Genomic DNA, 258749 nt, shown 5'->3' with positions numbered 1-258749 from the left:
ATAAATGACGTAACCGTCTTGGATTATCACTAACACAGGATTCTGCTAAAGCGTCATCCCAATGCTGATCATTTTCAAGCAAATGACGCGCTTGGCAAGCTGCATGATAACTGGAATAAACAACATTGTCTACTTTTCTCAAATCTATAAATGAGGTTGGTCCTCGCACAGTATGTAATAATAATCGCAAATAGAAACACTCAGCGTTGTTAGGATGAACGGTGTATACTCTACCAAGAACATGTTCTTTGAAAATACCTGACTCGCCATCTACAGGCCTGCCACGGCGTCTACGATTAAAGACACCTCGTTGCTTATCGTAGGTATAATACGATGGAACTTCTTCATATAAAAGAGATTTTGCAAAATCATCAGTTTGGCAAAGTCGAAAGAATGCTAATAAAGTTGTTTGTCTAGGGTTCTCTAACCGTTCTGTGACATTTTCGGTGTTGAAATATATACGTTGACCGCCTTCAAGATGAACATCCAGATGGGTCACAGGTGGATATCTTTCATGAATGTTGAAACTTAAGATCCGCCACACAGCTTCTGAAGAACTTATATATCTGCCTGACTGAAATCTTGTAACTTCATCATTTTCATTTCTCAAAGCAAATGTAGCTTGGTCACTGCCCTTATTAATGTACTTACAAATATATTTTATTGACTCTACACTATTACACATTTCAACATTTATGTGAGCTTGAAATGCTCTGGACAACACAGGAGAATACGGAACGACCCACCTATTGTCTAAAATAACCTGTTGTCCAGACACTCGCTTTTCAACAGTGAAACCACCAGTATCTCTTGAACGGCGACGATATTTCGGGTATCCATCATGTCCTGTTACAGTTTCTTCCACTAAGGCTTTTGGATATCTTTTAGTGCAACGACCGTCTTGCATGCAAGAAGAATTCACGTTAAATGCACCACATGGACCATGTATCATATGAGTTTTAACAATGTCGTATAACTCGGAATCTGCAATCGGACTTGGAATTTCGGCACTGATTAAACTGTCTACATCATTAGGTCGAACCTTATCTTTTAACCAAAGCAGGATATGTGCGTGGGGTAAGCCGCGTTTTTGCCATTCAACACTATACATATAACACAATACTTCTCCAAAAATGTTATCTTTGGTAAATAGATCTATCATTGATTTTAATTTTAAATGAAAAACTCTTGCGATGATATCATGGCGGTCATGCGGTGCTTGACCCTCAAGAAGCTCCCGAGTGATTTCATCCCACTTAGGATTGGTAGTTACAGTAATAAATAAGTCGGGACGTCCATATTTTCTTACGTAACAAAAAGCATCTTGAGTACGTTCGTGCATGTAGCGTGGACCACCAGTAAAAGAAGAGGGCAAAATAACTAAACGGCCCATATTCACCGTATCATTATCTTGCTGCATGGCGTCGCGAAGGTGCACGTATTCTTCAGCGCGCAGCTGCCTTTGATTAGATCGTATATAAACTAATCTTTCGGTTTCAATTTTTGCGTACATGTCTACAATAAACTGATTGAATAAGCCACGAAAACGTTGCAAGTATACAAACCTATTCCGTCTTACTTGCAATTGGTAACAGTAAAATTGAAGGCATGAAATCTTTTTATTATAAATAGGTGCGCCTGTATGCGGATCAGTTTGGTATAAAGCAAAATTATAACCATCTTCCCCTCGACAATATATCAAAGGATATTGCAAACCGTCGTAAGCCCTGTGGGTTTCGTAAATACGTTGTAAACGATTGTCTCTGGAACGGATAACGATATCACGCCTATCACATTCCTGGTCGACCAATACCACAGCAACTTCATTCGTGGATGGAGCATTATAACGCCCAGGGTGTTCCTGCGTTGGACGCCTATCGGCATTTATAACAATTTTATAATTGTTATCATCATCTCGAGGAAGAGCTTCTAATGCCGATTTAAAACTGCATACATACGAATTAATCTGATGCAACATGTTCTGAAGTTGTGAAATGAGTTCAGCATTTAAATTTGGGAAATATTGATTTCTTATATTCGACTGTTCGTTGTAGTCGGATACAAAATATATTTGAAGAAACTTAGGTTGGTCTTCAGGCAAAAGAGATCCTATCAAATGGTAAACCTGACCTTGTATTTTAAAAGTAGGCATGAAAGGACCTTCGGAGATTTGTTGAGCACCAAAGGATGTCATCTGAAACGCACTATTATAAGTGCGAATGTTGTCGAAAAACTGTTTAGATTGCACATGTTCCCCTAAAAGTAATGATTTCAAAGGTTCCGGTGGGTCTTCGAATGAAGGCAAATTTATTTTACCTCCAGAACAACAGAATCCAGCCGACTCCTTACTCCACTTTAAAGCATTACAAAAAGAACATGCCACGTTCATATCGCCTATTACAGAAGATGATCTGTAATCAATTGTGAAATTATAAGCAAACCCACTTTTATATTTGTCTGACCACGCCACCGTATTTCTAGATTGATCTTCTATGTGTACATCTAAGTTATTAAGACTATGACGAAATCTGTCTGCAGTAAGACGGGCCTCTCGCTGTTCGTCCGTTTCAAGAGACCGAATATTTTCGATTCTTAATCTTTCATTAGACAAACTTATTAATCGTTCTTGTGTCAAAGAATTGTAATGTTCGCGTACCGACTCTAGTCGTTGTTCATGCTCATGTTCATCTTCGAGTGATCGAACAATATTATGGTGCACCCTATCATTTGTCAAACGGTCTTCATATTGAGTAAAAGTTTCAGATTCTCGAGATAAAATATGACGTTCGCGGTCAGCTGTGAGACGCAATTCCCTCTCAGTGAAGGTTTCTGACTCGCGAGACAATATATGACGTTCGCGGTCAGCTGTGAGACGTAATTCCCTCTCAGTGAAGGTTTCTGACTCGCGAGACAATATATGACGTTCACGGTCAGCTGTAAGACGTAATTCCCTCTCAGTGAAGGTTTCTGACTCGCGAGACAATATATGACGTTCGCGGTCAGCTGTAAGACGTAATTCCCTCTCAGTGAAGGTTTCTGACTCGCGAGATAATGTATGCCGTTCGCGGTCAGCTGTGAGACGTAATTCCCTTTCAGTAAATGTTTCGGACTCGCGAGATAATGTATGTCGTTCGCGGTCAGCTGTGAGACGCAATTCTCGTTGTGAAGCAGTTTCAGCTGCTCGGGATAACACATGTTGTTCTTGGTCAATGGTAAGCCTTAGCTCTCGTTGAGAAAAGCTTTGAGACGCCCGTGATGTAGCTCGTCTCGCTCTGTCAGCTGCTAATCGCATCTCTCTCTCTGAAGAGCTTTCATTGGCTCGAGAAGTTGAGGCACTAACTCTCATAGAGTTTAACCGATATGCTCTTTCCTCTGCCGATTCTTGAGAACGCGCATTTCTCATCCTCTTAGCATCTCTAGAATTTCGAGATAAAGATGGTCTTTTTTTAGGTGGCATTGTGTATTTTTAATCAACAGTAACTGAAGCTACCTTGCACTTATGAAATCTATTAATATTATATAATATAAACACTACTAAAATAACTAAAATGCGTACCTACTACTACTTATAAAGAAATAAAATGTAAACTAATAATATGCTTAAACACTACCGAAACCTATAGAATAACAACAAAAGAAATCTATAAATGAACTATAATAATTATAGTTAAACACTACTATAATAAATATATGATAATTACGAAAATAAACTATTAATACCTACCAAAATAACAAAGATACGTACCTACTGCTACTTCGCTTATAAAGAAATAAAATGTAAACTAATAATATGCTTAAACACCACCAAAACCTATAGAAAAACAAATAATTACGAAAATAAACTATTGATATAATTAAACACTACCAAAATAACTAAAATACGTACCAATTGATACTTCACTTATAAAGAAATAAAATGTAAACTATTAATATGCTTAAACACTACCAAAACCTATAGAAAAACAAATAATTACGAAAATAAACTATTGATATAATTAAACACTACCAAAATAACTAAAATACGTACCAATTGATACTTCACTTATAAAGAAATAAAATGTAAACTAATAATATGCTTAAACACTACCAAAACCTATAGAAAAACAAATAATTACGAAAAAAAACTATTAATATAATTAAACACTTCCAAAATAACTAAAATGCGTACCTACTGGTACTTCACTTATAAAGAAATAAAATGTAAACTAATAATATGCTTTAACACTACTAAAACCAACAACAACAACAAAAGAAATCTGTCAATAAGGTCGAACACTCTGAACGTCTATTCGCATCAACAGCCAAATATTGTATGAACCTCGCACGCGGACCCGCCGCCTTTTTATAGCTCCCACCGCGAAGCGCGTCGAACGCGGCAACTGATACACAAAAATAATCCTTATGGCATGATTCTGTATTCACGCGCGATGACTTATAGCGTATTTCATGTTCAGTAGCACCTCGTTAAGTCGAACCTCGATAAGTCAAATACCTCCAAATCTAGAAAAAATGTTTTGTTCCCTTCCCCTCAAACACCAAAACCTCCATTACTTGAAATCTTGACCCTCTATTAGTTGAAATAATCACCGAGTCCCTCCAAGCCATTTTGGTACATATTTTCACTCTTTAACCGTTCGAAGAAGTTTAGTTGATCTGCTCTTAAACATGCAATAACCTATCTTATTTTGCGTCCCTCTACTTTTATCTCCAATTCTTAATTTATTTTATTTTAATTGCCATGGCTAAGTGCACGTTTATATTTATTTTTTCTTATTCGCATTTGTTGCACGTATAAAAATGTATGTATCCAAACTGTGGATAATGTTGTTGGTTGGACAGTTATACCTGTATTTAGATTAAGTTTTATTGTACAATTAACCACTGTTCTGCTGTTTATTATCCCTAATAAAGAAAATAAAATAAAATAAAATAACTCGAAAAATTAACTTTCACCTTTGTATCTCGACCATAGCAACGTTTTATTTTACAACCTTTATCTACAACTTGATCATTTGGAATTTATTATCTCTATTGTTCGAACAAAAATAAGTTGCCGACTTTAAGAACTTGAACTTTTTTGTGTACTTTTTATGTAAAACAATCGATGTACAGCTGCTAATGAGCCTTAATAAAATAAAATAAAATAAACTTGCCGACAATGTAAGTACACTATTGTTTCTTAGAAAACATTTTAGGACTATACCATAATAAATTTATGACTCACGTAAACACGTGTTTGCATTATCTGATGACGAAATTATTTTTATTTTAATTGCCATGGCTAAGTGCACGTTCTGATGAGTCTTTTTCCCAGACAGATGAAAAGAACTCTGCGAACATATTACTTATTTTCAATATCTGTATGTGCTGAACGATTACCCAGAGTAAGCGTGGGAACGGACGAAGCGCGTTTTTTGTCTTTAATGTAAGACCAAAAAAGTTTTGTAGATTGGGGTAGCAACGCAACTTATATCGGTCAGTTTCCTAGCGGTCCGCCCCGGCTTCGCCCGTGGTACATATTTACGTTTTCTCTACATAAAAACCATCCTCGTACTTCAAGGAATATAATAGAAAAGAATTATCGAAATCGGTTCAGCCGTTCACACGTGATGCCATGACAACGCGAAACGGGTGCAGACCCGCCGCCTTTTTATAGCTCCCGCCGCGAAGCGCGTCGAACGCGGCAACTGATACACAAAAATAATCCTTATGGCTGCATGATTCTGTATTCACGCGCGATGACTTATAGCGTATTTCATGTATAACTTTGGTGTTTCTACACCGATTTACATGATTCTTTTACTATAACCTGCCCAGGAGTATGAAGAATAATTGTGCCAAATTTGGTTAAAATCCGTCGTATAGTTTTTGTTTCTATAACGAATATACAGACAGACAGACAGACAGACAGACAGACAGACAGACAAAAATTTTACTGATTGCATTTTTGGCATCAGTAGCGATCCCTTATCACCCCTTCATAGTTTTTTTTTAAATATATTTCATGTACAGAATTGGCCTCTCTACAGATTTATTATACTTAAGTATAGATAAATATATTTCATGTACAGAATTGGCCTCTCTACAGATTTATTATAAGTATAGATTATATTGGTATAGTACAATGAAGCAGTTGAAAAGATGTCTTAATTTCTAAGTACTTATGTCTAATGATCAAGGCCTATTTATAATATTATAATTTGTTGATTTTCATAACTATAGGTATACTAGCTTACCGCCCGCGGCTTCGCCCGCTTTGTCTAAAACCTAATATATAATAAAACCTACCTCTTGAATCACTATCTATTAAAAAAAACCGCAACAAAATCCGTTGTGTAGTTTTAAAGATTTAAGCATACAAAGGGACATAGGGACAGAGAAAGCGACTTTGTTTTATATACTAGGTATGTTTAGCCTTTTCAAATGAGGATTAGCGAAAGTTATAATAAATGCGAAGAAGCAGAAAATATTGAATTAATTAGGATCAGATTTTTAGCGTACTATTTATATAATATTTGATTTTTAACTATTTATGGTCTAATTCTAATTTACTTCCTTGTTTTACTTTGAATTAATATTCACAGATGCTGTAATCCTCCATTTATAAAGCAAAATTCTTGCGGCTGTCTTTCAGTCTGGTCCGTATGTATGATTAGATGATAATATATTATCTTCTAACCGTGCACAATACTGTGCAAAGGATTTTGATGCAGTTTTTTTACTAGATATAGGTAGTTATTCTCAAAGAAGCTTTTTATACCTTCACTAGCTTCCGCCCGCGACTCCGTCCGCGAGGAAAAAATAAGATTATTATTTTTTTCTACGTATTTTTCCGGTATAAAAAGTATCCTATTTTATCCCCATGATAATAAGGTATAATTATACCAAGTTTCATCGAAATCGAACTGTTAGTTTTCACGTGATGCCTTCACATACCTACAGACAGACAGACAAAATTTTTTTAATCACATAGGTATTTGGGTTTGGTATCGATCCAGTAACACCCCCTGCTATTTATTTTTTCAATATTTTCAATGTACAGAATTAATTGACCCTTCTACAGATTTATATATATACTAGCGGTCCGCCCCGGCTTCGCCCGTGGTACATATTAACGTTTTCTCTACATAAGAACCATCCTCGTACTTCAAGGAATATAATAAAAAAAGAATTATCGAAATCGGTTCAGCCGTTCTCGAGTTATGGAATTACAACGAAAAGTGGCATTGATTTTTATATATTAGATATATATTTATCTATATATATAAAAATCAATGCCACTTTTCGTTGTAATTCCATAACTCGAGAACGGCTGAACCGATTTCGATAATTCTTTTTTTATTATATTCCTTGAAGTGCGAGGATGGTTCTTATGTAGAGAAAACGTTAATATGTACCACGGGCGAAGCCGGGGCGGACCGCTAGTATATTATATTTGTTAAGTTAGCTCCTTGTTACCCAAGGCTACTCAAATCTCCGATACTTGTAGCCTTGTGTACGAAGGGCGGAGGGCCTTATAATCAAAGCGGGCGGAAAGCTTAGTATCTGTAAGTAATTAATTGTCGCCTATTGCAATTGCACGCAAACGCGGGAAAAGCCGCGCTGTCATGACGAAAACAGGTATACCCGCTGCTAAATACAGGTTAGGTATATAATTGATTACCTACGCGTAGATTTATCCTTGTAGGTTTCATTGGAAGATGCTAACTGGAGATACCTTCAATTGTGTAGTCAAGAGCCAAGCCAGAGTTTTTGTTTAATTTATATTTTGTATTGGTAACATGTGTTTTTAATTTTGTGAAACAAATTAAATTGCTTATAATTTTTTTTTTATCTTTAAGCCACTTTCACACATCTTTCCTCATTTTTAAAAAGGTTTTCGAAGATTGATTGATCAGTGGCGTAGTGTCATGTCGGGAGGCGGGCCCGGGGGGTCACTAAGTGTTTTTGATGCATCTGAATATTTAAATATTTTTGACCTTATTCATTTTTATAGCTTTCGCCTTCTAGTTGGAGCCTTCCTGCCTTCGTTATATATTAGCAAATTTTATTATGCATTATTAACGATTTAAAGAAAGAAGAAGATGCCCGTTTGGTAACTAATATACTTAGGTAACTTATAAACTGGAGTGACATAAATGCAGGAAAATATCCTAGAATACCTACTCAACTAGTTCTAAGGCCGAGATTCATAGATATTAGATCTCACTTTAACTTTACTTTGATGGAAAGATCTACTTTCACCCAAAAATATATTTCTTTAAGCCAGTTTCTTCGTAATACTTAGATCATGTTTTTCTTGTTTTGTAATAGGTATTGTTTCCGTGTAATGTAGAAGATACCTAGATAATAAAAAATCCTTGCGTACAATACTGATTTCCTTCCTGTTTTTACACAAGGTAGGTATTTATTGTAAACAGGGTAAATATATCAATTGTAGAAGAGGTTGCAACACGTCTTAAAATTTATTGAATTTATAAGCGCATACATATTTTGTTATCCCACATTATCTCATCTATACATATAATAAATCTGTAGAAGGGTCAATTCTGTACATTGAAAATATTGAAAAAATAAATAGCACTGTACAGTATTACTGGATCGATACCAAACCCAAATATGTGATTAAAAAAATTTTTGTCTGTCTGTCTGTCTGTCTGTCTGTATGTTCAGGCATCACGTGAAAACTAACTGTTCGATTTCGATGAAACTTGGTATAATTATACTTTATTATCCTGGGCATAAAATAGGATACTTTTTATCCCGGAAAAATCATCGAGATATATGTACTATGGGAAAAAAAAATACGTAGAAAAAAATAAATCTTAACTTTTCTTAATTTTTCCGCGCGGATGGAGTCGCGGGTGGAAGTTAGTCTATTCATATAATAATATTATTGTACTAGCACTAGCTGCGCCCCGCGGTTTCAGTTCAATTACTTAGAAGCGATTAAAACTTATTAAGTACGTCAGTACTCAATACTTATTTAATTATCCGTTTATAATCATTTTTATAATAAGATTCAAATATAACAAAAAGATGGAACGAGATAAGATTTAAAAAATTAACTTACTTTTCAATATTAAAAAATTCCAAAAAAGGACAGCTTTTAAAGTTTACTATAAATCATTAGATACCATACCTATTTCTAATGCGTGGGTGTACAAATTCATAAAAACTATTTTGCATTAATATTCTCCCGGTATAATGCAAATTAAAAAAATGTTATTGTTTTATTTTATTCAACGTAGTTTTTACCTACTCATAAACTGATGATGATTGTAGAGTAGCAATTCTTAGACCGAGGTCTCCAAATAAAAGCCTTAGGTATTTCTTTAATACTTTTAATACTTAGATCAACGTACCTACCTATTGCATATGTGTGATGCCCTACAATGATGATATAATATGTCTGTAAGATTTCTAATAGAATCATGAATCTATTATAACGATTTGAGAATTATTCTATGACTAACTAACTAATGTTGAACTAAAGTTCTTTGAGCGTAGTTCACAGAGTAATAATTATAAGTAGAGAAATGTGAGAAAACGAGAAATTTTATATTATCTGACCGCGTTTATAGGGATATGAGATATCCTTGAAACGTATTTCAAAGAAAACTGCTTTTTTTTATGTCAGAGCAAGCAAAGGAGCAGGTGGGCCACCTGATGTTAAGTGGTCACCACCGCCCATAAACACTTGTAACACAAGGAGTGTTACAGGTGCTTTGCCGGCCTTTAATGGACAAATACGCTCTTTTCTTGAAGGCCCCAATGTCGTAGTTGTTCGGGAACACCGCAGGTGGCAGATCGTTCCACAGTTTCACCGTACGCGGAAGGAAGTTGCGGGTGAAGCGGACAGTGGTGGAGCGCCAACCATCCAGATGGTGCGGATGGAACTGGTTTTTACGGCGTGAGGTCCGGTGGTGGAACTGTGGTGCTGTGCTTTGCTTTTGCTTTTTCCAAACTGTGCTTTGCTTTCGCCTTTATATTAAAAAGTACCTAAATAACTTAATTATGTAATTAGTTGCAAAATTCTGTATTATATGCAATAATTAAACTATTCATAAAACGACCTTCTTTACAGATTAACAAATAACACAACAAACCGGTATCCGGTTTAAACAGAATTTAAATAACTCATTGCAGTATGTTTTGGGCCAAACCAAACTTTACTCGAGTCCAGTTTGACCAAGTCGTTTTATTTCAACAACATTCCATATTAATTCAATGATTTACCTTGACGCATCAGTTCGCGCATGTACTTTAGAATAAGATGCCGCGTTGACATTGGAATAGACTCGTTTCGTGATAAAAAAAAAATAAACGTCAATAGTTTTGGCGGGAACTTTTGACGTTCCTTTTTTTTCTGTGGCGCCAAAATTAAGAATGGAAAGTTTGAAAATTTTAATATTGTGCTCGTTTGTGAAGTTTGTTTTATTACAAGGTGTTGGATCAGGATCAAATGGAAATCGTAAGTATTTTGATAAAAAGAAAACATTTTATCCTCACGCGGAGTTTCTTTTTACCAAATTGGGTATAAAACCAACGTTTTAAAATTGTTCAATCGGATTATTTATAAAACAATATGTAATATACAATATAATGTTTTTTTTAATTTGTTTCGAAACGAAGCAATTACGCTGTTTTGCGACATGATTTCCGTACTAAGTAGGGGAGACCGGGTACAAAAGTAACGGTGGGTCGAAAGTAACAAATGCTCTCTAGATTTATCCAATGGGCGAACACCGCTTAGCCTCTGTCAGGTGATAGCCGAGAGTGCCCCCCTTAATTGTATTCATTCGCCACGTGCGCCACGCGTTGTTAGGCTGTGTGACAGGACACAACGTGTTTTCACGAATCAAAAGTAAGATTTTCGACATTTTTTTATTAAACGTTTACGTAGTCTTAAAAGGATGATAGAAATCTGAATGTTTGCATATCCATTCTTGATTAAAGTAATTGTGACTTGCTCATAATCATTTTAATGTAGCACGTTCCGTTTTAAAGTTTTGTTGCACGTCTTGGCAAAAATATAGACGGGTACAAAAGTACCCTATGGGTACAAAAGTAACATGTTATTTTTGTCCCATTATGATTATGTATATTTTTATTTACACCTTTACTTCAACAGAATGCCGTGATAACGAACTAGATCGAGGAATTACCGACACGGCTGACGAGCATTTTGAAAGATGATTTTGGCACACGTCACATCCTGTTACAAATGACTCGAAATTTTGTGGATCATTTGTAACAGGATGGCGGTTCTTAGTACGCAATGACAAAAAGAAAAATGATGGTCAGAACGCTGATACCGGATACCTTAAGATACTAAAACGTTTTATATTAGAGAATCTTAACATAAAATATTATAGTATCTTCACCGTGTGTGACGCGCTTTAGAAGCGTTGCAAAAAAATATAATATTTGCCATATTATCATATTATTAGATTTATAAAAAAAATAAAAGCCGGGAATACTAGTGCAGCTACCTTGCGTCGATCGAGATTTACTAATAACAAATAAATTGATCTACGCGACTATTTAATCGAGTGCTCTACAGTTTATTTTCGGTTATCTCCATCAACGAGCATAATGTGAATAATTTTTTTTTGTTAACCTTGGTGAGGTATTGGGAAAGATACCAATTTGAGCCAAAATATATTTGGAATATGGACGAGACAGGGGTGACCACTATAATACCAAAACCTAACAAAATTATAGAATAAAAAGGCATTAAACAAGTACATAGGTGCCATAACCTTAGCAGAGCCTGGAAAATTAGTAACTGTTACTGTTGCCATTAATGCTCTAGGAGAACACATCCCGCTTTTTTCGTTTTGCTGAGGGTCCTGGTGGTTGTGATGGAGCTGGGAATGCTTGTGGATGGATGCAGGATGTAGAATTTTTAATTATAAAAGAATGATTTTAATTAATCTCATTACTTAAACTAAGAATATTTTTTATCGATTTGTTTTGTATTACATATATTTGTAAGTATTATATTTAAAATACAAAAGTTGGTTTGTTTTACTAATACAAAGTCTTTTAACAAATAATTTGTTGATTTACCATCATAATATTGTATTAATTACCAACCCCTTTATCTTGTTACTTTCGACCCACGACGTGTTACTTTCGACCTGCTTACGGGGTCGAAAGTAACAACTGACGATTTTTTTTTAAATTTCGTTTATTAATATAAAACACTACATAATGTAATAAATTGAAACGCTAGTGTAAAGAATATGAACTAAATTTATATATGGTTATATTAATTTAATGATAACAGTAACACCCAGTGAGAAATCAAGGCAAAAGTACAAAGTGTTACTTTTGTACCCGGTCTCCCCTACTTACTTATAAATTATAATAATAAACACACTGAAAAAAGTGTTAGTGTACCTGAAGGTAAACAACTAAGGTACCTATAATAAACAATAATTATGTTTCACCATACAGAATATAAATATAATTTATGGTTGAAGCAATTATTTGAATTATTTTAACAATAGCAATTCAATTTTGTTTCCGCCACAAAAAAGTAAATTATTTTAAAATTAATCATCGCAAGAGGAAAATGCAGGTTGAAAATATTTCAAAAGTCATGAGAACTCCTTGGTTCGTAAAATACGAATACAAGGTGATCTTTGAAATATATTTTTGAAGTGAAACTTCTTTATCGGGGTTGGAAAAAAATTTAGTGTAACATTTTTTCGTTACGCGTGACATTTTTCCATTACGCGCCATCTTTTTCTTATCCCTACCACGCGTGATTTGACGTATTTCTGTAAAGTTGCATATACTTAGTAAATTATTTTTTGAAAAATAAGGTCATAAAGAAGTTTCACTTCTTACGTGTGTAGGTACACTAGTACACGCACATATTTTTTTATGCACATGTATCAGAATTAAATTCTTAAAACATTCCGAATCCCTTAACTTTGGAAGTTAAATAATTAAGTTCATAGCGAGTAGTAATGTAGAGGATACTTAGTATCTAATGCTCTCCTCCCGTGACTTCGTTCGCTTTGTTTAAAACCTAAAAAATTATATTCTAAAACCTTCCTAGAGAATCACTTTATCGTTTACAAAAACTGCATCAAAATCCGTAGCGTAGTTACATAGATTGAAGCATAAGTACATAGAGACGGACAGACAGCGGTCAGCGATAGCGAATTTGTTTTATATTATGTAGTGATTATCTTATATATTGTACGGACGATAACGATCACAAAATTAGATAATTTAATGCACTGATAAATATATTTCAGGACAATTTTCACACACGGCACGATCTGATGCAAAAATTATCCGCGTAGGTATACGTACCTAAAGGCGATTATACCTATTTCATTAGCTTTGTGTCAGAAGTGAAACTTCTTCAAAGATATTAATATCGTCGCCTTACTCCATGACGTGACGGTATTGCCATGATGCAACTTGAAATTTTCCTCTCAACGCGCCTAAAGAAGTTTCACTTCAAGATGGTACCACAGATGGTACTATGTATAAAATCGCGCCTTTGCGGTGTAAAAGGGAAACCTTGCAAACAAACAAATTTTCGCATTGATATCTATTAACTAGATGTTCCCTTTTTTTTATGCTATAGGATAGCAACCGAGCAGACGCGTCGCCTGGTGTTAAGCGATACACGCCGCCCATAAGCATCCACTCCACTGGGAAGTGGATGTGTTGCTATCCTCAAAGGGATTTGGAAGGATTTAGGGAGAAGGGGCGAGGATGGGAGGGAATGAGGATAGGGAAGGAGAGGATGGGTAGGGGATGGGAAGGGATGTGGGCCTCCGGACCCCTCACTCACCGTACGGAACGCGACAGTAAACTGTCACTATGGCGCCGATATTCTGTGAGGGTGTGGTACCTTCCCCGGTGCGAGCGTGGCCCAATTCGTGCCGAAGCATGCTCGACTCCCACTTATGAATACCGCTTTTACCCGCATTGCTCCGCTTCTATTGGTCTAAGCGTGATGATATATAGCCTATACCTTCCTCGATAAATGGAATATCTAACAGTGAAATTATTTTTCAAATTAGACGCGTAGTTCCTGAGATTTCCGCGTTCAAGCAAAGAAACAATAACAAACTGTTCAGCTTTATAATATTACTAGCTTTCCGCCCGCGGCTTCACCCGCGTTTTCAAAGAAAAACCCGCATAGTTTCCGTTCCCGTAGGATTTCCGGGATAAAACCTATATCCTATGTCCCGGGGTAAATAGTAGCCTATGTCCTTTCTCGGCTATCAAAATATCTATATACCAAATTTCATGCAAATTGGTTCAGTAGTTGAGGCGTGATTGAGTAACAGACAGACAGACATATTACTTTCGCATTTATAATATTAGTATGGATAGATAAGCGTAGTATATTATTATTAGTCTGTGAGATAAGGATTCAAAGGATACTCTACGGGTCTTCACCAAAACAAAAACAGGTAAAAACTCAAGCAAGGAGTAAAAACATTACTTAGTACTATTTCCTTTGAGTAGTTAACTGGAAAAACCCTGTATTTGATTCTAGAGTAAGTATAATAAAATGTACTTCAGATCTGCGAAATAACCGGTTGTTTACGTGACTTTTCTCGGAATAATCTTGTGCAAGTAATTATAATATTAAAGCAAAAAAGCTGAATTTATAAGCCGTAACATTACTTTCGGAAAAATATATATTACTTGATAATTATGGCTAAATTCAGATAAAACAATCGCCTCTTCAAAAACAGAAAAACAAAAAAAAAGTAACATTTTCGATATTTATTAATTAAATCTAGGTTAATCAAATAAATTTTGGGTGCATATCGGATAGGTTTGAGAATCGAACCACATCTATTTTTATTTTTTTCATATTATCGGTAAGGAAGAACAACGTTTGCCGGGAAAGCATTCAATAATTTTATAAATACCAAAGTTTTTTGTTTGTTTGTCTTTCTGTCACGTTGCAACGGAACGATTTTATGGTATGAATTTGTGTCTAGAGATAGGTTCGAGAGTGATACCTATAGACTAGTTTTTATTGCGTTAAATTCAAATTGAAGTAACCTACATTTAATTGCAAGAATGCAGTTACAAATATAGGTAGGTGTAAAGTTAACCGCCTCCTTGGTACAGTGGTTGACGCGTGAGCGTAGAGCCGAGGGGTCCTGGGTTCGATTCCCGGTGGAGACGAAGAAAAAAAAATGTCGCGGTCTGGCAGGACACAGAAGGCTGATCACCTACTTGTCCCTAAAGAAAATCGATCAGTGAAACAGATGTATGCATAATGCATCTGCCCCTTACCCCACTAGGGGACATGGGACTTCACTTTAAAGTTAAAACACCTTATTCTCATGGGAAATTTCTTTGAATACGCGAGCGAAGCCGTTGGCAAAAAGCTAGTAATTAAGTGATAGGAAGTTATCAGTAACGAGAGTAATGAAGAAATAAAGATATTTTTTTATATAATGGTTTTAAAATAGAAAATAACTAGTTCCCACGACACATATGTGATATGGGATCCTAGTATTTTCACACGACTTAATAAAAAATCTTATTACTTAATTTAGTTTTCATGATATGAGAAGTGGTACTTAAAACTTGGCAGTGTTGTAACTTTTTGTAACAGAATAACAATTTTTGAAGTAAAACTTCTTTAGGCGCTTTAGGCGCGTTGAGAGTAAAATTTTAAGGTCGTGTCATGGAGTAAGGCGACGATTTTGGTATCTCTGAATCTTGCGAAAGAAGTTTCAATTCTAACAGGTGTGCTTAGTGTAAAGAAGTTTCAGTTTTTTTCACGAAGGAATAAAATAATGTCACTCATAAACCTAGTATAAAACTAAAACTAAATCGTTATCCGCAGTCTGTGTGTCTGTATGCATCTTGAAAATTACGCAACAGCTTTCGATGTGGTTTTTTAATTGATAGAGTGGTTCAAGAGAAAGATTTTAGTAGATATATAATTTGTTAAGTTAGATAGCGCAGGTGAAGCCGCGGGCGGAAATCTAGTAAAAATATTTATTTATTTATTTATTTTATTCTTTATTGTACATAATATACCAAACATAAATAAGCTATACTATAATTACAATTAAGATGAAAACACACGGCACATACGTACTAAAAGGCGGCCTTATTGCTTAAAAGCAATCTCTTCCAGGCAATCCTGATTGGTAAAGAATGTATGCTAGAACGCGACTTGGCGCAAATTCAATGAATAAATATATAGGTACCTAATAAAACCAAAATGTTTAATTTCCGATCGTACATAAGTAAATATCGCGCGGTCAACTACAAGGCCATAACCTTTGAAACTCCGGCAGGTTTTTGTCTGCGTTTTTTCATATGTAGGGTCCCGTTCTTGTTTCCTAGTCACTTTTTATATTATGTAGAAGTTGTTTCATGATTTTTAATTACATATAGTAAGGTATTATAAAGATGAAGAGTTTGTTTGAACCCGCTAATGTCAGGAACTACTGGACTGATTTAGATTTTCGAGCCTCGGGCATATACATTATAAAAAAATCGTATTTAATTCAAATTAAGATTTAAATAATGAAACACGCAATTTGAATGGGAGAACTCTACAAAACCGCATCAAAATCTGTTGCGTAGTTTGAAAGATCTAAGCATACATAGGGACAGACAGACAGCGGGAAGCGACTTTGTTTTATTGATTAGTTTATGACTGAAATGACTGTGGACTGTAGTGACTGATCACCCATCCGACTAGGCCTTGGCCTGAGGCCCTTCCGGCCTCCTCCACTCAAGGGACAGCCGACAGCTCAAGCCGAGGTTCGCGATCCCCGCCAAGGGGAAACGCCCTTGCGCATGTCGCTACCAGGGTGAACCTTCAGTTCACCCACGCGTCCGCTTTAAAATGTAGAAGCCCTTCTGGCTAACATTGAGAGACACCACACAAAAAAAAATGTAGGTAGTGAGTGAAAGGTGCGAAGCATCAATGAAAAGTGATGCAATTTGTGAAGGAAAACTGTTAGTTTCGCCTTATTTGTGAAAAATAAACATAAACTACACCAAAATCATAACAAAAACAAAATCAAATATTTATTACTCACTTATTTTTGCAAATAATTCTTCATTTTATACCTAATTATTGTTTACGGAACCACATCGTATGTTTAATATAAAAATTACTTATCTTTGTGTTGAATACATTTCCATATGTTGAAGAATAAAAAGCTTAAAGGCTTTTTTTGTATTGATTTCAAGTATTTTAGTGTTTATATTCATAACTAGCTTCCGCCCGCGACTCCGTCCGCGCGGAAAAATTAAGATTAATTATTTTTCTACGTATTTTTCCGGGATAAAAAGTATCCTATTTTATGCCCAGCATAATAAGGTATAATTATACCAAGTTTCATCGAAATCGAACCGTTAGTTTTCACGTGATGCCTTCATATACAGACAGACAGACAGACAGACGGACAGACAGACAGACAGACAAAAAATTTTTTAATCAAATATTTGGGTTTGGTATCGATCCAGGAACACCCCCTGCTATTTATTTTTTCAATATTTTCAATGTACAGAATTGACCCTTCTACAGATTTATTATATGTATAGATATCCTACGAACAGGGGAAGAACCTTCTGTAACAAAACCTTATTTTTATAAAATCCATACTTAATATTATAAATGCGAAAGTAACTCTGTCTGTCTGTCTATTTCTTAATCACGCCTTAACTACTTAACCAATTTGCATGAAATTTGGTATAGAGATATTTTGATACATGAGAAAGGACATAGGCTACTTTTTACCCCGGGACAAAGGATAGGTTTTATCCCGGAGATCCCACGGGAACGGGAACTATGCAGGTTTTTCTTTGACTGCGCGGGCGAAACTGCGGGTGGAAAGTTAGTAGGTATATATTGTAGAGCAAAGCGATGCTAAAAGTTTTAAGTAAGTAGTAAATCTTGAACTAGTGCTGAGAAAATCGGGCTTTTGCTAGACCATTTCAATACGTCTAAAGACTAAAATCCGGTCCGGTCCGGTCTTACCCCAACTCACTATACATACTTACTGCCTTTTTAAAGAACACCTTTACGAACTTATACCAACTTAATAACTAAGTAGTTTTTCGCGCGCGGCTTCTCCCGGTTTAACTCTACCTATAAAAAAGGTCTCTTATAAAGATAGTAGACGGACAGACAGCGACAGCGACATTGTTTAATGCTATGTAGTGATAATTAACTTGTATGTAGGTACAATAAATTAAATGCAAATAAAAATGTTTGAAATATTTAAAAGCCTGTTAACATTTCCATACGGAGGTTTCGAATCCGCCTCCTTTGCTTTATCGTAGAGATACATGCCTAGAGCGAACCAACCATGTGTTTCCACATGAAGGGAAAATTCGATTCGAGACTTTATGTTTCACTGGAAAAGTCTGGTTTCGGTAAATACATCCTGAAACTCTACATATGAAACTATATCTATGGGGCCATCCATTAATCACGTGATGTTTTTTTTGGCATTTTTTGCCCCCCCCCCCCCCTCCCCCTTGGTGATACGTGGTGAGGTTTAAGACTACCCCTCCCCCCTCCCCCTATATCACGTGTATTTTTTCGTACCTGCAATGAATCAATTTTTTATTTATAAAAAAATACTGGTATAAGTATCATCTAATTTTATTATAGAAAATTAAATACTAATAAGTATAATAAACGTTCAGAGGTAGACAGAAAGATTGCAGTTTGTTTTTGAATGACATAAAAATAATGAAAGAAATGCGAAAAAGTTGTACGCGTTTGACTAAAAATAAATACATGTAACGCCGCTTTTCGGTTGAGTATCGCGCGGTTGCCGAAAAAATAAATACACGTGATACTTTACCCCCCCTCCCCCTGGTGATATTTCGTGATTTTTTGATGGACCCCTCCCCCCCCTTTCGAGCCTCACGTGATTAATGGACAGCCCCAATACTACTATTATAAAGCTGAAGAGTTTGTTTGAACGCGCTAATCTCAGGAACTACTGTCCGATTTGAAAAATTCTTTCGGTGTTAGATAGCCCACTTATATTATATATAGGCTATATATCATCTCGCTAAGACCAACAGGAGCGGAACACTACGGGTAAAACCGCGGCGCCCAGCTAGTTATTAATACAAGCCTATTATAATCCAGGTAGGCAACACAATTAGATGCGTCATTAACAAAGGATAATAACTCAATAACATGGTATATTATTAGATTTTTAATAACATCTATACAAATATTATAAAGAGGAAAGGTTTGATTTTTTGTTTGTTTGTTTGTTTGTATGAATTGAATAGGCTCCGAAACTACTTGGCAGATTTGAAAAATTCTTTCACCATTCGAAAGCTACATTATCCACGAGTAACATAGGCTAGGTTTTATCCCTGAAATCCCACGGGAACGGGAACTATGCGGGTTTTTCTTTGAAAACGCGGGCGAAGCCGCGGGCGGAAAGCTAGTGCCTTATAAATGCAACAAGGTTTTTCTCATTATATAATCTGTTAAAAGCACTTCACACGTGAACAGTGACGTCATTATTTATCTGTGGTTTTGCCAGAGGTCGCGATTGTGTCATATTTGTGCGAGATTCCAATTTCACAAAAAAGAACCGGTCACATCGAGTTTTTTTTTGTTTTTACTCTATAATTTATGGAGATTTGGCTGAGTTTGAAACGTCTGTTTGTTTGTTTCGAATTTCAAATCTTTCGTCAATGTGTCTATGAATGTTTTTCATATAAAAACCAGAAATGTACTTAACTTATTCATGCCATAATATCAGCTGTATCAGCTGTGAACCCGCGACTTCACTCTACCACGTTTATATTATTGTTTGTTTCTTTGAACGCGCTAATCTCTGAAACTACTGGTCAGATTTGAAAAGTTCTTTTTGTGTTAGATAGCCCCATTATCGAGGAAGGCTATAGGCTATATACCATCTCGCTAAGACCAATTGGAGCGGAACACTACGGGTAAAACCGCGGGGTACAGCTAGTGATATATAACCCGAGTGTTTTCCTAATATCTGCAAAGTCCATCACTCCGCACACATTACCTGAGTTTTTACCTAAGTACCTATTACGGTATTACCTAATAGATTTTAACCAAGGCGCTTAGTGTAATTACTCATTGCAGTTTTCCTGCTATGACGGAAGAAGTCTTACATTGCGTTAGTTTTCCTATAGGTGACATTCTCAGCATGTCCCATGAATTTCCGCTATTTATAAGGAAATAGCACATTATGTTGGATAAAAATGCAAGCAACATAGAGAAAAATACCGCCCACCGTCTTTGCACTATCAATGCGTAATTTGCACGGCTATTACAAGCACTTACCAAAACGAAAATTCAAAATACTGTTCCAATCACGGAGAATCGGGCTTTTAGCTCACTAGCGACCGCGGCTTCGTTCGCTTTGCCTAAAACCTTAGAACTAATAACCGAATAACGTAATATTAGAATTTAGAACCATCACTCTATCTATTTAAAAACCCGAATCAAAATCCGTTGCGTAGTTTTAAAGATTATTTACATAGGGACAGAGAAATTTACTTTGTTTTATACTATGTAGTGATTAGATCTACCAGACAGCCTCCCAATAAGAGTACATAGGTAAGAAAATTAAGGTTTATATATGAGGAAGAATCTATAATATTACGTAACAATTTTTGCAGATATTTCAATAAATATTGCACCACAAAGATTTGACCTTAGTAATGTCAATGTTTTCTTACCTTGTTAATAAAAACAAATAAATTAAATTGATGTGTCTGTTATTGTGACTTCGTTTGTAAAAAATAACGAACTTGAAAAAATGAATCATAAAAGTAGTTCATAAAATTATTTGTTTGAACCGTTTAAACTCGAAAGCTCGTAAATCGGCTGGACCGATTCTGACTCGACTTTTCTCGCAGGATACGAACTTGCTATTAGTTTTGGCATAATTACTTATAAGGGCTTTCCGCAAAGAAGTTAATGTTGACGAAGTCGCATGCTCTAAGAAGTTAACTTGTCAAAAAATATAATAGTTGAATTTGGTTATTTTGATGTCATTAATGTCAAATATATGAAAAATATTTGGTAAATGAATTTGGTAATTATTGAATTTGGTAAATTAGTTTTTAAAATAAGATTTTGATGCCTCCCTTTATACAGCAAACACTTGTCCTTTGCCTAAGGGGTCGCCTGGTAGAGATCACTCTGAAGTGATAAGGCCGCCCCGTTACACATATTAAAGCTGTAACTTTGTGATTTATTAGGTATATACTTTTATATTTTATAAAAACAATGTGTGTAATGAAGTGTCAAATAAATAAATAAATAAATAAATAAATAAATGAATCACACTGAGGTTAAAAATTCATAGAATTATTTTTAACTAGCTTTCAGCCCGTTCGCCCGCTTTATAGAAAACTTATCAAATTATATACTAAATCTAAATAGTTATATTATAGATCTAAGCATACATAGAGACGGTCATACCGCTTCAGCGGGCAGCGACATTGTTTTAAACTATGTAATAAATAGTGACGTCAGATTGTTTATGGTCAAATTTAATAACACTATAACATAATTGTCCAATTATTGATCCATTTAACCCTGGATTAAGCCATTTGCGATAACATTTACAAGTAATTACCCCTCTTCACGGCTACGGAATAACAAGGAAAAGCAAAATTATAGATGAGGTGTCCATTTACGTCTATGGTCATTATTGTTTGTCCTTTATATTTTTAATTTATTTATTTATTCAATTTAATACACACAACAGGCCACGATCTTGCCGGGTCCATAGGCGCCACATCAATTTTACGAGCAGATCGCAGCCCAACAAAATATGTACAATTACAATACTAAAATGGGATACAGTTTAAAGTTATCTAAAGCGTATTACAATAAATTCATATTTAAAAATTCGATAATTCAATATTACATGTATGAAAGAAAGACAATAAAAATAATGGTTACATTACACAATACATAATTATCACCTTGTATCTTCAGAAATAGAAATGCCTGCTTCTCTACATACTTAGTATAAAATATAGAACTAAGTCGCTGTCCGTCTCTATGTACCTATACGCTTAAACGTTTGTAACTAGGCAGCGGATTTGGATGGGGTTTTTCAATAGATAGAGGTTGAAGTATATAATTTATTAGGTTTTAGACAAGATGCGAAAAACTGTCTGTGTGTCTGTCTAGATATAATGGTAAATGTTGCGCAGTATTTGTTAATGAATATTAAAAATCGTTCGAGTAGTCACGGGTCAGGCTCCCGGCAAGATGAAAGACGAAGTTCCCGTCTCGTGATGGAATTTTATCTATTTAAAAAAAAAAATCTTTTTTATAAAGCACTAACTATGCCCCGCGGTTATACCCGCGATAGTAATATACTAAAGTATACATTTGAATGCTATAAGACTAATTAATATCAATTGGTTCAAGTAGTTTTGAATTAAATCGTAATACCAAAAACTAGGAAAAAAAAAATATCTACATGAATACAACTGACCAATTAAATGTGTACCTGAGGCTGTTATTGGAATATCTATTAGACTAATAAATTCAATAAAAATATATAATTTACAAAGTGTGCGAAAACAACTTATAATAATGCTAATTTTGCTTGTCACGTGATATATTGTTTTTGTTCATGTTGTTATACTAGTAATAATGGTGCAATATCGTTTAAAATATTCATTTTTTGCATTATGAATAATATATTATTCATATTAATAATGAGAATTTAACAAAGAATAAAAAATCCCGCCTGACGATCGAATTTTTTGTATTCCTTAAAAAATCTTATAAATAAAAAAATTAATGCAGTAGCTTTTCCTTTAATTATAATTCTATATTTAATTTCTATTTATTTAATATTTTGTGTTATTTTTCCAGTTCGACTTTGCATCGTAGAGGGGAAAGGGGCGTACAAGCGTGGGGCAAAGTTCTGCCCCGTTTTGGACGAAGATAATTCTGGAATAGAATGTGTATTGGGTACGGACAGGTAAGTTTAACCTGTGGTTTAACTTTGTAATTTTAATAATAATTTAGATGGTTTTAAATCGATCACGCTAAAAGTGCTGATTTCAAATATGCGATTTTTTTTTCTTATTTTATTAGCTTCACCTGTATGTAACCGACTCCTCGAGTTTGACTCAGTTGAATCCACCAGATTATTTATCAAGGATCGGCGACAACAAAATAATTTTATTGCGAAAGGGGTCTAAACGGAATTAAGACCAAAAGTTGTAACGACACTTTATTACTATAGTTTTAAGCCGTGCAGCGTGCGCCTGTTTCTCTATCTGTCCCTCTCTCTCTCATAGAACTTCGTTCCATCCGGGTTTCCCACCTCTCAAGTGTTTTTTTTTTATTTTTTTAACTATATTAATTATTATTGTTTTCAGACTAGACTGCCTCAGACGTATAAGCAAAGGCACGGTTGACTTCGGTTCGTTCAGTCCTGAAGACTTAATAGCCGCTCAGTGGGCAGATATCGATGTTCTAGTGACCCATGAACTACGGCATAGAGATAGTAAGCACAATCATCTTAGGATACGTAAGATAATAATCCATTTTCTTTCAGATCGTGAAAGATGAAGCCGTAATTTGCTTTAAATAAAATGTAAACATGGTGTTCAATCTGTCCATATTACATTACATTTACATTTACAATGCAATATTACCTTAAGACTTTCTCTCTGTTTTGTAGTATATTATGTACAATAACGAACAAATTAATAAAATTAATAAGTAGAAATTCTGCTACTTATAGTAACTCTTTTACAGGAGAGTACAAGCGAACTATAGTCGCTCTAGTAAACCGGAAGATCATTCTCAACCACCTTTTGTCGTTTACTAACCACTTACTATTTACAATACTTTATCTTAAAGGAGCTCTTTGTCGTTTATTTCCTATTTACTACTTACAATACTTCTCTTACAGGAGACTACGAGCGAACAGTAGTGGCAGTAGTCAACCGTAAGATACTGCCAGACCACCCCTGGTCGTTGGACGCAGTGCTACGGAACACAACGCTGTGTCACCCCGGGAATGGGGTGAACGATTTACGACCTCTTTCTGATACTTTATCTGGGGTAAGTGATATTTTTCTAGGCGATAGATAAAATTTTACACCTTATACTTTCATAAATAATAGGGTTCATAATTGTCTACTTTTTGTGTTTGCAACGAAGTTGTTCATTCAATGTTATAGAACGATTATAGCCCACATCTACTAAAGTAGGATACTTCAGGATACTCCTTTTCCAGGACGGAATTATCATCTTACTCAATCGATGTTTATTAAAAAATAAACCATTATTTTTATTTATTCCAGTATCTAGAATCACTAGTCATCACCCGCTCCTGTGACCCTCAGCTGTCTCTCACTGAGAACAGACTGAAGGCCGTGGCTGGTTTCTTCGGAAAGGCCTGTAAGGCTGGCTACTGGGTGCCTGATGTTGTTAGGGATGCTGAATTGAGTAAGTAATACTTTTTAGATTCATACTTTTTAGATATAAGGTACCATTTTAATTTTTAACCATCAGATTGGCGCTCCATCATCGTAAATTATAATCACCAAAAAAGTGTACTCATACTTTTAAGATATTAGGTACCATTTTAACCACCAGATTGGCGCTCCACCATCGTAAATTATCATCATCAAAATGTACCCGACATTAAGTGGACCAGCTACTAGCCATAAAAAAAGCGTTTGTACGGAGAACACGTGTCAGAAGTGAAACTTCTTTGGCAAAATTCAAAGATACCAAAATTGTTGCATTACTCCATGACGTGACGGTATTGCCATGATGCGACCGTTTCACTTCAAAAATGCATGGGGATTTTGGGAGTGCTTTTACGTAATCAGCGTACGCAAAACTATTCATTCAGCAGAGTAAATTGACGGTGGGACACAACGGTATAAACGAAGATGTTTTATGTTTCCAATGTATTTTCAGAGCGTAAATACCCGTCACTATGCGCAGCTTGCGAGTCGAGCTGTGACTCGACGGACCGCTACTGGGGCGTGAGCGGTGCGCTGTCGTGCCTGCTGGACGGTGCCGGTGACGTCATGTGGGGCGAGCTGGATGACGTCACCGCGTACTTCGGGGTGAGTGGCGTGGCATGGCGTGGTGTGGTGTAGCGTGGCGTGGGGTGCCTGTATCGATTTGGAGAATGAAATAACAATGTATTTTTTAATTTTTAACTTTCCCGGTCGTGGCTAGGGAATTTTCGAAAACCTTGAAATGCGGGTTTATTTCCTTTTAACAATAAAGCAATATTTCCTTTCAACCAATCTTCTACTTTCCCTATTGAAAATTTCCAAACTGAATAATGCTATCTGCCAATATCCCAACCAACCTGTCTACTTAATTAAATAACTGATTCTCATAATTACAGTTAAACACAAACTCCAGCATGTACCCCAAATCCGATAACTTCGCGTACCTCTGCCGAGACGGCACGTGGCAGTCGCTGAAGGATAACCACAACCCGTGCGTCTGGCTGAATAGACCCTGGCCGGTTATTGTTGCTAAACGGTAAGAAATCTAGTTAATTTACTAATCAAATAAAGTCATTATATAAATTTATAAAGAATAGAAAAAAATCGTTCACGAGGCGGGACTCGAACCCGCATCCTTTCGCGCCATTCCGGGGCGGACGCCTGACCAACTTTTATCAATGTACTATAACCCTTCCAGCAAAGCAGCAGCAGCTGTAACCAAAGCACTACAGGCCATCTCCAACAATCTCTACGACAATCGCTGGCATACCGCACTGTCAGCGTTGTTAGAAGCCCGGGAACCGCCGCGGCCTGAACACAAAGCACCCTTGGATTACTTAGCAGCTGCTGAAGGGTTTAGGGAGGCGTATAGCCAGAGCGGGTGTAGGCCACCCAGGTGAGTGGACAATACAAAAAAGAGCATGTAAGAACATGTGTCAGAAGTGAAACTTCTTTGGCAAGATTCAAAACAAAATTATCTTACTCCCCGACGTGACGGAATTGTTAAAGCGCCTAAAGAAGTTTCACTTAAAAAATATAAATAAAAACTTCTTTGTGCTTCTTTCCTGTCGTTGTCGTTCCGCGCTCTCGCTCGCACTTCAAGCCTTACGGAACGCCTCAGAGCGAGGTAACACCGCATGAGTCATGTTTTTTCGTGCGTGCAGCCGGCTATCGAATTATAAGACGTTGTCACGTCAAAAAAAATTTTAAACAAAAACACAATATACTTGGAACGAAGTCCAAAAGTTGTAACGACACTTTTTGCTATAGTTGTAAGTTTTTCTGTCTGTCTCCTCATTCCTTTACTAATTAATCAAAAGGAAATTCGTTCCATCCAGGTGTCTTTCCAGTTTTTGGAACGAACTTATCGCGCACGTCACGAAATATCTTCAAGACACTTTTGCGTTAGTTCGTAGCGCTCTCCAAGAGCTATTTTTAGTATTAGCATTCCTTCACGTATTTCGTTTATCATTTAACTCCCAAATATTGTTACCTCTTAAATATTTATTTCAAAACAAATGGAACTTCGTTCCAATCGGGTATCCCATATGTGACACTTCAGACATTAATTATTATTTTGACTGACCGGTTGGCTTGGTTGGTAGTTACCCTGCCTTCCGTGGGTTCGTTCTGTGGGTCCGGAGGACGTGGGTTCGATTCCCACCCAGGGAAAATATTTGTGTGATGAATATCGATGTTTCCTGTGTGTCTGAGTGTTAATTATCTTTAATGTTGTGTTGTTAATTATCTTTATTAATTATCTATATAAGTATTTAGTTAAAATTATATATGTATGTTTATCAGCCATCTGGTTTCCATAACACAAGCGAAAGCTTAGTATGGGATCAGATCCTGCCGTGTGTGAAAATTGTCCTTAAATATTTTTAATAATAATATGTCGTGTGGTCGTTGTGGATTTTAGAACTTTTTTATATGAGAGCATGTATGACTGTTATTTTTCAACTTCGTTCCAATCGGGTGTCCCGCGTGTGACATCTTACATATTTATTTACTGGTGTGAGTGGTGTCGTTGCAGACACGTGACACTTTGCACTACATCGCTACTAGAGCAGAACAAGTGCTCGTGGCTGAGCGAGGCGGGCGCAGTGTACGGGGTGACGCCGCCGCTGCAGTGCGCAGTGCGGAGCGGCGAGCGGGCCGCACTGCGCGCGGTCCGACAGCGGGACTGTGACGTGGCGCGAGTGGGCGGCGACTGGCTGCGCAGCGCCGTGAGGTATGGGAGGGTACAGAACAAGTGCGAGCGGGCCGCACTGGGCTGAGCGAGACGGGCGATTATATTATCCGCCCGCGGCTTCGCCCGCGCTATCAAAGAAAAACCCGCATAGTTCCCGTTCCTGTGAGATTTCCGGGATAAAACCTATCTTATGTCCGTCCTCAGGTTTCAAGCTATCTCTGTATTAAATTTGAAGTAAATCCATGCAGTTCTTTTTGAGATTAGCCCGGACATACAAACAGACAAAAATTCTAAAAACTGTATTCTTGACTTCGGTATCTATTGTAGATCACGCCCCAAGTATTCAGTTTTGACTTTCCATTTTATTATATGTAATAATAGATTATACTAATTACATACTTTGTTTTTTATTATAAGTTTTTTTTACAAAATAAAAAATAAAAACTAAGAAATGAAACAGCGATTGAAAAAAAATTAATAATGTTTACTTTTTATTTTCAGAGAATTCGATCTCAGCCCAATCCTATACGAAGTGACACCCATCGTAGAAAAGATGAACACAGTTGTCGCGTATGTCAAAAAGGGCGCAAATATTAACAAGATGGCGGATTTGCGCGGCAAACGAGCTGCTTTCCCGCGCTATGACGGCTTCGCTTGGCAAGCTGTTATGGATTATTTATCAAAGAAACAACATTGTGATGACATACTGAATAATTATTTTAGCGAAATATGCGCCCCTGGATTGGAAAAATACAATTTCAGCGAATCGATCGTGAATAGATTCACAAAATCATGTTATCAAAATGGCGGAGACGAAGAAAGGGCAGCTTTGATGTCGCTTGTTGACGGTCATAGCGATGTTGCATTTATTAGTATGAATGCGTTTAATTTATTTAAAGGTTCGTTCATATATTTTTTTAATTTAATTTTCTTTTTTTTGCAAAGTTGTTACATTTTTAACTAGTAGTTACTATGTATTTTTTACGGACCTATTTTATTGTATATACCAGTTGTTTTTTTTTTTATTTTATTTTAGTCAACTTAACTGTTATCTAATTGAATTAATAAAAACGCACGTAAACTCTTTCAATACTAAAAGTGGTTTTAACAACAAACTTAATTTAATCTCATTTTTACAGCCGAACAAATTTCATCCGGCACAAGCAAAATTAATGACATCGTCCCACTGTGCCCCGAAGACAACGCCAAATACTGTTACATTAGTTGGGCCAACATCGGCCACTTATACGTACCAAAAAATATATCAGACGTGCGTCGCCACGAAATAAAGAACGTCTTCACCAAACTGGACCAGCTGTTTGGCAAACATCAACCATTCCACAGCCCAATGTTTAGTTTATACGGGCCATTTAACCACCAACTGGACGTTTTGTTCCACAACAATACTAAAAGTTTAGCTTCAGAGGAAATATTCGGAACGCATCCATACGACACGATGCCTTTCAACTTCGAACGCAGAATTTTGAATGACACATTTGACAGCTGTCAAATAACGGAACAAATGAATAGCGCGCGCAAACTGACGTCGGGTTTATTTTTAATTGTGCCAGCTCTAGTCGTTTTCGTTTTAGGTAGAAGTTGATTTTGTATTAATTTAAAAATATAGCGAATGCACTATAAATATTTGTTTCATTTCCGACCCTTGAGCAAATATGTACCTAAGTACATATTTTTATCCTACAAATCTTAACCTATCCTATCCTACTACTTATAAAATATATAAATGCGAAAGTTTGTGAGGATGGATGTCATTGTGTACCTATGTGTATATTTGTTACTCTTCCACGCAAATACTACTGAATCGATCAACACTTATGATAGATTTTATCCCGGAAATGCCACGGGAACGGGAAATAAGCGGGTTTTTAAAGCTAATAAGGTGAAGAACGCGCCACTTGATGCTCTTAATTATTATAAATATTTAAAACATTGGGCTAAAATACCCACAATCTGATCAGGAATAGTAAATACACTGTATAGATTTTGCCTGTTGTTTAGTTTTCAAAAACCATTTTGTACCACCTACCAAGTTAACCTACGGAAAACTCGAATTACTGTTACCCGAATTAAGATTCGACGAACGGTTGGTAACCTACGGTTAAACCCCGAAAACGGTTGGTTGAACTTTAAAAGACCTAAAAGACAGATGTTATGGATGAAAACTTTTTAAATTCCTTTTTTTAAATTTCCCAGATGAATCAATTTCCAGATGCACTAAAACCAAATTTTTAAAATGTATTTTTTTGTTTCCCGTAATATGAGACAGATATATTCTTAAAAAAAAAATCAATTGTTTTTGATGCTAAGTTAACTTTCGCGTCTCATATAAGTACTTAGAGTACGTTACCTCCCGGGCATCTAAAATGCTAGGATTTTTAATTAGAAATATAAAAGTATTTCGGAATAATAAACTTAAAATCTCACTATACAACTCATTAGTACGAAGCATTTTGGAATACGGAACGGTGGTCTGGAGACCTCACTATGCGACACACATGAAGAATAGAGCGAATACAAAAAAGATTTATTTGGCACTTAATTTATTCAAACGGATTATCACTGGTCTGCAAAGAAATCCTCCTTTGAATAAAAATATGATAAACATGGAGATCCTAACATGCTGAATCTAGATCTGCTTTCAGTTTTTTTGTATCACGTCTAAATTATTTTTTTATTGTCGTTTTTAAATACCTCAAAATTCTGTATTGTTTGGTAGTCTCTCTTGAAATAATGCTATTTTATTCAGTCTATATGATATTTTTCATCACAAAAACGACTTGAATTTATAAAACTAGAACGATATCTACTGAAGACATTATTTTTACACTAATTTGTAGGGAATTTATGGGCATCCGTAGTTCTCATCATGACTCCGCTGCGCTCAGTTCAAAGTGACGGTTGATGATTTTATCCTAATAATTTGGTAAAATTTTTATATTGTACTGATATATTGATGAAAATTTGTATATAATTTCAACCATAAAGCAAAATTGAATCACGTGTTATGAATTTTTTAAACGACGCAACATCGAAAGCGCGAGTCATTAGTGTGGTCTCGGGACTGCAAATGCGGGAGCTTAGATAAGACTTAAATTATGAAATTAAGCAGACTAAAGCTGTAAAAAGAGTATCTGGTGACCACTATGAAACATTTCACCAGAAGTTTGAGAGGAGATATCGCTCATTTGCTTCTATAACGTGACAAAGTCAAAATCTCAATTGTTGGGAAAACGCATTTGAAAGTTTAAAATTCCTGTAACTTTTTAATTATTATGGTTAGACTATTCAGCTCAATACAACATATTAAAACATTCTCGTTTTTTTGAATCAAATTGTATTCAGAACAATAAGTCAGTTATTAAATTTATTATGATTATTTATTCCAGAAAGGGCCCTTCTTGTTGCGTTTTTCTTGTAAAAAGTGTGCAGTATTGCATTACAAACAGATAAGTACCATTTTTCTTGAAAAAAAAATTGAATAAAAATCAAAAACTTTACAAGTTATGTCGTATTGTTACGTTTTATTGATAATCAGTAATCTAAAATGTATGGGAAATTTTAATTAAGACGTGATACTGTAGTAGAAATCTTTTTATTTTTGTATTTTGTTTTACAAAATGAAAGATATTTATGCGGTGTTATTGTGTATATTTCTCTGAAATACAAGTAATATACATATTTAAAAAAAAAATATAGGTACAATTATAACCAGACATTAATATTTCTTGTTTTACTTTTACTCACAACCGTTGGCAATTATAATATTACGACCCACCCCGAATTCGCACGGGTGCAATCTGATACTAAATCTGTAATATATTATCTTCGAAAATATTAACCCGCCATTGGTGACGTGAATTTGACTTACACCGTTGGTGACCCCGGACTCACGCACCGGGGTTTTTGACTACGAGTTTTTCTGTAATTTACAGTTCATGCTACTTTTTATTGGGATAGATATAAAATTTGATGTTTTTTTGTCAATAAAACATAGGTATTTCATAAATCAAATATCTTTTCTTAGCATAAGACAATATCTTTGAAATAACTAAAATTTTCAAGTATTTTAACAAAGGTTTTTTAAAACTGAAAAATAAAGCAGCAATCTTAATTATTTAACAATAAAATTAGGCTTAGTCAGTCTTATGACATTGAAAACATAAAACATGAAGTAACATAAATGGTAATACTTCGACCAAAAAAATAAATATACAATACTAAAATCACTCATCTTCAATAGCCAAACAACTAGAGCAAGTTGGTACCTACTACGTGCTATCTGGTTCGAAATTATCTGGTTCGAAGTCACTTCCAGATTCAATTTCCAATGATGTTTGTAATCTATCCTCATAAGATACCGCTTCTTGCAAAAGAGCCTCGCGACGACGCTGATTTCTTTCGTAAGACATGCTGAGACAATGTTCACAATTTGAACAAAAAACACAGAATTTCTTGTAAAATATCGATCAAATCTAGCAAAACGTTTACTAATAATAGAATTATATGATTAAACTATAAATTACAACAACAGCTCTATCAAAATGAGTAAAATAAAAAAAATACACAATAACCATTTGACTTACTTAGTTGGTGACGCCGGTCTCACGCACCGGGTTGGGGCCAAAACTCTGTAACCTGCGCCTGCGTCGCTCTCGCGGGATAGACTAGCGGTAGGGGGCGCGAAATTAGGCAGCTACTCGAAACCACAGTGTAATTCGATAAACGGTGACAAAAATATTTGGGTTTCTTTAACTGCCCGGTCTCACAGACATATAAGGTCACCAATGGCGGGTTAAGTAAAGGGCCAAATAGATCTATATAATATAAATCAACAATGTATAATTGGATAATAATTAATGATGTATTGGTTAAAATCGCTTCTAAAATAAAGAAAATGACAAAAAGATTTAATTTTGGGATATCTATAAGAGATAGTCATATACCTACCATCGATTATTCTGAAGACTTTTTCATGTGTAAAATACTTATAAATTATTTTGATAAATCTCGTAGGGTTCAGAAGACAGAATGCGTTTGCAATGCAGGCGGAAAATAATGTAATTATTAACGACATCACATTAGAAACGTCAAAAATAACAGTATTTATTCACTTATTTATGGATGCTATTATACAATATACATAATATAAACCTTCCTCTTGAATCACTTTATCTGTTAACAAAAACTGCATCAAAATTGCAAAACGGCAAGCATTCGGCCGGGGAAAACGACTTTGTTTTATAATATTACTAGCTTTCCGCCCGCGGCTTCGCCCGCGTTTTCAAAGAAAAACCCGCATAGTTCCCGTTCCCGAGGGATTTCCGTGATAAAACCTATCCTATCTCTCAAGTTGGATCGAACTGCATATGGTGTGCGAATTTTATTATAATCGGTTAAGTGGTTGTGGAGTCCATTGAGGACAAACATTGTGACACGAGATTTATATATATTAAGATGTAGTACTTTTGCTTATCTCAGTAATATTAGGAAACTAATCTTTATTGCGGGTCCCGGTCATACATAAATCAAATAAACATATTATCAAAACAAATCACAGGTTCTTGTTTCGAGACAGCTTCTTGAGCTCTCCTAAATTCCAGTAATCTTTCAGTATTTCACAGTGTTGTTCTTCGGAAAAAAAAAATTGACACTTGAAAATGCAGGTTTCCTTGCAGGATTCTCTTTTAGTTGACGAGACGGACAGTTTTTTTGTGATGGTTTCGATTGGTAGGACTGTCCTGCATTTTTTAACTGATTTGTATTTTTTTTTCATTTTTCTTTATTCAGTGGTCTTTTTTCCTCATTAATGCTAGAAAATAAATTGATTGTTTAATTCATTTGTATTTCGAGAATCGGTATGATCTTTTCATTTCTCTAACTTAATTGAATGTTCATTATTTCCTCGGATAAGATTTTACAATCTTCCTAGACCTTTCATCTGAAAAATAAATTAAGTAATCAGACAACATTTTTATCATTTATAATGCAACATTGTAGTGTATTCGTTGTAAAAATGTATTAATTTTTATCAAAAATGTGTTAACTTGAGATAACTAGATAATTTTGTACTTTTATTATCAACTGTAACGGAACATATTAAATTAACCAACAAAAAACATTGTTTATTTCAGCAACAACGGGACAATCCTATGTAAACCGTAGCATGCGAATACTATTTTTACTACAATAATGACCCATATGCAAATGTCCCGTTATAGTTGCAAATATAAATCACTAAAAAAACAAAAACACGGTTTTGCTGAAAGGTAAGTACCCTTTCAGCAAAACCGTGACACAATAAGCTGTTACGTTTTTACCGCAATTGGGCAGCAGTTTCCTTCTCAAGGGAGTAGCAACAACTGACATGAACCGTTCTTGCATTAAATTCAAGAGCCTAAAGAGATGTCGCTAAACCGATAGTCGCCGACCTTTTCCCTCATTACTCGGTCATTTTTGGAGCTAGAAATATCGCGTTTTAGCAGCAAGTAGAGCGCGATGCGCCGGATCCTACTGTGTCATTATTCCATAACGATACATATGCTCGTTAACACGTTCTTGTCGCAAATGAGCGATATGGAAAAACTAACTGAAAATATAGTAAAATATAGATAATAAGTTGGCAGCAAAGCTTGCTATGATTTTACTTGATCGATCGATCGATCGTCGCGAAACTCCTTACAAAAAATTAAAAGAAAAGAAAACTACTAATTGAAACAATGTAAATAATATTGTCTTATAGTTTTTAATAGTTTTCTTGACATTATTTGTATGTTTAAGGCCGTGTACGCGGTCCGTGCGCTGTTTGGCTCAAATATGTGATTTTTCAAACCAGATTGTCCATCAACCACTTATCTTACAAACATATGAATTACTAATAATTTTAGGAAATTTTATTGTCTATATAGTTAGTTAAGAGTTTTTTTCAATTAATACAGTATTTGTGAATACCATCAAGATAACTGAGCCGATGATTACTTGATTTCGCTTTTAGTGTCAATTTCGAAGCTAAAAATATCTGAAATCGCTGACAGATCTAACACACAATTTTTTTTAACTAACTGCAAAAATCCTTATTAAAATAGTTAGTTAAAAGATTTTTTTATTTTGGACTCCTAACTTACGAAATTAAAATCCGAACAATGTGAATTTTTTTAGAAATTATAGTCGACAAAATGATTATTTTCACCAAGATATTTGACTTAGTTTAATATAATTTTTACATATTGCAATAAAAGAACGTCTTACTTATAAGATAAAATTTAAAAAATCAACTAAGGTACCTCTATTATTTTTCTACAATTTTTTTTAAAGTACTATAAAACACTGCGCGCGACCCGATTAAAATCAGTCGGCAGCGAGCCTTTCCAGAGAGAGGACATGTTGCTCGGCGCTCTCCTGTGGACTTATGCTGTTCATAGTAAAAGGATAGCGCAAGCCGCGATCTATCGTAATAGATCGCGGAGATTTTGACTTGCGTTAAATTGAATAAGCCCTCTTAAACCTAATTATTAAAATAACGATGTATTCTTAGAACAAAAAATGGGTTTCTTTCAAATTAAATCACAAAAATTCTAGACGTGATACAAATTTTTTGAAACTTAATTTCTGTTCAGAAGTAGTTATCACTAATATAATAATCTTATGCAAAAATAAGAAGGAGCGCGAAAAATACATTTTTTGCAGACCACTTGCAGTGTTATCAAGAAATAATTTGTCTTCCTACTAAGAGACTTGATACCAAGTACTAACCACTATGTACCAAGTACTTACCACTTGTACATAGTGGTAAGTACATGGTAATATTGGTAAGTACATGTAACATGGTACATAGTGGTTAGTACTTGGTACGTAGTGGTAAGTACTTGGTACATAGTGGTAAGTACTTGGTACGTAGTGGTTAGTACTTACTAGTACCTGTTTATTACAATATTTAAATATATATATATTATTTTTTTTAATAACTTTTCACTGCAGTTTGAGCAATAATACATCCACTGTCAGCAAGGCATCCTGAGGCAACCACTGAAAATCAGTGTATTGCACTGAGTGGCAGGCCTATTGTGGAATACATTATATTTAAGTTAGATTTAAGTTTCTTGTTTCTTTTTTTTTGTATTTTTGGTATATGTATATCCATAATAAACGTATTTTCATTTCATTTCATTTCATTTCATTTCATTTTACTTGATACGTAGTGGTAAGTACTTGATACATAGTGGTAAGTACTTGGTACATAATGGTAAGTACTTGGTACGTAATGGTAAGTACTTGGTACGTAGTGGTAAGTACTTGGTACGTAGTGGTAAGTACTTGGTACGTAGTGGTAAGTACTTGGTACATAATGGTAAGTACTTGGTACGTAGTGGAAAGTACTTGGTACAAAGTGGTAAGTACTTGGTACATAGTGGTAAGTACTTGGTACATGGTAGTAAGTACTTGGTACATGGTGGTAAGTACTTGGTACGTAGTGGTAAGTACTTGGTACATAATGGTAAGTACTTGGTACATAGTGGTAAGTACTTGGTACGTAGTGGTAAGTACTTGGTACGTAATGGTAAGTACTTGGTACGTAGTGGTTAGTACTTGGTACATAGTGGTAAGTACTTGGTACGTAGTGGTAAGTACTTGGTACATAGTGGTAAGTACTTGGTACATGGTGGTAAGTACTTGGTACGTAGTGGTAAGTACTTGGTACATAATGGTAAGTACTTGGTACGTAGTGGTAAGTACTTGGTACGTAATGGTAAGTACTTGGTACGTAGTGGTAAGTACTTGGTACGTAGTGGTAAGTACTTGGTACGTAGTGGTAAGTACTTGGTACATAGTGGTAAGTACTTGGTACATAGTGGTAAGTACTTGGTACATAGTGGTAAGTACTTGGTACATGGTAGTAAGTACTTGGTACATAGTGGTAAGTACTTGCTACATGGTAGTAAGTACTTGGTACATGGTGGTAAGTACTTGGTACGTAGTGGTAAGTACTTGGTACATAGTGGTAAGTACTTGGTACTTAGTGGTAAGTACTTGGTACGTAGTGGTAAGTACTTGGTACATAGTGGTAAGTACTTGGTACATAGTGGTAAGTACTTGGTACATAGTGGTAAGTACTTGGTACATAGTGGTAAGTACTTGGTACATAGTGGTAAGTACTTGGTACATAATGGTAAGTACTTGGTACGTAGTGGTAAGTACTTGGAACAAAGTGGTAAGTACTTGGTACATGGTAGTAAGTACTTGGTACATAGTGGTAAGTACTTGGTACATGGTAGTAAGTACTTGGTACATGGTGGTAAGTACTTGGTACGTAGTGGTAAGTACTTGGTACGTAGTGGTAAGTACTTGATACGTAGTGGTAAGTACTTGGTACATAGTGGTAAGTACTTGGTACATAATGGTAAGTACTTGGTACATAATGGTAAGTACTTGGTACATAGTGGTAAGTACTTGGTACGTGGTGGTAAGTACTTGGTACGTAGTGGTAAGTACTTGGTACATAGTGGTAAGTACTTGGTACATAGTGGTAAGTACTTGGTACGTAGTGGTAAGTACTTGATACGTAGTGGTAAGTACTTGGTACATAGTGGTAAGTACTTGGTACATAATGGTAAGTACTTGGTACATAATGGTAAGTACTTGGTACATAGTGGTAAGTAGGGCATGCAGAACCGAGTCCGGTTCCAAGTTTCTGAAACCCGGTTCCAAATCGAGCTCAGAACCGGGTAGAACCGGGTTACCCGGTTCTTTTATAATACCTCGGAAAAAAAACGAAATTAAACAAAAGTTACTGTAAAAGTACCTGATGGGCCTTTTATTTTACGCGGCTTGTGTCGGGTTCATACGCACTATGCGGGTAGCCGCGTTGCGGGTAGCCGCGTTGCGGGTAGCCGTCCGGCTGACCGCAAGCACAATTATGTACGTAATATTCATTTCTATGCGCACTGCGATGCGGCTACCCGCAGACCGCTCCGGTTGCTCGGAGAGCTGCGGCCCGAGTGACGGCCAGCCGGACGGTTGCTATACGCACTGTGCGGTTCAGTCTGCGGCTGCCCGCCATTGAGTGAGTGTGTGCACGTGGTTGCAAAATGCTTGCTCTCATCTCGTGTTTGCAAATAAGGATGCACCCAGTACTTCTTTCTTTGCTTTTCTTCTATACGTAACGTGTGTAAATGTAGTAAATAGCTGCAACTTCTTCCATTTCCATCTTTGAAATGGATCGACATGACCGCAAATCGCAACGGTTCTTCAACCGCACTATGCGGGTAGCCGCATTGCGGGTAGCCGTCCGGCTGGCCGCATTCGCAACCGCATCCTGCGGTCAGCCGGACGGCTACCCGCAATGCGGCTACCCGCATAGTGCGTATGAACCCTTATTTTATTAAATTAATAAAGAAACAAAATTTTAATACTTCTCTTTATTTATCAGTCTTATAAAAGTACCTTGTTATCATAATATCACCTATAAACTTAAACCTTATTCATTAACTGTAAACATGGGCGTAGCCACGGTGGGGCAGGGTGGCGCGTTTGCACCACCCAGGCTTTGACCTGGAAGGTACCTAACTAAATCTAAAAATTGAATTATCCAGGTACTAACTACTAAGCTTAATATCCGTAAGAAAATTCACACTCGATTCTCGAAAGTCGACAGTCGACACAGAAAATGAGATCAAAACATTAGTATTATTTACCTCTACAATGACTGATTAACAAATAATTGTCATACGCCCAGCGACCAAACGGCTGAAGATAGGGACACATTTTGGATCTATTTCGTGATGTGGTAGGTGAACTATAAGGTGTTTTGAATAAGAATAATTCGAATAACGAATTACACACGAAAAAAGAAAATAGCTGAGGCTTCTATGTTACATAAGCTGTAAGAAAAATGAGTGTAGTACAGTTAGTTACCCCACTATTTTATCCAATTTCAATTTTGTTTTAAGTTTCACGTTCTAAAGAACGTGTCACGTGAGTTACAACTCAAAAAAATATGGGCCTTAGGAAAAAAAACTTTCAGAAAATATTACACAGAATAAAGTGAGTGTTATAAAAAAGTTTTCAAGGTAAAGAAGATGCCATCGCAAATGCCATCGCAAATGCGTTCGCAAGCGCGTTCGCAAATGCGTTCGCAAGCGCGTTCGCAAGCGCGTTCGCAAGCGCGTTCGCAAGCGCGTTCGCAAGCGCGTTCGCATGCGCGTTCGCAAGCGCGTTCGCAAGCGCGTTCGCAAGCGCGTTCGCAAGAGCGTTCGCATTCGCGTTCGCAGGCGCGTTCGCAAGCGCGTTCGCAAGCGCGTTCGCAAGCGCGTTCGCAAGCGCGTTCGCAAGCGCGTTCGCATGCGCGTTCGCAGGCGCGTTCGCAGGCACGTTCGCAGGCGCGCTCGCAAGCGCGTTCGCAAGCGCGTTCGCAAGCGCGTTCGCAGGCGCGTTCGCAGGCGCGTTCGCATGCGCGTTCGCATGCGCGTTCGCAAGCGCGTTCGCAAGCGCGTTCGCAAGCGCGTTCGCAGGAGCGTTCGCATGCGCGTTCGCAGGCGCGTTCGCAAGCGCGTTCGCAAGCGCGTTCGCAGGAGCGTTCGCATGCGCGTTCGCAGGCGCGTTCGCAGGCGCGTTCGCAGGCGCGTTCGCAGGCGCGTTCGCAGGCGCGTTCGCAGGCGCGTTCGCAGGCGCGTTCGCATGCGCGTTCGCAGGCGCGTTCGCAGGCGCGTTCGCAGGCGCGTTCGCAGGCGCGTTCGCAGGCGCGTTCGCAGGCGCGTTCGCAGGCGCGTTCGCAGGCGCGTTCGCAGGCGCGTTCGCAGGCGCGTTCGCAGGCGCGCTCGCAGGCGCGTTCGCAGGCGCGCTCGCAGGCGCGTTCGCAGGCGCGCTCGCAGGCGCGTTCGCAGGCGCGTTCGCAGGCGCGTTCGCAGGCGCGTTCGCAGGCGCATTGTAAACTGTATGTGTACATGACTGTAAACTGTAAAGCAAAAAACCGGCCAAGTGCGAGTCGGACTCGCGCTCCGAACCTATTTTTTATATTGTTGTAACTTTGAAAATATATGTTTCTAGCAATTTTTTATTTATCTGTGTTATAAGACGTTACTTTTACCAAATTTAGAGGCTCTGTGTTCATGAGAAGTACCCTGTAGGTTTAGAGTCCCATGCGAATGTCGAAATTTTCGAAAATTTACAGCATTTACGTCTGTATCTTTTGATGCGTTGGCTTGTGAGTTTGACTTTTTTACAGCATCAAGGGACCGAAGACTTGAGTATTCGATATAAATTTCAGCTTGATACCAAAAACAAAAACATGACAGGATCAATATATTATGAAACCTTAGATCATTAAGTAATGAAATAGCATTTCAAATTCACGACAAATCTAATGAAAATATTTCAGTAGCCTATTTTTTGTCATTTTTGAAGCCTAATTTTTTTTGGTAATACATCCGTAGGAAACTTATAGCATCTAAGGTTAGACAACCAATCAGAGCCACGCTTGAGGCGTGGCACGAAAATTCGCGATGCACGTGAGTCTGACGTTGCAGCAAAATATAAATAATACTTTATATTTTAATATTTTGGTCGGAACCGGGAGAACCGGGTTTCAAGCTATTCAGAGACTTGGTACGTAGTGGTATGTACTTGGTACATAATGGTAAGTACTTGGTACATAATGGTAAGTACTTGGTACATAATGGTAAGTACTTGGTACGTAGTGGTAAGTACTTGGTACAAAGTGGTAAGTACTTGGTGCATAGTGGTAAGTACTTGGTACAAAGTGGTAAGTACTTGGTGCATAGTGGTAAGTACTTGGTACATGGTAGTAAGTACTTGGTACATGGTGGTAAGTACTTGGTACATAGTGGTAAGTACTTGGTACATAGTGGTAAGTACTTGGTACGTAGTGGTAAGTACTTGGTACATAGTGGTAAGTACTTGGTACATAGTGGTAAGTACTTGGTACGTAGTGGTAAGTACTTGGTACATAGTGGTAAGTACTTGGTACATAGTGGTAAGTACTTGGTACATAGTGGTAAGTACTTGGTACATAATGGTAAGTACTTGGTACGTAGTGGTATGTACTTGGTACAAAGTGGTAAGTACTTGGTACATGGTAGTAAGTACTTGGTACATAGTGGTAAGTACTTGCTACATGGTAGTAAGTACTTGGTACATGGTGGTAAGTACTTGGTACGTAGTGGTAAGTACTTGGTACATAATGGTAAGTACTTGGTACATAGTGGTAAGTACTTGGTACATAGTGGTAAGTACTTGGTACATAATGGTAAGTACTTGGTACATAATGGTAAGTACTTGGTACGTAGTGGTAAGTACTTGGTACATAGTGGTAAGTACTTGGTACATAGTGGTAAGTACTTGGTACATAGTGGTAAGTACTTGATACACAGTGGTAAGTACTTGGTACATGGTAGTAAGTACTTGGTACATGGTGGTAAGTACTTGGTACGTAGTGGTAAGTACTTGGTACATAATGGTAAGTACTTGGTACATAGTGGTAAGTACTTGGTACGTAGTGGTAAGTACTTGGTACGTAGTGGTAAGTACTTGGTACATAGTGGTAAGTACTTGGTACATAGTGGTAAGTACTTGGTACGTAATGGTAAGTACTTGGTACATAATGGTAAGTACTTGGTACGTAGTGGTAAGTACTTGGTACGTAGTGGTAAGTACTTGGTACATAGTGGTAAGTACTTGGTACATAGTGGTAAGTACTTGGTACGTAGTGGTAAGTAATTGGTACGTAGTGGTAAGTACTTGGTACATAGTGGTAAGTACTTGGTACATAGTGGTAAGTACTTGGTACATGGTAGTAAGTACTTGGTACATAGTGGTAAGTACTTGGTACATAGTGGTAAGTACTTGGTACGTAGTGGTAAGTACTTGGTACGTAGTGGTAAGTACTTGGTACATAATGGTAAGTACTTGGTAAATAGTGGTAAGTACTTGGTACGTAGTGGTAAGTACTTGGTACAGTCACGAGCAATAATATATGCCTAGGGGGCGATGTGCAAAAATATCTGTCACTAGAACAAATTCAATAATATCTGTATGCCCGTATACAGCAAAAATATCTGACATTAGTAGGCAGCATAATAAAGTGGCATCAAAATTATGTGACGAAAATGTACAGCAAATAATTGTGATAACCTCTCACAGCATAAATATGTGACGTCGCCTAGGAGGCAATAATATCTGACACGATTATATTTTCAGTTGAATTTAAAATTTACAAAACAAATAAATATTATTTACGTTATTTATTGTATGCATACTACATTTATGTCTAGATATATATCATAATATTATATCACGATTAAATTGAAATATTCACTAAGTGATATATTTTCTATGATCTATCCGCGGCTAGCATGTCACATTTCGAATTTATTTTATTTTGTTTGACGTTAGCGGCTTTTGACATAATAATTATATACCTATGTCGCAGTCATCTGGTAGAATGTGCTATTTGATTGAATGACTGGCGCGTTCATTTCATTCATGGCGACATTTATTTAATGACTAAAGGACAACTCGTCAATTTCTAAACGTCATTTAGCACAGTAGTCGTTGGTCTGGATATGGTGGTGTGGTTGAGTTCGATATAATTTTTAAATACACAGAAATAGGCGCCAGTGCTGCTCGCAACCGTCTTCTTGTGGATAATGTAAATTCTCAGCAACTTTTGTTTTTCAATGAACGCAATAGTCATCTATCTATACATATAATAAATCTGTAGAAGGGTCAATTCTGTACATTGAAAATATTGAAAAAATAAATAGCAGGGGGTGTTACTGGATCGATACCAAACCCAAATATGTAATTAAAAAAATTTTTGTCGCTCTGTCTGTCTGTCTGTCTGTCTGTATGTTCAGGCATCACGTGAAAACTAACGGTTCGATTTCGATGAAACTTGGTATAATTATACCTTATTATCCTGGGCGTAAAATAGGATACTTTTTATCCTGGAAAAATACGCAGAAAAAAATTAATCTTAATTTTTCAGTTTTATCCATAGACGTTGTTCTGTAGAACCGCGAACACACGTTGCGTATTATTATAGGCCTAGCCGTATTTGGGTCCAATAGATATTTATAAGATGTCATTGTCAGAGTTACTCAAAATGGAGAAATAAACCATCCACGCGAAGACCGACATCCGCGCGGACGGAGTCGCGGGCGGAAGCTAGTTCAACAATATGCCGAGCCTTACATCCGTTAAGGGCTATGTTATAATCCGCTAACTAGTTGGACGTTGAGTGACGGTTGCAAAATCAACGTTCGGCCTAGTCATTCAATTGAATGTCGTCATTCAATGATCGCGTTAGACATATACCGGCGCTCTATGTTATAATATATCAAACATGTCATGGACGCCAGATATTATTGCCACCTAGTTGATGTCACATATTTATGATCTTTGTAAGGAATCAATGCAAAATACAGAAATATGAAATTGTGTCAGATATTATTGCCTCCTAGCTGATGTCAGATATTATTGCTTTCTAGTTGATGTCAAATATTTATGCTTTTTGTGAGGAACCAATGCAAAATACAGAAATATGAAATTGCGTCAGATATTATTGCCTCCTAGTTGATGTCAGGTATTATTGCTTCCTAGTTGATGTCAAATATTTATGCTTTTTGTGAGGAATCAATGCAAAATACTTAAATATGAAATTTTGTCAGATATTAATTGCCTCCTAGTTGATGTCAGATATTATTGCGTCCTAGTTGATGTCACATATTTATGATTTTTGTGTGGAATCAATGCAAAATGCAAAAATATAAAATTGTGTCAGATATTATTGCGTCCTAGTTGATGTCACATATTTATGCTTTTTGTGAGGAATCGATGAAAAATGCAGAAATATAAAATTGTGTCAGATACTATTGATATTATTGCCACCTAGTTGATGTCACATATTTATGCTGTGAGAGGTTATCACAATTATTTGCTGTACATTTTCGTCACATAATTTTGATGCCACTTTATTATGCTGCCTACTAATGTCAGATATTTTTGCTGTATACGGGCAGGCAGATATTATTGAACTCGTTCTTGCGACAGATATTTTTGCTAATCTGCAAATAGTAATATATTTATGCTTCTGACTGTACATAGTGGTAAGTACTTGGTACATAGTGGTAAGTACTTGGTACATAGTGGTAAGTACTTGATACACAGTGGTAAGTACTTGGTACATGGTAGTAAGTACTTGGTACATGGTGGTAAGTACTTGGTACGTAGTGGTAAGTACTTGGTACATAATGGTAAGTACTTGGTACATAGTGGTAAGTACTTGGTACGTAGTGGTAAGTACTTGGTACGTAGTGGTAAGTACTTGGTACATAGTGGTAAGTACTTGGTACATAGTGGTAAGTACTTGGTACGTAATGGTAAGTACTTGGTACATAATGGTAAGTACTTGGTACGTAGTGGTAAGTACTTGGTACGTAGTGGTAAGTACTTGGTACATAGTGGTAAGTACTTGGTACATAGTGGTAAGTACTTGGTACGAAGTGGTAAGTACTTGATACGTAGTGGTAAGTACTTGGTACATAGTGGTAAGTAAATGTACGTAGTGGTAAGTACTTGGTACATAGTGGTAAGTACTTGGTACATAGTGGTAAGTACTTGATACGTAGTGGTAAGTACTTAGTACATAGTGGTAAGTACTCGGTACGTAATGGTAAGTACTTGGTACGTAGTGGTAAGTACTTAGTACATAGTGGTAAGTAATTGGTACATGGTAGTAAGTACTTGGTACATGGTAGTAAGTACTTGGTACATGGTAGTAAGTACTTGTACCTATACGATTACACACTTAACAATACGATTTTGATAAAATTCGCCAACTTTGATCTGGATGATGTGCCTTTTTATACCCAAAATTAAAAAAAAAAAATTAATATAAACAAACTAAAGGGGACCTAATAAAGAGATTGTATGGATTGTTAAACGTCGTATAAATGAAGAAATGTCAAATGGGCTAATGAAATTTGGAGTTGCGATTAAATGGCAAACAAATTACAACAATTAAACAACAATTACAATTAAATTATAACAATTTCAATTACAATTAAATTATAACAATTACAATTACAATTAAATTATATACATACATACTCTCAGTCAATCAGTCAGTCACTCACTCACTCACTCACTCACAACAGACTACACACCACAGAACAGATAAAGGAGGTTTTCAAACCTCCATTATATGTTCTGTGCTACACACCATTCCTACACCTACACTCATCACAAGAGTCTTTTGTTTATTATTTTAACGTATATCTTTTCCTCTTACTTTCTTACTCAATTTTCTTTGTCACATGTTTTTTATAATAATAATTCTATTAACGGAATTCCTTTTTATTGGCGTATTGTTCTATTATTATGTAATTATTGTATGAATAGCTGTAAGGAATCAGAAATAAATAAATAATAATAATAAAACTTCGGTTGTCAAAAAACGGGGTTATGAAAAAAATGTCCAAATGTTTTCGGGATTATGATATTCGTAATATTAAAATTCGAGATTAAGATAGGTAGCCTTTCAAAATACTTAACGATTTATTCAACTATACTTTTAAAGATATATTTTTCTGAAATTTTTGGTGTACAAAAAAATTAATAAATATGCAAGGCTAGTGCCTGGTTGAAATTGGAATAAGTTGAAATTGTCACCAAACTCTATCTTGCCCTCAAGGTATACACTACCAGTAACGAGTCTCTTAAACTATGTACCTGAATGTTTACTCATATAGGTCTGAAGTCAAAAATAAGAAATATTTAAATAAAACAACTTTTAAAAGAATAACTTTATTTTTATAATACATTAAGCTTTAATAATACTTATTAGCTCACAGCGAACACATTATTAAGTTTACTTGGAAACAATAAAAATCGTAAGTTTCCGCCATTTTTTATTTACATCTTTCATCTCCATTCTACACACATGCGTCACATGCATTTGCATACATATTATAAAAACTAAAATTTTAGGAATTAATCGATTTTTATACAAAATTAAATCTCTACAGGAATAAATATCGTAAACATAAATACAATCATAGTATTATACAAAAAAAGCATGTGTGCCGAGCACACGTGTCAGACGTGAAACTTATATGGCAAGATTCAAAGATACTAAAAACGTCGCCTTCTCCATGACGTGACGGTATTGCCATGACGCGACCTTGAAATTTTACTCTCAACGCGCCTAAAGAAGTTTCACTTCAAAAATTAAATAATATTAGCTACTAACTACATTAATTCGCAATTGATTAAATACAATTTTAAAATATGTCTATTTAAAACTAGTTTTACATACATACATAAGCGGAACAATTTTTTTATACGATACATTTGGCACGCATAAATTATTCGACATTTTTTTTTAATTCAACTAATGTTAAGGATAAAAATAATAACTTTAAGGGCCGGTTTTTCAATCCTTGGATAAAACTTACCCGTCCAATAAAGTATTACTCGATAATATTTAAATGTCACCTGTAAACTGTCAAATACTGGCAATTAGAATACATTTCATAAATGGTAGTTTAATACGTTATTCTACGAATAAGTTTTAACTAAGGATTGAAAAATCAGCCCTAAACAGAATGCTTATAGGCTATATATCATCACGCTAAGACCAATAGGAGCGGAGCAATGCGGATAAAACCGCGGGGAACAGCTAGTATTAAATAATTGTATCGACTTTATTTATAATTACAGCCCCCCTAGCCAAGTGGCTTTCTGTTAGCGTATATATGTATATTATATTTTATATCATAATAGTCGGTATAAAATATTTTTAAAACAGAATAACTATTTTTTATCACTATCCATACTTATAACGGTGCATTTACATCAAACGAGCGAATGTTCTTTCTAACCCCACAATGTCAAATTCTTTTAGTGTAAACACGCGTAGAGCATTTTTTCGTTGTTCTTCATGCGTTCGAAAAGATTCTATGCAATGTTCTAATACTGAACAACAATGAATACGAGGTTTCTTTTCCACTAAAAGATCACGATAGAATGCTCTAGCAAGAGCTCTATGTTCGTTTTTAGGGTTCCTTACCCAAAGGGACCCTTTTACTGAGACTTCGTTGTCTGTCTGCCTCCAGACTCATAAACCATGATAGCTAGAAAGCTGAAATTTTCACAAATGATAATAATTCTGTTGCCGCTAATACATCATTTGTGAAAAACAAATACTAAAAACCAAAAATATAATGGGGGTCCCCATAGTACGGAACCCTTCGTACGCGAGTCCGACTCGCACTTGGCCGGTTTTTATATAAATGCACCGTTACAGTAACATGCTACCGCTAGTCACAAAAACACACATTTTTTATATTTAATATAAATAACAGCTACGTTTTATTGCGTATTTCAGTCTCTTGTACAAAACCTAATCAATTCACCAGATGTCAGGTATCGAAACTTCGCGGCATGTACCTGAAAATAAATAAATATGTAGTAAAGTTAAAATTTAAGTAGTTTTTCTATATAATATTAGTATGTATTAAAATAATCTATAATATTACATATAATAAAATCGTAGGAAAGTCAAAACTGTACATTGAATATTTTTTTAAAAGAATATCTGAGGCGTGATCTACAATAGATACCGAAGCCAAAAATATAGTTTTTAGAATCTTTGCCTGTTTGTCTGTATGTACGTCGGGCTAATCTCAAAAACTACTGCATGGATTTACTTCAAATTTGGTACAGAGATAGCTTGAGACCTGAGGATATAAATTTTATTCTGGAAACCCCACAAAAAACCGCATAGATCCCGTCTATGCGGTTTTTTCATTTTATACGCGAGCGAAGCAGCTGACGGAAAGCTATTATACGTATCTGATGTGAAATGAAATTGAAAAATTTAATGAAATGAAATTTTTAGATATTTCCCAAAGTTTTTTGGTATCTGCAATAGTTACGGAATAATCGCCTGTGCACACTTAACGATTACACCCTGTATACCGCTTCGCTAATGTGAGCATTTTGTCTATGAAAATATAATCTTAAACGATAGCTCACGTGCGGGTGGCAAAGTTGGGCGGGTTGCTTGTTATGGGTGTACACATAGAGTTTTAAGAATTTATCTATTTGAAAAAAAAATGCGTCTGGAATTTTATAAGTATTTTTTACGTACTCAGCGTATGCAAAACTATAACCTCCTTTGAGCTTAGTATACCAACATTGGGACACCCTGTATAGATAATTAACACCCAGACACAGAGCAAACATCTATGTTCATCACACAAATATTTGCCCCGGGTGAGAATCGAATCCACGACCTCTGGGCTTGGAAGGCAGGGCCACTAACAACCGAGCCAACCGGTCAGACTAATTCACTGTGTTTAAATTGTTTTGTGGTAATACCATATTGAAGTGAAACTTTTGAAGTGAAACTTCTTTATGGGGGTTGGAAAAAATTTAGTGTAACATTTTTTCGTTACGCGCCATCTTTTTCTTATCCCTACCACGCGTGATTCGACGTATTTCCGTACAGTTGAATATAGTAAATTAATTTGTGAAAAATAAGGTCATAAAGAAGTTTCACTTCTTACGTATGTACACTACTACACGCACTCATTTTTTTAATACTAAATACATTATTGAAAAATTTAGAAATTTTCCCAAACCCATACTAACCTCACACTAACGTCGTGTACCCTGAAGACAGCATACTGCGAATTTCTGAACAGCGGGTAGAAGTGTTCGACGCTGTCAGTCAGCAAAGTGTGGCAGAGTCGCGGCTGACCGCGCTGAGACGGCACCGTGCTGTCCCAGATGTCAGCGAATGAACAGCCTTTGCTGAGAAGCGTAATTCAATTTCAAATTTTTATTCATAACTAGCTGCGCCCCGCGGTTTTGAGTGTATCCTTATTACCCTATGAGTTTTTCCTTTTAATCCTCATGTTATTGTGGGAATATCGGTTTAAAAAATAGCCTAAGTTACTCCTCATAACAACAGCTATCTGTCAGTGAAAGTTCTGTCGAAGTCGGTCTAGCCGTTCCTGAGATAAGCAGGAACAAATAGACAGACACGCAAAAATTGTAAAAATTACTATTTTGATATATTTACAATGTATAAATATACTTCAATATTAAAAACAGAAACTCCAAAATTATTATTGGTTTAAATAATTAATAATATAGTCATGTCACAATGAAGACAACATTTGGGACAACGTTATATATTTATATTCCCGAACACACGTGTCAGAAGTGAAACTTCTTTGGCAAGATTAAAAGATTCGAATCCCGCCTAGTGATCAATTTTTTATGCTTTAAAAATCTATACGATACTAAAATCGTCACTTTACTCCACGACGTGACGGCATTGCCACGACGCGACTTTGAAATTTCACTCTCAACGCGCCTAAAGAAGTTTCACTTCTGACACGTGATAAATGTGTAACACGCTGTGTTTTTTTAAGCTATTGCATAGCTTCTATCGCGGGCCTTGAGCGAGGGGACCGAATCGAGAAATTCCGTAACGAAAAAACCTCACGCTCCCCACTCCGACGGGCGGAGGTGTGGCTTGAAGGCATAGCATGCAATAGCGCAACCGCCCCACTCCCCGAGTGACACTCGTTTATTTTTTTAATTGAAAAAGATAACTCACTTGCTCCGTCCATAGCAGTATCGATTCTCAACTATGAGGTAGGTCGCTTTGAGCTTGTTCAGCTCTAGGTACAGCTCGTGGGGGGAAAACCTTCCGTACACTTTGTATACTGCGTATGCTCTTTGCCTGTAACATAATAAAATATAAAAATAAAAATGTTGTGTGGTTTTATGAAACCACGGTAAAAGTGAAACTTTTTTTCACACTATAATAGACATTTAACTAAAAATTATCGTATTTGTACGATAATTATCGTACTTATCGTGCGTCACGCGACATGCGCTACACAGACCAAAAAGTTTGAGACGATGTAATAAAAGTTTCACTTTAATATATTTATATAATTATAAAGCTGAAGAGTTTGTTTGTACACACTAATCTCGGGAACTACTGCTCCGATTTGAAAAATTCTTTCGATGTTATTGTTGCCCATACATCGAGGAATGCTATATATCGTCACTCTAAGACCAACAGCAGTGGCGCACTGCGTGTAAAACCGCGGAGCGCACCTAGTTGAAAATAAAAGAAATGACACGGCAACGGGAACTGTGTGGATTTTTATTTGAAAACGCGGGTTAAGCCGCGGGCGGAAAGCTAGTATAGCACAATAATCTATAAATATAGCACGGGTATCGAACCCACGATAATATATACTGTTCAAAATAAATCCCCAACGTGGTGGGAGGTTATAAAAATGAGTTGAACAGCGGATTTGACACTTTCCGTTTGTCTCTCGGACGTAACAGTCGTTTTGGTTGTGTTTCGTTGTGTTAATTATTATTTTGGGTCGATTATTATTTTATTGGTGAAGGTAGACATATAAAATCATTTTGTAAGCAATAAAACTTTCTTGGTTCGATTTTAAAATCCCTAAGAATACGGTTACCTAGCCTCCAAGTGCTCATAGTGCGGGTGGGCCACAATGGGCCTGCGCGTCGCCAACATCACCGCGGCCAGCACGGGCATCGAACCCGCGAACGCGCCGGGAGCTTGCTGCTTGATCCACTGCAGTAGTTCCTCTTGGTTGTAGTCGCTGAATTCGCCTGAAAAATACAACAAAAATCGTATATGCCGAGCACACATGGCAGAACTGAAACTTCTTTGGCAAGGTTCAAAGATACCAAAATCGTCGTCTTACTCCACGATGTGTCGGTATTGCCATGACGCGACAATCATCGAAATTTTACCCTCAACGCACCTAAAGAGGTGTCAAAGAACACCCAGATGAAACGAAGTTTCTAAAATAACTGGCATGCTTTCTATGAGAGAAAGAAAGAGACAGAGAAACACGCGCACCCCGCACGGCTTACAACTATAGCAAAAAGTGTCGTTACAACTTTTGGTCTTAATTCCGTCTAGACCCTTTTCGCAACGCGCGGTAAGGAACTTCGTTCCAATACTCTAGAACATTTTTCATACAAATGATGCGAGAAGTGACGTAACATTATGTAATTTAAAACATTGACCAACTAGATTCACAATCAGTAATCACGTTCAAAAATTGTCCGAAAACTCTGCCTTCGCGTGTTTCAAGCAGAGCTTTCTTATGTCAATAGATTTAGACAATTAGTGCCACGAAATAAGGTGTTAATTTTTATGTATACGTATACATTAATTTAATCTATGTATTATGCAGATTTAAAAAGGCTTCTAAAATAAGTATTTTTGCAAAATAAATTTTTTTTTTTTTTTTTTTTTTTTAATCTCCTCTAAACCTGCAATCTGCCTTATTAAGCATTAAGCTGGTGGTTAAAAGTTTTAATGTTGGCATGCATGGCAAACGCCCAGTGGCATCTCCATATAATATTTTCTATGATCAAGGTGAGTCTGATTCTACGGTGGAAGGAGGTCTTGAGGAGCTCTCCGTTTTATGCGCTTAAAAGTGCGAGTGGGCTCCATCATGTTCCAGACAAGTACGTTGGGATGATTTTTTATACGGCTTTTATATGTCTTAAGTTTCTTGAGAATTTCCTCTCTAACAGTTGGAATAAACAAGTCACGGTGAAGATGGCAATTGCTAATGAACCACGGGGCCCCAGATATGATACGAAGTATTTTTGACTGGAAACGTTGTATAATTTCCAGATTAGAGTGAGCTGCGGTGCCCCAAAGTTCAACTCCATATGACCAAATTGGTTTGAGGATAGATTTGTATAAAAGAAGTTTGTTGTTCAGTGAAAGGCCAGAGTTACGTGCCAAGAGCCAGTACAATTTGCGAAACTGTACACTAAGAGCTTTCCTTTTTGTGAATATATGTTTCTTCCATGTAAGACGTCTGTCCAAGTATATACCCAAGTAACGCACATCTTCTGACTGAGGAATTGTTATTCCGTTAAGTTGAACGGGTGGACAAGTATCGCGTCTAAGGGTAAATGTCACTTGCACCGACTTCGTTTCGTTGGCTTTTATTCTCCAGTCTTTAAGCCAAACTGAGACATCATTTAAGCTTTGCTGTAACATTTCCGAGGCAGATACAGGATCCTCATGCATTGCGATGAGAGCAGTATCGTCAGCAAATGTTCCAACGAGGACATTTTCTTTAGTCGGTAAGTCATAAGTATATATTAGATATAATACAGGACCCATTACGCTGCCCTGTGGAACACCAGCCTTAATTTCGTAGAGATTTGTTCTGTCGTCTCCATGCTTAACATAGAAGTGTCGTTGTTGAAGATATGACTTTATGATTAGGTAGTAGTTTATAGGTAAAGCTTGGAATATTTTATAAAGAAGACCCTCATGCCATACACGATCGAATGCCTGCGAAATGTCCAAAAATGCTGCTGAACAATATTTTTTGTGTTCGAATGCGTTATTAATCATCTCGACCAAACGATGGACTTGTTCAATCGTGCCGTGACCTTTGCGGAAGCCAAATTGATGGGTCGGTATTAAATCAGATTTGGCTAGCAGTGGAGTCAGGCGTTTCAGAATGAGAATTTCCAAGATCTTTGAGGCAACGGGTAGTAGACTTATGGGGCGGTAGGAGGACACGTTTTCTGGAGCCTTTCCTGGTTTGGGAATAAGTATGATTTCAGCCACTTTCCACTGAGGAGGTATGTATTCTCTTCGCAGTATAGCGTTATATATAGCAGTTAGTAAGGCAATGGCTACGGAAGGAAGTTCCTTCATGGCTTTAGTTGTTATTAAGTCGTAACCAGGAGCTTTGTTTAAGCTAAGATTCTTGATTGTGGAGCGAACTTCACTTGCCGTGAACTTTTTTATGGGAGGTGAAAGCTGATGCGGTATCGATAGAGCTTCTGTTACTTCAGGTATCTTACTAGAGCCGTCAGCAGAGTTCGGCGTGAACACTCGCGAAAGGTGCTGAGCAAACAAGATTGATTTTTCAGCGTCACTTTTGGCCCACGTGCCATCATCCCGTCGAAGTGGTGATTGGAAAGATATTGGGCTTTTTAAAGATTTAGTTGTCTTCCACAAAGAGTAATCTGTTGCAGAGGTGGCATCTAAGCTGTGCAAGCGATTCTCTATTTCTATGTTCCTAATGTCTTCTAGAGTGTTCTTAACTTTCTTCGCTAGTTTGTTAAATTTTTTCTTATCTTCTGGATGTCTAGAGGTATGCCACTGTTTTCTTGCCTGTCTCTTTTTAAGTATTAATTCGGTTGCTATTTGTGGATACATGGGTATGATCTTAATATCTCTGTGTTTGGGCGTAGCTTTCCAGGCAGCAGTCTGAATGCAATTGTTAAAACTCTCGACAGCTGTGGTTATATCGTCATCTGATTTCAAGTTTATGTGTTTATCTATTGTGCTGACTATAATTTCTCGAAAGTATTCCCAGTTAGTTCTACGAGAATGAATCCTGCAAGGTTTTGTTACTTCCACAGGCTCATTATACAGTACGGCTATGACAGGTGTGTGATCAGACGATAGGTCGTATGTAGATTTGCAATGTAGGGAAGAGATAGGAAGACCTTTCGTTACGAAAAAATCGACCAGGTCAGGATTCTTCTTTGGATCGGAAGGCCAATATGTCGGTTTTCCAGTAGATGTAACGCATAGGTTAAGTTGCTCGACAGCTTTCTTTAGTTCACGACCCTTCGTAGTAGTTGTTCTTGCGCCCCAGTCAGTATGTTTGGCGTTATAGTCCCCCGCTGCAATGAATCAATTGCCGAGTTGATTAAAGAATGACATATATTGTTCAGCTTTTAGGTTGTGCTTTGGGGGTATGTAAAGCGCTGAGACCAGTATTGGGCCACTTGCACTCTCAATAGAGATGGTAGTGGCTTGAATTTCGTTAGTGCATATTGGATTGTGGACATAGTGTTTGACATTATCCCTGACCAGTATTGCAGAACCTGCATGAGCTCCGCCATCAGGGTGGTTCGTGTGATACAATTTGTACCTTGGCACTTGGAAGTGGGATTTGACGGTAAAATGCGTTTCAGAAATAAGCATAAAATCAATTTGATGAGTTCGCAAAAAATATACTAGTTCTTGAGTATGATTTGACAGCCCATTTGCATTCCACAAGCCGAGGATTATGGGTTTAAATATACTTAGTTGCGGGGGGGCACGGTGGGCCGCCTGCCTCCCGCCTGAATAAAATCCTCGCAACTGCCTTGATTTGTCGTTTGCGATCGCCAGTCGGATATTACACTTAGCAAAAGGCTTGTCATGTTGTTCAATTGTTGCATCATTTGTTTAAGCATATCCAAGAGTTCTTTAATGTCATTATTGGTTACGTTGGACTTTTCAGTTTGTTGGGTTTGAGTATTAGCCAGATTAGGATCCTGTATCGGAGGAGCGTGAGTTGCAACTGTTACATAATGCAATAGTGCAAAATAAAATGATTTAACTTTTATATAAATTACTCACCTATATGAGCCATTTCATGTCCCATATTCTGAATGAGACACCGTATCATGGGAACTGCTCCAAAAAGGATCAGCAATTTTACGTATTTCATCATACGTTTTGAATATCTGAAATATATAGTAAAAACATTTAATTTTCTAATTTTTGCGTGTGACATGGATAGCATTATTTATTTTTAACAAATTAAATTATTGAAATAAAATAAACAGTAATCTTTAAATAAGAATCGGTTCAGCTGTTTCAGATTTGAAAAAACTAACGAATTTTATGCAATTAAGAAACACAGCTATAAAGGTAACACTTTAAAACTTACTGACTCAAATTTTATAATTTATTTATTTATATGCAACTAGTTTAACGCCCGCGTGTCTAAATCCTAATAAATTATATAGTAAAACCTTCCTCTTGAATCACTCTATCTATTTAAAAAAACCGCATCAAAATCAGTTGCGTAGTTTTAAAGATTTAAGCATACAAAGGGACATAGGGACAGAAAAAGCGACTTTGTTTTATACTATGTAGTGAAGTATAATTTTAATTAAAATCTTGTTAAAATAAAAAAACATACTTACATATAATATCTCTTCTTAAACACCAAGGAAGACATGAGACACAATTGCGTAGTGAACAACAGCTTGAGACGCATAACAAGCGCCGCCATGACACCATAGACAACCATTTGCGATATATTATAGAATATCGCCGCGTCAACGTTCAAATTCTTCAAAAATAGAATACACTGATCCGTCACTACTTCATCGTCTACTCTCGTTTGCTTGTCCAGTTCGTCCAAATCGCTTCGCTTTTTAATTTTCATATCTGAACTGTTGTCTATGCCACTGTCTTCGTCATCAACATCCTTTTCCACTTCCTTATCCTCTACTTCCGTCTCCGTTTCCGTGTTCCAAATCCAAAAGTACAGCACGTTGATTATTGAGAAGCCAACATACGGAATCAAGAACGAATACGTCATGTTTAGAATCGATTTGAACGGCAGAAAATCGAACACCTCTGAGCACGTGTACATTAAAGTATGGAACGATTTATAATTCGTGAATTTCGAAAAAAGAATCTCCCAAACATGTGTGTCTTCTTCGACTTCCAAGAAGTCACTGATCACTTTTTTCAAATACACGGACGCACACACAACGATACAAATGCGTAATAGTACGAGCCAAGCTTCGACGAGGAAGTCGAAACGATTTTGAACCTTAATGCGTAGACCGCTGAAGAACAAACAGTACGCGGACACTACTAGGAACAGGCAAGCGTATAAGGACGATTTTAGCATATCATTGCCCTGTAGTAGGAGTATGGCCATGTGCAGGCCGCAGTAGTGTGAGTGCAGGAATATAGAAAGGTGTCGAGTGTCTATTATTCTCAATTGTTCCATCACAAAAAACACAGCTATTTGCGTGAGGAATATGAACTGTGTGAACTGCCAGAATAAGAGGCAGAGGCAGTTTAACATGAATATTCCGATCTGAAACAAGATTAACTGTTGTTATGGAAAATTTATAATTTACTGTCATATTATTATTACAATAAATTATTATTTTTTAGCATTCACCCACAGTTTGGATAGCATGATGATCTAGTTAAAAGTAGTTTATTCACTGTCCTGCTATAAAATTTTACTTTTATCGCTTTAGTAGTTTTTACGTTAAAGAACATTAAACATCATGTACTATAGCAGTAACAACCCGAAAAGTTTTCGCACTCATTAAGTGCAGGTATAATAATATGTCCGATTACACTAGTCTCGATACCTACTGCCGACGATATACATATTATATTTGTTGTCTATTTTTACCATTTTATTACTTTTTAGCGCTACCTGCCTACATCTACAAACAAAAATCTATTTTTAGCACTAGGTACTTACACACTTAAATCGACATTTTTCAAAAAAAAAATTATCGACTGTAATTTTTTCCCATTTTTTGTATTTTTTTTCCTTATTACCAGACTATCTAAAGGATAAAGACCTGCAATTGTATAGCGTATCGCTTCCTATCCTGCAGCTGTACGGTCAGCAGCCACGCCTGCAACAGCAATAAGGGCCCCGCCCAGTTCTCTCTCTCATTGGGAGCCCATTGAACACGTGTGCACTCCGCGTGGTTAGCAAAGTATTGGGCCACTGCTAGGAAACCGCCGAGGAAGCTTTCGCTGAAAAAACGTATGAAAAAGCATGTGTAACTTTCGAAATAATAATGTAAAAAAAACTAAAAACACACTATCGGCTATAGAATCAATTAAAAATAGGGTAAGGTAGAGACCCTCCACCTCTTTCTCAAAGCTTAAGTCAACAACAAAATTACCTAAGCTCCAACGCGTGCAAGAACAATGCAGCCACATTCACACCAGCGAAGATCCAAATAACTTCCAAATAGAAGAACACCGGGTGTCCCACACCCACGCAGCTCTCGACGGGCTCCCGATCCGCGCCCCTGTCCACCATGTGACACTCCTTGTACATTGTGTTGTTTATCCACGGCTCTAGATAGCGGTATAACGCGCCGACGATCACCTGAAAATAGTTTGAAAGCACTTTTGATCACCCAAACTCAAACATTTATTTATTCAATTAGAATTCTTTTAAAAGCACTTTCGAATCGTCATTACATATTTTTAATAACTCAGCCCTCGGAATCACAGACACAATAGAAAATCTATTGTGTCGTGGACCGATTGGGCCGCTCAATGGGTAAACATTTACCACCGATTGGGAAAGCAGTATCTATGGAGAAGAATCGGCAAGAAACTCCATAGTTGCTCTTTAAAATAAAGTCGTCTGGTATAAAACAAAGTTGCTTTCTCTCCTATGTCAATATGTATGCTTAGATATTATAAAGTATGCAACGGATTTTGATGCGGTTTTCTTTAAATAGATAAGATGCTCGAAGGTTTTAGGGTGCTTTTCCACCTATAATGTAGGTGTAGGATGAGCAGTGAGGAATGTGTTTGTAAATGACCAATACTGTCGCTTCAAATGCTAAAAGCTTCAAACTTCAAACTAAATGAAGCGATATGATTGGTTCTTTATTCATGTGTCCAAAATAAACATATTTCATTTCATTACATATTATGAGAAAGCAACTGTATTATGCTTTACATTAACACAATTTGGAAGAAATTTGGTATCTAGATAAAATTAGGAAAACTGTTCCAAAAATTTTGAAGGAGTACAATGGAATAATCTATATACTAATATTATAAATCTTATATTGGTTGTTTGTTTGTTTGAACGCGCTAATCTCAGGAACTACAGGTCTGATTTGAAAAATTCTTTCATTGTTAGATAGCCCATTTATTGAGGAAGGCTATAGGCTATAAAATCATTACGCTAAGACCAACAGCAGCCGAACATTGCGGGTAAAATCGCGGGGCACAGCTAGTCTATTATATAATAAGAATTATAACACTTACCTCAGGATGTATATTGAACCGATTAAAAGCATTGACTTCCTTTGGATATTCCACAGTCTTATCGTACATTAGTTTCGAAATGCCAGCTATAAACGGTTTCTCTTCCACCACAGTCTTATAGTACGAGTAATAGAACCCCATCTCAGTGCGGAACGACATCTCTCGCTCCAGATCGGAGAGATATGAGAAATTACGATCATTCTCGAATAGGTAACTTACGTATGTGTAATGTAAGTGACCTATCGCTACAACTGAAAGAAGATTTTAATTTATTACAGTTTATGTGAACATAGTTTGTTTAAATAGAAATGAACCACCAAAATTTGGAAATTATAGGTACTTGACTGCAGTCTTGCCTAAAGCTAATAATTCTTTTCTTTTTGTGTTTGCTATTTATGAACGTACTAGATTTCCACCCGCGGCTTTACCCGCGTTTTCAAAGAACAACTCGCATAGTTCCCGTTCCCCTGGGATTTCCGGGATAAAACCTATCCTTTATGTTAATCCAAGTTACCCTCTATGTGTGTGCTTAATTTCATTGTAATCGGTTCAGTAGTATTTGCGTGAAAGAGTAACAAACACGCTTACACACATCCTCACAAACTTTTGCATTTATAATATTAATAGGATTTTAGGTTTGAACTTTGTATCACGTCTCTTATTACTACCTACATAACTTGTTACTTAATGACTATTATAAATAGATTATTAAACACAAAATAATTTTTAAATTGAAAACAGTAGAGCCAGATATTGCCATGATCAAATCCCAATCAATTTAAATTAAAATTAAATCATGATAATTGATCTTGAATCCATAGCTTAGTTTTTGAGTAAGATTCTGGACATGCATAAATGATAATAACATGAAAATAATATGAGTCAATCAGACTATAGTTAATCAGTCTTACTAGAGTAAGGTCATTTTATTAGGGAATTGATCAGTTAAAATTAATTAGATTATTCACATAGACATGGTGTCTGAGGCAAATAAAAAGCTACGTTTTAGGCCTCAACTGATTTGTGGAAAATAAACAATGCTTAACTTTTTTTTATAGACTCATAGCGATAATTACATTTATAAAATAGTATGAAGTTTACGGATACATTGTGCGTGGTTTAATTAGTAGTAACATAGTGAAATCTTACCCAAAAAAACAAATAAAACATTTTTTACAATAAATTTGATTGAATATCGAGACTTTTTCTCTTGAGGTTTCCCAGCGGATTCTTCCATATTGATAACATAAATTTTAACCCACTTGCATTAATTCACTCGACTTATTTTTTATTCAAACAAATGTAATATAATTAATATTTTCGGCATATTATTTACTTGTTGCTAAGTTCCAATTTTTGATTCCTTTGGCAATGATGTGACATTTGACATGAGACATCTGACATGTTATCGACTGTGTGACTTTTTTATTGTCTTTTGCTAACCATAATGCATGGACACATAGTTACTATACTCTTTGCATGGACCTATTTGAACTTATTTTTCTAATTCTATGTTATAAAATCTCTTAAGATTGGAAATACGGCAGTTACGTTTTGAATAATAATATCATACATAATCTTTATTTTAAACTATTTTAAATGATTGCATATGTCATTTAATTGCAAATTTTTTAATTTCGTGATCTTTTGAGATAAATAAATGAATTTCTTTATTTGCATAATGTGTGTACAAAGATAACAATATTACATAAAGGTAGGGTAGAATCAACACATTAGCCATAAATGGCGTGCAAATTAAATCAGCTCGAATGCTTATAAAAATAGCAATTATTCTATAGGAATTTCTACAAAATTGTGTCAGCGGCAAATTTAAATGAGGTTTGTAACAACGTTAGCAAAAAGCCTTTTTTGTTAAAGAGTGTGAGTTAACAGTTTTTAATTCAGATTCTTTCCTGAGTCAACTCCCGGTAGGTATACAAAAAAATAACATAGCCATGTATTGTCTCTAATTATTGTAAACTAACTCGTTTTGAACTCTCTAGGCTGGTGTCAATGATTATCTGATGTAATGATACCTATATTTGTAAATAACTGTTTATGTTTATAAATATAATGTTAATTATTAATATCACCATTAGAAAATATGACAAGAACAGTGTAATTTTAAATATATACTGCTTTAAATAATAATTATAGCTGTAGGTACTTCAGAGCCATCACTGACGGCCTGACGGCTACATAAGCCACCCGCAGCATCCGACTTCCACGCCGAGCCGGCCAACAACATAATATAGAAGGCAAAAAGGCCAGCGCAGATATAGCGGAGCGCAGTGCAGCTCATTTTTCATTGTCAAACTGTGATCGGCGTTGTCCTAATTAAAATAAAATTCGAAATCAAATAACTACAATTTATTTCCGAAGAGCATCGTAGCGTCTAATGCGAGAGATAGCGCGCTGCGCTTCGCCATATTATCTGCACCGGCCCTTACTTACCTACTGCCTACTTTGAAAGCGTGACGCGTAATGCTTGCGGCTAAATTTTCACTGGAAATCTCTCAGGGAAATCTAGTCGATATATTATAATATTCTCCTAATAATTATAAAATATATACTTACATAAAATTTTGGTTTCATCAAAAAAACTATGAACGAAGTAATTCTGCAGTGGGATCTTAGACTAATAGGTTTTTCATATTTTTAAAAGTAATTACTTATAATGTGTGTGAATGAGAAAATAAAACACATTTCATCTACTGACACATTTATTCTTATAAACTTACATGAAATATACATTTATTTCATATCATCGAAAATAGAGACACCGAACATTGTAAGTAATATATTATTATGAAATTGCACTTAATTATATTATGTCATATTTTGATTTCAAAATTCAAATTCAAATTCAAATATTTTATTCCATGAACATGGGTACAATACAAGGTGTTATACAAATATGAGATCCAGCCATATTCTACCCGTCAAGGCATATGGAATTACAATTAATAATTTTATCCTAAATTTCAATATTATTATTAAATTATCAAATTCATTAATAATAAAAAAAAAATACACATCAATAAGTCAATAGTTATTATACATATTAAATGTCAAGTGATTTATCATTAATGTAGTCCCTTACACAATAATAACATTTCTGTACTAAAAGTTCTTTTAATTTAGATTTAAATAGAGCTGTATTTCCTATTTCTGCCATTGCCTTAGGCAATTTATTATACAATATTGGACCCATTCCAAAAATACTTTTAGAAAAGTGCCTTGTTTTACTAGGTAACATACATATTTTATGATTATTACGCTTACTTTGGTAGTGGTCATACATACTTAGATTAGATTTTACAAACATTATAACTTCATATATATATAAACATGGTAGAGTCAAAAGTACAAATTTTTTAAAATATGGAGCACAGCTGTCGGTTCGCTTTATACCAGATATAGCTCTTATACACCGTTTTTGTGATTTAAATGCCGTTTCTATATCTGTACTATTACCCCAGAATATTATACCATAGCGTAATATGGAATTCACATAGGCATGATACGCAGTTATTAGAGTTGCCTCGTTTGCTACTTTTCTCAGCATATAAAGGGCATAAGATAATTTGCTTAGTTTCGAGCAAATATGTTCAATGTGAGCCTTCCAATTCAAATTTTCATCTATGTATATACCTAAAAATTTTGTATCATCTATTTGCGTTAATAATTTATTTTTGTACATTATGTTCAGGGAGTTACTTAATTTATGTCTAGTAAATGTCATTAGTTTTGTTTTTTCTAAGTTTAATGTATGGTTATTCATTTTAAGCCATGTAATCATTTTGTCAAGGGAGTCTGTCACATCTTCTTTAAGGTTTATTATGTCTTCCGAAGTGAAAATTGTAGTACTATCATCAGCAAACATAACTATGCTATTTCTAGTGGCTTTAGGGAAATCGTTTATGTATATATTAAATAATAGCGGTCCCAGTACACTGCCTTGGGGTATACCATATCTAACAGTGTCAGGTTTTGATTTATATATTCTCATGACCCTAGTATCAGGACAAATTCGTTTTATTTGTGTATATTGCTTACGACCCGTTAAATATGATTTAATCAGATTCAAAATGTTACCCCTTATTCCATATCTTTCTAGTTTATCTAGTAATATTTTATGAATCACGCAGTCAAATGCTTTCGTCAAGTCCATAAATATAGCACAAATATTATCTTTGTTTTCTAGGCTTATCATAATTCGTTTTAGAAATTGATGAATGGCCATGTTAATAGATTTACCTTTACGAAATCCCCATTGTTCCTCAGCAAATAGATTTTTCTTTTCAAAATAATTATTGAGATGGTTATAAATTACCTTTTCAAAGACTTTCGATATAACTGGTATGAGTGCTATAGGTCGATAAAATTTAATGTCTTCCTGATTTCCTTTATTCTTAAATATGGGTTTAATCACAGTTATTTTTAGCTTGTCGGGATATTTACCACTAGTCATGCATAAATTTATAATATGACATAGTATTGGCGATATAATATTTGAAACTTTTTTAATGACACCAGTTGTTATTTCATCATATCCCGTACTATTGGTGTCGTTAAGAGAAATTATTATCCTATTTATGTCTGTAGGTGTTGTTGGATTGAGGAACATGGAATGAGATGTGCTAGGAAAATTTAGACAGTCTTTAGATGGGATGTCCAAAACATTCTGAATTTTTAATGGATTTGTAAAATAATCATTGAAAATTGTACAATTTTTAATGGATTTTCAATTTTCTTGTCATCAACAGTAATCGTAGATATTTCATTGAGTTTGTCTGTATTTTGTCTGCTTTTGTTTATAACGTTCCACATAGCCTTAACTTTATTATGTGCCGTTTTAATAAAATAGTCGTTTTGTGATTTTTGGGTCAATTTAATTATCCTTTTTAGTCGTCCAGAGTATTGTTTATAATTTAATTTGTTTATTGTAGTCTGATTTCTCCTGTATGTCCATAGTAGCTGACATTTTCGTATAGAGCATTTTTTTATACCTTTTGATATCCATCTTTGTCTTTTATGCGCAAGAACCCTTATTTTTATTACTGGAAAACATAATATATATAATAATTCAAACATGTCATAAAATTCATTAAATGCGTCATTTGCATCCTGCAATCTATATACTTCATTAAATGTCAGAGATTTCATATATTCTGTAAATTTTATTATATTTTCATTACTATAGTCACGTTTTTTTATGTACCAACTTCGGAAAACGTTTAGAGGTTTTATAGGACAGCACCTTTTTAACCGACTTCAAAAAAAGGAGGAGGTTATCAATTCGGCCGGTATATATTTTTTTTTTTATGTATGTACACCGATTACTCCGAGGTTTCTGTACCGATTTACGTGATTCTTTTTTTGTTCGATGCGGGATGGTGTCGAATTGGTCCCATAAAAATTTTATTCGGATAGGCCCAGTAGTTTTTATTTTATGAGCATTTTTGTCTGTAGGTATTTGTAAATTTTGCAAGTGCAAGTTTGAAGTCGGTTGTTTTTAACGCAGTTATCACTTGTAATATCACATACATCGTAATGGCACAGACAAACATACATTTATTTATTTTTTACTTTAATCTATTATCTTCTATAATGTTATTAAATTAATAATAGCATATAGAAAATGTGTGATATTATCAGATTTTATAGAAATATTGTTATAATATTCTGAAGGTAAATATGATCTTATTTTGATGACTATATGATGCCCGTGACTTCGCTCGTGTCACGCGTGTTGATAACCAAATAATGTATTTCTACATAGGAAATTATTCTATTCCTGTAACAAGATGGCAAGGAGAGTATTTTTGGTTTTAAAATTCAAATAACATTAAAAACGAAGGAACTTAATTTGAGCACCATTATAAGTAAATTCTTTACAAGAGATATTTTTAAAAGTATTATATCATACTTACTTAATATAACTAAAACTAACATTTTTAGAAAAAATTATTTATCAAAGAAAGTTAACTAAAAATATGCTTTTGGAATTAAGCCTTGCATGAATTACATTCGCAATACAATATAAAAAATACATTCTACTGAGATTCTTTAGGTAAATAATATATACTTTTTAGTTACAGAAACCCTAAAAACTATATAAAAATGGCAATCATAAAAATGCACATATTTCCTGGTAAAAATATTGAGATTTTTTTTCGAACTATAACTTCTTCAAAATTGACGCCCTTATTCTAATTTTCATAAATTAAATGTCATTTCAGATAGAAATAAGAATTTGAAATTTTAATGCCATAAGTACTTACTCGGCTATTAAAATTTCATATTCTTAATTTTAAGTATCAAGACGATTAGTCGATTAACCAAAATACAGATAAAACTTAAATTACTTATTATTGCATGTTACTTAATTACATCCTTTCATAAAACACAGACAATAGAGTCGAACGCAAAGCCGAAATGTACAACCTTTTTGAGCCATAGACAATTTTGGTCTACATAAATCTAGTGTCCGGGGGCACATGTAGGACCTCAGAGCAATAGGTTTATTGCTCTGAGTGTAGAACACCCGATTGGAACGAAGTCCCTGTCGTTTTGAAATAAGTATTTTAAGAGGCAAGTACCTACTTATTTATAATAATTAAATAAGTGAAAAAATGCTAATACACTTTTGCTATAGTGCGCAGTATAACAAAAGTGTCGTGAGGATTTTTCGTGACGTTCGCCTTGACTCCAGCCAGCATAGCAACTTCGTTCCAAAAATATTTAGATGTATAAAAATAAGTTGCGAATCATCATTTTTATTATTACCGCTCTACACCTTTTTGTTCGACTAAAGATAATATTATGTTCTGTAGCGAAAATGTTTGGCTTGAACGAACGAACTTTTTTTTTAATTCAGAACGAAGTATCGCTACAATATTTGAATAGTCAAGTTTACAAAATTCTACTTTCGCATTACAATTTTGGACGGTACGATATATATTTATTTATTTATTTATTTTAATTCTTTATTTAACACACACATAGGTACAGAAGATAAGAGAAAAACATATAGATAGGTACACATGTTAAATAGGCGGCCTTATCGCTTTCAAGCGATCTCTTCCAGGCAACCTTTGGATAGGATTCGATTTAAGCAATAGAATGAGATAGGTGGTGTTTAAGTTAAATTAAATTAAAAAGACAACAGACGAAAAAAAAATGATATAGGTAGAAATAATGACAGAGAAAAAAAAAATAATAATAATAATTAAAAATAAATATAATTTAAAATGATATACATATTACATATATAATACATTATAATAATACGAAAATAATTACTATAATACACATACATATATTCATACATACATACATACATACATGCAAATATATAAATAAATATACATATAGATATATTACGTCAAATATTATAGCTGATTAAAGAAATGGTCAAATATTTGTTTTTTAAATATGTTTAGTGATTGAGCGCGTCTTATGCTTATTGGAAGAGCATTCCACAAGAGTATAGCTTGCACATGAAACGAGTTTTGGTAAAATTTGGTCTTGTGAGGTGGAATTTTTAAAAGTAAATTTTCCGAGCAGCGCAGATTAAAGTCAGTGCTCTCTCGAAATTGGAATTTTTCCTTTAGGTAGCCGGGAGTTTTAGGATTAAACAGGACACGGTATAGGAGTTGGAGAAGGTGGGTGTTCCGACGCTGACGTATTGGTAGCCACTTGAGCTTTTTCCTGTATTGCGAGACGTGGTCATACTTGCGCAAGCCAAAAATGAAGCGTATGCAAACATTTTGGAGTCGCTCAAGTTTGTCCAACTGGATTTCGGTCAGGTCGGGATAACAGACATCGGCATAATCGAGGATGGGAAGGAGGAGGGATTGTGCAAGAGAAGTTCTGGTTGAGATGGGCAAGAAGTTGCGGATTCTCATGAGAGAATGAGATGAGGCAAAGATTTTCTTGTTAAGCTCATTTATTTGCGGTTGCCAAGATAGTGTTCGGTCAATAGTGATGCCTAAGCTTTTAATGCTATCGCTGAATGGGATTATGGTACCGTCCACAGTAATAGGGGGTAAACTAGACCAGCCTACCCTTGATATGAATGAAGAGCTGCCGATAAGAATAGTTTTGGTCTTAGTAGGGTTAACTACCAAGCCATGAGATCTACTCCAATTCATGATCAAGGACAGGTCGTTATTTGTGGTTGCTATGGCAGACGGTAAATTCTCGAGCGTGGACATTGTGTAGATTTGGAGATCATCTGCATACATGTGAGAGAAGGAAGTAAGAGAAAGAGAGATGGAGTTGATAAATATAGAGAAGAGAAGAGGAGAGAGGACGCCACCTTGTGGAACGCCAGCAGTGATGTCAGACCAGCTAGAAAATACGTTGTCAATTTTAATCCTTTGCTGGCGTCCCAACAAGTAACTTTTGAACCATACAATCACCGATGGAGATATGTTAATTGAGCGTAGCAGTCCCAAAAGTATGTCAAAATCTACGGTATTGAAAGCATTACTGAAGTCCAGTAACGTGAGAATGGTGAGCTGCTTATCATCCAATGCTGACCGTATATCGTCGGTGACCTTGGTGAGAGCAGTAGCCGTACTATGTCCGGGACGGAAGCCGGATTGGAAGGTATTTAGAATATTGTTTTTATTAAGGAAATAGCTTAATTGTTCATGAACTAACCGTTCGAGAACTTTGGATAGGAACGGAAGGATGGATATAGGACGATAGTCGGAAAAGGAAGTAGGGTTTAGCTTTTTCGGCAATGGAACGACATGGGCGTCTTTCCAGGCATTAGGAAATATTCCGTTGCTGATGGAGGAGTTGAATATGTGGGTTAAGACGGGAGCAAGGATATCTAGGATAGGAAGGATCATATTACGACCGATGCTATCACTACCGACGGCTTTGGATGAAATCGATGATATGCTCTTCTTAACACCACATACGGTGAATTGTTTGAAAGTGAACGGTTGATATTGAGGAGTCGGACAAGATGAAAGATTATTCAATGTGCGTGACTTAAGATCTGGATTAAATACAAGAGAATTATGGGTAAAGTGGTTGTTCATTAAATCGATGTTAGTGTTAGGAGGGAGAGATAGTTGCTGCTGTTTGCCAACTCCTAAGGACTTAAGAAATTTCCAAATCTTAGCTGGGTCGCCGTTCTCGACCGAATTGGAAACGTGGCGTCGCTGAGCATCTCTACACAAAGTATTGCAGTGATTCCGTATCCTATTATATTTCTCCCTGTTAGCCGGTGAGTTGTTAGATTTCAATTTGGATTTCGCCCTATATACCTACTATGTAATATTTAGCCAACGTTGAAGTAAAAAGGTGTAGATCGGTTCTTAGCGCTCCAATAGCGCGGGAATGCTGAACGTAGAATGTCACGTCACTATACATAATATTATGATCGATTACGGTACTACACACTACAGTCACGGTAATAAAATCTACAGTATTGATACAAGTCGCGGTCATGCTCACAAAAAATTTTCCCTTGAGTACCTCAAATGTCTTTGCCAATTGACATATCCATCCATTCAAATTTTTTGATAATATGTAGTTCACATTCGAAATTCCATTTTTGGGTGAAATGATTCGTAATTTCCCATTTGCGTGATGCGCGGCGGCAAGTAAAACCGCGTAACTCCGATAAAATTGGCGTAGCGTAAATCAGTATTACTTTACTGTAGATATTACTATCGTGTTACAGTTGTAAGTAGCACGTGCCCTCAGGCCGTATTATGATCACTTATTTCCAGACTGTTTACGCCATTAATTGATCATAATTGATTCCTATTATGATCGCAATAACCAGCTACGGTTAATCATGCTATAGTATGAGTTTGTCAGTCAGTTCAATTCAGGGCGTAAACGGTCTGGAAACAAGAGGTCATACGGCCCCAGTGCATTACACGTACCAAGATCTTTGGCATCTAGAGGTCCAGTTGCAAGTAGCCCCTTACGTATCTCTGGCATCTAGAGGTCCATTTGCAAGTAGCCCTACACGTACCCAAATCTTTGGTATCTAGAAGTCTAGTTGCAAGTAGCCCTACACGTACCCAAATCTTTGGCATCTAGAGGTCCAGTTGCAACTAGCCCTACACGTACCCAAATCTTTGGCATCTAGAGGTCCAGTTGCAACTAGCCCTACACGTATCTCTGGCATCCAGAGGTCCACCTGGTCCGACATCTAGAGGCCCCTACAGTCTACACGTACCAATACTCCCTGATGAGCGACTCGTGCGACACGACCTCAGTGAAGCTGGTGAGCGCGTACAGGTTGCAGAGCGCGCCGTCGTCCGCGGGCGGGCTCGTGGACACGATCCCGCGCAGGTAGTAGCGCACCGTGCCCTGCACCCGCGCGGGGAAACCTAACCCACCCCCGCTGTCGCCCTTGCACACTGTTGTGCCTAGACACAAACACCCAAAGTTTTTATATATTTATTATTTACTAGCGGTCCGCCCCGGCTTCGCCCGTGGTACATATTTCGCAATAAAAAGTAGCCTATGTTCTTACTCAGGGTCTAAAGATTGTCTGTGCCAAATTTCATCAAAATCGGTCCAGTAGTTTATGAGCCTATTCGTAACAATCATACAAACAAACAAACACAGTTTTCCTCTTTATAATATTATTAGTGTAGATTATTTAACCATTTATTGTACCACACCATTTAACATTAAAGTATATAATATACTAGCTTACCGCCCGCGGCTTCGCCCGCTTTCTCTAAAACGATTTGAGATTTAAACTATCCTATCTCTCAAGTTGGATCGAACTGCACATGGTGTGCGAATTTTATTATAATCGGTTAAGTGGTTTAGGAGTCCATTGAGGACAAACATTGTGACACGAGATTTATATATATTAAGATTATAAAGAACGTGCTAATCTCAGAAACTACTAGTCCGATTTAAAAAAAATATTTTGGTGTTAGAGAGCTCATATATCGAGGAAGGCTAGGCTATATGTATATTATCATCACACTAAGAACAACACTAGCGGAGCCACGCGGGCGAAACCACGGGTCGCAGCTAGTTAAATAAAAGTAATGTCTAAAGGGTCACATGTGGAACACGCTTTGGAAAAGCAGTGATTTTAAAAGTCGACAACACTTCTGCAGGGGCCTCTTAGGATGAATATGTGGACTCGCTTAGAATCAGGCGCACATGCCCGTTTGCCAACTCCATTATAAACTCGTGCCCTGCACGAGCGTGAGGAAACCCAACCCACCCCCACTATCGCCCTTGCACACTGTTGTGCCTGGGCGAGAAAATTAGTACTTACCGAACGTTTTGAAAAAGCAGTGGCTATTGGATTGGATTGGATTAATATTATAAATGCGAAAGTAACTCTATCTGTCTGTCTGTTACTCAATCACGCCTAAACTACTGAACCAATTTTCATGAAATTTGGTATGGAGTTATTTTGATACCCGAGAAAGGACATAAGCTACTTTTTATTCCGGGAAAATGACGCAATCCCGGAAATGCCACGGGAACGGGAACTATGCGGGTTTTTCTTTGACTGCGCGGGCGAAGCCGCGGGAGGAAACCTAGTTATATTATAAATGTAAGTATAGTAAAAAAGCACTCACCATTCCCATAGCCCGCGCAAATCTTATCCCCCGACAGAAACTCGCGGTACGACAGCTTGCTCTTATTCACGCATTCGTCGAACGGCACGTACGGCATGTCCAGTACTTTGAGTATGGGCGACTCGGAGCCTCTGTGCCCGGTCGTGAGGCCCCAGCCTGCTACCTGAAAGGTTTATCAGAAATCATTCGTTTAATTTAAAATATAAAATATTAGGTTTCCGCCCGCGGCTTCGCCCGCGCAGTCAAAGAAAAACCAGCATTAGCTCCCGTTCTCGTGGGATTTTCGGGATTGCGTCATTTTCCCGGGATAAAAGTAGCCTATGTCCTTTCTAGGATATTAAAATATCTCCATACAAATTTCATGAAAATTGGTTCAGTAGTTTAGGCGTGTGAGTAACAGACAGACAGAAAGACAAAAAGATGGCGCGTAACGGAAAAATGTTACATAAAAATTTTTTTCAACCCCGAAAAAGAGGTTTCACTTCAAATATAATATTCATACACAAAAATATTAAATCAAAAGTAACGTTTAACAAATGATAATCCAACCTTGCCAACATTGCCTCTCTTCAGCTGCTCCTTATTGAACGTCTGGGAGAAGCTCAAACAGATCGGGCGTATGAAGGTGCGGTAGTAGAACGGTTCGGAAACAACAACCACCGCCATGTCGTACTGGTAGTTGATGGCCGCGCCGTAGTAACGGTCGGATAGCTTTATCTCTCTTACCTGGTGGGGAATAGATATCTTTATTTATTTATTTACTAGATTTCCGCCCGCGGCTTCGCCCGCGTTTGCAAAGGAAAACCCGCATAGTTCCCGTTCCCGTGGGATTTCCGGGATAAAAACTATCCTATGTGTTAATCCAAGTTACCCTCTACATGTGTGTTAAATTTCATTGTAATCGGTTCAATAGTATTAGCGTGAAAGAAAAAAATAACAAACATACACATACACATGCATAGTTACAAACTTTTGCATTTATAATATTAGAAGGATTTTAGGTTTGAACTTTGTATAACTATGTCTCTTATTACTACATAACATATTACTAAATAACTATTGTAAATGGATTATTATACACATAATAATTTTTAAATTGAAAACAGTAGAGCCAGATATTGCTATGATCAAATTAAATTCCATTTTATAATATCAGTTTAAATTAAAATTAAATCATGACTCATATTAATTGATCTTGAATACACATGCATACTCATAAACTTTCGCATTTATAGGCTGGTTGCAGAGCTTGACCGACCGTCAGTGCGTACCGTCGGTCCTGACGATACATCAACAATGTGTATGACTATGACACTAATGCGCATGACAATACGCGTGCGTATGGTCGGTCTAGCTATGAACGGTTTTATGAATTTCCATACATATGACAAGCGCGACTGACGTACGCACTGATGGTCGGTCAAGCTCTGCAACCAGCCACAATATTAGTGATACTCACGTTCCGCTTCTGCGCGTAGAGCGCGTCCTCGGGCGCGTCCCAGTGGCGGTGCAGCTTGCCGACCGCCGCCGCGAAGTGCCACGCGGGCAGCGCCCCATACTGCGGGCTCCAGAAGCAGTGCGCCGCTGGACATACATACATATATACAGGGTGTCCCACTGTTGGTATACTAAGCTCAAAGGAGGTTATAGTTTTGCATACGCTGAGTACTTAAAAAATACTTATAAAATTCCAGACGCATTTTTTTTTCAAATAAATAAATTCTTAAAACTCTATTTGTACACCCATAACAAGCAACCCGCCCACTTTGCCACCAGCACGTGAGCTATCGTTTAAAATTATGTTTTCATAAACGAAATGCTCACATTAAGAAGCGGTATATGCCGGCTGCGCGAAGCTAGAGAAGAAAACATTGATTTTCAGGAAAAATTAAGCAAAAAAATTTTGACGTAATTTTGTTGTTTAAGTATTTTTTACGTGATCAGTGTATGCAAAACTACAAGTCCCCTCGCACTTAGTATACCAATAGTGGGACACCCTGTATAGATATACAAAAAAATATATAAATTTGAAATTGATATTTTGGTTTTATGGCTTTCAAATTCTTTATAAATAATTTATAAAGAATATAAAAAATTCGATCACGAGGCGGGACTCGAACCCGCATCCTTTCGCGCCATTCCGGAGCGGGTGCTTGACCAACTCAGCCACTCGTGACCCGAGTTATTCTATATAAATTCGATTGCTCTGGATATTTCTCGTTTTGTTTTTAAAAATTTATTATGGCCATTTTAATCATTAGGTTAAGTACTTTCGATATCAGTTTAAAGTTTTTTGATATCTGCAATAGTCACCCTGTATAATATGTATATAAATAATTATATGATGTAAGGACAGAGAAGATAAATAACTTACAATAAAATAGAAGTGTGAAATATCGTGCAATGATAGATGTCATGTTTTGTAATTTCCCTCCCAGTCACTCACCAGACAACACAATAGAGTCACTGATGAGCGACCCGCCGCATATCTGCTCGTGCGTGGTTCCCGTATTGCTAATGTTCTTCCAGTAGATGCCCGCGTGCCACGACACTTCACCGCGCTCGACCACTTCCCCGCCCAGGATCAGTGGAGTTCCGCGTGGTGTTAGCGTGCCGCACTCTGCGACAAAAACAAGATATTGCCATTGAGATATACATATGGAGACGACACCGCCTACATCACTTATGTTTCGCTCAACATACGCCATATGGCGTAACTGCACGCTCATTTTTTGTTTTAAAGTGAAACGCATCAAATATGTCTTCGTGTGTGTATTATATTGCACAAATAATACAAATAATACGGAAAAGTGCAAAGGAATAACTTTCATCGATAAGTACCTAACTAGATAATAATTTTTAAAACTTAGTTAGAGCAAAAAAATGGCGCACAAATTTTGTTCGTGGTATCTCCTCCATACGTAGTTTTATTATCTCAATGGATACTGCTAAAAAAAACTGCCACGGTAAAGCTATTGCATGCTATGCCTTCAAGCCACACCTCCGCCCGTCGGAGTGAGGAGCGTGAGGTTTTTTCGTTACGGAATTTCTAGATTCGGTCCCCGCGCTCAAGGCCCGCGATAGAAGCTATGCAATAGCTTAAAAAAACTTGTGTCAAGGGACTCCTGGATGGAACGAATTTTCTTTATCTGTGAGAGAGAACTGACTGTCCGGTTGGCTTTAGTTAGTAGTAGGCTAGTTAGTAGTTTCGTTAGTAGTGGCCCTGACTTCCAAGCCAGGGGTCATGGATTCGATTCTCACCCGGGGCAAATATTTGTGTGATGAACATAGATATTTGCACTGTGTCTGGGTGTTAATTTTTATCGACGTAAGTATTTATTTAAAAATTATATATGTTTGTTCATCAGCCATTTGGTTTCCATAACACAAGCGAAAGCTTAGAATGGGATCAGATCGTGCCGTGTGTGAAAATGCCCTGAAGTATTACCTATATATAACTATATATAAAAAACTTAAAGGTGACTGATATAGTGATCTATCAACGCACATCCCAAACCACTGGACGTATCGGGCTGAAATTTGGCATACAGGTAGACGTTAGGACGTAAGCGTCCCCTGAGAAAGTATTTTAATCAATTCTACTCCCAAGGGGATAAAATAGGGGATGAAAGTTTGTACCATGAACATTTATCGTTTCCACGCAGGCGAAGCTGCGGGCAACAGCTAGTTTATTTGTATTTATTTATTCCCCACACGCACCTGGGTCACACTTGGGCCGGTAGTTCCACGTGCCGTCCCTGCACACCATGTAGGGCAGGTCGGTCGCGCTGAAGTAGTTCGGTCTGCGGCACTCGGGCTGCACGATGGTGCCCTCCAGCTCCTCACCGCCGCACTTGCGGGTGCCGTCCGCGCCCGACCAATCCGTCACCACGCAGTTGTATACCACGCTCTCGGACGGCTCCAGCTTGCACGATCCTGAATGTATAGCAAAAATAAAAAAAATAAAATAAATAAAATGTTGTGTGCTTTTATGAAACCACGGTAAAAGTGAAACTTTTTTTCACACTATAGGCAATTAACTAGAAAATAATCGTATTTGTACGATAATTATCGTACGTATCGTGCGTCACGCGACATGCGCTACACAGACCAAAAAGTTCGAGACGATGTAATAAAAGTTTCACTTTAAAATCATTTATTGAACAAGGTTCCTTATTATAAAGAATTAAAGATTAAAAAAAATGTGTATTTTGAAGACGTAGTGTAGGTAGGGTGTGGGTGTGTGTGTGTGTGTTTGTATGTGCGTATGTATGTGTGAATAATGTGAGTTGTATGTATAAGCAAGTGATAACTGCGTTAAATACAAACGACTTCAAACTTGCAACAATTACAAATACAGACAAAAATGCTCATAAAATAAAAACTACTGGGCCTATCCGAATAAAATTTTTATGGGACCAATTCGACACTATCCCGCATCGAACAAAAAAAGAATCACGTAAATCGGTTCAGAAACCTCGGAGTAATTGGTGTACATACATAAAAAAAACATACTGGCCGAATTGATAACCTCCTCCTTTTTTTTTGAAGTCGGTTAAAAAGTAATAATAAATCCTACCATAACATTATAAACTAGCTTTTCGCGTTTTCAAAGAAAAACCCGCATTGCTCCCGTTCACGTGGGTTTTCCGGGATAAAACCTATCCTATGTGTTAATCCAAGTTGCCTTCTACTTATATATGTGCTAAATTTCATTGTAATCGGTTCTGTAGTATTTGCGTGAAAGAGTAACAAACACACACACACATCCTCACAAACTTTCGCATTTATAATATTAAATAAATAATAATAATAAATATTTTTAGGCCGAGTCACATAAACGGCTCAAATATCTGGTTATCGAGATATGGGGCGGTGTGTCTGCCGAGATAATCCCCATAGTTGTGTCCACCAATAGGCTGATTCCTACCTCCTTAAAACAAAATTTAAGGAGGTGAGGTATTCCTGAAGCCGATTTTTTTTATTTTCCGTTTAAAAACAAATTACAAGTGTTAGGCACGTTTAACGCCTAACACGTTTTGTAATTTTTTGGATTTCCCAAACATTTTTTTTTTTTCATTTATAAGTAAGAATTGTAAATGTCATACATTTCCCTGAACAAATAAATCTATCAACAAAAAAAGTATACTCACGCTCACACCTGGGGAACGAAATATCCGACCAGACCCCATTACTGCAGAAGAAGCTCTCATTCCCCACAACCTTGTACCCTTGGAAGCAGATCGTGTTCACGTAAATGAGGGTGTTCTGCGCGTCCTGCAGGATTATGTTGGAACGGAATGCACCGTTCTTGGGGTGTGGGGGGAGGGCGCAAATGTGCGGTCTGGAATATTAATTAGTAAATATTAATTATATTATTATTTTTTCTCCTGTATATTATATAAAACTAAGCTCTGTAAAGCTGGCGGTGAAAAATTCGCGAAATTAAAAAAAACGATGTGTGGCACTCGGGGACTGCCGCGGTTGCGCTATTGCATGCTATGCCTTCAAGCCACACCTCCGCCCGTCGGAGTGGGGAGCGTGAGGTTTTTTCGTTACGGAATTTCTCGATTCGGTCCCCGCGCTCAAGGCCCGCGATAGAAGCTATGCAATAGCTTAAAAAAACAGCGCCAGAATTTGTCGCTTTTTTTGTTGCTAATTAGCTTAAGGTGACGATTTTTTTTGCTCAACCCGATCGTTTGAATATTCGCAACAGTTCTAGCTTTACATTAAGGTAGCGTGAAGAAATCGTAAAAAAGATGGTTGGATAAACGCAGGTGAATTTGTTGTTGCAAAAAAGTTTAGATTTTGATTTTTTTTCAATAGCGCCAAAATAACACTGGCCACGTCACTGTTGATTTTCGGTAGTTAAACATAAAAAACAATTTTTTGCTGCTCACATTGTTCATTGCGGCTTACAACTATTAAAGTGTCGATACAAATCAAATTCAAATTCAAATTCCTTTATTTGCAGAATGTAGATTTACATTTTTTATCGCCAACAAACTGCTCTACAGTTTGGCGAAAATTTGTAAAAGCAAAGATTTTTATATCAATAAATAAAAAATAAAAAAAATTGGTTTTAATTCCACCTAGCCCCCTTTCGCAACTTCGTTCCAATAGGTTTTGGTACGAATCAACTCACTGTATTGCTGGTGCAGTGGTCGTGGTGGTGGTGGTGGTAGTGGTGATGAGTGTTCGCTTGCACAGCAGCGCGTCCTCGTCCGAGCCATCCGCGCACTCTTGTATCTGTAAGTGAAAGTGGTGTCTGTTTGTCATTTTATACATCAGATTTGTGGATTTGGGAGTAAACTCGAGTTCTATATTGAATGTTAGTAGGTAGGTACTAGGTACTATACGGACAACGGATATATGATTATTATCAATAACTTGAATAAGTAACACACACACACACACACGCACACACACACAGACACAAACACACACTTATTCACTCACACAGTCACATTAATAGGTTCACTTTTACTTTTATTTTTGTTTTTCTCAACTTTAATGCTATGTTGTTGATATTGTTTGTTCATATAAATATTTTGTGTTTCATCAAGATTGTAATTTTACTATTATTTGTATGCCTTGTAATTGACGTTTTTATATGTAATAATTAGTATTCTTTATTTTTCTTTATTTGCTATGTATATAATATGTATTAATATTTGTATTTATTTATCTATTTCCTACTTTTATTTGCACCTTCTATAATGCCTCGCTATGCTCCTTCTACTATCCAATTATTCATTTTTCTTCATACTTTTCCTATATCCTAAGGTTGCCTGGAAGATATCGCTTCTTAGCGATAAGGCCGCCTATTTGTACCGCTTCGTTTGTGTATTATTTTTGTTTGATTTTGTTTTGTATTGTGTGTGCAATAAAGTGTTTTTTATTTTATTTTTTTTATTTATAATTTCACGAAAGATGACCACGGCGCAGAAGGCATATTTTAGGTCCCTTTGGAGGTGCGAGGTGAGGCGCGGGCGGATTTAATTTTAAATAAATAAAAAATAAATTATTTAACCAACATTAAAATATTATTTTGTCTAAAGTCTTTTCTTCATAATGACGTTTTAAGTAGACGCAGACGGCCGCCATTTGTGGCCATCTTTCGTGAAACGTACTGTACCCTAAAAAAATGTGTGTGTGTGTGTGTGTGTGTGTGACGTCACTCACGTCGTTGCAATCGGCGCCTTCATCCACACACGCGCCGTACGCACACTGGAACAAGTTCGCGGAACATACAGCAGATGCACAAGCGCTCAGTTGTTCGTCGGAGTGATCTGAACAGTGCGAGATGCCATCGCAGGCCAGGAACAAGTCTATCATCTCTCCGTCCGAGCATCTGAACTTGTCCCTGGAACGTGTATAATTTTTCGGTGGTATATTTTAATTAAAAAAAAAATCTAGTAAAAAGTATTTCATACATTTATGGGTTTTTATTTGAGTTTAAATATCATAATAACTAGCTATTCCCGCTGCTTCAACATTAAACTTAACAAATTATATGCTGAGACCTTCCTCTTGAATCACTCTATCTATTTAAATAAACCGCATTAAAATACGTTGCGTAGTTTTAAAGATTTAAGCATACAAAGGGACCGAGGGACAGAGAAAGCGACTTTGTTTTATACACTACACTACATAAGTGATAAATAAGTACATTGAAATTAAATACCTACTAACCCGACAATATCGCTCTGTTTCCTACATCTTGGCAGCAATTCATCAGAATTGTCAGCGCAATCGGTGACGTTGTTGCACGGCGCCGACCCGTCAACACACGCACCATACGTGCAACGAAACAGGTAGTCTGGACATCTGGAATATCACATTATATTATATGAACTAGCTGCGCTCCGCGGTTTCAGCTGCGTGGCTCCGCTCCTGTTAGTCTTAGCGTGATGATATAATATTATAGCCTATAGCCACAGTATTACCATATTTATTGTAATACTGTGCTAACACCTAAAAAATGTTTCAAATCGGACCAGTAGTTCCCGAGATTAGCGCGTTAAAACAAACAAATAAACAAACAAACTCTTCAGCTTTAAAATTTCCATTTGATGTTTTATTCTGACCACGTGTAGATATTTCTTAATCTTAAAATAGTTCCCGCCGCCATAATATTATATATTATTTCAAAACAGCAACAACAATTTTTTCTATGGCTCTTCTCTACAAAAAAGTGCCTAACACGGCTAATTTAGTCTACACTTTAAAAAACATAAAAAATAGTAATAATTTAAAAAAATTAACATAAAATCCATCACACTTACTGCATCTTCCTGCAGAGCGCATGCGACTCGTCGCTGCGATCCGGACAGTCGACTTTTCCGTCGCACACCCGGTCCATTGATATTATAGTGCCGTCGTTGCATTTGTTTATGTTTCTGGTAATATAATTGTGTCTTATTTATTTATTTATTCTTCAATACAACTAAGGGGCGATTTTTCAATCCTTGGTTAAAATTAGCAGATGATCTCTTCCAAGCAACTAGGACAGAAGGTAATCAGCTCAATCAAGTTAAAAAGGTAGGTGGAGAAAAAAAAGATTATTTTATTAATCGTAACCAAAAATGATAAACATTCTGTTAAAATAATTGTATTAAGTATATCAAATATACGTATACTTCTTAGTTTCCATAGATTAAGTTTCACAGTTTTTTTGCTAAAACCAAACTTTTATGTATAATATTTATATATATTAGGAGAATCCTATCTATCTCCTAATTATAAATATACATAAAATTTTGGTTTTAGTATAAAAACTATGAACGCACTAATCCTACGGTTCGATTTCGATGAAACTTGGTATAATTATACCTTATTATCCTGGGCGTAAAATAGGATACTTTTTATCCTGGAAAAATACGCAGAAAAAAAAATATTAATTTTTGTGTTTTATCCATAGACGTTGTTTTGTAGAACCGCGAACACACGTTGCGTATTATAGGCCTAGCCGTATTTGGGTTCAATAGATATTTATAAGATGTCATTGTCAGAGTTAGGTACTGAAAATGGAGAATTAAACCATCCACGCGAAGACCAGCATCCGCGCGGACGGAGTCGCGGGCGGAAGCTAGTACACAATAGATTTTGCTCTTTAGCTTGTAAATCTATCATGTTTTAGCTCGAGCATCATGCTTTGCTATGATCCAGCTCGAAAGTCGTCTTAATAATTTGTTTAAAAGCCGCGATTTTGTCATTATAATGCCAAATTAAAGCATTATAAAAAGCTGTAAATAAAATTGTTACTACAAGATTAATCCTCTAATAATTAGGTAGGTATTTTTGGTATTTACTCACTTCAAACGACAGGATCGTTCGTCATCTCCGTTGCGACAGTCGACTTTACCGTCACACTTTAACGCCAAGTCTAAACAACTACCGTCTAAGCACTGGAACTGATCTTCCCTGAAAATTAAATATAATTTATCAGCATAATATTATTATGAACAATATTAAAAACTAGCTTAGCCCCGTGGTTTCACCAGCATGTGCTCCTTTCCTGTGTCTTAGGGTCAACTCACACCAAAAGAGCGGCGAAGCGCGGCGAAGCGGAGCGCAGTTTCCGTGTCATATGAATTTTAACTTTATTTTCATTACTATAATACTTATTATCGCATGAGAAGCTCGAACGAGTCGCGCGGATGCCCGCGGCGCCGCTGGAATTCCGTGGAATTCCATTAACGGAGCCGTGCGACTGCGCGAGAAGTCGCGGGAATTCCCGAGAATGTTCGAGCATTCGCGAGCGGCCGCTGCGCTGCGCTTCGCCGCTCTTTTGGTGTGAGTTGACCCTTAGCGTGATGATATACTTATAGCATAAAGCCTTCTTCGATAAATGGGTTATCTAACATAGAAATAATTCCCAGACACTACACAAAAAAAGAAAACAGAAATATTTTTTTTTGGACCAGTAGTTCCTGAGATAAGCGCGTTCAAACAAATAAACAAACTTTTCAGCTTTATAATATTAGTATAGATTTATCCTACTAATAATATTGTAAATGCGAAAGTTTATGAGGATGGATGGCTGTTTGTTACTCTTTCACGTAAATACTACTGAACCGATTACAATGAAATTTGGTATGTAGGTAGCTGAAAACCAAGAATAAGACATAGGCATATTTTTATCCCGGAAATCCCACAGGAACGGGAACTATTCGGGTTTTTCTTTGAAAACGCGGGCGAAGCCGCTGGCGATATCTAGTATTATTCAAATAAGATTTAGCTAAGCATAAGTAAATATTGAAAAGTCTCACCTGCAGGCATAACTCTGTCTCTTCGGTCGTGATAAGGCATCAATGTTGTTGTGTGGATCACTGAAAATAGGAGAAAAATATATTTTATTTACTTATTTATTTATAATCTTTATTACACACAAAACAGAAAATACAAATTTGATGCAAAAGGCGGCTTTATTGCTTCACGCAATTTCTTCCAAGCAACCCATGCGATCAATGACATAGTTGAAAGTAGGTATTAGGGAAGATAATAAATATTTACTATTACATAAAATTAGATGGTAACAAATAACTGCTGATATATTTTTAAAATGAAACTTCAGGCGCGTTGAGAGTAAAATTTCAAGGTCGCGTTATGGCAATACTGTCACGTCATGGAGTAAGGCGACGATTTTGGTATTGTATATGTTTGCCTTGCCAAAGTTTCACTTCTGACACGTGTGCTCGGCACACACGCTCTTTTTGTAATTTATGTAAAATAATTTTAAATCTATTCACTTAAATGTACTTATTGTGATCTGCAATTTTTTGTATTTATTTAATACTGTTGTTTTTATTTAATACTGTGCCCCGCGGTTTTATCTGCATTGCTCTGCTCTTAGCGTGATGTCTTAATTATAGCCTTCCTTTCATAAATAGTCTAGGTATGGAACAGTGAAATAATTTTTGAAATCGAACCCATTGTTTCTGAGATTAACGAGTTCAAGCAAACAAAAAAACTTTTCAGTTTTATCATATTAACACAGATAAGTAATATAATAGGTACCTACTATATTCTTAACTATTATAGACTAGCCCATTTATCGAGGAAGGCTAGAGTATAGCTCTAGCCTTCCTCGATAAATGGGCTATCTAACACCGAAATAATTTTTCAAATCAGACTAGGTAGTAGTTCCTGAGATTAGCGCGTTCAAACAAACAAACTAACTCTTCAGATTTATAATATTCGTGTAGATTACATTAGTATCAAAGTAATTTGTACTCATTTGTCGGAACCATATCGGAACCTTGTCGGAACATTGACCTGGATTCACGACTCACGTTAGAATTATTCGCGTCTTCCTTATTTTTAGATCTGCTATGCGTCTGTATTTTTAGATATCCGTTCATTTAGCGGTGTCCAGAAATAATTATTGCACAATGTGATCCATTCCAATTTCTTCTAAAGAATCTAGAAAAAGTTAGGATTGAAAATTGAAATGTCAAATCGAGAATTTAAAAATGGAATGGTAGGTACATGATTTTTTTTAAAACGTGTCTATAGCCTGCCTTAAATATAATTACAAAAATGATGTTTATTTGTTAAATCTGGAATCTTTATGATAATTTTGGCATCTAAGATTTTGGCTAACTACTTAAAATGTTTATTTTTACTCGATTAATATTGTGTGTTTTAGTATTGGTCGTAGAAAAAAAATTATATTTTTGTATGTTTTTTTTTATGTTGGATATTCATTATTTTATCCATGGCAACGTTAATGCGTATAGTAATTTTAATCAGGTTAGTAGCCTGTTTTTTTTTTAATTTTCAATTGCTTATTTTTTGCAGCCTGTTTGAAATTGAAAAAAAAAATACGTTTTCTTTGTTTAACGATTTTAATAAATAAAAAAGTAAGTAACTACTGGATGGATTTTTAAAACTGTAAATACATATTTTGCGATTCGGTTAATCGGTGTGCTAGGTACCTACCTTACTTTTTAGTTTTTACTTTGAAAAAATAAAATAAAATTGTTTTATTTCAGGACATATTGTGTTTCCATATGGAAGTTAAATTAAAATTAGATTAGTTAAAACAAAATTAAAATTAAAAACAATTATTGCATCATTTATTCATTTATATTGAAATGAATAATGATAACTGCAGCTGCGTTAAAAACAACCTACTTCAAACTTGCACTTGCAACATTTACAAATACAGACAAAAATGCTCATAAAATAAAAACTACTGGGCCTATCCGAATAAAATTTTTATGGGACCAATTCGACACCATCCCGCATCGAACAAAAAGAATCACTTAAATCGGTTCAGAAACCTCGGAGTAATCCGTGTACATACATAAAAAAAAACATACTGAATTGATAACCTCCTCCTTTTTTTGAAATCGGTAAAAAATGAAATACGTTTATTATAGATACATAAAAAAGTTTGCAAAGAAAATGAAACAAGTAGATAGTATTGTAGTCAGGTTAATGTCTGGAACTGCCGGAAAAACCCGGCGTGGGCGGCAGCTATTTCCATACGCTGCAGCTGTAAACGAGTGCTTTTAAACAGACTGAGCGATGATTTAATATTTTCAAGATGCAATGGATAACTTTCTTCAAGCACTTCAAATAATCGATTTTGTAACCTATCTTAAAAGATCATCGATTTACTTTAATAAAAGCATAGTGAGAGCTTTGAACTTGTAAAATCTATACTAATAATATTATAAAGTTGAAGAGTTTGTTTGAACGCGCTAATCTCGGGAACTACTGGTCCGATTTGAAAAATTCTTTCGGTGTTAGATAGCCCATTTATCGAGGAAGGCTATAGGCTATATACCTATCATCTCGCTATTACCAACAGAAGTGGAGCCACGGGGGTGAAACCGCGCGGAGCAGCTAGTGGGTTATACATATATTTAGATGTGCATCATCCAAAATATGAAGTATGTACGACAGACTGTTCAAAGCCCACACATTGTATATAACTAGCTTACCGCCCGCGGTATCGCCCGCTTTGTCTAAAACCTAATAAATTATATACTAAAACCTTCCTCTTGAATCACTCTATAGTGGGAGTCGAGCATTGCTTCGGCACGAAATGGGTCAAGCTCGCACCGGGGAAGTTACCACACCCTCACAGAAAACCGGCGTGAAATGGTGGCATATTAACAGTATGCTACCGTGTTTCGTACGGTGAGTGAGGGGTCCGGAGACCCAAAAACAACCCCCAAATATGAACGCGGTGTTATCAGGCAGAATACCCCAGGAGGGTACCGGCACCTACGGTGCAGGAGAATCCCTCCCGCAGCGCCTGCGCTGCGGCAGCCCGTCGTATTCTGGGGCGGGCATAATTCCGCTCGGTCATGTGCCAAGGGGTTCGCAGAGCAAGCGAAGAAAATCACCCCCCTCCACTCTCACGGTGGACTTTTGTAACATCCGGGGGCTGCACACTAATTTAAACGCCGTCCACTACCATCTTGAGACGGCTAAGCCGGCCTTGCTCTTCCTGACTGAGACTCAGATATCAACTCCGGCCGACGTATCTTATCTCACATACCCTGGTTTTAAGCTGGAGCATACTTTTGCACCGCGTGCCGGGGTATGCGCATACGTTAGGGAAGATATCTGTTGTCGACGTCTTGGCACCCTTGAAGGTGAGGATCTGTCCATTATCTGGCTGCATATTGACTGCGGCGACCACCCTCGCGTCTATGCTTGCCTGTACAGATCCCACAGCGGGAATACTGGTACCGACCGTTTATTTGAGCACATCCAAGAGATGATCGACACTTTGCTTGTACAGTTCCCTTCTGCGGAGCTTGTGGTTTTAGGCGATTTCAATGCCCACCACGTTGAATGGCTTGGGTCGCGTACAACTGACCACGCGGGACGAACTGTGCACGATTTCGCTCTAGCCTATGGCCTAACACAGCTGGTCTCATCGCCTACGCGAATACCGGATGTGGAGGGCCATACTCCCTCTCTTCTGGATCTTCTGCTGACCACACATCCCGAGAACTATCAGGTCTCCGTCGTGGCCCCACTGGGGTCATCAGACCATTGCCTGATACGGAGTATGGTGCCACTTACGGGTTCGAAACAGCAGACACCTGCAGCTCGACGCCGTGTGTGGCACTACAAGTCGGCAGACTGGGACGGAATGCGTGGTTTTTTCGCTTCCTACCCATGGGGGCCTGTTTGCTTCTCCTCGGAGGATCCCAACGCTTGTGCTGAGTCTATCACTGACGTGGTACTGCAGGGTATGGAACTATTTGTGCCATACTCTGTTGTGCCCGTCGGTGGCAAATCCAAGCCTTGGTTTGGACGTTCCTGTAACATGGCGTCTCGCCAGAAACAGGAACTTTTTCAAGCCTGGGTTGCAGCAACGGCGTGTCGCGATCCAAGCGTTGGTCTCATCAGGAAGAAGTACAACTTTGCCTCCAGATCCTACAAAAGAGAAATCGCTAGGGCTAAATCTAGTTATATTGGTGCACTTGGCGATAGACTAACGCGACTTCCTTCGGGAACAAGGGCGTTTTGGTCCCTCGCCAAGGCCATCCAAGGTAACTTCTGTCGTTCATCCTTTCCACCTTTGCACAAGGACGAAGACTCTCTGGCCCATTCCGCTAAAGAGAAAGCCGAACTCTTGGGCGCTCTCTTTGCTAGGAACTCGACGCTTGATGACAGGGGAAAGACACCGCCGACCATCCCGCGGTGCAACCATTCAATGGCGAATATACGTTTCACACAACGTGCCGTTCGAAACGCTCTCTTTTCCCTTGACATCCATAAGTCGACAGGGCCGGATGGAGTCTCCCCTATTGTGCTTAGGACATGTGCTCCTGAGTTGGCACCGGTTGTAACGCGTCTTTTTCGGCTCTCTTACGCCAAAGGCATTGTTCCGAATTCGTGGAAGACTGCTCTTGTCCACCCAATCCCTAAAAAAGGCGATCGCTCAAATCCGTCTAACTACAGACCGATCGCCATCACTTCTTTACTCTCCAAAATAATGGAATCCATTATTAACAGCCAGCTCATGAGGTATCTGGAGGAGAGCCAGCTGTTAAGCGACCGGCAATACGGTTTCCGTAGTGGTCGCTCGACTGGTGATCTTTTGGTGTACCTCACTCACAGATGGGCGGAGGCGGTTGAGAGTAAAGGGGAGGCATTGGCTGTAAGTTTGGATGTAGCGAAAGCCTTCGATCGGGTCTGGCACAAGGCACTTCTAGCGAAATTACCATCTTTCGGACTTCCTGCGAGGTTATGCGATTGGGTTGCCAGCTTCCTGGAAGAGAGGAGCATTAAGGTCGTTATCGACGGTTCTTGCTCTAAGCCTCTTCATGTGAACGCTGGTGTCCCACAAGGCTGCGTGCTATCTCCTACACTGTTTCTTCTGCATATCAATGATTTGTTACAAATCAGTAACATTCATTGCTATGCAGACGACAGTACGGGGGATGCTCTTTATCCCGGCCGTGCAAACACCTCAAAGGAAAGCCTCAATGAGAGTCGAAACAAACTTGTGTCTGAAGTCGAGTCTTCTCTCCAAGAAGTCTCGGATTGGGGCGAACTTAATCTTGTCGAGTTCAATCCCCTAAAGACACAGGTTTGCGCGTTCACCGCTAAAAAGACCCCATTTGTCGTAGAACCTCGGTTTAAGAGTACTCCCCTTAGTATATCGCCGAAAATCGGAATCCTCGGAGTTGAAATCTCGAGTGACGTTCAATTCCGCAGTCATTTGGAAGCGAAGGCTAAACTAGCCTCGAAAAAACTTGGTGTGCTCAGTAGATCGAGACAGTACTTCAAGCCGGCCCACCGACTTCAGCTGTACAAGGCTCAGGTGCGACCGCATATGGAGTACTGTTCTCATCTCTGGGCCGGAGCCCCACAGTATCAACTCCTTCCTCTTGACCGCATCCAACGTCGAGCAGCTCGAATTGTCGATGACCGTAGGCTTTCCGATAGGCTCGATCCACTGTCAGTGCGGAGAGACGTTGCGTCTCTGTGTATACTGTACAGAATCTACTATGGGGAGTGCTCTGAGGAATTGTTCCACCTTTTACCAGCCGCACAGTTCCACCACCGGACCTCACGCCGTAAAAACCAGTTCCATCCGCACCATCTGGATGGTTGGCGCTCCACCACTGTCCGCTTCACCCGCAACTTCCTTCCGCGTACGGTGAAACTGTGGAACGATCTGCCACCTGCGGTGTTCCCGAACAACTACGACATTGGGGCCTTCAAGAAAAGAGCGTATTTGTCCATTAAAGGCCGGCAAAGCACCTGTAACACTTCTTGTGTTACAAGTGTTTATGGGCGGTGGTGACCACTTAACATCAGGTGGCCCACCTGCTCCTTTGCTTGCTCTGACAAAAAAAAAAAAAAAAAAAAAAAAAAAAAAACTCTATTAAAAAAAAACCGTTTCAAAATCCGTTGCGTAGTTTTAAAGATTTAAGCATACAAAGGGACATAGGGAAATAGGGACAGAGAAAGCGACTTTGTTTTATACTATGTAGTGATACCGACCTTCTTTTCAAAGGAGAAACAATTGTAACTATTATATTTTCATAAAATCCAAATAATAATATCTATAACTACTAATATTATATAGCTGAAGATTTTGTTTGTTTGAACGCACTAATCTCAGGAACTACTTACTGGTCCGATTCACAAAATTTTTTCAGTGTACACAGTATACTGTGTATAGCACAGCTAATAGGTACGCGCTAATTTTAGGATCTGAACCAATTTCAAAATTACATACTTTAACTTTTTGGTACGTACGTGATCTCTGAATAATATAATATGTACCAGGGACGAACTGCTAGTTGTAAATAGTAGAATAACATCTTGAAAAGAAGGTCGGTATATAAATAATATACCTAATGTGTGGGCTTTGAACAGTCTGTCGTACATACGTCATAGTGTATTTTGGATGATGCACATCTAAATAAATAGCCCATTTTACAAGTTCAAAGCACTCACTATGCTTTTATTACAGGAAATCGATGATCCTTTACGTAAGATAGGTTACAAAATCGTTTGTTTCAAGTGTTTGAAGAATTATATAAGTGTTTATAGAGGAACTAGTGAAAACTATTTAAACTTTTTAACTTTACGGGACAGACTAGCTTTTCAAGTCCGTGATAAGATTTCAGAATCAATAGAAATCCATACCAACCAAATACGTTCTTATAAATTGACAAATTGTGCCCCGCGGTTTCAACTCAGCTCCGCTCCTGTTGGTCTTAGCGTCATGATAATATATAGCCTATAGCCTTCCTCGATAAATGGGCTATCTGACACCGAAACATTTTTTCAAATCAGACCAGTAGTTCCTAAGATTAGGACGTTCAAGCTAACAAACATTGACTTCTTTTTTTCGTCGTCTTTTTATCTACGGTAGTCATCCCTCTTTTATGTACTTACAATAACATTTATGAAATACATTTCGAAATAAAAAAGAGCGTGTGTCCCGAGCTCACGTGTCAGAAGTGAAACTTCTTTGGCAAGATTCAAAGGTACCAAAATCGTCGCCTTACTCCATATTGTGGTATTGCAATGACGCGACCTTGAAATTTTACTCTCAGCGCGCCTACAGAAGTTTTACTTCAAAAATCTAATCTTTTCTCCTTACAATATTAATCTAGTAAAGTGAGTCTAAGTCCTTTTTCTTATCCTTAATCATAGTAATATTCCTACTAATATTATAAATGCGAAAGTTTACGTGAGGATTGATGTAGGTAGGTGTAAGTGTAATGTGTATAGTTCAGGATACATCGCCCATTTTTGCAAGTGACTACTATCAAGCTGATTTTCCGTTTGTAGCTTTATTTTGATGAGACACCAAATAATTTCGTGTACGAAACTCTCGATTGTGGTAGCTAACAGAGATAACAAGGATAATTTTTTTTGATTCAAATCAAAAAAAATTATCCTTGTTATCTACCATCAATGGTTCTCAAATATTTATTATGTGTGTATGTATGTATGTTTGTTACTCTTTCACGCACATACTACTGAACCGATTACAATGATATTTAGCACACTTATTTTACTTATTTTACTAGGTTACTTGGATCAACGCATAGGATAATATGTTTTATCCCGGATATCCCATGGGAACGGGAACTATGCGGATTTTTCTTTGAAAACGCGTGCGAAGCCGCGGGCCGAAAGCTAGTACAAAATAAATCAACAAATCTGTACGAAGAACAACGCTATGCTTCATCATCGATAAATGAGTCTTATGACCTGTGACTCGGGAGAATGACCTTGCGTTTCGAGACATCAATTGCCTGTTTCATAACGTTTAAATTTGCAAATAAACATATTGTATCATCACTACATCTCTTCGAATAAAATTAATGTTCGTTTGTAATATTACAACCGCTTTCTGATCTATACACCGTACACGCTACATAACTACATAGTATAAAACAAAGTCGCTTTCTCTGTCCCTATGTCCCTTTGTATGCTTAAATCTTTAAAACTAAGTACGCAACGGATTTTGATGAGGTTTCTTTAATAGATAGAGTGATTCAAGAGAAAGGTTTTAGTATATAATTTTTGGTTTGTTTGGTGTGGTATGGTTTTAGACAAAGCGGGCGAAGCCGCGGGCGGTAAGCTAGTAATATATAAAAATAGTAATTTTCTACAAATTTTGTCTCTCTATCTGTTTGGTTTTTACGCCTAATCTCTGGTACGGCTTGACTGATTTTGATGGGACTTTCACTGACGGATAGCTATGTTATAAGGAGTAACTTTGCCTAGGTATTTTTAATTATGAAACTAGCTTATCTGGTTTTAATAAAACTGCAAATTTTATACTAAAACCAGTCTATCCATTAAAAAACCTCATCAAAATTCGTTGCGTAGTTTTAAAGATTTAAGCATACATAGGGACGGACAGACAGCGACAGCGGTCAGCGATTTTTACTATGTAGTGATTATACTACTAAATAAGCATAATTATTATAACTACAAAATATTGAAATGAGTGACGTCACGAATAAAGAACGATGGTCAAAAAGACGCCTTGCTACAAGGTGGAGTGACATCCTCCGGGTTGATTGACAAAACTGGCGACAACGAGCAAACGACCGGTCTCAGTGGCGTGCCATGACCTATGGCCAGCAGTGGCCAATTATGGGCTGATAATGATGATGATGATGATGATTATAAATATTTATTGATCATCGTTAACACATGATGCGGTCAATGACATTTGGGCATCTCTCTAGATCTCTATGATTGTCACATTTACTTCTCACATTTTTTGGGTTCCGCACAGAAAAGGTAAAACAGGACCGCTATTATCAGTAATAGCGGTCTGTCAGTCAGGTCGGTAAGTCTCAGGACTTCGTTGTCTGTCTGTCTCATATAAACCGTGATAGCTAGAAAGCTGAAATTTTCACAAATGATGTATTTTCGTTGCTGCTATATCAACAAAAAAAAAATATATGAAAGACCCCCCATAGTACGGAACCCTTCGTGCGCGATTATGTTAACAATGACAATGTTGCTAACTAGCCAAGGCATTCATTTAATTAATGCCTGGCGCTTTTCAAGAGCCGATTATAAATGCGGACATGCCACCCCACGCTTATTTCACATTGAACTTGGCCGGTTTTTTTATAAATAAGTTAGTGTGGAAATAAAAAATAGTATTTACCTGTACCAAGAGCTGTGTAACAACCCGGCGCTGGCTGTATGTATGATCGTTGAAACAGCTGTAAACAGAAATATAATATTAATAAATGTATTATTCCAAATTCGTGTGTCAATGGGCTCATTCTTATGCCTCCTCCACACTACTCGCGAAGTTCCTCGGCGAAGTACTCTGCCGAAGTTGACTGAAGTCCGCGGTGCTACACTACACACTCGTTCAACTTCGCGAGGAGCGCATACGTTCATATTCAGAACGAACTTCAGGTAACTTCGTGCCCTTTGACTCGGGCGCAAAAACCGACAACAAACGGAAGTCGGCCGAGGCGAGGTAAAGTTGGACGAAGTAACCCGAAGTGCCTCTCTACATTATTCTATTCGTCTAACCTCGTTCAACTTCGCGAGTAATGTGGAGGAGGCATTACGTCAAAGGAAATTCCTATGGGAATACCTAAAAGGTACCATACAGTCACTCCATTGCGATGTAAAAGAAAGACAAACACACATAATTCTGCCGTTAGTTATCTAAATATCTATTTTCATTTTCCTTATTGGAAATAGAAAATTTTACATGACGGATAAACTGAACAAAATGCATCGAAAAGCTCTGAACATGGTTATCACGGTATTTATTTGGCTGCCTGACTATCGGTTGTTATTCATTAGGCCAATTACACGACTGATTAAATCAGTCGTCTCTGGGGCGATTTATCAATCCTTGATTAAAATGTATCCATCAAATAAAGACTAACCATTTCAAAACATAATTATTTTTTTTAATATAAAGCTAAACTACTATCAAATTTAAAGAACTAAAATAGGAGCAGCCAGAAGGTAACAGTTTTTAAATGAAGAAAGAGATATCAAAATCGGTTCACCAGTCTGTTGTCCGACTTTTGAATAATTGTAGCCTGTGCCATTTTTATATTATTGTTTTCTTTTATATTTTACTTTTGCTCGAAAGGTAAATATTTCAAATAGGTACAATTAAAATATAATAAAGTCATATTTTAATGAGCTCAGGTTTTTGTTGTGTTCCCATAAATTATCTAATTGTAGTATTAGTACGACGTTTCAGCGGCTTTCCCGGTTCCTTCTAGTTACATCGAAGTTTTATAAACTTTTTCTGTGTTACTGCACTCGTAAAATCATTACGTCATGATCTGCCTATGTTTGTTTCCAGTGCAAGGACACTGACCTCCTATGAGGTTTCAAGCTGTAATTCACCACGCTTTTCAACTAATTTAAAAGGAGGACCATTTCGACTGTATTTTCTTTGATAAATAGACTATCTGACAGTGAATCATGTTTTTAATGAGTTCATGAGTTTAGCGCAATCAAGCAAACAAACAAAGTCTTTAGCTTTCTAATATTAGTATTAAAAATAAGTATAATAACTTATTATATTTTTAGACGACTACTAAGGCTGGGTCGCACCATTTTATGTACTATAACAATAACAAACATGTTAAACTAACGGTTAGAGAAAATACACAATGTGAGTTGTGACAATTATCACAGAACTATGTATAGTTCTGTGACAATTATATAGATGACGTCATATTTTTAACGCTAACTATAAAATACAAGCGCTCTTGTTTCACCGGTTTAAAACTAATGTTAGCGTTAAATAACTGTGAGAAACGTCAAATAAAAATGAGATGTCATTTAACTTGAGACCTTGATAACTTTAAAGTTTAACTATAGTATACTGATTGCGCTGCGCTGGTAGTTGGTACAACCCAGTCATCAGTTAGTGTTATTAGTAGTTATATTTGATATTAATCTATATAATATTGTAAAGCTGAAGAGTTTGTTTGTTTGAACGCGCTAATCTCAGGAACTACTGGTCCGATTTGAAAAATTCTTCAGGTGTTAGATAACCCGTTTATCGAGGAAGACTATAGGTATAGGCTATATAATTATTATCACGCTAAGTCCAACAGGGGCGGAGCACTGCAGGTAAAACCGCGGGGCGCAGCTCGTCTTAGCTATTACTAAAATATGGTGCAATCAAGCCTTAATAATACAAAACCACAAATGTGGAGAAATAAAAGACAAGGTATCAATCAATTCACTATCTTACCATATCTACACTTTAATTTCGAGAAATAACGACTTGGCTCTCGGCCAAAAATTTTATTTATGCTGCATTAACAGCTCCTGGATAATTGGAAACAATGACAATGTTGCTAACTAGCCAAGGCATTCATTTAATTATTATTATTATTTTTTTTTTTTTGTATGGTGTTTCTCAATGTTAGCCAGAAGGGCTACTACATTTTAACGCGGACGCGGGGGTGAACTGAAGGTTCACCCTGGTAGCGACATGCACAAGGGCGTCCCCCCTTGACGGGGACCACGAACCTCGGCTTGAGCTGTCGCTTGAGTGGAGGAGGCCAGAAGGGCCCTAATCGGATCATTTAATTAATGCCTGGCGCTTTTCAAGAGCCAATTATAAATGCGGACATGCCACCCCACGCTTATTTCACAATTATTATGGTTACTGTTTGTGTGCACGACGAAACGTAAATGTAAAGTACACAACTCATTTAATTAGTATAGAATAAGATAACGTATAAACTCCTGAAGGCTTACGCCTGAAGGCTTATTTTTAGTATGAATAAATGTATGTCTTATTTGAGTTCTTAAATGTAAAGTTTTATATGTTTGGAAAGTAAAGTATTTAATCTGTCTAGTATTAACGTAGAGTAAGCTCCTGAAGGCTTATGCCTGAAGGATTATTTTATAACTAAGAATAGAATAGCGAATTTATATGTAAAGATGTTTGTTAAATTGTTATTACGTAGTCATAATTAGATAGGAAAATTCATGAAAGATTATGACTGAAGACTTATTTACTTGGAATTTAAAATATTTATGTCTTGTTTAATGATAGTAAATGTTTATGTTTGTTTATTGAATATTGAAAATGTCTTTGTTTATGTGTTGCCTTAAGTATACGATAATGTTTTGTCTTTCTTTGAATTTACTATTGTAGATGTTAATATTTAATGATTATGTAATGATTAGGATATGTAAATTTAATGTTTCTTTTCCCGACAGCATCACGTCCGCGACTGCGCGCACAAACCGTTCCCCGCAGTATATTTATACACCTGAAGCGGGGGACGGGGTAGTATAAAAGTAAATTTCGGGAAAATCGTGCGCGCAGTCTAAACGGGGCGTTGGCGGGATATGTTATGGATGTAGAATTAATTAGTAATATAATAATGAATGTAATGAAAACGTAGAAAATGTAAAATTGTGTAAAAATAAAGAGAATGAAAATAAAGGGTGAGGAAAGGGGCGTGGCCAGCCGGAGTGGAGGGGATAACACGTAGAGTATAAATATCGACGCAAAACCGGTTGCGTCATGGCATTCCAGTTGCTCCCGCGCTACAAGAAGAAACTAAGGAAATAACTCCGCTCCGGCTTGGCACCCTGGCCCTCTGCGTATGAAGAAATAATTGTTTGTATTATTTACAAACCCCCCCGCCACTACAGTCCACTTGAGAGGGCCTGCCGCCAACATTGGTCCTTCGAGCCGGATCAGAAGAAAAATGAACACGAGAAGCCGGAGCGGAAGAGGAGCCACGCCATCGGTATCCGAGACGACCGCCACCGCCACAGGAACGTCATCAACGAACACATCGGAAGAAACGAGCGGCACGACGGAGACATCGGAGACCTGCACGACCGCGACGAGAACGACGAGGACAGAAGAAAAGAGCAGCTCGACGCCACCTACGCCGAGCACCATGCCCGCCGACAAGTTGCAGCCAGCGCCGTCACCCGTCGTAGGATACACAAACGCCGCTTTCGCGGCGCCAGCCGACAACGCCGACGCGCCGACGACCGCCGCTTTCGCGGCGCCAATAAGCAACGTCAACTTAAATACAAACGCCGCTCTCGCGGCGCCATCGAACGTCGCCGTCGGGTCGCCAGCACGCCGCTCGAAGACGCTCCGCCAGGCATCAGAGGTGCGGTCGCGGCGCTCCGTAGCCTCCCGCAAGAGACTCCTCGCGGAGTTGGAGGCGAAGGAACGCCTAGCCGAACTAAAGCTGGAACAAGCGAAGGCCGCAGCAGAACTAGAAAAGGCGCGGTTAGAAAGAATCCGCGCTGAAGAAGAATCAACAACGGAAGAGGAAGAAGAGGACTACGAACCGGAACGACGGGTCGAGTCGTGGTTGAAACAGCATTCAAGCCAGCCACTGCCACCCGCCGCCAACCCGACTCGCGAGCTCTCACCGCCACGCTACATAGCGAAGAACACCGACAACAAGGAAGACCGAGGATGGGGGGCCCGCCAGGAACAGGACGACGGGCAACGGGAACCGAAGAAAGACCCGCCCACGCGGTCACCAGAAGTTGCGGCAATTGTAACCGCCTTCAACGAAGTCGCAAGAAGCCAAAGGAAAGTAATAAGATACGGCGGTGAACTACCGACGTTCACCGGCTCCAGCAACGAGTGGCTATCGTTCAAGGCATCGTATGAAGAAACTGAAGAGGGATTCACCGACGGGGAAAACGTCGCACGATTGAGGAAGGCGCTGAAAGGAGCAGCCCTAGAAGCCGTCACCGCCCTACTCATATCACACACCGGACCCGAGAAGATCATCGAAGCCCTGCAGAGAAGGTTCGGCCGCCCAGACGCGCTCGTTTTGGGTGAAATGGAAAAAATTAAATCGCTACCACGAGTGTCGGACAACCCCCGGGATGTTTGCATATTCGCAAACAAAATAGCGAATATCGTCGCCACCGTCGAAATACTAGGAAAACCAGAATACCTGCACAGCCCGGAAATGCTGCGGCAGGTGCTCGAGAAGCTCACACCGATCATGAAGAATAAGTGGTACGACTTCGCCGCCGACGAACGAGACAAGACACCGCTACTGAAAAAGCTCGCAGAGTTCCTGAATAAAGAAGCAGACAAGTGCTCCAGTTACGCTCCGTTAGACACAGAGACGGAGAGGATAACAAGGAAAAGGACGGAACGCGCCTACGCAGCAAGCAACGCGAGCGAGCGAGAAACAAGATGCCCGGTGTGCGAGCGAGAACACAAGCTTATCGAGTGCCGACAATTTACGAACAGCGACGTAAATACACGATGGGAAATAGCGAAGAAACATCGAGTGTGCTTCCGCTGTCTGCGAAGCAAACATCAACGAGCAACATGCCGCGCTCGTCCATGCGGCCTCAACGGGTGCACCATGAAGCACCACAAGATGCTCCATCATACAAAGACAGCGGAAAAGAAAAATGAAGAAACGACTCAACCGCAAGCCGAAACGAAGAACGACGAAAAAGTCCTCGTGTCGGCGATAAACATCAACAGCGCTACGTCGGAGCAACCTACGCGCCGCCGCGCGTATCTGAAGATCGCCCCCATCACCATCACTGGGCCGAAAGGAAAATGCGACACGTACGCGCTGCTCGACGAGGGAAGCACGGTGACCATCATAGAAACGGCGCTTGCAGAACAGCTGGGTCTCGACGGGCCACGCGAGTCCATCACAATTCAAGGTGTGAATGGACACGAGAACGAGCACGAGTACAGCAAGAGAGTGAAGGCACGAGTACGAGGACGGCATGAAGAAAAAGATTACGTATTAGACAACGCCCGCACCGTGCACCAACTCCACGCGTTCACGCAGTCCATCCGCGAAAGTGACATCGCCCGCTGCAACCATCTGCACGACCTGCAAGACGACCTGCTGTACGAGAATGCAACACCGAAGCTGCTGATCGGACAAGACAACTGGGAGCTCATTATAACACGTAAACTACGGCACGGCAAGAGGAGTCAGCCCGTCGCATCGAAGACACTGTTAGGATGGGTACTGCACGGCTGCCGTTCATCGAACAAGCACCCAGTTTTGTTCTGTTCTCATCTCTCGGAAGCGGAGAAGTCACCCGACACACTCGAAAATATGATGAAGAAATACTTCGAATTAGAATCCATCGGCATCGAACCTAAGCGACAGCGCAGCGACCCGGAGCAGCAGGCACTCAACATACTGGAAAAGAAAAGTCAACGCCTGCCGTCCGGCCGATATGAAACCGGACTCCTATGGAGAGACGAGTCCGCAGATACACCGAACAACTACGGCGACACACTGAAAAGACTGAAGACATTGGAAAAGAAATTGGACAAAGACGGAGAGCTGAAGAGACAATATGAGGAAAGAATCGAAAATCTACTCTCGTCCGGCTATGCAGAGAAGGCGCAGACTCCGCCCACCGGCGGGAGAGTGTGGTACCTCCCACACTTTCCAGTGATCAACCCGGACAAAGCGAAGATTCGTCTGGTGCACGACGCGGCCGCTAAGTCACACGGCCGCTCTCTCAACGACATGCTGCTGCCCGGGCCCGACCTACTGCAATCTCTGCCCGCCGTCATCATGAAGTTCCGTCAACATCCAATCGCCGTGTCCGCCGACATCAAGGAAATGTTCATGCAGATAAAAATTATAGAAGAAGACCGCGACGCGCTGCGCTTCCTCTGGCGTGGCGACCGACGCGACGACGGGCCGCCCGATGAATATCGTATGACATCGCTCATCTTCGGCGCCTCTTCATCACCGTGCACCGCGCTCTACATCAAGAATAGAAACGCGCAAGAACACGCGAACGAGAGTCCGGCAGCCGCACGCGCGATTCAAGAGAACCATTATATGGACGACTATATACATAGCTACGCTACCGAAGATGAAGCAAAGGAGATAACGGCGCACGTCGATCGCATACATCGATACGCCGGCTTCGAGCTACGTGGGTGGGCGTCGAACAAAGAAAACGCGATAAGAAACTTTACGAACACCGGGGCGACCACCGTCGAGATCGGCGGGAGCGAGACAGAGCGAACATTAGGGCTACTTTGGCATGTGAAGCAGGACTACATAGGCTTTCGTGTCAACACGAAACGTGTACCACAAGAAATAATCGAAAATAAGCGAACACCCACGAAGAGAGAAGCCCTCAGTCTCATCATGTCGGTCTTCGACCCACTCGGCCTCATCGCGCCCATCCTCACACCGGCGAAAAGGATAATGCAGGATACGTGGAAGTACAACACCGGCTGGGACGACCCCATTCCCGACGCGCTACAACACCGCTGGGAAAACTGGGTGGCGAATATACAGCATCTCGACGCGCTCCGCATCCCGCGCTGCTATGACTACGAACCCGCTGCTGAGAGAGAGGTACACACGTTTGTGGACGCCAGCGAAGAGGCATACGCAGCAGTCGTGTATATCAGAGCGACGCGCGCCGACGGATCAATACACATCGCGATCGCCGCCGCGAAAAGCAGAGTCACGCCCACGAAACCGGTATCGATTCCACGTCTGGAGCTGCAAGCCGCCCTGCTCGGAGCACGCCTCACACGAACAGTCGAGGAAGGCCACGACTTTGTCTTCAAGAGAAAAGTGTATTGGAGCGACTCGAGAACAGCGCTCGCATGGATACGCGGCGAGCCCCGCACATACAAGACGTTTGTAGCGCACAGACTAGCCGAAATAGAAGATCTCACGAAGAAGGATGAATGGCGCTGGGTTCCCACGGCGCACAATACGGCGGACGACGCTACACGCAACACCCCCGCTGACTTCGACCCGCAACACCGTTGGTTCACCGGTCCAGACTTCCTCCGCTATGAAGAATGCGACTGGCCGGTTGAGAAGAAGGAAAACATCACCGACACGGGCGAAGAAAAAGAAAAATGCGGCGCGTTGAACTCGTCGGACCCCGCCCCCGCGTTCATCGACCTCGAACGCTTCTCAACATGGACTCGGCTAGTGCGCACAACGGCCCGCGTACTGCAATTCATCGAACTCTGTCGTCGCCCCAAACAACTCGTCAACGCAACACGTCGAAAACGTACAAGAAAAAACGAAGAAAAGGACGCGACGTGGAAAAGAAATACGAAAAAGAACAAAGAGAAAATCGTCTCGCGTCCGAACAACGAAGAAAGAAAATATATAATACTGAGTGCGCGCCACCTACGCGCCGCGGAAAACGTGCTTGTGAAATTAGCACAACAAGCAACGTACGGAAAAGAGATAGCGATACTACAGCGAGGAGACCCGCTCACTGAAAAATGTCAAGGTCCACTAGCGGGATTAAGTGTCGCATTGAACGAAGAAGGAATACTGAAACTACGAGGAAGGGTGAATGAAGCCAGCGCGATCGAGGCAGAGGCCGCAAACCCGACAGTGCTCGACGGAAAACACAAGTATACGCAGCTCTACATACAGCATGTACACGAAAAGTTACATCACGGCGGCGTCGAAATTGTAGTAAATGAACTAAGGCAAAGACTGTGGATAACAAGAATACGACCCGCGACAAAGGAGGTGCTAAAGAGCTGCCCGCGCTGCCGCCTGCTGCGCGCCAAACCCGCGCGCCCATCCACGGGCGACCTGCCTGCCGCACGCCTCGCGCATCACGCGCGCCCATTTACATTCACCGGACTCGACTACTTCGGCCCGCAAGAAGTAACCGTCGGCCGCCATCGAGAGAAGCGCTACGTGGCCCTCTTCACGTGCTTAACATCGCGCGCAGTACATCTAGAAGTCGTCGCCTCGCTCAGCACCGACTCAGCGATCAACGCGCTGCGCCGCTTCATAGCGCGGCGCGGCTGCCCGGCCGAAATATGGAGTGACAACGCGACGTGCTTCCGCGCGGCCAACCGAGAGCTCACGGACGCGTGGGCCGCACTTGAAGAAGAAGCAGCAGCCCGCCGCATCAGCTGGCGCTTCCTTCCGCCGGCCGCCCCATTCATGGCCGGCGCGTGGGAGCGCATGGTACGCACCGTGAAAGAAGCCCTACGCCACACGCTTCACGAGCAGCACCCCAGTGACGAGACGCTCGTCACACTCCTCGCCGAAGTAGAAGCCACCGTAAACTCACGCCCACTCACTCATGTGGCCGTGACCCCCGACGTGCCGCCCGCCATCACACCGAATATGATCCTGCTGGGCTCCAACTGTTACGTGCCGCCACCCTGCACCATCGAAGAAGACCAAACAACAGCGCGCACACACTGGAAGCGCGCGCAACAGCTCGCCGACACCTTCTGGCGACGCTGGGTGCGAGAGTACCTGCCCGTACTCCAACAGCGGCGGGAGCCCCACGCAAGCGGCGCGGCCCCCAAGATCGGCGACCTGGTCATCGTGTGCGACTCCAATCATCCGAGGAACACGTGGCCCCGAGGACGAGTCATCGCCACGTATCCCGGCAAGGACGGCGAGGTACGAGTGGTCGACGTGGAGACCAGCGGCGGCAGAATCCTCCGGCGGCCCACCAAGAAGATCGTCGTGCTACCAGTTCGAATCGCAGAGTGCGACGGCGGGAGAAATGTGCACGACGAAACGTAAATGTAAAGTACACAACTCATTTAATTAGTATAGAATAAGATAACGTATAAACTCCTGAAGGCTTACGCCTGAAGGCTTATTTTTAGTATGAATAAATGTATGTCTTATTTGAGTTCTTAAATGTAAAGTTTTATATGTTTGGAAAGTAAAGTATTTAATCTGTCTAGTATTAACGTAGAGTAAGCTCCTGAAGGCTTATGCCTGAAGGATTATTTTATAACTAAGAATAGAATAGCGAATTTATATGTAAAGATGTTTGTTAAATTGTTATTACGTAGTCATAATTAGATAGGAAAATTCATGAAAGATTATGACTGAAGACTTATTTACTTGGAATTTAAAATATTTATGTCTTGTTTAATGATAGTAAATGTTTATGTTTGTTTATTGAATATTGAAAATGTCTTTGTTTATGTGTTGCCTTAAGTATACGATAATGTTTTGTCTTTCTTTGAATTTACTATTGTAGATGTTAATATTTAATGATTATGTAATGATTAGGATATGTAAATTTAATGTTTCTTTTCCCGACAGCATCACGTCCGCGACTGCGCGCACAAACCGTTCCCCGCAGTATATTTATACACCTGAAGCGGGGGACGGGGTAGTATAAAAGTAAATTTCGGGAAAATCGTGCGCGCAGTCTAAACGGGGCGTTGGCGGGATATGTTATGGATGTAGAATTAATTAGTAATATAATAATGAATGTAATGAAAACGTAGAAAATGTAAAATTGTGTAAAAATAAAGAGAATGAAAATAAAGGGTGAGGAAAGGGGCGTGGCCAGCCGGAGTGGAGGGGATAACACGTAGAGTATAAATATCGACGCAAAACCGGTTGCGTCATGGCATTCCAGTTGCTCCCGCGCTACAAGAAGAAACTAAGGAAATAACTCCGCTCCGGCTTGGCACCCTGGCCCTCTGCGTATGAAGAAATAATTGTTTGTATTATTTACAAACCCCCCCGCCACTACAGTCCACTTGAGAGGGCCTGCCGCCAACAGTTTGATTATTACTTTTTAGTTGTACCTATATTGAAAACGTGTTTTTTAGATTAAGAGTTTTTCAAATTATATATTATCGTGATCGATTTTTTTCTAACTTTTATAAATTTATAACTTCTAATTGTCAGAACTTGACAAAAGTTAGGAAGAAAAAAATTGGTTGTCTGTAAAGTCGGTTTACTGATACGATAGTTGAAGGTGGCAACGTCCGATTGTGCTTCTTTGTCGCTCGTTCCGCGCTCTCGCTCGCACTTCAAGCCTTACATGGAACGCCTCAGATGAGTCAGAGCGAGGTAACGCCGCATGAGTCATGTATGTGTCATGTTTATCGAATTATAAGACGTTGTCACGTCAAAAAGAAGAAAGCATTTGAATGCCATAAACCAAAAATATCAAATTCAATTTGAAGTAAATTAAAATTAATTTATTAGGTAGCTAAGTTATTAGACCTCTGAAGTACTACCAGTTCAGTAGTGTTATCCATACTAATATTATAAATGCGAAAGTAACTCTGTCTTTCTGTCTGTTACTCAATCACGCCTTAACTACTGAACCAATTTGCATGAAATTTGGTATAGAGATATTTTGATACCTGAGAAAGGACATAAGATAGGTTTTATCCCGGGCGATGCCACGGGTGGAAAGCTAGTAACTTATAATCTTCCTTATTGAAACAGACTAAATAAGTATTTATTTATTGTTTATTTTTCGCATCGAAGCAATTTTATAATATTTGCAACTGGAGATAGGAGCGAGTTAGGAGTCTATAGACTATAGAGTGACATAAGCTACTTTTTATCGCTGTGAATAATAAATACGCGATTAGAAAGAAATATTTGTTTCATAACACTTACAAAGAAAAATACAATACTAATGTTTGTAAACGAAGATTAATGGAATACTTTATCTCCTAAAGGTTAGAAATATAGATAACTATCTTTCCGCCCGCGGCTTCGCCCGATTTTTCAAAGGAAGCCCCGCATAGTTCCCATTCCCGTAGGATTTCCGGGATAAAACCTATCCTATATGTTAATCCAAGTTACCCTCTATACGGGTGCTAAATTTCATTGCAATCTGTTCAGTAGTATTTGCGTGAAAGAGTACATACACATACACAACCTCACAAACTTTCGCATTTATTAGTAGGATAGGATAATTTTTGTAGCTCATTTTGTCCATAGATGAATCCGCAGGATACATCTAATTATTATAAATTTTCATTGGCACTAATTTAAAGCTAAATGATAATATTATTATTTATTTAAGTTTGTTATTTAACAAGGAAAATGCTAGGAATTATTATAAATAATCCCATTTTAATTATACTGATAAGTCAATCACCAGTAAACAATATTTTAACGAAACTGAGATACTATTGCCAATGGCTATATTCCAATTACATATACCTTACTAGATTTCCGCCCGCGGCTTCGCCCGCGTTTTCAAAGAAAAATTAAAAAACCGCATAGTTGCCGTTCCTGTGGGATTTCCGGGATACAAAGTAGCCTATTTCTTATTCTGGGTCTTCAGCTACCTACATATCACATTTCATTGTAATCGTTAGTATTGGTAAAGACTAAAGAGTAACAAATATCCTTTTCTGTTTAGCCAAAGCAAATATTATAAACTTACTGCGCTCCGCGGTTTCACCCATGTGGCTCCGCTCCTGTTGGTCTTAGCATGATGATATAATATATCCTATGGCCTTCTTCGATAAATGGGCTATCTAACACCGAAAGAATTTTTCAAATCGGCCCAGTAGTTCTTGAGATTAGCGCGTTCAAACAAACAAACTCTTCAGCTTTATAATATTAGCATAGATTATAATACATTTTTATCTATATTCTACGCAGTAAATAATCAACATTTTAAAATTTAAATAATAACCATATTATGTAGTCAATATGTTTCTTTATTTTATTTCCCTAAGCTCGTCAATCAACCAATTATTTACGCTCGTTAGGTATAGCTTTATATCATATTGTAAGGTCAACAGGAAAAAACTTAATATTTAGGCACCAAACATAGATTGAAATATAATCTACATATTTTATTATTCAATATTATAGATATTGTATCCAGTTAAACTAAAGAAACCATGTATTTATTTAAGCCGTACTCACGTATTGCCGCAGGGGCAATATTGGCACAACTCGGTTGCACGGCCGGCGGTCGGAGCAATTTCAGCTGTTCTCTAAATTGCCCCTGCTTGCCTATACACATCACAATTAAGGAGCCAAATAAGGGTGCAATTCCAGTATTGCCCCAATTAGTGAGTAGCCGGCTTTTGTTACTAGCTTTCGGTCCGCGGTTTCGCCCGCATAGTCTAAAAAATTATAAATTACCTATATACTTACCTTCCTCGAGAATAACTCTATCTATTAAAAAAAACTGCATCAAAATCCGTTGCGTAGTTTTAAAGATGCTTAAACGGCGGGAAACGACTTTGTTGTATACTACCTAGGGTAATTGCGCCAGTTCGCGTCCACTTAGTGCAGTTGGAAAGTTTGAAGGAGAAAATAAAAATGTTCCAGAACAAATTTCAACGCAAAATTTATGTAACGTGTTCATTACATAGTCTATTTTAAGATTTACTTTCAATTGTGTTGGAAATATCATGTGGTTTTTATTTATCTAGACAAATAGCAGAATTTGGCGTTTTACCCAGTTTGCGTCCAAAAATTCCTTTTTGCGTCCACCCGTGGACCAGTTCGCGTCCACCAGCTTAGAAAAGGAATTAAGAGTGTATTGGTGATATTTTATCAGATATATGCAAATAAAAATTAGATTTTAATAAATTATTTATTTACGAATATAGTTATTTAATAAAAACCGGCCAAATGCGAGTGGGACTCGCATACCGAGGGTTCCGTATTAACCTGTCTTTTTTTCATATGTTTTAACTGTAAATGATTATTTTTTCAATGTTTCCCTTATTTGTGCTATAATATAAGACGTTGCTTCGTACAAGTGTCTGTGTTCACGTAAAGTACCCTGTAGGTTTTGATTCCCTTGCGAATGTCGAAATTTGCGAAAATTTGCAGCATAAACGGCTGTATCTTTTGATTGCTTTGGCTTATAAGTTTGATTTTTTCACTGCTTCAAGGGAATGTAGACTTGAGTATTCAAAATAAATTTCAGCTTTATACCTCTACGCGTTACTGAGAAAAAGGGTCTTGACAGAAAGACAGACCGGCAGACGGACATACAGACGGACGGATATCAAAGTGATCCTACAAGGATTCCGGTTTTTCCTTTTGAGGTTCGGAACCCTAAAATCAACATTATTATTAATATAATTCACTGTGTAAGGAAACTGGAAAAACTTAATTATATTTATCTTCTCATCATTATTAGAACCAAAAATTAACAAAAAACAAAGTTACGTTATGTAAATAAATAATAATCAGTTCTATTAAGATTACCTAAATACCCTATTTTTTAGTTTCTAATGAATTAAATTTCTTTTTTGTTTATATTATTTTCTTAACCACAGACTTATTGACTCTCATTCTCAAAAATACTGGTCTCATTCTTAGGATACCCATTTTAAAATGAAAAAATAGCATAAAAATTTGCTAATTTGAATGAAAATTTAAATTATCAACTTGTGGTCTTAGTCAAAAATTTACAATCTATTTTAAATTACATATTTTAACAAACAATTCATTGCTACGTAATGAAAAACAATGTGGACGCAATATGTTCTATTGTTATGCACTACAGGTATAGTTTGCGCCCACCGTGGACGCAAAATGGAAGTTGTACAAATTCGGTGTAGTAATTCGCGTCCACCTTATTTTAGCTATTAATTGTAAAATAAATAAGCTTATTTATAATCCATATTATTCCATGTTTTGTTAGCAAAGCAAAGAAACAGTTTCATATTCAAAAATTAACATTTAACAATAAGATACTTACCGTCAAACGCGACGCTGCGCACTATTTTTTTCTCAAAATCCCGCGCGTTTTAGCTCTCTCGTTTAATAGCCAAAATTAAATATATTTTTTTTAATAGGATAGGCGGTGCGCAGGCATATTTTGAATATGTGTGCATGTCTCTTATACATTGAGGTATTATCGGAAATTTTTCTTATTACAATTTTACATAAAGTATACTTATTTTCGTGAATTTTCTAAAAGATATCCGCAAAATGGACGCGAAAAGGCAGGTGGACGCGAACAGGCGCAATGACCCTATGTGATTTTTCAATTGTATGTAGTAAAAGGAAGCAGTATTCTATTTATTTATACGCAGATGACGCACAAGTCTCATTAGAATTAGATAATATATAATAATAATTAGCTTAACTTACCCAAACAGATAACGAATTGAGAAGATTTCATATCGATAGATTTAGAACTATATAAAATTAATTATTTCACACTTTGACATTAATTACTGTGATATTAATCTTTATTTTTTAGTCTTAACGTGTTCTCGAAGATGTTACCGGCGTAAATTTAATTTAGCAGAGCACAACGCTACATGCTCAGAACGACGCTTAGCGAACACTGCACATAGTTGTATACTTGTATCATGAATTGCTGTTCATGCAGTCATGCTCGTATATAATCAACACACGTATGTGTGTCTTAGTATATTGCATTTAAAACGCATGTGTGACAAAATTCTTGCGTGTGTGAAGATTTTCCGACTCTTGAGCACAACCAAATACTCGCGCATTGTATGGACATATATATACACACAGACATATTACCTATGTCTGTGTTTTGGTTATTTTTTACATTTGTGCTAAAAATTGATACATGTGTGAATATTGTTCTTATAAAGTAACTAGCTGCTCCGCGCGGTTTCACCCCCGTGGCTCCACTCCTGTTGGTTGTAGCTTGATGATTTATAGCCTGCTAGTTTAACGCCCGCGGTTTCGCCCGCTTTGTATTAAACCTAATAAATTATATACCTAAGTACTAAAAACTTACTCTTGAATCACTCTATCTATTAAAAAAAAACGCCGCGAAATCCGCTGCGTAGTTTTAAAGACTTAAGCTTACAAAGGGACATATGGACATAGGGACCTGGGACATAGGGACAGAAAAAGCGACTTTGTTTTATACTATGTAGTAATAAGTAATAACCTTCCTCGATAAATGGGCTATCTAACACCGAAAGTATTTTTCAAATCGGACCAGTAACAGCTGAATAATAATGTTATATAGACTTGCCTTCGCATCGGCCGGGTTCATACGAAACAAAAAAAAATATAACCCATAATCTATATTAATTATCTTAGGTGTATGACTTTTATCACTACATAGTATAAAACAAAGTCGCTTTCTTTGTCCTTATCTCCCTTTGTATGTCCCTTAAATCTTTAAAACTACGCAACGGATTTTGATACGATTTTTTTTAATAGATAGAGTGATTCAAGAGGACGGTTTTAGTATACAATTTATTAGGTTTTAGACAAAGCGGGAGAAGCCGCGGGCGGTAAGCTAGTACAGAAAAGGAGACATTTTAATTGTAGTTAAAATAGTTGGAAAAAATGTGTAAACATGTATTTTAATCCTAACTAGACAAAAAGAACCCAGAAATTCCTCATTAAAACAAGCATTCAAAACGCCGGTTTGAATGAAGATCTTTTAATGTTGATGCAATCGACCAAAACAATCCTTAGTGATACGATTTTTATTTATAACTTGAAGCGTCGCGTCGTCGTGGGTTGAGTGTTGCGCCAAGATGAATGTTCTCATCTATACATATATAATAAATCTGTAGAAGGGTCAATTCTGTACATTGAAAATATTGAAAAAATAAATAGCAGGGGGTGTTACTGGATCGATACCAAGCCCAAAATATATGTGATTAAAAAAAATTTTGTCTGTCTGTCTGTATGTGAAGGCATCACGTGAAAACTAACGGTTCGATCTTAATCAAATCAAAAAAATAAATCTTAATTTTTCTTAATTGTTCCGCGCGGACGGAGTCGCGGGCGGAAGCTAGTTATGAATAAAATAGTTTAACTGTTTAACAAATGTTTTAAATGCAGTTGAATTTTGTGCATTTGTTTGTGATTGATTTTAGATATTTAGAAAGAAGAAGAAAGAAGAAAGAAAAGACATTTAATTCAACACACATGAAAGACTTAAAAATAAAAATAAAAAAAACAGAAAATTAAATAGAAAAACACAGTGAAATATAAAACATTAACATTAATTAGGTGTGATTCTGTGTGCTGAACAGGGACACCACTCAGGAATTCTGCAGCTTAAGAGCTGCAGCACTGATTTTCAGTGGTTCCCATGTTCCCAAATGACGCCTATAGTGGCAGAAAATGAAAAATATGATTAAATTAAAATAGATACACGTATATACACTACATAAATATCAAAATAAAACAAAATTCATAACTCAAAAGAAATAATAATAATATAATTTATTAATAAACAATTTAAATATATAAAAATAAAATAAATATTTATGAATAACAGAAAATAGCAGTCAGTATAAAATTAGAAAAATTATTAACCATACGCTAACGAACCAAGCAACTAATGTTGATTGATTTGCCGATGTAAAATGGATTTCTTAAACTCATTACGGAAGCTTAGTACACTGCATTTATTCCGCAATGGTGGAGGTAAATCATTCCAACATTTCGTTGCTCGGTATCGAAAAGCACCCCGGAAAGCCATGGTATGGTGTCGAGGCATAGCTAAGCTGGTCAGTGACGCCCTGGTTCTGTACACAGTGTTAGAATTCCCCAACCATGATAATTTTTCATAGAGGTAAGCGGGTACATTTGACCGTATAACTGCAAACAGCAAAACGGCAAAATGTAATCTTCGACGGTTCTCCATGTTTAAAATCCTCGCATTATTCAGGTAAGGTGTTATATGGGATCGGGGAGGTACATCCCAGCAAAAACGAGCGCATGCATTTTGAACCCTTTGTATTGCTTTTTTTGAGCGTCCCAGGATTCGATCACCATACATTGCGTCACCATAATTAAACTTGGACAATATCAACAATATCAATTTAAAAGAAACTAGCTTTCCGCGCGCGGCTTTGCCCGCGTTTTCAAAGAAAAATCCGCATAGTTCCCGTTCCCGTGGGATTTCCGGGATGAAACCTATCCTATGTCCTTTCGCGGGTATGAAAATATCTCTATACCAAATTTCATGCAAATTGGTTCAGTAGTTAAGGCGTGAATGAGTAACAGACATACAGACAGAGTTAGGTACTTTCGCATTTATAATATTAAGTATGGATAATATTATATAATAAATAATAATAATATTGGATATGGATATTTGAAAAAATTTCAAAATCGTGGTTTTAATTGTACACTAGCTGTGCCCGCGACTTCGTCCGCGTGGAATAGCGACTGCATAGTAGTTACTACTTTACATACAATTATTTAGTAAACACGTACTACCATAAACAATTCATAGAATTGTTAATAGAATTTATTACTAATCTAAGCTAAAAATCTTACGTACTTTCCGGAAATCCGGGGCATTTTCCGGGGATATCCGGAAAATGCCTGTAAAATATCTGGAAAATCCCCCGGAAAATGTGTGAAAATGTCCGGGAAATACCCGGAAAATATCCGGAAAATGCGTGAAAATGTTCGGGAAAAGCGTGGAAAATGCCTGAAAAATCTCCGGAAAATGCCAGGGAAATGTCTGGAAAATATCCGGAAAAAGCGTGGAAAATGCCTGGAAAATCCTCGGAAAATGCCTGAGAGATGCCCAGAAAATGCCCGGAGAATATTCAAAAAATGCATGAAAATGTCCGGAAAAGGCGTGGAAAATGCCTGGAAAATTCCCGGAAAATGTTAGGAAAATGTCTGGAAAATGCCTGGAAAATCCCCGGAAAATGCGTGAAAATGTCCGGAAAAAGCGAGGAAGATGCCTGGAAAATCTCCGGAAAATGTCAGGGAAATGACAGGAAAATGCCTGAGAAATGCCTGGAAAATATCTGGAAAATATCCGGAAAATGCGTGAAATGGTCCGGAAAAGGCGTGGAAAATGCCAGGAAAATCCCCGGAAAATGCGTGAGGAATTGCCCGGAAAATGCCAGGAAAATATCCGGAAAATGCGTGAAAATGTCCGTAAAAAGCGTGGAAAATACCACTTCAAATTTGCGAAGTAATTAAAGCAGACAACCAAAAAAAGAAAAAGAAAGCTAAAATCTTTCATATTAAATGTATATGGGATATTCATATTTCATATTATGTACTTAATGTATGAGAGGGTTTAAAGATATTTTTTTGATATTTCTCGATTTATTTAAAAAAAATGATTACGGCCATTATTAGGTTAAGTACTTTCGATATCAGTTTAAAGTTTTTTGTTATCTCCTGTTATCGCCTGTGCACACTGAACGATTACACCTTGTACATGAATGCCTTAGCAAATGTTCGCCGTGATAATTTAAATGATCATAATTTTTTTTATTAATGAACCAATTGACATGAATTAAACACTAAATGACAAAAAAAATTAACTACAGTTTTGGGTTCGGGATCAATTTAATAATTACACCTGCTAATATTTTTTTACATATTTTCATTGTATAAAATCGTAACATAATTTCCTTTGTGTATTGTTCTATTAACACATAGATAATATCTTCCCAAGGTACTAAATTTTAATAAAAAAGTTGTTTTTGTTATTTATATCTAAAAAAGAGTATTTATATTAGACAGGAATAAACATGAAATTTTTATAAGTTTTATGGAAGCTGAATGTAATGCAAATGGGCAAATATAAAAGTAAAATTAGGTATTTAAAATAAATAAATGAAACAACTACCAATTACAGAAAAACTTCTTTTTCGGTTGAAAATTGCTGGATCATGAGTATAATTCTTTATCTCTTACCTTGGGCAGTCTGGAAGAGATCGCTAGTAAGCGATAAGACCGCCTTATGTACATACCGTGTTAATCCATTTGGTATGATTGTAAATATTTTACTTGGTGTGGTACGTATATTACCACACCAATTGATAATTAATAATATGTACTCTGATCCCAGTACGATCTGTACCGCGATAGCCATAACGATAATAAAACAATCAGATGACAGTAAAGCACGATTGAAAATCATACTTGTACAGTAGTTGTGAGTGCAATATTTACGTTTCAAAATAACATTTTTTTTGGTACTAAAACGTAGGTAGATTCTCACGCACGCACGCTGATACGTGGTTGACTGCCCCTTTTCTCCTCATATCCTCTAAAATTACCCAAGATTCTTCCAATGATTGTACCATACGTTGGAAATTAACTTTAATCAACAATTGACCACGCGCCAGGATACTTATTTCTACTACATCCTCATGCAAATCGTTAATTTTTATGAACATTGAATCTGTAAATAAAAAAATGAAAACATTACTTTACCTAATTTTATTAAAAAGCTACTAACAAATAAAATACTATCAAGAACTAAAGTGACCTTCTTTGGGCGTTTAATATAGTCTTGTAAAAGTTATACATAAAAATAAAATTTCATCATTTTCTTATTTTGTCGTAACTTCAATTCTAATTAAAAACATGAGTCTAACTATATAATTAATTTATAAAGAATAAATATAAAAGCTAGGTACAACTTACCTTTTGTGGGAACGCAAGAAGGATTTCTTAAAATGTCACAATTAACTGTTAATAGTGTCTTGTTTGACATCAAATAATAAACATCTACCCTCACTTTTAAAATTTTATTTAGTAAATATTCACATAAAATATAAGCACCTGAAGTGGACTCTGGGAAGACATGGGTTAAAAAGTTAAATAAATAAGTACAATTAAAAACCCCACCAACATCATATTATTTAATTTTTAATTAGGTGTAAATTTTCAAGAAGCGTTAAATATGTAAATTGATTTGATTTTAATGAAGTCTCATAGATGGCGCTGTTTCAAATTTGTCTTTATACTACTAAGATTCATTAAACTGTTTCTCTGCCAAAATTACGTAAATGACGTAGTTTTTATAGTGTAAAGCTAAATAATAGCGTGGCTTACCCAAAAACAACATTTAAACATGAGTCTTTAGATTGTACGCTGTGTAATACACGGAATACGTTAGAAAAATAAAGGTTCACAGCTCCTCCCCCGGAGGTGATAGCATGATAATGTGTATATAAAAGCCTCACCCGACCTGTTAGTAATATTCATGCAAAATTTGAAGTCAATCTATGCGGTACTTTTCGAGATTAGCTCGGACAAATATACAGACAAACAGACAAACCGACAAACAGACAAACAGACAAAAATTCTAAAAACTATGTTTTTGGCTTCTATATCGATTATAGATCATGGATTATGTATTCTTTTAAAAAAATATTCAATGTACAGTTTTGACTTTCCTACGATTTTATTATATGTATAGATTATTATTTTTGTAATTTAATTAGTGTCAAATTTAAACGTATGAGTCATGAGATAATATTATGTCATTTAACTATACCTAACATTATGATTGTATTGCAATACCTGCATAAGGTCACTAATATGTAAAAATGGGAGTACCTATATAATCAAAGGTAAAAATGTACCTATTGGTAAGCAATAAATAATTTGAATTTGAATTTAAACTAGGTACAAGTCGCGTCAAGTAAAAAGAACGCTGACGGATGGCGCATTGGCGATTTATCGGTCTATTTGGTGTTATGAGGTGGTATAAGAATAACAAATAGGTAATTGAGAAGCCACGATTCGCGAGCCTAGTTCAAAATAAAATAATCGGCACATAGCTTTCGTGCAAAACTCGATCCATGTGCAAACACACCCAATCACTTTCATCCAGCGTTCTTTTTACGTGACGCGTTAACGCGTACTATAGTAAAATGAATTTCCGCGAAAAATCGTTCCAAGTCTCTGAAAAATATGAACATAGGCCAGCTCAACGCAGTCGGAATGCGGTTCTAAGAAAAATGTTGTTATTCTCGCTTACATAAATTGTAATATATTTGTTTATGTAAAAAGAAAAGGTATGTCAATTCAAATAACAAAATAGGTCACATCTCGCCTTATGTCTGGGTGTAACGATCAATTTTGAAGTTAATTTAAGATTTTTTTCTAATTCTATAAATTTTTACAGACTTCGAGGTATCATGGTGTTTACTGTTTTGTCTTTCAAACCTACTTATTATATCTAGTAGTATCTACCTACTTATAGCACACCCCGGACACTCCATACAAAATTATCGTTTTGACAGTCACACTGTAGAGACTGCAAATATGTGTGTTAACGCTTTATGGTTGACACATTTTTGACTAGCGTAAAAAAAAATTCGCGTTTTTCTGATGAAATACATCCGTAAACAGCACAATATCTAACCATTTTCTACGAAAAACGATAATCACAAATCCAAAATAATAAAATTACTTTAAGTCAATTTGATTAATGTTGTCAAACTTCGTTGCGTATCGTCCCTGTAGAAAAATATGGACCATTTTATGTCTGATCGTGCGGGGTGAGGTAAGTGTTTAATTTTGGCGGGAGGCGGAGAGTGTCCGTTCTGTAGCGTTTAGCTACTATTATGTATTCTGTGCTTATAGTATAATAAAGTAATCTGTGCTAATACTGATATTTTAATCGAGAAAGTTTGTAACAAATTACAACGTATCGATGTAAGTTGGTTACTCTTTCACGCGTAAATACCTGAATGAATTTTGATGATACTTGGCAGTTATATAATTTATTTATCAGAGTAACACATCCTTCCTTCTATCATTATAATATTATAAATGCGAATGTTTGTGAAGATGGATGGATGTTCATGTTTGTTACTCTTTCACACAAATACTACTGAACTGATTACAATGAAATTTGGTATGTAGCTAGCTGAAGATCCAAAATAAGACAGGGAGTACGCGGGTTTCTCTTTGAAAACGCAGGCGAAGCCGTGACGGAAATCTAGTTTGTCAAAGAAATACAGTACATTTAATCAATGATTTTATAAATAAAAAGGGAAAGGTAATTTATTAGCACTGCGAAAGTGGTACATCGAAATGTCGCTAATTAGTCATATTTTACTTCACTTGTCTCTTTTTCGCTCCCAATGCGTATGCATGGAACTATGCGGGATTTCTTTTTACACATTGGACGATGCCGCGGGTAGAAAGCTAGTATGTTATCTTCACTACATCTTAATATATATATAAATCTCGTGTCACAATGTTTGTCCTCAATGGACTCCTAAAACACTTAACCGATTATAATAAAATTCGCACACCATGTGCAGTTCAATCCAACTTGAGAGATAGGATAGATTTTATCCCGGAAATCCCACGGGAAAGGGAACTATGCGGGGTTTTCTCTGAAAACGCGGGCGAAGCCGCGGGCGGAAAGCTAGTAGTATATAAAACAAAGTCGCTTTCTCTGTCCCTATGTCCCTTTGTATGCTTAAATCTTTAAAACTATAGGCAACGGATTTTGATGCGGTTTTTTTTAAATTCATAGTGATTCTCAACGAAGGTTTTAGTACACAATTTATTAGGTTTTAGACAAAGCGGGCGAAGCCGCGGGCGGAAAGCTAGTAAGGTAATAAATAAAACAAAAAAATATTAGAAAAATAATTTATTTCTCATCTCAAAAACGCTTTAATAAAATGTTCATGTTTAATAACTTGTGTGAAAGTCACGTAAGTGTGAGCGTTACAAAGATTGTCGTCAGTTGGTGCTGTGGAAACAATTCCTCTTAGGAAATATCTCTCTACCCCCATTTCTCTATCGGGGAAAGCTAAACCACCCCCACTGTCCCCTTTACATAATGTTGTACCTGAAAAACAAATAAATTTATTTCAAAAATTTTTGTTACGTGTAAGAAGTGATATTTGGTATCAAAGATATCAAAATCGTCGCCTTACTCCACGATGTGACGGTATTGCCATGACGTGACCTTGAAATTTTACTCTCAACGTACCTAAAGACCTAAAGAGAAGTGAAACCACTTCAAAAATCATGTGTTTTGAACATGAACAACTAGACTCAGTCAATATAAATGTCCGTAGTGAAAGTCTGCTTATACGTTTATAAGGCAGAGTTTTCTAGAGACCGATGCAGAATCAACTTTGAACTGAACTTTACCATGAAAGAAGGTGCTAATTTGAATGAATAATTTATACAGCGGACATTTTTTTACGACCTACGTATAAACGAAGAAGAGAATGCTGAGAAATAACTATGAAAAATAAAAATAACGTAATAAGTACATACGTGCAGAGAAATAACTATGAAAAATAAAAAATAACCAATATAAATTTAACTCAAACACTTCAATAGTACTATAAGGGAAAATACATTCAAATAACATATCACAAATAGAAAACTCATTAAAACAATCTAAATATACGGTTTTTATATAATGATAGATATCACGGATTTTGATGAGTATAAATTACTTTTTTTTTCACCTAATTAAACAAAAATTATTACAATTTGCAATTTATCCATACTAATATTATAAATACGAAAGTAACTCTGTCTGTCTGTCTGTCTGTTACTCAATCACGCCTAAACTACAGAACCAATTTGCATGAAATTTGGTATGGAGATATTTTGATACCCGAGAAAGGACATAGGCTACCTTTTATTGCGAAATATGTACCACGGGCGAAGCCGGGGCGGACCTCTAGTATTAAATTAAATTGAAATAGACTTAAATTATTAAATGTTTCTTACCATTAAGATATCCAGCGCAGAATTTGTCGCTATTAATATATTCCCTGAAGCCCGGCGGAGAGTTGGCTATACAAGTGTTAATGTCCACGAAGGGAAAGTTCACAACTTGTAGTGTGGGAGAAGCCAGACCATTCTCACCGGTCAGACCCCAGCCGGCCACCTGGGAGACGGTATAAATTGAATAATATATTTCTTCTTTTATTTATAAATAAAAATGATTATTCTTAAGCGGATAACTGGTTGGACCAATTGGGCTAATTTATTTTATGTATGTTCGTTAAGGATCACCGAAGCTCGCGAAGGTGTAATTAATAATAAAAAACGACGTGTGGCACTCGGGTACTGCCGCGGTAAAGCTATTGCATGCTATGCCTTCAAGCCACACCTCCGAGCCCGTCGGAGTGGGGAGCGTGAGGTTTTTCGATTCCTTAACCTATACAGTAATATACAATTATTAAAAAAGGACACCAGACTGTTCACACCTGTCTGACCGCAGCCGGCCATCTGGGAGACGGTACATGATGATAAGAAAATAACTCGAGAAATGAAGTCCCGTGTCCCCAGTAAGGGGCCAATGCAATATGCATATTGCATACATCTGTTTCACTGATCGATTTTCTTTAGGTACAAGTAGATTATTAGCCTTCTGTGTCCTCCCAGACCGAGACATTAAAAATTTTCCCTACTTATATTATAAATGCGAAAGTAACTGTGTCTGTCTGTCTGTTACGCTTTCCCGCATAAACCTCTCAACCGATTTTGATGAAATTTGGCACAGACAATTTTTAGACCCTGAGAAAGAACATAGGCTACCTTTTATTGCGAAATATGTACCACGGGCGAAGCCGAGGCGGACCGCTAATATTGAATAAATAAAAAAGCGGATAAATTTAAGCTGTTGTTTCTGATTGAAGTGTAGTTGAATGAAAAAAAAAATGGTTATGAATTTAATTATTTTTCTTACCTTCCCCATCTTTCCAACCGTCAGCTGCGTTTTGTCGAACTCATAATCAAAACTCAGACAGACAGGACGGACATACGTCTTATATTGTATGCTCGTTGTTAGAATTAGTACCGCAATGTCTTCTTGGAAGTTAGCCGCTGCTCCTTGAAAACGCGGCGGTATTTCTATTGATTTTACCTGTAAAACATGTTAGAAATGGGGAAAAATATTACCTTGTGTAGTTAGAATAGAATAGAATATTTATTGCACACAAAAACAAAATTTACAGAAACGATATTACTTATATAATAAATGTACAATTTGGCGGCCTTATCGCTTAAAAGCGATTTCTTCCAGGCAACCTTGGGATATAGGAAAAATAAATCAGTAAAAAGGTAGATAGTGCATAAATAATATTATAGTATTATTGGTAGTTTGTATCATCTGGTAGATGAAGGACAATTTATTTACCGTTCAAATATTGTAATACTAGTGGTCCGCCCCGGCTTCGCCCGTGGTACATATTTCGCAGTAAAAGGTAGCCTATGTCCTTTCTCGGGTATTAAAATATCTCCATACCAAATTTCATGCAAATTGGGTCAGTAGTTTAGGCGTGATTGAGTAACAGACAGACAGACAGACAGAGTTACTTTCGCATTTATAATATTAGTATGGATGTATAGAAGAGCTTCTTGTGAAATTGTGTTTCATTGTTAGTTTTTTATTTTTTATTTAAGCCTTACTTTTTATTGGACCTTCTCAAAAAACTAAGATCTTCAATAAGGGTCGGCACATTTTTCATGTAATGGCAACGACGCGCATTCCGGGTTTGGCACTCGAGCCGAGCACTTGTGCTTAGCGAGAGCGCTCTACCTGCCGTCTATTGTTCTCCGTAGAGACGGGGGACCGCTACCTGAAATTCGCCGAAAGGCCAATTCCGGGAAGTGACCCGCGCCTTTGTTGGGAACAATAGCGATCGATAAGCGACCGGTCCCACCCCGCCTGCTCAGGTAGTTTACTACCTGGTCAGTCGTGGTGCAACCACAGCTGCATTCGCAGCGTACAACTATTCCTGTTTCTCGACGCGCCAGTCGCGGTTTCTCCGTTGCCCACCTAACGGTGTCAAACGGGCTTCGGAGAAATTAACACCATTCGGTGGGAGTATCTGTGGGGCGCAGATACCGCACGTTTGTATAAACGGCGTACAGCCTCACCGCTTCGGGAGCTTTTCGGTGACTGTGAGTCCGGGGTCCTCTTAGTAGGCACTGCCACGGCGGGCAGGTACTCCAACTGCTCGCTAGCGCCCGGACTCGGCCGAAAACTACTCTTGACGGGTCCACGTCACGCTTTCGCAGGGGGTCACTCCAAGACCCCTGCGGACCGTTAGGTAGTGACAACCTCACCCCGCTATCACCAGCGGGACGCACCAACACACCCACACTCACGCACAAACGTGTAGGCACACAACCCCCCCCCGCCCGGAAGCGGGGAGGGACGCTAGGACGACGATTAAAGCATTAGGATGTCCGATACGTTTGAGGACTTAGACGTGAAAGCCTTTATGGCTTTCTTAGTTAGGGAGAACCCGGAGATACTGCGCGACTATAAAGCACGCAGTACCGCCGGGGCTCAAAAACGTGCCGCGCCCGTTGCGCAACCGCAGAGGGACTCTCCTGAGTCCCCACCGCTGTCCCCAGTGGCAGTCGAAGCGGGGTTCGAAGCCCCGACCGGTATGGAGTGCGAAAGCGCTCCTCATTCGCCAGCAGCTTCGGAGGCGGAGTCCTCAGACTCATCGGACGGTTTCGAAACCGTCAAGTATAAAAAGAAGCGCAAATTAAAAGACTCTGCGCCGCCCGCTAAAAGGAACGCGACCGTTCGCGATTCCTCGCGCGCCGAGCCTAGCCGTGCGCCCCCCGCCCCTCAGGCATCCGCCCCTCAGGCACCTGCAGACCCGACCGCGGGCAACACCGCGACCGCGACCCGCAAACCGCCTTCTCCCCCACCCGTATACGTGAGGGATAAATCAGCCTGGCTGAAAATCTCAGCCCACCTTGATAGTGAAGGAATCTCCTTCAAAGCTCGCCCCACGAAGGACAACATCCGTGTCCAATTGAAAACGTCAACCGACCACAGGGTTTTTACGGCCTACTTAAGAGCCGAAAACATAGGCGGGCATTCGTTCCCCCTCCCGGAGGAACGCTCCTTAAGAGCCGTCATAAAAGGGATCCCCAAAGAGATCTCTGCCGATCAAGTCTTCGATGACTTGAAAGGCCAAGGTTTCCCCGTACAAGAGTGTTTCCAGATGCACAATAGAGTGTCCAAAGTAGCATACGACATGGTCCTCGCGGTCCTTGATCGTACCCCGAAGGGGAAAGATATTTTTAAAATGCGGCATTGCTGCAAGCTTTCAGGGCTCAAGGTGGAAACACCCGACTCCCACAGTTATATAAGGCAGTGCCATCGCTGCCAACTTTACGGGCACTCTGCTCGTAACTGCTTTTCGCGGCCTCGCTGCGTCAAATGTTTAGGCGACCACGGCACGGAGGATTGCACGAGGTCCAAGGATTTGCCTAATGAGGATCCACCGTCCTGCGTACTATGTGAGACTTCGGGTCACCCCGCGAACTACCGGGGTTGCCCGAAGGCTCCCAAACACAGGGCGGGGGGTCGCCAGAAGGCGAACAAACCTCGCGGAATCGCCCGCGCCGGGGCTCAACCCCCACAGCCAAAGCCGGTCTTTATACCGGCTCCACCACCCAAAACAAACGCTTGGACGAAACCTCCGTCACTAGTGACGCAGGCCCAGTCGAGCGTGGCGGTGCCGCCTCCAGCGGCTCCCGCCATACACACAGCACCGAAGCCCTCAGCTAAAGTGCACACACCTGAATTAGACTCGCCTGACGAGTCCTTTGCAAACCTCATTTATTTAATGAATTATATTAAAGACCTCAACCTTGATGAGGTAAACCTATAGATAGGGAGGCGAGGTAGCTAAATGGCGTAATTCAACGGCGTCGTCGAGACTTATCAAAATCGAAAGAGAAAATAATTTCGAAAAGAAAAGCTTCTATGGTAAAAACCATTTTAGCGGTGGGTTTGGCGTATACGGATTTTCAAAAATGTAAAAAAAAACAGTTACTTGGGCATTCTCGAGCGCGTCAGATATTCATACTACGTATGCCCCAAGTGCCTCTGATAACAACGGTATACTAATCTGCCGGTTTGCGTGGTGGGGCTAGGCATATAAATTCGTCAAAAATGCACAAAAAAAAATTTACTCCAGCGCGTCAGATTTTCGGAAGGGGTGTTAAGTAGGCCCTAAGGAAGCTCCCCTTAAAAAAACTGACGATTACGGCATGACGATAAGTTACGATGAATTTTTGAAAATGCAGAAAAAAAAAGTCCTTTTGAAATACTCGAGCGCGTCAGATTTTCATAGGGGAGGTTTATCTCGGTATCCTGAAAGCATATTTTCTTAATCTGACAAAAATGTTGGTGGGTTCTCTTAATCTGACCGAAAAAGGTTTGTGGGTTTCTTTTTTTTATCACCGTTATTTCATATCAATTTTTCTTAACACCCTCAGTTTTCGAGATATACTCAAAAAACCGGGAGTTTGAGTTTTTATGATGCTTCAAGTAAAAAAAGGTTTAAATTTGGAAAAAAATGAAAAGAGCCCTTTTCTTGTAAAATAAAATTACCTTTTTTGTTTATTTTTTGGAAAAAGTAAAGTTCGCGACATATATGCTGCAACGCGTTTTCCGGAAGACGAAATGGCTCCTCCAGACTTCCGGTCATGCGGAAACCGGCAGATTTTGTATTTTTAGCAAGTTTTAGATTATATTCTTCAAAATAAAAATAAAAACAATCGCGCTCGAGAATGCCGGATTAACGTTTTTTTTTTTACAAGTTCGCGACCCTATAACTCGGCGGCGTCAAGGACTTATGGTCAGATTAGTTAAATTTAGTCTTAAAACACTAAAATCAACCCCCAATATCTTAATCTGACGCGCTCGAGTATTTCAGACTATCGATTTTTTTTTACTAAACTGATCGTCTATCCTAGGCGCGCGTCACTACATATAGAGCTAAATAGTTAACAAGGTTGTTCTATTAGGTCTAAGGTATCTCTCATATCTTAAACTGCCACGCTCGAGTATTACAGAAAATTCCCCTCTTCGCCTCCCTATCTACTAGTTGTTAGGAAACTTAAACAGTCCAAGAGCAACATCGAATCCCTTAAAATTTTAGCAGCTCATTGGGAGCTGGTAACAAAACTCCAAAACACTCCCTAATGGCTACCACAGCTAGAATAAAACCCAGAGCGATCTCCGTAGTTACTTTTAACGCGGACGGCCTTCTCAAACAGACTAACTTAGTTAGGGACTTTGTCACCAGACGGCGGGTCGATGTGCTAGTAATGCAAGAGACATTTCTTAAGCCTTTTAACCGTGATCCGCGACTCGCCAACTACATGTTGGTGCGTAACGACCGCGTAAACAGCCCCTTAGGCGGCACTCTCATTTACTACAGAAGGGCCTTGCACTGCACGCCCATCGACACGCCACCTCTAGTTAACTTAGAAGCCACAGTGATCAAGGTGTCTATGACCGGTCATCAACCCGTCATAATCGCCTCGGTCTATCTCTCCCCGTCAAAGACAATCTTGGAGAGCGATCTCAGAGCCTTGCTTGCACTGGGCGACTCGGTCATTCTGGCCGGCGACCTCAACTGCAAACACTGGAACTGGAATAGCTCTTACGAGAATGCCAATGGCAAACGACTAGACCGACTGACCGACCTTCTTAACGTCACGGTTGTAGGCCCTTTAGAACCGACCCACTTTCCGAAGATCACGGGACACAGACAGGACGTGCTCGATGTGGCGGTGATGCGGAACGTGACGTTACAGTTGCGCTCCGTTGAAACGTTGCACGAGCTCGACTCTGATCACAGGCCCGTGTTGTTCGAACTCGGCCCTCCCGATAGCACCACAGTAGAGTACATGACGAAGGTAGACTGGCGAAAGTTGCACGAGGCCTTACAGCCCGTCGACTCGCCAGAGCTGGAGTCTGTACCGGACAAAATCGACACGGTCGTAGAGGCGCTCGACGCGGTCTCCTCGGTCACCAGCCACATTCAATCCAAGATTGAATACGCGTCCCGGCGGGTCCCCGTTGGCCTCGGCCACCGGCTGGATCTGCCTCCGGACGTGCGTAGGCTGGTGGGCGATAAGAACGCGGCGACGCGCGCCTACGACGGAGCACCGACAGACGAAAACCGTAGGATTCTTCGTTCCTTACAGAGAGAGGTAAGAGAGCGAATCCAAGAATTACGCAACGAGCGGTGGGACTCTTTACTCAGCGAACTCTCTCCCTCGCACACTGCCTACTGGCGGCTTGCGAGGTCTCTAAAATCTGATGGCATTGCCGCCACTCCACCGCTCATTCGCCCTAATCAACCTCCCGCTTTTGACGATTTTGAGAAGGCCGAATGCTTAGCGGACAGTTTAGAGGAACAATGTTCCCCCAGTCTCGACTTGACCGACTCGACTCACATTAACGTAGTTAATCAAGAGATCGCACGCTTTACCGCAAGCCCTCGTACCGATGCCGAGCCTTTGTCACCAACGACGGCCACCGAAGTAAAATCACTAATCAAATCACTCGCTAGTAGAAAGTCCCCAGGCGGAGACTCTATTCCCAATAGAGCTCTGAAAAGCCTGCCGCCCGCCCTTATCGCTCTCCTAGTAGCTACTTTTAATTGTCTCCTGGCCAATTGTACCTTCCCCGCTAAGTGGAAGGAAGCAATTGTGATCGGGATCCACAAACCGGGCAAACCCCGGAACGTGGCATCTAGTTACCGTCCCATTAGTCTCCTCAGCTCTCTGGGGAAAATCTATGAGAGAATCATCTCCAAACGCCTCTGGGACGCAGTCATTGCCAAAAACTGCTCCCAGACGAACAGTTCGGCTTTAGACGAGCTCACTCATGTCCTCACCAAGTACACCGCATCACGGAGTACATTCTCGCGGGCCTCACCCGCCTCAAACCCCACAGAACGGGAGCGGTCTTCTTTGACGTAGCGAAGGCGTTCGACAAGATCTGGCACAACGGTTTGATTTACAAACTGTACACTCTCGGCGTGCCAGACAGTCTCGTGTTCATCATACGAGACTTCTTGTCTAACCGGTCCTTCCGCTACAGATTAGACGGCACGCTCTCGTCTTCACGTCCCATCCAGGCCGGAGTCCCTCAGGGCTCCGTCTTGTCGCCCCTTCTATTCGCGCTATACACTAGCGACATCCCAAAGCACGACAAAGTGCAATTATCCCTCTTCGCGGACGACACGGCACTCTACGTGTCGTGTCCAAACCGCAAAAGAATAGCTCCACTCCTACAATCCGCGACCGATGCATTAGGCAGATGGTTCCGCAAATGGGGTATCACTGTGAACCCCGACAAGAGCGCCGCCGTGCTCTTCAGGCGCGGCGGCCCCGAGGCCATAGATAGTGTCAAACTCTATGGCCAAGTCATTCCGTGGCAAAAGCACACCAAATTCTTAGGCGTCACTCTAGACGCAAACATGACATTTAGCGCCCACATTAAGGCAGTCCGTAAGAAAGCCAGCTTTGTTCTGAGCCGGCTCTATTACCTTATTAACAGACGCAGTAAAATGTCCCTTAGAAATAAGGTGACACTTTACAAAACGGTGGTCCGTCCAATCCTCACGTATAGTAGTGTAGTTTTCGCGCATTGCGCTCCCAGCTCCATACACAAGCTCCAGACGATTCAGTCGCGGTTCATGAGAACAGCGACTGGAGCGCCCTGGTTCGTGCGTAACGTGGACCTACATAGGGACTTAGAACTCCCCACCATAGCCCAATGGATGAAGCAAGCGTCTAAGCGCTACTTCGACAAGGCTAAAAACCACCCTAACCCATTGGTGACAAAGGCCATCGCATACGTCGCGAAACCCGATCCCACTCATCGTCGTAGGCGGCCGAGACATGTCTTGGACGACTCCGACGATGATATTACCAAAGCTAACGCACGGCTAGACTCGGCGATTGAAGCCCAACGTCGAACAAACCGCGACACCGCACACACCACAGCAGAAAGCGTACACCGTCTTCGCCGGCGAAGACGAGGTCCCTTGTTCCGCGTTCCCGCGCCCACCCGGGTGAGCGCCCGTCCGATTAGGGCCCTTCTGGCCTCCTCCACTCAAGCGACAGCTCAAGCCGAGGTTCGTGGTCCCCGTCAAGGGGGGACGCCCTTGTGCATGTCGCTACCAGGGTGAACCTTCAGTTCACCCCCGCGTCCGCGTTAAAATGTAGAAGCCCTTCTGGCTAACATTGAGAAACACCACACAAAAAAAAAAAAAAAACATGTAATGGCTGTCGCTGGCCTCTAGTGGCTATGATTGGTGGGCCGTTTTCGCAAGCCCTAGAATTTTTTTTAATTATTTTATACTATCTGTGCCCGGTTTTACCCGCATTGCTCCGCTCCTGTTGGTTTTAGCGTGATAATATATTCCTATAGTCTTTCTCGGTAAATGGGCTATCTAACACCGAAACAATTTTTCAAATCGGACTAGTAGTTCCTGATATTAGCACGTTCAAACAAACGAACTCTTTAGCTTTATAATATCAGTATAGATTTACACATTGAAAAAAAAAATGTACTCACATCCGACTTCTGAGCGTCTACGTCTTTAGGTTCATTCCACGGCCGGTACAGTTTGCCAATTGCAATCGCGTACTTCTGTGCCGGTTGCTTCTTTGTTAAGTCATCCCAGAAGCAATGGGCGGCTGGAATAAAAACCAAGAACCGTGTTAGAAAGAAAGAAAAAAAAATGTTGTGTGGTTTTATGAAACCACGGTAAAAGTGAAACTTACGATAATTATCGTATTTGTACGATAATTATCGTACGTCACGCGTCATGCGCTACACAGAACAAAAAGTTTGAGATGCTGTAATAAAAGTTTCACTTTAACATTTATAACGTACTAGCTTTCCGCCCGCGTCTGCGCCCGCTTTTTCTAAAAGACAATAAATTATAATTATGTATATTAAAACCTTCTTCTGCACTCAGAGCGAATATATTAAAAAACCGCATCAAAATCCGTTGCGTTGCTTTAAAGATTTAAGCATACAAAGGGACAAAAGGACATAGGAAAAAAGAAAGCGACTTTGTTTTATACTATGTAGTGAAGTTAATATGAGGGATAACCATGATAAAAAGAAAAATATTTATAACGCGAGACAACGTGACATCGAAAATTGGTAAAAAAAATAAAATATGTCCCACAGTTCCACCAAAAAAGGATCAAGTGTAGATCATTGTCTTGTAGTCTGTCATTTGTAGTCTATGTAAATTTTTCGTCAATTATTTAATATCTAGCTTTCTTCCCGCCGCTTCGCATGCTGTTTCTAAAACCTAATAAATTATATATTAAAACTTTATTTTTCACTCAGAGCGAATTTATAAAAAAAACCCCATCAAAATCCGTTGCGTAGTTTTAAAGATTTAAGCATACAAAGGGACATAGGGACAGAGAAAGCGACTTTTTTATACTATTACTCACCAGATATAACAACAGTGCTGCTAACAAGCGAGCCCCCACAGATCTGCTTGTACGGTGTAGTCCGTTTGGAGTATATGCCTGTATGCCAAGGTAGTTCCCCGCGTTTGGCTGCCCAACCGTCTATTACGAGTTGGACACCTTCTGGTGTTACTCTACCGCATTCTATTGGGGAAACGTTTTTTTTTTAAATATTTCAAATTTTTATAAACAGAAATAATAGAAACCAGCTTAGCTCGCGGCTTCGCCCGCTTTCTCTAAAACGATTTGAGATTTAAACTATCCTATCTCTCAAGTTGGATCGAACTGCACATGGTGTGCGAATTTTATTATAATCGGTTGAGTGGTTTAGGAGTCCATTGAGGACAAACATTGTGACACGAGATTTATATAATATTACTAGCTTACCACCCGCGGCTTCGCCCGCTTTCTCTAAAACGATTTGAGATTTAAACTATATCTCTCAAGTTGGATCGAACTGCACATGGTGTGCGAATTTTATTATAATCGGTTGAGTGGTTTAGGAGTCCATTGAGGACAAACATTGTGACACGAGATTTAAATATATTAAGATAGAAAGCGTTTTATTTGCCAGCATGTAAAATATATATAAATCTTAATAATCTAACACACAGAACAGAAAAAAAATAGCAATAGTGGCAAAAAGGAATCCCCGTCAGCAAAGCAGCATTCAAATGTATTGCTGCACTGATTTTCAGAGGAGACTTGTGACTGTACAGATGCAATGATTCAGTACTAAATGACATATAAATGATATATGATTTAAATAGAAAAACTAGATTACGGGGCGGGATTCGAACCCACGTTATCCGCTCCACCGGGGCTCATTCGGCTACCGGTCATCCAGCCGAAGCAATCGAATTTATTCTATTCTTTCGGTTTTATGAGTCTAAGAAAGAGACTATATTTCATATTATCTTAAGTATATTCTACTTCTATACATCTACTTCAGTCATTCATTCCTTCGTCCCTATTTACAATAATTTTATGTATTGAATGGGAATTCGAATAACCCAAACTACGCAATCATAAACTCACTGTTGAGGTCTCAATCAGTATAAGTATAGTTCTGAAGAAAATAAGGTACGTATATATTTCTAGAATATCAGCTTAACAATACCGTTCCTTCCCTGAAGGAGATTATTTGCCTTAACTAGATATTTGTTCGACAAAAATCAAAAAGACTCATCGATTTACTTTTTATTAAAAACTAGCCGCGCCCCGCGGTTTCACCCGCGTGCCTCCGCTTCTGTTAGTCTTATCCTATATCCTGCCTCGATAATTGGGGTATCAAACAACGAAAGAATTTTTCAAATCGGACCAGTAGTTCTTGAGATTAGCGCGTTCAAACAACAAACTCTTCCGCTTTATAATATTAGTATAGATGTATAGATTAGCATTGTGTAATACGATGGAGGATGAGGTAAATAAAACAATATTTAATACAAAAATACTTTATTTAATATCGTCCATCCTATTACATTCTGCTGTATATAATCATAATATGTATATCTTATACTATGACTAAAACTAAGCATTACATAAATAAAATGTATATATATTACAATAATATAAACATGAGTAACTTAAAAAAATTATCTAAATTATAGGAACACTATATTTTTTCTTACATTATCAACTACATATTTAAAAGCCATGACTTTCATAGACTTAGGGCTGATTTTCCAATCCTCGGTTAAAACTTATTCATCGAATAATGTATTAAACTACCATTTCAAAATGTATTCTTATTGCATGCAATTGACAGTTTACAGGTGACATTTTAATAGTATCGTGTAATACTTTATTGGACGGGTAAGTTTTAACCAATGATTGAAAAATCGGCCCTTAAAGTAATTGTCACCTTACATCATACATGTATATTTTTTTAATCCCGAAGGGTCAGCATATATTTTAATTTACTTAAATAATTATAAAACATAAGTCTAAATTAATTATGTATAATAATTATGATCAGACCAACAAAAAGGAATTTTTAGTGGTCTGAACTTTTATGCTCTGTATAATGTAAAATGACTGTAAAATGATTACGCTTCATATGGCAATATTATGAGAATACATTATTAATTTGTGTTATAATTATGTGTATTGCACTTACAAAAAACGTAACGTTACGTTAATATAAATTAAGCTGAAGATTTTTATGTTTGACCACACTAATCTCAGGAACTACTGGACCGATTTCAAAAATTATTTCACCGTTCGATATGTACGTGATTTCTAAGTGCTAAGGGCTATATATGTACTACGGGCGAAGCCGGGCGGACCGCTAGTCGAAAATATATTACTTAGATGTACCCTACATTTGATTCAATATAAATAAATATACTTTTAAAAAATTACTGAGAAAATCTCATGAAATCATTGTATTGTCACCGATCCTTGATTAATAATAATTGAGTATTTGAATAAAAATTTTTTTGTGCTCAATGGAAAGATTATATATTAGTTTTATACCAAAACTATATTTTTAATTTTTTTTTGCAATAATTCAAAAGGTATTTCAAAATAAAAATTAGTCTTTGAATCCAGTACCGAAAACACACCGACAACTCCCGAAGCGTCACCCGGACGCGTGTGACGTCATAATGTTAGTTTTCACACATTGCAGTTGATACAAAAACGTATACAACTATAACATTTTGACGTCACATCTATGGTGACCAGTCATGGCGCGTTTATAGTCACGTGATTTTAATTTAAATTTCATCAATTTTTAATTGCTTATAATTAATAGAAACATTTTTTTTTTGGAGTTTTTTGCATTAAATATCAATATTATTAATAATAAGGTTTTAAAATACATTTAAAAAAATCGATATTTTTTTTTATTCAAATACTCAATTGTCATAATCTTTTCTACCTTCATCTAATTCATTAGTTGTAGGACCAACTGTTGTAAAAACATGTTCATTTGTATTTGGTTGTATATCTTTATAAAGTTTGAATTAAATCTTTTTAAAGTGGATCAAAATCGAGCGCAAAGGTTTCGGATATATACAAACATAGTTTGAAGCTAATAAAAGTGTTTTATAAATAACAACTATAATAATATGGAGTATACGAAATAGGAACTACTGTTATATTGCACGAAAACTGCGTTTTTGGTTCAATTCTACTAACAGTTAAATAATAACTATATTTTGTATAGATGAGATATTTTTAATGGTAAAAAAAATTGATCACGAGACAGTATTCAAACCCGCGTTTTTCTGCCAGTCCGTGATACTTCTTGAGATGTCGAATTTATTCCACTGTACCGGTAATACTCGTAATCGACTTTTTCTATATTTTTCTTTTGTTTTTCTTTTCATTTAAATTCTATAAACTAAATTATCAAACTAAGGGCCGATTTTTCAATGCTTGGATAAAACTTATCCGTCCAACAAAGTATTACACGATAATATTAAAATGTCACGTAAACTGTCAAATACGGGCAATTAGAATACGTTTTTAAAATGGTAGTTTTATACATTATTCGACGAATAAGTTTTATCCGAGCATTGAAAAATCGGCCCTAATATGCATAGCTATGTGACTATAATACTACACTACGTTTCGGTTATAATCTTTAAAGAATATCTCTATGTATAATCTTAATATATATAAATCTCGTGTCACAATGTTTGTCCTCAATGGACTCCTAAATCACCTAACCGATTATAATAAAATTCGCACACCGTGTGCAGTTCGATTCAACTTGAGAGATAGGATAGGTTTTATCCCGGAAATCCCTCGGGAACGGGAACTATGCGGGTTTTTCTTTGAAAACGCGGGCGAAGCCGCGGGCGGAAAGCTAGTGGCTATATATATTTTTGTCTAAAATGATCACTGCTTTGCCGGCGTTTTGGAGTCAAAAGCTTTGACCAGTTTTGGCTGTAGACATTGCTAACCAACATAGCTAATCTTTAAAATAAATTTTAGAATCAGGTGCATTTACTTGAATTTTCGAGTGATTTGAATTGAAAAAGAAATTAAAATTGTTCTTATTATTAGAGCCTTTTCTCCAATCACCATAGTCTAAGTCATAATCTTTTCTACCTTCATCTAATTCGTTAGTTGTAGGACCAACTGTTGTAAAAACATGTTCATTTGTATTTGATTGTATTCCTTTATTTGTATCGAAATGTATTTGATTGTTATTTGTATTTGGTTGTATATCTTTATCGATTTGTATTCGATTGTTATGTGTGTTTGTATTCACTTGATTGTTTGTTGGTTGTATTTTATTTGTACTGATTTGTATATTATGTGTAGTTGTTACATTAGGGCCGGCATACTGAAACTGTGAAACATAAACTTCGACGCCATCTTGTACAATAATAGTAATATTAGTGCCATTTTTGACCAAACCTGGCTGGCAAGTTGGAGTGAAGTCCCAATTCCCGTCAGAACAGCGCATTAGAGGGAGAACGGAGGGAGAATAGTAATTCGGTCTGTTACATTCCGGTCTGGCGATTGTGCCGTCTGGTTCGTCTGTGTTGCAAGTTCTGGAACCTTCGAGGGAATTCGAACCGGAGATAAGGCAACGGTAGGTGACGCTCTCATGTGGGTTTAAGTGGCAGAAACCTGGAATTATTTATAATAAATTATTATAATAAATAGATAACTTATTTATTGACTTCAAAAAGAGATAATTCAATGTTTAGGTATGTAATATTGTCAGAATTGCACGGTTTTTGGATATTTTAATCTATATGTTGGAAACACGTGTGCTAATTTTATGAATGTGTGTTTGTCCACGATCTCAAAAACGTATAAGTCGATTGGAAATACTTTCTTTTAGGTTTTATTGGGTTTCTAAAATAAGGGATCAACGCGTTTCTTCAAAAACGGTTCAGTAGTTTTTCATAGTAAATCTACTTCCACGCTTTATTTACGCGCTTTCAAACGACAAAATCACTTTCAAACGACAAAAAGTTGGTAGGTACCTATTTTTTATTTATTTCAGTGCCTGCTGCGGCACCTTGTGTATCTGTGTGTACCCGTATCAGTTGCTGTTTATATAAACAGCATAATTTATTATACAGCATATATTATATAAACATATGTTTATCTGTGTGGTACTATACTGTGTGTATGTGTGTCTGTGTGGTGCTACTCACGTGTACACTGCGGGTAGTCAGCCGACCAAGCGCCATCCACACACAACACAGTAGGGTCGGCTCTTGGCCTGTATCCCGGGTTACAGGACACGTTCAGGCTCAGTACCGGGAACCGGGAGCCCGGTACTGCAGTACCAGCCCCAGCAACTATGTACCGCCCGTTGTTCGGGTGTTGTGGTACTATGCACTTGCCGGTTTGTGGCCTGGAATACGTGATATAATATCAAACAAATTGTTTACGACCTACCGTCACTTTATTTTATATTTTTGTTCACGCGAATTGTAATATGCATTGTCATTGTGTCATCTTAGCGTCTGAGTATTGATCACTAAGATTGATCACATCTAATACCAAAATTTGTGTTGTAATTAATATAAACCTGTGCTAAAGAAAGTAATGTGTACTTAAATTGCTCATTGTGTATTGTGGCATCTTAACGTTTGTTGGAAGGAATTAAACTCAAAGCGATACACGAAATGGGAGTTTTTAGTCATGGTCCTTGCGATTGCCGGATATAAGATATAAGATATAATATAAAACTATACTGGAGAATACTGGCTTTGGAGTTACGACAATATCGAAGTAATTATTGGTGGATTACGACAAATAATACGTGACATCGAGTTGGGTGTTCTATCATCGTGTTTCGTGTCTTCACATCTGCACCTGGAGTTTATTTTGTGTATAAGTGCTGTGAGTGAGTAAAGAAGTGGACAAACCGTGAGTACATTCGCAATATCGTAATAATTGGACTTTAATATTGTATTGGGACTCTATGTGTAAATCGTATATAAAACTTGCTAATTGCTATTACAAAATAATTGATATGTACTTTAAAGATTGATGTACCTAATGTGAACTTGTTAGATAGTTCAAGGTTACGTGTTTAGCTGAATCTAAAAAACAATTATCTTAGATCATTAAGTAAATAGTTAAATAATTATGTACTTAAATATTATAATCTGTGAATAAGTACCTAATTGTCACTTTATGAACATTGAATTTATAAATATATTTCGGATTTTATATAGTAAATATATTTGATTTAGTAGATTACATATTTCAAATAGGTATTTCACGTTGAGATTTTTATAAAGTTTTTTATATGTTAATTTTGTTTATTGTAAAAGATGGAATCTTATATTAAAGTGCAAAACAATATATACGATCGAATTACAAAAGCTAGATCTAATTTTAAGAAATCGCCTAAAGAACGTTTAGCGAATGATGCGTATTTATCGACAAGATTGGATGCGCTTGAGGAACTTTGGTCTCAGTTTTTGCAAACTCACACGCAAATTATTCAAGTTTCGGAAAGTGATAAATTGAATGCTACTACTTATGTCAAAGCTGATACATATGGCAATTGTGAAGAACAATATATCGATTATAAGTATGAGTTGCGGGAAGCTCGAGCTAATTTAACTGTTAAATCATCCACTGTACATCATGCGCCAGATGGCAGCACGACATCTACAGATTCGAATCAACAAGGTTTTAAATTACCAAAGATTGCTATCCCACATTTCTCCGGGAAATATGCAGAATGGATGAGCTTTCGAGACCTGTTTTTGTCACTGGTACATAGTAACCCTACATTGGATGATGTTCAACGCTTACATTATTTAAAATGTCAACTCACTGGAGAAGCGGAACAGTTCTTGCGACACATACCAATAACTGCAGAAAATTATAAGTTATGTTGGAAACAGCTTGAGGATCGGTACAGCAACAAAAAGTATCTTGCCAATTGTATCTTAAAGAAATTTATGAATCAAAAAACTGTAACAACTGAATCAGCTACAGCGTTACGCGAAATATTAGATACTACTAATGAATGTATGTTTGCACTTAAAAATTTGTCAATAGATGTAAGTACTTGGGATACTATTGTTATTTATGTTGTAAGTTTAAAATTAGATTCCGAGTCCCGTAAGCAGTGGGAACTGCAAAGTAGTAAAAATTGTAATTTATTACCAACATATAAAGAATTTATAGAATTTTTAGAAATCCGTTCACGTTCATTAGAATTTATTGATCCTAAGGTAGCTAAACAAAATACTCAACAATATAGAACTAATTTTACTCCGAAAGCGTTTCATATTTCAAATTTAAAATGTATTTATTGTTCTGATTATCATCATTTGCGAAATTGTAAAAGTTTTTCTAGAGAAATAACTGATACTCGACGGAATTTTGTCCATTCACAAAATCTTTGTTTTAATTGTCTTGGTGCAGGTCACAATGTGTATTCGTGTCGCCAGTCTTCCAGGTGTCGTATTTGCAAGAAGAAACATCATTCTTTACTACATCCCAAAAATGTATCGCTCCCATCGGTGCCTCAAATGAGGGAGGCAGAACCAGATGCTAAGGAAGCGACAGCATCTACATCAACACAGGTAAAAAATATTAATAATATTAGAGCCTGCTTTTCACGTTTCAGTGGACAAGTTTTACTTGCCACCGCATTAGTTAATGCCAGGTCACACACAGGCTCATTGATCACGTTAAGATGTCTCATTGATCAAGGATCACAGGCTTCATTTTTGACTGAAGCCGCTGTTCAACTTCTTGGGCTAAGAAAGATTCCACACAAAAGCTCCATTATTGGTTTGGGTAGTGACCACTCAAGTTCTGTTGCCTCTAAAGCGAGGGTAGAAATTGAGATTGAATCACGCCATTGCAACTTTAAAATTTGCGTCCAAGCTTTTGTGCTCAATAAGCTCACCTCAGTACTTCCGGAAAGGAATGCTGTTGTTAATCTTAGTCCTGAAGTATCTCAATTAGTTTTAGCAGATCCTTTCTTTGCAACACCAAATAAAATTGACATGCTCCTTGGAGCAGATGTTTATGGTCAGATTTTGCTTGAAGGTCTGATGAAGAATTCACCCAGTTCATTAATCGCGCAAAATACACAGCTGGGTTGGATTCTATCGGGTCCAATTCAATCCAGATCGAGCTCCAGCACTATTTGGTGCAATCATATTCATCAAAACGATGAATACGAACTTATGAAGAAGTTTTGGGAGCTTGAATCGGATCAATTTGCCTCTGATAAATCACTTTTTACAGAGGAGGAAATTAAATGTGAGAATATATACTCATCAACTACTAGGAGAGATAGTTCAGGACGCTATATAGTACATTTACCATTTCGAACCGATGATCCGAATTGCAAATATGGTAATTCAAAGGCTATTGCAATAAAACAATTTAATCGGCTCGAGAATAGTTTATTAAAGAATCCTAAACTTAAGGCTGAGTATGCTGCTGTCATAGAAGAATATAAAAATTTAGGTCACGTGGAAACTGTGCCATCGCATGAAGAAGATTCGGCGGATGCTGTATACTTACCTCACCATGCAGTGATCCGAGAGGATAAGGATACTACCAAAGTCCGAGTTGTCTTCAACGCTTCTTGTCCAGGAACCAATGGCATCACATTGAATGACGAACTTATGGTAGGCCCATCACTACAACCTGACTTACGTCACATAATAATGCGTTGGCGTCAATATCCAATTTGTCTTGTCGCTGACATTATAAAAATGTACAGACAGGTGAAAATATCTGAATTACATACAAATTTTCAACGTTTTGTGTGGCGTGAAGATCCAGATCAAAGATTGCAGCATCTGCGCCTCTTACGAGTTACCTTTGGTACGGCTTCAGCACCTTATCTCGCTGTGAAATCATTACAGCAAGTTGCACACGACGATGGGTTGAAGTATCCGCTGGCTGCTGAAAGGGTACTTCGTGAATTTTACATGGACGATTTTATGTCGGGTTGCTTTTCTGTGGAAGAAGGTAAGCAAATTTATAAGGAAATAACACAACTTCTACAAGGAGGTGGATTCGTCTTGCAAAAATGGAGCAGTAATAGCGAAGAAATACTTAAAGAAATTAATGAAGATGTTGAAGATCAAGCGGAAAACCTGAAACTAAAAATAGATGAAATCATGAAAATTTTAGGACTTACCTGGAACAGAAGAACCGATGAATTTGAATACGTAGTAAAGATTCCACAGCTCTCTCCTCCTGTAACAAAAAGAAAAGTTATTTCAGAAATTTCTCGATTATTTGATCCTGTTGGTTGGCTTGCGCCAGTAATAATTTCAGCCAAAGCTTTTATACAGAAGTTATGGCTCTCGGGAATTAAGTGGGATGATGAACTTCCTCCACAATTACTGAAGGACTGGCTCAAGTATAGAAGTGAATTAGATTCACTTACCAAATTTAGTATCCCACGCTGGATCAACATCAATAATGATGATAAAGTTCGCGAATTGCATGGCTTCTGCGATGCTTCAAATGTTGCATTTGCGGCAGTTGTGTACTTGCGAGTAGTTAATTCCAATGGGGAAATTAATGTTGCATTAATTGCTTCCAAAACAAAGGTAGCGCCCATTAAACAAGTTTCGATTCCGAGATTGGAACTTTGTGGAGCTGTACTACTCACAAGACTGCTACTTGAAGTGTCTCAAGCCATGGGTATGGAGAAATCTTCTATTCATGCGTGGACCGACTCACAAATTGTGCTCGCTTGGCTTCAAGGACAACCTAGTCGTTGGAAAACCTTTGTCGCCAACCGTGTGTCGGAGATTATTACTTCGCTGGAACCGCAGCAATGGCAACACGTATCTACCAAGGATAATCCTGCAGATTGTGCATCGCGTGGCAGTACGCAATGGGATGTTCAAATCTGGAAGGAAGGGCCAAAGTGGCTGCAAGAAAAGGATATAAATTTTACAAGAAGTCAAATAGAAGATACAGATCTAGAAGAAAGAAAAATGAAAATTTGTTTAATTAATACTCACAGTGATGAAGCAGATCCTGAAGAAGAAATATACTCACGCTTTTCATCTTTGAGAAGACTGCTCCGCGTTACTGCACTCTGTAAAAGACTAATTAAAAGAATGAGAAAAAAGGAAGTAGAGGATCAGAAGGATTGGATAACAAGTTTTGAAATAAGAGAAAGTTTAAAAATATGTGTTAAAAGATGCCAAGAAAAACATTTCGGTGAAGAGCTTGCAGATTTAAGAAATAAAAAGGAAATAAATAAAAAAAGTAAACTTACCTCACTCAATCCAATAGTTGACGAAGACGGTATCCTACGAGTAGGTGGCAGACTGCAGCAGGCAATCCTTAGTGATGAGAGAAAACATCCTATCATTCTTCCTCGTAAATCACAGTTTACAACTTTGATTATTGTGGATGCTCATGAGAGAACATTTCACGGCGGTCCCCAATTGATGCAAAATTATTTGCAATCAAAATACTGGATAATAGGTGCGAAGGATTTAATACGGCTGTGTGTTCGAAAATGTGTTCGTTGTGTACGATATGCCGCTCGCATAAGACACCAGTTGATGGGACAACTACCGGTTGAAAGATCTACTGCTTGTCGACCTTTCTTAAGGAGTGGAGTAGATTATGCGGGACCTATTAATATAAGAACCTCTAAAGGCAGAGGTAATCGGTCATTCAAGGGATATATTTGCTTATTCATTTGTATGGCCACACGCGCTATCCATCTCGAAGCAGTAAGTGACCTTACAGCTCAGGGATTTCTAGCAGCGTTTAAGCGTTTTATAGCACGCCGTGGTCATTGCGCTGAAGTATGGAGCGATAATGGGACAAATTTTGTGGGTGCAGCACGAGAACTCAAATCTTTATATGCTCATGAGAGGTCCAGTATAGTGAAGGAAATTGCAGATCAACTGGCTACAAATGGGACTGAATGGCATTTTATCCCTCCCCATTCCCCAAATTTTGGAGGACTATGGGAGGCAGGGGTAAAATCGACAAAACATCATTTAAGGCGCATTGTTGGGAATTCAACTTTGACATTTGAAGAAATGACAACATTACTTTGTCAAATAGAATCTTGTCTGAATTCTCGGCCTATTTCTAAAATTACTGAGAATCCAGACAATCCAATCCCACTGACACCAGGTCACTTTTTGGTGGGAGAATCTCTGGTTTTACCCCCTGATGTCAATTACGAAACATCTAATATCACAAATCTCAGACGGTGGCAAATGACTCAAAAAATGACACAAGATTTTTGGCGTCGTTGGTCAAATGAATATTTGACTCAGTTTTACCATCGTTATAAATGGAATAATATTTTTCCTGAACCTAAAATTGGAGATTTAGTGTTAGTAGTAGAGGATGATCTTCCACCTGGAAGATGGTTATATGGTATTATAGTTGAAAAACATCCCGGATTGGACGGAATTACGCGAGTTGTCAGTTTAAAATGTAAAAAACAATGTAATTAAACGTCTTGTTTCTAAATTGTGTTTTTTGCCAGTTACTAACTAATGTTGATTTTTTTTTCTGTTGTCTGTCTTAAGCCTCATAACATGTTCGTATTAGTAATCTCTTACTAGTTATGTATGTGGTAATATTTTATTTTGTATTTTTGGTTTTGATGTTAAATTCGCTAAGATGTTCGTTATTATTTACGTTTTGTATGGTTAGTTGTATTAAGGAAAATTTTGAAAATTTGTCCTTGGTGGGCTGTATGTTTACGACCTACCGTCACTTTATTTTATATTTTTGTTCACGCGAATTGTAATATGCATTGTCATTGTGTCATCTTAGCGTCTGAGTATTGATCACTAAGATTGATCACATCTAATACCAAAATTTGTGTTGTAATTAATATAAACCTGTGCTAAAGAAAGTAATGTGTACTTAAATTGCTCATTGTGTATTGTGGCATCTTAACGTTTGTTGGAAGGAATTAAACTCAAAGCGATACACGAAATGGGAGTTTTTAGTCACAAATCATTTATTTATTAATTTAAGGTTTACTGGAAATTGTTACACAAATTGACAATTATACATAAAATTAAACTTAAAGCTAAGTGTACAATTTTAGATAGGTAAACACCACATTCACGAATAAAATTTAGACTTTGAAAGTTAAACAACTTTATACAGAAAAAAAAACTACTAATATATTTAGAAACGTTTATGTTGGAGGCGGACGATAAAAGGAAAGGAAACACTTAATTGGTCTGAAACATCTCAAACAATTACAAATATTCTTTCGGGGTCACTAAAACATTTATATTTCATAGTAATTTCTCCAGCGGGACGAGACTTCACATTCGAGCATCGAAGCTTGTGGAGCTTCCACTACTGGGAACTGTTTTGTTTGCCAATTTTTAATTTTATGTGTAACATTAAATAAATGTGATTCTATTGTATACGGTGTTTCACTGCTCGATTACCCAACACTCATACTCAAACTCAAACTCAAACATTCATTAATTCGACACATATAACATTCACAATGCCCACAGCATGCAAATATATTAAATTTTACACCATACATCGAAATATCGATATTAAAAGCAAAACAAGTTATGACAAGTCATCATCAGAAACATACAAAAAACAAAATCAGTAGGCCTGTTATATTATATTATTTATCATATAAGAGCCAGCGCGCACTAATATACCATACCATATAATATAGAAAAACAGTGAAAACACTTACCTGGACGTCGTAGTAGTTACAGTCGCTATTCTGTTACACAACTCGTCTGACTCATCTGAACCGTCTGCGCATTCTTTGATCTGTAATGTATGTACATAAAATTATGTATTAGATTGAAAAATAATTTTTAAACCATTTTGCAATTAAGAATTTATTGTGACCATCTTCCGGTCTGTTAGTTATGACTTAGGTACATTATTACAATCAGCTTTACACGAGCTCCATATAGTAGATAAATAAATAAATGTTGGAGTTATTACGTTTTATTCCTTAAGTACTTATATAATTATTAAAAAATAGCGTGTGTGCTGAGCACACGTGTCAGAAGTGAAACTTCTTTGGCCAGATTCAAAGATACACAAATCGTCGCCTAACACCATGACGCGACCTTGAAATTTTATTCTCAACGCTAAAGAATTTCATTTCAATAAATAAATTGATACTCACATTATCACAATCAGACCCTTCATCCACGCACGCACCATACGCACACTGGAACAAGTACCCGGGGCAAGTATTGCCAGCACACGACCGGACGGTTTCGTCAGACCCATCTGAACAGTCTGGTTTGCCATCGCAGCGGTCTGCTGCGGGGATCAGTTGGCCGTTCGCGCAGCGGAATTGACCGCTAAGGGAATACAATTATTTGGGTTACATGATACAAATTATACATACTGTTAGACGCAGCAACTAAGAAAATTAGAAGCATTATTTTTTGTTGCCTGCTTTAAAAATAATTTCCCTAGAAACTCAAGTCTTCAGTTTAAAGTGAAATTCTTAGAGGCAGAAATATTTTCAAAGTCTCCTGAGGCTTGCCAATTTTCATTTTTAACTTTTGATTTAATATTTTAGTGGATGAATAGTTGTCATTATAGTTGTCACTATTTCCTGTCAAAACATGCTAGCTGTCGAATACTAAATGCCGCTTTCCTTTGACTTGTGGCGCATTCGTACGAATCGTGCCTAGGGGCTCGGACGTTGTTCATACGACGTTCGACCCAACCACCCTCGCTTTGCTAATAGTCGTTGACTCGCTGCGATTTGTTATCAACTGTCTACTTCAATTAGGCAGTTGTGTAGAATCGCAGTACATTCTTATTACATTCAAACTAATATTTGACCCGGCCTCGCGTGTAATTTCTTATAATAAGTACATATAATCTATACCAATAATCAAATTGGAATGTTTGTTTGTAATATTAAAGTAACCGCTTTTTACTAAATACATAATATGTACACGTACCGAAATAGTAATTTCTAATATTGTTGTCTGTCTATCTGTTTGTTCCGGCTAATCTCTGGAACGGCTGGACCGATTTTGATGGGACTTTCACTGATAGATAGCTAATATAATAAGGTACTCGTTATCAGTAGTACTAATTTAGGGTGTATTCAGAAAGAAAGCTTGAAACTTATAAGCGCTTATCGGCGCTTGTCAATGCTGGTTTTGACAAGCTTGTCAATGCTGGTTTTGACAAGCTGGTTTGAGCATTGACAAGCGCCGATAAGCGCTTATAAGTTTCAAGCTTTCTTTCTGAATACGCCCTTAGACTTTTAATTCGGATATTTCATAAGGATTAAAAGGAAAAACTCATATACGCCACTAGTTCTTGAGATTAGTGCATTCAAACAAACAAACTCTTCAGCTGTATAACTACTATAGTTACTTACTTTATTTCCTCAGTCTCATTCCTACAACGTGGTAATAACTCGTCGGAATCATCAGCGCATTCCTTAATACCATTACAAGGGGCTGTTCCATCAACACACGCACCGTATGTACATTTGAACCAATTGCTTTGACATCTGGAAAAAAAATTGTGGCTATCTTAATATACATATATAAATCTCGTGTCACAATGTTTGTCCTCAATGGACTCCTAAACCACTTAACCGATTATAATAAAATTCGCACACCATGTGCAGTTCGATCCAACTTGTGAGATAGGATAGTTTAAACTTTAAATCTCAAATTTATTAGGTTTTAGACAAAGCGGGCGAAGCCGCGGGCGGTAAGCTAGTAATTTATAAATTCTTAAAGAAAATGAAACCTAAAGAAACCTCCTGTAGAAAGTAATGCCACTATTTTTCCAAACTGGAATTAATAATGCTTTATGACATAATGGCAAAAAGCATTTGTCAAGGCGATGGTCAATAACGTTTTTGACTGATTTTTGCAGTCAAAAGTGGTTTTAACACTAGTTATTTTAGTGGTGGGGCTTTACTCAAGAAGAGATATCATCTTTTAAATAATAGCAACACTAATTAAAAACAAGCTACACTATTATTATCCTTTCTTTAATTTTAAGTACTTTCTACCTAAAACCGGACCTAAAAAACTAGATTCTATTATTAGTAAGATTTCTTCATTATTTATTATAAATATATTTATTATCTACATTCTACAAACTTACTTCATATTCCTGCACAATGGAAACGTTTCATCACTACCATCAGGACAGTCGACAACGCCATCACATTTGCCGTCAAAACCTATACATGTACCATCGCGGCATTTCCACTGATTGCGTCTGAAAAATTATTTATTAATTTATTTATTATTTCTGTACCTCTAAAATCTTTGTGTAAAAATGTGTGACCAAAATGAGCTATAGTTTAAGGGGTGTTAGACGGTCAGCGAAAATTCAGCTATTCGGGCCTGAGGTAAGGGGTGAGGGGGTCCGCGTTTAGTATGGAATCAACGTGCTCGAAACTAAAAATCGTAAGCGCCATTCACATTTTTATCAAAAAGTGAATGGAAATATTTAGTATTTTCTAAATCTAAAACAGTGACGAAATCAGGAAGGTATACGTATTTGTGATTTTATACGAATTATTATCGTAAAATACGGTTGTAATGAGCATTTATATGATATTTTAGAGGTAACTTCAGGATTTTTTTTAATCGAGCAAAATTTTTCCAATCGTGTTTTGGAAGCAGTCATCCCATCACACATACGTTCTGTAATACATATTAGAATTCTGTTCTTCAATATTTTCAATTATAGCTCATAGGAAACAGTCCATTTTGCCGATTTACCTACTAAGGAGTAAGGGTCCTTAAGCACATGTGTACACAGGCGCAGCAGTAGATTTTATTGCCACAATGCACAATTTTGTATTCTACTTTATTGGCGAAAATTATGCCCAGAAAATAATTACTTTTTTTTTTTTGTTATGATTACGATTTACGATTTATTTTTTGTTTTTGTGTATTGTATAAAAATACTACTTTAATTCACTTTAAATAGCAATAATTCTGCAATTACAAAAATTCTAATTTTGTTCTTTCAAAATTGTTGCAAAATTGTTGTGTTGTGTTGGTGTCAAAATGTATGTCAGTTTGTATGGTATTATTAATCTTAATCTTACCCACAACTCGTCTGTCTTCTTCTTCGATGTAAAATTAAATCCTCCAATGGATTCACGTGACTGAAAGTAAATAAATAAGTATATTAGGACCTAATATTAGGATAAGAGAGATAGAAAATATTTTTTTACATATGAATATTTTGAATAACGAACAATATCCTATGTACATAAGTGATAATTATAGGTCACTTTTGTACTTTTTAAGCCTTAATTTTCACCCAGACTTTATCATACTTCATCATTTGTATTTCTTTTCTTTACAGAGAAGATTCATTAAAAGTTGAATGGAAATAAATGTGTTTAAATATTTTTTTAAAGAATAGAAAAAAATCCATCACGAGGCGGGATTCGATCCCGCGTCTTTCTGCCATTCCGGGGCTATGCCTAGCCTCTCGGCCACCCATGATCCCGCCAGAGCAATCGAATTTTTTATATTATAAAGGACGCTGCGCGATGCGATCTATTGAGATGATAAAACAATGATCTCAAACAATAAGTTTCTTGCCAATTATTCTACGTAGAAAATGTTTTCCGAATCGGTGGTAAATGGTAAAACTATGATATGACGATTAAAAATTGTTTCGATTCAAAAGTACTTTAGAAGAAGTCTAATTGAATAAAAAAAGGAACGTGTGTACCGAGCACATGTGTCAGAAGTGAAACTTTTTTGGCAAGATTCAAAGATGCCAAAATCGTCGCCTTACTCCATGACGTGACGGTATTACCATGACGCGACCTTGAAATTTTATTCTCAAGGCGCTTATGGAGTTCCACTTCAATAAATGTTTGAGTTTGAGAGAATATGAAATATTATTTCAATAATTACAATATTATTATAAGGGTTATGACGACTTACCTCACAGTCACAACTTACCTCATACCACTACACGCTTGTTCATCACGACCGCCAATACAGTCAGCTTCCCCGTTGCAAGCTTGGTCCAAACTTATACACGCACCGTCTCCACATTGGAACTCACCAGAACTGAAATATAGATACATCCATACTAATATTATAAATGCGAAAGTAACTCTGTCTGTCTGTCTGTTGCTCAATCACGCCTAAACTACTGAACCAATTTTCATGAAATTTGGTATGGAGATATTTTGATACCCGAGAAAGGACATAGGCTACTTTTTATTCCGGGAAAATGACGCAATCCCGGAAATCCCACGGGAATGGGAACTATGCGGGTTTTTCTTTGACTGCGCGGGCGAAGCAGCGAGCGGATACCTAGTATTTAAATAAAAGCATATACAATATATGTACATATCTACTTTTTAGTAGTTACTTTCGCATTTATAATATTAGTATGGATTTACCTGCAAAGTCCGGGTGTTTCATTTACTACAGCAGTAAGAACTGGCGTTAAAACTGAAAAAAATAATATTTTAAACGTCAAAAATTTCACATAATTATTAGGGCTTCGTGTGCAGGTTTGTAAAAAGTAACTTTCTAACATAACACATAGGTAGGTAATAGATATTCTTTTTAACAAAAACCTAAAAACCGCCTTCGCTTTGTCAGAAGTAAACCAAATTTAAATGGGACCATTGCTACGCACCAGCTTTCAAATGAATAAATACTCAAAAGTTCTGGCGAAACAAAGTAAAAAAAACCTACAGTCGAATTGAACCTCATTTTTTTGAAGTTAAAAATGCCGTTCATTTATAAACTTACAACGACATTTTGTGAACGGCAAAACACAATTTGCTTGCGATATAAATTCGTTGAAAATATTTACCATTTCAATTTTTAACTAGAAAATGACTAATACCATTGACTGGGTATTGTTTAAGGAAAATAAAATTATGAAATATAGATGCAATGCCACGTCCAAGGTTTAACCATAGACATCATTGGTTTTGTTCTGTGTAAAAGAAAAATAATAATATTAATTATTCCAATTCCGCGCGAAATATCCGCGCGGACGGAGTCGCGGGCGGAAGCTAGTACCTAATAAAAGGTTAAAAAATTAGCTACCATTGAGCATTTTTTTATCTCTCTACGTCTATTGCTTAGCAACTTATAGCCAATTATCGGTTTTTTATTTTTCCTGAAAAGTTGTGTTTATGCAATTATCATTTTATTCTCCGGGGACGGCGATATCATAATCTCTTATTTCCACAGTGAATTGAACTGACTGGCAAATAAGAGATCGTAATTCGTAATTATAGGGTTCCTAGGTGAAGCTAATAAAAGCGTATTTAAAAATTGTTATGTTTATAAACCTAAGTAGGTACGTACATGCAATTGTACATGTACAATCAAAATTGTTTATGTTTTTAATTCAATTTAGTTAAAATTTCAAATAAACAGATGAACACAAACTGTTAATTGTTATTACTAGTTTTTATCACAATTTATCGATCGTGAGGTCATAATGACACTCTTGAGTTATTAAATTGATATAACAGGAAAACGCCGAATGACTTTGATTCCTAAATAAACAATATAAGTAATATTATAATTTACAGTTTACACTGAATTCGTATTGTTATAAAATTGTAAAAAAATATATTTTTATTCAAATTTATTTATTTTTTAATTATAAGCAGGCTTACTTAGTTTATCTATAAAAATATAGAGAAAAAACCTCTAGGTAGTTATTCATTTTTTTATACCTAGAGGCTAGATTTTATATGGTAGGTACCTACCTATAATGCGAGCATACAATTTTTTATTTTTTATTGAGTGCTGTTTAAAAATAGCAAATATTATAGTTAACAATATTTTTAAATCTCATCTATTAGGTATACAAAACGTCATTATTAAATTATTTGCCAACCTACATTTAAATATTTGAAACATAATTAAAAAACAATCAACAAAATATCCATGTCTTAAATCATTTTTAAATACCACCTTATTCATTAGTTAACCTCCTTACACGATTTACCTACCTCAAAAACAAAAAATCGAATAAAAAAGCGCATTTTTAAACTTACCCGTAAAAGATAGACACACAACATTCCAAAACATTTTGCACACAACACATAAACATAACCACAAAATGACTAGATAATTAATATCAGAGAGACATTCTATTTATCGACAAAACGTCTTGACAGTCTTGGGAAAACCAAAACACTGGCTGGTGATACCCAGCTTAAAGGCTAATTTTCCCTATTTATAAGTGTAAAATTGCAACTGTGTTACCGATGACGTCACGAAGCGTGAAATGCTATTTCTTTAGAGTATTAGGTATATATTTGTTTTTAACCGACTTCAAAAAAAAGGAGGAGGTTATCAATTCGGCCGGTATATATTTTTTTTTTTTTTTTTTTATGTATGTACACCGATTACTCCGAGGTTTCTGAACCGATTTACGTGATTCTTTTTTTGTTCGATGCGGGATGGTGTCGAATTGGTCCCATAAAAATTTTATTCGGATAGGCCCAGTAGTTTTTATTTTATGAGCATTTTTGTCTGTAGGTATTTGTAAATTTTGCAAGTGCAAGTTTGAAGTCGGTTGTTTTTAACGCAGTTATCACTTGTTTGTTACTAATAAGACTATTAGTTGTATACGTAGTATATATTATTATTAGTCTGTGCTATTAGGCTTGTTCTAGTGTAAGGAAAGCTTATATCAAGGTAAATTCTATACTAATATTATAAAGCTGAAGAGTTTGGTTGTTTGTTTGAACGCGCTAATCTCGGGAACTACTAGTTCGATTTGGAAAATTCTTTCGGTGTTAGATAAGGACTTTAATGGGGACTTTAATGCCCATCCAAATGAATTGTTTTATAAAGAATTGATTGATTTTTGCAATGAACAAAAATGGCATTGTATTGACATTGAAATATTAGGATTAAATTCTGGTTCCTTTACTTTTATTAGTGATAGCCATGGTAGTAAGAGATGGCTAGACCATTGCGTGGTGACACAAGCAACTAAGCTTACAATAAGAAATTGTTATGTACAGTATGATAGTTTCTGGTCTGATCACTTTCCTTTGATTCTTGAATGTGACTTGGGGTCTGTAAATGTGAAGATATCAAGGACATTTCTTCCTTTTAATAAAATTGTATGGGGGGAACGGAATACTGAACAAATAAAAATGTATAACAAAAATTGTAATGATAAATTGAAATTGTTATCTTTTCCTGATGTATTAAATTTGTGTTGTAATAAGCATTGTAAGGACTTGGAACATAGAAAATTATTAGATAATATGTATAACAAAATTATATCAATATTATGTGATTCCGCTATTAGTAGTAGTGATGACCATAGGCATACCTGTAGGAGAAAAAGAGTTGTGGGGTGGAACCGACATGTGGCTCCAGCATATAGGAAGGCTAGGTCTGCTTTGCAAATCTGGTTAGACATGGGTCAACCACAATTTGGTAGAATATATGATGAAATGCGTGAAACCAAACGCATATTTAAATCACGTTTAAGATGGTGTCAAAATAATGAAGAAAAAATCAAAATGGATATTTTAGCAACACATAATACTAACAAAGATTTTCATAGTTTTTGGAAGGTAACAAATAAGTTAAGTGCAAAGCCAAGCCTTCCTGCTTCTATTGAAGGTTGTAGTGATCCACATGAAATTGCCCATATCTTTAAATGTCATTTTTCTGTAAAACCTTTGCAAGTGGCGTCATGTGAAGAGGTGTGGGATGCTGAGACCTCCGATGATATTACTATACGGTTCACTGATAAAGATATTCAAAATAGAATAAACTGCATAACTCGGGGGAAATCACCTGGTCACGATGGTCTCAGCATCGAGCATCTGCGCTATGCTGGACCCCACATGTCGCGTGTACTTGCTTTACTGTTCAATTTATGTATCAGTCATTCTTACCTGCCTTATGACATGATGAAGACAGTAGTTGTACCAATTGTAAAAAATAAAACTGGTGATCTCACAGATAAAGGCAATTACCGACCCATTTCACTGGCTACGGTGATTGCAAAGGTGTTTGATGGAATGCTTGAACCGCTTTTAAAAAAATCTATAAATCTACATGATAACCAGTTCGGTTTCCGAGCCGGACTAGGAACTGAAAATGCTGTCTTGTGCCTGAAACATGTTATCAATTACTATACATCAAAGCGAACTCCAATCTATGCCTGCTTTCTGGACCTGTCTAAGGCATTTGACCGGGTTTCATATGAGGTCTTATGGAGGAAACTTAGAGATTACCACTTGTCTCCTGAATTAATCAGGATTTTACAGTTTTGGTATGGTAACCAGGCCAATACAGTTCGTTGGGCTGGTGTTCATTCGGACACATTTAAACTTGAATGTGGGGTAAGACAAGGAGGGTTGACTTCTCCAACACTCTTTAACTTGTACATTAATGCACTTATTGTTGAACTTAGCAATACTCATATTGGGTGTCATATTGATGACACTTGTGTCAATAATATTAGCTATGCAGATGACATGGTCTTATTGAGCGCGTCAGCATGTGGGCTCCGTAAGTTGATTACTATATGTGAAAGGTATGCCGATGGTCATGGCTTGCTCTATAACGCATGTAAAAGTGAGGTTATGGTTTTCGAGGCAGGCCGGAAATCACCCCGGTCAATGCCTCCAATCACCCTGAATGGGCTTGTTTTAAAAAGAGTCAATGAATATAAATATCTTGGCCATATTCTGACATCTGACTTGAAGGATAATGCTGACATAGAGAGGGAGCGTAGAGCGTTGTCGGTCCGTGCGAACATGGTGGCCAGGAGGTTTGCTCGTTGTTCCACTGAGGTGAAAATAACACTATTCAGAGCATATTGCTCTAATTTCTACACGTGCAGCCTCTGGTATAACTATGGTCGTCGGGCATACAATGCTCTACGTATTCAATATAACAACGCATTCAGAGCGCTGATGGGACTGCCTCGCCACTGTAGCGCATCAGGGATGTTTGCTGAAGCGCGAGTAGATTGCTTTTATAGTTTAATACGGAAGAGATGCACATCTCTGGTGCGCCGGGTGCGGGGCAGTACCAATAGCGCTCTTAAAATGATCGCAGACAGATTTGATTGTGTGTACTTGCACCATTGCGAGCAAGTACACACATCCTATATCAATAAAAATAAAATGACATATAGATGGTAAATTGTAAATTGTAAAATGATAATATTTAAATAATTAATGTAATGTACTAACATAGTAATTAAGAAATTACTAACAAGTGGACCTATGATGTTCTATTAATAAATAAATTATTATTATTATTATTAGATAGCCCGTTTATCGAGGAAGGCTAAAGGCTATATTATTTTGCTAAGACCAACAGGAGCGGAGCACTGCGGTTGAAACCGCGGAGCACCTGTATAATATTAGTATAGATAACTAGTTTTAAACATGTAAGTAGTACGTGTATGTTGTGCCTACTACTTCTTTTTTAGTAGTTCAGGAACAATATAGTTATCTGATAGGTACCTAATAAATGAATTTAATTTGCAATTCTTTTTACTCATGCATTTTTTTTTTGACATAAAATACTAAACTATGAGTGAAGAGTATTTATTCATTACAATCAAATCTTACCGTTAACCACCTATTAACGTAACTGTAATGTTATAGGTATGTTATGTTAAAACGTTTTACATAAAAATTATACTGATTAGGCCAGTTGCAGAGCTTCACCGACCATCAGTGCGTACGTCAATCGCGCTTGTCATATGTATGGAAATACGCGTGCGTATGGTCGGTCTAGCTATGAACGGTTTTATGAATTTCCATACATATGACAAGCGCGATTGACGTACGCACTGATGGTCGGTGAAGCTCTGCAACCGGCCCTAGAATAATGTTTTCTGATTAAAATTTATACTGCGATTAGAAGCTATAATTTGATACAACTCAAAAATGCATTTTGTATTTGCCTGTAATTGGATCTACATCTTGATATGCATGCTAATTATATCATATACTCAAAAATATATTAATAATTCAATAATTCAATAATTCAATAATTTTATTATCCAAAATAATATGATACATACAATATAAGAACCCTTGTTCCCACACTAGGATTCCCTGTGTCGTGGGAACAAGTTTCTTCCATTTGCATAAAATTTTTACAAAAAAACAAATTTTTTAATAATTATACAATACAAATTATATAAATCACTGTTAAACATGCGTGTGTATGTGTGTTTGTGTGTGTGGGTGTGCGTGTGTGTGTATGTGTGTGTGTGTGTGTGTGTGTGTATGTGTGTGTGTTTGGGTGTGTGTGAGTAATTTAGATAGGTCTCTATACTTCCAACTTCAAAATCTCTTCCGTCTGAATATAATCAAGGCCTTGCATCCATACTTTTAGTGACTTTTTTAGTTTACATCTAGTCATTTTAAAAATATTTAATGTATTGTTAATTTTAGTATATAAGTAAGGACCTAAGAAAGAGAAAGATTTCTGAGCAAAAGAGGTACGAGTGGCTGGAGTTTGCCATATAAGACGTCTACTTTCTGGATTTGTTAAGGTTCTATTAGCTGACTTATGAAATTTTAAAATGAGTGCCATTAAAAATAACTTCCGTACACTAAGAAAGCCGGTTTCTAGATACAGTTGCGTTGTTGAGAATCGTAAGTGTTTTTTATACGCCACTTTTATTACTGCCCTTTGTGCCCTTTCCACCCTCAGTAGTGTGCTTTTACAAGCTGCACCCCATGCACATATTCCGTAACACAGAAGCGACTGACACAGCGCTGTGTATATAATACGCATCGTTTCTGTATCAGCCACATTTCTTAATAGTCTGAATATGTACATGAGTTTACGAACTCTGGAGCTTAGAGCACGTGCTTGGGTCTCCCATGTTAGTTTCTTGTCAATTATGACACCAAGATATTTAGTTTCATCTACTATTTGGAGGTTAGGGCACGAGCATAGTGGTGTACCATCTTTGCAGTGATGGATGGTAAACCTCATATCTACCCCAGGTGCCGTTTTTAGTGTTGTGTGAAAACAAACAACTTTTGTTTTGTCGGTGTTTAGGGTAAGTAGATTACTTTGCAGCCAACTTGCCATTATTTGAAGACCTGCTAGAGAATAGATGTACATCTTGATCTGTTGACAAATCAAATATAAAAAATAAATATCAATTTCCCATTTCAAGGTTAAATTTTAACACATAGCAACATTCCTGGTAATGACCTTACGAACAGGTTACCCTGAGATTGCGTACGATTCTTGATTAAAAAAAATATTATTATTACTTATTTATACATATTTAGCACATCTTCGGAGACGGGTAATCCCGTTAGGTAAAAAGTAGGTAAATTATTTTATGTTTGTAAACAGATAATTACATTGTGATGTATAAATATTGTTCATGTAGGTTTATATGTTTAAGATAAAGGCAGTCATTAATAAATAGTAAAAGGAGTACTTAATTAAGAGAAATAATTAACAAATAAGTAAGCCAGTTATATACTTTACTGTGATAATATACTACTTAGCTGTACTCCGTGGTTTCACTCGCATTAGTCAGCTCCTGTTGGTCTTAGCGTAATGATATTATATTATAGCCTATATTAGCCTGTAGCCTTTTTCGATAAATAGGCTATCTAACACCGAAAGATTTTTTTTAAATTGGACCAGTAGTTCCTGAGATTAGCGCGTTCAAACAAACAAACAAACTCTTCAGCTTTATAGTATTATAGTATATATAGATTACCTATATTGTAATTTTTGTCGCGATTGTTTAAAATTTTTCCCCTACCAAAAAATGCTTAACGTTCCTAAATAAGTTTGCTCCTCAAAAAACAAAATACTTCGCGGTTTAAAGTTAACTTTGTATGTAAAATTTTGCATAGAAAAAACAAGAACAAAACACATTATATTAATTGCAGCCTCGACGCCATCTCTTGAGAAAATGAAAAACTATCTCGAGCGATATGATAATTTCGAAATTAAAGACGTTTTAACGCGATTAGTCAGTACCTTGTTCAGTACGGTCTACGTAGCTGTGCCCCGCGGTTTTACCCGCATTACTTCGCATATAATGGACTTAGCGTGATGATAATATTATAATATTGGCTATCTTAGATTATGGATTGGTCTCCGCGCGCGCTACGCGCCAAGTGCCAACCAATACCAATCCTTAATCTAAGATTGGCTATATTCGACATAATATACCTATTGTTACGGACGACAACCTAATCCTATAATGTAAATAGTCTCACCACCTGTAATTGTCTAAGTAGTTTTATTGTTTAATGTCATTCGTGTGTTTTATTATATACAGTTTTAAAGTTTTATTTGTGTTATTAATGTGTAATTCAATTAGAGAATTTTATATTTTATCATTGTATGTAACGTAGTAATGTATTCGGTAGACGCACGATAGTTTTACCACCGTCGGGTGTATACTCTGTAAAAATGCACCTCTAGCCTACGGGGTACGGCGTCTTACCCACCGTCGGGAGTAATCCCTATAGTTTTGTATAAAGAAGGCGACTTTTGACCGTAAAAAGACACCACTCACCACTAGTCAAGAGCTCGTCACTTGAGCAACAGCAAGAAGCAAGAAGTCTCGCGGTCAACAGTCGTCGCTCAGTATACCTACCGCTATTGTGAATAGTAAGAAGAAATTGTACGTCGTTATTAAGGAGAAATTGTACGTCGTTATTAAGAAGAAATACAGTCCACTGAATAAAGAAAAGGAGGGTTTTAATTGCATCCCCAATTGGCCCCCCATAGAGGTTGGCCCTTCGGAAGCCGGATAAAGAAGAAACCGGTACGAGCAGTGAGAAGACCTGGTTGAAGACCGAAGAGACCCAAGTAACATCAAGATCACCCAACGGTGCGACGGGCAGGCGTTTGCGGTGCAGAGCAGCGCAACGAGTCAGCGCAGCGAGCCAGCACAGCGAGCAACGCAGCAAGTCAGCGCAGCGAGTCAGCGACATCGGGGTGATCCAGCTTCAATTAAAAAACGTGGTTTTCACCGCGCCTCTAATTCACAGCACCTAACGGTGTCAAACGCTGTGAATTCAGAGCTTAACGCTGTTGCAAGACAGTGGTGCGGTGTGTGGTGTGACACTGCCGGTTCAGTCAAAAGACGCGACGGGCGTCGAACCGAAAAGCACTGCTACGCCGGTAAGGTGTTGGACGGTATTGGGACCGGACTGTAGGTACTGCCAAAAGCATCGGACATTCCCGCCGGTGACAGAGCACCCAGTACTTTCCAGCACTCTCTGCCGGGTAGGTCCTCCCTTTCCTATCCTCATATTCCATCCCTGAAGGAGCATATCTCGGTGCGAGCCGAGCCCTCCTGAAGGTCTGCTAGGGCCAGTTAGGCAGGTAGGGGGGCACCAGCGCCCGAAGAAGATGCCAACAACGCGCAGTCAGACTATGGGGGACGCGAATAGGGTACACGCCGAAGGTCCTGCGTCGGCATCGGCCGACACCTTTGAAGTCCCGGACACACACGTTGGTATAGGGACGACGACACCCGCGATGACGACACCCGCGACGATTGTAGGAACGCAAGCTAGGCGCACCGCGGCGCCATCGGTTAGATCACAACGCTCGTCGGCGAGCGTAGCGGCTAGGATCAAACGGCGAGAGTTAGAAACCGCGGAAAAGTTAGCTGCGTTTAGGCGGGAAGAGCTACGCATCGAGGCCGATTTAGAACGGAAACGACTCGAGGCGGACGTCGTCGATATTCGGGAAGAAACGGATAGGGAGAGCGTTGAGGGAGAGATTATTAAACATCGCGTGAATGATTGGTTAGAGCACAGTATGCCACGGGGGGAGTCGGAAATCCCCAGAGCCGCGATAGGAGCAGGGGCGAAGACGCCGCGGAACCACTCGCCAGAGGCACGGCGGAGTATGACAGGGATTCGCGAGCTGACGTCTCGTCGCGTACCGGGTAGGCATAGGGACCAACAATCACCGTCGCCACGACGACAGAGCGATATAGAAAAACTCGCGGTTACGTTAGAGCAGCTAACAAGGAATCGACCGCCACCAAGGCAAGCTATGGAGTTGCCAGGCTTTAACGGGGCCCCGGGCGAATGGCTACCGTTTAAAGCAGCGTATGTAGAAACAAACGCGCAGTATAAGTTCACGGCAAGCGAGAATATAGCACGCTTAAGGTCTTGCTTAAAAGGAGAAGCTAGGCAAGCCGTATCCGCGTTATTGTTTACAGCGAACGACCCGGACGTTATACTAAAAACGTTAGAACAATGTTTCGGACGACCAGAGGTTATTATAGATAACGCGTTAGAGGACATTAAGCGTCTGCCGCGTTTAGGGACCACGCCCAACGAAATAAATCAGTTCGCGATAAAGTTGCAAAATATAGTCACGGTAATATCGTGTTTAGATGAGCGAGGATACTTGCAAAACCCGATGTTAGCACGAACTGTGGTAGACAAGTTGAGCCCGCACATGCGATCACGCTGGTGCGATTACGCGGAGGACAACGGAAATTACGCGGAGCCAGAGATCACGACACTATCACGCTTCCTTATGCGAGAGGCGGATAGGAGTCTAAGGCACACTTTCGCGTCCTCGGGGCTCGCTATAGGTGGTCGAAACATCGGTAGGTATAACGAGCCGGTACAACGTAACGAACGCAAACCGATGAAAGTATACGCCACCGCGGCGGTGGAGAGTAAGGACGTATGCTTTTGTTGCGGGGCGGAGCATAAGACGTTTACATGTAAAAAGCTATTAGCAATGCCGGTTCAAAAGCGATGGGAATGGGCGAAGGAGACGCACATATGCTTCCAGTGCATGAATAGCAAGCACAAACGTTTTCGATGCAAGGCAAAACGCTGTGGCGTGGAGGAGTGCCGAGAGGGCCATCACGCGTTATTGCATTTGAAGAAAAATAGCGAACAGGAAAACGAACAAAGTGAGGACGTAGCCGTACATACCGCGTCAGTCCACGCCACGACGGCTCGCAGTAAGGTTCTACTTAAGGTTTGTCCGATCACCGTCAGAGGCGCTGGCGGGGAAGTAGAGACGTACGCATTACTGGACGAAGGGTCCACAGTCACCTTGATAGACGATGAACTCGCAAACATCGTACGCGCACAGGGGCCAACGCAGCCGTTAAGTATAAGAGGAATCTCGTCTGCTACGAATGAGAGCGAAAGCAGGAAAGTAGAGATTAGTATACGCGGTCGCGGCCAGAGCGATTTCAAACGACTAAAGGCGCATACAATGAAAGATTTGCGTATCGGGAGTCAGACGGTGCGAGCCGAGTATCTAGTGCACTCGCACCTAACATCATTAAGGGCACGTGACTTATGCTACGAGAACGCGACGCCGAAAGTACTGATTGGCACAGACAACTGGCACCTAATCGTTTCGCGACGCTTATTGGTCGGCGGAAAGGATGAACCGGCGGCGTCATTTACCCAGTTAGGTTGGGTCATCCACGGGACCGCGCCGCGCCGATCAATAACGCGGGACGATGAGACGGTGTTGCACGTCGTAAGCAATAACGAATTTAAAAGTAATTCAGCGGACGAAAACCTACACGATAGAGTGGAAGCACACTTCGGAATAGACGCGTTAGGTATTTCGATGCGCGTGAAACCGTGCGAGGTGGACGAACGCGCGGTAAGAGCCTTCGAATCATCGGTCGCGCTGAGGGACGGGCATTATGAGGTGGGACTGCCTTGGAGGAATAGAGATATAATAATGCCACCCAGCTACGAAGCGGCCCGGCGACGATTACAAGGCATTGAGTTGAAAATGGATAGATCGCCGTCTTTCAAAGCGGACTATACGGCGCAAATAGACCGGCTCATCAAAGAGGGATACGCCACGAAGTGTGAGGGCAGCGCGCACGCGACGCACGAGCAAGACGCGCGTCTTTGGTACTTGCCGCATTTTGCGGTAACGAACCCGAATAAGCCGGGTAAGACGCGGCTAGTATTCGACGCAGCAGCGCGCGTGGGAGGCCGCTGCCTCAATGACGTATTATTAGATGGGCCCGACTTGCTGCAATCGCTCAACGGCGTATTATTTCGCTTCCGGGAACGGCCAGTGGCAGTATCAGCCGACATAAGAGATATGTTTTTAAGAATAAAAATACGTCCGGAAGACGTGGCGGTGCAACATTTTCTGTGGCGAGGGGACGACAGAGTAGGTCCGCCACAGAAATATGTTATGACGTCAATGATATTCGGAGCGAGGAGTTCGCCTTTCTTAGCGCACAGCGTGCGAAATAAGTGCGCCCAAGACCATCGAGAATCCCACGCACTGGCTTACGAGGCCATAACGCTCAATCACTATATGGACGACTGGCTGGACAGTTTCGGCTCAACGGAGGTGGCCGCCCACACCATACGGGAGGTGAGAGAAGTTTACGAGCGCGCAGGTTTTCATCTGGCAGGATGGAGCGCGAACGTAGAGGAAATACTCGCTCCTGTAGGTAGAGAGGATAGGGCCGGCGCTCCGCGTGAGCTAGGTGCCAACGCCCACGCATACGAGAAGACATTAGGTATCTTGTGGTTGTCGGGTAGCGATGAGTTAGCGTTTAATACGGCGATGAATAGGATTCCGAGCGATATCAAGAACGGGCAACGCGTACCAACGAAGCGAGAGGCGCTAGCGACAGTCATGGCATTATTCGACCCGCTCGGCTTGCTGAGTCCGTATACGGTCACGGCTAAGATCATGCTGCAAGGGCTGTGGCGCAAGCAAGTAGCGTGGGACGAACCATTGCCCGTCGAAGAAGCGGAAGCCTTTTGCGAATGGCTAGCAGATATACGGTACATAGAAGCGTTGAGATTGCCGCGCTGTTACGAGAAAAAGGATATAGCGAGTAGACAGTTGCACGTTTTTTGCGATGCGAGTGATCAAGCGTACGCGGCGGTAGCTTATTGGCGATTCGTAAACCACGACGGTAGCGTGTCCGTGTCACTGATCGCGGGGAAGGCCAGAGTGGCTCCAATGAAAGCGCAAACGATACCGCGGCTCGAGCTGCAGGCGTGTCTAATAGGCGCACGCTTAGCGAATGCGATTGTACGTGAACACCGTGAGTCTGGCGAAGCAACGTTCTGGAGCGATTCTAAAACCGCGTTGCATTGGATAAGGAACGAATCCGCGCGATACACGCCGTACGTAGCGCACAGGCTTACTGAGATCACCGAGTTAACAAACGCAAAGCAGTGGCGATGGGTACCAACGGACAAGAATGTAGCGGACGCAGCCACACGAGCAGGAAATACCGCACTCACAAGCACGAACAGCTGGTTTAGGGGACCGCGATTCCTATTAGAATCGCCCGACACGTGGCCCCAAGAGAGCGTAGGAAAATCAACAACAATTTCAAGCGAAATCGTAGCGCACGCGACGGAAGTAACGCCGCTAATAGACGTCACGCGGTTCTCGTCGTATACGCGGTGCACAAGAACGTTAGCACGAGTCCTGTTGTTTGTCGCGAAATGCCGCAAACAACCGAAATGCCTGGACGTAACGTTAATCGAGCAAGCGGAGCGATTGTTATTAAAGCAGGCGCAACGAGAAAGCTTCGCAGATGAAATCAAGGCGCTCGAGTGCGGCAGAGGCGTCCCGCGCACTAGCCGCGCGTTTAAGTTGAACGTTTGTATAGACGAAGACGGGTTATTGCGCTTGAGAGGACGGATTAACGCAGCCGACGTTCCGGAAATTAGAAAACGGCCGGTCCTACTCGATGGCAAGCACCCGCTCACACGTCTTATCGTTCTCAAGGAACACCGTGAAAACGCTCACATCGGTCGCGAACACGTAGTAAATAATTTACGGCAAAAATATTGGGTGATAGGCATACGCGCCGTAGTAAAATCAGTTACAGGTAAATGTGTCACATGCACGGTGAAGAGACGCAACCCAAGTGTGCCCATAAAGGGCAACCTACCGCGGGTACGACTAGACATGTATTCCCGTCCATTCGCGAGTACAGGGGTAGATTGTTTCGGCCCGATGACGGTCACGGTAGGTAGGCGCAGGGAGAAACGGTGGGGAATGCTATTCACGTGTATGACGACGCGCGCGATACATTTAGAAATTTTACATAGTCTGAGTACGGACTCAGCCATAATGGCATTGCGTAGGATGGCCGCGCGACGCGGATGGCCAGCGGTTATAATGAGCGATAACGGTACTAACTTTCGCGGCTCCGACGTCGAATTAAGACGCGCCTACGCAGAGTGGCTTCCAGAGTTGGAAGGATGCGCGCTGGGAAGAAGAACGAAGTGGAGGTTCATCGACCCGGGCGCACCCAACCAAGGGGGTAGCTGGGAACGACAAATTCGTACAGTAAAGAGCGCATTGTCGGTTATATTGAATGAGCAAGCACCCCGGGACGAAGTGCTACAGACATTGATGAACGAGGTCGAGTTCACAGTAAACTCGCGACCGCTTACGCACGTTTCCGTCGACCCTGAAGACCCAGAGGCGTTAACTCCGAACCACTTCTTACTAGGAACGGCAGACGGTATGCCAGTGTTAGGATCCAGTAACCGGTTAGATAAGCGGGTTTGGCGAGTTTCGCAAGCGTTAGCCGACGCTTTCTGGGCTAGATGGGTTAGGGAATATTTGCCTACGCTTACACCTAGGGGAGACGCGGTACGGTCGACACCAAACGTCAAGGAAGGGGACGTAGTGTTGATAACAGACGGAATATTACCGCGCAACGTGTGGCCTCTAGGGCAAGTAGAACGTGTGTACGAAGGGACGGACAAGGTGGTGCGAAGCGCCGACGTAAGGACCAAGGGGGGGATTTTTAGGCGACCCGTGAGGAGGTTAGTCGTCCTCCCGATAAATGAAGGCTCCGAGGTTCTGCGCCGGGGGGAGGATGTTACGGACGACAACCTAATCCTATAATGTAAATAGTCTCACCACCTGTAATTGTCTAAGTAGTTTTATTGTTTAATGTCATTCGTGTGTTTTATTATATACAGTTTTAAAGTTTTATTTGTGTTATTAATGTGTAATTCAATTAGAGAATTTTATATTTTATCATTGTATGTAACGTAGTAATGTATTCGGTAGACGCACGATAGTTTTACCACCGTCGGGTGTATACTCTGTAAAAATGCACCTCTAGCCTACGGGGTACGGCGTCTTACCCACCGTCGGGAGTAATCCCTATAGTTTTGTATAAAGAAGGCGACTTTTGACCGTAAAAAGACACCACTCACCACTAGTCAAGAGCTCGTCACTTGAGCAACAGCAAGAAGCAAGAAGTCTCGCGGTCAACAGTCGTCGCTCAGTATACCTACCGCTATTGTGAATAGTAAGAAGAAATTGTACGTCGTTATTAAGGAGAAATTGTACGTCGTTATTAAGAAGAAATACAGTCCACTGAATAAAGAAAAGGAGGGTTTTAATTGCATCCCCAATTGGCCCCCCATACCTATAGACTCGACAAATGGACCATCACACACTAAAATTTTTTTCAAATCGGATTCAACAAACAAACTCTCAATATTTTCATAAAAATTAAAATTTTCTTCAAACATGAAACACTATTCCGATTCTTAAAGTATTATATCGATCAAACACAGCCTTGATTGAATTTTTATTTTGTTGTTTAGCTGAATTTCAGTTTTATGGCTTACAAAATAATCACTTCATAGTTTAAACAAAGTCACGTTCTCTGTCCTTATATCCCTATGTATGCTTAAATCTTTAAAGCTACGCAACGGATTTTGATGCAGTTTTGATAGAGTTGTTCTCGAGGAAGGTTTTAGTATATAATTTATTAGGTTTTAGAAAAGCGGGCAAAGCCGCGGGTGGAAAGCTAGTAAAATATAAAAATTAAAGTTGTTCAATTGTATAAAATACTAAATAATAACTTCTAATTTATAAATATGGAATGTACTTACCATTATAATTACAAACTCCCAATGCAGGTAAATAATTTCGTTGACCCATTTTCAAGTAGGTAGGCTCATACTGTGCTCATACCATGTCAACGACATTGCATAATTCATTCATGGGAATTTTCAATTAGCTTGCATTTATTTTAATAGCCCCAAGCCCTTTGTGCTTTAGTTTTGAACGAAACATGAACGAAATAAGTCGTGTTTGACGTAGGCTGTGGGCATCGTCGGTTTCCCGCGCAATTTAGCCGTTTTGTTTTTAAATAGGCAAAGGTTTTTTGGCAGACAGCCAAACATTATTTTTTATTTTTTATTCAAGTTTGTTTTAATAATTGATCTATCGTGTTGCCAATCATATAAATAATTTTGAAATTAGAATTATATAAATTAGTTATTTTAACAGTGACTGAAAATGCTCAATAGTTTATAGTTTAATGAACGGAAAAGCTCAGTAGTAATTTTTTTTACAATTTTCGACACTAATATTTCATGACCTTTTCTTTAAAATGTAAGGTTATTATGGAGTTTTTTTTATCATTTTATAATTATTAATATGTACCAAGTAACAAGCAGTGAATTTTAGGATAATGTTGGATGAAGAATAAAATATAAAGGTAAGTTGATATAAGAATTTAATTTAAGAGAATTATTATTAACTTTAAATATGGGAAGGAAAACTTTAATTATTACTTTTTAAGAAAAGTTTCTGCTGTAATTTTTTATTATAATTAGATACGATATTAATTTGTGCGTGATTTTTTTAAATCAATTAGTAGTTCTATAGATTATCTACTTGTAATTAACAACTCCACAAATGTATTAACTAAAACTATTTATATTATTACGAAAAGAAAAGGTAATCCTTTCTGCATATAACTTCCTGCAATTTCCATAAAAGACCGCCATTAAATATTCAAAAACAAAAGGGGAATACGTTCTTTGCTATCGGTAATAAGCTAATTATATAATTATCTATGTAGGTATTCAATTCTGAAAGGCTTGATTTACTAAGCTATACAATTTGTGTAATTTGTCATTATTTAACCGCCTTCAAAAAGGAGGCTTTAAATACGAATAAATAAAAACGATAATGTGTATTCGAAAGACTGTTTTATATTTATTTTCATTTTTACTACGATTACTAACATTTATGTGGATAAACAATAAACATACCAAATGTATGCTATTTTGATTGAAATGTGATTCGAGAATCACTATATCGATTTAAAAAACCGGCCAAGTGCGAGTCGGGCTCGCGCACAAAGGGTTCCGTAGCAGCAAATATAATAAACTTATTATGTCAATTTATACACCTGGTGAATGGAGCCTAAACTCTCCCGATATTTTGCCTTGTACTTTTATGTATGAATATTAATATTAATGGCGTATTGCTTGAATAAGCTAATATTTCTCGTAAAAAGTACCTACATTATAAAGATTTTATATCATCGCGGATTTTTAAAGGTGTACAATACTGTAGTATATTTTTTGATCTATCTTATAAGGTTCAGCCATCGTTTTCAGTGTAAGCACAATAACTTAACCAAAATTACAGTTAAATCAACCTATCTCAAAAACTATAAGAGATACTTTGATCAAACCAAAAATCGTTGAAAGAGTTAATTAGCATGCATCACCTCTATTTTTTTTAGAATTTTATACCCCGTAGTTATAAAAATAGAGGGGGGGGGACATACTTTTTACGACTTTGAGAGCTGATATCTCAAAAACCGTTCACTTTAAGAAAAATGTTTTTTAGAAAACTTTATATCATTTTAAAAGACCTTTCCATTGATACCCCACACGGGTATGTACATCGAAAAAAAAAATTTCATCCCTCAGTTACATGTATGGGGGGCCCCACCCCCAATTCTTTTTTTTACTATTTAGTGTCATATTTTTGTAGCGGTTCATACAACACATATTCCCATCAAATTTCATCACTGTAGTACTTATAGTTTCCGAGTAAATCGGCTGTGACAGACGGACAGACGGACAGACGGACAGACGGACATGACGAAACTATAAGGGTTCCGTTTTTGCCATTTTGGCTACGGAACCCTAAAAAACGCATCAATGTCCGTTGCTTAGTTTTAAAAATTCAAGCATAGGGACAGAGAAAGGGACTTTGTTATATATCATTTAGTGATTATAGTAATTAGGTACTACATATTACTTTTCAATAGTCTAAACGTGCTATTCAAAGTAGGTATATAGGAGATAAGCTGAAATATAATTTCAAAGACACGTACTAACTACTAGCTGTTCATAGACAATTTGTGTTTTTCAATGGCTATAGAATATAGACAATGCATGTTCCAGTTTGTAGGGTGACATATTGATGTTAGTTTTGCCCCGTGGCTTCTCTCGTGGAGAAGACGTAGCACAAAAGCTTCTATATTTTTAAATTTTTCAGAGTTTATTAAAATACCTAAGTATGTCAAAGTAGCCTCTTTCTGATCCTGTAACTATATACTAAACTAGCTGTTCCCCGCGGTTTCACCCGCTTTGCTCCGCTCCTGTTGGTCTTAGCGTGATGATATAAAGCCTTCCTCGATAAATGGGCTATCTAACACCGAAATAATTTTTCAAATCGGACCAGTAGTTCCTGAGATTAGCGCGTTCAAACAAATAAACTCTTCAGCTTTATAATATTAGTAAGTATAGATTAATTAAAAAGTGTTTCTAGAATATACCTGTTTACTATATTAATTTGATCAATAGAATTTTGCATCACATGACTTTTAAAAATTGATTAAGTGCCTAATTTTTCTAAATTGAAATTATCTTGCAGGAATGGCGCATGGGAGCAGCAAAGTATCAAAGGTTGCTGGATTCCTCATATTTCTTGTAAACTTCATTACAATGGTTGGTTAAAATTGTATAATATAATCATCGAGATATATGTACTACGTAGTACATATATCTCGATGTATATAATTAATTTTATTTCATTTAAAAGTATAATATACATATTTTATTTAAACTTCGGTACATACTTACTTACCATTTCGTTGATAGTTACATACAATATAGTCAAAGAATAACCCGCATAGTTACTGTTCCCGTGAGATTTTGGGGATAAAATCTATTCTATGTCCTTCCTCAGGCCTCAAGCTATCTCTGTACAGTAAATTTGAAGTAAATCAATGTAGTAGTTTTTGAGTTTATCCTGGACATACCTATATGTATACAGACAAACAGACAAAAATTCTAAAAAGCATATTATTGGCCTCGGTATCTGTTGTAGATCACGCCCCAACTACTATTTAAAAAAAAATTCAATGTACAGTTTTGACTTTCCTACGATTTTATTATATGTTTAGACTAGCTGTGGAACGCGGTTTCACTCGCAAGCAAAAGCAAGTATTTCCACAGCTTATGTGTTGTTCTGGTACATAAGCTACATCATTGCAATGTATCATCGAAATCCGTCCTGTTGTTTTCTTTTGAAAGAGGAACAAACATACATGATACATCCATTCTCACATTTCATGTTTATAATATATATTATTGGCCTCGGTATCTGTTGTAGATCACGCCCCAACTACTATTAAAAAAAAATTCAATGTACAGTTTTGACTTTCCTACGATTTTATTATATGTTTAGACTAGCTGTGGAACGCGGTTTCACTCGCAAGCAAAAGCAAGTATTTCCACAGCTTATGTGTTGTTCTGGTACATAAGCTACATCATTGCAATGTATCATCGAAATCCGTCCTGTTGTTTTCTTTTGAAAGAGGAACAAACATACATGATACATCCATTCTCACATTTCATGTTTATAATATATATTATTGGCCTCGGTATCTGTTGTAGATCACGCCCCAACTACTATTAAAAAAAAATTCAATGTACAGTTTTGACTTTCCTACGATTTTATTATATGTTTAGACTAGCTGTGGAACGCGGTTTCACTCGCAAGCAAAAGCAAGTATTTCCACAGCTTATGTGTTGTTCTGGTACATAAGCTACATCATTGCAATGTATCATCGAAATCCGTCCTGTTGTTTTCTTTTGAAAGAGGAACAAACATACATCCATTCTCACATTTCATGTTTATAATATACTAGCTGCTCCACGCGGTTTCAGCCGCGTAGCTCCACTCCTGTTAGGCGTAGCGTGATGATATTATATTGCCTATAACATTCCTCGATAAATGGGCTATGTAACACCGAAATAATTTTTCAAATCGTAGTTCGTAGTTCCCGAGATTAGCGCGTTCAAACAAACAAACTCTTCAGCTTTATAATATTAGTATAGATTAGGATAATACATACGATAAATCTTTCTTTCAAACAAATAGAAACATAATATCAACAATTATGTTCTCAATTTTCCCCTATATTCCTAACGTAGTTCAACATTGCATGTTCCAGACAGCAAAAACTTTTAAAGGCATATATTTTAATCGACCCATTTTAACTTCAAAGCCTAGAGAGTAAACAAAGTTTACATGAAAATGGGTCGTGTTTTAAACTTTCTATCACGCTGAAACTATATACCTATTCATGTAATAATAGTCGAAAGAAAAGCATAATATATTATTGGGCGTGACTATGAGTTTAAAAATTTCCCCAAGGTATTATGATGATAATATGTTAACTAACATAACAATTAACTAGCTGTGCCTCGCGGTTTTACCCGCATTGCTCCGCTCCTATTGGTTTTAGCGTGATGATAGATATATATATCTGTATAGCCTTCATCGTTAAATGGGCTATCTAACACAGAAAGAACTTTTCAAATCGGAGCAGTAGTTCATGAGATTAGCACTTTCAAACAAACAAAATTTTCAGCTTTATAATATTAGTAAATTATAAATTTGTAAATTTGTAAATTTTTACTTTTATTGATAGGAACAGTTATAGATGTAATTTTATTATTAGTATTTATATAAATGTAGGACCTCGGAAAATACGCGGGCAGACTGAAAATCAGCGCTGTTCAGGTGAGTCATGTCCCACAGCATGGCTGAGTCTGTTCCGATTGCCTAATATGTGTTTACTTTTTAAGTTAAGTCTTTGTTGGTAATAAAGCTTTTTTTCTTTCCTCTTTTTCTTTCTTTCATGTATAGCCTAATAACTTTCCTCGATAAATGGGCTATCTAACACCGAATGAATTTTACAAATCGGACCAGTAGTTCCTGAGATTAGCGCGTTTAAACAAACAAACTTATATTATGTACTATAGATATAATATTGTAATTTTCAGACATTTCGTGTATTGCGTGGCACAGGCGAAAGTCATTGTATATATTCACGTTACAAATATTCTAGTGTTTATAAAAAATTTCTCAGTTAAAATTCAATTCTAAAATTATACATAGCCTTCCATATTCGTCCTTCAGATAAATAATTCCGGTCTGTACACATTTGTGAAGGTCTTATGTTACAAGGACATGAACATAAAACGATATGAAACATACATACTTGTACATATGAAATAACAATTCCAATTCGTGTAATTTTTAGTTTGTTTGTAAAAGGATACTGTTAAAAATAATAATGAAACTCTTTAAGTAGGCAATATTACACCTTTTATAGAAAACAAATTACAATAAATTATTTCCCATAGTATTCAGGGATCACGTACATATCCAAAGAATGATTAAAATCAGTCTAGTAGTTCCTGAGTTAAGGGCGTTCAAACAAACAAACTCATCTTTATAAAATAATTAGTACCTACAGACATAAATTTATCAATTTAATATTTCAGATGCTGAGCTTAGTATCCTTCGCAATTGGCTTGTGGATTATTGTGTCTTCTAAAACTTTGGCATACGTCATACAAGTAATGGGAAATTCTGGAATTAAGGTAATTTATAGATAGTTCTTATTTTATTATATATTACCTACATTCTTTCCTTCTTCTTTCTTTTCTACATAATACGATATCCTTTTTCAAACGTACATAATACGTCACCTAAGTTGGTCACCAATCTTTTGATAATACTCAGACAAATAATTATACCTATATAGATGCTACAAGGATGCTACATACTTGTAATCTAAAAACTGCCAAGTGCGAGTCGGACTCGCGCACGAAGGGTTCCGTATCTTTAATAGAAAATCACGTTTATTTTATGGGGACCGCCTTAATATATTTTATTTTTATTTTTAGTATTTGTTGTTATAGCGGCTACGGCAATACATCTCATCTCGGCATCATTTGTGAAAATTTCAATTTATTACTTCAAATTACATTTTCTAGCTATAACTGTTTATGGAGACATACAGACGGACAGACAGACAACGAAGTCTCAGTAATAGGGTCCCGTTTTACCCTTTCGGTACGGAACCCTAAAAACATAACCTCTCCTCACAGTCGGGTAAAAATAGATCGTTGTAGGTATATACAACTGTGCAAAATGGCAAAACTTTGGTTATTTACAGTTAAGAGGTACCTTTCTGCTATCAATACGTATGTACCTAATAACTAATCTATGTCAATACCAGTAACCTACATTTAGAATCTATTTATGAATGATTAATTGAACGAAATTCATTCAAGTAGGATTACGTAAAACTTTTCCTTGTGTTGGAATTTAATTAATTATTATTATCAGTAGACTATAATGAATATAATCACTAGATCTAGAATGAACTATAATGCAAAATGCAATTGGCGTGAATAGACGCGAGTTCGAATCCCGATATTTTTGAATTTGTTATACCTTAAGACTTAGCCTTAAGATACATATTCGTTTAAATAATTTTCTATTCTTTATAAATTTACTAGCTTACCGCCCGCGGCTTCGCCCGCTTTGTCTAAAACGTAATAACTAATAAATTATATACTGAAACCTTCCTCTTGAATCACTCTATCTATTAAAAAATTGGTTGTCTGTAAAGTCGGTTTACTGACGATAGTTGAACGTGGTCCAACGTCCGATTGTGCTTCTTTGTCGTTCGTTCCGCGCTCTCGCTCGCACTTCAAGCCTTACATGGAACGCCTCAGAGCGAGGTAACGCCGCATGAGTCATGTTTTTTCGTGCGTGCAGGCGGCTCTATCGAATTATAAGACGTTGTCACGTCAAAAAAACCGCATCAAAATCCGTTGCGTAGTTTTAAAGATTTAAGCATACAAAGGGACATAGGGACAGAGAAAGCGACTTTGTTTTTTACTATGTAGTGATATTTATTTCCATTTGAATGCCATAAAAGCAAAAATATCAAATTCAACATTATTAATTAATTCAACCGTTGATATTTTTGTACAATTTATATTATCAGACATACAGATAAAATTAAAAACAAACAATACAAACAATCCCACGCAAAAGCAAGAGTATAATACCAAATCGATAACAGTGATAAAGTTTAAACAATGCAGTACGTGACCGGGTCACGTCCGCGTCGCCCCGCGCGGTTCCCACGGGCTCAGTTACAAGCGTTGTATTCAATCGATGTATGAACGAGACAGTTTTTTTAGGGTTCCGTCATTGATGTAGTATTACTACGTATAGAGAGGACATCACGAACAAAATTTGTGCGACAAGCGCGGCGGCGCGTGGCGGCTAGTGAGTCATACATTTTGTAGATATTCTGCCTCTTATGACTTATAAATTAAAACCAATCAATGTAACAAAAAAAAATTGTTTGAGACGATTGACTCTAACTCGTGTTACAAATAGTGTAGAACTTACTGATGTCCTCTCTAGTACGTAGTATATAGTAACTCAATGGGTTCCGTACCGAAAGGAAAAACGGGACCCTATTACTGAGACTTCGTTGTCTGTCTGTCAGGCTGTATCTCATAAACCGTGATAGCTAGAAAGCTGAAATTTTCAAAAATTATGTATTTCCGTTGCCGCTAAATACTAAAAACAAATACTAAAAATTAAAAAAGGTAAATATTAAATCCCGAAAGTACGGAACCCTTCGTGCGCGAGTCCGACTGGCACTTGGCCGGTTTTTTAATAGAAAACAAAACACTCATCCTAACTAATATTAAAAATGCGACATGCTATCTAGTATCTGTAGATCTGTCTGTCTGTCTCTTCTTAACGGCTACACAATTGAACCAATTTGGATGAAAAGACAATGACAGAAATAGCACATTTTTTTGGGAACTATCGACCAAACCTTGTTTTTTTGACTAATAGGTGAAAATTAAAAAAAAGTCATAACTCCGAAAATACGAAAAATCGCATAACATACATGGGGTGATTCGGATAGCCCTCTAGTTCCTACCTCCCAGCTTCAGTATATCACTACTTCTTGGGACACCCTGTATAAAATTATCGTATCACAATGTAAGTTACCCCTCCGAAATAGCTGACCCGATTCTCATAAAATTTTCTGTGCATATCGGGTAGACTTCAGAATCGGCCATCATCTATTTTTCATACCCCCTAAGTGATAAGAGTGGTAGAAAAACGTTTGCCGGGACAGCTACAAAGTCTATTATATTCGTGTCATCAACTTACGAAGACACAAAATTACATTTATAATAATTACCCCGAAATTACAGTTATCATACAAATGGGCTAATGGACACAAAATTGTTTGACAAGTCTATAAAGTATTTACGATCACACGCAATAGCATCGATCCGTATGACCTAATTATTGACATGACATGACACTTCGATATTGAAATACTAGCTTCCGCCCGCGGCTTCGCTCAAGTACAACAAATCCCATACATACCTACCGTTAAAAATAATTATCATTTTTTGTTTTCGTAAAATATATAACTAAGTCACAAAGTTAAAAACTAAAAAATAATATTACATTTACATATTATTTGTTGTTGTAATTGTTGTTTTTTTCGCTTACATTCCAATACTACCTTCCACCTGTTCGACCTGTTTACAGATAAAAAACTTAGATATTTTTTATTTGTTATTCGTACCAGATTTTTTTGTTTCAACCTCAATTCGTACCTACAGGTGGAATTTTGATAGGCCACAGTTTATTAAATTTCATCATTTGCGGTTTCCCACGCGATTAAAATGTAAACCCACCTGAAGACACACAAATAGTTAATTAAAGTGGGTTCATCCTTTCAAGAGAAGTTCTGTGACAAACAGACGCACAAAAGAAAATATACGCTATAAATATAACGCTTCGTGAATTTTATGAGTACAGTACGATTCAGACTTAATGGCGTCTCGGAACATCGTACGTGCGCACCCGCACTCGCACCTGCACCTGATTCCGAACCGCCATTATGTTTGAATCGAACTGTACCTACTTTCAACATAATCAAAACTATACGCTTCTTTGATCGTTGTACACTATTACTACACTAAAATCACCATGTATGGATAAGTAAACGAAATATATACCTACGTAATTTGTTTTTCAGGCGATTTTCACACAAGACTTCCTGACAGTACAGCTTGGCATCGGCGTATCTCTTCTGAGCTTGTTCTTCTTGTTCATTTCACTCATGGGCCTGTACGGGTCGGTATATTGCTCACAGTTTCTGTTGTTTATGGTAAGTATATTTTATCCACACTGCGCTTTACTCAGGTCAGGTCTTTACCATGATGATTTATCATATTATAGCCAATATGTTGACCCGGCCTGTCAGTATTATTGATGCAAAATTCATTCATTTATTCATACAGACAAACTGACAAAAATTCTAAACATGAAACGCGCTTTACAAAATTATTGGGATCGTCCGCGGGTGAAACCGCACGGCGCAGTGTATTTTATATGTTGTTATACTAAATCATTTAAAATCATATTTTTAAAAACATTAAATAAAACATTTTTTTTATTACAGTACGCTGCTCTGATTCTACTTGTAATGCTGCTGGAGTGTGCATTATTCTTCTATTTTGCATCTAATATTCTTGAGGTGAGATCACAAATAAACTTATAATTTTTATGCATAAAAATACTCTTGCACTCTCTTGCAATTTAAAAAGGCCTAGATAGTAGCATAATGTTCTAAAGCCGGCTACTCACGTAGGTACCTGCCTCAAGGGCATTATTGGAATTGCACCGTTGATTGCCTCCTTAATTGTGTGATATGGACAAGCAGGGGCAATTTTTAAATTGACCTTTTTGACTTTTTAATTGCTTCGACTGCCGTTCAAAACCGAGATTGTCTCTGCGGCAGGTGTGTAAGTATCCCGCTTTAGTATTATCTACTAGTTCATAGTTGAAGCACAGAGTTGAAGTGAGTAATAGTCACTTTTATAAACGGCGCCGTTCAACTTACTGTCAGCTCCATTTGCGTAGGTGTATTTTATAAGCTTTGGTAATCTATACTAATATTATAAAGCTGAAGAGTTTGTTTGTTTGAACGCGCTAATCTCAGGAACTAATGGTCCGATTTGCAAAATTCTTTCGGTGTTAGATAGCCTATTTATCGATAATCGAGGAATGCTATATTATATCATTACGCTAAGACCAACAGGAGCAGGTGAAACCGCGGAGCGCAGCTAGTTATTAAAAGTTCAGTAAAACTTATTTGCAGTAATAGTAAAACTTAGCTTTATTAAATTTTAATGATTACTTTTAGGTAATCAAAATAGATTCAGAATATTTTGATTTATTTCCAGAAAGGAGTCGAAGAAAAAGACGGTCAGTTGGCCCACGTGTTACGCTTGGCTTTACACTGTTGTGATCGTAATCACACGTAAGTTCTTCTTTCTACTTCTTTTCTATCTTTTAGAAAAAAATTGTAGGATTTACAATTGTTAATACTTTTTCTAATAAGAAAAATAGTTTGTAACTAAGTACTAACATTCCTCCAAAGATTTGGTTGGTTATAAAGTTATTAAATGTTATGAAGTGCCAATTATTTTCACCAAAATTACTGTAGATAGCATAGAGATAATATGTACTACGTACTAGAGAGGCCATCGCTACTACACTCTCTCCAACACGAGCTAGAGGCAAAGGTCACAAGTTTCATTAGTCTGTGCCGGACTGTGCCCCCCGCTTGCCGCGTCAACACGTGTTATTGCTCTGTTCAAAATGCCTTCGTGTGTGCTAAGATATTGTTTTAACAGTACGTAGTACATATCTCTATGGTAGATAGCATATTATTATATGAAATAAATAAATGTCGAAATAATATGACGATCCCTCCTTCCACTTTCGCAGTCGGTTAAAACTATAGAATCGTATTCATGATTTCATAGCAAGCAATATTAGTTACTGAACCGCACTTAATACCTAATAACTTATTACTTATACTTTTAAAAAGTATAAAACTGTTTAAAGTGCATCTTATTTTGAATATCTTGTCCTGACTTTTGTAAATTACTTTTATGTAGATCATAATATTTTGCAAAATTTATTGTTATTTCGATATTTTCAATTTTTTTAATGTTATAGAATGACGGAACATAATCCGCCATGGTCCTGCTGCGGTGCTAATTACATCAAAAATTGTACGCAAGAGAATTATTTTGAAAAGGTGCGTATTATTTCTTCGGTTAAAATAATTGGTCGATTTCGATGAAAATTTTATTTAGATTTATTGGCTACGTCCATTTATTATGTGTTGAAATTTTCAATGGGCATTGTTGGGCGAGTATAGGCAATCACGATAGTGTCACTAGTGTAGCATAGGCATTGTAGTTGTTTATTCATAATCCCCGTAATGGCGCGGGCGGCCAACACCGACGATCATTTGATGGGCCAACGCTGTGAAGAGGACCCGGATAATGTTATAATTTTTTTTTTGTATCAGTATTTATTTAAGTCTTACTGATAATATTTATCTGCACCGTTACCTTTTCCTATATTAAACTATCTACTGTATTTTTTTATTTGTGAATCCTTGCAGCTATTCATACAATATTTACATAATAATAAATCAAAAACGCCAATTATGTAAAAGGATTTTCATTAATCCTACTCATATTAATTATTATAAATGCGAAAGTTTGTGAGGATGTGTGTGTGTGTGTGTGTGTGTGGGGTTTTCTTTCATAACGCGGGCGAAGCCGCGGGCGGAAAGCTAGCATGATAAAAACATTTAACATAGAAAATTGAATTACAATATTAAAAATTAAAATGTTTTAAATGTGTTTCTTTCAGAATTGCAAACAGTCCATAACCGAATTTTTACATAGATACGAAACTTACATCTACGGAACCATAGCAGCGACGCACATACTATTGTCGTCTCTCTCCCTCCTGCGGCGCGCGAGCAGTGCGTCCCGCTCGCACACCTAGCGGTTACAGCGCCAGTCCGGCGGTTAGTAACGCCATCTAGCGATATATTTTGAAGATATATTTTTTTCATGTTAATTATATTACCATGGACGAATATACATTCGTCCATGATATTACTTCACTAGGTGCATCCTGCGGATTTACCCGCATTGCTCCGCTGCTGTTGGTCTTAACGTGATGATATATAGCCATAGCCTTCCTCGATAAATGGGCAGTAGTTTCTGAGATTAGCGCGTTCACACAAATAAACAAACAAACTCTTCAGCTTTGTAATATTAGTATAGATGGGCTTGGAATACATAAAAATTATCATCTCTTATTATTAACATAGGTACTTTTTATCCTATATTTCTTATTAGCTTTCCCAGGCAGTAGTTCAACTATAAACGTAACAGACACACAAACAAATTTAAAAGTATTAATCTATAATATAAAAATGAATCCCAAAATGTGTTGGTAAGCGCATAACTTGAGAACGGCTGAACCGATTTCGTAAATTCTTTTTTTATTATATTCCTTGAAGTACGAGGATGGTTCTTATGTAGAGAAAACGTAAATATGTACCACGGGCGAAGCCGGGGCGGACTGCTAGTTTAATATAATAATAATTAATTAATAAGTAATATATTTTTTTAACAGCTGAAAACAAAAAATGGCGGCGAGGGCGCGTAACGCCGAGTGACGTCACAGAACAACCCGACGATGTTATGATGGTCGTTTTGGGCAGAGCCAGGATTGGCTGGATGGACAAACAGACATAATTACTAGCTTACCTTATTATGCTTTACCCTAATATATATGCTTTAATGAGATATATCATACCATTATTGTACTGTCATTGATTCTTGAAGTGTGCAGTTTGAATTAAATCTGTCGGTTTGAAGTGGGCCAAAGAGAAAAGAGCCTAAAATAGAATGTAAAAGATAGTTAAGAAGCTAAAATTTCCTTGAGGGATTTGATTAATTATTATAAACGCTCAAATGTTAATCATTGTACCAAAGATGCGGTCAATTTGTAGTGTTTTAAAATAAATTTTGTACTCTAGTTTTAGTGCTGTAAAATAATAAAATTTATGCCACAAAATGTTTTTTTATTATATCCCTTTCCCTATTACTATTAGAAGTGTATAGATGCTTGTATGTTTGAGAGACTAGACAACATAATTTGAATTGTAACATCACAGAACACGAAAACAATCGTCCCATCATTCTGTGACATAGATATATAAATTAGTTCCCTTCACACACGGCAGGGGCGCTTTACAAACTCGCATACAGATGCTCGTATCTCATTGCTAATAATTAATATTTAATAGTAACAAACTAATAATTTAATAATGTTTTACTAGCCTTCCGCCTGCGGCCTCGCCCGCGTTTTCAAAGAAAAACCCGCATAGTTCCCGTTCCCGTGGGATTTCCGGATAAAACCTAGCCTATGTTGCTCAGTGATGCAGCTTTCTAATGGTGAAAGAATTTTTGAAATCGGTCCAGTACCATACATAATTAAAAACCTTTCCTCTTTATAATATTAGTATAGATGAAACGTTGCTGTGAGAAATAGCAGAATACTTTGCAGTCAAAATTAAACAAATTAGTCGACATGCCAAATAATTCAATATTATTAAGAATTAAGGATATAATAATTAAAACAACAGTATAATACAAAAATATTTATTAAATTACAACAAGAAAAACACTTGATATTATTATATAGGTTGTATCAGTTGTTAATTGTTATGTTGCCGCTAGATGGCGCAGTTATACAAATCATAAAATTATTTCACAAAAAACAAACACACTTGTTAAAAACAGACATTACATAAGAACGTTAAAAAATCTTAACGAAGTTATTGAAAAATAGACCAAACTATATATATAGAGGTAAAATATAGGTAGTTAGTGACCTTTATGCAAATATTAATTTATTTTTTTAACACAAAAGGGTGGGAAAGACGTATTTAAATTAATATAAAATATGTAATGTTGAACAGAAAATATATTTACAAAATGAAACATTTTATCTGTATTTAACGAAAGTCGACAAATTCTTTATTTATTTAACTACTTATGCATTTATTAAACAAGTAATTCATTTTACTTAATAAATTACAAATCTCGTGACAACCGCCATTACAACTAGTGTGACGTAAGCAAAGAAGCTTCTAGACGACGCAGCTGAAGTACACGACTCCAAATGTTTGAACAAATCGTTATAATTCCTAGCAGCTTCGTTCGCAGTGTCACTAGATGGCTCTGCGAGACCAACAGCTGTGTTCTTGAACAGGAGGTCGTTGACCTCGTCGAACGGTGAATACATTTCCATGTTGATGAGTTGCGCGGAAGTTGCCGCGTTGTAGCCGAAGTGTGCGTCTAAAGTGTCAAGGAGTGCGTTCAGGCTGTTGAGGAGAGGGTCGTTTCTGGAAAAAATGTTATTTTTAGTAAAAATACCTGTTTTAATTGGTCTGCGTCAGAAAATTGTAGGTATAAAAGGTTTATTGTATACTAGCTTTCCGATCACGGCTTCGCCTGTTTTGTTTCAAACCTAATAAATTACATATATACTAAAACCTTCCTCGAGAATCACTCTATCTATTAAAAAAAACCGCATCAAAATCCGTTGCGTAGTATCAAAGATGTAGTAACTCAGGCCCCGGAACCACAGACACAATAGAAAATCTAATAAAAACACACACTGATCGGTCACAGACACAATAGAAAATCTATTGTGTCTGGGACCGATCGGGCCGCTTGGGGCTCAATGGGTTAAGCGTGCATAGGGACATAGGGATAGAGAAAGCGGCTTTGTTTTATACTATGTAGTGATATATCATCACGCTAAGGCCAATAGGAACGGAGCTATGCGGGTAAACAGAGTTTTTAAATTAAATACATTACCTCCTTGCCAAAACTTCAGAATCAACGACATAAGCCAGCAAGCAGTTCTGATCGACATTAACTCCGGTGTACGCAGCGAGAGAGTTGTTCCTGCACAGGACTCGAACTTGGTACTCCGCTAGGTTCGCGGCGTTGAGATTGGCTGGAATGGATATTTTTTTGCTAATAAAGTTTATGTTTAGGAATTATTTGAATTACTACTTATAAGATTACTAGCTTACCGCCCGCGGCTTCGCCCGCTTTCTCTAAAACGATTTGAGATTAAAACTATCCCATCTCTCAAGTTGGATCGAACTGCACATGGGGTGCGAATTTTATTATACATAATCGGTTACGTGGTTTAAGAGTCCATTGAGGACAAACATTGTGACACGAGATTTATACAGGGTTATTTGTAAAACACCGGCAACCTCGCAGGACAAGATAGCTAACATCTTATGTAACAACATTTATTCTACGACTTTTGGCTGTTGGCATAACGAAATAAATTATTTTTAAATGATTTTTTAAGCTTTTATTGTACTCTCCTAACGTTTGTAAGTCTATGTTCTACTCATCATCGAAAGGACAACCGCGACGCGACGCCCCCTTTCCCCTCTCGTTCGCTTCTCGTTTACGTAATTTTTGTGATGCGCGTAGAGTTTATAATATTCAAACGGAAAATGAAATGAACATTTATTTTTGTATGAAAATAAAATGTAACAAAATATCAAAAGTCGTAGAACAATTAATGTTTTTACTTATGATGTTACGTATCTTGTCCTGCGAGGTTGCTGGTGTTTTACAAGTAACCCTGTATATATATTAAGATTATGATATTAAAATATTTTGTTTTTTTTTTGTTTATTATTATAAAATCATTAATCGCTTATTCTTCAGAGGCTCTTATAGGGTTAGCAATAATGGAAAAATAGATGTTTGTTTGTGTTTGTTAAATTATACTATGTATCACTATTCGGTAAAACTGTACATTATTCTACTAAATAAAAAGGAATTACGTGCAAGTTTTCCTTTCTAACCAAATAATTTAGCAAAATCTTGATAAAAAATGTACTATAAAATGTTTGTAATGTATTATAAAATGTTTGTTATAGAATTTATAATATTTTCAAAGCTTTCCCTGAAAAAACCTATAAAAAATGACTTACCATGAATACTAGCCAGATTAACATACAACACAAAAACTCACAACAAAACTCACCATTAATATTAGCCAGATCAACGAACGCCACATCGCTCTCCGGGTCAGCGAGACACGCGACGGAACCGTTGTTGCCGTAGTACTTGTTGCTGTTGTCGAACGAACATTCTTGATCTGAGATGGAAAATATTTTTTTTATATGTTCTTGTCTACTGATAACACTTCAATAACAATCTATCAAAAAAGAGCACCGAGCACACATGTCAGAAGTGAAACTACTTTGACTCAATGATTCAAATATACTTAAATTTTCGCCATGACATGAAATTATTGCCATGACGCGACCTTGAAATTATACTCTCAACGCGCCTAAAGAAGTTTCACTTTTGACAAAAAAAGTGCGTTAAATTGAAACCATATGTTACAATTTTTCGACAATTTGTAACATCGCGATGATTATAACCCAGACGGGTTAAAATGCAATTTTAAAATAAAATGGAAATATGTTTTTAAAGTAACCTTTATTAGGCTTCTTCTACTTTAAGTGCCTTTGAGTAATCTTTGATCATAAGGGGTATTTCAAATACATAAAAGGCTGAATAGTGTTAATTTTACTGTCATAAAATAACTTTTTTCCAAAATAAAGAATTGTTGCAAGATGATAATATTATGGTTGATGGTATACAAGTCATTAAAGAAACACAAAAACATATAAAAATCAATTGTAAAATAAATTATTATTAATAAGTTACTTACTTTGTGAAAAGTTGCCAACAATAGTGATGCTTGGCTTGCACAGAGAGCACAGTGGTGTTGCGTCGAAGTTCTGAAAAAGCATTTGTAATTTAATAAAATGTGCACAACATGTCCAAAATAGGTTCATTTTTTACATAACATAAAGGTGCATTTTTAAATATTCTCAGAACTTCTTTGGAAAAAAAGCATCGATGTCTTTATAATTTATTGATATGCAATCTTGAGTCTAAGATTATTTCACAATTTCGGTTAAAATTGCAACGGATAATATCTTTTGTGCACCCTTAAGCTAGTGGTAACTTTTTATACAGTATACGGTGAGGAGTATCTAATTTTTTATTTTAAAATATTGTGTTAACCCGTCAATTCCCAGTGTCACCTGTAGGTGACAGTAGTTTAATATTTTTTTTCTACCACATGACAATTAATTTTTGAATTCTACCATGTTTGTTGCAAAGCTTATTAGTTGAACTATTCATGTTTTTTTTCTGGCAAAGCTAACTTTATGATTTTTATCAAATTTGCTTAGTTGTTTCGCGCGTACTTGAAGTAGTCAGAGTTTGTGTGATTCCTTGAAGTGTAAAGTGATATAAAAATGTCCCGACAGTAAGTATTGTTTTTTTTCTCATTGCATATAGTAAATGAAAGTATTATCTATAATATAAATATATTTTATGATAAAAATAACTAATAGCATCTTCACTACAGCACTGAAAATATGCCGTGTCACCTGGAGGTGACACTGGGCATTATAATAACTTTATTATTCCGAATTCATTGTAAGTAATACCAAGACTGTTGTTTATTTTCTTCTTATTGCTATGTGGTGATATTGTTTTAGAGGTTGTTTACGTATTACAGGTTGACGTTAGATGAGATTGCCTAGGAGTTGCAAGCCGGAGAAGACCCAGGCGATATTATTTTATCTCCTCCTGATGATGGTGTGGGGACTGACGAAGAAAGTGGAGACGAAAATGACGCTAGTATTTTTCATTTTTCTAGTCGCATGCTTTGAGCACAATTAGAATGTAAAAATAAACCTTCCGTCTTTGGAGAACATTGTGTACATGACGAAGAAGAAGTCGAAATACCGAAGAAAAAAGATCTTACAAAGCTTTTGATGAAATTATTGCCGTCATGTGGCATCGTCACCATTGTATCCAACTAACACGGATTGGATCCTATCATAAAAGTAGATCGCTTTAGATTTGTGGATAAAAAACATGTTTTGGCATAGAAGCATCTTACCAAAATGCATGGCTGATCAAAGGGCTGATGGCAACTAACTGGACCTACTAAGATTTCCAACGGAATGTGGTAAGGTAAACGCAGCTATCAACGACCCATCGAAAATCTGAAGGTATTACCGACCTATAAAAGTAATTCGAAATTTAAACGTTTCCAGAACTATTCTAGCTATAGGTAGGCAAAGTTATACACGAATGTATTAATTGAGCATCGTATACTTTAACGTTAGAGTGAGTAACTGAGCAAAAAAGAGTTAAAATGCGTAAGTTGCTGCGGGGTAGCGTGGAAGCAGGACGTGTCGTACTGTTCCGTTGTTCCTTCGGGTAAGTACTGTGAGTATCTTTTTAAGACATTTACAAACAAATGACATCTATACTTTAATTTATATTACTAAATGTCAATGCATTTAAGTGTCAACTTTTCATTTCTTACAACATTTTATTAATAAAACGTAATTTGAAACGATAAAACTTAAAATTAAAATGGGACGGTGTTAGCTTCACCAGTTTAAGTCGTGGCAGGTATCAACGACCCGTAAGTCGGCAATGGCAGCAACGTAACTTTTTGTTTTATTTTCTTTTATGTTATTATATCACACTAACACAAGTGGTCTTATGGACCAGTTTAAATCTAAGCTATGAGTCTTCATAAAAATCTATTAGCGACTAAACTTTTTTGTCTAGTGTTGTGTCTTTTAGCGTTGTCAATTTATACAAAGTTATGATATTTTCGAGGATCCCTATCGAATAGTTACAGTAGTAAATCATTGTTTTTTTTTTGTTTAAACAATATGCATTTGTTCATATTTTGTATGACATTAATCAATTATAATCTATTTTATAGTCTGATGGTCAAATGAATTAAAATAACCATTTTTTTATGGGTCGGTAATACAATTTAGGTTTATACTTACATACTTTAATACCGACCCATGTGGGTCGGCAATAGCAACTATAGGAAGCTATTACCGATCGAATATAGATTGTTTAGTTTCTCATCTACAAATTCAAATTCAAATTGCTTTATTTGCAGAATGTAGAATAAAGATGTTTGTATATACAGATAATATTGATCCTTAAACATTCCGCTCGTAATTGAGCGTGCAAATATATTTTTATTACTTTTATGACATAATAGGTGCCTATTAAAAATTATATTTTTTTTAGGTTCAATTAACATAAAACATATAATTAGGTATATTTTTTCCAGAAATATGGAGCCACGAAAGCGGCGAAAAGTATTCAGTAAAACACAACTCGCCGAAGCAATCAATCAAATAGCATAACGAAATATCCTAGAGTTTGAAATCCTTAATTTAATATATGTACATATATTAATAGTATTATGTTGATTAATTTAAAAGTTTGTAATTATTTAGTTCATTACTAAAAAGTACTCATTTGTTTTATTAAAAATAACTACAATAAAAAAATACGAATATATTTGCATTTTTATTTCATTTTATTAAGATCGGTAATCATCATCATCACTAGCTTCTATACATTCCATTGCTGGAAAAAGGCTTCCTCTCACATACGATCGGGAATAGCTGCATAAAAATCGTTAATAGCTTCACAGCCGTTTTTATGGGTCGGTAATAGCAACAATCGACTAAGTCACATTGTAAATTATTTTTTACAAGATAATCCTTTATTAGAATGTATTTGCTTCAATAAATACATTTTTTATACATAACACTAGCATATAAAATGAAATTATAAATCTTTAGAAGAACCAGTATACTTAAAAAATATGGTTGATTTTGAAATTGCCTTAGAGGGGTCGTTAATACCTGCGTTTACCCTAACCGTAATTCTGCCTATATATTCTCAGTACAAATGAGAGTGCCCACAGAAATGAGGAGAACTGGAACCGCGGACGACCATTCGGTAATTGATCTCTCAGTGTAGATGCAGGTACGCACGGTACTAACGCACTAGAAAAATGTGCGCCAAGTGCAATATCAGTTTACATATAAAGTGTTGGTACATGTTCCAGAATAAATAAGTAATGTATTTTTTTCTACTTGTTCATAAATAAAAATTATTATTATAATTTATTTTTATTCCCAACAAAAAAAAAGAACAACCTCGTTAACCCTTTAGAGTCCTAAGTTAAAACAATGCCCAGTGTCACCTGTGGGTGACACCCTCATAAAAAAAAATTGGGGGGTAGTATTTTTTTTTGTTTTTTGTTTTTGTCTTCGCCAGATGTATTTTAACTATTTCAGTAAAAGAGAAATGCAAAATTGCTATTAACTTAGACATGGGAATTGAAGAGTTAAGAACAATTTCAAAAAATTGTCAGCTTGATTTGAATTTTTAATTAAATCTAATTTCTCAAGAGCACATTAGTCAAGTCAAATAAATATTACACACATTATCCCCATAAAAACAACAAAACTCACAATCCCCAAATAAACTCACACATCATCCATAAACACAAAAAACTCACAACTCCAAACTCACACTCTTATCCATCGCATGTGACGCATCCATTGCACCAGGCGCACAGGAACTGCTGAAGAACTCTCCAACTGCTCGACCGTAGTCACATTCAGAGGAACTGATCACTTCGCGCTCGTGAGCCGTGCGGAGGAATGATACGAATGCTGTAATTAATATGTATGTAATAATACTCATATAGAAAGGGAACACAGGGATAAAGTGGCGTAAGGGAAAAAGAGGATTACTGTTATAGATATTTACATGTTGGAAATGAAATTATAATAGGAGGAAAAACAAGAGGGAAATGTAATAAAGGGGCAATAATGGTCGAAAATTGATCATTACAGTCTCGTGCGCAGTGCGCAAGACTTTTACAGTAGGTATAAAATTGGAAGTAAGACATGGAGAAGGTAAGGAAAACTCAGCAGGGAAATAAATAGATAAATGAATAGCGAATTTAAAGATAGAAACAAAGAGGGGATGCAAAGAAAGAAATAATGAATAAAGAGATGAGGCAAAAGGAAAGAACTTACAAATCCCCCCAAACTCCGGGAAGCAAGCGTTCTTTCCGCGCAGATTCTCGAATCTCGTGATATTATTGCTCTGCGCACTTGTCTCCTTGACGAGTGCTGCGACACGACTGAACGCGAACGGATCGCTGCGAGAGTTTTGTACCAGCTTCACTGATGAGAGGCTGTAGTGTCTGGAAGTAAAAGTAAGGATATATGGAAGTAAAAAAAAGTGGGTAGTGTGTTTCTACACACTTCTGTAACGAGTAATATAAAAAAAACGTGGTAAAATACTTACTGTCTCGCCAAATATCCATAATTAGCAGGCGTAGCGATAAAATCAGCTGTATTATCTCTAATATCAGCCAAGCACTGGAACACATTGGTCCGTTGCTGACAGGATAGTGCGGGTTCGATGCCCAGCGTGTAAGCGGCCAGTTGCAACCAATTGCATTTGGTGTGTTCTTGTGGAGAGACTGTGCACCAGCGACGGGCTGGGACACAGCTTGGAGACGCGTCGATTGAGGGGAGATTGCGTACTGGAAGACAATATAATATTTTGAAAAATCCGAACACACGTGTCAGAAGTGAAACTTATTTGGCAAGATTCAAAGATACCAAAATAAAAGAGTTGAATCATTCTCTAGTGTACAACAATTATATCGTGCCTCATGAATAAAAAAGCTAAATACCATAAACTTGTTAGATTTAAGCAAGTATTCAAATTGAAACTACCAAAAAAATAACTGGGTAAAACTACGAGGTAAAATTTACCCACACACTCCAACAGTACAAAAACTCACAATTATTGGAATAATTAGCGGGTGTAGGCAACCCATCCTCATAGTTGACCCTCGCATTCGATCCCCCCACGATGGCGCTGAACAACACAGATTGCCAACCATTGCCGCTCGGGCTTGCACCACCCGGCCACCAATTGCGAAGGTTGCTTTGGATCTCTAGTGCTTTTTCACTGTATAAGAGAATAATAATTATGGATAATACAATTAAGTAAAAAAAAATAATAATAATTAATTAATTAAAAATATCCTGTCCATGATTTTTCTAGCAAACCCATTTTTATTAGACATTTATTATAAAATTGGTCTCATTCAAGGTCGACTTAAATTTGTAATTTAGGAAAGGTAAAATTTTTTCTGTTTTATCACTTCGCTCACGGCCCTGCGGCACAGCCCAGGTACCCGTTATATCGGGGAGTCGCAGGGATCTCACGTGTTTTCGCGGAGGAATTCCAACCAATACCTTCGGCCCCATCATTAAAGCAGCTCGACGGAACACAGTGGGGTTTTAGTCGGTAAGAATTCGACATAACCCACGGCTCCTTCCCCGGGGGCCGTGGGTATCTATGCAAGATTTCCCCACTTTAAAAAAAATTGGTTGTCTGTAAAGTCGGTTTACTGACGATAGTTGAACGTGACTACGTCTTAAGGCCGATTGTGCTTCTTTCATCTTTGTCACTCGTTCCGCGCTCTCGCATGCACTTCATGCATTACATGGAACGCCTCAGAGCGAGGTAACGCCGCATGAGTCATGTCTGTGAGTGTAATTTGACTGACCGGTTGGCTTGGTTGGTAGTGGCCCTGCCTTCAAAGCCAGAGGTCGTGGGTTCGATTCCCACCCGGGGCAAATATTTGTGCGATGAACATAGATGTTTGCTCTGTCTGGATGTTAATTATCTATATAAGTATTTATTTAATATTATGTATGTATGTTTATCAGCCATCTGGTTTCCATAACACAAGCGAAAAAAGCGCAAGTTTGGGATCAGATCGTGCCGTGTGTGAAAATTGTCCTGAAATATTTATTTATTTATTTATTTATGTTTTTTCGTGCGTGCAGCCGGCTTATATCGAATTATATCGAATTACTAGCTTTCCGCCCGCGGCTTCGCCCGCGTTTTCAGAGAAATCCCCGCATAGTTCCCTTTCCCGTGGGATTTCCGGGATAAAACCTATCCTATCTCTCAAGTTGGATCGAACTGCACATGGTGTGCGAATTTTATTATAATCGGTTGAGTGGTTTAGGAGTCCATTGAGGACAAACATTGTGACACGAGATTTATATATATTAAGATAAGACGTTGTCACGTTGAGTGTTGTCACAAAGGGATCTCACGTGTTAGCGACGAGCGCGCTCCAGGGCTGGCGCACGAAGGCGCAGGGCGCGGCGGGCGCGGCGAGCGCGGCGCCCGACAGCGCGCTCAGCGTGCCGTCCGGGCATAGCGCTGCGTATGATGCTGCTATGTCGGGGTTGCGGATCTGTGGTGTACGCAAATAGATGTTAGACTCGAAATGTGTGCGTGTACTAGTAAGAAGAGAAACTTCTTTATGACCTTATTTTTCAAAAAATAATTTACTATATGCAACTTTACAGAAATACGTCGAATCACGCGTGGTAGGGATAAAAAAAGTAACGTAACGGAAAAATGTCACGCGTAACGAAAAAACGTTACACTAAATTTTTTTCCAACCCCAATAAAGAAGTTTCACTTCAAAAATTGTCAAACTAAAAACCACAACAACGCAATTTACCTTTTTACAAAAAAAAATGAAATAAATTATTGGCACCATTAATATCACAAAAATTGTAAAAAGAACACTACACTCACACTAAAGAACTCTCGAACATGCTGCCACGCGACATACGCGACAGACGTTCCGTTACTCCTGCGCAGACACTCCAACGCTTGTATGTGTCTGTTGTCATTGCGCACACCCGCAATGGCTACGCCCATATCGATGGAATAGCTCGCGCAGCCCGACCGATCGCCGCATAGCGAGCAGAGGGATTGGTAGCGGGACTCTGTAAGAAAAAAATATATTAAAAAAAGAGCATGTGTGCTAAGCACACGTGTCAGAAGTGAAACTTCTTTGGCAAGATTCAAAGATACTAAAATCGTCGGCTTACTCCATGACTTGACGGTAATCTCATGACGCGACCTTGATATTTTACTCTCAACGCGCCCAAAGCAGTTTCACTTCAACAGACATAAATCTACTAGAGACGGAATAAAAGTTCAATTTTGTTGTATTTTTTATTTTTTGTGATTTTTTGAACTAATAATTTTTTTTCTATGTAGTTACATTACTTACTCAGATCAGTATCAACAGATACATTCGCGCTCCAAGGCCCAGGCCGGCAAGCACTACCAAAGAACTGACTGAGCGTATCTACTTCTAGTTCTTCTGCCGTTTTTCCATTTGTGTCTGTGTTCGGGCAGCGGTCTGTGCGTGCCGCCTGTTGAAAACAAAAATATATAAAAAAACATTTTCATTACCTACATTATATTATTATATATACGTGAAATATATATTTATAACTAGCTTCCGCCCGCGACTCCGTCCGCGCGGAAAAATTAAGAAAAGTTAAGATTTATTTTTTTCTACGTATTTTTCCGGGATAAAAAGTATCCTATTTTATGCCCAGGATAATAAAGTATAATTATACCAAGTTTCATCGAAATCGAACCGTTAGTTTTCACGTGATGCCTGAACATACATACAGACAGACAGACAGACAAAAATGTTTTTAATCACATATTTGGGTTTGGTATCGATCCAGTAACTCCCCCTGCTATTTATTTTTTCAATATTTTCAATGTACAGAATTGACCCTTCTACAGATTTATTATATGTATAGATTATTTATAATTAGTGTTATTTATTGTAATTAATCTGAAACTATTATGTTTACGTAATTACTTATTAATATTTTTATGAACTCATACCTAAGGGAAGGCACTTTTTTCTAAGACACAGGTAATAAATAACCTGGTTCAGAAAACGGAGCAAAATTCTGAACCAAATATGTAAATTTTGCTGATGGCCAATAGTAAGTACAAAATAAATAAAAATATTGTTTATTTTATTTTGAGTTTTAGCATTACATTAATAATTAGTGTAGCCACTTATTCCATCCAAATATTTTGAGTCAGACGAAAAACACTATATGTGTTAGTGTTTTTAGTACAACAACAACCAACAAAACACATCAACTATCTAACTATCTCCTACAACTCCAGGATACTCACAGCTCTCTCCAGACCCTTTAGCACCCTGGGAGACCACCTGAGATCCGGTTCATCCAGCCCCGGGTGGCAGTAGCTGCCCCCACGCAGACCCTCCAGACCACCTGAATGGGTCACTGGCACTATGGCCACCGCTTCGAATGCGTATGGCTCTGGAAATTGAAATCGATCTCTATATATTTTACTAGCTGCTCCGCGCGGTTTCACCGCCGTAGCTCCACTCCTGTTGGTCGTAGCGTGATGGTTTATAGCCTATAGCCTTCCTCGATAAATGAGCTATCTATCACCGAAAGATTTTTTCAAATCGGACCAGTAGTTCCCGAGATTAGCGCATTCAAACAAACAAACTCTTCAGCTTTATAATATTAGTATAGATAAAATTCTCGTGTCACAATTTTACCGATTCTGATCTTCAAATGCAAAAACAAACTCTTCAGCTTCATAATATTAGTAGTATAGATATTGTGTTTCTTCCTGACTTACCGTTCCTAGAAATATCTCGTATAGAGGCAACCACTCTGCTGCCCTCCGGCTGCGCTTGCGACAGCAGCACCATCTCCTCTTCAGAGAACACACCGAGGTGGGCATCACCACGCGCTATTTTTATGGCACAATCGACTCTAGATAGTACAAAATTATTTTTAATCAGTGAGTATGCTTTATGGCTATGAACAATTAGAATTACAAACTTGACCTATGTGAATTTAGATTAAAAGAATAAAAATAAAGTTTTTAAAACTAAAACCGGAATACTAAAACACGCTCTAAAATAATGTTTCTAAAGGTTAAAATAATTTGTTTTTATGTTTTTTAAATATACAAAATACAAATAAAATATATATTATAACGAAACATAAATTACCTGGATTCCACAGGCTCGCAAATCGCCTGGCTGCCATCTCTGTCCAAAGTCTGACATAATATTGGATTCGATGAAGATATACAAACACGATCTGTAAAATATATAAATAATTATTATAATCACGCATAAAACAAAAAAAAACAGATATTGAACATAGGAACTAGTGCACACCAAATATCACTAGCACTACAAAAGTATATAACAAAGTCGCTTTCTCTATCTCTATGTACAATAAGTATGCTTAAATCTTTAAAACTATGCTACGGATTTTGATGCGGTTTTTTAATAGATAGAGTGATTCCCCAGGAAGGTTTTAGTAGGTACATATATCATTTATTGGGTTTAGACAAAGCGGGCGAAGCCGCGGGCGGGTTGCTATTTATTTATATAATATACTATTATGTTTAGTTTTAGTATTTTTGTTTATTTCTGAGCCTTAGACAGTGTTATTAAATGTGTACTTACATTAGATTCCTATTATTTCACAACAATTCCATTTTATTATAATAAAAATGTAATCTAAAAATGTGCTAAAATTTTTGATATCGGTAGAATGATGTAAATACTTTAATAAATAATTCTCAAATAATAACTAGGTTTAGATAGTTTTTCTTTTTCAATATATAAAATTATTATTAAAATCTTGTTAAAATCTAAAACCATTCTCACAATTTCATCCACACGTTTTCCCGCCATAATGCCCTTGTCACAGATAATCACATTAACAAAACAGGCCAAGTTCGAATTAGACCACAGATTACTAAATAATAAACCGGCCAAGTTGTATACATGAATACCCCCCTTAATATTTTATTTTTATTAATTTTTAGTATTTGTTGTTGTAGCGGCAACGGAAATACCTACATCATTTGAGAAAATTTCAGCTTTCTAGATATCACGGTTTATGAGATACAGTTGAGATACAGCCTGGAGACAGACAGGCAGACAGACAACAAAGTCTCAGTAATAGAGTCCCGTTTTACCCTTGGGTACGGGTAACCTTAAAAAAAGTGCATATTGGAGGTTCAATACATGCTGTTATAAAAGCTTCACCTATTTAGAGAATCTACATAACTTAAGGTTAGCTCGTTTGAAAAGAATACGTGTATAAAACAAAAAGACTTCCGTATACCGGAAAATTTCTGTTAAATATTGGAATTTTTAAAGGGCCTATTTTAAATCCTTGGTTAAATCTTATCGGTCCAATAAAGTATAACACAATAATATACAGTATGTTGTTTCATTGCTTAAAGTAGCAAGTCATATCACATACATATACAACTTAGCATGTACTTGAATACACACACTAGACATTATCATATCTACAGATATCACAAAATATCGATTGATAAACGATTCTTGAAATGGGAAGGGCATCGATGTAAGAATTCCAATCGCCATTCATCATACTTTAATTTGTGAAGATATTTGAGTCGATACATATCAAACTCCGGTAAGTCCATTCTAACAGAAATGTGGGAATCGAGGTATTTTTAATAACTTAAAAAAACAATATGTTTGCAGCTTTATAATTTATGACGGATATAATATAATACATTAGAATTATTTTTACGAAGAAAAAGAAATGTATTACTTGATGATTATGCCACAAAATTAGATTTAAATCTGGACATACAGGCGTTTGATAAATACCAGCAAAACTTACCGGGTTTTGAAAAACATCGTCTTGGACTTACAGGAATTTGAAAAATCTCTAATGGACTTACAGGGATTTGATAGAACTCAGTTTTGGGACGTACTGAGGTGGTGGAAATGGGTAGATAGTTTGTCGCGTTGTAAGTATAGGACACTAAAATAAAATATGTAAATTAAAAGATACAAATTATTATTATTATTAACCTTTATCATCCCACTGCTGGGCAAAGAGAGGGGTCAATAAATCAAAACGGTTGAAAAAATCTCAGTACGGCCCTGGGCTTCATGGCTGGAAATAACTACTGTGCGTGTGCTGTGCGTCAGTTTCATTTATCTTTTAGCTGTTTTCTGAGCCTTGTCTGTTTTAGCTTTTGGTATTGTTTTTTTCCTTGCTTTGTCTAGAACCACCACCTCTATAGTAAAACTGTTTTCTTCCATCATTTATCAATTAAAACGATTTCTAAGCATTGGTCACACATGTTAGCTTCAACAAAATTGAGAGAAATGGCAGCCATTTTAGTGCCATACTGCGCTGTGATTGGTCGAAATGGACTTACCTGAGTTTGATAAACCACTGTCGATGGACATACCGGAGTTTGAAAAAAAATATTAACTTTAAACCTTATTTTAATAAAGATACGATTGACTTACCTAACTTTGAAAAGTTCAGACTGGTTTAGTTTTACAATTCAAAATTGGCGCCATTGTTATCTCAATTTTGGCGGGGAGTGGACTTACCGGAGTTTGATATGTATCGACTCATTTCCTGTTGGAAAGTTATAGAAATTTGTGGTCCTCGAAAAATTATGAACATTTTTAATTCAACGAAGAATAAATAATTGTATCTACATTACTGCATAATATAAAACACAGCGCTTTCTCTGTCCCTATGTCCCAATATGTATGCTTAAATCTTTAAAACTACGCTAAACGCGTACGCTTTAAAAGTAGTATCTTTAAAAGTAAGATTTTGATGCGGTTTTTTAATAGATAGAGATTCTCGAGGAAGGTTTTTAGTATATAATTACTACATAGCAGACGAAGCCGCGGGCGAAAAGCTAGTAAGGAATAAAGGCTTTTTAAACATCATTTTCCTTTTAAAGGCTTTTAACCAATTCATCAGTCAAGTAATCGAAATTAAAACTATTGGTGCTTTAATGGCAAAGGAAAATTAACAAAATATATCTATTAATAATCCACAGACTACACCCAAATATGTTTTATCAGGTCACGAGTTCCACTATCGATCGTTTGATATAATACCTACAATTAATCTTGGAAATTTTATCAATTGTTAAATAATAAGTTATAGTAACGCCAATTATAATTAAGTACCTACCTGAAAATCCAATTAATTAACTTTACAAAACATGATAGAGTAATATCTAACACCATGCATGATGTATTAGATTTAAGAACCCTATAATTATATATATTATATATTCTTAAAACTTTACTCACAGCTTTGTGCTGATACAGCCGCTATCACAGATACAAAATACAGCAACTTAAAACCCATTTTCACACAACACTACATCTATGTCTATAAAAGTCAGTCTTAAACCACGCTTGTTTTAGCACGAGCGTTTGACACGTTCGCTAATCTATAACTACTCTTATAATATTTCAAACGGGCTATGCAGTGTTTGTCATAATGATCTTATCAACGTTTCGAAATTTACTGTAAAGGTGGGTGATAAATATGTACTGATAAGCTGATAACTGATTATGTGGACGTTTGGTGTCCTACAAGGGACGACTGTTGGACCCGGTTTATCCTCATACGTGAACTTAAAAAAAATGACACATATTTATAAAGTATAAAAAACTTTATTTAACTGTTCGATTTTTTTTAATTCAGCGCTAAAATGAAACATTTTCATAGGATTTTCATAGAAGTCAAATGTTTTGATCTAACGCTGACTGGAGGCCTCATTAGGCTCTCACATCGTGACGAAAGTCATGTATAAATGACAGATTAGCGCTTTCGAACAAACAAACAAACTCTGCATCTTTATAATATTAATATAGATTTATATTATTTAGTTGCAATTTATAATTACAACGCGTCGCCAAGTCGGTTACAAAAATGCACAAGTTTTCTACCGTATTTCATATCTCTACATTCATAAAAAGCTACTGTTACAGATATGGTTACAGTACAGTCTAAGAAAAAAATACATAAAAAATACACAATCGATTCTATGGTACGATTGATATATAAAAATTCTTTTTTTTTCAATTAAATTCGCTTATTGTTGGTTATTATTGTTATTATTTGTTAAAATCGTATAAATAGAAACACAAAAGTTTGAATGTTGTTTATACTGGAACTTAAACACGTACTAGATTGCTTTTTAATCAATACATATGCCAATGTTTAAAAAAAAGGACTTATTATCCTAATCCTAGCCGAGACAAATCCAACAAACAATTGATTATTAAAATAAGTTTGTCCTGAGTCAGAACTACGTTAGACATGTAGCTTAAATACCAGTAAGTATATTATTAGTCTGTGCTTATACACATCAAACTTTAATCATCAAAATAGTTAATTTCAATAGTTAAGTAAATAAATTTTATTTTATTTATAACAACTCTACAAAAATAGGTAAGAATTTTGCACAAAGCTTTGTCTCTGTACAATTTATCTACTCTTGTGGCTTAAATGGGTTGAATTTTCCAAGAAAAATACATTTTTATAAATACTGAAATAGAACGGAACTGCACTAATCTTGCCGCTAGTCATATACATAAATAAACTGAAGATAAGCTGATATGATATCAACCCTATTTTCCACTATCAGTGCTAAGTAACCACAACCGTATTTGAACAATTTAACTTTGCAATAATAACTTCGATCAAATAGCAACTACACATGGAATTTAAATAAAATGCTTCTTCTTCTAAAATGTTAAAAGTACATAGTCTCATAGATAATACTGATATATTTATTATCTATAGTAATATTATGAATACGAAAATTTGGATGTTAATGGATGAAGGTAGTATCTTCTCAGCTATTTTCGCATATTATTCTGATTATACCTAATACTTTCATGAATTTATTTTAACGCAAAAAATATTACTTAATTCAAGGAAAGGTAAAATAAATAAAAATCCTTAATTTGAAACGCTACTATAAATGTAAGTAAACGCTACTATAAAAGGTACCTACTGATACCTAACATATCTTAAAATCATTGTTTTTCTGTAATATCTACAAAACTACGTAGTATCTAAAATAAGATATTACTATTACAAGAAGTATATGTAGATTTTTCTACAAAGGAATTTTTCGTCAAGAAATTCCACATGATAGGTTGTTGATTCATGATTAACATGAATCAACAACCTATCATGACGCATTTTACAACTCATTCTATTGTAAAAGTAATGTTCGACAAAATTTCATTTATCATCAAAATATCGGAAATCGATATCGCATTTCCGCGTAGGTACTCTCCTTTTTCTTAATACCTATTTACTACGCGAAATATCGGAAATCGATATCGCATTTCCGCGTACTCTCCTTTTTAGTTTTTCTTAATACTTACCACGCGTCATATTATTTCCTTTGTGATTCAAAAATTGTACTATAGATAATCATTATTCAGGTAAAAAAATATCAAAGATATAATCGATGACGTTTCTAAAACATAAAGATTGCTTATCTACTAGCTGTACCCCGTGGTTTTACCCGCGTTGCTCGGCTCTTGTTAGTCCTAGGAAATTGTAAATATTATTTACTAGATTCAGGGTTATATAACATACTAGCTTTCTGCCCGCGGCTTCGCCCGCTGTGTCTAAAACTTAATAAAATTATACATATAAAACTTCCTCTTCAATCAGTTTATCTATTAAAAAAACCGCGTCAAAATCCGTTGCGTAGTTTTAAAGATTTAAGCATACATAGGGACAGAGAAAGCCACTTTGTTTTATACTATGTAGTGATGAAAGAGATTATTATGATATTGTTAGCTTTAAAAGCTTTTGTAAAAATGCGGTTAATGAAATAATTACCACCGATATAAATTACTATCATGCAAACAGCAAACTAGTTAAACCATTTCCATCCAAATTACATTTGTGTTGATTTGTCACGTAAGGTTGGCTAGTAAAATAAAAATAAATGAAAAATCGTGTACATTGCCATAGTGCATACATTATTTGTAGTTCTTACTTTTATTATATCTTACAAAGAAGCAATAGGCGTTTCAGCTATAATTGCTGTTAAAACCTGGGAGTACGGACAGCTCTGGTGAATCTGGTCATATATATAGCGCTTTTTTTTCCCCTTTAAACAAAGTATACTTATGTCAAAAATATTCATACATATAACAAAAATCTATAATTATCAAAATTATTGAAGGTTAAAATGCAACAATTCCATAGAGATGACAAAAGCAAGACCACAGTATGGCAAACGATGATCAAATGCTGCAAGAACTTTTGTCTTCAAACTAGTATACATGGCTTCTACCACATCGCTGGACCTCGCAGGCATTGGACGGAGCGGTTAGTGAGGTCCTTCCTACTAATATTATAAATGCGAAAGTTTGTGAGGATGGATATGTATGTGTATGTATGTATGTTTGTTACTATTTCACGCAAATACTACTGAACCGATTACAATGACATTTAGGACATAGAGGGTAACTTGCCCAAAGCTTAATCTTCTACTATATAAAAATAAGTCGGGTTTTCCTTCCTGACGCTATAACTCCAGAACGCACCAACCGATTACCACGGTTTTGCATTCGTTGGAAAGGTCTCGGGCTCCGTGAGGTTTATAGCAAAGAAAAGGTGTCTCTGGTGGCGAAACGGAGTTCGCCCGGTTTGCTAGTTTAATATAAAAAATTAAACTCAAATCCAAATTAATTTATTAATTGCTTGAACACGTACATAAGAAGCTTTAAATTGCATACAGAACGGATATATTCTAATCTAAAAGTGTTTACAATTTAACGGTCACATACACATTTGCCCATTGGATAGATTCTAAACAAGTGTTTACAATTTAACGGTCACATACACATTTGCCCATTGGATAGATTCTAAACAAGTGTTTACAATTTAACGGTCACATACACATTTGCCTTCTAGAATGATCTGGGTTGGGATAACAGCAGTGGCCCTGTGGGGAGCGATCAGTGTGTCAACGGGGCAGTTCCAGAGATACCGGGACAATCCCACTGTGGTCGCTTTGGACAAGGATTATAAATCGTGGAAGTTTAGCCTACCGGGGGTTACTGCGTGTGATGAGGTAATTAGCTAAAAAAGGTCTAATCATCTAATGTACCATTGTGTTATAGCAAAAGATGTGATGTTCTCGCCTAAAATCAAACCCATAGAATAATATTGCATACTGCAAATAATACCTAATATATTCTTTGAAAAAACTTAACAAAACAACCTTACTGAAACCTAATAACCTAATCATGAAAATTATTATACGCTTGAAAATTTTCAAGAGCCGTCACAAAGATTCATATCACATATCGGTTTCTGAATTCAGTATTTGTCGTTAAGAACGTCTTAAACCACACTTATGTACTGCATAAAAATTGTCTTATTTTACTTAAGTGACATCTATACTACTAGTAGCTGTGCCCCGCAGATTTACCATCAGAGCTTCGATCCTGTTGGGCTAAGCGTGATGGTAGCCTATAGCCTTCCTCGATAAATGATGAGCAATCTAACACTGAAAGAATTTTTCACAGCTAGTATTATATTAAGCCAATCTCAATATAAAAACTGGCCTTATATTTGTTTTAATTTTAGGATAGAGTAAGCAAAGAAAAACTTGAAAAGGCAATACAATCTCGTTGGAATGTAAGCCCAGATGAGGAAAAATACGAATACTATGCCAAGTTTGTAGATATTGTGGCAAACTCTAACTTTTTCCATCTAGAAGGATATGAGGAGTTTAAAAGTGATCCTAAACTAAATGTGGACCTTTTCAAATTGGTTGTTGAGGTATGTTTTTAAATAAAGATAATGTACTTTAACTATCTATTCAAAAGCTGAATAATAAAATAAATTTTTAGTAGGTACATTATTCTTCTTGTTTATCCATAAAAATTGCTCTTTGTACCATACTCATAAAAATTGTTAACTCACATGTGCCTAGAGTAGCCTTACATCTTTGCAGTCCAGTCTAGTCACTTGAATTTATATATTTTTGTAAAGGTATTGGTTGCCGAGTTGTACAATTGACCTACACAAAATATATTTATGCATGTCTTAAAAGTGCAAATCCTAAATATGTTTTCTAATACAACTTTAGTCGGCCATTTTAATCAACTAATACTTCTGCCAGGTGATGCCAGACCAGCACATAGTGATCTCATCATCAGAGCCCATTTCACCAACATGGACGCCGATCATGACAGAACACGGCGCTTGCTACGTCACGAACTCTATCGCTGTTTATGATGCAGCTATCGTGTATGTCTTGGTCAATCTTCACAATGGGCAGCGTTGGCTCAACGAATGTTCTTTTGCTGCCATTACGGCGATTACGAAGAGCATCTACATTGACGACCGATCATAGACATTTAGGCCCTCTACACTATCGTGATTGCCTCTACTCGCCCAACGTTGCCCATTGAAAAGAGGGTTAGGTATCCATATATATAATATATAAATTAAACGCGCTAACATAGTTGAGAGTTACTGGTAGAGATTGCTGCTTAGCAATAAGGCCACCTCTTGTACAAACGATGCCTTTTTTTGTAATAATGTTATTTTTGTCGGAATTTTTTCTTTTGTCGGTAAAACTACCGACGAAACATCTCATTCCCATGAAAATAAACTTATTTTATGTAACTGATGTGAGAAAATAAACTCTTTTTTTAAACAACTCGGGGGAACGTAGTTAAAAGTTTAGGTATAGTGCATTTATTCAACATCGATACCACACCCTCTATAAAACCTTCATTAATTGGAAATATCAAATATCAAGATTAAAAATTCAATTCACGTAACACAATCAAAGACCTCTGTAAGCGATTTTCCTCAAGTTTTGAACCATTTGATTAGCAGGTCTTTACCAATTAGAAAAAAAAACACACGAGTTTGTGTCATAGACTATATTTTCTATCCCGGGTCAAAACGATTGATGCCGGGAAAAGCGGTTGTAAAATCAACATTCAGTCTAGTCATCATTTAAATTTCGTCTAGTCATTCAATCAAATAGCAGATTCAAACAGATGACGACGACATGTATAAAACATAAATAATAAAAATATAATATTATGTAACTACATCCATAATAATTAAATTTTTCAGGAAGCCGCACCCAAACACGACCAAAGACATGCCATTCACTTGCCAATACTCGATGGGGTTATGTTTTATCATGTTTGTCTTAAATAGTAACGCCCACGTAAGTATTAATAAAATAATACAAATTATACCTGGGCATTCCAAACACCCCTTACCATGAATAACATCAAAGACAATCGATTATTAAAAGGTTTAAATGTATACGGAACATAGTTGTTTTTTTTGCATTTTAAATGTATAATATACATTCATTCGAATATTAATATCTTATTTCGTGTTGAAAGTATTACCGTTATAGTTAAGTAGGTATTTTATACGGTTATTTGAAAACTCTACCTAACAGTTTTGCTTCGGACAATTTTTGAGCGTGATTGTGACTAGTTGTTTATATTACTTAACTCATAAGTCTAACAGTTATAATTACATACTTAACTTCTCGATAGAAAGAGCCTTATAAAAATACCATATACATATCTATAATTACCATATACATAATTATAATTGTACACATAAACCATAATTTCCAGTTCTTCGTTCACTCTCCATACGACATAGCTGACACTTCGAACCCTCCATCCACAATAATACCCTTTTTGAATCGCTTCACCTATCTAACTGTTACGGAAACGCGAGCGGGACAGGGTGTGAGAGAGTTGTCTCCTCGACGTCGAGCCTGTCTGTATACTGATGAAAGCAGTGGGAACATGACGGTAATTTGACTGTATAAATGCTAATTACTACCCGGATTTCCTTGTAACCTACAATTACTACCTACTCTTCTTATTCTACGATTCTGGTTTACTAAAATCTTAATTATTATTACCCTCTTTATCATTCTTGTGACTTGTCCTCTTAACTTTCCTACTCCTACTATTCTAATATCCTGCTATCCTACTTTTACTATTCTAACACCTTAGTAGGTAGTCTTTATTCACCTTAGTAGTTCAACAAACATAACCTTAGTAGTCTTTAGTACTTTACTCCTGCTTTTTTCTGCTCAACACTGTATTACGTACTGGGAATAACTTGAGCATCACTTTCCATCAGGAGACCTGCCAGCTCCTGCTTAAGCGATAAAAAAAACTAAATCGCCATCCTAACTTTCATAATTTTCCACTAGTGCTGTCCTCTAAGGCTGTCCTACTTATATTTGATTCAAATATTTATGAACTTTAAGGTATATAGCACGCACATGTGTCGCCTGGGATGCAGAAGTCGTCTCGCAGTGAAGCTATGCGGTTGTCAGCCATTTTACTATTTTTATGAAGGTAATTCTTACCTCGTCATTTACCTATACGTGTTTTTTTATAAAACAACTCCCGGTCCTAAGAGGTTCGGATTCTGCCTTAACACAATAAAAATCGCATGTCTTTATACGTATATAGGTAATCGATGAAATAATTTTTGAAATCAATTTACCTAGTTGTTCCTGATTAGCGTGTTCAAACAAACAAAACTTTTCAACTTTGTTATTACATAGTTTATAATAACAAAGCATACATGCTTATCACATTAAAAAAAAATAAAGAACGAAAAAAAAATTATTGCCAAATACACTGAATATAAATTTAAGATTAAATCAGGCTGAAACGGACCTAAAACATATTTATAAAGCATTTGAATGCTATAAAACAATATCAAATTAAACTTATACTACAGGTGGTAAGCCGTGCACTCCTGCAGGCATGTGGTGCCTCTCCAGATATTCAAGAGACTTGGCCAACTTCGCAGGCATGAAATGCAAATGTAGCCCGCTGTGTTTGGACTCCTTGTTCCGTGAAAGTACCACTGAGAATAGAGTATGGTGGGTTTTATTATGGTTTTGTTATCTTGTTTAATATGAACTGTTTATGTAGTATCTTTTAACGTAATAACTTGATTTCCGACCGTGATTCGCCCGCCTTGTCTAAAGTTTAACTTATTAGTAAATACATACCTACCTACCTGTCGTGGCCATATAGTAGATTTGCTCATTTTATGAAATGATTGATCATTCCGTGATCACGTTTCATGAAATGAGCAATTCTACGATATGGCCACGACATACCTACTAAAAATTTCTTCGCTAACTACTTAGGTAGTATATCTATCTACTAAAAATAACCGCATCAAAGTTTCATAGTTATACAGGTGTTATTGCGACAAGTATTTTAAAGGCGATTTCGTTTTTTTTGTTAAAAATAGTTATTAATAAACTTGTATCTAATAAGAAATGGTAAAATAGTAAATTATTTAAAAATAGATTTAAGCGTATCTATATACAAGTCAATAACTGCGTTAAAAATAACCGACTTCAAACTTGCACAGACAAAAATGCTCATTAAATAAAAACTACTGGGCCTATCCGAATAAAATTTATCTCGCATCGAACAAAAAAAGAATCACGTAAATCGGTTCAGAAACCTCGGAGTAATCGGTGTACATACTTACATAAAAAAAAAACATACCGGCCGAATTGATAACCTCCTCCTTTTTTTTGAAGTCGGTTAAAAAATACTTTGAACTACTATTTTGTCAAACTTGCACAAAACTGATTTTAACAAACTAATTATTACTAATATTTCTCTTTCAGGGAAAAGAACCTGTTTCACGGCGCGGGGGCCATTCGTCTCACGGTATACTCGCCGCGCCTGCGCTATACAAGGGAAATCGTGTTCCATTTTGAGGATTTAGTCGGTAATAACTTCTGTTTAGATAAAAAAATCTAAGTTTATTGAGATGCGCCCGCGGTTTCACCCGCATTACTCCGCTTATGTTGGTCTAAGGTTGATATATAACTAGCCTTCCTCGATAAAAAGGCTATCTAACACCGAAAGAATTTTTCAAATCGGACCAGTAGTTCCTGAGATTAGCGCATTCAAACAAACAAACAAACTCTTCAGCTTAATAATATCAGTATAGATTCAAATGAGATATCAAAATTGACAAAATCACACTATACGCTTGAGTATAGATACACATTACACGCATAGGTAATATTATAGAGTACCTATTACCCGCAGCTTCGCTAGCGTCTGAATTGTAAATATAAGCTATTCCACGTTGACATGCCATAAATTTCATTAAAAACGGTCCAGCCAAAAGGAGGAAACTTAAATATTTTGAATTGTTAATTGTTCTATTTTAGTGTCATTTGGCGGTGCAGCTGGTCTCTTCCTCGGCGCCAGCTTCATCAGCTTTGTGGAGATCATTTACTTCCTCTTGGAGAGATTCTGCTATACATTCGCTACTACGAAGTCAGATACGATTCAGGTAGCCTTATTGACTGCAAGAACAATTTAATTTTTGAAGTGACACCTTCGCGCGTTGAGAGTAAAAATTTCAAGGTCGCGTCATGGCAATACCGTCACGTCATGGACTAAAGCGACAATTTTGGTATCATCTTGCCAAAGAAGTTTCTCTTCTGACACGTGTGCTCAGCACACACGATTTTTTTTAGTTCTTTGTTCTATTGTATAGCATTGAAATGCTTAAAAACTTTTTTTTCAGGAGTATAATCAAAAAGCGATCATTCACTATTACGATAAGAAAACTCTTCATGAAAATCGACTTCAAGAAATAGCTCTCACTTTTAAAGGTCGAAAACATATTAAATATTAAAAGGCAAGAGTGATTAATTGTTTTAATATCTAAATAATAAAAATTTGTACTGCAGTATTGAATGCACTAATAAAAATATAAAACCTTATCTGTGTTTAAAATCGATTGTTAATCTGTGATCACGTGTCAACATGCGTGTCAATCAACGATGTTATCTGTCGTCTGTGGCCTAATTTTGGCGGGAATAGCGTGACAGCTCATAGTTATATTTTATAATAATTGTCCTCTTAACATGGGTCAAGGTAATCGATAAATTCATGCGAGCCTTATGTGAACTCTCATGTTCATAATGGGCTAGGTATGGGCACGTATGGGTAATGGGGCAGATGCATTATGTATCACTGATCGATTTTCTTTTAGAAAAGTAGAAATGAAACAAAAAATAACTGTACACTTTAAACAAGTTTATTTAATACAATATTTATATAACATTACACTACTTAGTACATTTTACAATAATTTAAGAGAACGCTACGCCGAAAATTGTCCCGAAATTTTAGACGTATAGGTACTTTAAAAAAAGTATTAGTTATAAATTTCCGGCTTCTTTCCGGTATATTTTAGGCTTCTCTATAATGTTCTTTGTTGGTTGGCATGTTAAAAAACTGCGATAATCGAGTTCTAAATATTTATGGAAAACAATTTTAAAAATACGTGTGAAAAGAAACTCGACTAAAATTAACCAATAACAATGAACACATTGGGAATATTTATATTTTTGTTTATAATAAATAACGAAAGGAAACAATTGGTACAAGAAAATTGTTTATTTCTTCATAACAATGATACTCAGAAAACCTTTTACGATGGATGCCTTTCACAAGTTTTCTGTTTTTCACATTGGCCATAAAAAATATGAGTGTTTAGGAAAAAAACTGACTTTTACAAACATATTATAAAAAAAAACATGAATTTGCGATATGTGTTTGTAATCATATACAAAACTGTAGAATTAACTTCACAAATACCATGAAATAAATAAAAAGAGTAATCTTTTTACAATATTGGTTTATATCAGACTTAATGTGCCATAAAAACTAACTGTAATACAAAGCATATAGTATGTTTGTTATATATTATTTTCAGCAGAACGTTTATAAATTCATATTGAGTACGCCTCTAAAGCGTTACAAAACATCTAAATTGCTTGATCTACACATTATCTATATATTTACAAATATTCCTTGCAACCCGTGACAAATTTTATGGCATTCAAAATTCTTAAGATCAAAGTTCACCAGAAATCCGCCATAAATTTTGTCACGGTGTATAATAAGGAACAAATTTAACTAATAAAAACAAGTTTAACAAAATATTAGACAGCTCCTGTCTTGGATAGTTTCTAGGACGTTCTAGGTGGAGTTAAAATTAATAGAGGTTTTGATACAGAGCCCATTAAAACTCTTTTATATAATATACTAGCTTACCGCCCGCGGCTTCGCCCGCTTTCTCTTACACGATTTGAAATTTAAACTATCCTATCTCTCAAGTTGGATCGAACTGCACATAGTGTGCGAATTTCATTATAATCGTTTATGTGGTTTAGGAGACCATTGAAGACAAACATTGTGACACGAGATTTATATATATTATAGTAGAGCCATTTTAATAGGCAACATTTGACAGTTCAACAAAATTCAACAACGTAACCTAGTAACGACGACATAGAATAACATGATATTTCGTTTTGTTAGAACTGCACATTTGCTTAACTTTTTTAAATTATGATTACATATTTATAATAATAATAACCAATACAAGTAATTTTAAGATTTCATTTTACTGATAAACCATTCTAAACATAATAAACAATTTCTGAATTGAAGAACTGACGTCGCTACAATTTTGTGTCAATAAACCTTTTTTCTTTTTAAATACCAGAGATGTTACTCTAAAAATCGAAATCTGACATCTAGAATCGAATGCATTGATTACTTGTGAATAAAAATCATCATAAATTAATAAATTCGATTGACAAATGTTTCAAATCCGTATCGATTAATTCACTTTAATCGATGTTTTTATACAAGTTACATCTCTTCGAAGATAAAATTGATAGACGTCAAATGTTGCCTATTAAATTGGCTCGACTATAAGATTGTATGTAATAATATTTGTGATTTACAAATATTAACTATGCTTCATAAAAAAAGAATGGGTGTGAAAATTAATGGTCAAATAGTATCAATCAATCATTTTTTATTTCGTTTTGTATAATTTATTTTTGAAGTTATACTTCTTTTGGCGCGATGGAGAAAAATGGTGAGAGTGAATTTTTACGATGCGCGCGCACACCGACACCTAAATTTAACAGCATGAAGTTAGTTCTAGGTGGTATGAAAATTAACTATGTTCAAGTTGTATATTCTAGTTTTTTTTTTCCATACGCCAAAGAAGTATAACTTCTAACGCGTGTACCTAAGTACACAGACTCTTTTTTATCCCATAATTTCACTGATCAAATCCTCATGTATAGTCAGAAAAGGTAACAGTAAACAGGGGTATAGTAAACAACAACAAGATATCTCTTCCACAATCAGTCATAGGCCATCCACACATCTGCCGAACGACGTGACCAAGAAGCTGTTATCTAATACACTGGAGATTTCAGTATGAACATTAACTTGTAACAAGAAAATATGACCTTGAATGACGCCTGTATGTTTTTTATCCCTTTCACACCTAACTTGGCAAGTTGGACAAACAACGAACACAAAGGGACAGCACTATATGAAGAAAAGAGATGTACTTACATATTTCCTTCTCGCTTCTCTGTATAGATGAATTTCCTAACGCTTGAAAAACTGGAATCTTTTTAAAAGACGAGTTATTTAGATTTGTATTAAAAGTGTAAGGGGGGTTGTTTCCAATCACCCCTGTTCACAATTACTCGATTCTAAAATATGCTTTGCTGATTTTGGCTTGACCTATTTCATGTCAAAAGTAATAAGGTCTATCCAACAAAAGGATATCCGAGCATCCGAGGAGCTGGTCATTTTGGTCATAATGTATGCAATTGATATATTATAATTCAAGTGAAACTTCTTTATCGGGGTTGGAAAAAAATTTAGTGTAACATTTTTTCGTTACGCGTGACATTTTTCCGTTATGCGACATCTTTTTCTTATCCCTACCACGCGTGAGTCGACGTATTTCTGTAAAGTTGCATATAGTAAATTATTTTTTGAAAAAAAAAGGTCATAAAGAAGTTTCACTTCTTACGTGTGTACACTAGTACACGCACATATTTTTTTATTTTATTTTCACCATTAGACATCTATTTATATGATCCCATAGACTGTTTTTCTTGTCTATTAAAACTTTGATAGTCACCATGATTTAAACAAAACTTCACTAATAGTCCAAATTTACTCAAAGTCGATTTAGTTACATCTTTTTGCTCTCACACTTTCGCACTATACAATATACATTCAGTTCACAAAATTTCCAATTCATAGGTTGGTCGTTTACTGTTCCAAAACTGACAGACAATTTCCTTCTCTTTGTGAAGTCAAATTTAGTGGATACTGAAGTCAGCAAATATCAACTACATCTTGCTGAATTCACTATTATGTCCCCGCACACTCTCTCTTATTGCCACACTATATCACTTCTCCGACAATGTAACAGCAAACTCATGATAACAGGCGGGAATATCACAACACATCTCTCCACACCACACAGCCGAAACACAACCCTCCATCTTTTGCTGTTTTCAACATTAGGACACTGTATCATTTCCTCCTGCACTATATCACCTTCTCCCTAAATAATGTCACTTCCCTCCACAATATCTACGCCTCCCCACACTATGTCACTTTCCGGTGCACTGTCTCCCTTCCTCCACATTGTATCACTTTCCCCCAGCACTATATCACTTCAGACCCCCTCCTCCTCCTTCATTGGTCTTTTGCATCCCCCTTATTCTTTTTGGGTGTTTTGCCCCCCATTTTCCTTCCCCCTCATTGATGAACATGGTGCGGAGTAAGTACAGCACCACCGGCGGGCAGCACGCTAGTAATGACAGGCGCACCGCCCACGCCACCGACGCCACCGACACTACCGCCGCAGAATATCACCTGCAATGGTATATAATTTTAATTTAAATGTGCATACTAACATAAATTTTATATTTCAATTTGACTAACATAAAATTTATTTTATATGGATCTCTGTGTCTGAAATAAATTAATTATTTATTTATTTATTTTATTTATCATTTATTTAGTACATGCAGCTCGTGAGGTAAATGTGTGGAGGAAGGAAGGTAGAATTCCTCAGTTAACTAGCCTGGCCGGCCGATAAGACCCTAATGGATGATGTCGAAGAGTTGCATAAAGGCATTTCCCATTGACTGTCTGTCCCTATCCTCTAAAAATACGTGTAATTTTAATGTGATTTAAAAAGTAGTTCTTGACCAAGGTTTTTGTAATTTAAAGGTTTTTGTAATTTAAAACAAATAGTACGTAAAGCTATAACCAGGTTTCCGCCCGCGGCTTCGCCCGCGAAGTTAAAGAAAAACCCGCAAAGTTCCCGTTCCTGTGGGATTTCCGGGATTGCGTCATGTTCCCGGGATAAAAAGTAGCCTATGTCCTTTCTCGGGTATCAAAATATCTCCATACCAAATTTCATTTGAGTACAGACAGACAGACAGAGTTACTTTCGCATTTATAATATTGAAGTATGGATTTATTTGTATTTCTGTAATGCTATTCTTGTAGCCACACAGAACATCACTCACGTATTTCTATTCAAAAATCGACATTACCTGCGAGACAGGAGTCGCCGTTTGTCCGGGCGTCGCTAATACGTACTGCTGTTGTCTTACACCGCCCACCTAAAAACGTAACGCATTATTTGTATTATTGTGTGTAATTAAAAAGTGAATAACTCAAAATTTTTGCACTGTTTTTTTTTTATTTATTTATTGATATAAACATCTTTGTTTTTACAAATTTTCGCCAAACTGTAGAGCAGTTTGTTGGCGATGCGCTCCTATTACTAATATTACAAACCGCTTTAAAAACATACATATTACATAGTATAAAACAAAGTCTACAAAGTATAAAACAAAGTCTACATAGTATAAAACAAAGTCTACATGGTATAAAACAAAGTCACTTCCTCTGTATGCTTAAGTCTCTAAAACTAAGCAACGGACCTCGATGCAGTCTCGTGTGTGTGAAGTGTCGTGTGTGAAGTGTAGTGTGTGAAGTGTAGTGTGTGAAGTGTCGTGTGTGAAGTGTCGTGTGTGAAGTGTCGTGTGTGAAGTGTCGTGTGTGAAGTGTCGTGTGTGAAGTGTCGGGTGTGAAGTGTCGTGTGTGAGGTGTCGTGTGTGAAGTGTCGTGTGTGAAGTGTCGTGTGTGAAGTGTCATGTGTGAAGTGTAGTATTTATAGTGTCGTGTGTGAAGTGTCGTATTTATAGTGTCGTGTGTGAAGTGTCGTGTGTGAAGTGTCGTGTTTGAGTGTCGTGTGTGAATGTCGAGTTTGAGAGTCGTGTGTGAAGTGTCGTGTTTGAGTGTCGTGTTCGAGTGTCGTGTGTGCAGTGTCGTGTTTGAGTGTCGTGTGTGAAGTGTCGTGTGTGAAGTGTCATGTGTGAAGTGTCGTGTGTGAAGTGTCGTGTGTGAAGTGTCGTGTGTGAAGTGTCGGGTGTGAAGTGTCGTGTGTTAAGTGTCGTGTGTTAAGTGTCGTGTGTGAAGTGTCGTGTGTGAAGTGTCGTATTTATAGTGTCGTGTGTGAAGTGTCGTGTGTGAACTGTGAAGTGTCGTGTTTGAGTGTCGTGTGTGAAGTGTCGTGTTTGAGTGTCGTGTTTGAAGTGTCGTGTGTGAAGTGTCGTGTGTGAAGTGTCGTGTGTGAAGTGTCGTGTTTGACTGTCGTGTGTGAAGTGTCGTATTTATAGTGTCTGGATTGAGTGTCGTGTGTGAAGTGTCGTGTTTGACTGTCGTGTGTGAAGTGTCGTGTGTGAAGTGTCGTGTTTGAGTGTCGTGTGTGAAGTGTCGTGTTCGAGTGTCGTGTGTGAAGTGTCGTGTTTGAGTGTCGTGTGTGAAGTGTCGTGTTCGAGTGTCGTGTGTGAAGTGTCGTGTTTGACTGTCATGTGTAAAGTGTCATGTGTGTGAAGTGTCGTGTGTCAAGTGTCGTGTGTGAAGTGTCGTGTTTGAGTGTCGTGTGTGAACTGTGAAGTGTCGTGTTTGAGTGTCGTGTGTGAAGTGTCGTGTGTGAAGTGTCATGTGTGAAGTGTCATGTGTGAGTGTCACGTGTGAGAGTCACGTGTGAAAGTCACGTATGAGAGTCACATGTGTAAGTCACGTGTGTTACGTGTGAGTCGTTTGAGTCACGTGTGTCACGTGTTAGCGTCACGTGTCACGTGTTAGTGTCACGTGTAAGAGTCACGTGTGTCACGTGTGAAGTTCACGTGTGAGAGTCACGTGTGTCACGATTCGCGTGTGAGTGTCACGTGAGTTACGTGCTTGTGTCACGTGTGTCACATGTGAGTGTCACGTGTGAGTGTCACGTGTGTCACGTGTGAGAGTCACGTGTGAAAGTCACCTGTAAGTAACGTGTGAAAGCCACGTGTTTCACGTGTGAGCGTCACGTGTGTCACGTGTGTCACGTGTTTGAGTGTCGTGTGTGAAGTGTCGTGTTTGAGTGTCGTGTGTGAACTGTGAAGTGTCGTGTTTGAGTGTCGTGTGTGAGTGTCGTGTGTGAAGTGTCGCGTGTGAAGTGTCGTGTTAGAGTGTCGTGTGTGAATTGTCGTGTGTGAAGTGTCGTGTGTGAAGTGTCGTGTTTGAGTGTCGTGTTTGAAGTGTCGTGTGTGAAGTGTCGTGTTTGAGTGTCGTGTGTGAAGTGTCGTGTGTGAAGTGTCGTGTTTGACTGTCGTGTGTGAAGTGTCGTATTTATAGTTTCTGATTTGAGTGTCGTGTGTGAAGTGTCGTGTGTGAAGTGTCGTGTTTGACTGTCTGTCGTGTGTGTGTCACGTGTGTCACGTGTGAGTGTCACGTGTGTCACATGTGAAAGTCACGTGTGAGAGTAACGTGTGATACGTGTGAGTGTCCCGTGTGTCACGTGTGAAGTTCACGTGTGCGCGTCACGTGTGTCACATGTCACGTGTGAGTGTCACGTGTGTCACGTGTGAAAGCCACGTGTGAGAGTCACGTGTGTTACGTCATACGTGTGAGTGTCACGTGTCGTGTGTTAAGTGTCGTGTGTGAAGTGTCTTATTTATAGTGTCTGGATGGAGTGTCGTGTGTGAAGTGTCGAGTAAGTGTCGTGTTTGAGTGTCGTGTGTGAAGTGTCGTGTGTTAAGTTTCGTGTGTGAAGTGCCGAGTTAGAAGTGCCGAGTTAGAAGTGTCGTGTTTGAGTGTCGTGTGTGAAGTGTCGTGTTTGAGTGTCGTGTTTGAGTGTCGTGTGTGAACTGTGAAGTGTCATGTTTGAGTGTCGTGTGTGAAGTGTCGTGTTTGAGTGTCGTGTTTGAAGTGTCGTGTGTGAAGTGTCGTGTGTGAAGTGTCGTGTGTGAAGTGTCGTGTGTGAAGTGTCGTGTTTGACTGTCGTGTGTGAAGTGTCGTATTTATAGTGTCTGGACTGAGAGTCACGTGTGTCACGTGTGAGTGTCACGTGTGTCACGTGTGTCACGTGTGAGAGTCACGTGTGAAAGTCACCTGTAAGTAACGTGTGAAAGCCACGTGTTTCACGTGTGAGCGTCACGTGTGTCACGTGTCAGTGTCACGTGTGTAACGTCTGAGAGTCACGTGTGAGAGTCACGTGTGTCACGTGTGAGAGTCACGTGTGTCACGTGTGAGAGTCACGTGTGTCACGTGTGTCACGTGTGAGAGTCACGTGTGTCACGTGTGACACGTGTGAGTGTCACGTGTAAGTAAAGTGTGAGAGTCACGTGTGTCACGACTCACGTGTGAAGTGTCGTGTGTGAAGTGTCGTGTTTGAGTGTCGTGTTTGAAGTGTCGTGTGTGAAGTGTCGTGTTTGAGTGTCGTGTGTGAAGTGTCGTGTGTGAAGTGTCGTGTTTGAGTGTCGTGTGTGAATTGTCATGTGTGAAGTGTCGTGTGTGAAGTGTCGAGTTAGAGTGTCTAGAGTGTCGTGTTTGAGTGTCGTGTATGAAGTGTCGTGTGTGAAGTGTCGAATGTGAAGTGTCGTGATTGAGTGTCGTGTGAGAGTCACGTGTGAGAGTCACGTGTGAAAGTCACGTGTGAATCACGTGTGAGAGTCACGTGTGAGAGTCACGTGTGAATCACGTGTGAGAGTCACGTGTGAGAGTCACGTGTGAAAGTCACGTGTGAGAGTCACGTGTGAAAGTCACGTGTGAGATTCACGTGTGTAAGTCACGTGTGTTACGTGTAAGTCACGTGTGTTACGTGTAAGTCACGTGTGTTACGTGTAAGTCACATGTGTCACGTGTTAGCGTCACGTATGAGTGTCACGTGTAAGTAAAACGTTTGTGTCACGTGTCAGTGTCACGTGTGTCGCGTGTGCAGTTCACGTGTGAGTGTCACGTGTGTCACGTGTGAGTGTCACGTGTGTCACGTGTGAGTGTCACGTGTGTCACATGTGAAAGTCACGTGTGAAAGTCACGTGTGTCACGTCTGAGAGTCACGTGTGTCACGTGTGAGAGTAACGTGTGTTACGTGTGAGTGTCCCGTGTGTCACGTGTGAAGTTCACGTGTTTACGTCACGTGTGTCACATGTGAAAGTCACGTGTGAAAGTCACGTGTTTCACGTGTGACAAGTGACACTCACACGTGACACATCACGTGTGAGTGTCACGTGTGTCACGTGTGAGTGTCACGTCTGAGAGTCACGTGTCACGTGTGAGAGTAACGTGTGTTACGTGTGAGTGTCCCGTGTGTCACGTGTGAAGTTCACGTCTGTCACGTGTGAGTGTCACGTGTGTCACATGTGAAAGTCACGTGTTTCACGTGTGAGCGTCACGTGTCACGTGTGAGTGTCACGTGTGTCACGTGTGTCACGTGTAAGTGTCACGTGTGTGAGTAACGTGTGTTACGTGTGAGTGTCCCGTGTGTCACGTGTTAAGTTCACGTGTGCGCGTCACGTGTGTCACGTGTGTCACATGTGAAAGTCACGTTTCTCACGTGTGAGCGTCACGTGAGAGTGTCACGTGTGTCACGTGTAAGTGTCACGTGTGTCACATTTGACAGTCACGTGTGAAAGTCACGTGTGTCACGTGCAAGTGTCACGTGTGTCACGTCTGAGTCACGTGTGTCACGTGTGAGAGTAACGTGTGTTTCGTGTGAGTGTCCCGTGTGTCACGTGTGAAGTTCACGTGTGCGCGTCACGTGAGTCACGACTCGCGTGTGAGTGTCACGTGAGTCACGTGCTAGTGTCACGTGTCACGTGTGTCACGTGTGAAAGCCACGTGTGAGAGTCACGTGTGTTACGTCATACGTGTGAGTGTCACGTGTCGCGTGTTAAGTGTTGTGTGTGAAGTGTCTTATTTATAGTGTCTGGATGGAGTGTCGTGTGTGAAGTGTCGAGTTAGAGTGTCGTGTTTGAGTGTCGTGTTTGAGTGTCGTGTGTGAAGTGTCGTGTGTGAAGTGTCGTGTGTTAAGTGTCGTGTGTGAAGTGCCGAGTTAGAAGTGTCGTGTTAGAGTGTCGTGTATGAAGTGTCGTGTTTGAAGTGTCGTGTTTGAGTGTCGTGTGTGAAGTGTCGTGTGTGAAGTGTCGTGTTTGAAGTGTCGTGTTTGAGTGTCGTGTGTGAAGTGTCGTGTGTGAACTGTGAAGTGTCGTGTGTGAACTGTGAAGTGTCGTGTTTGAGTGTCTTGTGTTAAGTGTCGTGTTTGAGTGTCGTGTTTGAAGTGTCGTGTGTGAAGTGTCGTGTGTGAAGTGTCATGTGTGAAGTGTCGAGTTTGAGTGTCGTGTGTAAGTCACGTGTGAGAGTCACGTGTGAGTGTCACGTGTGAGAGTCACGTGTGAAAGTCACGTATGAGAGTCACATGTGTAAGTCACGTGTGTTACGTGTGAGTCGTTTGAGTCACGTGTGTCACGTGTTAGCGTCACATGTCACGTGTGAAGTTCACGTGTGAGAGTCACGTGTGTCACGATTCGCGTGAGTGTCACGTGAGTTACGTGCTTGTGTCACGTGTGTCACATGTGAGTGTCACGTGTGTCACGTGTGAGTGTCACGTGTGTCACGTGTCACGTGTGAGAGTCACGTGTGAAAGTCACCTGTAAGTAACGTGTGAAAGCCACGTGTTTCACGTGTGAGCGTCACGTGTGTCACGTGTGAGTGTCACGTGTGTCACGTGTCAGTGTCACGTGTGTTACGTGTGTCACGTCTGAGAGTCACGTGTGAGAGTCACGTGTGTCACGTGTGAGAGTCACGTGTGTCTCGTGTGAGAATCACGTGTGTCACGTGTGTCACGACTCACGTGTGAAGTGTCGTGTGTGAAGTGTCGTGTTTGAGTGTCGTGTGTGAAGTGTCGTGTGTGAAGTGTCGAGTAAGAGTGTCGTGTTTGAGTGTCGTGTATGAAGTGTCGTGTGTGAAGTGTCGTATGTGAAGTGTCGTGTTTGAGTGTCGTGTGAGAGTCACGTGTGAGAGTCAAGTGTGAAAGTCACGTGTGAGAGTCACGTGTGAATCACGTGTGAGAGTCACGTGTGAGAGTCACGTGTGAGAGTCACGTGTGAAAGTCTCGTGTGAGAGTCACGTGTGAAAGTCACGTGTGAGATTCACGTGTGTAAGTCACGTGTGTTACGTGTAAGTCACGTGTGTTACGTGTAAGTCACGTGTGTCACGTGTTAGCGTCACGTATGAGTGTCACGTGTAAGTAAAACGTGTGTGTCACGTGTCAGTGTCACGTGTGTCACGTGTGAGTGTCACGTGTGTCACATGTGAAAGTCACGTGTTTCACGTGTGAGCGTCACGTGTGTCACGTGTGAGTGTTACGTGTGTCACGTGTAAGTGTCACGTGTTCGCGTCACGTGTGTCACGTGTGTCACATGTGAAAGTCACGTGTGAAAGTCACGTGTTTCACGTGTGAGAGTCACGTGTGTCTCGTGTGAGAGTCACGTGTGTCACGTGTGTCACGACTCACGTGTGAAGTGTCGTGTGTGAAGTGTCGTGTTTGAGTGTCGTGTGTGAAGTGTCGTGTGTGAAGTGTCAAACTCAAACAAACTCAAACTCAAACATTCATTTATTCAATTAGACTACTATTTAGTAGCACTTTCGAATCGTCATTACATAATTATTTTAACATTTACCACCGATCTAATGTGTCGAGTGTGTCGAGAATGTCGAGTAAGAGTGTCGTGTTTGAGTGTCGTGTATGAAGTGTCGTGTGTGAAGTGTCGTATGTGAAGTGTCGTGTTTGAGTGTCGTGTGAGAGTCACGTGTGAGAGTCAAGTGTGAAAGTCACGTGTGAGAGTCACGTGTGAATCACGTGTGAGAGTCACGTGTGAGAGTCACGTGTGAGAGTCACGTGTGAAAGTCTCGTGTGAGAGTCACGTGTGAAAGTCACGTGTGAGATTCACGTGTGTAAGTCACGTGTGTTACGTGTAAGTCACGTGTGTTACGTGTAAGTCACGTGTGTCACGTGTTAGCGTCACGTATGAGTGTCACGTGTAAGTAAAACGTGTGTGTCACGTGTCAGTGTCACGTGTGTCACGTGTGAGTGTCACGTGTGTCACATGTGAAAGTCACGTGTTTCACGTGTGAGCGTCACGTGTGTCACGTGTGAGTGTTACGTGTGTCACGTGTAAGTGTCACGTGTTCGCGTCACGTGTGTCACGTGTGTCACATGTGAAAGTCACGTGTGAAAGTCACGTGTTTCACGTGCTTGTGTCACGTGTGTCACATGTGAGTGTCACGTGTGTCACGTGTAAGTGTCACGTCTGAGAGTCACGTGTGTCACGTGTGAGAGTCACGTGTGAAAGTCACCAGTAAGTAACATGTGAAAGTCACCTGTAAAGCCACGTGTTTCACGTGTGAGCGTCACGTGTGTCACGTGTGAGTGTCACGTGTCAGTGTCACGTGTGTCACGTGTGAGTGTCACGTGTGTCACATGTGAAAGTCACGTGTGAAAGTCACGTGTTTCACGTGTGAGCGTCACGTGTGTCACGTGTGAGTGTTACGTGTGTCACGTGTAAGTGTCACGTCTGAGAGTCACGTGTGTCACGTGTGAGAGTAACGTGTGTTACGTGTGAGTGTCCCGTGTGTCACTTGTGAAGTTCACGTGTGCGCGTCACGTGTGTCACGTGTGTCACATGTGAAAGTCACGTGTGAAAGTCACGTGTTTCACGTGTGAGCGTCACGTGAGTTACGTGCTTGTGTCACGTGTGTCACATGTGAGTGTCACGTGTGTCACGTGTGAGTGTCACGTGTGTCACGTGTGTCACGTGTGAGAGTCACGTGTGAAAGTCACCTGTAAGTAACGTGTGAAAGTCACCTGTAAAGCCACGTGTTTCACGTGTGAGCGTCACGTGTGTCACGTGTGAGTGTCACGTGTGTCACGTGTAAGTGTCACGTGTGTCACATGTGACAGTCACGTGTGAAAGTCACGTGTGTCACGTGCAAGTGTCACGTGTGTCACGTCTGAGAGTCACGTGTGTCACGTGTGAGAGTAACGTGTGTTACGTATGAGTGTCCCGTGTGTCACGTGTGAAGTTCACGTGTGCGCGTCACGTGAGTCACGACTCGCGTGTGAGTGTCACGTGAGTCACGTGCTAGTGTCACGTGACACGTGTGAGTGTCACGTGTGTCACGTATGAAAGCCACGTGTGAGAGTCACGTGTGTTACGTCATACGTGTGAGTGTCACGTGTGTCACGTGTCGCGTGTTAAGTGTTGTGTGTGAAGTGTCATGTGTGAAGTGTCATGTGTGAAGTGTCGAGTTTGAGTGTCGTGTGTAAGTCACGTGTTAGAGTCACGTGTGAGTGTCACGTGTGAGAGTCACGTGTGAAAGTCACGTATGAGAGTCACATGTGTAAGTCACGTGTGTTACGTGTGAGTCGTTTGAGTCACGTGTGTCACGTGTTAGCGTCACGTGTCACGTGTTAGTGTCACGTGTAAGAGTCACGTGTGTCACGTGTGAAGTTCACGTGTGAGAGTCACGTGAGTCACGATTCGCGTGTGAGTGTCACGTGAGTTACGTGCTTGTGTCACGTGTGTCACATGTGAGTGTCACGTGTGAGTGTCACGTGTCAAGTGTGTCACGTGTGAAAGTCACCTGTAAGTAACGTGTGAAAGCCACGTGTTTCACGTGTGAGCGTCACGTGTGTCACGTGTGAGTGTCACGTGTGTCACGTGTCAGTGTCACGTGTGTCACGTCTGAGAGTCACGTGTGTCACGTGTGAGAGTCACGTGTGTCACGTGTGAGAGTCACGTGTGTCACGTGTGAGAGTCACGTGTGTCACGTGTGAGAGTCACGTGTGTCACGTGTGACACGTGTGAGTGTCACGTGTAAGTAAAGTGTGAGAGTCACGTGTGTCACGACTCACGTGTGAAGTGTCGTGTGTGAAGTGTCGTGTTTGAGTGTCGTGTTTGAAGTGTCGTGTGTGAAGTGTCGTGTTTGAGTGTCGTGTGTGAAGTGTCGTGTGTGAAGTGTCGTGTTTGAGTGTCGTGTGTGAAGTGTCGTGTGTGAAGTGTCGTGTGTGAAGTGTCGTATGTGAAGTGTCGTGTTTGAGTGTCGTGTGAGAGTCACGTGTGAGAGTCACGTGTGAAAGTCACGTGTGAGAGTCACGTGTGAATCACGTGTGAGAGTCACGTGTGAGAGTCACGTGTGAAAGTCACGTGTGAGAGTCACGTGTGAAAGTCACGTGTGAGATTCACGTGTGTAAGTCACGTGTGTTACGTGTAAGTCACGTGTGTTACGTGTAAGTCACGTGTGTCACGTGTTAGCGTCATGTATGAGTGTCACGTGTAAGTAAAACGTGTGTGTCACGTGTCAGTGTCACGTGTGTCGCGTGTGCAGTTCACGTGTGAGTGTCACGTGTGTCACGTGTGAGTGTCACGTGTGTCACGTGTGAGTGTCACGTGTGTCACATGTGAAAGTCACGTGTGAAAGTCACGTGTTTCACGTGTGAGCGTCACGTGTGTCACGTGTGAGTGTTACGTGTGTCACGTGTAAGTGTCACGTGTGTCACGTTTGAGAGTCACGTGTGTCACGTGTGAGAGTAACGTGTGTTACGTGTGAGTGTCACGTGTGTCACGTGTGAAGTTCACGTGTGCACGTCACGTGTGTCACGTGTGTCACATGTGAAAGTCACTTATTTCACGTGTGTCACGTGTGAGTGTCACGTGTGTCACGTGTGAGTGTCACGTGTGTCACGTCTGAGAGTCACGTGTGTCACGTGTGAGAGTAACGTGTGTTACGTGTGAGTGTCCCGTGTGTCACGTGTGAAGTTCACGTGTGTCACGTGTGAGTGTCACGTGTGTCACATGTGAAAGTCACGTGTTTCACGTGTGAGCGTCACGTGTGTCACGTGTGAGTGTCACGTGTGTCACGTGTAAGTGTCACGTGTGTCACGTCTGAGAGTCACGTGTGTCACGTGTGAGAGTAACGTGTGTTACGTGTGAGTGTCCCGTGTGTCACGTGTTAAGTTCACGTGTGCGCGTCACGTGTGTCACGTGTGTCACATGTGAAAGTCACGTGTTTCACGTGTGAGCGTGACGTGTCACGTGTGAGTGTCACGTGTGTCACGTGTAAGTGTCACGTGTGTCACGTCTGAGAGTCACGTGTGAAAGTCACGTGTGTCACGTGCAAGTGTCACGTGTGTCACGTCTGAGAGTCACGTGTGTCACGTGTGAGAGTAACGTGTGTTACGTGTGAGTGTCCCGTGTGTCACGTGTGAAGTTCACGTGTGCGCGTCACGTGTGTCACGACTCGCGTGTGAGTGTCACGTGAGTCACGTGCTAGTGTCACGTGTCACGTGTGAGTGTCACGTGTGTCACGTGTGAAAGCCACGTGTGAGAGTCACGTGTGTTACGTCATACGTGTGAGTGTCACGTGTGTCACGTGTCGCGTGTTAAGTGTTGTGTGTGAAGTGTCTTATTTATAGTGTCTGGATGGAGTGTCGTGTGTGAAGTGTCGAGTTAGAGTGTCGTGTTTGAGTGTCGTGTTTGAGTGTCGTGTGTGAAGTGTCGTGTGTGAAGTGTCGTGTGTTAAGTGTCGTGTGTGAAGTGCCGAGTTAGAAGTGTCGTGTTTGAGTGTCGTGTATGAAGTGTCGTGTTTGAAGTGTCGTGTTTGAGTGTCGTGTGTGAAGTGTCGTGTGTGAAGTGTCGTGTTTGAAGTGTCGTGTTTGAGTGTCGTGTGTGAAGTGTCGTGTGTGAACTGTGAAGTGTCGTGTGTGAACTGTGAACTGTCGTGTTTGAGTGTCTTGTGTTAAGTGTCGTGTTTGAGTGTCGTGTTTGAAGTGTCGTGTGTGAAGTGTCGTGTGTGAAGTGTCGTGTGTGAAGTGTCGTGTTTGATTGTCGTGTGTGAAGTGTCGTATTTATAGTGTCTGGATTGAGTGTCGTGTTTGACTATCGTGTGTGAAGTGTCGTGTGTGAAGTGTTGTGTGTGAAGTGTCGTGTTTGAGTGTCGTGTGTGAAGTGTCGTGTTCGAGTGTCGTGTGTGAAGTGTCGTGTGTGAAGTGTCGTGTTTGAGTGTCGTGTGTGAAGTGTCGTGTGTGAAGTGTCGTGTGTAAAGTGTCGTGTGTGAAGTGTCGTATGTGACGTGTAGTGTTTGAGTGTCGTGTGTGAAGTGTCGTGTGTTAAGTGTCGTGTGTGAAGTGTCGTGTTTGAGTGTCGTGACTGATTATAATAAAATTCGCACACCATGTGCAGTTCGATCCAACTTGAGAGATAGGATAGTTTAAATTTCAAATCGTTTTAGAGAAAGCGGGCGAAGCCGCGGGTGGTAAGCTAGTACATATATATATAAATCTCGTGTCACAATGTTTGTCCTCAATGGACTCCTAAACCACTTAACCGATTATAATAAAATTCGCACACCATGTGCAGTTCGATCCAACTTGAGAGATAGGATAGGTTTCATCCCGGAAATCCCTCGGGAACTGGAACTATGCGGGTTTTTCTTTGAAAACGCGGGCGAAGCCGCGGGCGGAAAGCTAGTAATCTATATCTACTAGGTTTCAGCCAACGCGGGCGAAGCCGCGGGCGGAAAGCCAGTTTTGACAAAATGTATTTTTTTAAGTTAGTGTTTACAGAGCCTATCTTTAATTTATTATCATCTAGTAAAATCGGATACATGTTACAAATTTTTGGTATATTATAATATTTTCTAGATCGCTGTTCATAACAATTTTTTACTGATGGTACACAAAATTTTTTACTTTTGACGCTCTTGTATTGAATTTATACTGTTTTACAATTTTAAAGTCATTACTATAATATGTATCTATGGCATTTAAATATATAGCCTTATAATTTACAGGTAGGACGTTACAATATTATGTAAATAATTTATCATAATTATTTTTAAACTTTTTTCGAACTTTCTTATGAACTAAGTACTTAATTAATCTTATTTGTAAGTTCTTAATTTGATCTAAATATGTTTTAAAAGTTAAGCCATAACAACTCAGTCCATAACTTATTATTGAGTCAGCAAGTGCATAGTAAACAACGTACAGAGTATGGTTTGGTATATGCGTTTTCAAATAAAAGCCTCAAAGTTCCCGTTCCCGTGGGAATTCCGGGATAAACTATATATATAAAACTATCCTGTGTGTTAAACCAAGTTACCCTTTAAACGTGTGCTTAATTTCATTGTAATCGATTCAACAGTATTTGCGTGAAAGAGTCACAAACACACACATACACATCCTCACAAACTTTCGCATTTATAATATTAGTAGGACTAGATTTAAAAGAGTAGGTAACTATTATATGTAGATTAAGTAATATGATTACTATCAGAAAAAATCTGCGAAATCACGGACGGGACGGGGCACGTGCGGGACGGGACGGGACGGGGACGTGCTAAACATCGCCGGCGACGATATTTTTCCCGCCCACGTTCCCGTACCGTCGATGTTCCCGTGACATATACATATTCGGATACATTTTGTATGCAACGATGTTTCCAAAACTTCCCGTCCGGGTAAAATCCCGTCACGTATGCAGCGGCCTTTAATATCAAGAAAGAAATAACATTTATATAACTAACCGGATGCATCTGCTGAGGTTGTTGTAGAGCCGTTCTAGAACCTTCCGCCTCCACGACCACCTGTTCCATATAGCCCGTGTTTGCTGAAATACATTTTTAATAAAAAATAAAAAAAATATTATTTTCAAGTTTATTAGGATAACAACAGCGGACTCCGCACTAGGCACAACCGTTTAGAGCGAATATACAATGAAAAAAAGAGCGTGTTCCGAGCACACGTGTCAGAAGGGAAACTTCTTTGGTGAAAAATGAAACTTCAAGATTCAAAGACAGCAAAATCGTCCCCATGACGTGACGGTATTACCGCGACCTTGAAATTTTATCCTCAACGCGCTTAAACAAGTTTCACATCAAAAATAAAACTCAATATATATAATAAAAACATATAATAAAATCGTAGGAAAGTCAAATCTATACATTGAATATTTTTTTTAAAGAATACTTGAGGCGTGATCTACAATAGATACCGAAGCCAAAAATACAGTTATCTTCACGGTAGTCTGTTTGTTGATAAAATCAAAAAGTACTGTATGACACCTGAAGAATTATAGATTTTATCACGGAAATACCACGCAAACATGCGGGTTTTTCTTTGACTACGCGGGCCGACAGCTAGTTAATAGTAAACACTAACCTGTGGTAGTGCTGGGCGTGTTCCCGGTGTTCTCGCAGCCAAACAGACAGTGTTGTACCGTCCATCGGGGCTCGAACGGTATGTGCGTTTTCACCTGAAAATTTCAATGTCACTTTTTATTGAAAAACCTCTGTATACAAAAATGAATCCCTATTTCCCTTGGTCACGGCATCACGCGTGAACGGGTGGACTGATTTCAATAATTCTTTTTTTTTTATAATATTCCTTGAAGTACGAGGATGGTTATTATGGGGAGAAAACGTAAATATGTACCACGGGCAAAGCCGGGGCGGACCCCTAGTACATGATGAAAGCTCGATATTATATGCCTGTACACCTTGCTGAACAGGCACGAGCACTCCTGCGTCGACGTGCCGTACTTGCATATCCGCTATCCGCTACAACACACGCACCTTGAGCTCAGTGGTGAGCATCAGTATGTGTCGGCACGGCAGCCGGTACACCTTGCTGAACAGGCACGAGCACTCCTGCGTCGACGTGCCGTACTTGCATATCCGCTATCCGCTACAACACACGCACCTTGAGCTCAGTGGTGAGCATCAGTATGTGTCGGCACGGCAGCCGGTACACCTTGCTGAACAGGCACGAGCACTCCTGCGTCGACGTGCCGTACTTGCATATCCGCTATCCGCTACAACACACGCACCTTGAGCTCAGTGGTGAGCATCAGTATGTGTCGGCACGGCAGCCGGTACACCTTGCTGAACAGGCACGAGCACTCCTGCGTCGACGTGCCGTACTTGCATATCCGCTATCCGCTACAACACACGCACCTTGAGCTCAGTGGTGAGCATCAGTATGTGTCGGCACGGCAGCCGGTACACCTTGCTGAACAGGCACGAGCACTCCTGCGTCGACGTGCCGTACTTGCATATCCGCTATCCGCTACAACACACGCACCTTGAGCTCAGTGGTGAGCATCAGTATGTGTCGGCACGGCAGCCGGTACACCTTGCTGAACAGGCACGAGCACTCCTGCGTCGACGTGCCGTACTTGCATATCGCCGCGCTGCTGTGTCTTCTGGGGACAAGCGTTGTTATCAATAATCGATTAGAAAATCTAAATTTTTATGGATTTCAAATGTAATTTATTTCACTATATTATTAATCCAAACACTTTAGAGCGAGCGTATTCACGGGGAGAGAAAAAATTATGTTTTTATGTTTGCAATAAAAGTGATATGATAAAAAAACAGTAGGATTTTATGAATATCGATTTTAAGTCGATAATTATCATTATGACATCAAATGTATGGGTAGTAAAGTTTGAATTACAAATATTATAAGACAGAGAACCATAGCGCAGATATAAATATGGCGGTAACATTCTACTTGACTATGTTTTGTTCGTATGTAATGTTTGAAAATATCTCGACAAAAGCGAATCAATTTTTATACTGAGATAGATTAGGTTTTTCGAGTAATCTGCTTAAACAAAAGCTCATCTATAAGAGTCCGACTTGTGACTTGTGATCATAGGGTTTGTAAATTCGCTCCCCGTCTTAACAATAACACCATTTAGAGAACACGATTTCTTCTAACTATTGGTCGGATAAAGTTGTATATATTCTCTGTAGCGAAAACATTTCGCTTGCGCGATTCAGAGCGAGGTGTCTATATGTGCGTACATGCGTAGAGGTGTGCATAACAGGTTCATGTGCGTATTTCTCTGCGTGTATCTGTGTGCCTGTTCATGAGAGTATGTGTAAGTGCATGCGTCCGTGTGTGTGTGGAGTTCGTTCGCGAGTATCTGTTTGTGTGTGTGTTGTATTGTTGTTTGTTTGATGACGTATAACTAACTCGGTGTGTGTATGTGTGTATCACATACCTGCCGGCTCTGTCGTCGAGACACTTCTGCGCCAACTTTGTCTGGTGGCTCATTAAATTGTACGCGTACTGCGTAATCGTGTCCGTAGGCGAGAGCTTTAGCGATTCCGTCTCCTGTAAAAGTCAGTCAATATTAATAATTAGATTGAAATAATATTTAATATATGGACCTTAAGTTATCCCAGTTAATTAATTTTTGAATAAAAAACGAATCATTGAACCTCCAAAAAATAATAAAACAGTGGAATTGAGAACCTCCTACTTTTTTAAAGCGGTTGAAAAATACACTCATATCTTAGATACTAAAGACAATATAATAAATTCGTAAATAAATGAAAACTGTACATTGAATATTTTTTTAAAAGAATACTCGGGGCGTGATCTACAATCGATATCGAAGCCAAAAATATATTTTAGAAATTTTGTCTGTTTGTCTGTATGTATATCCGTACTGAACTCAAAAAGTACTGTATGGTTTACTTCAAATTAGGTACAAGTTCCCGTTCCCGGAAATCCCATGGAAACGGGAACTGTGCGGGGTTTATCTTCGACTTTACGGGCGAAGTCACTGGCGTAAAGTTAGTTTAACAATACTTTTCATACAAAAACAATCGTCATACATATAACACTACACTCACCCGCAGTCTATTCAACGAGAACGTCCGTCTCTCTTCCTCCAGTTGATTGGCCACGTTGAAGAACAGGGACACAAAGTCGTCCGGCTGCATGTAGTTGCGTATCGCGCTGTTGAACTTGCCCACCAGACGCTCTAGACCCTGGAAGCGATGTGATCACGAATTAGTATTTATATTTTATTATATTCTTTGCCATATTAAGATATATTTTGTACAATAAAATTGTAATATTGACATGATTTGAAAAGAGCAACTATGGAGTTTCTTGCCGGTTCTTCTCCATAGATACTGCTTTCCGAATCGGTGGTAAATGTTAAAAATATGTAATTGAATAAATAAATGTTTGAGTTTGAGTTTATTAGTTAATTACAAAAATATAGCGTGTGTACCGAGCACACGTGTCAGAAGTGAAACTTCTTTCGTAAGATGCAAATATGCCAATATCTTCAGCTTACTCCATGTCGTGACGGTATTGCCATGATACTATTTAATATATTCTCAACGCGATTAAACAAGTTTCACTATTCAAAAACCGTAACGTTTTGATTAAGGTGATTGCTACGATCTGTTCCCAGCCAATGTCCCGCTAGATGGCGCTGAATTCTACATTTCTAGTTTATTTGAGTTTTTGCGTAATTGGAAAAGATTAAGGTCGTAGGAATAGTCATGGCGATTACTGAATATTATATTTTATTTAAATATGTCATATCATTGCCTTAAAATCCACCCAATTCGGTAAAACCATGCGTTTTAACATCTGTCATTGCATACAGGGTCGTTTACACACACAGACGTATACAAAAATGATAAAGATTGAACTCTAGATGGCGTGAATGTAAAACAAGTTTGGCGTGTATGTATTTGAGTAGTTAGTAGCATATTATATTCTGAATTTCTGATCCATGCCTATTCACTCAAAACTACCTAATAACACTAATGATTTGTAACAGTAAATTATTTCAATAGGTAGGTATTTGAACATTTCCCAACAAGACACAAGATACAATAACAAATCTAATACACTATTTATTATTTTATTATTTACTAGCGGTCCGCCCCGGCTTCGCCCGTGGTACATGTTTACGTTTTCTCTCCATAAGAAGTAAGAACCATCCTCGTACTTCAAGGAATATAATAAAAAAAGAATTATCGAAATCGGTTCAGCCGTTCTCGAGTTATGCGCTTACCAACACATTTTGCGATTCATTTTTATATTAGACTAGCGGTCCGCCCCGGCTTCGCCCGTGGTACATGTTTACGTTTTCTCTACATAAGAACCATCCTCGTACTTCAAGGAATATAATAAAAAAAGAATTATCGAAATCGGTTCAGCCGTTCTCGAATTATGCGCTTACCAACACATTTTGCGATTCATTTATATATATATAAGATTATGTGAAAATAACCAGGAAGGTGAAAAACATATTTACGAAAACATAGTAACATATGGCTGTCGCTACAATAATTATATTTCAATTTTATCTTTTTATACCTAGTAGAACTGGCCGACGAATAAAAAAAATCGTATTAGAATACAATATATTACGGAACAAAAAAAGGATTGTAACTGAATTAGGTAGGTATGTTTGTTTCTGGGCGCACCGTTTTCGACGACGCGACGCGACGCGCGACGTAAGCGTATAGGTATAGGTACCTACTTTGCTAAAACAAACTAATAAAATTGTGTGTCTGTCTGAAAATTCGGAAAAGCATATTTTGCAAGTTTGTGATTACTTTGATAGTTTACCGATTTATAATAATTGTAATTGTAATTGTATAATATATAATTTGCAATGTGGTGAAATTTCATAAAAATCACGGGCCAATTTTTTGTTTTGAATCCCACCGAAAATATAATTGCGTTATTAGAATAATTAATTACTATACCTACCCACGATCAATTATAACAATATAGTCTCAAATGCATACTAGAGAAATATTGCAATTTGATTCAATTAAAATGCATAGCGTACAAAAATAAATTCACAACACAAGAAATTCCGCGCGCAAATCATAGCGCGTGTCAATGAAATCAAGAATGTTTTATATCAAGCCGACGCGGACGAGCGACGACGCGACGCCGAACAAAAGTACCTACGACGGACGACCACGCTTCGAGTTGCTAAACACACAGCCAAACAACAATAATGAGTAATAAATTGTTTACAAAAAAAACAAGTTTTCCATTTTTCTGTATGAGTAGACAGAACTTCAAAACGCCACCTGCTACGGTTTATATTATGAACGATGGTTATAAAAATAAAAGTTATATTTGTTGGTGTAAACTATTTTATTGATCAATAATTTTGGAATTTAAAACTGTCAACATTGATTACAATAAAACGCAGTTTTATTTTATTACACTATTGTTTTTTTATCAAAACATGTATTTGAAGTACCATATAATATTATGCTGATCCAAGCATTTTCACTCAAAACTAATATCACTAATGATTTGTAAAAGTAAATTATTTCAATATACATTTCATAACCAACAAGTAAGAATAATTATTATTATTCCTACCTACAACAACAAACCTAAAACACTATTTACTATGGGAAAATAACCAGGAAGGTGAAAAACATTATATTATTATTTACGATTTCGACGCACTCGACTTTTAGTAAAATATAGTAGGTAAACATAATATTATGGTTTTGATTTTTGCTACTAGTATAAGAAAACTGCGTGTTCAAACTACTTGTTTGTCTGTCTGAAAATTCGGAAGTACTTTGGTAGTTTACCGATTTATAATAATATTGTATATATCGTTGTTTAAAAAATATTCAAACACAATAAAATATGATATACTGATTTATCACTGGTTTCAGTGATGAACTGATGAGTCAATGTTAGCCACTATACTTTCGTCATACGTGTGTATGATTGATGTGATTTGCAACGTGGTGATATTTCAGAAAAATCACGGGTCAAATTGTCCCACCGAAAATATAACTGCGTTATAAGAATAACTATACCTACGATAAATTATACATAATACAATATAGTCTCAAATGCATACTAGTGAAATATTTTATTTGAATCAATAAAATAAATAAAAAAATAAAAAATAATAATAATACAAAAATAAATTCACAACACAAGAAAATCCGCGCGCAAATCATAGCGCGTGACAATGAAATCAAGAACTTTCGAGCCGACGCGACGCGGACGACGAAGGAGCCTAACAAAAGTACCTACAATCATAGGCGGCTCGTGACAAAATTGTATGGCCGTGTTCACTTGAAATAAAACAACGAAAATAGGTACCTACAATAGCGTTAGCAGTACAAAAAAAATGAGCACCACATTATAAATGTCTATTTAATATTTATACACTAAAAATTATAGAGTATTTCAAAACGAATTCAATTATTATTTAGCAATAATTAGAAAATCCCCGAATTTGCATTCGTGATCGTATTCATAGTGTTTGTCTACACTAATATTATAAAGAGGAAAACTTTGTTTGTTTGTTTGATTGTAATGAATAGGCTCATAAACTACTGGACATTTTACCAATGTTTGCAAGTTTGTGATTACTTTGATAGTTTACCGATTTATAATAATTGTATACTTATATCATTGTTTAAAAATATTCAAACACAATATGATATAGGTACTGATTTATCACTGGTTTCAGTGATGAACTGATGAGTCAATGTTAGCCACAATACTAATCACTTTCGTCATACATGTGTATGAACTATGATTGATGTGATTTGCAATGTGGTGAAATTTCATAAAAATCACGGGCCAATTTTTTGTTTTGAATCCCACCGAAAATACATATATTACTAATTGCGTTATTAGAATAATTAATTACTATACCCACGATCAATTATTACAATTTACAATATAGTCTCAAATGCATACTAGAGAAACATTGCAATTTGAATCAATTAAAATGCATAGCATACAAAAATAAATTCACAACACAAGAAATTCCGCGCGCAAATCATAGCGCGTGTCAATGAAATCAAGAATGTAATTTATATCAAGCCGACGACGACGCCGAACTAAAGTACCTACAGTACCATTTACCTTCAGTGTACAATACAGTTTACAGACCTACGACGGACGAACAATAATGAGTAATAAATTGTTTACAAAAAAAAACATAGTTTCTAAGGTCATTAGTTTTATTTTATTTTATTGTTATTTTCTTTGAACGATTGGAAATGAAATTACTCAATTTTTACACAGAACTTTGATTTATTAGAATTATGCTCATTATGTATAAGATAACGAACGCGAATGCACGACATCTAGCGCGTCTTATGTCTAAACATCGCCTTTCGTTTAGACATTGACGCGCTAGATCTGTAATAAGTATATAGTCTATGCGCTAGATGTCGTGCTTTATGTCGTGTTTCGCTTGGCAAAAGTCACGCACACTACTGTAGAAGTGTCAAATTTTTCCGGTATTTTACTGTTGTTTTTCTAAGTAAATATTGTAAATTATTGATTAAAAAGGTCGAACGCGCACACATTTCATTATAGAGAAGTGATAAAATGATTAGTTTTAAAGAAATAGTGTCTGTGTTAAGTGTTTAGAGGTAATCAAAAATGTATGGAGGGACGGTCGGAACATCCACCTTAAGGATATAACAATAATTTCGCGATGAGTATGTTTTGACGTGACGTCACGACGCGGTGTGAGCTATTTTTCGTTCCTTCTAAAACTATCGACAAAGTATTCGTATCGTCATCAAACCATTTGTAAAGCAAGTTAAATCGCCCCTGCTATGCGTAAAAGGAACAAATTTTTGAAGTGAAACTTCATGAAAAAAAATTAGCGTAACATTTTTTCGTTACGCGTGACAGTTTTCCGTTGCGCGCCATCTTTTTCTTATCCCTACCACGCGTGATTCGACGTATTTCTGTAAAGTTGCATATAGTAAATCATTTTTTCAAAAATAAGGTTATAAAAAATTATTCTTAAAATGATCTCTTAAAATGATTGCAGACAGATTCGAATTTCGATTGTGTGTACTTGCACCATTGTGAGCAAGTACACACATCTTATATTAATAAAAATAAAATGACTAATTATAAATGGTAAAATATTCAATAATGATAATATTTAAATTAATGTAAATGTAAACTGTATAAAAACAATGTAAACTAACAAAGTAATTAAGAAATTATACTCATAAGTGGACCTCTGTTGTTCTATTAATAAATAAATAATAATAATAAAGAAGTTTCCCTTCTTACGTGTGAACACTAAGTACACGCACACTTTTTTTTACACGTAATTATGACTTGTTCTCGATATTAATACTTTACATTTTAGTTCTTGCGTTTTATAGCTATTCTGTGGACATCTGAACCCTGAAAACTTCGATAATTTGAAACATCTCTTACACCCCGATGTGCCTGTGTACAGACAGACAGACAGACAGACACACACCTTGTGCAGTATGTTGGTGTAGTTGTCCTGCTCGAGCCACGAGTCGAACTTGGCCACAGCTTCGCCGGGCCGCGTGAGCAGCTCCCACAGCCGCAGCGTGCCTGCGCCCGTGCCGATTATACCGCGTTTTAATACCTGTAAAAATTAAATTTATAAAAATTAACTAGCTGTTGCCCGCAGCTTCGCTTGCGTGGAAAATATAAATTTTCATGTTTTCATACCCTATGTTACCCCTTCAGGGAATGAATTTTTTAAAATCCTTTCTTAGGGGACGCCTACGTTATAACATGCCAAATTTCAGCCCGATACGTCCAGTGGTTTGGGGTGTGCGTTGATAGATCACTATATCAGTCACCTTTGTGTTTTATATATATAGATTTATTTATTTAGTAACACTTAATTGTGCTGGCATACAAATAAATATTTAAAATTGAAACTTATAACTAGTCCAGTACAGAAGGCGGCCTTATCACTCGAGAGTGTCAACCTACTGTGTGAATGTATCGTGAATCTAATCGTAGGGCGGGCATTGTTGCATTGCACACAGGTAAATTGTTTTTTTTTAAGCTATTGCATAGCTTCTATCGCGGGCCTTGAGCGCGGGGACCGAATCGAGAAATTCCGTAACGAAAAAACCTCACGCTCCCCACTCCGACGGGCGGAGGTGTGGCTTGAAGGCATAGCATGCAATAGCTTTACCGCGGCAGTCCCCCGAGTGCCACACGTATTTTTTTATAGTCTCTTATTAATTACAGTCGTACTGTAATTGATACGAATAAATGTACTGTAATTAATTAAACGCGTAAATCCATTAACACGAAGCATGCCTGCCATGTGTCCGCCATATTCAAAAACAGAAAAATGTTTGATTCATATTATGTGTATGTGTTCGATTCAAACTTATTGTCGGCTCGGAACAACGTACGATCCGATGTGTAGAAAACTATTTTAGATACTAGCTTCCACCCGCGACTCCGTCCGCGCGGAAAAATTAAGATTTATTTTTTTATACGTATTTTTCCGGGATAAAAAGTATTCTATTTTATGCCCAGGATAATAAGGTATATTATACCAAGTTTCATCGAAATCGAACCGTTAGTTTTCACGTGATGTCTTCACATACAGACAGACAGACAGACAGACAAAAATTTTTTTAATCACATAATATTTGGGTTTGGTATCCACCCAGTAACACCCCTGCTATATTTTATTTATTCAATATTTTCAATGTACAGAATTGACCCTTCCACAGATTTATTATATGTATAGATTAGTGGGACATTGAGGTACGGGTATCTGCGCGAACGTGCACTCGCAGCTAACTTCCGAGCCGCCATTAAGTTTGAATCGAACTAACACAAACATAATATGAATGAAACATTTTTATGTTTTTGAAAATGGCGGACACATGGCAGGCATGCTTCCTGTAGATTTATGCGTTGGCGCTCAACGCGGCGTATGCATGGAAGAGTATTATTTCGTGACTTTTTGTGTGTTGTTCATTATTATAACATTACAGAGAATCTTCGAACGCATTAAAAACAATGAAAAAATGCTCTACGCTTGTTTACACTAAAATAATTTGACATTGTGGGGTTAGAATGAGCATTCGCTCGTTTGATGTAAATGCACCGTCACAGTGGCGCTTGCGTGATGCACCTGTAGACGACAGAAAAGTCGAGTGTACGTGTGGGAGTGGCGCTATCTGTAGTTACGTGCGTATGTTGTTTGCATTGTTGCATTGTACACAGGTACATTGTTTTTTGAAGTGAAACTTCTTTAGCGGGGTTGGAAAAAAATTTAGTGTAACATTTTTTCGTTACGCGTGACATTTTTCCGTTACGCGCCATCTTTTTCTTATACCTACCACGCGTGATTCTATGTATTTCTGTAAAGTTGCATATAGTAAATTATTTTTTCAAAAATAAGGTTATAAAGAAGTTTCACTTCTTACGTGTGTACACTAGTACACGGACACTTTTTTTTTGTGTGGTCTCTCGATGTTAGCCAGAAGGGCTTCTACATGTTAACCCTCGTGCCGTCGGCGCGGGCGGGTGTGTGGGGGGTGTGCGGGGTGTGCGGGGTGTGGGGGGTGTGCGGGGTGTGCGGCGTGTGGGGGGTGTGCGGGGTGTGCGGGGTGTGCGGCGTGTGGGGGGTGTGCGGCGTGTGGGGGGTGTGCGGGGTGTGCGGGGTGGGGGTGTGGGGGGCGCACCTGCAGCTGCGCGGGCGTGTGGTCGCCGCGCAGCAGCGCCAGCGCGTAGGTCTTGGCGCGCGCGGCGCAGTCGTGCGGCGCGAGCGCGGCGCCGCCGTCGGCGCGGGCGGGTGTGTGCGGGGTGTGCGGGGTGTGCGGGGTGTGCGGGGTGGGGGTGTGGGGGGCGCACCTGCAGCTGCGCGGGCGTGTGGTCGCCGCGCAGCAGCGCCAGCGCGTAGGTCTTGGCGCGCGCGGCGCAGTCGTGCGGCGCGAGCGCGGCGCCGCCGTCGGCGCGGGCGGGTGTGTGCGGGGTGTGCGGGGTGTGCGGGGTGTGCGGGGGGGGGGTGTGGGGGGCGCACCTGCAGCTGCGCGGGCGTGTGGTCGCCGCGCAGCAGCGCCAGCGCGTAGGTCTTGGCGCGCGCGGCGCAGTCGTGCGGCGCGAGCGCGGCGCCGCCGTCGGCGCGGGCGGGTGTGTGCGGGGTGTGCGGGGTGTGCGGGGTGTGCGGGGTGGGGGTGTGGGGGGCGCACCTGCAGCTGCGCGGGCGTGTGGTCGCCGCGCAGCAGCGCCAGCGCGTAGGTCTTGGCGCGCGCGGCGCAGTCGTGCGGCGCGAGCGCGGCGCCGCCGTCGGCGCGGGCGGCCGCTGCGGCGAGCCGGCCCAGCGCGCGCGCCGCCTGCCACACCGAGCACGACGTGTGCGCCGCGGGGAACGCCGCGCTCACCGACTGCAAGCGACAACGGGAGACGCGTCAATAGGCCAGTCGAGAGATACAAAGCGACGCACGGTGGGCCCAATTTAGGCTGGTTGCAGAGCTTGACCGACCGTCAGTGCGTACCGTCGGTCCTGACGGCATCAACAATGTGTATGACTATGACACTATTGCGCATGACAATACGCGTGCGTATGGTCGATCTAGCTATGAACGGTTTTATGAATTTCCATACATATGACAAGCGCGACTGACGTACGCACTGATGGTCGGCCAAGCTCTGCAACGAGCCTTAAGTTTCATGGGCATAGGATTCAATCCGGCATCGCGCTGATATTTTTTTTTTTTCAAGACAGATTATTTCAATCGACTTTTTCTACTGGTAAAAATCCCCTAGGCGTAATAAAAAATTGCAGGACGCAACGTTGTCAGTCACTTAAACAAATATTAAACGCCTAGGGGATTTTTGCTATTAGAAAAAGTTGATAGGTGCTCAATAATCTGTCTTGAAAAACAAAAACCAGCGCGATAGACCTACATTGAATCCTGTGCTCATGAATTGGGCCGTTGGTGCGACGTAGTGAAGCATTAGCCGCGCGGAAAATATTCGCCGCATAGGCGCAATATCCCCAACGTCCGCATGAGCACAAGTTTACAATTATTAATACAATTATTTTTTAATATTTTTCTGAGATTATTCATAAAATTTATAAATGGCACTTGAGAAATAAAATTCTATAAATTCTAAATAGCACTGCAAAATAATATAAAGTGAAATCAAGCCACATACCGTCAATTTTAAATGAAAAGGAAATAAAAAAGATAATCCTTTTTAACAAAATAGCAACATTTCAAACCAGATTTTATACCGATATTATTATATTATATTAATTTTGTACCAACCTGATGGTTCTTAGTGGGGTCGCATACAACGCACCGCACCTGTCTCCACGCGGGATTGCAAGATTTAAATGTATCCAACAGCCAAGTGAGATCTTCGCCTATCAATGTTGATATACCTGCAAATTATAAATAAAAGCATTTTACATAAAATCAGAGAAATGAATTTTCATAACATGCAACAAAATATATTTAAAAATATACAAAAAAAACTTACCGCCGCTTACAATAACAGATTTCCCGTTGCCATCCTCGGCTAGGAACAACGTGACATTATGCTTTATACTGGGATTGCCCGTCCCGCCGACCATCGGTATGGCCGTGTTGAACTCTATGCCTGAAAATATTTTGAATATACATAAGATTATGAGAGTTCTTCATAAATTATGTTTGAGGATGTTTTGTAAATCAATATTACAATAAAGCAAGTTTTACTGTCAGTAAAGAGTTCGAAAAAAATTCATTTCTGCTCCACACGACGAGCGCATGTCAAATGACTGAAGCGAGGTTGCCGCTACGCACTAAGAGGGCGACTGACGCGACGTTGCCGCTCCGAACGACGAGAGAGCGCAAGTCGGCAATTGACGCGATGTTGCCGCTCCGCATGACGAGGGAGCTAATTCGACGTTGCCGCTCCGCACGATGAACAGCTGACGTGAAATTGCCGCTTCGCACGACAAGCTAGCTAACGCGACGTTGCCACTCCGCACGACAAACGCGTGACAAGCGGCAACGTCGCGTCAGTCGCTTTTTTGTTTTTATGCAAGCATTCGTCTTGAGGTGCTTATCTCGTGGACAATAGGCGTTTGTATAAGACAAGTTGTATGATAGAACTGACCTGTCTCAATACAAAGGAACTGTGGTACTGCATTAAATGCCATCTGCATGTTTGGCGTCGTGAAATAAACGCACTGTATACATCCCGATGGAGAGTGCAGCAGCTTCACACCGGCATCTGAAAATATATAAAACGTAAATTAAATACGAACATAATATTACTAAAACTTAAAATATCTGAAATATGTATGAAATTTGATGTTACTATAAAAACATTGTACCTTTAATAAATAACTCTAGCACAGAATACATAATAGTCGCTAAACGCTACAGAACGGACACTCTCCGCCTCCCGCCAATATTAAACACTTACCTCACCCCGCACGATCAGACATAAAATGGTCCATATTTTTCTACAGGGACGATACGCAACGAAGATTGACAACATTAATCAAATTGACTTAAAGTAATTTTATTATTTTGGATTTCTGATTATCGTTTTTCGTAGAAAATGGTTAGATATTGTGCTGTTTACGGATGTATTTCATCAGAAAAACGCGAATTTTTTTTTACGCTAGTCAAAAATGTGCCAACCATAAAGCGTTAACACACACATTTGCAGTCTCTACAGTGTGACTGTCAAAACGATAATTTTGTATGGAGTGTCCGGGGTGTGACTCTAGTAAAAACGAGGTACGCGGCTAGTCCCTTGATAAATACTTCAAATAACATCTTACCATAGTTCAACTGCAGTTTTCGCACAACAAAGTCGAACTTCTGGTTGAGCCAGCGCACCGCGTTCGCGCCGGTTCCTACCAGTTGTGTCTCCGTAGTTATCACTTGGGAATCTGACCTAAAAATTAATTTATGATATTTGAGATTTTTTCATTGCCAAGAAATTATTACGAAATAAGAACAGGAAGAGAAAGAAAAATGTCTACACTTTTGGATATTCATAAAAATAAATCAAATTTTGAATTGCAGAAGAAAATAATGAAAAAAAACTGAAACAGAATATCTACATTTCAAAAGTAAAGGTTCTTACAGGTTCACTTGTGATATTGCATCAAATTCATATTTTCATCTTCCATTTCTATCTATTGAATTTTTTATAGATTCAAAAAGTAATTTATATTTTCAAAGACCATAAGGATTGGCTATATTACCTCTCACTTGCGTCTTCTGTGTTTTCAATGATCGCCACTTCATACTCCTGGGGAGCATCTACTTGGTTGTTGCTGTTTATCTCAAACTGCTGGTATGTGTTGCTTGTCTCTTCTACATGTTGCTGAAATTTGGTACCAGATTATAAATAAACTACCTGTGCTCCACGGTTTTACCTGTAGTGCTCCGCTCCTGTTGGTCTTAGCAAGATGATATATAGCCTATAGCTTGCCTTGATAAATGGGATCTAACACTCAAATAATTTTTCAAATCGGACCAGTAGTTCCTGAGATTACCTCGTTCAAACAAACTTCAGCTTTATTACTTCACTTATAATTGTCATTACATATTTTTAATATTTACCATCGATTAGGAATGCAGTATCTATAGAGAACCAAAAACCAAACAACTAGGATATCAACTCTTGGTTAGTAATAGAAACCTCCAAGTAAAAATATGATGCCAACTACACCATAGGGGTATGAATATTGTATTATGAACATTATAGTTTTTGTTAACTCTTCAAACAATAATAATTAAGAAGATAAAATACATACAAAAAGACAACTTGAGAAAATTATAACTGAATGATAAAACTTTATAACAGACAACAAACTTCTTCTATGAAAATGACCATTTATCATCTAAATTTCAATGTAAATTTTAGAAAACTGTAAACTACACCTACTGATATGATGTACAGTGTAATGTGACTTCACCAGCGTGTTTAAAACCGAAAATAACTTACATTGTTGACATCGTTCGCGCTCTGAACGAAAGAGTTGCCTTCCTCCTCTGGCTCTCCCTTGACGTCATAAATAGTGTCTGCCATAACAATACGACCCGAGGAGTCCATGGACCACATTCCACCGAACGCGAAATTCGAAGGGTTCCCGCTTTGTTCGTACAGTATCACTGTATTTGGCCCCAATTGGATTGGTTCTCCCTTCATGTTAACAAATACAGGTTGCTCAAAGTTCCCTTCCACCAATTGCCCCGTGTGGACGATCTGCTGACCCTGCTCTACGGGAACCTCGACAACTTGATTCACAACCTCCACCTTCTCCTTCTCCTCTTCGATTTTCGCGCGGTTCACCATTATCTTTGGTTTTTTCTCACTTTCCACCGTATCATCACTTTTGCGTTTAATCACAGTTTTCTTCTTATTTTTCTTGTCCATTTTAATTTATTTAATCTAACGCACTCACTCTAAAACACGGAAATATCACACTGAAATATTTCACACATGCCCTGAATTATTGGGACAAATATGCCTCGCCCAGTTTGGGCCATTGTCTAGACAGTTATGTTTAAAATCGCACAAAATATAATTTTTTATGCTATTATATGCCGTACTTTAGCATTTTGAGAGTTTGATAAACAGTATTTATTGTTTTGATAGCGTTAAAATGAGAAAAATCTGTGCGAAAAGGACAACTCACAATGGTCAATGACAATGACGCCATTTGTAATCGCGATTCGCGGTTTGTATTTATTTAATGTTGCCAGTTGCCACTGTAAAAGATTTGAAAATATTTTTAAAAGATTTCATTTATATTTAAAAATTAACTATTTTAAAATTTCTTTTGAATCAAGCAAACTGTAACAAACTATAGTAGAGCCATTTTAATAGGCAACATTTGACAGTTCAACAAAATTCAACAACGTAACCTAGTAACGACGACATAGAATAACATGATATTTCGTTTTGTTAGAACTGCACATTTGCTTTTCTTTTTTTCAACTTTTTTCAATTACGATTACATATTTATAATTATAATGACCGATACAAGTTATTTTAAGATTTCATTTTACTGATAAACCATCCTAAACATAATAAACAATTTCTGAATTGAAGAACTGACGTCGCTACAATTTTGTGTCAATAAACCTTTTTTCTTTTTAAATACTAGAGACGTTACTCTAAAAATCGAAATCTGACATCTAGAATCGAATGCATTGATTACTTGTGAATAAAAATCATCTTAAGTTAATAAATTCGATTGACAAATGTTTCAAATCCGTATCGATTAATACACTTTAATCGATGTTTTTAAGCAGGTTACCTCTCTTCGAAGATAAAATTGATAGACGTCAAATGTTGCCTATTAAATTGGCTCGACTATACATAATGTAACAAATTTAGTCTAGATAAAAAACGACGTGTGGCACTCGGGGACTGCCGCATTGTGTACCTATTGCATGCTATGCCTTCAAGCAACACCTCCGCCCGTCGGAGTGGGGAGCGTGAGGTTTTTTCGTTACGGAATTTCTCGATTCGGTCCCCGCGCTCAAGGCCCGCAATAGAAGCTATGCAATAGCTTAATAAATTAATGGAACTTATATATTGTATACGAGTATATACGTATCCTTCTGTGGTATCCTTTTTTCGAAGCTTTTTTCCTAATGCCTCCTCCACGAAGTTCCTCAGCGAAGTACTCGGCCGAAGTTGACTGAAGTCCGCGGTGCTACACTACACACTCGTTCAACTTCGCGTGGAGCGCATACGTTTATTCAGAACGAACTTCAGGTAACTTCGTGCCCTTTGACTCGGGCGCAAAAACTGGCAAAAACTGACAACAAACGGAAGTCGAGCCGAGGCTAGGCGAGGTAAAGTTGGACGAAGTAAGCCGAAGTGCCTCTCTACATTATTCTATTCGTCTAAACTCATTCAACTTCGCGAGTAATGTGGAGGAGGCAATGAGGCATAAGCTTTTTTCATTTTGATTATTTGTGATTTATATATGGGAGAACTTGGGGAGAACAAAGATGAACTTTGTTTGAATAAATGGTTTAGATCGATAACATTTCTTTAAATTATTTCACATAGTAATTTGTAGAATCCCAGAAGCTTATATCTACACACGTAGAATCTATTGTATTATAATTTTAAACATTGTTTTCAATTTTCAACTAAAAATAATTATTCATTCCAATGAATAACAAAAACACAAAAACTCTTTAAGCTTATCGAAATACCCTTGACAACCAGTGGGACTGATAAGTTATAAATCGTCATGAAACGTATACAAAACAAATCGTCAAGGACAGTACTGTCGTAACCTATTTTTTACTATCTGAATGAGATGAGTAATAAATAATTCGCTTGTAATGCTTATTCTTAATACACTTACAATCCTCGTCCAAGTGGTGTTCATCGTGTTTATGTCATTGATATCTATGAATATAATTCGACATTTTACAAGTGTTACAAAAATGGTTCTCGTCGCTCCTGCATTATTTGTTAACCACGGTGGTGGACCTCTCCCTCTATTGGGGGACGAGGAACACATAGGACTCACAAACTTTCTACGAGACGAAGTGAAGAAACATGTGAATTTTAAAGACTAATAGCGGCAGTACACATGGGGCCAAGGCGTTGGGCCAACGTGTTGGGAAAAAATGAAGGATATCAAGATTCCTGTTCACACATTGGCGTACTGATCATTCTGCATTGGCGCTTCAAAGATGGACGTAGTCCGTAGAAGTTCTTGCAGCCGCGGCAATTTATTTATACAGTGCGTTTAATAATTAATTATTACGTACATGTGCACCAATAACTCTTGAGTGTACTCTGCCGTCTGCGATGATACCATTTTCCAATCTCTATTTTCCTTTTTTTATTTCTGTATAAATGAAACATTATTAAAAAATATGTTTAGATTTTTTCAAATGTTTAAAATGTGTACATTTTACATTTAATTTAATTTTAACTACCTATAAAACGAAACTTTAAAGATTACGGACGGATGTATTGATTGGTGATATTTGATAATATTATATAAGTAATAAAGCACATTTTGATCAAAATCATGCTCATTGTATATTGTTATTTAATTTTTAAGAACAAGTAACTGTTTCATACTATTTTACTCATTTTTAATATATTCATTTTTTATCGCAAATGTATGAAAGTGAGTTATGAAAAACATCTAGAATAATATAATACTTAAATAGAAAATAAAACATCTAATTTATTGAGTCATATGGTTTTTATTTTTGTGTAGTTCATGCAGTGGATTCCAAATTATTCCTTCATGTCGATACAATTCTACGAATTGTAAAACCTCATTGCTTGTCCACATCGGCGCCGCCATCGCTATCGGAACATGGAAACGTAAATTTCATTGACGCGTAACGATACTGTCTCCACTGACGAGTAACAATAAACTGAACAAGACACCAACGTGTGAACGCTGTTTGCGGAGCGCGCCAAGATCCTTTGAAGTGTGCACAAAAAACCGACAACATTCGGTTGGCCTGCCAATATTGGCGCCAACTAGGTTAATGAAGCCAACATACCGCCAAGTAGCTCTCTACACGTTGGCTCAACCCGTTGGCCCAACACGTTGGCCCCATGTGTACTGCCACCATTAAAAGCGATTATTCTCGTGACAGCACACTGGGAGGAAGGAAAAGTAACAATATCGTCGAGTAAACATCACGATTTGTATTTCGATTACTACGGCTTCCCGCCAGAATCTTACAAGTATAAATACGATGCGCCAGGTAATCCAGAACTGGCGAAGCAAATACAAAAAACATTGTCAGAGTCTGGGATTGAAGCAAAGTTGGATCCACACAGAGGTTGGGACCACGGCGTGTTCGTACCTATGATGCTGATGAACCCAGCGGCAAACGTACCGATTGTACAAATATCAGTGCTCTCAAGCCAGGATCCCAGTGAGCATTACAAACTTGGTGAAGCATTATACAAATTCCGCAAAGAAGGTATTGCTATCATCGGATCTGGAATGTCGTATCACAACATGCGTGCGTTTATGTACGCGCGGAACCAGGACAATGTTGTAAATGAAAAGTTTGATGCGTTTTTGAATGACGCTTGTACTTCAAGTAATGATAAGCGGAGAGAACAGCTGTTGATGTGGGACGCACAGCCACAGGCGCGGGAGGCGCACCCGCCGAGAGCTGCGGAGCATTTTATGCCGTTAATCGTGATCGCTGGGGCTGGTGGGAAAGGCCCAGGTGAAAGGATATTCAATTGGGACCTTAGCAATTGTTTTAGATTGAGCGGCTTCATCTGGAAGGAAGAGTAGCTTTTATTTGTATTCATTAATTTAAAATATGGGATATAATGTATGCTTGAGGATGTGTTAGTGCCTTTTAAGTGAAAATAACTCTGAGGTTCATAAAGTTAAATTTTGATTTAAAGTAGTGCACAGGTTTTTTTTTCTGTTTTTACTTTTTTCTTCTTTTTAATTGGTTTGACAAGTGATTGATGAAGCAATAAATTTGTTATACTTGATTACTAAAATTTATTATAAATAAATATCACAATTATTTATCCCTAGATTCTTTTGATGAAGAAATGCAAACTAAATTTCAATATTTAGTTTAGTTTTAACAAAATCACTAGATACTGTATTTGTTAATTAATTTGAAATTGATATTATGATGTGTTGCATTTCTTTAAAAATATGTAAATATCAATATGGGAACTATGGTTTTTAGAATACCCATTAAAAGGCAATCTGTATAGTTACTTTTAATTAAAATAAATGATAAGGGACCATGAAATTGTTATTAGAATATTTTTTATTCAACTTAATATACAATTGTTGGCATTTCAATGTTTCATTGTTTTTTCCTCAACTTTGCAATGATTAGATTAAATATAATTCTACTGCTATCACTAGACTAAAGAACAAAATATAATTTAGCGTGCAGTTTAGATGATGATATTTTTACGTAAATATAGTAAGTAATTGCATTATTATAAAACTACAACCGTTGGCATTTGATTTTTTTTTAATATTTTATTGCCCTTACTGAATTATATCAAATTACGCGAGTGAAGTCGCGGGTGAAAGCGTGTATATTATTAGTTATATTAATTAAGATTTAATTAAACTGTAATCTGTTTATTATACATATTGAATTTTTCAACTGTCGCGCTGTACGGAAACGGTAAAAAAACGGTCAAAGGAGCCGATTTTGATGAAAACTAAAATTCCATCATTAGATTTTTGAAGAAACAATATCAATAATCTGAATATAAAATATAATAATCAATAACAGTAATCGACCCTTTGATAAAGCTTTGTTCTAATATTTAAATGTGATTTATGGCCGATTTTTCAATCCTTAGTTAAAATTTATCCGTCCAATAAAGTATTACACGAACATTTTAAAAATGTAACCTGTAAACTGTCAAATACAGACAATTAGAATACATTTTTGAAAATATGCTAGTTTAATACGTTATTCGATGAATAAGTTTAACCAATGATTGAAAAATCAGCCCGAATAATTATGTTAGTACCTAATTGCATTGAAGTAGATAGACGGTAGTAGATAAATATCTTAGATATAAATATTATGTGTTGTATTTGCACCAAAGCAATGATTTTATTTATATAGTTAATGTGCATCTATTTATAGTACAAATAAAAGATTAAATTATATACTCAGTCAAAAGATAAAATAAGTTTCATATGCAGGTATCACTACAGTCTATAATGAAGAACAAAGTGCAACGTTACATGCAGTTTTTTATAAAATTACGTCAATAACGCGATAATGTACCTAGTCATCGTTGAATTATTGAAAACAAAGCACCTATTTCTAGAAGTTAATATAGATAGTTAGGTAAATAAAACATTTTTATTCGAAACCAACCTATCGTGTTAAAAAAATATTTCTGAGTAACTGCGCCTTAAAATAATTATAAACATTGATTGTCTGTATATACAACTTCAGTCTGTAGTATTTATCATTATTATGAAAAGTTATTCAGAATTTATAAGTTCGTTTTCCTTGAATGTTGAGTGTTTAGTTATAGTTATAAGGGAATGGAGAGTTACATTGCCCCGTCACTATTTCTAAATCATGGCGGGGGACCTTCGCCAGTTCTGGGTGAGAAAAATAATATTCAGATGGCTAATGCACTAAGAAACGTACCGAATTTACTTGATTTCAGTAAATTGAATGCGATTATATTGGTCACGGCTCACAGACAAGAGGATGTAGTCACAATATCGTCTGGTAAACGTCATGATTTGTTGTATGATTATTATAATTTCCCGCCAGAAAGCTACGAATTGAAATACGATGCGCCCGGCGACCCTGAATTGGCGGGAAGATTGCATTCGGCGTTCAAAAATGCGAATATTCCGTCCAAATTGGACGAGAAAAGAGGTTGGGATCATGGAGTTTTTATTCCAATGTTGTTAATAAATCCTAGCGCAAACATTCCAATAGTGCAAGTATCGATATTGAAAAATCAAGACGCAGTTGATCACTACAACATTGGTAAGATTTTATATGAATTCAGAAGAGAAGGCATCGCCATTTTCGGTTCGGGATTGTCGTATCACAATATGAAGGAATTTAAGAAACTTCGGGCTTCCAGTGATGCAATGGATGGAATAGTAGTTAATGAAGTTTTCGACCAATTTCTTAACGATGTTTGTACGGGCAAGTTAGAGGCGGAAGCAATTTTAACGTGGGATACAATTCCACAAGGCAGAGAATCTCACCCTTTGGGGGATGCAGATCATTTGATGCCTTTAATTGTTAACTTAGGAGCTGCAGGACCAAAACCCGGAAGAAACATATTTTCAAGTATTTTCCTACAGAAGTTTAAGCTAAGTGGATTTATTTGGGATTAAAAAATGAACTATTAACTATGTATATATTATGTCAAAGGTAATTGAATAAAAGGCATCTGAATGTAAAATCAGTAATTTATTTAATAAATTAATTGTAAAATATAAACAGTACAAAACAATTTCAATCACGTTATTCAACACAGGACCAAACATCTGAAAACAAAATATGAAAAATGTAGTTTCAAAAAGCTAAAAAACACGCATTAAAATAATAGGTAAGTACATTAGATTAGGTAATTATTTAGTTCAATTTATTGATGAACGGAATAAATTATTTGATTTTAGCAAATTATCAATTTAATCTGTCCGCTTAAAATCGGTCAAAATCGAGTCTAACATGTAAACATACTTGGTGAAGCTGGTATAGGAAAAAAAATATATAAAAATACAAGTAATTTATGTCCCTATGAAATAAAGATATATTCACCCTATTTTTGATGGGAAATAATTTTTAAACAAACCACAATCAATCACGAGCAGGACCGCTTCCGCAGCCGGTATCGCCGGTCACAGCGGCGGCACCGCTTGAAGCTTCCGGAGCGCGAGCGACAGCGCCAGTTGTATCTACCGTCACATATAATACTGATAATACTATTCTAGTACTACCGTAATATGTTTCAAATAATGTCAAGCCGCGGCAGCACAGACAGACTTGCTGAGCGCCAAAATCACACTTGCATACGCTAAAGTCACGTCCATGGAGCGGCAACGTCGCGTCAACCGCTCGTCGTTAGGAGCGGTAACGTTTTGTAAACCGCTTGCTCAACGTGAGGAGCGGCAACGTCGCGTAAGCCGCTCATCATGCGATCAGCGAAGAGCGGCAACGTCGCGTCAGCCGCTCATCATGAGGAGCGGCAACGTTGTATTAGGGCCGGCGCAGATATTGTGGTGGAGCGTAGCGCAGTGCATTTATCATTGTAAAACTATTATCGACATTATCCTCACTACAATAAAATTTAAAATCAAATAACAAAAACAATATTTCTGAAGAGCATCGAAGCGTCACACCCGAATTGCTATTTATCATTTGATTTTGAGTTTTATTTTAATGAGGACAATTACGATACTAGTATGACAATGAATCTGCGCTGCGCTTCGTCATATCTGCGCCAGCCCTTAGCTGGTCGTCGTATGCGAAGCGGCAATGTCGCGTCGACGTTCGCCGTGCGGCCATGTAAACAGTGTTGATTGTATCATTACACTCAAGATGCAAGCAGTCTTATAATCTTTAATTGACGAAAGTGTGCGCATTACAACCTACAATACACGGACGACAAGCCGTAGCGATTAGCGAGACTAAGCGCGTAGTGCGCTCGCTGTTGGCTCTAGATGCTAAGCAAGCTACCTGTCTGTGTGCTATTAGATAGTGTGAAAATTCTTTTACATTATAACTACAGATCTTCAAAAAATTGTCAATGTATTCAAACTCAAACTCAAAAATGTATTTATTCAATTAGACTTCTTCTCAAAGCACTTTTGAATTGTTGTCATAATATAAGTAGTTTTACCATTTACCAGTTACCACCGATTCGAAAAGCAGTTTCTATTGAGCAGAATGTTTCGATTCTATTCTATTTCTATACAACTGGAAGGGAAACTTCAAAGTTCAAACAACACGTTCGAAATGGCATGCACACAAGCAAGCGTGTTTACGAGACACATAAGGGTATGAGCACAATTTACAGTTATAAGAATATCTGTATATTGTGCTCCATATTATTAAACAGATAAACAAAAACAATATCGCTCACCGTCCCCTACGGCGGTGCGACCTTGAGCGGCGGCAGCGCGCGCGGCGGCGGCGGCAACAGCGCTGCCGCACGCGGTACCGCCGGTCACCGGAGCGGCAACGCTTGAAGCGCCCCGACTTCGAGCGGCAGCGACTGCGCCCATATATCAGCCAATTATTATAAAACCAATGTAACAAAGTAACATATCTTTTTTAAATATGTAACGTAGTATATTATTATTAGTCTGTGGTAATAGTAATTAAATTTTCAGCTTAATACTATCGAGATGTAAGTGCTTATGGGCGGCGTGGTTAAACAAGCACTGCCTCACTATGACGCTACCTAGGAGGACTAGGGAGACCCGAGACTCGTCGCCGGCTGCAAAGGCTGCATAGCATACCTATCCAAGCAATTAATATGGGAATGTCAAAATTAGCGACGTTGCCAAACCGTTTACAAATGAGATATGCTCCATAGGTTTTAAATAATTCCTTGAAAATGTCGCAACGTCGCGTCGTCATGCCGGAGCTCTAATACCAGACGTCTGCTCCACAGGTCTGCTATGCGACAACCTTGTTTGCCAAGTAAAAACTTTTTGCTTATACTATCAGGATTGTCTTTATCTGTATTACTTGCACTGTGGTCTTTATTAGATAGGAATAACTTCAACTTACTTACCATCTGATTCAGTAAAATTAATAATTTTATGTAGGTACCATACACATTTAAGTCAGGATATCGTTCAAAAATTTAATATGAGAATTTTACTCACGTTTTGCACATTCTGAAAGTGGTAATTAATTATAGGTATAATTTATAAATTAATTTAAAATAATGTATGCAATTACAAATTATAAGACATTGACATACTTTCGCCTTCGACGACATCTTGCCATTATATTTTCTCTGAAATAAAAAATAAATAATTATGTATGAGTACAACAAATCTTCATTTGCCTATAATTATCCACACAAATGCCTTTGAAGGAAAAGGGACTCTCCCTTTCCAATGTCAACATTCACCAAAATCGATTCAGTAATTTTTGTTGGAAAACATACACACTTGAATGTAACAAATGTAGGTATGTGATAATTAAATAATTTCGGACTGAATTAACTTCAATACTCTAGCTTTCATTATTTTGTTTTATTTACCTAATAATCTGAGTTTTATGCGTTATTTAGAGCGTTTTCACATTGTCCGGTCCGATATCGGATATCGGGCGCCGATAGCCGATATCCGATATCGGAGGCTAAGTAAAATGTATGATATAAGTACCTGTCTTTCACATTGTCCGGTCCGATATCGGATATCGGAGCCAACACCGATATTCCCGTGAACTATCGGACGATAATGTTCAGTGTTACCAACTCAATTTTCGAAAAGGTAGTATACCAACAGCAAAAAAAGCACTAGTTTGTGTATTTTCAGTCATTTCTAGGCGCTAAATGTATAAAAAAATCCTTTCATTTACTTTAAACCTTTTTATTAAGAAAACATTCATTTAAGTATTTAAAGGCATTAAAAATACTATTTTTACGGGAGCTATTTTAATACCGTCCTATAATATACGGCAATTGGCTGAACTGAAGTAAACAAAAATATATTGCGTTCTTAAATTCAACCGTATCTTCGAAATATTAGTGTCTTTTATCTTTATTTACTCATTCTGCCTCGCTCCTCCTCCTACTTGGACTACTGTTGCGCTGTAAGCTGTTTATTGTATTGTTGTCATTGAGTCACAGATTTAGTGCTTTGTTTTAGCGCCGATATCAAACCTGTATAATAAATAGCACATCTAAATAATATTAAGTAATTAATGTATTACTAATGTATATTTTTGTAGTTATTTTTACTGTATGTACAACTACGATCTATCAGTTGAATTTTTTTAAATCAAACTCTTTTTATTGAAAAGAAAATTTACAATACGGCAATTTGTTTAGTTTTCTCTAAAATTTCAGAATTAGAATGCGGCGACCTTACATTTTGTCAAGAACGCGCGGCGACTTTTGAGCTTGTTTGGCTTGTTTACTATTTTGGTTGCAAGAAGCTTATATCTAATACACTGGAGATTGCACTATGACCATTGACTTGTCACAAGAAAATATAACCTTGAATGACGTCAGTGTTGTTTTTTGTCTCTTTCTGTGGGTGACCACACTGGTTTGTATATTCAGGATTTTTCGAAATAGAAAAAACTAAAAATCATGGTCTATAAATAATAACGACATATATTTTTAACAGTATTAATTATATTATAATATTACTGGCCATACTTTATAGGTACATACAATTTTAATTGGTATAGAATGATAGTTTTAAATAACTCTTGGCTACAAAGCCTGGATATGAACCGATATATAGCATTAACATCCTTTGTAAATAGAGGAAAGTTGTGTTTTGCACCAGATGCTGTTTACCAAATTGTAAGCTACTCAGATCTTTCTTTTTAAACGCGTTGCTTCGACGGGTCAATTTCAAGCCAAAATCATCAAAGAAAAACTGTTTATAATAAACGCCTTGCACAACTAAGTTTATTTTTCAAAAGGTATTTTTTTCGGGGTCGTAATCCTCAGTAATTTTACCCTTGATGGGCACGTATATATTTCTTTTTATTTTCCTTTTTGGAAAGCTGAAATACCTAAAACAAAAAATATGAGGTAATTTAAAAAAGTATAAATTTCAATGTAAAAACGAACAATCTTAGAATTACATATTATGAGTGCAATACCGATGTCGAGTGTTGTTTCATTACTAGTAAAAATCTTGAAAATGGTGTTCTAAATTTCATCATAATATTGTTATTACAATATATTCTCTTCACTATCCATAAAAACTCGTCATCATGGTTACCTTACTTGTTAATTTTGTTTATTGAAAACTTGTTGAAAAATGATAAAGTATTAGGAAAATAACAAATTTAACATGACTGCTTTCTAAAATGATGCAAAATTTTACAATTTTTGCCATTGAAATGATTCTTAACAGGTAAATGCAGCAGTATTGAGGAATATTGTAAATAACGTAAATATACACTTGCCTGTGAAATTCTATGCCAGAATTTGGTGTCCAAACACTTCTGCAATTTTTCACAATGCAATACATTATTTATATTCGGAAAATATTTATTAAATACGCAACAATATTAACTTAAATATTCGAAGCGACGCAATTTTTTTGACACTTATGCCATATTGTCAAAGTGAGAGTTGCTACAATTTTATTATGGTAACTACCCATAATCAGGGAGTATCGCTTTTTAATAATTGGTCCGATACTTATTTTATTTAGCAGAAATAATAATTGTCTCATCCAACAATGCTTCTGAATGACGTTGTTGGCAATTTATCAACAAACTCATGTACAAAAACTAACCTTTTGCACAGAATATTACGGCATACATAGTAGCCTTGGGAAAACTTCGTATTAACAGTGGCAATACCAAGTTAGGTGTGAAAGTGATAAAACACAACAATTTTCTTGTTACACGTCAAATGTTCATACCGAAATCTCCAGTGTATAAGATATAAGCTTCTTGTTTGGTTGTCACGGCTCGTATGCTTAGATTATATAATATGGCTATATTATTATTAGTCTGTGGTACTACGTAATTGCTCTGAGACGTAGATAATTTACTGTTCTGTGATAACAGCACCTACATTTGTAAATGTAATTTGAATTTATATTTGCCAGTTTTGTCGCTTTAATACTGAGTTGAATTTTATTTTATTTTATTTGTATAAGAACATAACAGTCGTACATGATTTAATATAAAAAAGTTCTAAAATTCACTACGACCACACAACATGTTCTATTATTAAAAAAAGAAAAACAGCATATAAAAAAAACAAGCCTCACAATGAAATTGAATATTGAAACTAGATTCTGACTCTGCAGACGGTACAAATCCAAACTCCGCAGTCAGCAGATTAAACCGGTTTGAAAAACATAGTTTATTTATTACTATTTATTTTATTTAAAATAAAGTTTATTTTTTGTAACATAAATGCATCCACTGTTTTTTTTAATTCTCCATAATATATCTACTTTTCCAGTTTCTGGCAACACTCATGATATCGGGACGATATTATCGGATAATGTGAAAGGGCAAATTGTGTCCGATATCGGATATCGGCTATCGGCTTCCGATATCCGATATCGGACCGGACAATGTGAAAACGCTCTTAGGTACCAAATAAAAATGGATTTTTGTGTGATACAATCAAATGGTATGTGATAATATTAATATGTATTCTACATAACTATTATTTTAGAAATATAGCATGTTAGTAAATTAAATAAATGCAAATTTAAGTTATTTAAATTATCAAACTTAACGAGTATGATATGAATCACTTATTATCAATTGTTTGGGTCAAGGGAACGTCTACAATTCCGCCCCGTGATATCGATTTCATTAAAATATTATTCACTAGCTTCCGCCCGCGACTCCGTCCGCGCGGCTGTCGGTCTTCGCGTGGATGGTTATTTCTCCATTTTGAGTACCTCTGTCAATAACATCTTATAAATATCTATTGGACCCAATTCCCAAATACGGCTAGGCCTATAATAATACGCAACGTGTGTTCGCGGTTCTACGGAACAACGTCTATGGATAAAACTGAAAAATTAAGATTAATTTTTTTCTACGTATTTTTCCAGGATAAAAAGTATCCTATTTTACGCCCAGGATAATAAGGTATAATTATACCAAGTTTCATCGAAATCGAACCGCTAGTTTTCACGTGATACAGACAGACAGACAGACAGACAGACAGACAGACAGACAAAAAATTTTTTAATCACATATTTGGGTTTGGTATAGATCCAGTAACACCCCCTGCTATTTATTTTTTCAATATTTTCAATGTACAGAATTGACCCTTCTACAGATTTATTATGTACTAGCATTCCGCCCGCGGCTTCGCCCGCGTTTAAAAAAACCCGCATAGTTCCCGTTCCTGTGGGATTTCCGGGATATACATATATGTTTATCCAAGTTACCCTCTATATATGTATACTAAATTTCAATGTAATCTTCAGTAGTATTTGCGTGAAAGAGTGAGTAGGTACATCCATCCTCACAAACTTTCGCATTTATTATAAGTATTACATTTCCCAACGTGTAGAATCAACAAAGCTAAAAACAGTGTAATATTTATGGCTATTAAAATATTATATAATATTAAATAATACATCATTTATTTTGATAAGGGTTAATACCAAGGTACAAATAAAGAGCTTTTTGTAGCGGTGGTATTTTAATTTCTTTTTTTCAATAAAAAAACGCTTATTGTGACATGACTGTAATAGTTAGAGATATGCTGCCGCTGATTTTTTGTAGACAATGGTGTGTTCTAAAAAAATGTAGTATATCATTTTGTTCTATCATCAACAGTTTTCGCAGCGCACGCGATGTAAGGTAGTTTTTTGATATTTTTTTCACACCTTGGATTACGTTATCGTAATTTTAGTAAGGATGCCTATTTTTTTTGAAAATGAAATATAGCCTATGTCACTCAGAAATGATGTAGCTTTCCAACAGTGAAAGAATTTTTCAAATCTGCCAAGTAGTTTCGGAGCCTATTCAATTCATACAAACAAACAAACAAAAAATCAAACCTTTCCTCTTTATAATATTTGTATAGATAGATTTACGTGTATTTACTATTTTAGATGATACTAGAAAGAGGCGCCATCTATTGCCGAATAGATGTGGAACTTAATAATTAAAAATCCCCATTCTGATAACAGTTTATAGAAAACGCACCATATAGTTTTTGCCGTGAATTTTTACAGAACGGCAAACGGGAATAATTCGCAAAACGCGGTAAGCTTGCGGTAAGAGTGGTTTTTCATAACACCTATTCTGACGGCTCACAGTTTGTTAACCGTTGTGTGTGCGGTTATCGGTAATTTTTGCGGTTTAGCGGTTACCACTTGCGGAAGAAATGGTAGCGGCTTATGCCTTACTTTAAGTAAGTACTTATTTTCTTACCTCTAACTTCAAAAAATAATTAAATTCATTTAAACACTTCAGTCTTCACATGTGTAATTTGTTTTATAATTCTTCATGAATAATTTAATATCAATAAAATCTCAAAATACAAAATAAAATTCTTCAAAAAATTATTACAACATTTCGGAATATTCAAAGCATTCCGTTTTTAAATGTCTTGTCAATTTATTTTTAAAAATTCATAGATTAATGTACTATAGCAAAAAGGTAGTAAAAGTAATAAGGTTAATGTAGCAATTTGATAAAAAAATCGTGTGTATTTTTACATAGTTGATATCCATACTATTATACTATTATTAATAAACTATTAATCTTATAAATACGAAAGTAACTCTGTCTGTCTGTCTGTTACTCAATCACGCCTTAACTACTGAACCAATTTGCATGAAATTTGGTATAGAGATATTTTGATACCCGAGAAAGGACATAGGATAGGTTTTATACCGGAAATCCCACGGGAACGGGAACTATGCGGGCTTTTCTTTGACTGCTCGGGCGATGCTGCGGCCGCGGATGGAAAGCTAGTTTTTATATACATATTTTACAGAACAGAAATTCCATCGTCCAGACATAGCGAAACAGTAAGCACTAGTAAGTATACAGAACAGACGGTAGACATATCTTTAGAAGTTAATTAAAAATTAAGTTCAGCTTAAAAAAGTAATAAAAACTTTAAAAAGTTTACATAGTTATCATAATAAAATAAATTATATGATAGAAATTATGCATCCAATTTATTTCTAGGTCTCCTTTTTTAAATAATTATTGCAGGTCGCGTTGAAAATAATATCAAGTAAAGATTATTTAGATTCTATATGAAACTAGCAAACCGGGCGAACTCCGTTTCGCCACCAGAGACACCTTTTCTTTGTTATAAACCTCTCGGAGCCCGAGACCTTTCCAACGAATGCAAAACCGTGGAAATCGGTTCGTGCATTCTGGAGTTATAGCGTCAGGAAGGAAAACCCGACTTATTTTTATATGTGTAAGTAGATTTTATTGATTGTTAGGTACCATATTCATTCGCATTATCCTTCTTTATGCTCGGATTGCAATAAAATAAATAAAAAGCTTCATACATTTATTATCAATTCAGCCATAACCTAAAAATTACTGCTTAAAATTAATTTTGTATCCCTTTGTATCTGGATCTTGCTGAAGTTGAAAGTTTTCCGTCGACAAACCGAACGGTCGTAATATCATATTGCCCAAATCTTTTAATTTTCCCAACATTTCCGTTTTCAACTTCTCATTTCGCTCTTCGATCATTGGCGGCAACCTGATGACAGCTGCGCGCGCAGCTGCGTGTGACGGATCCAATTCCAAAACCTTTTTATAATCTGCCAGACTTTCGTCTAGCTTGTCTGTGGCCTCATATGACTGTGCTCGCCTGAAAAAGAAAAGTAAAAAAAAAAAAATTTAAAAAGAGCGGCTTTTTGTACACCGAATAATAATAATCGCGGTTTATTTCAGATACAGGTGATATATTGAAGATTTAATAAGACGTGCACATATTCAGGTAGGTGAAAACTTTGGGTTACTACCTATTAAACTTTTGTAAATTGGCTTTCAATTGCTATCTTGGAATACATGTACATCTGGAGTAGAATCGGCATACGCGTAAAAACGCTTTCCGTCTTAAGTAAACTAATATTAGATGGATTACGTTTTTAACTCTTTCTGCTAATGGTTAAAATGTAGGTACCTATATTCTATCTTTGTCTCACTAAGGAGTACATTAATGTTTACGTTAACTACTATGTTCTTGTGTGTGTAGAATGTTTATGTATACAATGCAGTACGGCTTTAACTGTAAGTTGGTTCGCATAGACTCCTTCTACGTCAGTATTCTAAGTCTAGAACATATTACATAGACAAATTCTCACCTGTGGTACGCTTTTAAGTAATTTTCATCCAACTCAATAGCTTTAGTGCAATCCTTTATAGCGTGTTTGTGTTTCTCGAGTTTCATTTTGGCCGCACTCCTGTTGCAATATAATATCGCCCTTTGCTTTGGAAACTGTAGCGGACAGATGTTTAAACCTGTAATTTAATTTTTTAATTTTAATTTTATTTATGTAATGTTTATGTTTATGTATGTAAATATGTAATTTGTATTCTGTGTTAATTGTGTTTGTGGAGTCAAATAAACGATCTTTCTTCTTCTTCTTCTAATTGTATTATTATTTATCTATAGCAATACTAAAAAATATAAACTAAAGAGTGTGTATGTTTGAACAAACTAATCTCAGGAACTGCATGCCTGATTTGAAAAATTATTTCAGTGTTATATAGCCCATTAATCGAAGAAATCTATAGGCTATAATCACGCAAGACAAATAGGAGCGGAGCAATGCGGGAAACCTTCGCGATACAGCTAGTTTTTGATATTAATATTAATTATTATTAAAAAAAATTAATAAATTTGCTCATGAGGCAAAAATGCTACAAATATTAAATAAAAATAGAAATAGGATCAAACTAACAAACTACTTGGAAAAATCTAAACGAAAATGGATTTCAAAACTATTTTATTCCTGATTTACTGTTGAAATAAAAAAATATTTTTAAAATGAAAATAAAATATTCTTAAACATTATATTTCTCTTGTTAGTACGATGAAGGTCAAACCTTCAATTTGTTTTCTTAAAATTCTACATTTCAAAGAGATGATTATTATCTATGTCATAAAATATAATTATTTATTTCTATAGCTTTACATAAGAAATGACTTATTTCTTACAATATGTTTTCATCATAATATTCTTATAGCTATGACACAATAATATCTTCTTTTAACAATGGAATAATTATTTGCATTATTTAAATACTGGGTTAGTTAAAAAAAAACTTGCTTACAATTTTAATCCTACTAATCCTATCCTACTAATCCTAATAATATTATAAATGCGAAAGTTTGTGAGGCTGTGTGTGTGTTTGTTACTCTTTCACACAAATACTACTAAACTGATTACAATGAAATTTAGCATACATATAGAGGGTAACTTGGATTAACACATAGGATAGGTTTAATCCCGGAAATCCCACGGGGACGGGAACTATGCGGGATTTTCTTTGAAAACATTGTCAAAGCCGCGGGCGGAAAGCTAGTGGTTTATAATATTAGAATGATATTTAAACTTTAAATAATAAAATAAAACAAATATACCTTCAGTATATTTCTCTATACTCCGTTTCATATCGCCAACTTTGAAAGCCTCATTGCCCGCCACCTTAAGTTCTTCAGAAATGATTTTCCGTTCCTCCTTTTGGTCATCCGTTAAGCTCATTTCCGTGTCTTTCAACGATACTTCATCGATGGAGTCTGTATCGCTGTCATCATTATCGTCTTTATCACTATTCTGCTGGGCTTCTGTGTCTTCATCCTCCGCGTCGAATGGAATGTCTGCGAAATCTTGTGAAAAACAAATATGTTATTGATAAAGTCCTACTATACTACCAATTCTACTAATATTATAAATGCTAAAGTTTGTTAGGATGGATGTATGTGTATGTATAATATAATATATTTGTTACTCTTTCACGCAAATACTACTGAACTGATTACAATGAAATTTAGCGCACATATAGAGGGTAACTTGGATTGAACTTAATTGAATGGGAACTATGCGGATTTTTCTTTATAAAAGCTATATGAATATCTTATCAGTACTTATTGCTAAACAATTGTATATTAATGCATTATAATAATATAAGATTTAATATTTAGTAATTACTGTTATTAAGACTGTTATAATATTTATTTACAAGATAACAACAATGTAATAAGTTCTGTGACAATTAATGTAACTAATATACACTTTAATACGTTCTTACATACTATTAGCAATGTGTAAATTTCCTAAGGTGAATCAATAGATGTCTGTTAATTACCTACACTTTATTACACTTTCAATGCAAAAATAGAAATAATTTTACACACTGATAGTTTATAACCTCGTGAATATCAATGCAGAATACATTTAATAACACGAATTAAAACGGAATAAAAAATGTTATTGTTAGAGCTGAGGAACATGCAAATTATGAAAAATATTCTTTTGTTACGGTACTTTATATGTTGCTAATTATTTACCTGATTTTGTAGGTTCTCTGTCACCAGTTGCATTAAAATCCTTCGGTTTTAGATCTGGATTTTCCTTTTCCTGGGTATCGCCAGCACGTAAAGAAAACTCTAAATTCTTTGTTAAATCTTCAATAACATCTTCATTCGATACACTATTCGTACTCTTCAATCTATCGGACATTTTGCAATAAGTGTATAAGTAATATATTAAACGATTCTAAATCAGTTCTTTAAATATGAATGTAGGTATTTTATTTTAAAATAAACCTTGCATCGAAATATGTATGTACAATTTTCATTATTTTGCGATGGAATATGGTTTTATGGATGATGACTCAATGTCAAAATGACATTCTAGATTTTTTTTCTAGTATTTTGACATTTAACGTGACAGATGAAAATCCAGAAAAGCTGTATCTATAGGTAACTGTATCGAATAAAAATATTTAATATTGAATGAAAATCATTTTTAGGAATAGGAAATAGCAATTTGAATAAATTTAAAATAGTCTTATTTCATCTCATAAGCTCTGTCAAACGTATTTAAACGATTTTATAAAGAAAACGTAAAATTTTGTTTCAGAACAGATCTTAATTTGTCAAATTGACATGAAGCAATCAGCTGTCACTACTCACGTCGTGGACTTGGCAATTGGCATTTGGCAATCGTAATTTCCGAAATCCGAATTTTCAAGGTTCAAGATCACTCATTTTGATAAGAAGTTACGATAATGCAATACTAACTTGTGAGTTGTGACGCTGTTTAAGTGTGAATTATTTATAAGTTAGGTTTTTGTGACTAAGAAGATATTCCACAATATACAATAATGTTTAGAAATATAATAAAAAGTTTGCCTAAATACATAGTGCCGAGTGCGCGGAAAAATAACGGTCCGATGACGACTTTTGGCAATTATAGGAATTTAGTACCTCTATCGACGACACGACCCGCTTTGCAATCAGATAAGTGAGTATTTTCAATTCAATATAATATATTGCCATTTTTTTTATTTATTTAAAACAAGCTTGCCGCCCGAGGCTTCGCCCGCTTTGTCTAAAACCTAATAAATTATATACTAAAACCTTCCTCTTGAAACACTCTATCTATTAAAAAAACCGCATCAAAATCCGTTGCGTAGTTTTAAAGATTTAAGCATACAAAGAGACATAGGGCCAGAGAAAGCAACTTTTTTTATACTATGTAGTGATTTAAAGGTGAATATATAAGATAGATAATCATCATGAGTGTCATCTGAACTCTGTACATACAGAATAAATCAACATTTTAACCCCTATTAAAAATCACCAATGTCCTTTTCAGTCATATCAGTAATAAGTTCAATAGTACCAATAATTTTCATAGCTGTTATATAATTATAAGGTATCTTTGAAGATAAAACATCACGGCTAAAGCCTTCCAAATATGAAAATTTAGCTGCTACTCTAACTATTACAACATTTATACTATACTAGCTGTGCCCTGCGGTTTTACCCGCATTGCTCGCTCCTATCAGTCTTAGCATGATGATATATAGCCTACCTCAATAAATGGAATATCTACCAGTGAAATAATTTTTTCAAATTGGACCTGTGGTTCCTGAGATTTTTTATTTCAAGCAAATAAACTCTTGAGCTATTATATACTTTTCCTTTCCTTTTATACATATTGTTTTGTGAACTTTCCTTATTGTGGATGCAATAAAAAGTACAGGAGTGATTGAAATCCTGCGAATCTTCCCAGGTGTGGCTGGCTAGGCAGAATTTTCGGATAATTTTCGATGCAGTTTTCACAATTTTCAAAAATAATGGAACAGTTCCTTTTAGTAAAATTTTCTATCTACAGTAAGAAGAGTACTTTCTCTCTAAGTTGCTTAGTCCACCCTGTATATTACAAGCTGCTTATCCATGTTTTGTTAACCTTGGATAATCTTCTTTTAATAAAAATGAATTGCCAAATGTGCTGCTAAGCAAAAAACTCAAAAACAGCTGAACCAATTTTTGTTAATTTAATTTCTATAATATTCCTTCATCCTCGTAGGATGGTTTTTATTGAGAGAAAATATAAACACTTACTATGGGGGAAGCCGGGATGGACCGCTAGTATAGAATAAAAATCATGTCACAAAGGAATAATATTGCTTTCTCCTTGTGAAAGTACTTTCGAAAACAATTCAGTAGTTTTGTAGCTTTTTCGTTTTCAAATTATAATTTTACTACCATGAGGTTCATTTAAAAATAAATTGACATTGAAGAATGGCATAAACTTTGGCTATAACACATATTGCAAAATTGTTTATTCAGATGTACAAAATATAACACTTGTCTTTACTTTATATGTATAATTACATAACATAATTTGCGCTATTGTAAGCATTGCAAGCATTTTCTTTTGTTAACAAATTGTATGTATTCGAGACAATTAAAAATATCATGTTATCTTTAATGCAATAAAATTCATGTTTTTAATATAAAATAATTTGCGAAAAAAAGCAAGAGTAGACGTACATGCTTCATTATCATCATATTGTATGGAATAAACACTAATTTTTATCATTTAATTTTTCCTGACGTTAAACAGTTTTCCGCGGTATTTTTCTTTCTAGACACACACTTCTTTTTTTCTTCAATTTTTTCTCATTTACAACGAAAATAAATAAAAAAAGAAAGTGTGTGCCGAGCACAAGTGTCAGAAATGAAACTTCTTTGACAAGATTCAAAGATACCGAAATCTTTGCTTTACTCCAAGACGTGTTGGTATTGCCATGACGCGACCTTGAAATTTTACTCTCAACGCGCCTAACGAAGTTTCACTTCAAAAACAATGCTAAGGCTGGTTGCAGAGCTTCACCGACCATCAGTGCGTACGTCAGTCGCGCTTGTCATATGTATGGAAATACCAAGAAGCTTATATGGAAATACGCGTGCGTATGGTCGGTCTAGCTATGAACGGTTTTATGAATTTCCGTACATAGGAGTTAGGACAAACGCGACTGACGTACGCACTGATGGTCGGTGAAGCTCTGCAACCGGCCTAAAAAGAATATCTGTATTACTATGATAGGGTCTGATTAAAATCTATTACTAGCTGTTAGCTAGGACTTTGCCCATGGTAATTGATGAATTGACAGAAATTAAACAAGTTAACACTCTTTTATTAGCTTCACCTGTATGTTTGTATGTAACCAACTTCTTTAGACTTGATTTTTACCCACTTTAAACGGACAGATTTAATTCAAACTTTGTACACTTATTATGGATCGGTGACAGTATAATATTTTTTTTTAACTATATTAGTTATTTAGTGAAGATTACTACTACATAATACCACAGTTGACAGATATATACTACGTACATACAGTTAGGAAACTAAGCCCCTGCGATGAAATTATGACGTATAGCTATAGGGCTGTTACCTTTTTGATATTTAACCGATTTCAAAAATGGAGGAGGTTATCAATTCGGCCTGTATATTTCTGTTTGCTTTTTTTCACAGTTGACTTTGTGGTAATTTTGAGATTAAAACCCGTTAAAATTAAAAAATGGTGTAGCCTAAATATGAATTTACAAGAAGAAACAATCTCAATACAAGTGATAACTGCGTTAAAAACAACCGACTTCAAACTTGCACTTGCAACATTTACATATACAGACAAAAATGCTCATAAAATAAAAACTACTGGGCCTATCCGAATAAAATTTTTATGGGACCAATTCGACACCATCCCGCATCGAACAAAAAAAGAATTACGTAAATCGGTTCAGAAACCTCGGAGTAATCGGTGTACATACATAAAAAAAAACATACCGGCCGAATTGATAACCTCCTCCTTTTTTTGAAGTCGGTTAAAAATATATACCTTGTAAAAGTAAATAGGTACGTTTTTTTCAGTGCTATATTTCGAAATCTTGTCTTTTTTGGACGCCGAAGGCTATTTTAATGTAGGTACCTACCTAAATTATTTATAATGCTTGATATTTGTATGATACATATAAGTAATAAGTATTCAATAATTATTTTAAACCAGAATTAACAATACTTGTATGTAGGTATACCTACTAAATTATTTTTAAAACGATAAATTAAATTAAATTAAAATATGCAAAAATAAATTAAAATTATTATTATACGAACATATAACCTCCTTTTATATAACCTTTTTGTTTTAGGATGAAAAAGAAAATAGTTTGACAGGCTTAGTGCTTGACAAAGTGGTAAAGTCACGTATCGATAAAAATACAATAATTATTATAATATCTATCTTTTTCTTCCCTAATATTTACGTAATTATGCACATAAATTTAAACAAGATTTTTTAAGGTTTCCATTTTTTAGATTTTCGTGCTCTTCTAGATTGCGTAAAAAATAGATGCGGTCTTTAAACATACTGCACTCCTAATAGGTACTATTTGTAGCTATCATTTTGGTAGAAAATATGTCAACATAATTTAAAACTCATACTGCCATATTTATTGAAAGGGCTACAAACTGAAACAATCGATATTTATTTAATGTGAAATGACATCACTTTAAACTTTTTTCCATACTATATTCAAAATCTGTGGATGTGTCACCCGCTACTATCGATCCCCCTCAATACCCTCGAAAACACGCTTTATGGGGGGGGAGCCATTTCGAACATTTTGTATGAAGTTTCCTTACTGTATGTATCTGTTTATTGTGATAATACAGTTGTAATTCAAATGTGTAATCTACATATAATTTAATGATTTTTGTAGAAAATATTATTGTATAGTACTTAGATACCTACTTAAACTTTTAGATAAAATAAAAAAAATCAAACATAACAATCAGATTAGAATTCTTACTTTTTAGTGTGTTGACAAAGTTAAAACGGGACCCTATTACTCGGACTTCGCTGTCTGTCTGTCACCAGGCTGTGTCTCATGAACTGTGTTAATGATTTTCATAAAATCTGTTATATATTATATAAATGTATATAAATCCCATATAACTGCAAATGAGAAAAAAAAATTGGATGAGTGAACATTTTATGCAAGACACTACTTACTATCGTTAGCTTCCATTTTGACCGAGTTTTAAATATGAATTGACTTAAGTATTTAATAATTTAAATTCCCTCCTTGGTACAGTGATAAACGCGTGAACCGTGTAGAACCGAGGGGCCCTGGGTTCGATTCCCGGTGGAAACGAAGAAAAAAAAATGTCTCGTACTGGCAGGACATAGAAGGCTGATCAGTTGATCACCTACTTGTCCAAGTTAGACTTGTTACCAAGAAATGATGCATGCATAATGCATCTGCCCCCATACACGGGACTTACGTATTTAATAGAGATTTCCATTACGCAGGGTTAAGGTCACCTTCCTCCTGTACGACGGCCGCAAGCTCGAAGCCGAAGGCAAAGTAGGCGACACGCTTCTAGACGTGATCGTGAACAACGACCTCGATATCGACGGCTATGGAGCCTGCGAGGGGACCGTGACTTGCTCCACGTGTCACGTGGTACTGACGCAGGAGGACTTCGACAGGTAACATTAATTTGACAAACAAGAATACATACAATAATCGACTAGACTCACATACAAAAATTGTCCGAAACAAAACTCACGTTTATAGGCAGAGTTTTGTAATGATTGTGATATAACACCGCTCGCGCTTATTTATTTTGACGACCTTTTAATAGACAAACTTAACAACACTTTTGTTGATGTATTGACAAAAAATTACTAGCATTATTATTAACTTTTTATTTAGGAGACTGTTGTTTGATTTGTCGCGGTTGAGGTATTGTTTGGTTAAATTAATGTGTTTTATTTTTAAAATCAGCTTTCCGCCAGCGGCTTCGCTCGCGTAGTCAAAGAAAAACCCGCATTGTTCCCGTTTGCGATATCCGGGGTAAAAACCTCTCCCATGTCGTTTCTCAGGTCTCAAGATATCTCTGTCCAAATTTGAAGTAAATCCATGCAGTACTTTTTGAGTTTAGTCCGGTGATATACATATACAAAAAACGGACAAAAATTCTAAATATGTACTATATTTTTGCTTCGATATCTATTGTTATAATATTGTAGATCACGCCCCAAGTATTCTTTAAAAGATACTAGCTTACCGCCCGCGGCTTCGCCCGCTTTGTCTAAAACCTAATAAATTAAATACTAAAACCTTCCTATTGAATCACTCTATCTATTTAAAAAAAAACCGCAACAAAATCCGTTGCGTAGGTACTTAGTTTTAAAGATTTAAGCATACAAAGGGACATAGGGACAGAGAAAGCGACTTTGTTTTATACTATGTAGTAATAATCAAGGTACAGTTTTGACTTTCATTCCTTCTATAGACCTATCATTTACTTGCAATTTTTCGATAGCTGAGAAATAAACAAGCCGATTTATTGAGTCAAAGTGATGTCAGCTATTTTGTTGACACAAAAAAACAGCCTGAAATTAGATACTTATATAATCTAAGCTTATATAGATAGTATACGCACGATTTTGTATTTTACTTTCTGAATTTGATAAATTAGATCTATACCAATAATAAAATTGGAGCGTCTGTTTGTTATGTTAAAATAACAGCTTCTTACTAAATGCATATGGATGTTTACATGGTACACATACCAAAATAGTAATTTTTACGATTTTTGTCTGTATGTCTGTTCGTTCTCTTGAACGATTTTGACGAGACTTCCACTGGTAGCTGATGTTAAAAGGAGTAAAGGCTACTTTTTATACCTACCGAATATCAGTGCATTAGAATTAAAAGGAAAAACTCATTAACTCATTGAGGCGGGTGCAACCGCGGGACGCAGCCAGTGAATTAAACATTATTTAATATCTATTCAAATAAGTTGTTACTTTTAGATTTTGTTGTTGTTTTATATGGATCCACCGATTTTGAGAATTAATTTTTTCCTCGAATATCATAAATTGAAAAAAAGCTAATCTCTGCATGATAATTAAATTTTCTCTGTCGAGCTAAGAGTCAGCGCGCAAGAGCAACTTTTGTCGCCGCAACTATTTTGTCTCTCCCATCAACTCTATGGGAAGTTGCGTCGCTACGTGCGCGCACTTTCTTACTAGCCCATAGAGTTGATGGGAGAAACAAAATAGTTGCGGAGACAAAAGTTGCTCTTGCGCGCTAGCTCTAAGTCTACACTGACCGAGATTTTTACAGATATTAATCGCTCTCTATCGCAACTCGGTAACCGTCAGATAGTTTACGTTTTTTTATTTCTTTCATAATGTACCTAACAAAAGGACAGACAGGATAGTCGGCCGTTGTTGTTTACAATATAGTGACAACGGCCGTTCATAAGCCAGAAGCCGTGTTTGATTTTCTTTCCCCTCTAGCATACAATAGTTTACGTCTCACTCGCTACCGCTACACGAGAAGGGCAATTGCCAGACTTTTCTATTAGCCTTTGAAAGAAATGGGTTTGTTTGTCTTTCAATTCGCAACAGAGCGATTTATTATATAATTTTTACATATGGTGATAGTTAGCAGGCTAAAATATGACATAGGGTACATTTTTCCATGGTAAAACATGGGAAGTTTTTGGCTACGCGGGCGAAGCCGCCGCGGCCGTTGAAAGCTAATAAAGAAAGATATAGCTTTTGAGAAGTACCTCTTAAAGTAATAATGATAATAATAAAATCTTTATTTAGTTCTCACAACAGTAGCAGGTTACAAAAGTAATACTTAAATATTTTAGTCATCTCTATCATTCTTTCGCAGATTACCCGAAGAAGCGGGCGACGAAGAACGAGACATGTTAGACCTGGCCTACGGTCTCACAGACACGTCTCGGCTCGGCTGCCAAGTGACGCTCACTAAGGAACTCGACGGACTCGTAGTGAAAGTGCCCGAAAGTGTGAACGACGCACGCAGTTGATAGATGGCGCTGTACTGATGAAACATATTCAACCTCTTTACCAGTTGAAATTGTAGCTAGCTTAATTTTTTTGTTGAATTTGTAAACCCAGTAAAAGAATGTGAATATTTTGTAAGTGTCAAAAGTAAATACGATTTGAGAAATAATCAATTTTGACAATTTTTTGAAAAAATTGGTCCTTCGAGAATTTTATTTTTTGGATGTAGATGGCGTTGAATTTTATTCAAAGGAATCTAAGAGATCATAATAATATTATTCGTTAAGCGAAAAATTGAATGTATGTATAGTTTTTTTTACAGTTGATTGTCACGGTCTTGGGATCTTTGCATATGTTTTAGAATGTAAATCAATAAATTTCATTATTTATTTAATAAATTACTGAATTATATGTGACAATTTTACGGGGTTTTATTTAAATGGTTTAAACCAAAAAGAAAACTATATTAATAGAATTATTGTGAGTTGCTTATAACCCCAATGAAAGAAAAATAATAAGTAAGTAACCTAATTATTTATCAAAAAAGTATATTAGTAACGGTTAAGTGTGAATATTGCACAATAAATTATATATAAATCTTCTAAACCCAATTTTTTTAACCATTATTTTTTATTTAAATGCAATAAAGTTAATAAAAAAGTCATAATTATAAGTGTTTGTCATCAATACAATGATAATAAAATTATAGTATAGTGTCACAAACTTATCTGACCCGGTGACAGTGTCACTGATGTCGCTTTCTTTTTATTTAAACAAAATATTCCGTATGAAAAGTCTGTGAAAATGTGACATTTCAAAATGGCGGCACGTAGTTCCAGTTTTTGTCACCGGGTCAGATAAGTTTGTGGCACTATAATAACTTAACAATCGAGTCTTCAACTATTTATGATCAGATTGACGGATAAAGGGCAGCAATTGTTTATTAGAAGTATTAAAATGTGTTTATATTTATACAATAGTTATGATAGATACGTAATGTTACTGTTTTGAGGTATTTTAATAAATTATTTTTCGAGCATGAGACTTTTATTCAATCTCCCGTGTTATTTTTTCGTTGTAAAAGTAGGCTATACATCTATACTAATATTATAAAGCTGAAGAGTTTGTTTGTTTGAACGCGCTAATCTCTAAGATTTAGAAAATTCTTTCGGTGTTAGATAGCCCATTTATCGAGGAAGGCTATAGGCCTATAGGCTTATATAAACTCGCTAAGACCAACAGGACCGGAGCCACGCGGGTGAAACCGTGAGTGCAGCTTGTGTAACATATACTACATCTCCAGAACCAAAAATCATGCCATAAAATTGACCGATTTTTATTAATGTAGGTATTAGTATTAGTTATATTAGTTTAAAAAAAACCGTGGAATTTAATGCTGTTTCAGGATTATAAGATTTTATTTTATCGGACGATGTCTTCTTACATCTAAAAACCAATAATAAATAATAATGATGAAAAGCAAAATCTAAAATTAATGAGCGTAACTTTCAATTTTAAATTTAGTTTTTGATAACAAAGCCCTTATGGCTTATCCGATAGAAACTTATTCCATAAACAGCAGTGTTATGTATAAAATTTTATTGTATAGTGTTTTTATTTGTAAGTATGGTCTAATAATGGTAAATAGTTTAGGTCTTTTGATAGTAAAGAAAATAAAAAAACGACATATACAATAAGGCAAAGCAATCGAATCCTATCCTACTAATATTACAAATGCGAATAACTCTGTCTGTCTGTCTGTTACTCAATCAGGCCTTAACTACGGAACCAATTTTCATGAAATTTGGTATCTATAGAGATATTTTGTTACCCGAGAAAGGACATAGGATAGGTTTTATCCCGGAGATCCCACGGGAACGGGAACTATGCGGGTTTTTCTTTGACTGCGCGGGCGATGCCGCGGGTGGAAAGCTAGTATGTTATAACACGCACTGATTTCTTAACTTTTTTCACATTACACATACCTACCGAGTCTTAATTTCAGCATATTTTTGCGTGGATAATAATTAAATAATTGTTAGGTATGAAAATAAGAATAAATGATTGCATTTGTCACTCATGAACTTTATGGTAAACACACATTCAATTTTAATTTCAGTAGAATTAGTATATGCTTATAGACATGCCCGGCCATATTGGAGTAATAAGATGAGAAGTGGATACTATTACAAGCATTCGCCAATTCAAGTACATAACCATTATCACCACATATCGTCAATAGAAAATCTACAGTTCAGAAAAAACTTCCCCAACGACTTAAAAATTATTAACAGAATGTTCGATAAAAATGGAATGCTCTATATTACAAACAAAAAGGACGATTCCGATAGAATTATCAATAAATTACTAAACGATATTGTGAAATACCAATCTGATAAAAAATTCCTGGAGCAGCAAAGGCGGGAAATTTCAAATTTACGTTCGAAGAAAGATGGAATGGGCGCAATTTGGCCGAAAATGGAATTTGATTTTAATGAATTAGTTGCTTAGAGATATTTTAATGGTGAGAAGAGAGGATTAGTATTTTAACAAATTGTTTAAAAATGTACAAGATTAATTAGTTTGTTCACACTTAAAAATACTATCTGAATTCTTTGAAAAAGTTTTGGCTACTGAACTCGAAACTGTAACAATTATCTCTTATCTCGTAATAAATACTGAATAGGCTTACTTATACAAGTGAAACTTAACATTATTTTTATTTCGATATTAAATTAGTTATGTGATCCTAAAATGTAGGTACATTTGGAAAAAAATGCACGCCTCACAACGCGAAGCGTGTGGGTGTGTTCAGTGTATTCTACCACAGTGTTCTACAATAATATTGTAATACTGGTTCTACTCTCGACAGACCGCGTTGTGTCAAGTTTTTAATAAAGAGTAGATAATTTTTTTTGTATTGTAACTAGGTAGGTAGTTTTTGTTGTTCGTAGAAAGTAGGTACAAACATGAACAACGAGAGGTTGCCCTTTTATTATATCAAACACGTTCCAGTGTAAAATCTACCTTTACTTATCTGTTTACTAGATTATCCATACTAATATTATAATAAATGCGAAAGTATCTCTGTCTGTCGGTCTGTTACTCAATCACGCCTAAACTACTGAACCAATTTTCATGAAATTTGGTATGGAGATATTTTGATACCCGAGAAAGGACATAGGCTACTTTTTATCTTTTTCTTTTTTATTATATTCCTTGAAGTACGAGGATGGTTCTTATGTAGAGAAAACGTAAACATGTACCACGGGCGAAGCCGGGGCGGACCGCTAGTCTATAATATAAAAATGAATCCCAAAATGTGTTGGTAAGCGCATAACTTGAGAACGGCTGAACCGATTTCGATAATTCTTTTTTTATTATATTCCTTGAAGTACGAGGATGGTTCGTAAAAATGTACCACGGGCGAAGCCGTATGAAAACGTAAAAATGTACCACGGGCGAAGCCCGGGCGGACCGCTAGTAAAGTATAATCAGTGTCATTAATCAACTGCGGCTAATTTCCTTACATTTTTCGGGTCCCCCAACTTACCACAACAATCAAGTAATAAGGTCTAGAAAAAGATGGTTTTGTAGAATCTTACCCTGCATTCATAACTGCATTAATCTTAGAACCTGCATTCATATGTAACAAAGTATGTACCTATAGTGCAAATATTCATATACATGTTTTGCGAATCTATTACTGTATTGTCTAATAAATAGGTACTAGATACACAGGTTAGGTAAGCCATAGGGTATCTATACTTGATACTATCTATACTAATATTATAAAGCTGAAGATTTTGTTTGTTTGAACGCACTAATCTCAGAAACTACTGGTCCTATTTGAAAAATTATTTCGATGTTAGATAGCTCATTTATCGAGGAAGGGAGGCTATATATTATCACGCTAAGACCAACAGGAGCGGAGTATTGCGGGTACGGGGTAAAACCGCGGGGCACAGCTCTTTAGAGGGTTGCGTAAAAATAAAACAAAATCTTGATAATAGATTATTTATTTCTAATCACATTATAAAATATTAAAAATCGCTTATATTACATACAGTCATTCAACTGAAACATAATAATTATGCGTAACAAAACCCTGAAATACAAAACTTTACTCATTTAAAAGAAAATTGCTGACATCAATCCGTCTCGCTCACTCATCTGTATAAAAGAATGCTAGAGCAAGACAGACTGATTTCTCTTATAAGGGCTAGTATACACTAGGCCTTTTTACAATACCCGCTATTAATATATAAAAATGTATGTCCTTTTCATAGATTGTCAAAATAAGATAACGCAGAAATACTTTTTATTATACTGCTCAAAACTTGCAAGACTTTATTATAACGGTTTTAAACCCGGTTTCTACTACCTCTGTCAACTCCTTGAAAGCTCTTTTTAGTTAGCGAAAGTGCGAGTCTTTAAGAAATCTTAAGACTCAAGAGAGATAGTAGACACCTACGTTTTACAAAACTTATACTATTTTGTGCGATAGAATCGCAATACGTCCCTCATCATGCGAATTTTTAGCATTAAGTATTGTTTAATTTTTTATCTCATATATTCAGCATATTTTATGGATAAGGGGGCGTCCATAATTTTTTTTTAATTTGATAGCGTGATATTTACCGAGAGCCTCCCCAGCGCAAGGTTAGATGAGATTTGACTCGACTCCCTCCCCCCTAAATCCTCGCACGCAATTTATGGACGCCCCCTAATATAATTACATATTTTATAATATTTGCATGTTTTTAAAATTTACTTTGCATCTATTCAGCATAATAAACATTATTTTAAATGATATTATTAAAACAACTTACATATCATATCAGAATTTTAATAAGATAAACTCATTAAAATTAAACAATTACCTAGTTACTATATCCATATTTGATAATTTTAACGAAATTTGTTCACAATATGATTAACATGTTTCAAGCATACACACAAAATTTCATTTACATAATATCAGAGAAAAAATAACTCAAGAAGATATGTCAAAATAATTAAAACAAATAATTATTTTATAACGATTATTATAAATTATTACATTTAAAAACCATTGCCATTAAAGAAAACTCAATCTACTTTATCTCTATAAATATTTATATACAAATAAACGCTGCGCTTAGTGTGTCACGACCCTTAATTGTTAAAAAAAGTTTATACAAACAAAAGTATCTCACCAAGTATTCAATAATTTAAAAACATTTGCAAAATGAGAACCTTGCGTCCGTGCAACCGTGTAATCTAGATAAATCTAGAAATATATATAAAACCAATAATATTATAAGTAAATAGGTGCAAATACCAACACAACATTCGAGCTCAATCTATACTAATATTATAAAGCTGAAGAGTTTGTTTGTTTGAACGCGCTAATAACAGGAACTACTGGTCCAATTTGAAAAATTCTTTCGGTGTTAGATAGCCCATTTATCGAGGAAGGCTATAGTCTATATATCTTTACGCTAAGACCAACAGGAGCAGAGCACTGCGAGAAAAACCGCGGGACACAGCTAGTAATAGATACAGCTAAAAAAACACGTTCTAATAAGATAAACTCATGTATTCTTTTAACATCACTTACCATATTCATGTTAAGTTATACGTTTTTAATACCGGTACTGTACAATAAAGTGTCATAAATAAATATATAATTATTGTAATGTCACAGATTCTTGATAAGTGAACAAAGTTTGTATTATATCTGTCCGTTTAATTTCATTTAATAATGGAGTCTGTTACATACAAACATACAGGTGAAGCTAATAAAAGTGTAAAGTGAGATGGCATGATTCAAGTATCGTGAGGGAAAGAGACAAAGTGTAATCTGGCTAATTAGCTACATTTCGCTTTAGCCTATCTACACCTATCTATTTATAATATTATTGTTTAAACCTAACCCCCTACTATCACCGTATCCCTTCTAAAATAACAATAAATTATATATTTTAACCTAAATAAATACGTGAGGAAACAAAGTTTCAGATAAGACCACTAAACAACGAACATGGGTCTTTTTTAACTTACTAGCATATAAAAAAAATATCAAAATCGGTTCATAAATAAAGAAATTATCTGCGAACACACATAAAAAATACATATTTACCGTCGAATTGAAAACCTCCTTTTTTGAAGTCGGTGAAATCGTCGAGTCGGTCGAAAATGAATTTCGTAAGAATTTTATATTCTAGGTGAAAGGTTCAAAGTTGTATTATTCTTTGTTTATTACAAACTTGTATATAAAATAATATTTATTTCATAAAAAATACGAAAAAACATGTATTTTTCCATATTCTCTGTATTAATGTAACTACTAACTAGTAATATTTAAATTTATTTTTTTAGCGTTCCCCACGATCGTGTTTAGACTTACGCGTATATAATTTGCAAAATCATCAAAAGCATTCATTCGAAACAAAACACAATAACGAATAAAAGTTATTTATTTATTACTTCAGCCATTTATATATACATTTGTGCTTTTTTTAATATTATAATGTAGTACATTTCTTTTGGACGCTTAAAAGTTGCTTACATGATTACAGTTATCATAAATAGAGTAGGTAAGAAACTTTAAAGAGATTTTTTCGATCGAGAGTTTTTTAAGTCTGCTTGAAATCTCTGCCTGTTAGACGCGTAGACAGTATTGCTTCGGACATTTTT

General features: G+C 37.4%; 14 protein-coding genes across 17 annotated transcripts; 7 read left to right on the top strand and 7 right to left on the bottom strand.

Moving 5' to 3' along the window:
• The first annotated feature begins 10197 nt into the window (after window positions 1–10197).
• Window positions 10198–28838, top strand: LOC123702408 (transferrin-like). Its single transcript, XM_045650154.1, has 11 exons — window positions 10198–10474; window positions 22886–22994; window positions 23398–23525; window positions 23937–24088; window positions 24331–24475; window positions 24956–25107; window positions 25398–25537; window positions 25700–25897; window positions 27038–27235; window positions 27698–28095; window positions 28336–28838. The coding sequence occupies exons 1-11, from the start codon at window positions 10390–10392 to the stop codon at window positions 28797–28799; spliced, it is 2169 nt and encodes a 722-aa protein (XP_045506110.1). The 5' UTR covers window positions 10198–10389; the 3' UTR covers window positions 28800–28838.
• Window positions 28839–46011: 17173 nt separating this feature from the next.
• Window positions 46012–58485, bottom strand: LOC123702329 (probable C-mannosyltransferase DPY19L1). The gene is made up of 10 exons (XM_045650049.1): window positions 58275–58485; window positions 57126–57376; window positions 56018–56226; window positions 55685–55865; window positions 54269–55179; window positions 53697–53803; window positions 49747–49903; window positions 48861–48986; window positions 47885–48046; window positions 46012–46678 (listed from the first exon to the last, which is right to left on the bottom strand). The coding sequence occupies exons 1-10, from the start codon at window positions 58360–58362 to the stop codon at window positions 46651–46653; spliced, it is 2220 nt and encodes a 739-aa protein (XP_045506005.1). The 5' UTR covers window positions 58363–58485; the 3' UTR covers window positions 46012–46650.
• Window positions 58486–66414: 7929 nt separating this feature from the next.
• Window positions 66415–103244, bottom strand: LOC123702118 (modular serine protease-like). Of its 2 annotated transcripts, none has more exons than XM_045649763.1 (15): window positions 103048–103244; window positions 88356–88413; window positions 78994–79053; window positions 78038–78145; window positions 77008–77121; window positions 76415–76549; window positions 75905–76085; window positions 74865–74968; window positions 73873–74063; window positions 72440–72655; window positions 71166–71339; window positions 70179–70303; window positions 69269–69445; window positions 68720–68882; window positions 66415–67534 (listed from the first exon to the last, which is right to left on the bottom strand). In XM_045649763.1, the coding sequence occupies exons 1-15, from the start codon at window positions 103076–103078 to the stop codon at window positions 67332–67334; spliced, it is 2040 nt and encodes a 679-aa protein (XP_045505719.1). In that variant the 5' UTR covers window positions 103079–103244; the 3' UTR covers window positions 66415–67331. The 2 variants fall into 2 exon arrangements, with proteins under 2 accessions (XP_045505719.1, XP_045505721.1); XM_045649765.1 differs by lacking the exon at window positions 103048–103244 and adding an exon at window positions 89334–89377.
• An 8027-nt stretch (window positions 103245–111271) lies between these two features.
• Window positions 111272–141029, bottom strand: LOC123702119 (modular serine protease-like). Its single transcript, XM_045649766.1, has 15 exons — window positions 140897–141029; window positions 139271–139322; window positions 138822–138932; window positions 137948–138007; window positions 136990–137106; window positions 136247–136381; window positions 135023–135203; window positions 134576–134655; window positions 127062–127264; window positions 126310–126525; window positions 121918–122079; window positions 121019–121140; window positions 113354–113530; window positions 112390–112549; window positions 111272–111487 (listed from the first exon to the last, which is right to left on the bottom strand). Exons 1-15 carry the CDS (start codon window positions 140928–140930, stop codon window positions 111294–111296), a joined length of 2004 nt encoding a protein of 667 aa, XP_045505722.1. The 5' UTR covers window positions 140931–141029; the 3' UTR covers window positions 111272–111293.
• Window positions 141030–142384: 1355 nt separating this feature from the next.
• On the top strand, window positions 142385–153740 carry LOC123702533. Its single transcript, XM_045650309.1, has 4 exons — window positions 142385–142867; window positions 147615–147824; window positions 147878–148041; window positions 148157–153740. The coding sequence occupies exons 1-4, from the start codon at window positions 142385–142387 to the stop codon at window positions 153738–153740; spliced, it is 6441 nt and encodes a 2146-aa protein (XP_045506265.1).
• Window positions 153741–155049: 1309 nt separating this feature from the next.
• On the top strand, window positions 155050–167969 carry LOC123702117 (tetraspanin-9-like). The gene is made up of 9 exons (XM_045649762.1): window positions 155050–155355; window positions 157536–157609; window positions 160460–160558; window positions 164056–164187; window positions 164482–164556; window positions 165266–165342; window positions 166047–166128; window positions 166755–166914; window positions 167532–167969. The coding sequence occupies exons 2-8, from the start codon at window positions 157538–157540 to the stop codon at window positions 166890–166892; spliced, it is 675 nt and encodes a 224-aa protein (XP_045505718.1). The 5' UTR covers window positions 155050–155355; window positions 157536–157537; the 3' UTR covers window positions 166893–166914; window positions 167532–167969.
• Window positions 167970–168903: 934 nt separating this feature from the next.
• On the bottom strand, window positions 168904–184078 carry LOC123702114 (transferrin-like). The gene is made up of 15 exons (XM_045649758.1): window positions 183915–184078; window positions 180798–180888; window positions 180419–180555; window positions 179939–180087; window positions 179001–179145; window positions 178517–178710; window positions 178024–178166; window positions 176691–176860; window positions 176186–176426; window positions 175912–176081; window positions 175400–175542; window positions 171684–171753; window positions 170988–171101; window positions 169787–169928; window positions 168904–169308 (listed from the first exon to the last, which is right to left on the bottom strand). Exons 1-15 carry the CDS (start codon window positions 183970–183972, stop codon window positions 168990–168992), a joined length of 2286 nt encoding a protein of 761 aa, XP_045505714.1. The 5' UTR covers window positions 183973–184078; the 3' UTR covers window positions 168904–168989.
• LOC123702115 (pickpocket protein 19-like) lies at window positions 184036–193415 on the top strand. 3 transcript variants are annotated; one of them, XM_045649759.1, is made up of 12 exons: window positions 185517–185601; window positions 186827–186972; window positions 187561–187720; window positions 188239–188433; window positions 188777–188904; window positions 189748–189844; window positions 190272–190454; window positions 190922–191012; window positions 191404–191548; window positions 192317–192420; window positions 192872–192996; window positions 193234–193415. In XM_045649759.1, exons 2-12 carry the CDS (start codon window positions 186833–186835, stop codon window positions 193342–193344), a joined length of 1479 nt encoding a protein of 492 aa, XP_045505715.1. In that variant the 5' UTR covers window positions 185517–185601; window positions 186827–186832; the 3' UTR covers window positions 193345–193415. The 3 variants fall into 3 exon arrangements, with proteins under 3 accessions (XP_045505717.1, XP_045505715.1, XP_045505716.1); XM_045649760.1 differs by having other exon boundaries at window positions 185525–185601; window positions 186850–186972; XM_045649761.1 differs by lacking the exons at window positions 185517–185601; window positions 186827–186972 and adding an exon at window positions 184036–184142.
• Window positions 193416–196694: 3279 nt separating this feature from the next.
• On the bottom strand, window positions 196695–226187 carry LOC123702113. The gene is made up of 15 exons (XM_045649757.1): window positions 225496–226187; window positions 224750–224871; window positions 224321–224436; window positions 223645–223761; window positions 223024–223143; window positions 222810–222925; window positions 221727–221921; window positions 219008–219142; window positions 213594–213731; window positions 212957–213069; window positions 212029–212149; window positions 211108–211201; window positions 210474–210556; window positions 198113–198181; window positions 196695–197423 (listed from the first exon to the last, which is right to left on the bottom strand). Exons 1-15 carry the CDS (start codon window positions 225925–225927, stop codon window positions 197307–197309), a joined length of 2088 nt encoding a protein of 695 aa, XP_045505713.1. The 5' UTR covers window positions 225928–226187; the 3' UTR covers window positions 196695–197306.
• Window positions 226188–227703: 1516 nt separating this feature from the next.
• Window positions 227704–230332, top strand: LOC123702111 (dioxygenase tasH-like). Its single transcript, XM_045649756.1, has 2 exons — window positions 227704–228095; window positions 229121–230332. The coding sequence occupies exons 1-2, from the start codon at window positions 227859–227861 to the stop codon at window positions 229802–229804; spliced, it is 921 nt and encodes a 306-aa protein (XP_045505712.1). The 5' UTR covers window positions 227704–227858; the 3' UTR covers window positions 229805–230332.
• Window positions 230333–231219: 887 nt separating this feature from the next.
• LOC123702109 (dioxygenase tasH-like) lies at window positions 231220–232446 on the top strand. Its single transcript, XM_045649754.1, has one exon. It carries the CDS (start codon window positions 231560–231562, stop codon window positions 232376–232378), a length of 819 nt encoding a protein of 272 aa, XP_045505710.1. The 5' UTR covers window positions 231220–231559; the 3' UTR covers window positions 232379–232446.
• LOC123702110 (sperm protamine P1-like) lies at window positions 232440–240169 on the bottom strand. Its single transcript, XM_045649755.1, has 6 exons — window positions 240111–240169; window positions 234979–235014; window positions 234881–234892; window positions 234130–234261; window positions 232840–232942; window positions 232440–232531 (listed from the first exon to the last, which is right to left on the bottom strand). The coding sequence occupies exons 2-5, from the start codon at window positions 235002–235004 to the stop codon at window positions 232849–232851; spliced, it is 264 nt and encodes an 87-aa protein (XP_045505711.1). The 5' UTR covers window positions 235005–235014; window positions 240111–240169; the 3' UTR covers window positions 232440–232531; window positions 232840–232848.
• Window positions 240170–241198: 1029 nt separating this feature from the next.
• On the bottom strand, window positions 241199–244559 carry LOC123702108 (tetratricopeptide repeat protein 1-like). The gene is made up of 4 exons (XM_045649753.1): window positions 244228–244559; window positions 243301–243546; window positions 242018–242174; window positions 241199–241521 (listed from the first exon to the last, which is right to left on the bottom strand). Exons 1-4 carry the CDS (start codon window positions 244397–244399, stop codon window positions 241242–241244), a joined length of 855 nt encoding a protein of 284 aa, XP_045505709.1. The 5' UTR covers window positions 244400–244559; the 3' UTR covers window positions 241199–241241.
• Window positions 244560–244848: 289 nt separating this feature from the next.
• LOC123702107 (adrenodoxin) lies at window positions 244849–253105 on the top strand. The gene is made up of 3 exons (XM_045649751.1): window positions 244849–245185; window positions 249549–249728; window positions 251935–253105. Exons 1-3 carry the CDS (start codon window positions 245046–245048, stop codon window positions 252089–252091), a joined length of 477 nt encoding a protein of 158 aa, XP_045505707.1. The 5' UTR covers window positions 244849–245045; the 3' UTR covers window positions 252092–253105.
• The last annotated feature ends 5644 nt before the right edge of the window (window positions 253106–258749 follow it).

The sequence above is a fragment of the Colias croceus genome, chromosome 23 (assembly GCF_905220415.1).
Source record: "Colias croceus chromosome 23, ilColCroc2.1".
Lineage (NCBI taxonomy): Eukaryota > Metazoa > Arthropoda > Insecta > Lepidoptera > Pieridae > Colias > Colias croceus.
The sequence above is the reverse complement of the archived record's forward strand: the minus strand, read 5'-3'. Positions and strand labels throughout refer to the sequence as shown.

Coding starts and splice junctions, on each gene's coding strand:
- LOC123702408 (XM_045650154.1), top strand. CDS start 10,390: ATGGAAAGTTTGAAAATTTTAATATTGTGCTCGTTTGTGAAGTTTGTT. Junction 24,089..24,330: donor TTTCTGATACTTTATCTGGG/GTAAGTGATATT, acceptor TATTTATTCCAG/TATCTAGAATCACTAGTCAT. Junction 24,476..24,955: donor TGTTAGGGATGCTGAATTGA/GTAAGTAATACT, acceptor ATGTATTTTCAG/AGCGTAAATACCCGTCACTA.
- LOC123702329 (XM_045650049.1), bottom strand. CDS start 58,362: ATGGAAGAATCCGCTGGGAAACCTCAAGAGAAAAAGTCTCGATATTCA. Junction 57,377..58,274: donor TGTTTTATTTGTTTTTTTGG/GTAAGATTTCAC, acceptor ATCTTCTTTCAG/TTGTAGCGATAGGTCACTTA. Junction 49,904..53,696: donor ACATGAAATGGCTCATATAG/GTGAGTAATTTA, acceptor TGTATTTTTCAG/GCGAATTCAGCGACTACAAC.
- LOC123702118 (XM_045649763.1), bottom strand. CDS start 103,078: ATGAAATCTTCTCAATTCGTTATCTGTTTGG. Junction 78,146..78,993: donor AGACAGAGTTATGCCTGCAG/GTGAGACTTTTC, acceptor TTTAATTTTCAG/GGAAGATCAGTTCCAGTGCT. Junction 71,340..72,439: donor CCGGCCCAAGTGTGACCCAG/GTGCGTGTGGGG, acceptor TTTTTGTCGCAG/AGTGCGGCACGCTAACACCA.
- LOC123702119 (XM_045649766.1), bottom strand. CDS start 140,930: ATGTTTTGGAATGTTGTGTGTCTATCTTTTACGG. Junction 138,933..139,270: donor GAAACACCCGGACTTTGCAG/GTAAATCCATAC, acceptor TCTATATTTCAG/TTCTGGTGAGTTCCAATGTG. Junction 136,382..136,989: donor CCATTGTGCAGGAATATGAA/GTAAGTTTGTAG, acceptor TTTTTTTTCCAG/ATGTCAAAGCAATTGGTTCA.
- LOC123702533 (XM_045650309.1), top strand. CDS start 142,385: ATGGATATTTTAGCAACACATAATACTAACAAAGATTTTCATAGTTTT. Junction 147,825..147,877: donor AGCGAGTCAGCGACATCGGG/GTGATCCAGCTT, acceptor TCTAATTCACAG/CACCTAACGGTGTCAAACGC. Junction 148,042..148,156: donor GACGGTATTGGGACCGGACT/GTAGGTACTGCC, acceptor CCATCCCTGAAG/GAGCATATCTCGGTGCGAGC.
- LOC123702117 (XM_045649762.1), top strand. CDS start 157,538: ATGGCGCATGGGAGCAGCAAAGTATCAAAGGTTGCTGGATTCCTCATA. Junction 160,559..164,055: donor TGGGAAATTCTGGAATTAAG/GTAATTTATAGA, acceptor TTTGTTTTTCAG/GCGATTTTCACACAAGACTT. Junction 165,343..166,046: donor TGTTGTGATCGTAATCACAC/GTAAGTTCTTCT, acceptor TTAATGTTATAG/AATGACGGAACATAATCCGC.
- LOC123702114 (XM_045649758.1), bottom strand. CDS start 183,972: ATGGGTTTTAAGTTGCTGTATTTTGTATCTGTGATAGCGGCTGTATCA. Junction 178,711..179,000: donor ATCTGTTGATACTGATCTGA/GTAAGTAATGTA, acceptor TTTTTCTTACAG/AGTCCCGCTACCAATCCCTC. Junction 171,102..171,683: donor TGTTGGCAACTTTTCACAAA/GTAAGTAACTTA, acceptor TTTCCATCTCAG/ATCAAGAATGTTCGTTCGAC.
- LOC123702115 (XM_045649759.1), top strand. CDS start 186,833: ATGCAACAATTCCATAGAGATGACAAAAGCAAGACCACAGTATGGCAA. Junction 186,973..187,560: donor CGCAGGCATTGGACGGAGCG/GTTAGTGAGGTC, acceptor TTTGCCTTCTAG/AATGATCTGGGTTGGGATAA. Junction 187,721..188,238: donor GGGTTACTGCGTGTGATGAG/GTAATTAGCTAA, acceptor TTTTAATTTTAG/GATAGAGTAAGCAAAGAAAA.
- LOC123702113 (XM_045649757.1), bottom strand. CDS start 225,927: ATGGACAAGAAAAATAAGAAGAAAACTGTGATTAAACGCAAAAGTGAT. Junction 221,922..222,809: donor ACCCCACTAAGAACCATCAG/GTTGGTACAAAA, acceptor TGTCGCTTGCAG/TCGGTGAGCGCGGCGTTCCC. Junction 197,424..198,112: donor CGGCGACTCCTGTCTCGCAG/GTAATGTCGATT, acceptor ATACCATTGCAG/GTGATATTCTGCGGCGGTAG.
- LOC123702111 (XM_045649756.1), top strand. CDS start 227,859: ATGCTTATTCTTAATACACTTACAATCCTCGTCCAAGTGGTGTTCATC. Junction 228,096..229,120: donor AACATGTGAATTTTAAAGAC/TAATAGCGGCAG, acceptor GTACTGCCACCA/TTAAAAGCGATTATTCTCGT.
- LOC123702109 (XM_045649754.1), top strand. CDS start 231,560: ATGGAGAGTTACATTGCCCCGTCACTATTTCTAAATCATGGCGGGGGA.
- LOC123702110 (XM_045649755.1), bottom strand. CDS start 235,004: ATGGCAAGATGTCGTCGAAGGCGAAA. Junction 232,943..234,129: donor TCGCACCGCCGTAGGGGACG/GTGAGCGATATT, acceptor ATGTGACGGTAG/ATACAACTGGCGCTGTCGCT.
- LOC123702108 (XM_045649753.1), bottom strand. CDS start 244,399: ATGTCCGATAGATTGAAGAGTACGAATAGTGTATCGAATGAAGATGTT. Junction 242,175..243,300: donor TATAGAGAAATATACTGAAG/GTATATTTGTTT, acceptor ATTAAATTACAG/GTTTAAACATCTGTCCGCTA. Junction 241,522..242,017: donor TACTTAAAAGCGTACCACAG/GTGAGAATTTGT, acceptor TTTCTTTTTCAG/GCGAGCACAGTCATATGAGG.
- LOC123702107 (XM_045649751.1), top strand. CDS start 245,046: ATGTTTAGAAATATAATAAAAAGTTTGCCTAAATACATAGTGCCGAGT. Junction 245,186..249,548: donor CCCGCTTTGCAATCAGATAA/GTGAGTATTTTC, acceptor TCCATTACGCAG/GGTTAAGGTCACCTTCCTCC. Junction 249,729..251,934: donor ACGCAGGAGGACTTCGACAG/GTAACATTAATT, acceptor ATTCTTTCGCAG/ATTACCCGAAGAAGCGGGCG.